General features: G+C 46.1%; 6 protein-coding genes across 9 annotated transcripts in view; 1 reads left to right on the top strand and 5 right to left on the bottom strand.

Moving 5' to 3' along the window:
* znf438 (zinc finger protein 438) overlaps nucleotides 1-19,052 on the bottom strand; it is a 25,610-nt gene extending 6,558 nt beyond the window's left edge. Inside the window, exons 1-3 of the mRNA XM_067251346.1 lie at nucleotides 18,957-19,052; nucleotides 16,356-16,367; nucleotides 4,168-4,261 (exon numbers count right to left, since the gene is read on the bottom strand). The gene's annotated coding sequence lies outside the window, so the exon portion shown is untranslated. The remainder of the gene's footprint in view (nucleotides 1-4,167; nucleotides 4,262-16,355; nucleotides 16,368-18,956) is intronic.
* An 8,316-nt stretch (nucleotides 19,053-27,368) lies between these two features.
* zeb1b (zinc finger E-box binding homeobox 1b) lies at nucleotides 27,369-74,139 on the top strand. The gene is made up of 8 exons (XM_067251946.1): nucleotides 27,369-27,426; nucleotides 59,317-59,469; nucleotides 63,765-63,923; nucleotides 65,239-65,441; nucleotides 65,634-65,739; nucleotides 66,281-67,995; nucleotides 69,449-69,629; nucleotides 70,964-74,139. Exons 1-8 carry the CDS (start codon nucleotides 27,369-27,371, stop codon nucleotides 72,127-72,129), a joined length of 3,741 nt encoding a protein of 1,246 aa, XP_067108047.1. The 3' UTR covers nucleotides 72,130-74,139.
* Nucleotides 74,140-84,592: 10,453 nt separating this feature from the next.
* Nucleotides 84,593-121,659, bottom strand: arhgap12b (Rho GTPase activating protein 12b). 3 transcript variants are annotated; one of them, XM_067251696.1, is made up of 19 exons: nucleotides 121,622-121,659; nucleotides 117,029-117,833; nucleotides 94,409-94,687; nucleotides 93,727-93,870; nucleotides 93,294-93,374; nucleotides 92,493-92,618; nucleotides 91,168-91,245; nucleotides 90,516-90,577; nucleotides 90,331-90,412; nucleotides 89,955-90,077; nucleotides 89,255-89,359; nucleotides 89,028-89,126; nucleotides 88,661-88,763; nucleotides 88,395-88,514; nucleotides 88,124-88,222; nucleotides 87,727-87,804; nucleotides 87,345-87,479; nucleotides 87,013-87,118; nucleotides 84,593-86,375 (listed from the first exon to the last, which is right to left on the bottom strand). In XM_067251696.1, the coding sequence occupies exons 2-19, from the start codon at nucleotides 117,722-117,724 to the stop codon at nucleotides 86,204-86,206; spliced, it is 2,688 nt and encodes an 895-aa protein (XP_067107797.1). In that variant the 5' UTR covers nucleotides 117,725-117,833; nucleotides 121,622-121,659; the 3' UTR covers nucleotides 84,593-86,203. The 3 variants fall into 3 exon arrangements, with proteins under 3 accessions (XP_067107797.1, XP_067107799.1, XP_067107798.1); XM_067251698.1 differs by lacking the exon at nucleotides 89,955-90,077; XM_067251697.1 differs by lacking the exon at nucleotides 91,168-91,245.
* A 1,225-nt stretch (nucleotides 121,660-122,884) lies between these two features.
* On the bottom strand, nucleotides 122,885-136,640 carry LOC136957425 (kinesin-1 heavy chain-like). The gene is made up of 26 exons (XM_067251348.1): nucleotides 136,228-136,640; nucleotides 132,737-132,824; nucleotides 132,516-132,589; nucleotides 132,273-132,377; nucleotides 132,091-132,139; nucleotides 131,871-131,926; nucleotides 131,525-131,612; nucleotides 131,131-131,255; nucleotides 130,379-130,483; nucleotides 130,070-130,215; nucleotides 129,815-129,963; nucleotides 129,317-129,510; nucleotides 129,017-129,085; nucleotides 128,500-128,706; nucleotides 128,168-128,311; nucleotides 127,747-127,935; nucleotides 127,413-127,530; nucleotides 127,110-127,165; nucleotides 126,868-126,977; nucleotides 126,677-126,778; nucleotides 126,537-126,597; nucleotides 126,374-126,445; nucleotides 125,524-125,628; nucleotides 125,171-125,387; nucleotides 124,811-124,940; nucleotides 122,885-124,663 (listed from the first exon to the last, which is right to left on the bottom strand). Exons 1-26 carry the CDS (start codon nucleotides 136,351-136,353, stop codon nucleotides 124,657-124,659), a joined length of 2,892 nt encoding a protein of 963 aa, XP_067107449.1. The 5' UTR covers nucleotides 136,354-136,640; the 3' UTR covers nucleotides 122,885-124,656.
* A 12,251-nt stretch (nucleotides 136,641-148,891) lies between these two features.
* On the bottom strand, nucleotides 148,892-164,414 carry epc1a (enhancer of polycomb homolog 1 (Drosophila) a). 2 transcript variants are annotated; one of them, XM_067251345.1, is made up of 15 exons: nucleotides 164,181-164,414; nucleotides 162,694-162,804; nucleotides 159,526-159,685; nucleotides 158,733-158,878; nucleotides 158,208-158,414; nucleotides 157,891-158,039; nucleotides 156,933-157,086; nucleotides 156,166-156,324; nucleotides 155,860-155,949; nucleotides 155,469-155,617; nucleotides 154,441-154,826; nucleotides 151,633-151,763; nucleotides 151,365-151,506; nucleotides 150,828-151,152; nucleotides 148,892-150,573 (listed from the first exon to the last, which is right to left on the bottom strand). In XM_067251345.1, the coding sequence occupies exons 3-15, from the start codon at nucleotides 159,623-159,625 to the stop codon at nucleotides 150,501-150,503; spliced, it is 2,211 nt and encodes a 736-aa protein (XP_067107446.1). In that variant the 5' UTR covers nucleotides 159,626-159,685; nucleotides 162,694-162,804; nucleotides 164,181-164,414; the 3' UTR covers nucleotides 148,892-150,500. The 2 variants fall into 2 exon arrangements, with proteins under 2 accessions (XP_067107446.1, XP_067107445.1); XM_067251344.1 differs by lacking the exons at nucleotides 162,694-162,804; nucleotides 164,181-164,414 and adding an exon at nucleotides 161,022-161,382.
* A 6,743-nt stretch (nucleotides 164,415-171,157) lies between these two features.
* LOC136957996 (serine/threonine-protein kinase H2-like) lies at nucleotides 171,158-178,581 on the bottom strand. Its single transcript, XM_067252215.1, has 5 exons — nucleotides 178,313-178,581; nucleotides 177,552-178,045; nucleotides 177,217-177,425; nucleotides 171,534-171,820; nucleotides 171,158-171,425 (listed from the first exon to the last, which is right to left on the bottom strand). Exons 1-5 carry the CDS (start codon nucleotides 178,579-178,581, stop codon nucleotides 171,158-171,160), a joined length of 1,527 nt encoding a protein of 508 aa, XP_067108316.1.
* Between the last annotated feature and the right edge of the window lie 63,318 nt (nucleotides 178,582-241,899).

The following is a 241,899-nucleotide window of genomic DNA, read 5'->3' as shown; positions in this document are numbered from 1 at the left end:
GGGGAGCACAGCTTTTCCTTGGAGTACATACAAATAAAAAAAACGCAAGAACAAACAAATCTTCAAATACAGAAAAAGACAAACAGGTTTGGTAAAGAGAAGGAGGATGAAAAACAAAGAAAGACGACAGATACAGAGAGAGAGGAAGAGGGAAAGCCAGAGAGAAAGAGAGAGCGCTGCCACAGGAAGTGAGAGACGGGCCTGTTATCTTGCCTGAAGGCGAGAGCACCGCTCATCTGGGGCTCAAAGATAGAGGGGGAGATGGAGGGGGGTCTGGAATGGAGTGTGAGTGAGCGACTGTGTGTGTGTGTGTGTGTCCAAGCAGGGCCAGAATAAACCCCAACATAGACGACCCCACCCTCCAGAGTTCGGTACTGATAAAAGCCCAGGATCTCTGCTAGATAAGAAGAAGAGCCACTGGGGTCATGGCCATCAGGCTGCGCATCTAGCAGACACACACACACACTCCTCACACACACACACGCACAACCTTCTAAGAGCTGTGTGTGTGTGTGTGTGTCGAGGTAAGGGAGGGTGCAGTGTAGACAGAGTTGACGGAGCACTGTTGTCTCCATCAGGACAAACCACAGGACGCTGCTGAACAGCTTCACTATCACAACACTCGGCCAAACACTAGGACTCAATGGGACAGGTCAGATTGCTTTCCTTCGTGGATGTGCCCTGTGTTATCTGGGCTCGATTGCTTCTTCCTGTATTTATTCTAAGCACTCATTTTCCTGTCGGAAGATGGGAAGGGATTCGGAAAGGTGTGTGAGTGTGTGTGAAAAAGAGATAGAGGCAGGCGAAGAGGGAGAAAGATAGTGTGCTTGTGAATTCCTGTGTGTGTGTGTGTGTGTGTGCGTGCGTGTGCACTAGGAGCTGTACAGTCTCTCTCAGGAGCGCGGGCGGTCAGGGAGAAAATGAAATCAGTGTTTGCAGAACTCCTTGTTTGATCCCCAGGGCTGTGTATAACCTCCACGGAGCCAGGAGGAGAGACGCCCCCACGAAGGAAGGAGCACGTTTACAAAGACACACACATGCAAATACACACACACACAGCCCGTATGTCATGTGCTGTCACTTGAGCAGATCAATGAGAGAGAAATCCATTCCAATTATCAGCCTTCAGCAAAGGCATGAATGAGGATGATGAATCGATACTGAAATCTCACCGCAGGAGGAGAAAACTGAGCATTTGGAATACAGAAATACCTGTGTTCAAGCTGCTGCTTTGTCAAGCAACACAGAGTTAATAAAGCTGGTAAATGAGGAGGAAAAATGTACAAAGGGTATTTAAAGGAATGTGCTGAAATGTTCTGGTGTGTGCAACGGTGTTAAAACTGGAGGAGTGGGAAAACAATTTCAACTGAGGACCACAACTCTACTCTGTACCACTTCCACAATTCAACTGCGTGTGGGCGTGTGGAGTCATTTCCTCCAGGAAGCAGGAAGCTGTGAAGCCAACCTCTGACCTCTGCCCCCAGGTGCAGATGACAAGGTTGTGTGTCATCTCCCTGGCACTGGCACTGCTTCAATCATCCTCAGAGGGACAGGAGTCAGTCACACACACACACAGTGCAATGGGGGCCCTGTCTGTCACTGGGCCTAGATGATGTGGCTGTCACCTCTAGGTTAGAAGGCAGAGAAATAGCAGAGGTGACGTGGAGTGAGGGTGTGTGTGTGTGTGTGTAGGTGGCCCTGAGGTAGGGTGTGTGTTAGTCATCCTCCAGTCTTCCACACTAAACCACTGTCTGACCTTTCCCTTGCTTTGACATTTGGAGCAGGACAATAGGTCAGACGAGGTGTCAGTTGTCAATGAAAAAAGAGAGGATGAGGTAAGACGTGTGCCTGTGTGTTTACATCTATAGAAACACGGCATACACTTGAATCAGAGTTCAGGAACTATATAGGAGAGGGTGATTACATAAGAATATTACCATTCTTCTGGTAAAATAAGCTTCTCTAACCTTCTCTACGACCCTCCCCACACAACCTCTCTTTCATTCACATTACAAAAGCAGCCTCTCTCTCTCACACGCACACGCACAATTACTGCCTCACTATCCGTGGCTCCAGAGAGTATTTAAATTAAGCCGGTGTGTAGGGGGAGGGGCACCACCACAACCCTGACTCGGTACCCTATGAAAACACCTGCCTTAATGATAGTGCTGCGCTCGGGGAGGCCTCCTGGTCCTCGGAGGGGACGACAGAAGGAATCTGGTGGCTTATTTTAGGCGCTTGGCTTGGCAGATGAAATGCTGGCACGCGGAGATGTGGTGAACTTCTCCATCTTGCCTCTGAATTGTCTGTCCACCTCTCAAAGTATCTGGTCACTTCACAACCTGTATTTCTGTTTCCTTCCTTGTTCCTCCTTTATTTGTGCACCCTCTCCCTTTCTTCCTCTCACCTTATCGATCCAGCCACTGTTACTCTCCATCCCTCCCTCCCTCTCCCATCGGGACTCTCTTCTTCCACCCCTGTCTTTTCCTCTCAGTCTCTTCCCCTCCCACTCTCAGTACCTGAGTAAATAAACATCTCTGTAATGCTAATGAGAGCAGGTTCAGGGACGAGTGCAGACACAAATAAGTAGAGGAACAGGGGGGGGGGCGGTGATAGGGAAAGAAAGAGAAAGGGGAGACCAAACCAAGGGCACTTCTATCAGTCTGGTGGTGAAGGACAGAACGGCTTTGCGAGTCTCCCTCACTTCAGTTTCGCTTTGAAGTGAAGGACAAGCCTCTAGAGTCCAGCATTAGCTAGCTAATGGTGACTAGCTCCTAGCACTGTAGCTTAGCTAACGATTAGCACTAAGAAAAACACCTGCCGTGTGCAGGAAGGTTTAATGAGTGAAACCTGGTTGCTAGATCAAAGAAGTGTATACCTAAGTTCTCCTCCTATGTAGGGAGCCGGAGAATCTGAGAGTGAGTCATTGCAAGGTGGTGTTAGCAAGCTATGGGGGCTAGCTTTGTGGGGGATAATCAGGTGAGAATGTGAAAGGTACTAGCTTAGGGAGTTTGGGGCAAATACACACACTTTCACAAGGGCACTCCCTTCCAACACACACACACACACACACACACAAATCTAGTTCAATCCTCCTTCCCTCCCCCATACACACATACACACACATGCACATTCCAGGAGTAAAGAAAGAAAGGTGAGAGAGTGGCTGTCTCCTGTGCGGAGTTGGAAAGGTTACTGCGCTAATTGAGCAGCTGCTCTGGTGTCTTTTGATGGACTAGAGGAACATTGTCTGGCTGGGATCAAAGAGACCCTGCTGGTAATTACTGTAGTTACCTCCACTGATGCTGTTCCATTAACCAAGCTTTACTCACCGTACCCCCACACACTTTGATAGGGTATCCCACCCCTTCTCTGCACACACACACACACACAGAGCGAGAGAGCAAGAGAGAAAGAGAGAGAGAGAAGGAGAGAGAGGGGGGGGGAGACAGCACTACACACACACACACACCAGGAGAACTGGCAAAACATTGAAACACACAGAATGAGGTGCACACACACCACACGCACGCAAACACACATGCCCCTGCAGGAGGGGACGGAGCTAGGGATGCAAAGGTTGGTGTCTGTGGTAACGACTATACAGGATTAAGGACTGAGGGGGAAGATTAGACTAGCTCACACACACTTAGCATCGGTGCTAATGTGGCTTTCAGGTGGGCTCAACGACAGAGAGGCAGCTTACTAGTAATGGTTGATGACAGTTACTCTCGGGGTGGGGCTTGCAAATGTGCTGTACCCTGTACATATGATGGGTAGGAAAAGGGTTGAGTAAGAGTGAGAAATGATAAGAAACGAAGATGGCTGGCTGGGTGAGCTATATTTATAATGAGGTCAACGTGAGCGCTGGGATTTGACTCCCCCGTGGGAGAGAGGGAGAGGAGGGGGCCGTAGAGGAGAGGGAGGAGGAGGATCAGGACGAGAGGAAGTATGAGGATGAGAAGATACACACTTTGTTTGTCGCCCTTCTGCTCTGTAAACAGGAAGTGAAAATTAGATATGGAAGAGGAGGAGAGAAGCACCACAGAACAGACCCAGCCCAGAGTCCCATCTCTCATCCCTGGAGAGCGGATATGCAAGCCCAGGATTGGTATTGCAAACACTCTCATTAGTGCCCCCCTCATTCAGGCAACGCTGTCTTATTACCTATTGGATGATTCCCTCCCTGGCTCCTCCTTCAGTCGTGTCTCCTCCCCTCTGGGGCGGTGATGGGGGTGTGGTCCTGTCCCTCCACAGTCCCCTGGAACACACGAGAAGAACACGTCATTACAGTGTGAAACATCCTATGCAATATTTGTGTTACTGTGTATGTGTGTGTGTACGAGTATGTGAGCTGAACAGCTGAACATGGTTGCAGGCACAGCGACAAATGATTCAACATGATTACCACACACCGTCTCATCCTCTGTGTTGTGTGCATCTCTCACACACACACACACACACACAGAAACATAGCCAACAAACGGCATAAAAAGACACAAACACACACTAAGCGCCTGTCACTTGGTCTCACATTAGCCAGAGCACCGCCTCGTTTAGCTAACAGTCTGGTCTTTTGGGGGGGGGGGGGGGGGGGGGGGGGTGCGGGGGTGGCCTGTCAGCTTTCACTATATTCAATAAATAAAGAGAGAGCTCTCGGGTGTGAATTATTCATCGAACACGCCTTATCCTCTTCCAACAAGCTTGTTAGAGCACCTCCAGAGCGAAGAGAGAGGGGGGGGGGTTAGGGTTAGGGGGGGGGGGGGGTGAGACACGCAGAGAGAGAGAGTAGAAGGGAAGCGGTGTTGTGGTTCAGCTGCGACTCTGTTAAGCCCCGGCGCACCTGGGGTCTCTCCCAGTGCTAGGCCAGGTGGGGGACATACCCAGACACCTCCATGGCAGGAGAGCACAGCACACACACACACACACACACACACACACACACACACACACACAGACAGCAGAACAGGGTTTTATTTGTGTGCATATTCATACAATTAGCAGAATACTGCGGTAGTCAGAAAACAAGAGGGGTGGAGCGGGTGGAGGTGAGGAGGGGGAGGGCGTGTACGTGCCATGCTGGAAGGCAGCGCTGGGCCCCCTGCCGGCCTTGACTCCTGTTAGACAGGCAGCGTGATGACTTCTCTGGACAGCAGAGGACCCTGGCTGTGTGTTTTGCGATGCCAAGCATGATGGAATGCTTACCCAGCAACACAAACTAGAGGCCTGCGTAGAGGCAAATACGCAACAACAACAACAACAAGGGAAGGCTAATTCATGAAGAAACGTCACATGACTAAAGATTCCTCCAACAGAGAGATCTCTCACCGCCTCCCTGCCCACTGTGTCAGCTCTCTCAGTGAAGGCCCCCAGGCGACTGCTCTTTATGTTCTCCCTGTGACAGTGCTCATTAAACACCCAGGACTGGGACTGGAGATAACAGGCTTTGGTCTACGCAGAGACTAATGGGGCTGTTACAGGTGGATTGGGCCTTAGTGTGTGTGTGTGGGTGTACACACACACTGTACAGCAGAACAGACTATATGCAACACTTTTTTTTTGTGAGTGACCAAAGCAGGACTTTGAATTATGAAAGCTACTCCTCGAGGCTGATCTCATTCACACACACACCTGATCCACGGGCTCTCTATGCTAAGTCTAAGTCCCTCTCAGCAGCAACCCAAACCCTCACAAGCTTGCACAATCAAAGGGAACAGCAGAATGTTGCACGGCTAAAAAGGTTAAGTTGGCCCTAAAATGTACAGGCTACATTAATCTGACTTTTTGCTCTCCTGCTATCAGGTTGGTTCATCTCCCCACAGCCTTGGCATTTACATTGGCTGGGCTGTTGCCATCGCCAGGGCTGGGAAGGTAACCACCTAGCAATGTAAATGATTACGCTTGTGATTAAAGCTTTCCACTTCAAACAGTGCTGTGCTGTTTATACAGGCGCTGATATAGCAGGGGGATAAAGAGCAGGCTAGCCTGCCAGGCCCTGTGTGTTTTCCTGCCTGAATGGCTGAATGTCATTAAACCGCAAGGCGCTAGCCTGGATGTATTCATAATGACGCATAAATGCCATTCGACATACTGCACAGCGCTTATGCTATCTGGGACATGTTTTTTGCTCGCTAGCCCGTAAACTCTGGACTCTTTTTGTCCGGAAGGTAGTAACGGCATATTCTACATCAATTTGGAATTGGACAGTGCTTGTTGTTCCTTGTTTCCTGTAAGATAAAGAAAGGGGAGGATGATTTTTGTTGTAGTTTTATAAAGGGAGTAAGTAGTGCTAAGGCCATTTTCCCCATGGATGTAAGACAGAAAAAAAGCCATCCGAGACAAAAAAAAAGGCAAATTCCATGAAAAATAGACTTTGACTTTGCCTTACTTTCTTCCTTACAAAAACCAGAATGGTGGCCATATTGTCAAGCACCTTGTACTTGATTGAAGGCCCAAGCCTAGGCCGAGAAGAACAAAATGCAAGGTGTTTGTTTGTAATGACGCGCAGCTGTGCACGGATCCAGAATTAACCCGGGCCGCATGAAAAGCTGTCGTCTCTATTTCAGGGTAAAGAACGAAAATTACACCCCTTTACATTCTCTGCTCTAGTATTAAACCTCAATTAGTGCTCTGCAGTCATGTCATCATTATGGGCCTGTAGTCAAGGGTGCTCCTTTTCCAAAACACACTCTCACGTCCAAAACCTTAAGGTTAAGTTACTTTATTAACCTTGCAAACAGGGTCACAGTGTGACCTTATGAGAGCTTGCTTGCTACTTTGTGGCTGAGGTACTCAGGAAGAAAGTTCCTTTCTGGGCTGTGGCAGCTGCAAATAAAAATTGACATCTGGACATTGACTTTTCTATCTCTGTTTATGTAAAACAACCAAGGCAAAAAATAATTTGACCTAGTTTGGCTAAATTTACATCAGGAATTTTAATCCAGAGTATTCCCCTGAGGTCACCAAGGTACGTCACAAAAAAAAAAAAAAAGACAAAAAAAGAAGTTGCCTCAACCTCCTGTGACCCCTGACGAAGACGGGTAGGAGACCCCGCTTGGCTCCAGTCCAAACATCGACCCCCTCCACCCTCCCAGGATTACACTACCAAACATGCCCTGCTGCGGGACTCAACCACAGTAACCCAACACAGAGAGGCAGCCCTAAGTCTGCTGTTGTACAGCGGTCTGGAACTGTGTCTGGTTTCAGGCTGCTCTGCTCCCTCAGCACTGCAGAGTCACTGGTTCTGTCTGACCAAACCGTCGCTCTGCGTGGCTCGGAGGAGGGCTGGTCGGAGTCTCTGTGAATAATGCATCGGAGTGGCGTGTCGACCAGCAAGCTGCATTTGGAGCAGTCATGGCTATGTTAACCTGAACAGATACACTATCACCATCAAAGAAACAGGAATATCTCCCAAGCACTAGAAAATGTACCCCCAATGGGGTTTGTCAAAAGAACTTTTCTCTGTCTCTCTCTCACACACACTTTCTCAAGAAGTGGCACAAAAAACAAATTGGATGAGACCAAGATGAAACTATGAGAGCTGGGCTCTGAAGAACTTAAAGGGGCTGCGTAGGGTGTGTGGGGGGGGAAGGGGGGTGGTTACATCAAAAGGTAGCGTGTTCCTGGCGAGGGCCTCAATCAGTCGAGAGGGCCAAGGAGAGGAGGAGGAGGAGAGACGAGTGCTTCCCTTTAAATTGATCCCACAGAGACCCTCAAGGTTCCCCGGGACTAACAGTAACAACCTAACCCTGTGGAGCAGAGGATGAGAGGGGGAGAGAGAAGGAGAGGCAGACACAGATAAACTGGCAGGCACAAGGTGGCTTCCTCCTCTGTGGCTTCATCCAAGCGTCGACGGATGCCAAAAGACAAGAGATTAACTTTCAAACTCAAATGTTACTAGACTAACAATGTACTTGACCGGGAGTATATCTTCATCCTCTCCCATTCTGGCAGTGTGGGCCTTGGCTCATTAGGGGCTGGCCAGAGATCAGACTGTGGACTGGTCCTGGTTGGTTATCCCCCGTGCTCAAGCCTCCAAGGAACAACACTATCACCCAAACACAGAGACCATACACGCTGCCAGACTCTCCTCAGCCTGCCCACTGGCTAATATACAAAGAGCGTGTGTGCGTGCACAAGTAAAGGGATTAATTTGTGTCTGTGTTCCTCAGAAACCTATCCTTTCTCATTTCAAATGCAAAAAAAAATATAGCCGTTTCTTTTCCATATGACTTGAGATTGTATAAACATCCTGTCAACACATACCTATCAAAAGTAGAGAGGCTGGTAGGTTTTAGGCTGGAAGCCTACATGCTGTACAGTAAATTCAATTTCAGGGGTCGGGGATACACTGGTCCCCCCCCGTCTGCAGATATGAAAGTATGACCCACAATGATAGAAGATAGAATCTCCTTCCAGGGAGACAAAGAGAAGTGGGAGAAGTGAGAATAATTTTAAATCAGTTTTACAGTAAGTAGAGCTTTTCATTTGCATACTGGATTTTGTGAGTAAGAATTTGGCTTTAGCGTTAATCTAACTGAGTGATCATCACAAAACTACAACCTCGGGTTGAAACCCAAGGCTCTGGTTGGTGAGCCTGAGATCTAGAAACTCTGTGGGTTAAGTGAGCAGAAGCTGGGTTTTGGGGATAGTGGATAGTGGCATTCAACCAGAGCACCAGACCCCTCACTGGCTCCAGTCACAGTGCTTCACGATGAGCTTTGATGAATGACCACGTGAAGGCCATGAATAACTCTCAGCCTTATAAAATAATCCCATGGCTTCTAATATTGTTAAAAAACCCTGCAGCTGACACTCCCACTTACCCTTCACTGCTGCTCCCAGTGCCCTTCCCCTTGCTCCCAACAACAATTTCTTGAAATCCCCTGACTGTTTCACGCCTACATTTTGATGTTTCATTTAGCTTCCTCTCCAGACGACGCCATTTATTTAATTGGGGGAATAGAAATTGTCGGAAGAGGGGAATTTGAGCTTACGTGCCACAGGTAACCTGTTTTTTGCACAGACTGTGCGGGGAATCGATCGCTGCAAGAGCAGATGCATCACGCCTGGTCATTTTCAAAGCGAGGAAGGGAATAGGAGTGTCTATTTATAATGCCGGGGAAAGAGGAGAGGGGGATTAGCTCGTCATTAGGATGAGGAGCGGAGAGAAGAATCAATTTCGGGGGGTTTAAAAAGCTGACAAACCCGCATTCGCTCTCTGCTGATGTCGCTAGGGGTAGACAACCCTTGGCGCACTACCCACTGTACTCTTAATATGTTTAGATGTTACTCATGACTACGTTTCCTTTTTCAGTTCCTTTTTTTGGTTCTGTTTTATTCCACTGAACCTTGTTTTACAAACCCTATCAGAAACCCCCTCTTCCCTTCAGGTTTCCCCAGGTGTGTGATGGGGAAAGCGTAGGGGTTAGGGTAGGAAAGACCCCGGAGTGCCGCAGGTCTCACAAAGAACCTCTGAGTCAGGTCAGGAAGTTCTCCATCCTGGAGCATAGGAGGCCTGCCACCCCCTGCCCCTACCTCTGCTCACCACAAACCCCTCGGCCCCTGACCCTGGCCTAGATGTGGCCTCAGCTTATACAGGGCCAGTTGCGGGACAGGAACCACACAGGAAACACAGAAACCCAATACCAGGAGGGGCACCAGAAATAAGGGGGGTGGAGAAGCTGGAGAAAAAAACATTTTGCAACCAGCGCCCATCACCACAAACTACTCTATGGTGATGACCCAATCCTAGACTCCATCAGTGCTGGTTGAGTTTAGATATTTTCTTTCGTTTTTTTCTGTAAGACTATTATTATTATTGTATTTCTTTGTGTAATGTAAGCTTGGTTTTTAGACACACAAACTACTGTAACTTGGAATCAGTGGGTAAACAAATATAAGCAGAAGACCTATGAAACCAAATCTCGAAACAGAAGCAAGAAGAAAATCATAGGTGGAACACAAGTCTAATTTGTCCATTTCCCGGATATCAGGGCTTAGATAGGCCAGCAGATCCTGTGCAGATCTGAACATCAGGTTAGCAATTCTCTGGCCTCCCCAGTCATTTGTGAGCTCCAGAGCCTGCAAATGATTAGGCCTGCGAGGGCAATTAGACTAAGCATCGCTGGGGCTAAATATAGACCCGGCCTGGTTTGGCAGGTCTATGCCTGGGTCAGGTCCATATTCCGCAGAAGGGATAGAACCCCTGTTTGTTCAATCAAGGCTTGGTTTATTTGATAACTGTGTGAATGTTCTTTTTGGGTCGGACATGACAACGCTACAAAAACTTGTCAGTCTATCAGGTGTTCCCCAGAGAGGTGGAATAGCAGGCGTGGGAAAAAATGCAGAGAGGAGAAGGAGAAAACAAACAAACGTGGGAATGAGGTCTGAGGAAATGTTGGGGGTGCATAAAATGTAGTTTCTCAGACTGCAGGGGAATGCTAAAACAGCATCGTGAATTTTTGTATCTTACTTTTTTATTTAGCCAGATAAGTCATTTGAACCAATTCTCATTTACAATGGCAATCTGGAAGATCATGTGAAGAGAGAAGAAGATAGTTTATGTTGCCAGTACTGTAGAGCATATTGTCAAGTGAGAACTTTAAGTGAGAACGAGCCCAGCTTATTGAGGTTCAAGGTAGGGTTCAAATCCTGACCTGTGGCTTGTTAAACCCAAACATCTACCATTAGACCAAGAAGACGTTTTGTTGTCATAGGGCACCTTTGGGGATGCAAACCTTCACTTATCGATAAACCTAACACTCATAACTGCACCCTCAAACCCTCCCAGTCCAACAGAACACAGGAACACATGCTCTTTTCCCATGCCGAGGTTCTGAGGAATGTAGAACCAAATAATACTTTCCTAACATCCCACCCCCCATCTTCCACAGCCCAACGAAAAAGAAGAACGGGGGGTGAAAAAAACGATGATTTTTTTAATCCTTAAAAAACAGGAACGCTTCGCCCACCCGCTCACCTGGGACAGCTCTTGGCCGGTGGAGGCGATGCTGAAAGGTTATGGGAGCCTGGGAATGTTTAACATCAAGCAAGCAATCAGAACAGAGCATGAGCAGTGGGAATTGAGGCAGGAAACACGAAGAGTAACCCTTTCCTGCCCGCGAGGCGCAAAAGAGGAAACTATCGGGATCTGACGTATTGCTACAGTGAAGGTGAAGGGCAGCCTGTCAGCATTCAGACGTAACCATAGAAGAACAGAAAACAGTGGGACTGTAACAGAAAGGGGAATGGGTCTGATCTTCAGTACTTGTGGACAGACAGTCAACTATTATATAACTATGAATTAAAGAATAGCTTGTGTTCTTAACTCACTGTATGTAGCAACAAATCTGTGGTTCTTATGGAATTTTTATTTTAGGGCATTTCTGCTTTATTGGGAGAGAGACAGGAAATGTAAGGGAGAGAGAGGGGTGGACATGCAGGAAATGGCCCAGGCTGGAATCGTACCCGAGAACGTGCATCACTCGCTGTTACTGCTCCTAGTGGACTCGTCCTATCATGTGACATGGAGGTAGTCTGTATGACAGACAGTGCTGGTCGAAGCAATTGAGAAGAATCTCAGGAACTGAAGAGAGCATGACTAAAAGATTCAGTATAGATTACTTCAACAGACAGGGATATGAAAACGAATGAACTGGAGGACAAATTACTATTCTGAAGAGGTCAAACTGCTGGGAAAGATGTATTGATGGCCCAAGAGAAGGAGACCAGAAATCCATGTTTGAAGGAGACCAGAAATGCATGTTAGAAGTGCTCCATATAAGGGTTATAAGTGCTAGAGAGACAAAATGAAGTCAACACTGCACTAACATCGGCACACAATAACATTCACATACAGGACATCTATTGCCCGCCATCACATAAAGTAACCACATCAAGGAATCAATTTAGGCAGTGTATGCTGGTATTAAAGCCGTTAACCTACTCAATGGACGTTGTACAAAAGTTTGTCAATTCATCATCTCGGAAAGACACATGAGATAACAATATGGTCTGGCTCTAAAAGGTCTTGGTAAGGTCAAAGTGTGTCCTTGGAGTGACATAAATGTATTATAATGAATTCGGTTCACTTTAAAATCCATAGCGAACGTATAACCTACAGTCCTTGGGAGAATTCATGAGAGGGATTTGACTCAGCGTAAAATTGGCTTGCTCTTCTCAGCTAATGTCCCGTGTGACACACTGAAAAAAACAGCAAGAAAGGATTGTAACAGTTTAATTTAGCTTTTCTCCCAAAAGGAGGGGAAATCCTTTTGAAGCTTGATTTGAATATACTGTAGACAATTTGGGTTCTCTCTTTCTGTGTGCACAGATACACATCTTAATTACATTCTTAATTAACTGTGATTCTCATGGAGAACATTGCATACCGATTAACATGACTCAAGGCTATGGGAAACCAACATCTTAGCCCTCTTACGTGACAAGGATTCATAACCCATCTTTGCGGACATTTGTGGGGAAAATCTCACCTTCAGCAAACTTGGTACATAATTCCAATAGGATACACAGCCAGATCATCCATTTCCCTCAATCTACCTCAGACACGCACAGGGACACGCTGTCATGAATTTATGGTTATCGTTTTACAATAAAGGAGAGAGGCCTTTGGATTCCAAAACGTACTGTCTGTTCTTGTGTCTGATATGGTTCTTCTAGGCTCACTGCTTCACAAGATGTACTATACCATGTACATCCCCTGGTTAGATCAATGGAGCATTTAGCTAATCAAGTAGGAAGGCAGCCACAGGAAGAATAATAAGGACATGTATAAGTAGCCTGGGATCAATAGGCATCGGGGAAATCCTTTTAAGCCATCCTTCTGTGGAGGACAAATATAAAGACCATCTTTCGTGCCATAAACCGTGAAGTTGGTCAAGTGTGGCTAGTGACTGATGCAGCATCCAGACATGACGAGTGAGGCTAGTGACTGATGCAGCATCCAGACAGGACGAGTGAGGCTAGTGACTGATGCAGCATCCAGACAGGATGAGTGAGGCTAGTGACTGATGCAGCATCCAGACAGGACGAGTGAGGCTAGTGACTGATGCAGCATCCAGACATGACGAGTGAGGCTAGTGACTGATGCAGCATCCAGACAGGACGAGTGAGGCTAGTGACTGATGCAGCATCCAGACAGGACGAGTGAGGCTAGTGACTGATGCAGCATCCAGACAGGACGAGTGAGGCTAGTGACTGATGCAGCATCCAGACAGGACGAGTGAGGCTAGTGACTGATGCAGCATCCAGACAGGACGAGTGAGGCTAGTGACTGATGCAGCATCCAGACAGGACGAGTGTGGCGAGGCTGGGCGTCGTGCTCGGTCTAGTGCTGAGCTCCGAGCGGAGCCAGAATGCAACTCTTTGGTTGTCGTCAGCCTCTGAGAATCCTTAAAGTCCCAGAGAGGCAGTGTCGAAACACCATCACGTGTGTTGTCTTTATGGCTCTGGGAAATAGATCCCTGCTTAGTGAGGTCTGAGAGACAGAGAGAGCGAGAGGGAAATACAGAGACAGAGAACGAAAGAGAAAGAGAGAGAGAAATACAGAGACAGGGAACAAGAGAGAGAGAGAGAGAGAGAGAGAGAGAGAGAGAGAGAGAGAGAGAGAGAGACAGAGAGAGAGAGAGAGACAGAGAGAGAGAGAGAGACAGAGAGAGAGAGAGAGAGAGAGAGAGAGAGAGAGAGAGAGAGAGAGAGAGAGAGAGAGAGAGAGAGAGAGAGAGAGAGAGAGAGAGAGAGAGAGAGAGAGAGAGAGAGAGAGAGAGAGAGAGAGAGAGAGAGAGAGAGAGAGAAGGAAGGAGGGAGACAGAAAGGTGAGGTCCAGCTGAGACAGCTGCATACTATTACCCTGCATCCCCCCCCCAGTCCCCACCCCGCCCCCACAGGAAATGAGCAATCAGTTAGTTCTGACAGGTACATGCTGAACTTCGCTATCTTTCCTCTAAAACCTACCAAATAATGTATTACAGCAGTTTAGCGTTAACCCTGAGGCTTGTTTCACCTCTCTGCCAAGGTTGGTCTCATACCTTTTGTGTGCGTGAGTGTGCTTGAGCGGTTTAGTTGCCTCTGAGACAGGAAAAACATAACATTGAACCCGTCCCACCCCAAAAAATGAAATAAAACTACAACATCTGAAGCGCTTTTTCAGGTTGTGAAAAGCTATAATTTAGAGGTCTCTTGTGGCCTGTAGAAGGTTTAGCATGTCCAACTAGAACTGGGGTGTAGCTGAAGACCTTCCTTAATGCATTGCCAGGTCTGTGTGTGTGTGTGTGTGTGTGTGTGTGTGTGTGTGTGTGTGTGTGTGTGTGTGTGTGTGTGTGTGTGTGTGTGTGTGTGTGTGTGTGTGTGTGTGTGTGTGTGTGTGTGTGTGTGTGTGTGTGTCTGTGCGTGTGTGTAAGGATTAAGGCAAATCCAAAATGGCAGATTATAGATCTGAGGGCTATATTGTCGCTCCAAACAAGAAGACAGTGTGGTGATCACCCATAATCTTCAACGAATCCAAACCACTGACAGTCATCAATTAACCACTGCCACAACCAAATGCAGGCATAGAGGCATCTCCCTAGATTCAAAGGAACACTAGCCAAGTCCCTCAAGCAATCTGCTAACAGTATCCACCTGTCTGTTTGACAATAGTGAAAATCTAGATGTTTCATTAACAAAAGCACACAGAGCACGCAAAAAGAGACAGAACTCATCTATCCCGACAAAGGAACCACTGCTGGTGATTGTTCCAAATATTCCGTATTCCAAACTGAGCCACATCAAACATCCCCAAAGATGCTGTGGCAATGTGGCGCAGGGAAGCTGGAACAAGTTAGACTGGGGTGAAGCATATTGGTGTAAACAAGCGCTCAGATGGCATGTTTTGTCTGTGACAGACAGACCTGCAGTCCTTCAGGCACCGGAACACAATCCCTCCCGCTAGACAATTAGCCTGTTTCAAATCACAGATGTCTCATTACCGTACAACAACTATGCGATTACTTTTCTGTCTCATCTGTCTGGTGGCTGAACGCACGCTAGCATATTTTGTAGTCTATACAATCGGGCACAAGCACAAAACACGCACACACACGAGAGAAGCCAGCTCCCAGCCACTTCCACTGAGATTTACAGTTGCATCCAGCCTCCATTCATCAAGTGCTAACGATCAGCCAACTGGCGAAAATCTTGCCGCGTCATGCTTTGACCCATCCACACACAGCAGAGTTGCCCGCGTCTGGCGTCCATCCCTCACACGGCGACGAGGCCCTCGTCTACAGGCCACATCACTCACTTTTATGGAGGTAGGGCGGTGGAGGGTTTAACAAGACGTTTTACTTGTGAGGGGGACCAGGATTACATAACCATAAAACGATGGGGTCCACAAATCTCTGTCAGAGTTGCGATGCGTGCACGGCTTGATGTGGTCCGCAGTGAACACAGCAGAGCAGCATCTGAGTTGACTGCTGGTGCAGTATTCTTGGTTCCCTGCCTCTCTCTCTACTGCTGAATAGTTTACATAATAGGAAAGAGAACTTGAATCTTTTTCCAATGTGTTCCGGAGAATCATATATTTGACCACACCACAAATCCTCAAAACAATTCCGTCCCCCGGTGCCCCTCGCCCGGCTCTGTGATAGACCGTAATGAGGGAGAGCTGGAGGCTGGAGTGAGGGCTAGCCAACGCTCAGCCGAGTGTGTCATTTTCCTGGGAGGCAGCCTGTGGAGGCAGCCTGTGGTTGGAGCGCACTGGAGCACCTCCACTGACCAGGGGCGTCTGTGGTTTCTGCTCCCCTCCTCCCCAAGAAGGACTGTGGCAGGCGGGGAGGAGGCAGGCAGGGGATGGGAGGTGGGAAGGGCAAGATTGGCAAGGCAGGGGGAGGCAGGGAGGTAGTCGCAGGGATGGACGGTGGGCAGGGAAAGGTTGGTGAGGCGAGGGGGGACGCAGGGTGGGGAGGGAAGGGGAGACACTGTAGGGGAGGCGTGCATGGTAGGTAGGTAAGGGGGAGGGAGGCAAGCCGGCTCCCCGCGCCTGACACGGAGCACCCGCGCTGGGGGAACGTCTGAGTAATGGCAGGGTAATCGGATCCAGAGGAGGAAGGGAGAGGGAGCGAGCCTGACGCCTAAATCAAATCTGGATAGTGAGGGGGTATAGAGAGAGGGAGACGAAGACACAGAAAGAGAGAGAGGGAGGTTTGGGAGGAGGCCCAGCCAAAAGAGGATGAAAGTAAGGCTTCCATGTGGTTCCTCCACACACACACACACACACACACACGTGCCGCACCCACTCCTGGTGTAAGAGGACCTGAGTAGTACACACAAGACGTAGACCAAGGCTTCAAACTCACCGCAGCATGGACCTGTGTCAAAACAAAACACAAAAAAACACAAATTAAAAATGAGATATTCCCCCCCTCCAACTTTCCTTAAGTTATTAAATGTTTTAACAGACATGGACTTGAATGAAATAAAACTCATTTGGGTAGAGCAAAGGAGCTGCGTCAATACTGTTATTTTTCCCCTCAAGGCTGTATTTGACTTTCCATCTTCATTTCTCTTTTCTAGTCAAACTTTCTTATCTCAAGTATCCTTCTCTCTATCCCCCTCATGGGATTCTAGGTCACGAAGCACATGAGACCTGTCCGAGACCTTCCTGGACTGGACAGTATAAGCACCCAGCTTGTAACTACACAACCAGCCTGGTCAAATATGGAAAGTTGTGGGGTTCAACGCAAGATTATGATACTGGTCATGTCACTATTTCCATGTTATGTTTTATCCTGTGAGGAACCAGCATCAACCAAATGTTTGTGTGGATGTCCGTATTCTTTCACCGCATAATATTACCACATGCACCATTACAGTTCACCAAAACAAAGTTTGCAAGGAAGTGAGTCCTAATTTCCTTGTTGTTGGTTTTTCTGCATTAAGTGTGACCATTTCAGTGATGGACGCTACCTGCAGCCATGCATGCATGCATGGCCACAGGACAGCTTAGCCTATGTCACCACAGAGCCAGGACACCAGAGAGACTGTCTCCAGGAGGAGGCCATTACTGAACCACATCCATTCCCACCCACAATGTGGAGCTCCATGCATTATTGAGACTTAAATGGACTTTCCTTGTAGGGCCTCGTCTTCTGCTCTCTGCTCTGACAAGGTGTCGCTCCATAGTACACAATGGAACGACCAGGATGTTAAGTTGCTATGATCGTGGGGTAAATAGCCTGCATTGTTCAACCATTATCTTTTTTGATCCAGTCTTTAAGGTAAAGTTATTGGCCTAATGAGTGTATACCATGCCAATAAACAGGGACAATCCAAATCAACAAGAGTTTTAGGCTGAAAAAGAGCCAAAGTGTATTATAAACTTAGTCTCGGGTGGAAAGTTTTATTCTGTGGAATCGTGACATTGTAGGATTATGTTGTTCTGGGAGTGCATTACAATCATCACTGGAAAAACAACGGGTTTGAAAGCAAGACAAAAGTCCCTGACCCCAATATAGAAAATACATTAGGCCTACATCTGATATGGTAAAACAGTTTACTTTGGAAAACACATCTATCTTGCAGAGAAGCTTAAAGAATCCATATGCCAGGAAAGACCAGAGGTCTACACAACCCTCCTGTCCTGCCTGTTTCCGGAGCAAAATGAACCTACATCAACACTATATCATGGGAGTTGTAGCCTAACATAGTATTTGGTAGCCAGTTTCAGACTCTTAACAGAAACAAACAGCCAAGAGAGTAATTCAGCAATACTTCTCTCCTCTCCGTTGGAAGCAAGCGCGCGATAGTGTCTTCGCCTAGTTATCATTGACCAAAAATGTGAAATAAGCAACTTGATTGTCCTGTGGTCCTCCCTCACTCCTCCTCTGACCACATGTGAAACCACACTGGAGGAGCTCACATGCCAACCCAAACCCTACAGATCTCTCACACCATGTGTTTGTGTGAGATTTAGTTGCATCAGGGTCCCACACACATTGTATTGTACAAGCTCACACTGTGCGTGTTTATGCGTGTGTTAAACCACGTGTGCTAAAGTCCACTAAAATGTCAACTAAGGTAGTCAAAATTATATTACCCTGTTTGTGATATTCTTTGCAAGGCCAGTTAATAAGGTGAAGCCTAACTTCACCACAGCAAATCTCAAAATCCACTCCACATTCTAAGTGTTATTGTTGACAATTCCTGCCATGCACCTGACTGACATTTGCTGCTTTTGCCTCTGTTGTGTACAGTTGAACTGGAGAAGGTAGCCGTCTTTTAACTTCTGAAGCATGCCTCACACTTAATTATTACGAGAGAAAATAGCACTGATGCTATATTATAGTTTAATTCTTCAATCTTCTTCGTACTTTCCTGCAAATCTATTAAAACTCTTGAGTACAAATAATAAGGGTTTGCGGCACATGACCGGTTACCGAAGGTAAACACATTTCACTGCAATGTTAAAAAAGTAAATGATGAGAATGATAGACCATGTTGCCAAACAAAAGTCTAATATATGAAACTACGACTATCAATAGGCCTGTAGCTTGCTAAAACCAAAAACATTGTGAGTAGTTTCCAATATGAACACCAAGACATTACATTTAAAATGCTATAATGATTGTAAGCAGTTGCTTGAGTGTTGCATACTTGTGTGGTGAAAGTGGCAATGGACAAGACGTCCACTGGCGTGAACAGCGTCCAACATCCCCGTAAACGTACTGCACAAACTAAACATAGGCCTACTGTTTTAAAACACTGAAAGAAAACAACTACGAATTGTATGACTGTAGGATATTATATGCATGTAATTATAAAAGGCCTAAGCCTACTATGTCTGTAATGATTCCTATTGGCTGAAATTACTATCGTGATAACATTGCTAAGGCACCCCATTGGGTTCCGTTTTCTAACTCTGGAATCTTGCTAATGCAATGTATTTTCTACTACCTCACCTGTATCCCCAGTTGTGTGTAGATGTCGTCTTTAATGTGCATATAGCCACATATTTGCTATTATACTACAACGGTCGATCTTCACAACAGTTTCTCTTCAACCATTTTGAGCTGTACCTTCACTTGAGACTGTAGGGGAGTCAGAGCACGAGCTCACCGGTAATGCTTTCCTTTTTTGTTATTTGTAGAACTGCATCACATTAAATGATATTTATAATGGACGCTATATTTTTTGTTTTTTTTATGTATATGAGACTTCATGATGCATGTTTTCGTTAAATCGTGTATTTCTTGATTCGCCCTGTTAGAGTAAAATGGTATGGCTCGTGAAATTCTGGTTTATCTAGGCGACAGTAGCCAATCAGCTGCAGCTAAACGTAACCCTCCAATTCTGTCACCAGTAGACAAGAAGTTCTAATGTGGCTGAAGCTTGCAGGATGAACAGAACAGGAATGTTTTCCTTTGACATGAGACTGACACGTTAAATAAATTCTGGACCAAAATAAAAAAAATACCTTAAAACCTTTCGAGTTGTGCATGCATGTAAGCAGAAGAGCACAATGAAATATATATTATTGTATACATAATTATACGGGCCAGTAGTTGGGTAGTATAATTTCACCCATGATGAAGTTACTCATTCTGCATGATTATGGCGCTTCATCAAGCATATATTATTATTAATGGTAATAATCATGCATACTGTAGCACTGTAAATTCTCTTATAAATACACATAGCTACACACCTTTCTTGTGGTGTCACAAACTCTCTGACTTCCTGGGTGCACTCAAGCGTTGTGTTGCTAGTTTTGCAATGGGAGTCACCAGAGGCTACACATGTCCTGTTCAGTCAGCAACAGTGTCAGTCCCCCAGTCAGTCTGGCAGGGAGATGCTGTGGTAGCAGGGCTGGCAGGGACAGACCGAGGAGGACGTCTCACAGGATCACCCACACTTAGCCCACGAGTACCCTTACACTTTTTTGATCAACATCTTAAAAGGCACCACAATTTCTTTGGGTCCTTCACAGATACATCTGGTATATGTTTCAGATTACGCTTTGCTTATCTCTTTAAGCAAGACGCAAACTAGAGAAGGATGTCGATTTTGTTGATTGAGGGATAGCTAGTCATAGTCAAAAAAGGAGTTGTGAAACCTTCTATTTTAAACTGTACACCTTTTCAACACAATATAAAATCATCTTTGTTTCATGGTTTGATAGTATTGAGCATTGTTCTGTGGCATTGCAGTTGTGTTTAACATACTCAAATGGCTGACTGAAAATGTCATTGTCTTAAAGCAATATTTCCCTTGGCCGTGGGATGTGCAACATATCACTATGTGTCAAGAGGTTTGTGCAATATATTGCCATTGTACTGTTAAAATGTTGATCTTCTGTGGAAATGCAGGACAGAATCCAGAGCAACATTTCCTACAGGAACATTAAAGTATATATTATATTATCGTATACTCCAGATTGACAACCACAGATGACACACTTGGCTGGCACACCAGGGTGGTGCAGGTTCATGGGAGTTACAGTTCAGTTTCCCAGGGCAGGGAAGAATAGGTTGGCACTACTCCCCCTCGCCACTAACTTCTTCTTATAAAGGAGTGACCATATGTTAAATTAAAATACATTAACTCTTTATTTAAAGTGAATGCTGGATAAAATGTTCTTCTTTCACATCTATAGTTTTGTTATATTTGACCGAACTGTTATGGGGTTAGTGGGAGCTAAAAATCTTTCCTTTCCATGAAGGGAAATGAGGTGATGACTTTACAAGTCTCTCTCCACAAAGAAAATAATTTACCGGGCTCATTATGTCAGAGACTGAGGGCTGTTTTGATGTTTAGAGATGAAATGCACTGAGATGAAATATTCATTTTTAGCTGGGTTAATTATGTATGTGTCCACTGTCAACCGTAAACTCCACTTCCTGTGAGGGATGTTTCAGCGTACCTTTATGCCAATGGCGCAGAATACATTTTCTCCTTATTATCAGGTAATATGGCAGACACTCGTATGCAACCTTATGGAAATATTAAATGAAGACAGTGCACACTTCACTGGAGACATTGTATAAGCATGAGTGTGTTTCATGTTCATGAATCACTAATGTGAAAGTCAGTTTGTTGTTTTTGACTCAACTTTCGGGCATCGCCTTAGAAAGGCTTTGTCTTAATTTTTTGGAGGCCAACTAAGGACAGTCTTTACTTTCTGGATTTTTCGGATTAAAGTGGGATGCAAGCGGAGAGATAATGGTTTAGATACCTGTTGTCATAGAAATGTTGGTCATAATCCATTAGGTGTGTATGTTTGTGTCTATGTAAAATAATAAATAGAAAGCGAGTCAGAGAAATACAAAGGGGGAATAAAAGAGAAAGAGAAGAAGAGAGAGAGAGAGCATTTAGGACCTGGAGGGATAAACAAATGAGATTATTTATTCTTGGGATTATTGGAAGGTTGGGCTCAGTGTGTGTGTGTTTGTTCACATGTGTGTAGGCGTGTGCACGTGTGTGTGTTTGTGTTAGCATGTATGTTTCTCATCCAAACCATGAAGTCGGGGCACCGTCTCAGCTACAGAGCTGTAAAACAGGAAAATGAAACACTTGAATATCTCCGTTGCAATTTGGTTCCTGGTGTCGGGTCTGGGTTCCAGTGTGTGTTGCTACAACTGTTGATGTGTGTCTTGCTTATATGGATCACATACACAGTTGGTGGTCTGTTTGATTGTACATTGAGAATAACAGTTGATTTGTGAATGCATAGACACGCACACACGTTTCCTGCCCCCCCCACACACACACACACTTTTTACACACACAAACACACACCTCCCCTCACCTCCCTCCCCTCCAGCCTGACACCCCCTCTGGTTCTTGAAAAAGTGCAAGCGGTGGGGCTCCGAGCCGGAGGTTGGTGGAGGCCGAGCCTGCAGGCAGGCAGGAGAGGCCGGTCTGCCTGAGAATGGAAATCCTGCCCCTTAATGAAAGCTGCTTGACCGCAGCGCACGGAGCAGCCCGGAAGATGTGGATCAACTGAGGCTTATGAAAGACAAGGATGTTGAGCATAGGGGGAGACCCACCAGGTTCAGCAGCATATAGAGCAAAGAGGGGAAAACCCGGTGATCAGTTTGCCCTACCCTGCTTATACCAATGGGCAGATTGCCTGGGTAAGAACCTGTGAGGATCAACTGATTAGGTAACTTGATATCCATGTCTGCTATCTGATTCAAGGACCACAACGTGGACCACAAAGTTAGAACTGAAGCACCCCAATCTCTCTGACATGAACAGACACATGACCCGAGTATATTGTGCCTGTGGAAATGTCCATGAAAACATGATAGTGATAGAGAGCTAAAGTTATGGAGATATGGTTTGGTACATCAATAGCAAGGAAAGGAGGGAAATATTGTTCAGGAAAAAGACCTCCGTCCACCTAAGTAATAATTTCCCTTCTCTAACCATACTGCATCTCACTTCACAGGTATTATTTCACCGGACAGCCATTTAGAATGTGAGAAAGATGTCTCCAAAAACAACATCATGATATACTGAGCTTGACGTCTGCACGAAATTGTGGTCTGCTGTTCCAGCAACTGCAAGAAATGAGCAGTAAAATGCAACAGGCGCTCCAATAAACACAGCATAAATTCCCAGGGCTTTTCCAAGGGAAGGTTGTCTATTTTGACCATCAGAACCTTGGGGAAAGACTATGAAAGGTTATGTAGGGGGTTGAGTGTCGATGGGTTGTGTGTGTATGTGTGTGTGTGTGTGTGTGTGTGTGTGTAACATACACATCACTCACAGACACACACACACAGCCAAAATAAGTATGTATTTTGGACTGCTGGTTAGACAGGCAGTGTTGCATTCAGTTTAAGGTCAGCAGACGACATTCTCTCTGCAACAGATTACAGTTGAGATTTGTGGCCTTGAATGAGGGTGTTTGTTTGTTTTACTGTAATAGGGTACTACGCTCATCAAACCCCTGACCTCCAGTTCCCCATTAAACCCTGATCTAATCTCGCCCAGGTTTCACTCCAGGAAGAAGAGAACATGAATAGGGCAGTCCTCCACTGAAACATGACAGAGATTTGCTGTTTGGTGGAACATCATCACCTATGGTAGACATAAAACAATGTAAAAAATAAAACGATGGTCTTTCGATTTGTGTTAAGCACTGGACCACTCCCCTGAATCACATGTTTGGGCTCTGGCCACCTCTAAATCAGTGTGTATGACACTTCATGGTTAAGAAAAGTTTTAGAATATTGAGGAAGTGTGTTCAGAATGTTCTGGCGGCGAAAAGGAAAACTGACCAAGATTGACATCTAGTCCTCACAACATTGTACATTGTTACATTTCGTGGGCCTCTCTGTGTTATAAAGTTGTTTAATATTTGCAGGATTGTTCTTTCCCATGCTATGCCTTGACCTCAAAAGAAAGATTTTTTGTTGTAGTTGGAATGTGCAGCAGAAATACTTCATAAATTATTAATTAAATTGTTATAATAAAAACACTTCAAGGTAGCTGAAATATATGTTTTTCACTGTAGAGTAGATAATTACAACATCATCCTAAGCTTCATTAGAAAATATGGTTTTAGTATGCATGAATGTGTCCATAAAAGCATGATTATAATTTGATTTGCACATAATGGGTCTTTATTTTCTTTAGTGTCAATTACATGCTGGGTGGTTCTGGAAGTCCTCTCCAGTTTGATAGTGAAAGGTAGAGCTGAGTGCCTCGGTGGTTGAAGTGGTAATGGTGCTGTGGAGGGTTTGGCTGTGGCAAAAGACATGAGCCTCACATTTAGCAGATCTCCAGGGAGAGATTAGTCAGTTTACTCTTTGGTCTCTCCCTGTCTCTCTCTAGCTCTCTGTCTCACTATTGATGCCACATGCTCTCTTCCGCTTTTTCTCTCTCTCTCTCTCTCTCTCTCTCTCTCTCTCTCTCTCGTATTTGTGTTGGACAAGGCGTGACTCTCTGTTTCTTACTGGCGGTTTATGTTCCTGTTTTACACCTCTATATTCTTCAGAATCTCAGCCTCCTTTCTTTCACACCTGTAAATTGTACCTTCTCCTTGCTGTGTCTGTTTCTCTTTGATTCTCTTCTCTCTCTCTAACCCCCTCCCTCCATGCCTCCTTTCCTCTCACCATCTCTTCCTCCTCCCCTACACAGCTGATGCTCTTAGCTGACAGGCCAGATGGCATGGCATTGGCTGGGGCCTCCTCTTTTTCTCTCTGAAAGGCAACCCCACACTCTGGGCCAGACTTCCTGTTGGAGCTGAGGCTAGGGCTGGGGCTGGGGTTGGGGCTGGGGCTGGGGCTGGGGTCGGAGCTGGAGAGCTCACCACTGCTGCAGCCCCCGCTAGCTGGCATTAATCTCCTAAACGATCCCAGTCCCTAAGAGGATCAATACTCATTTTCAGGGAGCAGCATGATCCCTTAATGTAGTGGAGGGATCTCATCCCCCCAACCCCACTCCTCACCTCCTGCCTCAACTCCCCTCCCAAGTCTAGTGGCTTCTGCATGGACTCCAGGCTCCCTTAGTTAAGACCATGTCCTCCTATTTTATTGCTGATGTCATCAGTTTAGTAAATGGCATAGCTTCAACGCCTGTATACCACTTTATGATGATTTGTGGCGGGTTTCCATGAAAGTCTATCGCCATCTTTTTACTGCAAGCATCAATTTTAATGCTCAATAGTTCTTTTTTCAAATAAATGAAATCCATGCTTAGTAATTGATTCATCTGGACCCTGCCTCATTTCTTTGACTAGGGTCATCCAGAAGTGTGTGTGTGTACATAACTGGAGGACCAAAGTATAGATTTGTCCATGTGTAATATACTGAGACTGCGGCCAGTGGAAATAAATGGTAGTGTTTCACTGTAGTAGCTTTGAAACACATCAGAGAGGTCCCTGAACCATTTCATTATTGGTTGGGGATATTATTGTTATTCTTTGTTTTCCACCGACGTTTGAAAAATGACTTCATGCTAACGGTAGCATCCAAGGAAAATGGGAAAGTTTTGGAGGACTTTCCGTTGGAGAGCGACCATCTCATTTTCCAAGGGCCCTCCAACACACGTGAGTTTGAGTCTACGACTGCACGGTTTGCTAAACGCCTCATCATTGATCTTAGCTGATGCAGGTCTTTTCTGAGGGAATTATTCATGGGGGGGGGGGGGGGGGGGGGGCTGTTACTCCCCGTCATAGTGTGGCCCTCAGCAGTGGACCGCTCTCCCCTGCTCAATCGTTCAGTCTGTCTGTCACTGTTAACTGTCTTCTTTGTCGTAGTTCGATGAACGAAGGACAGTGTCACACAGTATGGAGCTCGTCCCCTTTCTCAATTGTGTCGGACACATTTCCTGGTTTGGTTATTGATAGATGATGATGTCATTTATCATCATCTGTAAATGACTGGGGTACTCTTCGCCTTTAAACTACAAATGGAACTGAATGGCCCTATTGCTTGTCCTCGGTTTAATTTCCCAGACTACATGCTAATGAGTAATGTAACTTATTTTCTCTAAGTTGCTCTTGTCGCCAACAGGTACAGTAAGACAGTGGAAATACTGTACAGCTGAATGAGCATAAAGTTTTAAAAGTGCCCCCAGCCTTGTAAACCAAATTGTGTTGCTGGGTAAAATCGTTCATATAAGTGACGCAACAACAAAGTGACACAATAGACACGATAACTACTCTTTTCATACCACTAGTCTGTATGGAAGAAACCTTATAGTCCTAACCTACAAGAATAGCTCCAACAGCCTCACAGCAACTGTTGCTTCTCCTGTGACCTATAATTGTCTGTCATGGGACCCCAAGGATCTTTTTTTTTTTGTGCGTCGAATATAAACCTCATCTTTTTCTTGCTTCCTTTCATATTTCCAACATAATTTACACTGGGTCATGTGATCCTCTTTCCAATTTATCCTGGGGATGAGCTGTGATAAGCAAGAGTGTGAGGATGGGTCAGGCAGGATTGGATCCAGTCAAACCTGCTGATTGTTTTGGCATGGCCCAGGCCCTTTTACTGCCATGGTGAACTGAACACTGAGGCCTTTCTTTAGGTGGGGGATTGAATCAGCACAGATGGTCTCATGACCCTCTCTCTCCCTCTCTCTGTCTCTCTCTCTTTCACACACACACACACTCTCTCTCTCTCTGTGTCTTGACCTAGAATTCTTCCATCCCACATTGACTCCCTCTCTCTCTCAGTCTACATAGAGTAGGGCTGGGCGATATGGCCGATTTTTTCACACCACACAAGATTAATGATTTTATTTTCTTATAAAAAAGCTGTGTTTTATTTTAACAATACAAAAGCAAAAAATATGAATGTAGGATATATATAGGCTTTTATAAAGTCCTAGTGCGATATATTCCATGTTTGTATGACTACGAAGATTTAAACAAAAACTTCTAGCTAGCTAGTGTTATTTTAGCCATCCAACCACCCTTTATTTTGTTTATTGTAAGACGCAATTAGCTATCAGCTTCCAACTTTGTCTACAGTAGGCTACACCGCACACAGCGTTGACCTGGTACACCAGCACAGCTTTGCAGAGACAGAAATCAAGGCGCCGCGCCCCTTCGCTGAGTTAGCATCGCTCATATTAGCGGTTCCATACTGTAACTGCCCAAATTAAGTGAAAATCTATTTTCATTTTTTAACATCATCCTAAACCATAAATTCGAATTAATTTATCCAATGGATTTATTGCAATACATTTCCAGGTTATGTTAATTGAGATGTTAATTGAAAATCGTTGTTTTGGTAATCAAGAATAATTGACCGATGAAATAAAGATTGATTGTATTTTTTAATGTATTTATTGACATTCAAATCTCTATGTATTTAACATGAATTATTTAATCCCAGGTGATCTTTTGATATTATAATACAATTGGTAGTGCTTTGCCTACATTCTTATTACGTTTTCCTTCCATAGAAAATAGTGTGTATAGGCTATGACATAACAGGTGCAAACAAGTATAAACTCCGCCTACCACAAGATACAAACTGCGTCTATAATGAGCCGGTTATGTAACAGAATACTGAAAGATGAAGTCTCAATAAGGATACCTCTTAAGAGTAAAACGCCAAAAACATGCATGGACCTAATATAAATAGCCTATGCAACTGGGTGGTCTACACTTTGTAAACACGTTGGTGATAGTGTGCTGGTAATGTCCGGGTAACTGATGGCTGGACGTTCTGAAGGTGGTGGATGGATGGTCCAAGAGTTTGGGTTTTGGAAGGTACAGAAGGTAATGTCGTAAAACTGAGTGCCGTAAACCAGGTGCAGGGAGGGGAGGTGAAGCGGAGGGAGGTGGGGGGAGTGGGGGCGAGAGAGGAGGTGACTCTCTAGCAGCATTTAGACACAGCGAAAGGATCATGGCGGATGGCCCCAGGTGTAAGCGCAGAAAGCAGGCGAATCCGAGGAGGAATAACGGTAAGAAACATGACTTCAACTGGCTTTCTTTTTGTGCGATAAGGTGGACTATAAAGTGTTCTATCAAAAAAGATTTTATGCGAGAAGTTTGGGGTGCTCCAAGCCTTGTATTTAGTCACTCAAAGTGTTGGAAAGTAGCACGTAAGCGCAGTATTACAGCCCTATGTGGTGTACCGTTATACCTGGCTCGCGACTCTCCCTCCGCCTAGCGGTTCACTGGACCGTTATACGCGCACCTAACCATGTTCAGAGTAGACCCGCTTTTGTTTTCCAAATCTTTTCATTCTCAATTCTGTTTTATGGTACTTTGTTTATTATTTTATGTTTCGATTTCATAACTATTTTCCTTCTCTTTGTGGCTGTCAAACAGCGTGTCTGGGGGGAAATACCTGGTTATTGCGGAGCCTCGCAGTCCTCCTTTTTTTCAAATTGTGAATCAATGTATGTTTTTAAATGAACCAATATATTCACAGCTCGGACATAGTTTATCAAGTTTGCGAAATCTAGCAGGTTATTTCCCTCTTTTCCTTGCTCGGTCTGTAGCAGGTACAGCGCGAGCGAACACTGTTGCTACACTTGCGAGTGTCCAACCATGCAGTAATGTTTTAGCCAATATTGTTTTGGCGAAAAGGCATCGTGATATTAGGTTATGGACTACTTTGTAGGAAAGTATAGCTTTCATCTATGCCATTGCTATTAAAACACGACGATTTGCTCCTATTATTGTTTGATATCCAACAAGGTTTAGATAGAGCTTTTTCTTCTTCTTTGTCATAACTTCTCGGATGCAAATATGCTTAGTGAATTTGGAACAAAAACATCAAGCTTAATGTAGACTATCATTGTACACTTTGACTTTATGTCTTAAGGGAGCTTCTCAAGCATGCACGCCATGGCAATGTCCAGAGAATGGGATAGCTCACGCGCTGTTGTGTGAGGAGCCCAGCCTATATAAGGAGAGCGCATAGGAATACTCAGACGCGCACTGGGAATTCTGATTTTGACAATGGTTTGGTTGGTTGGGGAAGAAACTTGGTCAGAGTCAAAGACCCCAAACTGCTCATGAGGACTCTTTTTTCCTATTTGTCTTCCGATGTACATTTTAGTTTTTTATATGGGTGGACCGATTTTTTGTTATAGGTAGCCATGCAGTCTGATGCTCGCAATAGCTTTTTGAACTGGTTACGTTATGGATGTTTTTTGTTACTAAGAGATTAGACAACATATTACATCGTTATGAGTAGGCTATATGATACAATACCTGCTTCACATTTATGTTATTTGTAATCTAATTAGTTTGGTTTAAAATATTTCTGTCTTCTCACGTTTGCTTTTCTCTCGCTTAGTGTGGTAACCTTTGGGTGCTTATTCACGCACGGTAAAGTGTTAAGGTATTTGTATTTTTTTAATAAGAGCACTTTCTTCTGTAGATGACATGCGTTGCCTATGTAGCGAGTCAGCGCAATTGTGAGCCACCCAGCGTAGCCCAAAAGAACTGTGGACGTCGCTTACATGAGGCGGAAAAACGGTGCTTTCAAAACTGAACATGTCTATGAAAACAAACGTGTAAATGTAATTTCGGTTGACTGGATACGTTGAGTAAGAGAAGGCACAGCCTCGTGGGAATTATTGCTGTTCAAAAGCCTCGGGAAACGAATCCTGTGCGCCGCAGCAATGGCAACGTGTGCAGGTATAAAAAAAGGGGCAAAGCAAACGGTGTTTCAGGTTCACTGTGTTGTCATATCTATTTGCTTTGACGGGGGAGTCTCGTTTGTTTCTCGCGTGCATTGCCCACATGTATAACTTTCTGTGACAAAGGTCTATTTTGTTGATGACAGTTCTGTGCAGAAGGATGGTTTAGTGGAAGGTGACCGACCTTAGATAAAGGACCTATCCAAAAGCGCACCTTTGCTGCTCGTCGTGGGCCAATTGAAATTGAGATAGATAACCACTGGTTTAGAACCCTAATCCAGGATATGCTGTGACGTTTGTAAAGCACCATTTGCGCAAGGGGCAGTAACATTCCCATAAATAATTCAATCTGGATTGTTTTACCGACACGTTTTGTTATGTTCTACAAGCTATGGTTACTTGTCCAAATAAATGAAAAATAATTTAATCTGTATAGTCATTTTTTGCAGATAAAACCTCAATGTGAGCAACAGACCATTAAACAGGCATGACAGGTGGATTTTCACAAAACACAGAGGACACTGGACTAGTTAACAGTCTTTATCAGACCCAACATGTAGGCCTGTAGCCATCCCCTATAGTGCACCTACCAACATGGATTTGGATATTTGCATGTGAGAAAACTTTTGCTGGCGTGACTGTTTGGTGACAGAACAGAGTGGACCAGGCTGTCACTGAAACCAAAAGGTGCCAGGTCTGCCCTGACTTATTGCTCTACCTTCCTGCCTGCCTCTCTCTCTCTGCCAGACTCTCACCCTCCCCACTCACCTCCCTGCCTCCCTGTCTCCCAGTCTTAACTACCTGTCTTTCTGCCTGACTGCCTGCCTTTCTTCCAGCCTGTGTCCTCTGCTGTTTCTCTCTGCTGTGTCTTACTCTGCTGTCTCCCTCTCAGCCTGTCTCCCTCCCTCCCCGCGTTCTCCCTCCCGGCCTGTCTGCCAGTGACATGTCTGAGATCAAGGTGAGCTCCCCCATCTCAGCTGTAAACATAGAGGTGTTAACAGCCTGCAGGACGACAGGTGTGATACCACAGCTTGCACCTTGTCACTCCCCAGTCCGCTCCTCATCAGGAACGGTGTCATTCCACGCAGCGGTAACTTAACACGACAATCTGGGAATAGTGGAATGCGGACCGTATTAACATTCTCAGCAGAAAATAAACAGAGCCACTCCTGAAGGTAGCTGGGTGTATGTGTGTGTGTATGCGTGTATGTGTCAAAGAGGAGGGCTGTTAATTACAGCAGTGTTAAAGTGTTATAGAGTTTCAATAGTGAGTGTGAGTGTAGGTAAGATTACTATTTATTTGAATGTATTAAAGTACCTCTCCCTCTTGCCCTGGATCTATCTCTTCCTTTCTGCCTCTCTCTCTCGCTCTCTCTCTCTCTCTCTCACTCTCTCTCTGTCGCTCTCTCTCTCTCTCGCTCTCTCTCTCTTTCTCTCTCCCTCTCTCTCTCTCTCTCTCTCTCTCTCTCTCTCTCTCTCTCTCTGTCTCTCTCGCTCTCGTTCTCTCTTCGCTCTCTCATACTTCAATGAATCATCCGCCCCCCAAAAAAGAAGAAGAAAGAGGTAGTGGGCCATTCTTTTGGCTTCTGTATTTTGTTTTTGGCGTTGCGAAGGATGTTTATATGACGAGTAGATCTATAATTAGCATTGCAGAATCATTTGACCCCATCTAAATAAATTGAATGTAACCACATGCTGTAAAGTTTGTGCGAGAACAATAAAGAACCAGTGTGGTTAAGCTATAAGCTATAGCCAAAAAGCTCTTGGGGAAAACCCAGTGATTTCTGGTCAAAGAGGCGGGGATGGGTCTGTTGCCCCCACACATGGTGCTTTAGTGTTTTAAAAGCCATCTGTTAACATTTGAAAGATCTACCCCCACGGGGTGTGTATCGGAGAAGGACGTTTTCATTTAGCCCACTCGCTCCAGAGTGACTTCCTTGTAGCTTCGTTTGAAAGTGCCAAGAATCCTCCCTCCCTCCCTCCTCCGCCTAACCCCTTCCCTTCTTCCCCCTCCTCCGCCTCCCGTTCCCTGGCAGTCCCTTTATTCCCCCGTTAAGACACAGTAGCCAGGGGTGCCGTTGATTGGCCCCTGACCTAGGCACCCATGCATGCCTCAAGTATGACTTCACTTTCCCCCCTGTGCCTTTGTCAGGCTTCCAGCATGTCCAATTGTGTTTGTGTTTAAGTCCCCTCAATGAAAGGATAGAAAAAGATGGTGGGGGGTGGGGCGCCCCCTTCTCCCACCTCCCCTCCCCAACTCACAGACATTTTAGGGAGGAGGGAGAGCGGCTGTGAGAAGTAGCAGAGGTGACACTGGGGTGTCGCTAGGGGGTGGAGGGTGAGGTTGCTGGTAAGATGACCGTGCTGTCAAACAAGCACGACAGATCCCTTTCAATCCGAGGGATTTGTTTAGGCGTAGATGTAGCATGCCTGTGTCACACAGAGACTTGTTGATTCGGTCACTCTCTGTACAGTTAAGGTCCTCAAACACACCACCCAAATGAAAAGCCCAGTTATTAGGGTAAAGAGAGGCAATGTTAAAAAGTGGAAGTGCAGTCACAAACACCGATTGACTTTCATTCTTGTTTACATCTGTCTAGATAGATGCTTTTTCAGGGTCTTCAAAGCAGAGTTGGGATGCATGTCTGACAGTTAAACCTACATGTCAACATGCCATCATCTCTCTCAGTCCATTTGTGTGTTTGTTGCTCAAACTTTTAGAGCATCGACCCACTCCCACCTCTGTGACGATAAGTCCGGCTTAATGATTAGCAAGCTTCTATGGGGGCCTAACATTACCCTATAAAAAGGTGCACTCCTCCCCAAAAAGAAGGTTTTAAACCCCAAGTTAGTTTGGCTGAGCAGCACACACACCCCCCCCCCCCCCGCCCCTCCCTTAACTGTGCTGAGATGTGCTTTATTGGGGTTTGCGTGGATGAATGCTTAAATGAGCTATTGTGTATCAGGGGGCTTGGTGATAAAGCCCATGGAGAAAGAGCCTAGTTACCTTTGCAGTTTGCCCGCTCTACCTCACACTACACTTTCAGGGGCAGAAGAAAAGACCCATTCAGTGGGGAAGGCATGGGGAGGGGAGAACCTCTTTTCACACCGGCCTTGTGGGAAACTTCTACTCCACACTGTGCGTGCTATTTGCATATGAGCCATTCTCTTCATCCCAAAGACCCGGGGAAGGAGGAATCCAGGGAACGCTCGAAGAATTCATCCCTGCTCACTCTCACGCACCCCTATGGCCCTCGCTCGGACGGGTTTGGGCATGTGTGGGTTTTATTTAAGGTTTTTGGAAAATGTGTTTACTTTGTCTTGTGTCACACTTACATTTGGCGTTTGTTGTTGTGTGGTTTGGGAATCCACGGTATGAGAGGGAGATAGATCATGTTTTCAAGGCCCATGTTGGGAGAGAGAGAGAGAGAGAGAGAGAGAGAGAGGAGGGAGGATAAGGAGGGAGGGAGAATTTAAAGCCATGATGAGGCCCTTATTTCACAGTTGCCGGAGTCCCCCAGCCTCCCTGTTGTGGGTGTGTGGGGGGGAGGGGGGGGGGGGCTGCGTGACAGGCCCTTGCCTCCCTCGCCTCCTGTGAGACTGAGGGACGAGCGAGCAGCCATGTGTCAGCGGCAAGCTGCGTTGAAAAGAAGGACAGAAATGTCCCCAAGCTGTTCTGCCGGGGTGGAAGGGTGTTAGGGGTAGGACGAGCAGGGGGTCGGGGGAAGAAAAGGAGCGTGGGGGCAGGGGGTCATGGGGTTGTATGTAGTGATGTGACAGCCCAGTGAACTGAACAAAAAAAACGACGGTTGCTCAGGAAAAGCAGGAATGGACGGCCACGGAACTGCTTAGCTCGAAGGCTCTCTCTCTCTCTATCTCTCTCTCTATCTCTCTCTTTCTCTCTCTCGGCCCTACACGTCAACTGCCCTGCTTGAGCGGTGTAGGACGCTCCGAGGAATACCTTAGATTGACAGCTATCTGTTGTGTGATTCACAAACACACGCACGCCCACATAAACACACATACACTGAGCTGATCACAAGAGGCATTGTGTTCAGCCATGGAGGACGGATCACTTTAGCTGATCATGTAAGCCAACCAGGCAGAAATACCTCCTCCTCTTCGCTCCTCCCAACTCCCACAGCACTCCTTCACTCACACAGGTGTGTTTGGTGGATGACCTCAGCCAACTGGCCCCTGAGATAAGTCTAGTGTCCTTGTGAGGAGCACCATATTAACCCTCCCCCCGCCCCGCCCCGGCCCATCTCTGTCTTTCCCCTTCTCTCTCCTTCACTGTCTCTCTCTTCCCCTCCCCCCCCCCCCCCCCCCCCCCCCACCTGTTCAAAAAGCCACAGGTGGGAAATGAAATCCTTGGAGTATGTGTGTGTGTGCGTTCCTGAGAGAGACGGAGACTCTAAATTGCCATCCCCAAGGGGGGACTGTGTGTGACCACAAACACACACACACTCGGCCCAGCTTTCTGGCCGTTGATGTGCGTGCTTTTAATCAAGCGCTCGGTGGATTTATGCCCGGGTCGTCTCAGAGGGAAGAGGGCATTATGACACAGTTTGTTGTCCCCCTCCCTACCTCCCTCCCTTCCTCCCCTCTCCCTCCCTATCCTCGCCCCCCTGTTGCCTTCTCTCTTTCTCTCCCTCCCCCTCAATCCTCAGTGGAGCGGTTAATGAAAAAGGGACCAGGCTTGACAATAGGCTAACTGGAAGGCTGTGGAAATCTCCAGGCTTTTTTTCTTCACCTTTAACCTGTCCATTCACCTGTATCATAAACATTCACTATCTCAGCCTTTCACCCTAATCATAACTGTTCTAACTGTTCCTAACCTGGGGATGCACCTAGCACAGCTATGATTGTTGTTGAATTCCACTTTAGTGCCAACTAATACACTATACTTACAGTTCCACTTCACATATCCAGAGTGTTGACATGGATTCATTTAACTGACATGTTTATCCTTTTTTTTTTTTACACGTTTAAGTGACGTACAAATGGAGGACATACAGTGCGGGCGATAATCAGAGAATAAAAGTGCACAGTTCTGTAGACGGTCTGTGTTACAATGACACAGTTCAACACAGTGCAGTAATAACATCATCTTCACTTTTATATTGCATATTTGCCCCGCTCTAGCTCTAACCCAACATTGTTGATCAGAGTATAAGCTCATCGTCATCTATCTAGGGAATTTCCTGACCTTACTGTTAAACCGCCGTGCTCTTACAGTAAGTGCGGTGGTATTGTTTCAAGGCTGGGCGTTCAGCTAAATAACACAGTGATCTTTGGTGTTGCTCTTTGGACGGGCTGCCTGGAACTCTGCCAGGCTGGGATGATGAAGGTATTGATTTTGCTCTCCGAAGCACACTCACTGATAATGGCGGTACAAAGCGACATGACAGTATTCAAAACCAGGCTAATGACTGACACAACACGTTGACAGAGCGAGGCAGGGTGGGATAGAGAGAGGGAGGGGAGCGAAGAAAGAGACTCAACAAAGTCAGTATAATAGTACGACACCCTGAGACAGACAAATGGAGATGAGATTGAAAGGAGAGAGAAGGGGAAGGGATATGAGAGTGTTTTCGAGAAAGAGAAAGAGCTGGAAGGTGAGGGAGAGGAAGAAGAAACTAAACCTTCCCTGAACGTGATGTCCTCAGGACACAGAGAGTGACTAATAATAACAGTTGAGAGGGGGCTGCCTTCCTGGGAAGCTACCTAGCCTGCTGCTCCAACAGTAAAAAGCCCTTAGTCACCTTGTTTATGAGGCAGCGAGAGGCTAGCTAGCTACGCTAACTGTCACAATGGCTAAACATCCATTGAGGATTAATGAGAGGAGAGTGTGCCCAGTCTGTAAACAGGGAAAAGGAGGGAGGGAAATGGGGGGGTTCGACCTCATCGTCCCAAACTACCCCAAGGCACGGCGTCACTGAGCACGCCAGCTTGTCTGGTTGGCCTGAGGACTGTCCTCCGAACTGCGACGACTGCCGAATCACGGGGGACGGAGTAGTAGTAAGGTGGATGGAATGTCACACAGAAAGAAAAACAGGACCAAAATACATGTTGTGTCCTTTTACGTGAGGCCATCGTGATTTTAAGAAGTCATGATGTTTTGAACACCTCAGCACGCTAAGAGTGATACGATTTGGCTTTGGCTCAGACAGGAATGTATTGTGTTAGTATACTTATTAATGTGCGTTATCAGATTATGCCGTGCCACACAAAAATGTCTTTGTCTTTCACCACTCTTGTTCCGTCGTCACTTTTCTCCCCTTGGGAGCATTCTCTGTCTGAAAAACACACGTCTTTGAGGACGCTCACTACAAGCTGGAGAAGCATTTGGTCATGTTCCTCTTATTGCTGTGGTGGCCATTTTGGTTTTTATTCTTCTTGGTGCAGTTTGCCTTTTCCCTGACGGCTGGCTGGCATGTTAGAGACTCTACCTCGTACCTGGCTATCTAGTTCTAGATCAAAGTACACTTTCTTGAAGCTCCACCCCTCAGTACACCCCTGTCAACTCGGGGCAGGGTTGTAGCCAGTGACCTTTGACCTGTCTGTCCCCACCTGTCCTGGCACAGCTATCTTTTTGCGGTGTTTGCGGTCGTCTCACTCTCACACAGTGTGTGTGTGTAATAGAGAGGAAGAGACAGACAGCGTTGGCGTACGTGTGTTTTACTGATGCAGAGGAGGTGGACAGACTACTCTACATCTGCTCTCCTACTCATCCTGACATCATTCTTCTCTCTTATTGCCCAGGCAACATGCCTTTAGTTAAGAGTCAACGAACCGTGGCTCTTAATTGATCATGTTTGGAGTCATACAACACTAGTAATTAAGGCTCATTGGGCGTTTGTTTGTTTTCACCTGCTGTTGGTTTGTGGTGTTCTCGATGCCGAGGACCGGTTGTCATTAGTCAACATCATCAGTTAGCCGCGCGCCGCTGCGCCAACAACACAGCTAGCGTTAGCTACATCACTCCCACTGCTCCTCTCTACCTCCAACCCCCCTGTTTATCTTTGTATCTTCAGTATCTCTCACCCACCGTCTCTCTCTCTCTCTCCTCTCTCTCTCTCTTTGTCCTCTCCTCTCTCTCCTCTCTCTCGTTCTCTGGCAGCTGTCTGGGCTCTCCCTCACCAACACAAGCAGGTGCTGCAGCTACGTAGGAACTGATCCCCACCACACATAAATAACACCTGACAAACGTCGGAGGGAGGGAGAAGGAGAGACGGAGAATGAGGGAGGAAAGAGGACAGACAGCCTGAGAGAGGGAGAGAAAAAAGAGGGGGATGGAAGACAGCCAGAAAGAGGGGGGAGAGAGATTTAACATTTCCTCTGGCAGGAGAGCTAAGTATGGTGTGGCTCATGGTTAACTGGTGCCTCCTGGAGAAGGACATACAGAGAGAGAGAGAGAGAGAGAGAGAGAGAGAGAGAGAGAGAGAGAGAGAGAGAGAGAGAGAGAGAGAGAGAGAGCGAGAGAGAGGAAGAGAGGAAGAGAGTTATAAAAAGAGAGGTAAAGAAAGTGAGAGACAAAGAGAGAAATGGGACGCTTTTTTACGGAGAAAAAAAGTGTTTAACATTTAAAAGGGAACAAAGTGATTGCGCATTTTAACTGTAACTGTGCTCTAAAAGCAGAGTGGTCTGGAACACATTTTTACTTTAACTTTGAAAACTCCCTGGCAATTATGAACCTTCGCTAGGCTTCAAAGACAATATTCCATAAGAGTATGGGGGAGGACAATTCACGGACAGCACCAACCGGACTACCTCATGTAAGTGCTCCTTGGCTGTTTGACCTATCGATCAGTCTCTCAGCACGGTGAAGGTTAGGTTGACGTGTCTCTGCTGTCCCTCCAATGTGTGAACAAAACCAGGAAGTGTGTGTGAGATTAGAAACCAGGATGCAACCTGAAAGAACCTTTATCTGTGTGAAAACACCCGTCTTCCTGCCCTGTTTTGCTCTTTTTGCTGCTGCCCAGCCAGCCAGAAAGCAGCCCGTAAGATACAATGGCACCTGTGGCCACTAGGGTTGGGGTGCAGTTTACTTCAGTCCCATCGGAAAAAAAGATGACCAAGACTGCAGCCCCCTTGGGGAGTATTCTCTGTCAACAGATCCTTTGCCTCAGATCAAGAATACAGATTGTTTTACATATTTCTTTAAATACTTCACGCGACCAGAGTTCTTGTACGCTATCAGAGTTCGCCAACTCTGACCTAGACAAAGTAAAAATAGCAAGCCAATTAATGACCCAAATTTACTGAAACAAAACTCTAATATTATCTTCCTCCTGTTGAGGCCTAGCAGACTCTGGTCTGCTAAGACCAGGCTCCCAACTGAACGTCACAATAAAAAGTTCTTAAATTGTTTACGTTACCAGCATCGCAGAGGGACAGCAGGCGCACCAAGCATAAAGCAGTCCGTGAATGGGGTTTTGGAAAAGGATCCCCTTACCTTTTAGTTTTGTGCACCACGGGTTCTGCTTTATACTGGTGCCGCCGTGGGTCTCTCCTGGATCTGGTTCTGTAATCCTGCTGCTCGACAACGCCAATTGATGAAGAAAGTGTTTTGTCCGTCTCTTCATAAACGGAGTGACTAAGTTCAGTTAAGTTCTGGATTTTAATACGTATTTATCAATCTGCAGATTGGGAGAGAAAACCAGTCTTCTGACCATAAATGACAACACAACACCAAGCTTAGGTCTCAACCAGGTCTCTCTCTCCGCTCCGAAATCCGGAGGACCATCTTTTATAGGGCACCAGAATGTAAACATAGATTGTGACAGTCAGGCAGTAATGACGTTTCACCAGTCTCAGAGAAAGAGATTCACTGCTCCCAACACATGACAACTCTCAGACTAGAGAGTTCATAGTTGGAGCTCTCCTTGTAGTCATGACAAGGAACGTTTAGCCAGTACTTTCTCTTGACCCCGAACATCTATTAACCCTGACACATAGACACAATATACTCTTATTAATAGCAAGCTTACATGAGAACGTACTAACTAGTATCCAATGACTAGTTCTATTGATTAGTGAATAATGTAAGCACACCGGAAATCCCAATTTCTTCCACAGGGAGTAGCAGTGGGTGGATGAAGGTTGGCCTAGAACACAGACAGAAGGTAAAGCAACATTTCTTTCAAGGCCGAAAATACAAAAAACCCTGTGGTTGTGAAAATTGAGGGTTTGGGCTCTAGGCTAGTGAGAATGAAAGGTCATATTTCCTAGCGAGCACCTTTCTCTTCAACCAGGGTTGGTGAATAGAGCTGGAACATGGCCCTGCAGGGTCAGTCTGTCCTCTGGGACTCTCTGAATCCAGAGAAACAGCCAACGGTGTCTGAAACGTGGCTACCGGACAGGAAGTTCACAGTCTGAACTTAATGTGCCACAAAGATGGAAGAGGAGTATTTCTTTTCTTCCTGACCTTCTCTGGCATCTTTCTTTCAGCAAAGCCCCCTTGAAGGCACAAAATCTCCCCTCCAAGGTAGCTAACAGCATCCTCGGGTCTAGCTTGTAGCTTCAACTGGATATCTTGTTTTGATCTGTGCGCTTCTTGTTTTTGTTACCTAATGTTGTGTTAGCCCTCTCTTTATTGAACAACAAAGAAACTCTTTGTTGCTTTTGAGCTTGTGCCACTGTCATCAAACACCGCGGCCACGCGTACCTGCCGTGAATTTAAATGACCCCGGGATCCTTAGTATGCCATCTACGCCAACTTCCCCCTCTTTCAAGGCTGACTTCCAAAAAGGGGGATAAATAAGGGGCATTGAGCCAGTGACAAGCCCCCGCCCCCCACGGTCTGTGGCTCCCCTTGTGTCTGTGCCAGGCCGCAGCACGTCTTGCCTGGATGGCACCTTGCCCCTCATTCAGCTGCCCCACATGATCAAGCAATGTCTCATTTTGGGACTGATGTGGCGGACACTCCTCGGGGCTGATGTGGGCCTAACATGGCAAGTAACTAGGTTCTCTGGAATTTCCCTCTGTCAATAGGTCATGGAATCTAGACTGGCTCTCTTTGGAGGTAGTTTATTAATTAGGAATTTGTGATGGATGTCCAGGCACGGCACAGGGTAGACAGAGAAAAGGAGACAGACAAATGCTAGATGAAGAGAGTCACCGAAGGGGCAGAGATAGACTGAGAGAGTGAAAGAGAGAGTGGAGAGAAAGAGAGCGGAGAGAAAGAGGCTGCTTGCAGCTGGGAGGTGGGGCCAGGCCAAGCTGACTTCCTGTTGTTATTATCAGTGCTCTTTCATCAGAGAGGTCAGAGCAGGGAGATGGGGGAAGGAGGGGGGGAGGAGGGGTGTGCGGATGCACCCATGAGATTTCCCCGTGAGAGTCACATGGTCTGTCTCCTGGGTGTCTCCTGGGTGTGTATGTGTGTTTGTGTGTTTGTTCGTGCGTTAGTGTATGGTGTGTGTATTTATGTAGCTGAGTGTGTGTGCGTGTGTATTCATTCTTTGTGTTGTGTGTGCATACGTGTCTGTTTTTGGCCAAGAGTGGTTCAGTGCATGAGTGTGTACTGACTTGCCTTTTTCCTAAGATGCGGATCAGATCGCCAACCTGTGTTTCTTCAGTTCTAAATTCCGACCTGTGCATGAAGTCTTTTCGTACTGCTCCCCCCTCTCTCTCCAGGGGGCTGTTACTGCCAGATGTCTCTCCTTAATATAAGACATGAGTTTGTGTGTCTGAGTGGATGGATCCGATATATTACCCACTGATGCGCTGCAGCTCCTCTGTGTCGGCCTCCCATGCTGCAGGATCACAGAGAGATCTGAGACGGCTCCTTTTCCAAATGGGGAGAAGCTCTTCAATTGCAAAAAGGGCCCGCTAAGCACCCAGGCTTCTGTCTGTCCATATAGCCCTCAATACCGCCTCGTCTGCTGGCCCCTGCCTTCCCTCGGACGGCTAATTTAAAGCGGTGTCCCCACCTAATCGAATAGCTCGCCTGATAAATCTATGGCATTGGGAGGGACGCTGGGCCATCAGCTTGGCGTCTAGACGGGCGAGACGAGACGTGCTCGTCTGAAGGCCACCTCTCCTCTTCCTCGCTCGTCCTCTTCCTCCTCTGCTTTACTGAAGGTAATGAATTAGTCTCAGGATGATGTCAGGGCTAATTCAGGGTTGGAGTACTTAATCGAATGCGTATACTTTTGGGAGTCAACTGGTGGTCAAAAAGGCTTGATGCACTAACAAATCGGGTGGAGTTCCCAGTTGAACCTAGCAGAAAGACAGCTCTGATGCATACTCTACATTCTATAAGCGTGGTCGGGGTGCACTTCGGTCCATGGCTTGCTAATCCACGGGGATCTGCATACAGTATTAAACGGTACTTCGCATATCGACAGGAAGATTAACCTACCATAGATTATACATCATGATATAATCCAGCCCAGCCTAGCCCCTTGCCAGACCAGCCCTGCGTAACCCAGCCCAGAACAGCCCCTGACCCAAGCCTCATATTAATATACAAATACAGAGGATTACTGTCTTCTTACCTCCATGCCTGTGGAAAGGGGATTAGGTTGGGGCGAGACAGATTGGATTTAATGTGTGTGTGTGTGTTCAACTAAATGATTGCAGTTCGCAAAGCCCTTATGTAGGGGTAATGAGCTCTCTGTGTATCTGTGGTTGACCCCCCCTCCCTCCCAGTAGACACACACACACACACAGTCACACACACACACACACACAGACACACAGTCACACAATCACACAATCAATTCCACACACACACATGCAGGGTGACACACAGACATTCACACGGGGCACTCATATGGTGTTATGTTGCTTGTGAAAAGCAATGTAGCTGCTCAGTTGAACAACGTCTAGCCCGCATGACAGCCCCACAGGCTTGTTCCACAGCCAGGCCCAGGCAGACGGCCTGAGTCAGTCCAAAGTAGGGCCAGTAAACAGCCAGTCACCATCCCTACTTCCTGTTGAGAGGGGAGGAGAATAAGAAAAACAGAGGAGAAAAACTCCAGAGATTTATTTTTAAGTCTGCTCCTCAGCAGCATGAGAGCCTCACCCCCGCCCCCCCCCCCCACACACACACACAAACACCCACGCACAAACACACACACACACACACGTACACACTAATGTCCTGTTATAGGGAAGAATGAGAGCAGTGGTTAAGAGGAAGCAGAAAGGTTGATTACTCAGGATGGATGGGTTAATGTAAGCTATCTCTGTGTGTGTGTGTGTGTGTGTGTGTGTGTGTGTGCGTGTGTTTGTGTGTGTGCCAGACAGACGTTACTAGAATGAGAATACTAATACCCTGATGTCCTACAGATCTCAGTGAGCGGACTGTGTCCTTTGCTGCTATCGTTATGGGGACATTCGGATGTGTGTTGTGTGTGTGTCTGATGTGGGTGTCCCACCTTTGGCCTCCTCCGTCCCCCGTCTGTTTGTCCCCAAGGGCGCCCTGGTAAAGGAGAGCTGTTTTAATCATCTTCGTGGCACTTGTCCTCGTTATCACCCTCGATTAATGAGCTCTCCATTAATGAAAAAAACCCGGGGGTGCTAACCCTGTCCTCCCTCCTCCCATCTACACGTTTACCGCCCACCCGGAGGGGGAGGGGAGGGGGAGAGAAAGAGAGAGAGAGAGAGAGAGGGAGACAGAGAGAGGGAGGGGTTGAACGATGTTAAAGGCTCCCCAGGTGCAATGACATCACTCTCCGAGGGAGATATGATATCTATCAGCTCTGTGTTATTTATGGATGACGGAGGTTTGTGTGTGTGTGTGTCTGTATGTGTGTAGCCCTGATCAGCTCTCAGAGGGGGGTTTTCTCGGGCGTCAGCCTGCACCTTTGTTTTTAGAACGGCCCATTATTTGTTGAGTCCTCTGCTCTCGCGCCGTGCCCTGGCGGTGACGAGCCACCCGTCCCTGGTGAGATACGGAGGAGATGACAGATAAGTCGCAGATGAGAGGAGGGGAGAGCGAGGGGAGGGAAGGAGGGAGGGAGTGCGGCAGGTGCGGCGGACGGCGGGCGCAATCACAAGGCCTCGGGAAACGGCGCAGGAAATCAAGGTTGTCGTGGCAACCTGGCGGTATTGATTAAGTGGTCATCAGTGGGCTCTTGCCAACCTCCCGGTGGAGGAGAGAGGAGGGGAGAAAGAGAGGAAGAGGGAGAAGAGCAGAGGAGGGGAGACGAGGGGAGAGGAAAGGATATGAGGATGAATGCACCAATCCAATCTCTCTCGAGTGGTTAGAAAACATTTACCTCTCTCGCTCCCTCTCTCTCTCTTTTCCTGCTTTATTGAAACAGATCACAGTCCAATAACATGTTCTGATTTCCTTGCGGCTGAAGGACAGCAGTCATACTGAATCAGGCTGTCATGCAAATCATGGAACATCTAACAATAGAAGAGGCTCTGGTTTTTGGACACTTCTTTCAGAGGATGCAACCACTCAAGCCTCTCTTCCTCTTCATCGCCCCCTCACTCACTCTCTCTCTCTCTCTCTCTCTCTCTCTCTCTCTCTCTCTCTCTCTCTCTCTCTCTCTCTCTCTCTCCCTCTCTCTCTTTCTCTCTCCCTCTCCTACTCTCTCTCTCTCCCTCCCTCCCTCTCTTTCTCTGTCTCTCTCTCCCTCTGTCTCTCTCTCCCTCTCTCTCCCTCCTTCTCTCTCGTCCATCCTTTTGTATATATGGGCATGTGTGTCAGGACCTTTCCCCCCAGTTGTTCCTACATCTTCAGCTCACATTGTGCTGTGTGATTGAAGACCCTGTGGCACACATGCAGAGTTTGCTTTTCCATTTTGGAGTAAAAGAGAGCGACCCAAGCGTCCGTCCTAGCCCCGGCCCTGGCCCGCTGATGTCACCCACACACACGTTTCCAGGGAAGGCTCCATTCACAGGTTATATACTCCATCCAAAATATCAGGGGGTGCAGAATGTACGGCAAGGTTTCGTGGATGAGATGTACAGGACGGATGTCTTACACACACACACACACACACCACACATTTTCACCCACCCCACCCTCAAAGAGAGAGAGAGAGCAGTCTCTCTGGTGATCTAGCCCAGTCCCAAATCTCTAGCAGATGTGTCTCCTCTCTCCCACACACCCCTGCCTGCGCTGGGTCACGCCTGCCCCCAGAGCCCCAGCCCAGAGAGCCCTGAGAGCACCGGCCTGCAATGGGCCTGGAGGAGCAGGAGGGAGAGGAGGAGGAGGGAGAGGAGGAGGAGCAGGAGGGAGAGGAGGAGGAGGGAGAGGAGGAGGAGCAGGAGGGAGAGGAGGAGGAGGGAGAGGGCGAGGAGCAGGAGGGAGGAGGGAGAGGACGAGGAAGAGGAGGGATAAGAGGAGGGAGGAAGAGGAGCAGGAGGGAGAAGAGGAGGAGGAGCAGGAGGGAGAAGAGGAGCAGGAGGGAGGAGGGAGAGGAGGAGGAACAGGAGGGAAAAGAGGAGGGAGGAAGAGGAGCAGGAGGGAGAAGAGGAGGGAGGAGAAAGTAGAAGTAGGAAGAGAAGCAGGAGGAGGAGGAGGGAGGAGCAGGAGGAAGATGGCGAGCAGAAGGAGGTGGAGGAGGATTGAGGAAGAGCAGGAGGATGAGGAATAAGTTCAATGTTGCAATGGTGAAGTATGGCTGGAGTATGTTGGATTGCATCGTATATCTGATAGTTGTGACGTAACAGCCAGACAGAAAGAGAAGGTATCCAGTACCTCTTTCAATCAGACTGCCCCTTCTCTTACCGGGCCCGGTCTGAACCTCCTCCCCCGTTAACCTGGCTGACGTCTGAATGAGAGACAACTAGGCAGCTGGATCCCCCCACGTCTGCTCCAGTTAGCCTCCCTTCTCCCCTCCCACCCCCTCCTCTCCCCTGCCCCGGCCTGCCCTCCTCTCCCCCTTCCCCACACCTCTCCTTCCCTCCCCTGCGCAGAGCTGGATCTGGTCTCACGAGTTTGAGGTTTCTGCTTTAGGTGCCTGTTTTTTTTCTCCATAAAAAGCGTTGCTCATCTATTTGTCTGGCCGTCTGTCAGCGTTTTGATGAGCGACTGTTTTCAAAGTGTGTGTATGTGTGCTCGTACAATATGCTTCTGGGCTCAAACAGAGAGAAAGAGAGAGGGAGGCTGAGGGTTAGCTTGTTGCTCAGTTGGGTGGTTCCCCAGGGAGAGGCAGTCTGGCTAGGAATGTAAACACATGAGCTAAATAAACTGCTGTGTGTGTGTGTGTGGGGGGGTGCAGACAGAGAGATGAGCGATGTGTGTGTGTGTGTGTGAGAGAGGGGGGGGGGGCAGAGAGAGAGAGAGTTGGGAAGGTGGGGGATGAGAGGAGGAGAGAATGACAGGACAGTGGAAGCGAGAGAGATGGAGAGAGAGTAAGCGATGACGGGTGTGGGAAAGAGAGAGGCGGCGGCTGTGGAGACAGAGGGACAGTGGGTGAGACCGAGAGAGACGGGCGGGGAGAGAAAGACAGACAGAAAACCACAGAGTACATAGACTCTCTCGTGGGCAATACAGGAGCATGCCAAAATAACATGAGGAAGTATGTTGTGTTGGTTTTGTTTGGGACTTCTCCCAGGACTGTGGGGTACATGAAGCTTAAGAGACTCATAAATTGAGCAGTTAAAGTTGTCAGACAGATAAGAAAGTCCCCGTCTCACACACACACACACATACATACATACATACTCACGGCCACTAAACACCTTATCTCCAGCTACCTCTCATGCTAAAATAAGATCTTCTCAGCAACGCCCTGTCATTGGACTACCAATATAGACTGCTGGTTCTCAAATGCTGGCCACGTTCAGTGCACAGTACAGTCACAGCCACAGTTGGCCAGCGTTTATCTGTGTTTATCTGTGCCAAAACATGGCAGGATGGAGAGCCTGCGAAACAAGAACACCAAGCTTGGGACCAGAGGAGACACACTAGTTTTCCACTGTCCGAGTGCCAACAAGTTCAGCCTGCCATTGGTGGAGACTGGAGGAAGTTGTTTTTCGGGCACATGTGACTCCACCCCCTCTACCTCCACTGATGGGTCTGACAGGGGTTTCTGATGTGGTCCTTCCTGCTTTCTAATTGGCTCGCAGGTGTGGAGGGATCTGTTGATTGGTTCCCTCACTGCCCGATGTGAGGCATACAGATGTCAGTTGCTGTTACTTGTAGCCATTCAGACACCAGTTCTTTCTCTCTGCCTACACTGGAATTCAGTGGTTCTCTGGCCACAATACCTAGCTGACTAAACCAAGCAATGTTCTGAGTCCAATCCCTCCCTCCTTCCCTCGCAGTGGCCAGACACCTCGGGAAGGGAACAGAGGTGGGCTCGCCCTGTTTTTCTTTCCCTCTTTCTTTTCTCTACTTCTCTCTTTTTTTCTCCGCCTTTTCCAAAGCCCTGTTTTCCTTCCCCAAGGTAGATCAAAGAGGAGACTTGCGGAGGCGTATGAAAGTAGACTCTGTGTCAACACGTCGCTAGGCACCCAGAAGGGGAGTGCTGGAAACAGGTAGCGGTCTTGAGGCAGGTTTGAACTGCAGGAGGTTGTGGGAGGCTGTGGGGACCGTCGAAAGCCCTTGGTCTCATGCTACCTATCCTGATAAGGAGGTTGTCCTCTACCTGTCTGTTCGTTTATCTCTTCTTCCGTAACCCATCAGCCCCTCTGTCCATCCATCCTGCGCTGCCCAACACGTCCCTCCATCCATCTCCAACCCCCTCCATCCATCCATCTCCAACCCCCTCCATCCATCCATCTCTAACCCCCTCCATCCATCCATCTCTAACCCCCTCCATCCATCCATCTCTAACCCCCTCCATCCATCCATCTCTAACCCCCTCCCTCCATCCATCTCTAACCCCCTCCCTCCATCCATCTCTAACCCCCTCCATCCATCCATCTCTAACCCCCTCCATCCATCCATCTCTAACCCCCTCCATCCATCCATCTCTAACCCCCTCCATCCATCTCTAACCCCCTCCATCCATCTCTAACCCCCTCCATCCATCCATCTCTAACCCCCTCCATCCATCTCTAACCCCCTCCATCCATCCACCCCTGGTCTGTGCTACACAGAGGTGATAACTACCTTGTGTCCAGGCGGTTCTACTTTATTCATTCCCATTAAAAAAGCATGAGGACTGGCTGTGCCTGTGGCTGTCCTCTCCATCAGGAAGGAGGATGCCCTCAGTGCTGGACTTTATGGATGCTGGGGAACGGCAGTGGGCTGGATGAAAGACGCATTGTTCCTGCCTGGCCGGGTGGGGCTTGGGCTGGGCAGGACCATGTGGTCTGGGTCCTACTGGACGCCTGACCGTAGGCGGCTCAGTTAAGGATGGGGCGGGAGTGGAGGGGTGAGAGGGGGTGGGTGGTGGGGTCACGAGGTCACACACGCATACTGTGACAGGGCTTGTCTCCTAGTGTCCATGAGGCTGGATGGAGTGGAACATGTATGTAAAGCAGCTTCTGTAAGCCCTCCCCGCCCCCCGCCCCCTCTCCAAAGAGAGACCCCCAGGCTAACAGGGGGAAGCACTCACACACTGAATAACACGAGTCTTCCCCAACTTCACATGGCAGACTCCCCCAGGGACTGAAGAACCAGAGAGAGAGGGGAGGGAGGAGGGGGGGAGGAGGGAGGGGGGAGGGGAGGGGGGAGGAGGGAGGGGGGGGGGAGACAACAGAGAGAACAGAGGGGAGAGATTTGTTCTATTTTTTTTAAATGAAGATGAAAATGAATAAAAGTGCCGAGCTAGCGTTTCTACGGCGACGGTGCCAGATTCATGGGCAAATTGAATCAGCAAGTCCTGCGGGCTGACTCCAGGGCCCGTGCTGTCAGACGGGCGTCCTCGCACAGTCTTTTAACTCTCTTTATCTGTCTCTCCCTCCCTCTCCTCCCCGCTCCTCGGTCTGCCCCGGCTCGACAGGATGCTGCTTCCTAGAGCTGAGGGAACGTGGTCATTGAGATCCTGTGGATGTGTGTGTGTGTGTGTGCAGGCATGTGTTTGTGTGTGCAGGTGTGTGTGCAGGTGTGTGTTTGTGTGCCCTGGTAGTGGGTTTCAGGAGCACACCTGAGCTGTAATCCGGCAAGTTAATTTTAGAAAGACCATTAAAGTCAGCATGACAGAGAGAGAGAGAGAGAGAGAGAGAGAGAGAGAGAGAGAGAGAGAGAGAGAGAGAGAGAGAGAGAGAGAGAGAGAGAGAGAGAGAGAGAGAGAGCGTGAGAGAAAGAGAGGGAGAGAGAGGTCAACATTTTCCCTTAATCCTGCCCTCCTGGCAGAGCGTGTAGTGGGCAGGAGTTATTCGGGGGGCTTATGTTGGCCCTGCGCCCTGTTCAAAGTCAGCAGGGATCTTCTCTTCTCCCATTAGAGACAGTCACACTGCATCAGCTCCGACAGGGAGAGAGCACCGTGTCATACTTATTACACACACACACGCGCGCATGCACACACACACACACCTCTGACATGCAGGCATGGTCGTGGGCACGCACACACCTTACACTCAGACCTGCTCACGCACACACACACACACACACACACACACAACCAGCTTGCTCTAACCAGGGCCTATATCCTTTGTTTGGGCTGAACCCTCTCTCGCTGATGAGAACCTCCTCCTCTATATATCAGCTGTGCAGCCGTCGTCAGCAGCGCTCTCCGCCCCGCTGCTGGCAGCGCCAGCGCGGGCTAAGTGCATTACAGCAAAGTAGCAGGTGTGTGTCCACCACAATAGCTCCCCACACAAAAGTGGGAGGCGGATGATTTGATGGTAATCTCTAATCTGCCCGGGCGCCTATCAGGCGGGCGTGAGTGGATGATTTTAAGAGGATGACATTGTGTCGCACGCTTAACCTTTGCTTTGTGTGGAGAATTGTTTCTGTTGCCGCGGCGGCGGCGGCGCTGCGGCGGTGAGCAGCTAGCCGCGTTAGGGTCGCTTGTATGTGCGCGTGTGTCGTGGGTGTGTTTGTTTTTGTGTCAAAGGCAGGCCTGCATAATCCTCTGCTTGGCTGTAGTTGTTTGGTTAAGGTGATATGGCTTTAGGGACGGGCTGAAGAGGCTTTGATACAGATGCCAAGGCTCCGGTGAGACATTGTTAAACACTTAAGAGGAACGAAGTGCATCTGATACATAATGTATGGGTTTGAATAGTTGATTTTCTTCACTGGTAACACTCACGCACGCGGGCACTCACACACACATGCGCACGCACACACAGTCAACACAGGGCAAACGCTTGCAAAATACTTGAAGTACAGAAACACAAGAAGGGAATCGCCCTCTCCTGTATCTAGTGAGACAAGACACCTGGGTCATACAGTGACAGACCCTAACTATGGACCTGTGCAGTGTCACTGGCCCCTCACTCCAACCACATGCTGACGAGGAGAAAAAACACAGTCCCTGTCGTCTTGTGTGTCTTACCCAACCACGTCAAAGCTGTCATTCAGCCACTGTTACATGGAGCATTTCAGCTTGTTAGCCGATCTTGGGACTCATGTAAACATGAGCAAACACCCTGTCGTAAATGACGTTAAGTTGTGTTATCAACTTTACCCAGACACGCACCTTACTGGTTGTCCTCAGACTGGCAGGCTCTCTGTGCCGTGAGCTATTCAGAAATTCCTTTCTCAATGTAACAGAAAATGAAACAACAGTAGTCGAGACAATGGTATCAGGAAGGTTTGGTCAGCCTTGTAATAACTTAGTCACTGGGCAGAGTCTGGCTCCTGTGTGTGAATCACACAGAAAGAGAAGTACCTAATTTTGTACAATTAAAGAGGCCTGGTTGAAAATAGTTCTGAAACTATTCCCCCCCCCCCCCAACCCTCTGGGAAGTTATATCAACCAGCACGGCTGACCACATGGGTCTCCAGGTAGGGGAACTTTAACTCAACCAGCACGGCTGACCCCATTGGTCTCCAGGTGGGGGAACGTTAGTCCCTCGACCCCCTAACTCCCCCACCACCGGCTGCTCTGACCTCTTCACACTCACAGAGGCTTTAGAGAGGACCCCACCGTAGAGAGCACGGCTTACAGGGAAGCCATATTGACCATTACCAGGCACAGTCAGAGGGTTATGTTGGCCAGGTTAAGGTCAGGTGTGAGGAGTCAGTGTTGTGGCTTCTTGTTTGTTTGTGTGAACATACCAGTGTGCAGACCAGCGTCCAGACCCCCCCCCCCCCCATCCTCCGCCCCACCACCACTTCCTTCCATTGTTTGAAGGGCTATCTCTGAAACTCTTCAGCTGCCCTGCAGCTTATCAGTGTCTCTGTCTGGCTCTTTCTCTTTCGTTGGTCATCTTCTTTTTGTTTCTTCGCCCTTTCATTTCCCTTCCTTCTCTCGAGATACCTTTCTCACTCGTCGTGTTGACCATTTGTTTCTCTCTCCCTTCATTCCTTTCTCTCCCTCTCCCTCTCACCCCTCCCTCCGCTGTCACTTTATTTCCCTCTCACACTCTCATTCATTTGGTCCGTCCCATCCTTTCTTTCGCCCCCCCTCCTCTCTCCCTCTCTCTCTGTGCTTTATCTCTCTGTCTGTGTCCTTGCCTGGAGCACCTGGGAGGAAGCAGTTGCAGGCTGAGAATCCTCTCCAGTTGGGCTACTGAGACTGGGCGTCTCTTAGGGTGTTGTGTTCTCTCTCTCCTATCTCCAGAGAGACCTAACGCCTGTTGGTCTCTCCTGTCCTATCTCTGGAGATAAACCCTTCACCATGGCCAGTTCCTTGCGCCGTCATCCCTAAGAATGTTGCTTGTCCCCCCCCCCCCCCCCCCCCCCCCCCCCCAGAACGAACACAGACAGTTAGGAATTGCCTTGTTTCCTACGCGTCTGTTGGAAAAGGCTCCGTCCCTGTGTGTGTTTCGGCTGCTGTGTGTATCCATGTAGAGGTTAACTACCGGACGGCACTCATCAATATGGAGCGCAGTGAGGGCTCGCGCATGACTGAGCAGCCCACATGAATACTGTTAGCAGGGCGTGTGTGGACGGCTGCCCCTCCCCCTCTTCCCCGTCCCCTGTGTGTGTGTGTGTGTGTGTGTGTGTGTGTGTGTGTTTACTGTCAGGATGATCAGGGCAAAAGCAACCATCAATCACACACCCCGGGCCTTTTAAAACGCACACACACATCAGCCGAGCACTTCTGCTGGGTTTATTAAAAGCCGGTGTGTGATCTCTGATCTGTCTGGTGACACACATGCACACAGTCAAACAACAAACATGCACACACCCACCCACCCACCCACAGTGACAGTCAGACTTAGGCTGGTATGACTCGCAGGACCACATCTCCCTTCGTATTTCCTGTTTCCGCTCCTGCCCTGCGGAGCACCGAGGCCACACCACAGGAAGGGCACTGTTCACACCGCCCGCTGGAATCCCCCCGAACGCCGACGGAAGGTCACCCCGGGGACAGAGAGTTATACCGCCCTGTTGTGGCGCAAACAAACGCGCTGTAGCCACGCAGGAAATACCCCACAGCCATTAGGAGGGAGGATCAGGATTTGGGGCGGAAACGCAGATCTGATTGGTCGCTGCCGGAAACCTTTAAGGTTGATAATGTCGCTTGGCTCTGGGTTACTTCTTCACAGGGCATAAGGTTGCGGCGTACGAAGGGGCACGGTGTGTGAAGACAACGTTTTTTCCTAACGAACATAACTGAATACCGGTGTGTCCGTTAGCACTAATTAGCTCAAGTGAATAACGATGCTGACGATGCCTGTGCACGGTGGCCTCGTTCCATCTCTGCCAGACTCCGGCCGGGGAATGAGAGATCTGTGCCTGCCGACGGCCCCGGCGAGAACGTCAATGTCGCCTTCGATTTCTCTCCACGGAAGGCTAATGGTCTCCCTGACGGTCAATGACACGGCGCACGGTGCACGCGCCCCCTCATCCTGAACCTGGGAGTGGGATGAACAAAGGAGGCTGGTCAATAGATCAACTCAGCCCTTTTCCCTCCTCAGCAGAGGGGTGAGAAAGCACTTAAACGAGACTCTATCTGACCAATCTCTCCTGTGTGTGCCTGTATGGAGAAGTCCTTGGTTTTAAGCGTGTTAGTGATCCCCATAGACACCACATTGTCACAGGAGCGTGTGTGTGTGCGTCCAGTGAAACGCACTCCGAGGCTGAGTGATCACGCTGGTTGTCATGGGACAGCTCTGGTGACACACACAGACACACAGACACACACACATCCACACACTGTGGATGTGCGCCCTGCTGAGGGGTTGCAATGAGGCCTGTCCTCCTGGTTAGCAGGGTAACGACGTGTGTGACGGCTCCAGCCGGGGCCAGGCTCCTGCTGGCACTCAGTCCTGCTCCTCTTCCCAGGGAGAGGGCACCTAGCCTGGGGGAGATGGTGGAGGAAGGCTGGAGAGTGGGGTAGTGACGGTAGGGGGCATGGTCATGGTGACAAAAAGGTTCTTTGTCAGTGAAGGTTTATGGCCTTAACCCTTTCGACTCCTGGTCCCTGCTACATAACAAGCGGCCAGTGTGACTACACAGCTTCCTGTTGTCCTGAAGCCTGGGGCATTGTGGGGGCTAGTGTACAGGATGTTTAGCCCGGGGGTCAGAAACACAGTTGTAAAGACGGGATCAACTCAGCTGTCATCTGACTGGAAAATGTTTCATAGTAAAAAAGGAAAAGGCTGTGCAGTTTGTTTGTTGAATTTCGTGTTGGTAGAGTTTGTCTGGGTGTTAGCAAAAGTTGTCCGCATAAATACAGAACACAGGGTTGGAGGTGTGCTGACATGCTAATTCCTCTGGGAAACTTGCAAGCGGTGTAAAATGAGATTACGCCAACAAACAAAAAGTCACTTCTTGTGTCATTTCACAAGTGTCTTGTGTGTGTGTATGAGCTTGCGTCTGTGTGTGTTTATGAGCTTGTGTGTGTGTATGAGCTTGTGTGTGTGTGTGTGTGTGTGTGTGTGTGTGTGTGTGTGTGTGTGTGTGCAGCCTGACGTACGCTAGCTCGGGGCTGTCCACTGTGAGACATCTGTCAGGCCCTGTGACTAGGATAGAGCCACCGAAGCAACACCTGACCTTTACAGAGGGACATACAGCCATTACTGTCACACATCACCCTCACACACTGTGTGTGCTCCCGCTCTCTCTCTCTCTCTCTCTCTCTCTCTCCCGCTCTCTCTCTCTGTCTCTCTCTCTCTCTCCCGCTCTCTCTCTCTGTCTCTCGCTTTCTCTCTCCCGCTCTCTCTCTATCTCTCTCTCACTCTCTCTCGTTAAATTGACCTCTCTCTTTCTTTCTTTCATTATATTTACCTCTTTCTTTCTCTCTCTCGTTCTGTTTAGGCTACCTCTCTTTTTATCTTCCTCTCCATCCCTTTCCTCCATTTCTCTTCCTTTTTTTTTGGGGGGGGGGACAGTTCCTCTCTCGGTCTACCTTTCCTCTCTCTCTCCCTCCCTTCCTCTCGCCCTCTCTGTGTTTAGCCGTCCAGGAGAGGCACAGATCCTGACTGTTGGTGGCACTTGGTGCCCGAGGCGGCTCCAGCACAGATGAACATTGTGTATGACAGGCCAGCTTTGTCTTTTTAAGCCATTAGCAGTTACTCAGTGAATCCCCCCTCCCCTCCTCTCCCTCCATCACGCCCCCTGTTGCCTCTACCCCTCGGCCTCATTCGTGTTTTTTCCCCCACCCACCATACATTCTGTTTCATCATACGGGTTTGAGAAATGATTATTGTGGATTGTAGCAGAAATGTGTGTATATGTGTCCCCTTACAAAACAGCTTAAGCAATTTGTACTGGCTGTGATGACATGTGACTGTCTTGCTGACTGGAATTTTCGTCTTGTTTCTGACCGTCTTGCTTCATTTCTGCTTCTTCTGGGTTAATAAATTCTGTTTGCTTTTAAGCAATTGATTTGTCAGGCAGTGGTGGAACTTATGAGACCATGCTGATGATAATGGAGTGTGTGTAAACATGTGCATGCGTGTGTATGTATCAGTGACAAAGAGAACCACACCTAACTTTACAGCCTGTAACTTTTAACTTGCAGTCTCATTTAAAAGGTTGCCCTATGACCATTCTAAACAGTTTGCATTTTGGTCTTGAAATGTTTTTATTCATTTTTTTTTAAATCTGTAACGCTTTCTTACTGCTTCCTGGTAAACCTTAAGAAGGATAATACAGGCTGGAATGTCCAGTCACCTGCTACTAGAATGCCACAGCAGACTGCTAGGTTCCTAATCAAGGCTGAATGTACAAGGTATATTGTTTTAGTTCATACTGGAACTAAGTCAGTTTCAGCAGTAGGGCACTCACAATAGAAATGAGTGAAATTAGCTCTTTTGGTCTGTTTTTTCAATTAATGTTTTCATTAACGATGCTACGCTAACTGTCGAGCCAGCAGTTGTGGGTTGAGCTGATTCATAGTGATGTTGTTTATGTGCAGACGCCACGCTTCACGACTGGAAAAAACCCCAGGAAGCTGCTCTATTAATAGGGTTAGCTGGCCCCAAGTGTCAGGCTGAGACAAAAACGGTAAAAATCAAAGGAAAAGAGGTCATAACTGCTGAGTTGTCAGTGAGCTTGCCATGTCAGTGGAACTCAGTGTTGTCTGACAGGAGCTGACGGGGGTGACAGGGCCTCAGGTTGACGTTCTCTGTCACACCTGTGAGATTTCGTTAGTTCCTGCTAGTCTGTTTCTTCAGAGGTATTGCACCTAAATCAGTCCCCTCACCAGGAGGGAAACAAGTGTTGACCCAGGTGCCTGGTGAAGCCTTTCCTGTGTTCTCAAAATATTTGTATTGCTGTGTTTGTGTTCTGACTGCATTCATCTGTTTTTTCTTAACTGACTTATTTGTACATGTTAGGCCCATCCCATGCTTCTAACCAAATCTTTAGTAGTGTGAATTGTCAGCGTGGAGAAGCAGTGTGGAGAGTTGTAGAAAAGGAGAAGTGGAGAAAGGTGGAGGAGGATTGCTGGAGCGTGTCTGCAGGTCCTGGGCTTCCCAGAGGCTCCAACAGATGTTTCCTCCTCCTCCTCTGTCTCAACCCTCACAGGCAGCCAGACACCTTGGCTTTATATAGGAGCTAGGCTAATGCTAGCTCACCAACTAATCAACAGCTCCACCCTGACCTAGCTCAGCAGCACACCAGCTGTGTGTTGGAAATGACTAGGCTGGTCTTTAGGTGTGTGGGTGTGTGTGTGTGTTTGTGTGTGTGTGTGTGTGCGTGTATGTGTGTGTTTGTGTGTGGTGTATGGGGGGTTGGGTGCGTAGCCTCGAGGTCCTGGTCATGTGTTGTACTTCCTGTAGGTTGCCTGTGCAATGAGGAACATGCAGAGGTCATGTGATTGCTGATAATGATGGAGAGCCTTTTGACATACCGAGCATGCCTTTTAACAGCTTAATGCACAGCGCAACCACACACACACACACACATGTTCATTGAGGTGCGCAAAATACACACGCACTCGCACTCGAACGAGACCATTTCTCCTGGAACACACACACACACATTCTCAGGCACCATGGCCTCTTACCGTGGATGGGTCTGTCCCACCTCTGTAAACAGGCGTTGGGAGTGTAAACTCTCTGGCAGGGGCATTACTGAGGAACGCGGGGGCTCGCCGTGCTAACATCACACCCCTGGCCTCGCCGGCCCACCTGGCCATATTTAGAAGAGCTCCGTGGACTGAGAAGTCAGGCGCTAGCTAGCTACCACTCTGACTGAGGACCCTGCTGAGTGTGAGCCTCAGTCTTCGCTGTCCTCATTAGCAAGTGCCAGTATGATTCATCTGAGACAGGAGTGTAGCTTCCCTGGTGAAGAAGTGGAAGGAATGTGTCTGTGGTGCCTTTCTCCAGGCATAATAGAAAATGATGCAGATTATTAAAAAATGTCGATAGTCTATTTTGGTTAGGCCTGTCACAAAGCCATTTGATTCGTTTTTTCGACCGTCCGACGCTTTTTTCTTTTATCTCTTTAATGTTCTGTCTTCTTCTTCCTGGAGTTTTAATATAGACTTCATGCTCATCTATTCATCTCCATAGAGATGGGCTGAACAATGGCTTCCATTAGCATCAATGTCTTAATGTGGAGCTAACTCCAAGCAGATAGGACACGACCTGCAGAGTCTCATTAGCTTCTAGGCTGTGTCCCATTCAGAACCATTAGGAAGACAAGGGCCTTTTGTCTTCTTGTCTACCCAGGACTGATGAATATGAAGAGGCCTCAACTCTGCAGGCTGGAGATCTTTGATTCAAATCAACCATTTGATCGTAATTCCTGCTTCTGTCATGCTTCCAACAAATCACACACCGTTTTGCTTTTTACCTCCAACAAGGACATACACTCATATGATTCCATGAAGTTGACTCATATGACTCACTTGGTGTTTTGTGTTGTGGTGTTGTCATGGAGAAAAACCTTCTGGACATGAGTGTGCCTATCTACTGAAGGCTCTGAGTGGACTGCCTTGATATGGCTAAGATACCTGTGGTGTGGGTGAGTTAGCACCAGGCTAACTCTCTAGCAATCTCCTGGGAGCCTAGTGCCCTCTACAGCTGATAATAAGAAGCTAAGAACTGGGAGTCTTGCATGGAGAGAGGCTTTTTTTTGCTTATGTACTAACTATTCACAGAATGACGAGTCATACTGTGGGCTACATTCTCAAGAACGAGAAACAATGGATTTTTGTTTTTGTTTTGACTACAAAAGTTGAGAGTAGCTGGCTAACTTATTTTGTCATGCTATTTCAACGACAGTGTGGACCTTCCTGGGGTATTGTTTTTTATTCCCAAGAATTACCTCAGGAGCAGTGCAAGGCGCCTCACCTTTAGAGGGCATACATTAAGTTTTGAAAAGCAGCAACTTTGTTTGAGCTTCTTGGTTTGCATTTGGTTCCTTTGAGTGAAGCAAAGTACAGGGCCGCCAGCAGACTTGGTGACGGCAGGGGTTTGTTCTCTTTAGAGGATGCCTGTGGTATTTTCACCACGGCCTGGTGTGAGATAAGTGGTGTACCTCAGTCACTGAGTGTACTGGGGTTAAATATAGCCAGCTGGTGTGCTTTTGTGTGTGTGTGTGTGTGTGTGTGTGTGTGTGTGTTATGTCAGAGAAAATGCAATAGAAACCAAGCTTCAGTCACTGCTGCACTGAGTGCTACGCAGACAGGATTTAGGCTAACTTTGCTAATCACACACTCAACACAACAATACAGGCCCCCTAGCACAGCTGAGGGGGAGATGAATGCGAGGGGATAAGCTATGAGAGCACACCCTCAGATCTGTCTCTTTAAGGCTGTAAGTCAGGGAAAGTGTTTTGGTTGGACATTCCAGGCATATTTCTAACACCATGGTATGGGCTCCTTGTACATTTGGTGTTGCTAAGTGTTGCTTTAGAGCAAAAACCTTCTGTATTGGCTGCAGGTCATAGGTTTAGCTTTTTCTCACTTCTTCCTGTGGGTAACAAGATTCTGTTTAAGCGTTGTGGGCTTAATATGTTTCTATTTCATGACAAAAGTGGCTCTGCATTTCCCAAATGGATATAAAGACAGCAAAGAATACAATGTTTGTGGACACTGGACAGTGACATACAGCAGTCCTGAAATGAATAATAGGCTGGCTGCTGCCCAAAGGATCTTCTTGTTCAGGTTCTAGAAGGTCTATATGGTTCTTAATGTACAGTATCTATAAGTCCTATGTGGGTCTTGCACATGATCTATCAGGTCAATATGGTTCTAACTGTACCTATATGGTCCGTCTTGCTAGTGTTAATGGACTGCAGAGTCTAGGGACAGTCTCTTGGGGATCAAACCTGTTCCTGTTTCAGAAGCATTCATCGATGCCCCCTGGTTGGTGTCACAACAGGGTGTCTGTGTACCCAGCACCTGCGGCCATCTTGTCCGGCTGGAACATGTCTACAGATACTTACTTCATAGAAGAAGGCAGAGCAAGGGTTGATCCATGAAAACAAACTTAATTCGATTTAACAAGGCTCATCTGGCATTTTACTGGCAGACACACAAGCCATTCCAGTAGCTTCTCTTTTTAGAGGGTCACTTCACACCAACATGTCAGGTCATCCCACTCAGGGCACCAAGTACTTTGGGAGGCGCAGCATTTGCACTGATACCAGAGTGTTGGATATACTTTTTTCCAGGTGATATGTTTAGGTGTTTGCCATTTACAATTGTCGATAGACAGAATGGAATCTTCCAGTAGAATTGTCTTCATTGATTCGGTGAATCCCCATAGGCTAATTGTTAAGGAAGTGGGAGCCTGGCAGGGATGCATGGTGGAGGATCCAGTGGAAGCCAGTGTTTTTCCAGGTGCTCGTAGCACCGAGGGCTGGACTCTAACCTTGGTTCCTGGAGATAACTCAGAGTGGTCCTCCAGGTGTCAGCTAGCACGCCTGCGCTACAGACGACAGCTGTCCAAACGATGTGCAGGCCAGTCAGAGGAAACCTCTGTCCCACTCTTCCTTTTGTCTTCTCGAGGTGTTACCTCTCCTCTCCAACACACTCCTCTCAGGCCGACCATTTGGCGCAGGGAATGCTCGTGTCGTTAAAGGCGCTCAGCGGCGCCGGTCCAGCCGGTCCTTCCTATCGCGCTCTCTACCCACGAAGGAGCGAACGCAAGTGGTTTCCTCACCAGCGGCTACTTCCTTATCGACCGACCTGCCACTGTTGTCCATCACAGGGCGGACATCCCGGGTAGACGGAGCGCTTCTGGCGTTGTTTTGTGTTTTTTTGCGCTGACACAAGCAGCACGCCTCAGCGCCTCGTGGCCTCTTAAAGAGGGGCCTCCCGCCCCAGGATGGAGTGTCACTGTCTGGCGCTGTGGAGGACGAGGCTTCACCCGGAGGCTTCGTACATCATCTTTATATCACCTGGAGGAGGGGGCGGGGGGGAGGGAGAACGAGAGAGAAAAAGACAAATAAAGGAAGGGAGGGAGGGAGGGAGGGAGGGAGGGAGGGAGGGAGGGAGGGAGGGAGGGAGGGAGGGAGGGAGGGAGGGAGGGAGGGAGGGAGGGAGGGAGGGAGGGAGGGAGGGAGGATAAAAGACAGTGAGAATGAATCCCCTATTAAAACTGCAGGTGTGCAGTGTCCAGCGCAGTGCCATAGTTAAATGTGTGTGGATGTTGGAGCGGGGGGTGTAGATATCCACAAGGGATGTTGTGCTCTCAGACAGAACAACCCCACTACCTTACAGGGCTCCAGAACAATTCTCATTGATTGAAACAGAAGACCATGATTCCCCCTGGCAGGAACATTATCATCCACTTCAGAGGGAGGGAGAGAGAGAGAGAGAGAGAGAGAGAGAGAGAGAGAGAGAGAGAGAGAGAGAGTGGAAGAAAAAGGTTGAGAGAGAAAAAAGCACCAAATCAGGGTAATGTGTATGTGGGCATTAAAAGCCAGCAATGGTGAAGCACTGCATCTACTGCTTGGGTGTGTGTGTGTGTGTGTGTGTGTGTGTATGTGTGTGTGTGTGTGCGTGTGTGTGTGTGTGTGTGTGCAAATGTTTGTATGTGATAGACCACAGAGAGAACTGTGTTCGTAGCTCCACCCTTTGCTGACTGAGCTGTGCTCCGAGAAGAATGGATTTGGCCCCCGAAAAGACCTGGAGCAGAGTGGAACAAAGACATGGAAAGAGGAAAGGAGGGAGAGAGGGAGGGAGGGAGGGAGGGAGAAAAGGGAGGGAGGGAGGTGTTACCACAGGTGGAATAGAGAGATTGAGGAACAGGCTGAGGAAAAAGAGAGGGTGAAAAATAGTGCAATGCACACACAAATGCATGCATGAAGGCGCACACATCCGCCCACATTGCCGACAACCCAACCACCTACACACAGAGGAGCGATGGGTCCTACACACACACTAACACACACACACACAAGCACAGTCAAGACAATTTACTCCTTTAATAATTGGGCCTGCAGTCTGTGTGTCTCCTACCCTGGAACACGGCAGGGTCACACACACACAAGGCCTCCTACCAAGCTCCCTCTACACTTTAATAACCAGTGTGTGTGTGTGTGTGTGTCTGGATTTCTCTGTGTAGCCTATACCTTATAATTACACTTGTCAGTCTGCTTCAGACTACACTCCATCCCCTGTCTTCCTGTTTTCCATTGTGCTGTGTAAACTGGACTGTTTTATGGGAGTAGCTTGGCCCTTTTTTCAATTAGTTTGAGAGGCTAAAATGGTGGACATGTGCACAGAGATTGTTGCTACCTTTCTCTTGTCATCGTCAACCGACACGTTTTTCTCACACTAACTGTCGTAACTAATAACCCTGCCCTTTGATCTGTCCGTGCAGTTGCAAACTACGGCAATGTGGTGGAGGGTGCGTCGGATTCGGATGACGAGGACAAGCTGCACATCGTGGAGGAGGAGGGCAGTCTGCCGGACGGGGCGGACTGTGACAGCAACCTCCACGAGGAAGAACGCAACGGGGACCGCTGGGACGAAGGTGAGGAGCATTCAAACACACGTCTGACACACACACACACACACGCACAGTGTATGCGAGCAAACACAGGCATACACGTACACACAGAAGATACACACACCTTCAAAGCAAGTCAACAGTCGCCAAGGTCCTCACAGGCCTCGGCCGGTGTGTGACTGTGGACCTTCTGTGGTTCTGGGTGAAGTGGGAAGGCCGACATTCAGACAGGACAATGGCCAACCGCACGAGACCTTCACTGCTGAGAGGAAATAGACCAGTAAACAAAGGAGCCCGCGCCGTGTGCTTTCTGGTACAATAGGTCATCGTCCGCTCCGAGACGAGGCTCACCTTGTACCACGCCATCACCCTCCCCCTGCCCATCGCAGGAAGGGACGTCGATGTCACCCCCCCCCCCCCTCTTCCTAGTTCAACAATGTGAGGGTTTTGGAGGATGTTAGCACCAAGGTCGCTATGCTGCTGGTGAGGTCATACGGAGGCAGGACAGCTGGGCCCGGCGCCGAGTGCGTTTCACCTGCTTGGCATGTTAGCATATAGCGTGTTAGCACATGCTGAGCATGTGATGTAACAAAACCCTTTGACGGTATGGAACGTGTCAGTCAAAGGGTCTGTTTGTTTTGGCGGGCGGCTTCTCTCTCTCCATGGTTCTGTTACCTCAGTGTGTTTGCTGGCAGGAGATGAAACCAGTCAAAATCAATTTCTCACATGCTTCGGGGTGGACTGTCATAGACACTCAAGACACGCTGGCCTTTCCTGATCCCAGCCCCGATTCTGCTGTCGCACACAAGACCCGTAGGAGCCAGCCACTCTCCCTTTGCACCAACACTGCTTCATCAAAGGAAGTCTGAGAGGAATAATGTAATTGGTTCTGGCCGGACACAGTGGACATTAAACACTGTCAGAGCCGGTGTTGGGCTCCATGGGCCTGGAGCTGGGCTAGTCTCCAGCGCTAGGGGACTGACCTGGCAACCCTCCCCATCACGCTCTCGCTCGTCGACCAGAACAGTTGTTCGAGTAGACCGACCAAAAAAATAAACATCCGCTAATCCTAATCCTCTTCTCTCTTCCCTCCTTTTCTCACCGTTTTTTCTCCATTACTCTTCCCTGTGGTTTCCTCCCTCTCTCAGACGAAGCCGATGCCAGTTCACTTGTTCCACAGAGGTACAGTCAGAGTCCTCCCCTTCCTCCCTCCATTCCGCCCCTCCTTCCTTCAACCCCCCCCCCCCCCCCTTGTTTTTGAATCATTACTTTTTGGATGACGTGGAAGCACAGCCCCCCCCCCCCCTCCCCCATCTTAGTTATCACTCCTGGTACAGCCCACCTTCTCTCCTACCACTACATGCCAACTCATGACGCAGGGAAACTATGGAGAGAGGACAGGGTTCATCTTCAGTGAATTACATACTCAGGTAACAGTTTGATAAGATTCCGTTGATTTATATCAAAAGGATGTCGTCCCTCTGTCCAAAGGATCTAAAGATGGGCCAGTGAAGCCCATCACAGACCCTGTCCAGATGACTTGAGGAGCACAGACCTTCCTGCAGCCTTAACTCATGGAAGAGGCTTGGTGCGTTCCTGTAAGACACCGTGGAACCTTCCAGAATGAGAAAAAGGAAAGACACTGCAGAAAAACACAGTCGGCCTCTTGGCTCCGCATTCACACTGTAAGCTGTGTCTGTGTGTGTGTGTGTGTGTGTGTGTGGGGGGGGGGGGGGGTAATACTCGCCAGGGGTGGGAAATAAATCACCCAAGCTTACACAACACCGCCTGAGCAGAGAGACTGGGATATGGCCAGTTAAGAGAGCCTTGCTTCCTGTTGTTGTAAGATTACCTTACTGCTGACGGTTTATGAGGTAATCTGTATCTCTGACGGTTAGTCCCCCCTCTCCCCCCCCGATAAGGAAGAGCACCTATGGACAGGATGCACCTCCACAGGAAGTTCACATGTGGCCGGGGACAGGAAACGTCGACGTGGCAGCTTCACGGTGTATCACAGGGAGGCGTGGGCGGTCAGGTGATTTGATCCAAACCTAAGGCACAATTTGGCCCAAAAAAAACAATAAGAGAGGGCTCATGAAGATGAAGTTCCACGATTAAGCCCGACACTGTATTTTTACAATGCAAAGCAACTGTCAGCTTTTTTTGTAAGGCTTCGGGCTTTTGTTCAGTTGCAGAACCGTGCTGAGGTCAGCATATAAACGGGGATGTCGTCCTACGCGTGAGCTGCTAGCTTGACTAGCGGAGCAAAGCCCCTGGCAGGTCAGGGCCTTGTTTACACTCCTTTTAACAAGAACCTGAGAGAAGCGGACAGCAAGGGACAACTGTGACCACCACAGACCTGTCACACCTTGGTCCGACACCCGGCAGGACCTTACCTCACACATACACTCTACATTCAGGAGCTGCCCCAGGGGAGGGGCATGTGTGTGTGTGTGTGTGTGTGCGTGTGTGTGTGTGTGTTTGAGTTCACAGTGCAGCCTGCTGCACGTGCACTACCTGCTGAAACCTAACCGATCAGTACGGATTCGAGCGCCTTTTAACTTGATATCTATCGAGATAACGATGACCTTATTTAGCTTCACACCATGTCTCGGCCAAACACTGATGATGTGTAAGACAAAAGGGTGAACCCAGATTAGAGGCAATAAGTGCCTCGTTTCCCAGTGAAGAGTAGGCCTTTCAGTGGGGGAGAGTGGCAAACCTGTGAGATCATGGGAAGGAGAGATGAATGTGAGGGGTCAGGATACACCCATCTGGTCCTCGTCCTCTCTCTCAGAGACTAGAGGGAGGAATAGAATCCTGCAATCACACCAGCACCTGGTGTAGGCCTGTCTGTCTCTGCCTCTCTCTCTCTCCCTCTCTCCCTCTTGTGTGCTCTCGCTCTCTCTCTCTCTCTCTCTCTCTCTCTCTCTCTCTCTCTCTCTCTCTCTCTCTTCCTCTCTCCCCCTCGCTCTCCCAAACCTCAAGTTTGCGGTGAGTTGGGTGGGGGAAATAGTTGTGCTGAAAGTGTTTAGTAATAACTATAGCAACCATGACTGCCTTGTGACCGTGTCGTTGGCATCGTAGTTAGTGTGTGAGTGTGCGGGCGCCAGTGTGTGGGTGCGTGTGTATGCAGCTGGTTTTGTGTAAGTGTGTGCGCGTGCATCATGCATGTGCACTCGCTATGTCTCATAGCTATGTTATTAAGCAGGGGCAGGGGTGTGTTAGGGAGTGTTGGTATTTACTGGGCCTGAGTGAGTCATGGAGCAGAACACATACTCCTGTCTCCCAGGAGCACATAGCTGGACTGAGCTGTCAGCTGAATAACACACACACACACACACATACACCAAGTCAGAAAACATGCTCACAGAATAATTGTATTTTTACGCTAGCTGCTCTTAACTGCCCTCCACGGGGACAAGCATGATGGGATGGAATCCTCTCCGACGAGTCGCTCACACACTCACTCACATACACGCTTTCACGAACCAAAGAAAGAAGCTCTTCCATAATCCCAACACCCCGGCGTAGTAGCCTAACGTTGGATCGTTAACGCGCTGCATGCCCGTTCCAGGATCCACTCCGCGTTGTACAGAGAGGAGGGCGGAAGCTCTGTACATCCTAAAATCCTCAGGTTACACACTTTGCCTTAAGCCTTGCCTTGTAATTAGCTCTCACTAGTGTACCTTGCCCACGCCCTGCTAATATGAGAGGGAAAGCAAGATATGAGAGAGAGGGAGAACACATGATGAGACTGCCTGTAGCTGTCTTTGACTGGTGTATGAAGCAGTTTGAAGGTTGCCCTCCTTCAGAGAAGCTTCTTCAACTGTTTTCCAGAATAATAGTGTCTTTTTTTTTTACCCGACACTAAGTGCTCCACGTTGAGCCGTTTCAATTATCAGATAAATTGATTTGCTGAAGTATCTTATCTAACTATTTGAAACATGGTGAGTCATTTTACATGCTGTGGGCCCAACCCTCGATATGTTTTCCTTCTGCCTTGGAAGGATAATTAGTTTTTGTAAGCTTTTGTTCAAATGCCTACATTCACAATGTTTTTTTAATTATGAACCAGGCTACCTGAGATGAGGAGAGTATGAGGACAGAGTCATCATCTCCACAGAACCACTCTTAGAGACAGTGCTACCATGTCCGTCTGTGGAGAGCTGTTCAAATACTCCAATACTGGGTGCCGGGTTTGTACCTGGAGGGGTTATCAAAATTGATGATATCGCCGCTCTGTGTAACTGTTTCTTTTTGTGTGTGTTGTGTTGTGTGCGCGTGTTATGTGTGTGTGTGTGTGCTGTGTGTGTCAGTGAGGGAGGGGTGCGGCTCAGACGGCGAGGATGCGGGCAGCACAGACGCCCTGGTGGAAGAGATGCTGCAGCAGGGCGACACAGCCGTCATTTACCCAGAAGCCCCGGAGGAGGAGCCGCGGCAGGGCACGCCCGAGGCCAGCAGCCACGACGAGAACGGTAGCTACCTCCGTCTCGCGCCTTCAGAGACTCCAGGCTCCCAGACCGAACACAACAAGCAGACCTGTGTTACAACAGAGAGCATAATCATTTCAGTGGCTTATCTGTACTTGATTGGTCTTGTCTGACTCATCACTCCCATAAATAACACCATGAAGGGTAGAGTATTTGACATAATGTTTCAGTTGTCTTTCTCTCAAGGTTTGTAGTCCTGCAGTTGTAATTCCCAGTGAGCACAGAACCTGCTCAGCCAACTGTGGTAATGACCTGTACCTTTAGGGGCTCTAACCCCCACCGCCACCACCCCCCTGAGCTTAAAAGGTGTCGACTCTCCGCCATTAAGCGCACCACTCTGGGGTCATTAACACACGGCAATTTGTTAAGGGACTCACATTGGAGCTCTTTTTATAGCTTAAGGGCTTTTTGGCTTTTACCTGTCACCAGAGGAAACGAGGGAGGTGGGGGAGTGGGGGAGTGGGTTGGGGGGGACGGGGGGGGGGGACGACACACAGCAACACCTGAGCACATTTCTCACGTCTGTGCAGCGCTGACTCACATGTACCTGGCCGATAATGAGCTTGAGTTCACGTTCACCAGCCCCGCTCACCTGCCCTGGAGGACCTTTAATACATCACCTGTTAACAGACAAATGTGTTACCTGTGTGGGAGCCGGTGAAGCAGAACCAGCGCTGAGGCCGACTGAGCACCACATGGGCCTTGGCCATGCCTCGTCCACGGCTGCTTAAAGGGCTGGGGTTTGGGCAACGGAAGCCTGTTGCTCATTCAAAGCGCGGGCGTTCTCCGAAACCTGCGTTCAAACGACAAAGATGCACCGGATTAACGGATTTTAGGATTGTGAAGTCAATGATGCGTCGCAGTTAGCAGCGTGGATGTACAACTCACAGAAACCATCCCCGTTCATCCAGCCCTGTCCGTTTTAATAAGTAACCAGGCCTCAGGTCTGTTGTTGCAAACCTGGTCTGTCCATTGATCCACCTCTACCTGTCTGCTTTCTGGGGAGGATGTCTCATAGGCTAGTGAAATAGCAGACCGGTGTGACTCTACATCAAACAGGCCTTGCTGTTGATTCAGAGATTACTGTGATTACTCTTTAGAGAGTAAACACACACTGTCAATCTCTCTGTCTGTCTGTCTCTCTCTCTCTCTCTCACCCTCTCTCACGCTCTCACCCTCTCTTGTGGTCTCTATCTACATCTCTCTGTCCCGGTCCCGCCCCCATCCCCCAACCCAACCTATACCTCTACACGCACTCATCCTACCTCTCTCTCTCCCCCTCTCTCCTCTGTCCTCTCAGGCACTCCAGACTCGTTCTCCCAGCTCCTCACCTGCCCCTACTGTGCACGGGGCTACAAGCGCTACTCCTCTCTGAAGGAGCACATCAAGTACCGCCACGAGAAGAGCGAGGACAACTTCAGCTGCTCCCAGTGCAGCTACACCTTCACCTACCGCACGCAGCTGGAGAGGCACATGACGGCCCACAAGGCTGGACGAGAGCAGGTACGGCTCACACACACACTCACACACACACACACACACTGCTGAGGGGGGGGGGGGTTACTGATCACAAAGAATGTTGAACTATATCTACTGTTCTTTTTGACACCGTTTTGTGAATTTTACCAGGAGACTGGGTACATGTTGTTTTTCCTGTGTTTTTCCTGAACCCCCTTTTTTTCCATTGTTTGACAGAGACACGTGACACAGTCAGGGGGCAACCGCAAATTCAAGTGCACTGAATGTGGAAAGGCTTTTAAATACAAGCACCACCTGAAGGAGCACCTACGTATCCACAGCGGTGAGTGTCCCCCACGGTCTCCATGACAGCACGCGTGTGCGTGTGGTCGTGTTTCGATGTTTAACCTTGTGTGTGTGTGTGTGTGTGTTTCCGGGCACTTGAATGCACAAGTGAATATGTATGTGACTTTGCGTGTTTGTCTTGGTGTGTGTTTGAAATGTGTGTCCATTTGTCTCTAATGTGGAAAAATGGGTTAGGTTGTTCTCGTTGAGGTGATTCATAGCCCTTATTGAGTGTCTAACAGCCACAGTGCCAACCCAGATGTTTCTCTCTCTTTCCATCAAACAAATATTTACACTTGGCTGTTCAATGTATTTATGCATCCTTGATTGTGTTTCAGCACATGATGCTGTTTGCTAATGTGCCATAATTGTGTTTCTTTTGGCGTCAAAGGAGAGCAATTACAGGTTTCCCAATAGGGCCATGACATCAGAGTTTACATGTCTGTGAAGAACATCAGAGCCAGTTTTTTTCTTGTGAGTTCTACGGCCCTGTTCTCTGAGCCAGGTCTGATTTCTGAATGTTTCTACGCCCTTCGCAGGAGAGAAACCCTACGAGTGCTCCAACTGCAAAAAACGTTTCTCCCACTCCGGCTCCTACAGCTCGCACATCAGCAGCAAGAAGTGCGTCAGCCTCATCACAGTCAACGGACGACCCAGATCGGGAGCCAAGACCCAGGCCCAGTCCCCGGCCATGCCCTCCTCACCGGCCGCCCTCCGGACACAGACCCGGGACAAGCCGGAGCACGGCAAGCCCCTGCAGGAGCAGCTGCCCCTCAACCAGATCAAGAGCGAGCCACTGGATTACGAGTACAAGCCTGCCATGGTGGTTTCCCCAACGGTGGTCAACGGGGTCTTCAACGGGGGGGGAGTGGCTGCTCCTCTCCAGGGTGCGGTCCAGGCAGTGGTCCTGCCCACCGTGGGCCTGGTGTCGCCCATCAGCATCAACCTGGCCGACCTCCAGAACGTTCTGAAGGTGGCAGTGGACAGCAACATGATCCGGCAAGTTCTGGAGAACAACGCCAAGGGCCAGCCGGGCGCGGGGCCGCTGCACTCCCAGCAGCAGCTCATCTCTGCCATCAGCCTGCCCATCATGGGGCAGGACGGCAACGCCAAGATTATCATCAACTACAGCCTGGACCCTGCCCAAGCCCAGGCCCAGCTCACAGCCCAGAACCTGAAGAAGGAGCCCCTGGCCCCGGCCTCAGCCCAAATCCACCTCCAGGCTCACCCTGAGGCCTGCAAGGGTCAGAAACTCCCTGAGGATCTGACTGTGAGGCTGTCGAGAGAAGCAAAGGAGGAAACCAAGATGGAGGAGAAGACCACTAGCACCTGTCTGTTGTGTGACGACTGTCCAGGCGGACTGGACACACTTCACGCCCTCAAGCACTGCAAGAAGGAGGGCCTCAGGATCAAGGGCAGAGGCCTGGACCAATCAGAGTCCGCCATCGCCGCCCTGCTCGCCGATGGTGACCTCTGTCCAGACCAGCCCAAGAACCTGCTCTCCCTCCTCAAGGCGTACTTTGCCTTAAACGCTGCGCCCACTAAGGAGGAACTGACCAAGATCTCCAACTCCGTCAGCCTCCCCACCCACGTGGTCAAGAAGTGGTTCGACAAGATGCAGGAGGGGCAGATCTCGCTGGGGGCTCCCACCCCGCCCTCTGAGGCGGAGGATGAGGGGGACGGCTTTATTCCGGAGGGTACCACCGCCCTCTTGAGCGCTGAGACCCCTGTTCGGGCACAGGTCAGCCCGGCCGAGGCCACCCAGGCAGAGGTCGATGGCGCCAGTGTCAGCCCTACCTCCCCCTCGCCACTGAACCTGACCGCCGGGGGTCCGGTCCCGGCTGAGCCCCCCCAGGGTGCCGAGGGACCCCTGGACCTGTCGCTACCAAAGCCCACCAGAGAGGAGGCGCAGAGGGCTGCGGCCAGGGCCAAGCTCCACCCCTCCTCCTCCCGCCGGTCGGCCCAGCAGGACGAGCCTCTCAACTTGACCTGCATAAAAAAGGAGCCTGGCACCAGCCCCGTCCCCTTCTACGCCAGCCTGCCAAGTGCCAACCCCATCAACATTATGACCACTCAGCTGCCCACGCTCGTGACCATCACTGACCCGAGCCGGGTGCCCTGCTTGCGGACGCTCACCACCACCACCAAACAGGCCATCCTCATCCCCCAGCTGACATACACCTATACCACTACGGCCAGCAATCCGGCAGCCAATCAGATGCAGGACAAGACTGTGCTTCTCAACGGCATCAAGGTTGGTCTCATGGTTTATCAAAAGCTGTGAGGGTGTTATACGATAGGTAAAAAACATACAGGGTTTTCAGAGAGTAAGAAAAACAAACCATACACTATTTTCTGCCCCCCCCCCCTTCAAATGTTTGTACCTACCTCTTGCGGTAACATTTCAGATTTCTTTTTTCTGAAGTGTTGTTGTAGTTTCGGTTGTGTTCTTACTCATAACACCTCTCGGTGTTCTGCTTGATACTCAGTGACTGCTTGGCTGGTGCTGGTGATGTGTGGGAGTGCTGTTTGAAGTGCTTAGCTCTTATCTGGAATGCTACAAATGTTTGATCTTGTTGGACTGGATCAAGAAGGACAGTTGCATTTTGTGTTGTGGTTGCGTGCATTTGGTTTAGTTCCACTGGAAACTCAAGCTCAAGATATGTTAAAGATACTGAGGAGATGATAGGGGGTTGTGTGTGTTATTTGATATTGTCACATCTTCTGTAGGCCTAAGAGAGGCCGACACTTGGGGGTTGAGAGACCCAAGAACCTTCATTTTCATAGCAACAATTATTCAAACGTAGGAAGCAAGCAACCACCACTGTGTGACCATTAGTCACACAGTACGGACAATATCGATATCTAGCACAAACAGACGAGATAGTCTGTCATTCTGGAGACGCTTGCCGATATTCGCCATGTTGGATCTCAGCCTCATCTCTGGTAGTCATCCTTCTAGCCCTGAACACACAGCCCCGCACTTCTCTCTTCAGGATTCTCATCGATCCATAGGAACCAGTTTAAACGCCGGAACTCTGTCTGTGCATTGATTTACTGTTGTTGTATTATGCTCTTGTGTTAAGTGGATTGGCATGGACCTGCCTTACATATAGCATAGCAGGCGTATGAGTTCTTTATGGATGTTTCCCACATCCTCTCTCGTTGTGATTAGACAACAGCGAGCCCACTCCCATCCACTCATAAGCACACAGCAGGAGCGTTCCGTTGAGTGCCTGCGTTCGCCATTGAGTCATGATTGTTGCAAGGTATTTTCCGTGGCCAAAGCACTCTGAGGTGGAGTGATGTCATTGTGGCAGGCGTATTAACTCGGCCAATAAAATGAGTTATTGGTAATTTTCCTCTTGCAAGGAGAGAGCCACGGGAAGGATATGACACGACTTAGCCAAAGGCATCTTTTCCTGACACTCCTGGATGTATGGCACGCATAATGATCAATATCCAACCTCCCCTAATGGGTTGCATGAGTGTTTGGGGTTTTCCTCTGCATACATTGTCAACTGCTTATTATGAATGAGGTAGCCTACTGTGGAAGGTTACACATGGAACGTACAAATGTAGCCATGAGATGAAATGTCCGGAAGCGGAATTAGCCAGTCTCCATGTCATACATCAGTGGTCAGAGCCGTGTCAGTGTGGCGTTCAGGACATGTCTGACGGGGGCCGCGTGTGCTCTTGTTCTCCAGGAGGAGAGGCAGGACACCAGCTCGGACGGCGTGTCCACGCTGGAGGAGCAGAACGACTCAGACTCCGCCCCTCCCAGGAAGAAGATGAGGAAGACGGAGAGCGGCATGTACGCCTGCGACCTGTGTGACAAGATCTTCCAGAAGAGCAGCTCCCTGCTGAGACACAAATACGAACACACAGGTAGGGTTCCATACACACACAGACACACACACACACACACACTAATCAACCAGACTTCAATTAATTCTGTGAGACCTCTGGGAAATTGACTCCAAGCGAGAGTTGAAAGGGGGAATTTTCTGTTATTACACATCTTTTGCGCCATTCGCTATTACTGTTCCCTTGTTTAAACTAGCAGAAAGGGCGGACGCCACCATTTCAACAAGCCGATTACCCAACACACAGAGAGGGCCTGAGACTTGCTTTCTGCCAAACTCCCACCGCTAGCTCCATTACCTTCCAGCATGAAATGCTGGATGTTGCAACAGCAGAAACTCTGGTAGTAATTTGACATGCCTGCGTTGGGAACACGGCGATGCAGTGGCCAAACCCAGGTCAACATTCTCTCTCTCTCTACTCTGAGGCGTTTCTTTTATTACTTCGATACCTGGCGGCGAATCATGGTTCTGGATCCAAATTACCTCACCCAGCCAGAAACCTGCAATTCCTCCTTTGAGGAACATGGCCTTGTAGCTTCGTTGAGCGAGAATTTGCTCTTGACTTGTTGTATTGTTTTGCAATATTTCCCCTGGAAACTGTACATGATGATAGATATTATTAAGGTTTTCAGCCAACAGCCTGGGGAAGGCCTGAAAGACTCCCTTTATTCACAGACACGCTCCCTGTTCTGGGTAGTTTCACTAAGCAGTCTTAAAATGTCTTATCCTTCCCTTGCAGAAGACCCACACAGTTCAGTTCTAATTCAGTCAACAGAGTAATTCAGTCATCTGTGTAGTACACAGAACTGTCTTTTTTCCATCATTTTTCATAATCCAACATAGTTTTTACATTAATTGGCAAGAAAAGGTATAGAAATCTAGGGTCTAAGTATTGAATTTCAGTTTCAGAGGACTCACTGACTTCATTGCCCGCACATTTGTGTCAGTGTGCTGTCTTTTAATGACACTGTTGATATTGAAATATTTTCAAGACGCATGCATACACACACACGCACAAACTTTCGGATAAAGGGAGACTGACAGTTCCTCAGACTTCAGACAACTTTTTTTCACCGTAGACTTCTCTCCTTTCTGCATGCTGCAAGCAATAAATCTTTCTGGACTCCATCGACTCGATTTTCCTGACAGACACCCTCTTAGATCACATAGACTTTATGCAGCCAATACCCAATGCTGCTTCTTAGGCCCCGGCCAGGGCCTGTAGAGTATAGGATTGTTCCATCCCCAGACCCAATCCCATGTCTCTTTGCAGGTGGTTTTTCAAAAATCACATTGGTTTGATCAACACATGGTCTTGAAAGTATGAATCAACCGATCAATTTTCTTCTGTTGTAGGGAAAAGGCCCCATGAGTGTGGCATCTGCAGAAAGGCCTTCAAGCACAAGCACCACTTGATAGAACACATGCGCCTCCACTCAGGAGAGAAGCCCTACCAGTGCGACAAGTGCGGCAAGCGCTTCTCTCACTCCGGCTCCTACTCCCAGCACATGAACCACCGCTACTCCTACTGCAAGAAGGAGGCGCAGGGCGGCGGAGGTGGGCAGGACAGCCCGGAGGAGGAGGGCGACACCGCCGCCGACATGGTCCTGAGCGTCAGGGAGGTGCAGTCAGACAGCCGGGCCACCTCGCCTCCCTCCCACCTGGACTCAGACGAGCGAGGCAGCAGCGCCAGGGAGGACGAGGAGAGTGAGGAGGAGGAGGAGGACATGGAGACGACGGCAGGGGGGCTGGACGAGGGCGTCCTAGACATGGATGAGATACAGGTAGTGAAGATAGGGGAGGAAGGAGGGGAGGAGGAGGAGGAGGAAGGAGAAGAGGGGGGTCAGAATGGAGAGGACATGGAACAGGAGGGGGTGGAACAGGTGGTGGTGGGGGGAGATGGGGAGGAGGAGGAGGTGGAGAGGGTAGTATTCGGGGAAGATGGCCAGGAAGAGGAGGGGATAAGGGTAGAAGTGAAGGAAGAGAAGGAAGAGAGGGATGAAGAGGTAGATACAAGGCAGGGGGAGGGGCAGGAGAACACTAAAAAAGATGAGGAAGGTGGCGGAGAGAAATACAATGAGATAGAGAAGGAACTGGTTGAGGAGGAGAAAGAGGAGGATTGTGGGGTAGAGAAGGAACTGGTTGAGGAGGAGAAAGAGGAGGACTGTGGGGTGGTGAAGGAACTGGTTGAGGAGGAGAAAGAGGAGGACTGTGGGGTGGTGAAGGAACTGGTTGAGGAGGAGAAAGAGGAAGATTGTGGGGTAGAGAAGGAACTGGTTGAGGAGGAGAATGAGGAGGACTGTGGGGTAGAGAAGGAACTGGTTGAGGAGGAGAAAGAGGAGGCAATGGACACAGAGGAAGGAGTGACGTCAGCACAGGTGGAATCAGAGAAGAGTGTGGTGGAGGACTATGATGTCATCAAAGAGGATGAAGGTGCAACAAATGGAAACAATGAAAAAAACACGGTTTTTGAAGACAAGAACCAGACTCCAGGAGAGAAGGAAGAAGGAGACACAAAATAAACAAGAAACAAGAAAACGGACCTATGTTTCTTTTTGTCCCCCAAAAATGGATGGATCTTGGTCTAAAGGAAAGGGTGGAAATCAAAATGCAAGCATTTGGTTGCTTGGACAAGACATTTCAGTTCACTACTGTGTATAAAATCCTGGTGCCTGAAAAATACTTGTGACTTTTACCACAGGAAAGACATTCTCAGTGTTAAGAAATGCATTTGTTTAAAAAAGAAAAAAAAGAAAAAAAGAAAAACACAAATTTTAATGATGATGAAATGCATTATACAGACGGAAGCTAGAGCCGACACATTTTAGAAAATGTTTTATTACTAAAACACCTTGGGTCATTTCTTTTTATCAGTGTTACTAATTTTATCACTCATATTTTAACCTTTTAAAAGCTGTACAGTTGGGAAAGATTTCTATACCTTTTTATTGCCAATGAACAAAAAAACAGTATTTTATTAAGTTAGAGAATGGAAGAAAAAAAAGAAAATTCTGTGCACTACAAGTGGCTTGGTTTACCTATGGATATAACCGTTTCTGTTGTCTACCCTTCAGTATTATCGCACTAGCCCTGCCGCGCCTGCCACCTTAGCGATGCTAGCATAACCTTTGTTTTTTGAACGTATTGTGAGCCTTACGAACTATGGGGAATGGATGAGTTCAGCCATGTTTTAAAGATAACCTTCAGCTGAGGTAGAGCTGAGGTAGAGGGAAAGAGACATTCTGAGGTACATAGTTTGCAGAGATACATTGTTCTAAATGTTTTGTTCGTTCATATTTGTTGGTATTCAAATCTGCGTTACAGTGTTAACGTTCAGATCAAGCAGAAGTGGAGTAGGCCTACTAAGGAAATAATTTTAGCACCCTATTCCCACTCCCTGCCTTATGCAAAAAAAGTAATAAAAACATGCATATCAAAAGTGCCATTTGAATATTGCTGTTTAACCTTAGTAGTTGTTATCAGGTGTTACCAGAACCCCGATTTGATAACAGCTCAAGGTGTCAACTCTTTAAGCCGACCACTGTTGACTTTGGCTCACCAATGATCCTGATGGTGTTAGCATAGTGCATACTCATGTGATATAGTTTAGAATTATCTTTAGCCTCTTTTCTAATCAGAGCAATCAATGACTGAAATGACTACATGTTGTAGATGGATGATAGCGGAAATGTAGTGTTTCCTGCCTTGAGATATTGAAACTCTTTCCCTGATGAGTGCACTTGTTTGACACTAATGAAATGCTACTCTCTCTTCAGGTAAAACATTTATTAAAAAAAAATAGACAAATATGATCCCAGGATTTCAATTTAGGCGTTATTTTTACCTGTCAGTATTATTTTGTTGTTTTCTTTATGTTTTTGTTCTAATGTGTGTACTGTATGTTTTCAGAAAAATGGCAGTATTATCTTTTCCCCACAATGATATTTAGTTCTAGAAAACTTTTATATTTATGTGTCTTATTTTTTTATATTTCTTTATGGTTATTTATTACACAGTGTAGTGTACAATACTGTAGTTTGTATTAATACAATAATATATTTTAGTATGAAAAATCATTTCAATTGCAAATGACAAAGCTGGAAGATGAGTCTGGCATCCTGAAGTATGTTTTTATTTCAAAGAAATGAAATGATGTTTTCTCCTGAACAAAACCACACCCTACAAGCCTGAAAATTGTACCCTGTGACCTCAATGCATCTATTTTAATGTAAGTCGTTTTTTTCTTTGCCCTCTAAAATGAAGCTACTGAACTTTTCTGAAAACTAACTGTATGTCTAATAGCATGAGTGTGCTGTTGTATTGAAGGATGACAATACCTTAACTATAAAAATGTCCTTTTGCCAAGCCAAAATAATATTGACGTTTTTGTTTTTATTTTGTGCCAATTTGTTACTTTGTATCTTGACGTTCAAGGCCACAATCTATTTTCTATGTCCCTGTTTTAATCCCATGTTATTTTTTTTAATAGTGATATCGTTTTTTTATGACTCCCCATCTCACAAATAAAATTCATCAACAACATTTGTATGTTTCTGTTTGCATGTGGGTTTATTTCTCTCTCTTCACCGGAATCGTCTGGTACAAATGATTTTCATATCTGAAATACCGGCAAAACAAAAACACAATAGCAACTTATTCGATTCCTAAGTGAGGTATCTAAAGGTTTATAGTCTGCTGAATTCTGTCCAGATTGTCCACAAAGGCGTCAGAACATTTACATTTAGTCATTTAGCAGACGCTCTTATCCAGAGCGACTTAAAGTAAGTACAATGACATTCCCCCGAGGCCAGTAGGGTGAAGTGCCTTGCCCAAGGACACAACGTCATTTGGCACTGCCGGGAATCGAACTGGCAACCTTCAGATCACTAGCCCGAATCCCTAACCGCTCAGCCACCTGCCTCCCCAGAACAATGACAAACCAACTTTGCCTTGACCGTCTCAAGCTGAGAGACTGAGAGGGGTCTGTGGAATCATGAAAAAGCCAAGCTAAAGTTTAAACAAAGAGGTAAAATGTGTCTTTAACGTAAGGTTCAAACAACTTGGTTCCCCCAGAACCACTGTGGGCCCACGACACAGAGCCACACCTCTCCTGGAGGCATCATTAGAACCACTCTAACAGCCCCAAGGTCAGATACATGGATCCAGATCTGGTTTCTGCGGGGTGGACCCGCCCCCATCCCTCCACATTAATAATTAACGGAAGGGACAAAAAATCCATAGTCCAGTGTGGGGTTGAAAATGATACAAAAGTGACTGTGCACGTCTATTACTCCTCATCCTCCTCGGAAGTGTTCGGGTGTGTGTGCGGGTGTTCGTGTGTGTGTGGGTGTGCGTGTGTGGCTGTGCGTGTGGGTGTGTGTGTGTGCGTGTGTACAGTTTGAGAGGTGCACTGGAGCTTCTCTCTACAAACCGGCCTGAGAATCTTCAGCTCAACCGTTGTCTTCAGAATGCCTGGAAGTCCCCCTTGGATAATGGTACATCTTTGGAGAGAGGTTACCAGGAAAGAGGGGAGCAAACCATTGGGATCAGGGGGACTGGGGAGCCATCCCCATTGGATGGTCGACTCAGAGAGAGAGAGGCGCGGCAGTGTCTATGGTGAAACGAGAACAGGTGTGGGCGTGTGTGTGTGGGAGGGGATTCGACATCACACAGCCTTGCTTTGTCTCGTCTGTGAGAGTGAGTGGGCACATCCTGATCAATGTGGAAAAGAGTGTGTGTGTGGTGGGGGGGGGGGCACTGTGTGCAGTAAATGAACACTCTACGTGCGGGTATGTGGGTCCATGCAATAATGTTTAAGTGTGGGAGAGGGATAGAGGGAGGGAGAGAGAGAGAGAGTAATCTGTCATGCTTTTGTGTTGTTGATTTCAACAATCCCCTGGAGTGAGTTCTTGGAGAGTAAAGACAGGGGGGGGGTCGATCTCCTAATAGCCCACAATACCAACACGTTACAATGTCAAACGGCTTCACGTAATTGTAGCCATTAGGAATACCTGCTTCAAATGGTACACTGGTACAAGGTTTAAAGCGTATTATTAAATAACCGTAACCGTAGAGAGCTTTTCGGTTCCAAAACCTGGAGACTTGTAGCCAAGATATCGCCGTATGTGTTCTGCTGGGCTCAGCAGTTTGAGGGAAAATTGAAAAGCTATAACTGCTAAGAGGATACAGAGTGCTCTTGCCAATAACGGTGCGAAGCTTGATGAAGTATGGTGGCAGGCTGACGCCGGCCCAACTCAGGGAGAACCTCCCTGGGGAAATTTGGAGAAAAGCGCACAGGACTAGGAAGGGAGGAAAAAAATAAGCTCAGGAAATAGCACTCACTTAAATATCATGCTCATTTACTCAACTACTAAATACTGGAGAGTTTACAGCAGTGGCACTTGCCCCCTGTGTGTGTGTGTGTGTGTGTGTGTGTGTGTGTGTGTGTGTGTGTGTGTGTGTGTGTGTGTGTGTGTGTGTGTGTGTGTGTGTGTGTGTGTGTGTGTATGTGTGTGTTGTAACCTGACGATATCACATAGACTATACTGTGACCCTGTCTATGTTAGCAAATCATCATCATGTAGATACCCCTCCTCCTACAGGTCAAAGTGGTGTTCCTGGTGTGTGTTTGAGTGTGTTGGTGTTTGAGTGCCTGCGAGCTTATTTTCGTGTCTGAGCTATGAAGGTGATTGGTCTGTCATTGTGCTATATATAGCTGACAATTGAAGGGTCCCTCTTGAGAGTGAACCGTAAAAGGTTGTGCAGTAGCATAGATCAGCTGCTGCTTCCATACAGTATCCATACCTTTTACTTTCCTCTCCATCTTTACCTACCACTTTCTCTCACTTGTTCAGTCCCTTTGTCATTTTCCGTTGTGGAAGGCTACAATTCGGCTCGCTCCCACCACATCCACTCTTCCAGTCCCAGGCAGGATCTGGAGAGTTCCACCTACAGGAAACAATAACAAGAACCTGCACACACACATACATTTTAAAAACACAAACGCACATTCTCTCCCTCACTCCCTCCCTCTCTCCCTTCTTCTCCCTCCCTCTCTCGCAATCCCTCTCTCATTCCCCCCCCCTCCCCAGTCCTGACCCAGCGTTGCCTCCCCAGCCCACCCAGCTCTCCTCCAGTCTGGTCCTCTAGATGGCTGGCCTCCCCAGGTGTGGTCAGAACCCCCCAGATCTAGGACAACACAGCAAGCCACTCCAACATGCCTGGAATAACAGGGCTCTCCGCACAATTCAATTAAACGCTCTGCTCTTTTAAATTGTCTGCCCACCCACACACCCGCCCACTCACACACGAGCGGACGCACACTCATCAACCCACGAAGAGGACCATGTACTGTATACACACCCACACACAGTCAGGTGCACATGCGCGCGCGCACGCACGCAAACACACACAGAAACATCCAGTCCCTTGCCTCTCCTCTGGTTGGCAGCCTTCCTCTCTTTTCTCCTCTGTCAGACCCGTTGTCTCTCGTCCCTGCTCTCTAATCCTATTGTCCTATCTTCCTCAGAGGAGCACACATCTAGGTGTCGTCGGCTTCTTTCCTCGCTCATTAGCTGCTCCAGGTCAGCAGCTTAGCTCTATAAAAGGGCATGACTGACAGCTCTTCCCACTTCCTGTGGTCCCTCACCTTCTCCTCCAGAAAAGGTTCATATGGAAACAAAATCTGGACCTTACTTTGCACCTCTGGACTCCCCCACCCCTCTCAGTATGAAGGAAGACCGTGATTTGGTTATCAAATGCATGTTGTAGCTGGGGCTGTAATCACTGTATTCAAAGTATGCACTGCAAACTGTATGTTAGGCTACTTACCTAGACTTACTATACCTAGGTGTTGCATGACAGTGTTGTGTATAATCTGTTTGTTGGTTCCAGGTTGAGTGTGATTATGGAGTGCTACTCTGTCATCTATGAAACATGCTTCATGCCAAGACATGGTGCATTCTGTAACACCCAATGGCCCAACCCACATGGAAAATTCTCCACATTCCCCACATTCATCTCAACATGGACATAAGTCGGACCAATCTATTGCCCACAGGGAGAACTCTGCTGTTTATCACCTTTATCTCCTCTCTCTCTTTTTCTTTCTTCCCTCCCCCCTGCTCCTACCTGCCTGTGGTGACCCCTGAGTCCTCCCCCATTGGACAAGCCTTTGACAAATGACCCTCGACCTTTGTCTACTCCACTGGGAGATGGAGGAGGAGCTTTTCTGTCTTGAGGCCTCCGCACACACACACACACCTCCACACACACACATCCACACACAACCCATTGCAGCAACTGTGGTTTTCCATCCCATCCCTCCATCACCACACCAAGCTGTCAGATATGAATGCTCCGAGTTCATCTAATCTACTGACTCGCATGCTTGGAGAGCACCTGTTGTTTTGAAGCGAGGAATTATCGTCAGTTTCAGTTCAGTTTCACCACTACTCCCCTGTCCTTCCCCCATCCCCTCTGCCTCTCTCTCTCACTCTTGAGTGTCTTGCTGACAGAGCACAGAACCACGAGCCTTAGTTATCTCTTGTTATGTCTCCGAGGAAGGCCACTCTCCTGTGTTTAGGGTCAGGAGCCGTGATGATGTCATTTATGTGTGTGCGAGCATGAATTTGTGTCTGTGTGTGTATTCGTCTGTGCGCATGCATGTGTGGTATATGTGTGTATGTGGTAAGGGGGATGGGGTCTGACATTAGAGGATCATAAATCCTGGTAGGATCCATCCTTTTGTCTCCTCCCCAGTCGTCTCATTAACCCCTCAGAGGCCCTCCGTCCTGCTGCAGTCTCACCACGAGCACACACGACCTTCCACCCCAAGGCGCCACACGCAGGGTTAAGGGATTTGTTTGTTTCCATTTGGCTGGTCACCCCTCTGGGCTCTCTCATGCCATATGTCACCCTTATGGCCATTTTACCAGAAAAGGTGGTGCGTAGTGGGGGTTGTACCGTAGCATAGCTGGCAACCCAAGAGGCTTGTTGACAATGCAGAGCCGATCGGTGGAACCAAGGTGATTTAATGTGGTCCCATCTGATTCCCAGTGGTAGCTTGTGTGTGGAGATGCAGATGTGTCTGGGCTGTGTTTGTAAGCATGTCTGTGTCTATGTCTTTGTCACGAGGTATGATTCCGTGACAAAGGGACGTTGTCTGTATGTGATGTCATACAGTACACAGAGAGCACGTGTGTGTGTGTTATGTGTAATCCAACTCCTCGCTCTCCTGGGTGCTCAGAGTGGTCTGGTGCCCCCCCGCCCCCAACCCCCCAACCCTTCTGTAAATGGAGCAGATTGCTCCCACCCCCACCACACACACACACACACACACCAGATGGCTCCAGATTGACAAATCAATTAGGCTGCATCTCAGGATACAAAAACCTGTCCACCTTTATCCTCTCTCAACCCTGGGGTACTGGGAACCCCCCCCCCCCCACGGCTTCTCCAACTTCTAGCACTATACCTGGGCAGAACGGTTGAGCTGAAAACAAGGGAGAGGAATGAAAGCGTGTGATGGCTGGCGCCACATGAATCACCTGGCATAAATATGTATGGATGACTTACACACAAATGGAGGGGAGGGAGAGGAAACGTGTGGAGGTGTTGAGACTGCTTCATGGGCACAGAAGGGAGAGTTGGCGGGGTGGGGGGGGGGGATCTAGGCCTCGCTGGAGAGTCCTGGCACACAACTCTCTCCATCTCCGTGGAGAAGGGGGAGGCGGATGGATGGATGGATGGAGGAGGTTTGGGGAAAGCTAATCCTTTAGGAGAACAAACCGTTCTGCCTGAAGCAGGTAGGCTAACTGCGGCCTTGCGCATCTGGGTCGGGAAGGAGGATAAAAGGTATTCTTCGCTACCCCCTAGTGGCGGCACAGGGACGGTGGAAGGAGGCTTCGACCATTAGCATTTGTGTCGTTAGCAAGTTTCAAATGAACACTGCAGGTAACAGGAAAACCTCAGCGTCTGCTACAGGCCTACTGTGGCTCTGTGTCGCAAGGCAAATGTTATCATGGCTCTTTTTTTATTAGGTGCAGTCATTAAGGTTTGTGGCCCATTGGATTGGAAGCGAGCACGACAGTGGGGTGTGGGTCGAGCTGAAGGTAGATGGTGGACGTAAAACCAGGAAAACAGCCATTGCATTGTTGACAGTGATTGCGGCAGACACATCCAAGCATATCATCACTGTTCCTCACCCTCTAAACCAGTCAGTAAAAATGAGCGAGGGGCCGCAAAGAAATGTGTGGGTGCCCCGCCTCCTCTTTACCTCTAACTCTCATCCTTCCGTACCTGACTCATTCTCACTGGAGGGAGGAGGAGGTGGTGACGGAGGGAACGCGTACCCCCTGGGGGATGGGGATTAGCAGCGACAGCGCAACAAAGACAAATTATTCTGCGGTCCTCTGCTATTGGACGGATTCAAACGTAATGTATAGGTTTTAACTGTGCCAAAGAGGATCAGGGTAATATATGATCGACCCACTTTGCGGGCGCACTCCCTGGCCGTGATGTAAAAGCGATTTATGCTTTAAAAAAAAAAAAAGTGCAGGCTAATTAAGTACAAGGCTGGCACAGAGGAGACCGTAACGCAATGATCTTATGAGGGAGCTGGCAAGCATGCCTACGGAGGGCCTCTCTGTGACAAGCCAACCTGTAGCCATGGGGGGTAACAGTGGGTGGAAAGGGGGTGCAACGGAACGAGAGAAATAAATAGGGTAGAAGAAGGGATGGGAGAGAGAGAGTGAAAAATATGCTTGCTAGGGGAATTCAAAGTAGCTTTGCTGATCGATATCCTCTTGATTCTGCATCAGGCTGAATCAAGCAGGGTGACAGGTCACAAATCAAGTAGAATGAGAGATTAGGGTCATCCAAGTACTCAACTCTTGATGTGTTTTGGTTTGCTTGGGGTTTATTTAAGGTTGCAGAGTGGCCTAGGATCGGAGACCAGGCCCTCACTAATTATACAGTCCCAATTCTCCTCTCCGAGGCAGCCATCTTGGAAATGTTCAATATGTTGTAATTAGTGCTTTAGAACAGGAGCTGTGTCAAGGGAATTGAAGCTCTATAAGCATGTGGGCCCTTTAGCAAACGCTAATGAGACATTGTAAAACACTGAGGCATTTTGCTCCAAAATGTATCACAGAATCTTATTTTCTCTCACCGCTTGTTCATCTTAGCGAACAGCTAAACTTCATAAGTTGTTTCCTTGTCTAAGTCAGAGAGATTAATTGTCATGTGCACAGTACAACACACGGTTATCCAGGAGAGAAAAATGATTTTGACAAGGCAAGGAACAGCTACATAGTGGCATAAAAAAGTGGAGTGGAGAGAGGGGTGCAGGTTATCACCACAAACACAATGTGTCACCCCTGTAGCTTCCCTGGTTATTCCATAGTCCTTAATTACAATGAATAAACAGAGCTCTTTTCAGTGTGATCATCACTTCGGCTAAAAGCCTAATACAGCTATACTGTAATGAAACACATATCATGTGGTCCCTAGGGGGGAGTGGAGAAAGAAGAGAGAGAGAAGTTTTAGCAGTTAGCAAGCTCAGCCTGTTTTGCTAATGAGCTGCTGAATAGCCCTTGTCACAGGCTGATGCAAGCTAACCACTGCATCACCTCAGGCTTGCTACCGTCTACTAGCATTCAGAGACACAGATACCAGCAGGTATCATTAAAGGAGTGTTGTATCATGTCAGGTTGGGATCAGGAGGATGTAGCCATTAGCCTTACAGAAGCATTTTATTTCTTCTTCTTCTTTCAACTTTTATCAGCTGAGTGCCTTGAAGTGGTAATAGTGTTTTGTTTACGCATGCTGTAGCACTCTTTCGCTTTCTCTATTCCATCTCTCTGGTCTATGCTTTTTTATTGTCACCATACCCCTGTTTATGTGTTTTATCCTCGTATCTGTAATTTCCCCAGACCCTCATAGAGGTTGAAGCAAGCCATGTGAGAGAGGTAACCAAGGACAGAGTTCATGTGATTTAGTTCATGGCTCATCTTAATTCTTACATCTCAAAGCTCTAAGGTTGAGACCTTGTAACATTTGAGATATCAAGGCACAATGTAACCACTAGGATTGAGATGTCAATAGACAGGTTTAACATCATGGAGGCAGATCAGAGAAGAGGACAAGTAAATGAGGCCTGATTGGACTATTGAGTTAAGGACCACACAGACTGTGTGGTTCTACTTTACGAGCCTGGCCCCAGCTCCAGCCTCACCCCCTAGGTAAATAAATAGATATCCAGAGCAGTTCCATTATCTGTCACAGAGCGCTGATACAGTCTTGCCTTGTATTTATTGCCTACTTAATGGACTTGATTGTATTACTTGAAGGCAGGATAGAGAAAAAAGCGCAATGCCAACAGCGTACTTTCGGCATTCTGCAATTACCTTATGTAAATTCCGCGCTGGAATGTTGGTGCCCAGGCTATTTAAAATGCATTGGATTTCCATGGAAAGGGATCCACTCCTGCCTCTCGCAACCTCATTAATAACTGCGACAAGACGGTGACATTTGGAATACTTACACGCTTATAGCATCTGCGCGCACGCCAACACTCCCCGGCCCCGTTGCGCACTGCGACAGCGCATTTACAAAAAGGATGTCTTAAATTAAGTACCTAAGCAAATGAGTTATATCCTGGCTTTTAGGTGAAAGACATTATACTAGTAAAGTGCTTCTCAATCTTTGATCACGCAGGGAGAGAAAACCGGCTTGCAAATTTCTGGAATTGCTATTATTACACCAAGTTTTGCCCGTTGCCTTTGACTGCTGGCTCATTTAGTTTTTTTATAGGCTAGTTGAACGAACTGTTGTGTTAAAATGACACTGTGTTGTTTAAAGCTATGTAAGAAATAACTAGGAAGTATGGAGAATCCATCAATGTAGTCACTCATGTATGCCAAAATGTAACAAGCCTTAACTGACATGAGAATTCTGTATGATTGACGGCTAGGCTATTTTACACTGGTATAAGGATTCGACTGATTCTGACAGACCCAATTAGCGTCTCGTACCAAACGAGCTCACAAATTACTATTCTGAGAGTGCAATGCTATTGTACTTCATGCACAGGCTTCCACATCTGTAAAAAAAAAATCGCAACCACCTCCGTTACAGTGAATCTGCAGGTCCTGTAAAGAGCCCCTGTTGTGTAATATCATTAGAGCCCAAACAGAAGGTCTAACCCTATATTCTACCGTTTCCCCATCACTAGTCTCTTGGATAGCATAGCTAGCCCCGCGGCTCCTGGAGATGAATACGTGGAAGGCAACGGCATCAGTCCTCGTAACTGTCAAGCGTGCAGCTCCAGGGACGAAATACAGCTTCAGCCTCTGTTTGCAGTAATATATCGGTCTGTAAAAGTAGTTAATGTGTCAAATGAAATATTCTGTGCACCATTCATATGCAAATAGCTTCATGGTCCTCTCTAACAACTTTGGGGGGAGGGATCATAATAAATCAAGATGGCTCTCAATGACTATGCAATTTAATTCAAATTTTATTTTACTACCTAGTTTCAAGAGGTGAAATGCAAGTAAACTTATGGCTTGCCGCATTTGACAAGATGCAATGTTTGCAAGTGCAACCTGTATTTTTTTTTAGTTTTAACTGTTGGTCTGTTTAAATAAAATGTATCAAATTACTTTAATGTCCTCGCTCGCAATTTCTCCGCCAAAAACAAACCACTACACTGCCGTGGAGTTATACATCTGCAACCCAGAATAGCTCTACCTAACCACTCTCCCTTGACAACCCACCTGTGACCAGAACGGAAAAATAAGTTGGAGAAAGAAACTATGAGGTGGTATAAATCTTTAATGGTTCATAATGGCTTGTTCAAATTACCTGCCCACACCTCAGCCTCCATGGAATAAGGGTTAGAGAGAGGCCGGGGATTGAAGGGGAGGGGGGTAGCCTAAGAGTGAGCACTGGCATATGGTGCACTTCCAGCACTCAGGTCTTCCACGGGCCTCCGAGCCCTGCTCTGTCATGAATTATAGAAATGAGATAATTGTTTTCTCATTTGGAAATTCTGGGGGCCTCTGTTAAGCTTTTATTTTTTTCCTATTCCCTGTCTTTTCCTTTTAATGGTCTGAGGTTTCCAACGGGCACATGATTCAATAGAACCCACAACCCCCGACACCCTGTCAGATGTGAGGTGGTCCACCTTCGTCAAAACAGAACAGGGGCCAAGCCAAAAGTCAGAGCCCATAATGGCACATGAACACGTGGGCAAAAGAGGACCCACTAAACACTACTTCAAAAGTAGTGTTGGTTCTGATCACAGGAGGTAAGGCACACACACGCACACACACACAGAGCCCAGGGCCACGACAAACAGGGAAGCGCTCTGGCTCTTCTGTGGAGCAGACAGCCAGACAGACGCCACACAGATTCAGGGGACAGACAGTTTCACGCAGTGCTGTTCACATTCCTATTCCTCACTCACTCACAGAAGAGGAAGTTACAACAGAAGGCACCAGAGTCTGCCAACTCTTACACACACACACACGCACGCACGCACACCTCTTACAGACTGACTCAGAGCATGAGCGGTAGTAGAAGCAGCTTTGCTCAGCACTCTTTACAGTGCTGAGAAACTTGTGACTTGTGCCTCTTAATCAAAGCTGCCAGCAGTGCAATTACCTAATTAGTCCTCAATTATCCAACATCCTTGAAGAGGGTAACCAGACATAGTCTAATGAGCTATGACACTCAAACGTTCACAAAAGGAACAACTTACCTGGTTTCTATGGTGCATTAGAATACAATTTTTTTTTCAATAGACCGATACATTAGTTGTCAACATCAAACTTGAGACATTGGAAAATGTGTTTGTCAAGATAAATTATGGAATGAAGATGACAATTTGTTAAGATCAGGGTCTGATTCAGGTGTAGAAATTTAGACTATGTTAAAATCCCACCAAAAATAAGAATCTGAATCAACAATTTAGTTTTTTTTTTTATTAGACATAGCAATGTCACGAACAGCAGTTAGTCTGAAAATGACATTCAAAGTGTGCAGATGACCATGCGCCAAAACCCAGATACACTTTCAAAAATCACTTCTTTTTAAACAATCAATATGTATAGTTATGATTAATCAGCTTTAGAAAACACATGTCCCAACCACGCATCAAACCATACATACTTCAAATACTATAAGGACTTTGAATAATTATTTTATTTCATTGTAGGTTCTGTACATAATGCTTAATTTTTTTTATTTTTATAAATCCATTAGTTTTGCATGTCACAGTCCAGTTCATTTAATTACATACAATAAACTTTTGAAATGTTTCACTATTTGCGGACTGTTTCTCCTGTCCCAGTACTGTTTATATAACCTTAAGGGAAGGATGGTTGTTGGGATATTGAAAGTGAGGGCGAGGCAATCATTATTGATCTGAAATAGTAGTCTTAAGACTCAATTTCACAGACTTCTCAAATTCCTGTTTTCCAGTAACTCCAGAGGGGGGATGGGTAGGAGGGGGGGGGGTGGAGTCGTCCACGGACAAATGACAGGTTTTCTCAGAGGTCGACCAAGGACATACATACAAGACTATACAACACACACGCAGACACCCAGTCAGAGGACACCCAAAGTCTACCGCTAGTCTCTCTCTAGCAGGTCAGATGCAGTCCAAACACAGGTTCCTACTCCTCCATAAAGTCAGACCCAGACCTGGTCACAGGACGGATGTCTGCTTAACACTGGGAGGGGAGTGGGAGTGGGAGGAGGGGGTGGGGTCCAGGCCTGAGGAGGGAGGGTTCCATGACTTCCAGTTTCTCCTGTGGGCTGCCTCTCCTTATCAAAGAGGAGACACCCCCCATACTTACTAACACTGATACTTTATCCATTGCACTGGGGCTTATACAAGACATTACAGAGGTAAACAATCCACAACACACACAGATGTATCCAGTTAGTTTTCAGCTTATTCCATCGTCAAATCAAATCGGCCTAAAAAGGACAGTTGGTCTGCTATTGACCTGCCATCAAATGGGTATGCTGTGCGCATAAGCTGGAAGATACAAAGACATCTGAGAAAGCAGCAGTGTCACTCCACCAGTTCTTTCACAAAGACTCAAAGTCCCATGAGCCTCTTCCTTCCAAATCCAAAACTGTCTGGTAGCTCGCAGTGAGCTTGAATACTGGCCAGAGGAATCCAGTGTATGTTGGACACACTTTACCCTGAAAACGCAAATCCACAGGAACGCTAGGAGGTTGGCGCCTTCCAGCCCATTCTGCTCTGACAAAGCATCCCTGTGCATCATCCAACCCACTGATCTAGCGTTCAAGAGTAAAAGCCCCGCGACATGCAGGAATGGCAACCGGAAAATAAGTGAATGAAATCTGTACATTTTCTCAGATCACAATTTCTTTTTTTAAGTGCAAAGTCTTTTCAATGGTAGCTTCCTTTATTTAATGGTATTAATGAATGATCACAACATTTTCTGTTGCTATTTTATGCTCGCAGTTGCGTGGTCCACAGCAATGTTCAGTCCCCCCCACCCCCCCCCCCCCCAAAAAAAAAGAGTAGTGGAAAGCATCCTCTTGGGTTGGTGTTCTCTACCTGAAGATCCCCTCGTACTCCAGCAGAATGAGCTCCACTATCTGGTTCTGGTACACCATGTGGACCGCCATGTTGCCCGTCTCCGTCTCTGGCCGCAGGAGGGTGGGTCCAAACACGATGGCCACGCTCTGGGTGGTCATGCGGTTGGACTCGCCGTGTTCGATCACCCTGGGGGGGGGGGGGGGGGAAGAGGGCAGGGGCGGCTTCGTTTACAGGAACTATGTTTCTTTCTTCTTTTGTTTACCACTGAAGGTGCATAAGCGTCGCGTAGAAAGATCTATAACATTACCTTTAAACTCAAATCAACATCCTTGCATATAAGACAATAACATATTCATGGGCCAAAAAAGGTGATAAAATCCACTACTCCAATATATACACTGACCGACACCCGAACACTGAATGTCACGCTATAAATTTCAGATTGAAACTCCCGGAGGTTGCTGTTAAATTACAGCAAACACAAGGCCATATAAATGCAAATGGCAGCTTGTGCAAATGTCATCTTGAACATATGATATTGCTACTGGTTCCGCCAGACTAAGAATACATCCTGAACCTGCCTATAGTTTTTCTGTAGCCTGGGGGATAATCAATCAGACAGCATAGGTAAACAAACAGAGTTATGTACAGAGGAATGTGAAGGTCCACAAGAAGTTAATGACTGGTATAAACCATAAACAACAATACATTCCAACGTAACCAAGGTGATAAAATACATAGCCGTTGATAAGTAAAGGAAGGCTACTAGTTGGTTATAAAGAGATAAGGAAAAAAAGCTGATGGCAAAGTGTGCCTTTCTTACCTTTTTAGGTGCTTGAAGAGAACTTGCATTGTATCGTGGTTCGGTTTTGGCAACTGCTTGATTAGGTCTTTTATGGAATTGACTCTGAGCTTGTGGTCGGAGCATTCTGTAATACACGGGTCAGCCATGTTAATATTGTTGGTTCTAGAGGAGACAGACAGTATCCTGATTGACACTGAAGAATTGAAATGAGTGGGCGCCATCTTGTGGTTGTATAAAAAAGTAATTAAACATTCACATGAATGTAAGGATTATTTGAATCAAAGTGAATTTACTAATGATTTTGATGATTATATTACAAATGATTCATACTAGTGTAGAGTGGTACTTACTGATGGCTTCAACAAAGTCACTGAAGGAGCTGTAGGTGAAGAGGGGTTCAGGAAGCTCTCTGAAGAACATCTTCAGAGCACCTGTGGTCACGTGGATGTCCTCCCACTTACTGTCCTCCAGGTTCACCTTCTCATCTAGGACACACACGGACGCACACACATTCGGACGCACACAGACACACGTGAACGAGTAATTCCTGTGCACACAGCAAGGGATCGTCACGTGTATGAATACTAACCCCGTTTACGCTATTTAACGTAGGGTTTAACGCTAAAGCCATGCTGGAGCAAGGAAGTGTGTACGTTTGTGTGCGCGCGTGTGTGTGCTAAGCTTGTTTATGTGTGGTGACAGGATTCTAGCAGTGTGGGAGCAGAGTCCTACCATGATTGACAGCGAATCGCAGCTTCTGAATCACCGCCAGGTTCCCACTCACTCTGTATAGGCCATCGATATTCAGCCCTGCAGGAGAGGAGGAAGAGGAGAGAGATATCAAGAGGACGAGAGAGAGATATCACGAAGAGGAGAGAGAGAGATACCGAGAAGAGGAGAGAGAGATATCAAGAGGAGGAGAGAGAGATATCGCGAAGAGGAGAGAGAGAAATCGAGAGGAGTAGAAAGAGGAGAGCAAAAGGAATGAGGGAGAAACAACAAACAGGCGTGACGGAAATTCATCTACTGGGCTTCAGACACCAACGGAGTAGGAGAGAGAGAGATATGATAGAGAGAAAGAAAGAGAAATCGAGAATGAAGGAAAGAGAGAGAGCGGGTCATCCAGTACCTGTGTCCTCCACGTGGTCGATGCACATCTTGACAAAGTTGGGCACGGACGTGTTCTCCCTCTGACACAGGCTGGACAGGCTGCAGCCAAACACCTGGTCTGAGAGGCACAATGACACGCACACACACACACATCAGCTAATGCTAAAACTGACTGGTTCCAAACTAGGATTTTTATAAACACTGGAAAGACACTGTGTGACTGTCAGAAAGGAGTGTAGCGTTGTGTGAGGTATAGCGTAGTGTACAGTATATTGATGATGGCTCAGTACCTTTGATGTAACCCTTGTCTCTGACGGCCTGGTAGGTGGGTCTACGTGTGAGGAACTTCTTCAGCTTGACCCTGGTCTTCTTCTGGTCTGAGGCGTCCATACTCACTGAAGTCTTCATGGCTGAGTGACCACACACACACACACACACACACACACACCATGGGTCAAATGGACACAATACACACATGATGCATACACACTTGAATGACCTTGTAGTCTTTTTAAGGATACTAATACAAACACACACGAAGATCAGTAAAACACACCTCTGTTCTTCTTGGAGTCTCGATGGTCCTTTTCCTTGTCCTGTTTCTCTGCTCCAGGGGACTCTGGCATGTCCTCCTCTATGGCCTCGTCTGACTCCCATGCCTGTCCAGCCCCACACACACACGCAAACTCACACAACTGATCTTTCTGCTCTTTGGCGCCCTCTAAGGTTGTATGAAGGTACTGAAAACATTTCTACTGATCCATATTTAGGAGATTCATCTCCCAGACCAGACTAGTATGTTTTTCTTACTGAGGTAATAGGTCGGCTGAGTTCGGAAAACAGAGCAGAGGAGAGAGCAGAGGAGAGGAGAGAGCAGAGGAGAGCAGAGGAGAGGAGAGAGCAGAGGAGAGAGGTCCACTCACGTGTGTGCTGATGGTGTCATTCAGGGCTCGGTACCAGTCATTAATGACGCTGTCGATCTCTGACTGGATCAGAAGCTCAGTCCCCTGACGCGTCTTCAGCTACCGCACCAAACAGGTCAAAGGTCAGTACCATTCAAACCTTCACTTGCATAATGTCAATGGCTACTTTTTCCATAGGTTTCCACTAGCATCGCTCAAAAGCTAAACGGCTCCGTGACAGCAGTTACCTCGATGACGTGCTTCTTGCTGGACTTGTCCTTAGACGCCCAGTCCACTGAACCTCCTCTGAGGTCCACGGTGAACTCGGGTTTCGACTGGTTCCCCCCAAACTTCTAAAATCAAATTGAAAGATCGAAATGTTTCTTAGCATGGGCTTACAACAGAAATATGGGGGTTGGCCTCGAGTAATTTCAGAATTAAGCCATCATAAAAGGTACTGGTTACTGTGTTAAGATTGTTGTTATGAAGTGCTCAGTTGAACACGGGTGACGTGACACACACACCTCTGTGTCATCAGTGATGGACATTTTAGTTTGAAGGAGGCTAAATGTTATCCCATTCTTGCATGTTTAGAACTGTACTGTCCAACAAAACGAATAGTAGTGAATTGTAGATTAATAGTTGTAAGCATAACATTCGCTGTACTTTATCTTCTTTGGCATCCTTGTACTCACATGTTGATGCAAGTCAATAAGAAGTTATGTTACAGTTATGTTTCATTCTCGGGACACTCATTAGTGGCGCACCAAAGCTGATAAGACAACCTTGACGATGCACCAACCAAGACACAGAACCCACTAGCGATAGACCAATCAGGTGAGGGCATCAGCAGAGAGCAGGCAAGGGGATTGGGTTGAGGTAGGGGAAAACGTGAGTTTGAAGGACAGGCGGGGGGAGCCAACCACATGCAGAGAGAGGAGGACATACAGAGGCGGCCTGGACACGCCCAGATTGGACATAGGAGACGGCTGGGCGGGGCTTGACCGAGCGCTTCCAGTTGCTTAGCAGCGTGAGGAGCAGCTCAGGGATGGAACCACTACGATAGTAGGACTTTGGGAGAACATGAGAGGAGAGGTCAAGGATAAGGAGGAGGAGACAGGAGAATGGGGAAGGAAAGGGGATAGAGGAAAGAGGGAGGAGATGGAAGGGAGTAGGGGGAGGAGGCCAAGGGAGGAAGATAAGATGACAAATGAGAAATAAAGACTCACAGACAAATGACAGAACTAAGGGAAGAATTAGAAGAGAGTTCCAGAATGGCGAGGTTCTAAACATGATCCACACCAGGAGCGGATGGGGTACCTACCCAGCTAGTTCCACCCCCTTGGCCTTTGGCGAATAGCAGTGAGTAGCCTTGCAGGACCGTCCATGAAGAGGTCCAGTTCTTCCTGTCAATCAGAACCAGACAAAAACATAGAGATGAGCCCTCTGGTCTTTCCCACAATGGGAAAATCGTCAAAATGAACAGCGGTGTGGCTGGCTGAAACCTACCTGACTTTCTTTCCATGTTCTGTGATTTTGGTGACGTTGAGGACCCCACACTTCTCTGAAGGCTGAGGGAGGACGCACATTCACAAGCACACACACAGGCTTGTGAGCATTTCACAGCAGGAGACAGGAAGCATACAGCCAAGAGCCTGCCAACTGAAGACAAGGAGATTACACTGCTACATAATAAGGCTCCCGCTATGATCACACACACTTACACGCACACAATGTGTGTGTGTGTATGTGAAGAAATAGGCCAATGAAAAAGGTATTTCCTATGTGAACGCCATAGTAGGGTACCACCAGTAGATGGCACTAACTACTAATAACGACAGTGAGAGTACATTCCTCCATAGAGACTAATCCATCCCATCACCTGCCATCTCACATTGGTAATGTAGGACACCAACAGAAGCAGCAACATGGACCATAGAACATGATAACAAGCACCTTTCAAGACCAACTAGTGGAGGGACCAGTCAAGAAGGTCAGAGGGTGCAGCAGGTAACAAAACGGACACTTTCAAGACGGACAACATTTAAAACAAGTGAACACGAGCTAAAAGGTTGTGTGAAGTGTACACAGGTTATTTGGGGCCATGCATGTTTGGGGTACGGCAGCCCGTAGGTGGAGCAGTGCATGCTGGGATACTAACAGTGAAGGGGTGCTTGGGAGATGAGGGGCAGGAGTCGGAGGAGTCGGGAGAGCTCTGCTTGAGGGCTGTGGCACACTCCTAGCAACGAGAAGCAACAACGTCAACATGTTGACTAGCAACTAGAGAAAACATAGAGAGAGTTAGGGTTAGTGAGGAGGTCGGTGAGCGGATTGAGATCCTGTGGAAACAAAGATTTTGTAGGATTTGTTTAGTTCGGGATAGGTTAATATGACGCTTGGTGGAGACTTTTTAGATTGTGTTATCGACTAACGGAGATCATGCTGGGAAGTTATTGGCAAGAAGCCATGCATTGAACTGGGGAAATACTTGTTAAGTTAAAAAAGTATATGCCGCAAGTGAGGGATCCACAAGTATATATTTCCACACAAGACACAGATCACAGAAAAAGTACATTCTCATCTGATTATTAAGATACTGCTCAATCTAACGCAATCATTTCTATCAATTGACAACACAAAAATCAGCTGGATACAAATCACTGCTGTACTCGATTGGTGGTGGCAAGACAAAAAGAGATGGACGGTACCAACTTTATCTCGGTAATGGGAGAAGAATCGAAATCTCCTCCCCTGGCTGTCAGAACCAAAGGGCCTGAGTTTGAAAGAAAACTGGAACAGAACCACAAGAACTTGAACCTGGATTGGATTCAACTTGGGGTCCAACTGACTTAACACTTCATTGTGTAATATTCTTCTGATCCCAAACTAATATATTTGAATAGAGGTAAACCAAACTCAATGGCAACAATCAGATCAGTACTGTTTCAAAGGACAGTATGTATTCGAAAAATAATGTGAACATGTGGTAGCACAAACAACAGCAGTCTTGTACAAACAGAATAGCCATATTCACTTTGTTGACAATTTCAGAAGCTAGACCTGAAGCCTAAAGTGTAAGCATAACACCAAACACTGAGGTACAGGTAATTCATTTAGACAAGCATAATCTGGGGCTCACCCTCCCAGCCAAAAGGCTTTTCTAGATTCTCAGAGATTAAACCCCCATTGAACAGACCCAGTACACGGCAGGGGTCCTGGAACCAAACACGACTCGCAAAACAACAGCGTTACACTTCTTTACACAGAAAAAAAGATCAAACAATTAGCTATAAACACCTGTTTTATCATCCACATTTGTCTACATTCTAGAATTCTCAACTTGGGATATGTACACATCGGCTCTTGTCGACCTCATACAAAGAGCTTACAGCTAAAATCATCACCAACTTGGTCGTTCAATTCCAACTTTTTCTGTGGCGACAGGCATAACCCACGTAGTACGTTGAGATGGTAGCGGGGTCTTACCTTGTCGTTGAGGTCTAGCACGTAGGTGCTGTGTCGCCACTTGGTGAGAACAATGGGGTCGGGCTGCTTCCGCTCTAGACTGCGACTCTTGGGGGGGTCGTCGGCATGAGGGGGGGAAACGTTGTACTGGGGGGATTGAGGGAGGAGAGAAAGTCCAAATAAAAACAAAAGAGTTAGCATGTCAAGTTAGCCTAGGACACCTAAGCAGACAAGATAACACCACAGACAAACTACTTGGTAGTCATGATACCCATACTGCCATTATCCTACCTCTCCTCTCCCTAGCCACAGCACCATTGGACTGCTGGAACCCTCGCGTAGGAACACAGTTCCACACACTGGTTCCACTCAGGAACACACTCTCGGGCTATTTCCTGTTATCAAACCCTAGATTTATGCTTGGAGCCATGTTCCCATCCGACCTGCGGCTGGACTCGGGACGGAGTGACTGTGCTACTCTGCACCAAACCAGATTAGGATTCGGTCAGCCACTAATAGACCTGGCATGGAGGTGAGGGCACCACCTCAGCCAGACAATGAACAGCGAGATGTCCAGATGCATTACCTGGACGGGGCTAAATCTCAACGGGGTGGGGAGGGTGGAAGGAGAGCCAGAGTAGAGAGGGAGGGATGATCAATGCGAAAGTGGGGAATACTAATACTGTGGGGAATACTAATACTTTCCTGGGAGGTGATTACAGTTTGGATGTTGTTTGGAAAGACACAACCAAATTTGTCTTGAGCTCTGAGGCCTGGTTGTCAGATGACGCCCCCCCCCGCCCCGGGCTTGAGCTGACCTACCTTGGGCAGCTCCCACTCGGACCTGGATCCGTCTGCACTGTAGTAGTACGGCCTCCCCTGCTCGTCCACGTGCTTTATCCACTGAAACCACAAAACATCCCCGTCAGCCGCCATCACTCCCTCCCAGTCTCACCGCTGCGTCACGGGAGCAATCACCCAGTCATTACAGTCCATGGGATTCAACGCTGAACAGGAGAAAGGTTAACTCGTCTGAACTTTCCAGGATGAGGAGCTATGGACGGCTGAAAGCTGACAACAGACATTTCATCGCAGGGCCTAAACAGAACTAGTGGAGAATTTTAAAGACGCTTTCCACCTCTTTGCAATATTATTTCCCCCCCCACACGTATTCAGAGGGTTTGGACATGATGACTCTACAGAAGGCTGGCTGGGTGTGATGTGAAGTCGATGAAGAGCTGAACGCCGCCGGTACCTTCTCCTGGGTGTGCTCCGACACATAGAGCGTGTGTCCGTGTTCGTCCAGTTCCTCGGACCAGCCTCTAGGGGGCGAGCCGTACTGGCTGTCTGACTGACTGGAGTGTGTGCTGCTGAGGCAGTTCTCCTCGGAGGACAGAGGCTGGGGGAGGACAGAGAGAGGAAGGGAAGAAGAAGAAGAGAGAGCTTCATTTAACCTCAAAGAAGTGAGAACACGGTCCAAAATGGGTTTAATCGCCATGAACGTTTGCACAGACAAGGAATTTACTTTGGCAGGAAGGTGCATGCATTAAACATATAGGGATCATAAAAAAAAAAAAAAAGATCGGTGATCGGTACTCGTATTAGCCGATACTGCTTCTAGTGATCGGTAATCGGTCCCAAAAATCCTGATCGGAGCACCCCTAGTTTATTTGCAGTTCTAAGCCTCCTCTTTCTCAAAGTCCTGTGGTAGTACTCTAAAGAGCCACAAGAGGTCAGTGTTGTACCACGATAGCATGCTACACCAAACCAAAAGACACGACAAGTTTTCTTTTCGCCTCATGGTCTAGGTGGATCTGATTCACTCTTGCCAAATACTACAGAACTACTTTGGAACCTCAGTACACGTTGAACAGCAGAGAGAAAACCCCTCCTCTCCTCCGATGTGGCATGGTGGGCGTGATGACCCGAGTGAGTACCTCAGTCTCTCCTGTGCTGCCGTGGGGATCTCCCCGCCCGCTGCTGCTGGTGCTGCTGCTGGTGTCCCTGGTCCGGGGGGGCTTCCAGGTCCGCTCGCCCGAGGCACGGTTGAAGTAGAAGTGGCGCCCACTCAGGTCCTTGTGGGTCTCCCAGTCGCCCAGGATGTGGAGTGGGGAGTTGGAGGGCAGCGGGGGCAGGTTGGCCTGGGAGATCTTCAGCTCCTGGAGGTTGGTGTAGACCGGGGACTCGGAGCGGCCCTGGCCCGTGGGGGAAGTGGTCTGGGGGGGAGAAGAGAGAAGGGAGAGGGTTAAACCTGGGGGCCTATGGGTGCGTGTGTGTGTGTGTGTGTGTGAGGCGAGAGGACAGCTACAGAATGCAGTACTGTCTGCATGTCAGGATGCAGACGTCTGACAGAGTGATCCAGGAAATTAGAGGCTGCATGTGGGCACCACACCACATCCCATTCTGCTCCAGCCACTGCTCCAAATCATTGGCTTTTCTAATACAGTTTCAGTAATAATACGCATTCAGCTGAAACACACACACACACACACAGAACTATGGAAGCTGGAGGGAGAAAGCCGTCTATAAAAGTAGTGATTTATTTACAGGACTCTAAATCCTTACTGCAAAAGAAGTTTTGCCGAAATGTTAAATAGATCAAGCTACACAATGGCAGATCTTATTCCAAGTCCTGAAAATGATTCAAAGCCTACAGAATATAAGATAAGAGAGCAAGTGAATGAGAATAAAAAGAGAGGAAGATAGAGAAGAACAGGAAGAGAGAGTGCTACATTGCAATAGTGAGGGGAAGTAAGAAATGGAAAGAAACCAAAAAGTCAAGAAAAGATGTACAGAGCATTCAGCAAGGTCATCAAACGATCCAGAGCTGAGGAAAGCCAGGTTTAGGAGATGAATAATGATAATTAATTAATTATTAAGGTGTCCTCATCCTAACCAAACCAACAAGGAAGCAGTTATTACAAAAGCTGACACCTTGGTAGCAAAAGTAGACAGTACTTCCTCTCCAGTTTCACCGGCCTTTCACAATTTGTTTGGTATACAGCAGCAAGTGCATGGCACATTTGTAATTGGGGGTATTGTAAATCCTGCAATGCTGAAATGAACCAAGCTATGCCAAGTTATGTTTTATGCTGATATCTGCAAGTTAAATTTGTATTATGCTTCAGAAAGCCATAGCTGGCATTGTTGAAACATGCACAAGGCACAACGGTCTAGGTTGCACAACAATGGCCAGAGAGTTTTGTTTCCATGACGACCGCGGAGCAATGAAAGCTGGGTAGAATAATATTTAGTTTTGGAGTAACATGAGAGAGACAGGGGAGGAAGTAGAGGACAGACAGATTGTCTCTGGCCTTTGGATCAAATATGCTTCTTAAAACTACCCCAGTTAAACTACTAAACAGCTAATAGTCTCTCCAACTTGAAACCCACCCCCTCTCACAGATCCATAATGCAATTCATGTCACAATTCAACATCCCATATCACAAATGTGTACATATAAAAGGTTAGGTAGTTGGCTGGATCTTTAAGAACACTTCCCACTGAGGTACAACTAGGGAAATGTATCTCTCCATGAGCATGGCCTTCATGTCGGTCTGACCACAGAGGAGTGAAGAGGGAAACATTTATGGAATTTGAGGTAAAAAACATCAACACCAAAACAGGGTGGACAGACACGACCATGGAAACAGATGGAGCTTCCTGCTGCACTTTGAAAAATAGGAATCTTTTTTTTTTTTTTTTACTAGACAATAATTATTCAATATCCTGAAGGGCTGTTGCAAGGCAGACCACTGAGTAGTGTTGAGCCAGAGTCTTGCTGTTATTAGTAAGTCAGTATCCGCTCTTCCACACACACACACACACACACACACACACGCACACACGCACACACGCACACACGCACACACGCACACACGCACACACACACACACACACACACACAGACACACAGACACACACAGAGAGCTTAGATGAACTTGGGGTTCAAATTCATCAGTTAAAACCTGAACTGAACAGGACAAAAGCTTAATTTAATTTTAAATAATAGTCAATCAGAAAAGAGGTGCCGAATGTAGATTCAGCCAGAGCTACATCGGTTGGAGAGACATGGAAAATGCATTCAATATATCACACAGTAGGTCGCACACACACACACACACACACCTTCACACACACAAACAAGCGTTGTCCTCCCTCTCTTTCTGACACTTCTATGAGCGGAGCTACAAACTGCAGAACAGACTGGCTGGAGTGAGGGCAGGCAGAAAGCAGGTGGCCTGCTTCTGACAATAGGCTGGACAGAGAGAGTTAGGATAGAAGTCAAGTTTAGTTCTCAGGAAATTCACTAAAACAAAACTCTTCATCTAGGAACCTTTTGCGCAATCATTTACTTTCAATATGGAAAGCAACCAAATTCGACATTTTAAGGGATAATACACCAACCACTGGGGGATATGGTGCATGGAAAGCAGTCCAGTACAAAAGGTCTACCAGCTAAGCATCGTCCAGTTCCCAGTGTGCCTGACGAGCCTCAGAGAAGAATATCACCTTGCGTCGAGTGGGACTGCAGACAAACACCTCGTCATCCTCCTCGTCTGTTCTGCTGCGGGATCTGAAGCTTCTGAACATGCTCATGGTCAGCAGCTGCCGTGAAGACGCATGCCCCTCAGTCAGTCAGTCAGTCAGTCTGTCTGTCTACTGTTAGTTGCCTCTCTCTTTCTTTTGCTCTGTCAGACTGGCCAGAGGCAGGAAGAAACTTGACACACACAGTTCACACACAGTTCTGACACAACAGGAAGTGTCCGTAAGTATCAGTCCCTCCCCCAGGGCTTCCTCTATCGCAGACTGATTTTTGTGGGTGTGTGTGCGATGTGTGTGGTGTGCGTGGACACGTGTGTGCGTGTTCAAAGTTAAACAGGATCTGTGTGCTCATGGCAGGGGTCAACTGGGAACGCTGAGAGGTGCTGACAGTTTGACTGGCTGGATGAGGGAGGGTCCGCCTGTTGGACCAGCACTACACAGACGTACACAAACTATATTTATCCCACTTTGCGTATAGATACAGTTTGGGTTAGAGTGGGGGAAAAACAGCGAGTGGGGAAAAAACGGCGAGCAAGTGCAAAAGCTGTGTGAGAGAGACCAGGCAGCAGAAAGCAGAGCAAGGTTGTTAGGCGCCTGTCCGCCTGCTCGGTGATAAATGAGCCTCGCAGCGCTGGTTAGCTCACGATCGGTCACAGCCGCATTAGAATGCATTATGCAGAGTGTTGCGCTGTACTTCCACACACCTAGATCAGGATAATTTATTCAGTTTAGAGGGTAGTTTAATGAAGTATTGTACTTAAAGCTAGAGCATCCTAGACTGGTTGGCTATCCAATGAATTCCTCTATAGATTTAAGCTGAGATTGCTTGCAGCGCGTAGCCATTTGTTTTGGCAACTACATTTCCCATCACCCCCACCTTCACTATGTGGAAACCCATCCTTATTCCTCTGGCTGATTGCTTGACTGTCTCTGCTGGTAATGAAACCATAACTCCCAGTGAGGGGGACTGCAGGTCAGACTGAGGGCACAGTGGCAGCATGTGTTGTAGTTCATCCTCGTGTCCGTTAGGTGTCTCTCTCATTCAGGGTGGGTGGGGCTTCTTGTGGTCTGGGGAGACCAGGAGGAAGGCAGCGTGGGGGGGAGGGGTTCTCGGCGCACACGACACACATGGCAACTCATGGCTGCATTCCGTTATCACTGCCGCACGCTTGACGCACACACACACACACACACACACTCTCAGTGCTGCTCCCAGGCTCTCTCTCTCCCCCCCCCTCCTGGCCATAACGCTTCAGTCACCCCTCAATGAAGACACTGACATATGTAGACACACCAAACCCAAGGGCAAGCAGGCAGGCAGGCAGAGAGAGAAACACCATCTCTTTCAAACACACACACAAGCACATGCACGCCATTGAACAAAGGCTGAGTTCATTTCTATGTCCAGACAGAGAACAAGCCACTCTAAAGATAGCTTGCGAGTGACACAATCCATCGGGTGCTAAGAGCTAGCGTGTGGCGCCCTGCCTGGCCCCGTCGGACATTCAGTTCCACCCCCCCACCGGGCCAGCGTGGCGTCTCTCCCCGTAACCGGGTTACGTAACAGGACGGACTAATTGAATTACACTAAAGCAGGTTAAACCCTCAGGAGGTGGAGGAGAGAGGGAAGGAAGGAGGGAGGAAGAGAGAGAGGGGGGGGGGGGGGTGGGGGTGGTGACGACACTGCGCTTCTCTCAGCCCATCAAGCGGTCAACAGAGGCTGCTCGATGACAGATGATGGTAACCGCGGCGACCACGCGCCTCGCGTTTTCTTCCCCTCTCCATCCCTCTCTCCAGAGCAGGCTCGTTCCCTCCTGTCACCCTAGTTTCTTGTTTAATCTATCTCTCACTCCATGTCCCCTCCCCTCAGATCTACCTCTCTCTCTCCTTTTCACCTCCCCTCCCTCCCCTTGCGTCACCCTCTCCCTCCATCTCCTTCTCTCTCTCGCTCTCTCTCTCCCTCCCTCCCTTTATATTCCTCTCACTATGGGGCTCAGCCAACGCCCCTCTGCCCCCTTTCTCCACCAAGGTCCAGAGAATATGGTGGTGATGGCTCAGGCCATATGAGCAGATTAACCTACATTTCCCCCTCACTGCCCGCCCCCCACTCCCCGTTATTACATCTGTGGTTTTTCATATACACCTCCATCCACAACCCCCCCACCCCCACGCCAATCTCTCCCCATAGCAACCAGCTCCCTCTCTGCGCCAGCTTGGAGCGGCACATTGCATGTGCACAGTGCATGCTGTGCATGCTTCCCAGTCGTGTGGTAGTCTCACAACACACACACACACACAGGATGTGAGAGCGTGACACATAGAAATTCAATACAAAGTCCAGAACCCTGCTTCCGACTGCCATTCCTTTAGAGAGGCTGAGCCACGCGCCGAGGCGGTTGGCGTCGTCTCTCCACAGGGGCGACGGGCGAGCGCAGCCACTTTCTCCTGCTCTCTCCATTTCACGGGCCAGCGGAGCTCGCTGAATCACCGACGCAGACGGAGTGACGGCCAATTAACCTTTGGGCCCGGAGCGGAGAGAGCCGCGGAACACGCTAACAGACAACCGCCTCTCTCCAAGCCAACACCCACGCCGCTAACAACACCAGACAGTTTACAGGGAACAAACTAGCCGACGACTCAAGCCTTGGATGTGGTGTGTGTGTGTGTGTTTGGCTAAAGATGCATGGCAGTGATTCTGGGAACCGAGACACGGCCTAAACAGAGCTGCGAACTGCAGCTGTGACCCTGCGAGCGTGGCTGAGCATGAGAGATAGCGCTCTGGTTCGCTCCCATTCAAACCACCGATGTCCTTCTCCTCAGCCGGGCGTCACAGCAGCGACGTGGGGCTGAGGTGGAAGCAGGGAGGGCTGGAGGAGTGGCTGGACTGCATGAATGGATAATTGATGCGGAAAAAGAAGATTGGAAGGAGGGAGGGAGGGAGGAATGGAGAGAAAGGGATTGAGGGATGGTGGACAGCAGGGAAGGAGGAAGGGGGATGGGGGGAGCTGGCTGGGAAGGATGGAGGGGTGGTGGGGGATGGGGGGGGGGTTAGGAATGCCTAGAGTGATTTCCTACATTCTGTCTTGGCTGATTTCTGGCCTTGTGCAGTATGAACACTGAAGCCTTCCAAAATCACAGTCTGGGAACACTCTGTGGTGTGTGTGTGTGTGTGTTAGACTTACTAGCAGAGCATGATGATCTCCACTCATATCTAGGACAAGATGTCCATGCCAGTTTAGGGTCATCAAATGGATCAGAGTGGACTGGTTTTGGATTAGTTCTAGAGTCTAGATTTGGGGGAGAATAAACTGGCAGAGGAGATAATTATATGAGAATGACAAATTCTTTCAGTATGTGTTTAAGAGCAAGCATGCCACCAGGTGTGTGGGAGTTCCTGTCAGCTGGAGAGTTCGGAGAGCCAGACACCACCTGTGTTCCTAACGGAGGGTTGGGGGTTGCCAGGTCTGGGAGGGCTGCTGGCTCAGGAAAGGCCCTCGGAGGCATGGGAACCTGCTGCTCCTGCTCGCATTGCTGGGTCTAATTCTGCGGATGTGGTACTGTGCACTGTGCCGTGTTTATGCGTGTGTGCTGGGGCAGACACACAGACGCGCGCACAGTGGCGGTGTGATGGATGCTTGCATTCCAGAGAGAGGCAGACGGTACTGGATCCATATGAATGTCTTCTGGCCCGGACAGCCACCTGACAAACCTGACAGGATTAATTAGTTCTGTTCTGTTCTGCAGGGGTGACATTGTTGAGGTTTGGAGAGCTGGCAGCACGCAGACAGATACCAATCTTTTAAATGGAGGGGCTCACACCTATACCTTTGTTTTAGCTCATCCAGCCAAGTCTCCACAGGAAGACTGCTCAGAACCCTGCCACCGAACAGTGGATGACTCAGCAAACCACACACCATTGTGTAAAGTGTTTGCCTTGCTGGGTTTCTTGGGACACTCAGTCATAGTGTAGTATTCTCCTGGACAACTACCACCAGAATAGTAGATAATATTGGACATAAAACTTCTTCTACTTTTTCCTTTTCCAGAATATTGCCCTCTCTCTCTCTCCTCCCTCCCCCCTTCTCTTTCTCTCCTCCCTTTCTCCCCCCCCCTTCTCTCTCTCCTCCCTTTCCCCCCCTTCTCTCTCTCCTCCCTTTCCCCCCCTTCTCTCTCTCTCTCCTCCCTCCCCCCCCCTTCTCTCTATCTCCTCCCTTTCTCCCCCTCTTCTCTCTCTCACTGTGTTGGAGAGCCATAGCGTTGCGCTGGAATTAGCTCCAGCATTCCTCCGTGGCAGACAGCTGACAGCTAAGCCCATGGCTAATGGATAATCCCGCCATAATGCCCTCACTCTGATTGGTTGCAGCTAATTACACTCCTTCCCTCCTCTGGGCTCTGTATGGGTACAGTAAAGGGGTGGGGCAAGGTTTAGGGCTGGGCCAGGGGGGGTTGTTGACAAGGAAAACAGGTCCCTCTTTGGTCAGTCAGGGGTCAGAGGTCAATAGCCCAGTGGGTAAAGCCCTGATGATCTGCATCGCTGGCTGCCAATGCTAGGAGTTGGCCAGGACCAAGCCAGCGCTGGCTGTGTTAGTGCTCATTATCCAAGACACTGATACAATTAAGAGTCTGTGACAACAGGACCTCTCAGGACAGCAATTCAGTTCAGTGAAAAACACATCAGTTAGTACAGCAGTCAAGCCTAAAAGGCATATCCAATGTGTACGTACGTGTGTGTGTGTGTGTGTGGTGCCCATAGACCTAAGGTGATAACATCTTGCCTAACAATAAGAATGGTGAGACCAGAGGACCACAAAACCATGTTTCCATCTCTGAAGTCAAAAACAAACGGAGCCAACAGTAAACAGGATCATTGAGCGGGGATTCCCATCTGGATTATCGGGACATGCTGCTGCTCTGCTGGCTGCAGGTGTTTTTTTCTCTGATTGCCAACTGTGCCTGTTGACACCATCAAAACATATTTACCAAGCTTTATCTTGATAGAGACCCTGCAGTTCAATCCAGGAATCGAATACACTTGTTCCCACCAAGACATGAAAGGTTTACGTCACAAACATAAGCCAAGACAGCAGTTTGCATACATTGAGGAGATTTCGAACAATCCCGTCTGGAGTGGAGCGATCCAGACACGTCCACACACACACACACACACACACACACACACACCCTCCCTCAAACATCTGGAGACACACACACTCTTGAATTATTCATGTCTATCTGAGACGCCTCAGACAGACTCAGAAGTCTGTACACTCAATGTGCTTCTTTCAGATAAACTGAAGGTTGTCATGATCATGTGACCAGATAAAAAAAAAAAAAAAAAGCTGGGGTCCTTTCTGTTGTCCGTGACCAGCAGTCCAGATACAAAGCCAAGCTAGAGTTCACTATCCTGACGGTGTGTGTTAGCATAGATGAACACCCATGCCAGGACTAGCTGTTGGGATCAGAAGCTTTGCTGCTCTGCAGTTTCTGCTTGAAACCTACTCCATCCTTCCTACACTGCATCTCATCTGGAGTAGCCACTCCCAATATCCCATGTTAGGACCACGACAATTTGCCCAAGACTAGGTAAACAAGATCCCATTGATATATCTAGAGTCTTTCCATGAGAGCAGACATGTTGGTTGGGATGAGTGTGTGCGTGAGTGAGCATCCTCCGGCATGCTCTTTATATCTACCAAGAACTGAAAACACCAACTAAACAAGTGCAGTTGAGAGTGGGTTTCAACCTCTCAAACTCCTGTTGTCACAACTCTGCTTCCACCAGCTCCGTTCCCGGTGCAGGGTACAGGGTGAGAGCTGACGGGCGGTCTGCTGGCAGAGGTGACACACACACACACACACATTCTCTGGGGAGCTGGCCCGTGAGACAAGGGCCCTTGGTACTGCTGAGACACAATGGGCTTTCAGACCTGCAGGGATCAGCTCAGAGAGCACAGCTGACTTGGACATGAGGAGGAGGAGGAGGAGAAGGGTTTTTGTCAGGAGAGAGGTGTCAGGAGAAAGGGTCGCCTGGTCATTCTCTTCCTGAAGGAGAAGACAATGGACTGGGACAGGGGTGGGGGGGGGGATACACACAAGGGTGTACTCACTAGCTTTCACTGACAGCTGGGGTGTATGTGGGGGGGGGGGGGGGGGAGACCTCATGTTCCCTGTTTGCAGATTAAGAGAGAAAAGTATTGAGACCGATATCTAGAGACTACAGTAGAAGAATTATGAATATTCCCTGAAACAGCAATAAGGGAGTACGTCGCATGCGTGGATACACACACACCCACACACACACACCCTTAAGGCATTGTCACATCGCACAATATCAACTCTGTTTACTGACGGAACCTCTGCTTGGCAACGATGCAGGGGAACGGGGTCGAGCCAGGGCCCCCTTACCCCCCCTGCTCTGAATCATCCACACAGTCCCTCTGACCATGACAGGGGGCTGGAGACCCCCTCCAGCCTCCTCAGACAGGCATGATTCACACCTACGCCCCGAGGACAATCGCGGGCTTCCAGACAGACGGAAACACCGGCAACATCTCCCACTGGAAAAAAGAGCTGAACCCAAACCGAGGGCCACAGAAGCGTGTTAGCTACAGGGCTAACACCTCCACAGAAGTATGGATGTTACGCTCACACACAAAGCTGACTACAAATGTATACCAATGAGCCCAATTACTCTGAGACTTATTAAATAAGGAAGCGTGTGTGTGTGTGTGTGTGTGTGAACCAGGCCAAAACACAGCCCCCGACGCACCTGCGCCGCCTCGAAATCTCTCTCTCTGCCGGCTGAGCTTCCGAGGATCACCTAAACCCATAGACCCCCCTCCTCCCCTCCAAACAGCCTGAAAAGCAACTCACGATGTAGTGTGGCGTCCGCAGGTACGAGAACATGGTCCTAAACCGCGGACCCAGGTCGGGTCCAAGCGCTCCTGTAGGTGGGCTGGTCACAGTGCGCTCCTTCTTCCCCCCCCGTTCCTCCCTTCCCTCCTTCAGTCCCTGTCGGCTGCTTGCGTCCGATCTGCGGTCACCCGAGCCTGATGGAGGACTCGCTGGCTGATTACAAGATCTTAAGACGGCTATTTCCAGCCACGGTGCTGGCTTTAAAGGAGCACTCATTAGCTGAATGACCTCAGTCGCTGCGTGAAGGGAGGTGTTGTGTAAGAGGCAGATGAAAGACAAGGCAGAGACGGAGAGAGTGAGGGCTCATTCAGCGTCAGAGCGGGTGGTCATACTGAGGGCCACAGGTCAGAGGTCGTAACCTCGGGGGTGTTTATGGTCCCTGGTTCACACGCTCTGGTGTCACTGGCAGACGTTCAGGCACCTGCAACGGGAAACGGCCCTCCAAGATTCTCTCCAGATCCTCCGTTTCTCCAAACCCAGATAAACAACCACACTAGTCTCAACAGAGCAAGCAGGGACCATTCAAAGCATTCAAAAGGTTTTACGCCTCAAATGTTTGTTGTTTTCCAGGGCTTTATACATATTGTAATACCCCAAACATATATCCTAGAAGCGCAATCGTCAAATGAAACAGAATCCAGAGGTTTGTGTGTGAAGGCAGATTACTGAGATTATCACCAGGAATTTGTGTAATTCTCATGCCAGCTGTGGCCATCGTGAAAACAAAGGGCTGGTGAACGAACCCAACACATTCCGACGACAACACGTCATCTGTCCATAACAGGCCACAAAAACACAGCAATGATAGTCAGAGATAGATTACAAATAAATGATTAGTAACCAGTAATCTGTCTCTCTGAAGACCAGCATCGGACCCTCAAAGACCTGTGCATGCCATTCCAACATCAAACACTGACGACAAGACAAAGAAATCTCCCTACCAGACAGGGAGGGGCACAATTAAATCTCATGTTTGGTGAAGAGAAGGGGGGAGGGGGGGCATGGGCCGGGTGTTAGTCACACACAGGTCCGCCTTCACTCTTCCTGGCCCTTAGGGGCGTCTTGGACGTGCCACTCCACCACGCCCCAGAGTGGGGTTAACCCATCCCAAGCCCTGACCGGGTCACGACGGGCGAGCTAAGCCAGCGCCAGCACATTTATTACCGAGTCACATGTCTGTGTGGGGGTTCAACCACGTTCATCAACATGTCCAAGGTCCCTTTGTGTTCTGTACAGAGGAGACAAAGAGCAAACTGTATACAGCAAACTGTACCAGTGATTACAGTGTGTATGTGTATCAGAGAGAGAGTGAGCCGTGTGTGTGTGGCATGTGTCTGGAAGAATCCCTTTCTCTAGTGTGTGAACGAGCCGAGGTCATTACCTGTGAAGAGCTTCAGGCATGCACGTGAGCGGGCCACAGGCTCATAGAGAATCACCCTGGCCAATCAGGTTCATTGAAACTCAAACACTCTGGGAAACACCACTCTCTCTCTCCATCACATCCCCTCATTTAGGCTAGAAAAGTAGGAAATGCGTGACAGGGTGTTTGTGTGTGAGCAGGTATGCATATGCACAAGGGGTGTATTGTGTACGCAAGAGTAGGCGAGTGTATGGACGTCTATGCGTGTAAATGTGCGTGTATGCGGAGCTGCAGATTGAATGAGCCTCTCCACTGTTCAATATGACCCAGATAAGCCCTGGGAGGGGGAAGTGGCACATTTCCACACACCTCCCTCAGCCAGCACTTCAACAGGATCCCATAACCCTGTACCCGCTGCTGCTGGATCCCAGTGTGTGTATGTGCATAACCATGTGTGTGTGTGTCTGTGTGTGTCTGTGTGTGTGTGTATATACACAAGTGTCTGCGCATGTGTGACCACTGACTGAATTATTCAGGGCTCTGGCTTACACCAGCATCCTGCTATTTGAGTCTGGAGTAAAGTCGGACAGTCAGAGTGTGTGTGTGTGTTTGTGTACTACACCACTTCAAACATGCAACACAGACCTAAAAGGAAGCGTCAAAATCCACCGAGATGAGCAGCCAGCAACCATCAGCCTGTGTGTAGACTACTGCAGATAAGTGTGTGCACACACACACACACACAGGAAGTAATACTTCTGTCTGCTGTATGTCTGGGGTAAGGGTGAAAGTCGGGGGGGCTGTTTTGTCATTTCCTGCCCCCCCCCCCTCGCAGCAGGCAAAGACGCTTCACAAACAACAACAACACGAGCGAGAGAGATCGTTTCACGTCTGACGAGGACAACTCGGGGGCAGGTGGTGTCGTCGTGATCTGAACACTCATCCATATTCAAACAGCACAACATCATCCTCGTCTGGTCGGACGTCTCGATGGGAACTCGCCATGGCGTCCGTGTCGCACGACTCCGGCCCTGACGGCTTCTCAAGTGTGAAAGTCGGAGCTTTTCACAAGTCCCACGTATTCCGCGGCATTTCGATTAGACATCGCAAACGTGGGCCGATCCAGAAGGAGGAGATGGGGGGGGGGGGTGGGTGCTGAGGAAGTGAAAGTGAAGCAAATGGGAATGAAAACGGGATGGTGAGAGGGAGGGAGGGATGGTGAGAGGAGAGCAGACAGTCACCAAAGGGCCACATCTGTGCGGGCTCAGGGACCCAGCAGAGACTCCCTATGTAGCCCTCACTAGGCAGACCACATGGCATCATCACGGCATGTGTGTGTGTGTGTGTGTGTGTCCAGAACACAGCAGGGTATATAGAATATATTTTCCCCCCTCGGATAATACATGTACAGAAATTGTTTTCAACAGACACGACAAAATAGCACTACCTTCATCCTGAATCCACAGGACGCTCTCTTGGACGACTAATGAAAATGGTCTGACTTGTCTAGACTCAAATTATAAAAAAGTTTTTTTATCAAACCAAATGCTCCCACTAATATGATGAAAGAATGGCCTGTCATTTTGTACGCGTGTTTTGCTCTTTAACCCCCCCCCCCCACACACACCATGAGTCAGGATGTTGCTACGCATGTGTGTGTGGGGGGGGGGGGGGGGGGGGGGGGAGGGGAGGGGAGTGAGAGGTACAGTACAGTGACAAAGGTACATTGTGCTGACTGGCGCATTGTGTCCCATTCGAGTAGGTCAAAGGTCACCCATCCTACGACCTCACATCCACTGAGCCAGCCAGCCCTCCCTGTGCTCATCCCTCCATCCCTCCCATCCCTCTGTTCAGCACCGGGCCACACTGTGAGGGCCATTGTTCTGTCCTGTCCGGGACAGAGCAGAGAGGGCGGTCTTATCAACCATGCTGCCCTCCTGTCACTGGGTTGAGCTTTACAGAGGACAACAACTCTACACACACACACACACTTACTAAGTCCCTGTTGTGTTTTGTTGCAGGTTAAATCCCCTTTCAACTCTCCTCCACACCCCCCATGTCTCCATAAGTCGCCTGGTCACAGTGACATTCTGGACGTCATCCACCATTATCCATCATCATCATCATCATCCATCTGAGGGGGAAAGACGCGTGTGTCCAGCTGAGAGTCAAGCCAAGCCGCAAGCTACTCTCACAACAATGGCACAAGTAGCACACGGACATGGACGTGCCGTACACATAACGTGCTCAAATACCACGCAGTCCTTCTAGCACACTCACGCACACACACAGAGAGACTGAGAGCTTGTGTGCAGAGCAAGCAGGATCTGTGACCAAGCAAACACAGACACACACATTCCTCTCACACCCCCTCCCCAGGCCTGGGAGCGACCTGGGGGAGGGCCATCCTCCTCGGATAATCGACCAGCACAGAGGATGTTCTGTCGGCCGGGCCACTTCATTCCCAGCGGGCCGTGTCCTGCATGCCACGTCAGCTAGAATGACGCGTTAAGTCCCAACGCACCCGGGTCGGAGCAGGCCGACACACGCAAAGAGGGCCCCAGGGGGACAAATCCCCCACAATCCTCCACTGGGGGGGGGGGGGCCTGTGGTCACCTGTCTGAGAGTCCCTCGGGAACTGTAGCCGGTGTGGCCAAGAGACAAAGGATCAAAAGCTTGGACAAAGACAAAACAGTTACCGACTCCCCCACAAACAACCCCACTGTTTCCTGTCCCCGCCACCTCATTTGCATATGCCGTCATGGTTTTAACACCCCCTCGGTAGAAATCAATGGCCGCCATTGACAGTGGGTTTGATTGGTTGGCCGGGTATTGGCAAACGGGACGAGGAAGGGACCCGGCCAATACCGGCTGGCTGCCACCGCATCCCACCCGTTTGGATGAAAGAGAGATTCTCTGCCTTTCAATTAGCGTCAAGGGGGTTGAGAGGGGGAGTGAAGGAGGGAGGGAGTGAAGGAGAGAGGGAGTGAAGGAGGGATGCGGGGAAACCTAATTCAATGACGACGTGTCAGGAAGAATGGTGCCCAGCTGACTTCCTGACAGCCCTGCTGGGTCCTAAGCAAACATTTAGAGACAGGCAAGGAGTCTGGTAGCCATGGTGGCTTCAATATGGTGAAGGTGGATGAACCTAAACAGAATGGAGATGCATGCTGGGAATTTCAACACACTGTTGAAATGCAAAAAAATCAAACCAAGGAAGGTGGGGGTGGCATTTATATACACCACCCATTCATCTGCTCCAGCCATTGTTTCAGATATGTAAGAAGATTGGAGGCAGTGTGTGTGTATGTGTGTGCGTGAGTGTGTTTGTAGGGGTTGGGGTGTGTCCAGGCCTGGTAGAGCTGTAAGCTCCCTGTCCTACAGTGACTGGACTCTTGCCTTACCAGTAATGCTTCCCAGACAGTACACTTTAGATGATTACAGCACTCCCTGCTTCACCAGCGCTAATCCATACACACACAGAGTTAAAAAAGCACATCCCCATTTACAGTGAATGCATTTGATTAACAGTAAGTGAAGCAGAGAATAGCTGTCACCAAACAAAATCTCCCCAGTGAGGAAATGACAGAGGCTGCTGTCTAGACTTCAGGTCATGACACAAACAACCATGAACTGGAAGTTCAGCAGAGCAAAGCAAGGTCACGTCTTATATCTGGATTATGCTTCCACAGAAACAGTATAGTATCTAGTCCGACAGATGAAAGACTGGTGAGTGTGTGTGTGTGTGTGTGTGTGTGCGTGCGTGGGTGTAAATAGGTCTTCCTAATGTAATATTTTATTTATTAAATGACTTTGGTGCTGAGGATAAATGTTGGTGTGGCTGAGGAGCTTGAGGAACTAGTTCAGACATGGGTGATAATGAAAGTGGCAGCCCTCAGGAGGAAGTGATCCCACACACGCACAGCATTTCACCACAGACCACACAGAGAGAGAGACAGAGAGACAGAGAGAGAGACAGAGAGAGAGACAGAGAGAGAGACAGAGAGACAGAGAGAGAGACAGAGAGATGTGTTATGACACTTAGACGACCCCTCAGGGACTCCGGTTTGTTTACGGTTTCACTAAACCTACTCTAAAAGGAAGCATTTCATGAAGTAATTTTTCATGTGCAAACAAGCGTATTCTTAATATGGATTCACTTAAATAATTTCTTACTTTGACCCATCTTCACACATTTGACAGCATCGTAAATGTTCTCCCCATCTCGCATGCATGAGAACATGCTGGTCCATGATGTGATGTGACTGGAGTCCTTGAATCTTTCAGACTTTCAGAGTCATCAACAACTGCCAATCGTCTCTGTGAAGAGGTAACCAAACGGCCAATGGCGTGTCAGAAACCACAGGGGTTTGAACGGAACGTGGAGCCATCCATCACCATAGAGATATCCATTTCCTAATGGACACTTGCCGGAAACGGGGGGGGACTCTCAATCCAATACAAGGACATGGGTGACACAGGAACTCTCGGTGTCTCTCTAACTCCCCCCTCCCCATTCTCCCCCACCTCTCTCTCTCTCTCCCCCCCCTCTCTTTCTCTCCCTCTCTCTCTAACAAACCTCTCTTTCCTCTCTCTCCCCCACCCTCCTCTCCTTTTTGTTGACAAACCTTTTAAGGGCCAACCTCGCATGGTGTCTATTGCCAGGGCTTTCCTAAGGGGTAGTGAGTTGTGTGTGTCTATGTAGGCCCACATGTGTGGGAGGAATCCATTTGGGCTTGGTCGCTCTCCAACCGTGAAAGCTTCACAGGGGACAATTATTCAGGTAACAGCGCCTGGTAATCGGATCTGAACGGTTGCGATGTGCAATGCTGTTAAACTCAATTAATTGTTTCCAGCCGAGCTGGTAGAAGCTTGGTGAACGTTCTACAGCGACCCTCCCGGTGATCCCTCTTTGTTCCATGCGAGCAACATCTCTCTTCAGCTAAAAGAGACCGTGGATGAAAGTGTAAAGCACAAAGAGGTGGGTTTCTCTAGAAAGTCAATTCACCGAAACAGAACCACCACAACAGCACCCCACCTCTCTCAGTGAAACATCGGTAACCTAGGGCTGGGCTGTCCCAACAGCTCCAAACTGTTTGCAGTTCTGGATGGTTTGACTGATCTAACAGTTATCTCCTCATCTCCAGCGATGGACCTGTCTTCCCCTCTCTAAACGATCATTTCGGGGTTAAACACCATACCCCAGCAACTGTTCCAATACTAATGTAGGCTAATACACACCTTTTGGCTTTGAAATTGTGTGCCACTATAGCATGCGCCCACTCAAAAGACAAATGAAATGAACTTGTGTGTTGACGTGTCAAAACCACGAGGTTGCCATCTCTGGGGTTCTGAGGAGAACGGCAGCTCGTCTCCTTGACAGCGAGCCGTCGTCTGTAATTAGCGAGAGCGCTGGCGTGGCGCACAATGGAGGCAGTGCCTCGTCTGATCCTTGCCGCCCACGCCGCCTTGCCCACGCACCGCGCCAACCTCCCGTCCCCCCGTCCCCCCCGACACACTAAGCATCATGCTTCTGAGAAGTAGGCGAAAACACACACTTCCAGACCCACAGTCCACTGCTCAAACTAGTAGACAAAAACCTGTCTTGGTTGTCCTTCATGTTGAGGAGTCTCCCTCGAAGAAGCCAGTCAGAACGGTGACAGGCTGGGAACACGGAACATCTTGCTCCTTTACCCACCTGTAGCAGCAGACTCACAGACAACCTCACAAAGGCATTTCTTTTTCACCTTTACTGAAAGAAGCAATGCGTTATCTCACCAACCTTGACTTATATTCTACTCCATGGCGGATGAGAGCAAGAGAAAGACATTGAGAGAGAAACAGAGAGAGAAGAACCGCAGAACTGGTTTCCCTCAGGTGTTCCAAAGTGATGTGTGAAATCTGAGTATCACATAGACTGCTTTACATCTGCATAATGGGATGGTTTGTGGACTATGATTGCTTTTTAATTCCTGTGTGTTTTATACACACATTAAAGCCCTCACATAGCTCCTGTTCGGGGCACACACAATCACAATTGTGGCTGTCCATCTCGAGTTCCTGGGTACAAACCCCACAATGGCCAAACAAAGGAATAGCAACACGTTGTCCGTCGCTGCAGAAGCGTTTTGAGTTTGACAGCGAGTGACGGATAGCTGATATTCAGGATTAGTGAGTGTCAGTCGGTTCATTCAGGTGTGCGAGAGACTGAGGGAGGGTGCGGAGAGGACGGAGGAGGGAGAGAGGGGGAGGGAGCCGTGGCAGCGGGGACAGAGATGCGGAGGAGGGAGGAAAAGGAGGAGAGGGACCTGGACACACTCTGCGGCAAAGGCTGCCGCCGGTGCTTACCTTCTCCTCTGGGTACATGCTGTCCCGGTCCACACTGACCTACACTGGCTACCACACAGAGCCCTCTGCCAGACTACGACTACAGAGAGAGAGAGAGAGAGAGAGAGAGAGAGAGAGAGAGAGAGAGAGCGAGAGAGAGAGCGAGAGAGAGAGCGAGCGAGAGAGCGAGCGAGCGAGCGAAAGAAAGAGCGAGCGAGCGAAAGAAAGAGCGAGCGAGAGAGAGCGATGCATCCCGGTCAACCGAGGGAAACAGCTGAGGCAGTGCAGCATCACACGCTGAGCGGCAGCCTAACCCTCCTGGGGCCCCATCAGGAGACATATACCATCCTCCCTTCTCTCTCTCCTCCTCTCCCACCTTTCCCTACCTCATGGCAGGATTAGTGAGAAATCCCAGGCATTAGAAGATGGACTCGATTTGTCCAACTGAGTGTGTCAGCCCTGGGTGAGGTGGGGATGGGGGGGCTGGCCCCCCGTGAGGGCGCTTGTTGACTTAATCCTGTTCCCTCTCCTCAGAACACCGGATCAGGGATGTAGCGTCCAGACACACACACACACGTATACAAAATGGTACCATGAGCACACACACACACCAATAGAAGTATAAGCACATGCATGAATGCACATGCAAACAGACTTGCACACAACACACACACACACTCACACGGTACCCAACTTGAGGTTTTTGTCTGGCGGTCTGGTCTTTCTTTACTGTATAGATTACCTCTAACAGCATTGTACCCTGGACGCGGAAGATAGCCCCACCAGGAGAGGGATGGCCACATAGAGAGACAGCAAGAAAGACATAGGAAGGGAAGAGAGAGGGAGACCAAGAGAAAGATATGGGGAGCGAAAGAGAGAGAGACTGGAACAGAGAGACAAAAGAGGAGAGGGAGTGAGTGAGAGAGGAACGGTCAGAGCGAGAGAGAAAGCGAGCAACAGATAGAGAGTTTGAAGTTCTATTAGCCCAGGTTAAATATTAGATTAGGAGGAGCTCCAATGCGCCAGCTCGGAGGGATAAGAAGGCCTTCATTCAGTTAGACGCAGAGCGGACACATGCTCCAGCCACGTCTGTACTGTACCAGTATATGTGTGTGTGTGTGTGTGTGTAGACACAGTGGCAGGAATGACAAGTATGCGCTGGATAACAAGTAGAGGCCTCCTTTTCAGCTGGTCTAGAGAGTAGGAACACTGAAGCACAGCTGTGCATTACGGACCAACGCACAAAGATGGGCCTGGACATACTGTGTGCTACTGTACAGCTTCTGCTAGCTTACCCAGGAATGACTGTGCTATGATGTCATAATCATGTTTGTAGTATGGTACACTAGTATAGTTCATGTAGTCCTCATTGAAACTGGGCCCCATCTACTTTGTATTTGAGTATAGCAAAACATTTGGTTTTAGGTCTGACAATCTACATTGACCATCACACTTCAAGGTCTCGAAACAGCACCTTTTTACGGCGAGAAAATGCCGCAACTATCCTAAGGTGGTCAATGTTGTCACTGCGAGTCCACAGCCTGTGAGTTACATTTACATTTAGTCATTTAGCAGACGCTCTTATCCAGAGCGACTTACAGTAAGTACAGGGACATTCCCCCGAGGCAAGCAGGGTGAAAGCGTCAGTTGGCATGACCGGGAATCGAACTGGCAACCTTCGGATTACTAGCCCGACTCCCTCACCGCTCAGCCACCTGACTCCCTGAGTTCCCCAGAGACCATGCATACATAGCAGGCTATTTCAGTGAGCTGTAAAGCCCCTTGCTACACATTGACAACCTTTGCTCCTCTTGCTGGAGTGGGTAAACACACCCACTGGCAGAAGAGTGGAGACACATTTATGTAAACCACTCTCCCAAAGATTGCCATTTTCCAGCATTGTGTTTATCAGCTCCTGAGCGGGATGCTAACGGGGCTCTGCCTCACTGTGTGGAGCCGCTGGATCCTTCATGGGCCCGGCGGCTCTCTCCTCCACAGGCATTTATTGGAAAGAGTTTCCCCCCCCCCCCCACATTGGAGTTGGTCTATCCTTCCTGCTTCTACGTATAACGTCGAGCTGGCATTCCCGCACGCACAGCAGAGACCGTCTCCATGTCTGGATCTGCTTCAGACTCTTCCTGTAGATCCATACAATACTATGACCGACACTGAATCGGTTTCGCCCACGAGCACAGTTTATGTGATGAAAGGCAGACGTAGGGATAGACCTTGACCTCGAGTCAGCCCAGCTGTCTTCTCCTAGACAACATCTCAGTGCAGTGATGGGGGGGGTGTATATTTATATATTACACACACACACACACATTGACTAAGTTATGTCAGAGAGGCTATATGGGTTTGTGTGTTCATGGAAGCAGTGCTGCTACAGGCCCCCATAGTTCAAGGGACATGTGATATACTGGGAGGAGGGTTTTCTAGGCCTTTACTAACGTGCACAGCGGCCTGCTCCGAGACTCCACGTCGGTGACATTCGTGTCACCCCCGCTGTGTGTTAGGAGTAAAGATGTTAAGAGTCTGTGTGTGCTGCTATTTAAGGCTGGATTGTGTCTCATTTGAATCCAGCAGCAGGCGAGAGCTCTGCTGGCACCAGAGGGCAAAGCCACAGACAGCACGGTAAGAAGCCTGGGTCACCTCGATCTCCCACACAATGACTCACAACAACAAGCTTCTCCACAGATCCACACAGCAGATACACAGTCTGTGCCTGTCTCCTTAACTCACACTCACACTCACACTCACACTCACACTCACACTCACACTCACACTCACACTCACACTCACACTCACACTCACACTCACACTCACACTCACACTCACACTCACACTCACACTCACACTCACACTCACACTCACACTCACACTCACACTCACACTCACACTCACACTCACACTCACACTCACACTCACACTCACACTCACTCTCTCACTCACTCTCTCTCTCTCTCTCTCTCTCTCTCTCTCTCTCTCTCTCTCTCTCTCTCTCTCTCTCTCTCTCTCTCTCTCTCTCTCTCTCTCTCTCTCTCTCTCTCTCTCTCTCTCTCTCTCTCTCTCTCTCTCTCTCTCTCTCTCTCTCTCTCTCTCTCTCTCTCTCTCTCTCTCATATATACACACGTAGCTCACAAGGAGCATTCACACCCTACAGCAGAAGAGCATATCTCAACATGACCCATTTCAAAAGTAAAATAAAAACAGCCGTTTTACATCTCTTCAGCTCGGCCACGACACGTATAGGGGAACAAACCCCCTGTACATATGGGCTGCTCCAGCCAGGGTTCCTGAGATGTGAGGAAGAAAAGAGGTTTATGTTGGCAATCCGTTAAGAGCATAGGAGAGGCTGTGCATTTAGTAGGAGAGTGTGTGTGTAAATCTACAATCCCATGTAGATTTACATGGGATTGTGGGTTGTTGTGCGGTTGGTGGGGGGGACACTGGACCTGGCCAACCCTTAGAGTGAGGGCAGGGATGACGGCTCCTTCTGGTGTCCACAGATAAGAGCGTGACATTGGGGGAGCAGGTTTGAGAATGGAAATGCGACAATGCATTTCTCCCCTTTGCTCTCATCAACCCTAATCAATTAGGGGGAGAGCAGCTGGCAGGAGAACACAAGCTTGTCACTGACAAATCCTCCTTGCACCTCCTTCCCCTGATTCCGCCCCCTGTGGAGAGAGCTGCCTTCAGCTTTGGGGAGGGGCATGCAGCAACAGTTCCTCACTGCCGATTCTCAAAAGTGCTTAAGAATCAAGTCCCCATGAACATATCCCCCTTGGATACTACCCACACAAACACACACACACACAGACACACACACACACAGACACAGACACAAGCGCACCCACACAAGTAAGGTGTTGGCTACACGGCCAATCAGAAGTAGTAGACTGGTTTGCAGTCTGCATCCATGCCTCCTTTTCCTTCCAGCCACCCCTGCAGCCAGTCACACAAAACAGCCAGTCAGACAAATGTAAATGCTATTGGTGAATGAAGAAAAAAGGAAAGTGTAGGCCTAATGTTCTGGCCTGTAATCGGACAAGCGTGAAATGAAATTAAATCTGTGGAGCCTGTTGACTGTGACTTAGCCGCAGTTGCACATTTCAAACGAAGGGCTGATTCTCTGGTGCTCAACATTTTACAATTGCAATCACCAAACAGGAAGTATCAACATTTTCAGTACAGACAGAATGGTTCTGCATGCTGCCCATTCGGTTCCGTTTTCCCTCCCCTTTCCAACACATGGCACATCACAGCTCTCTCACACACATGCCCGCACACACACACACACATCCCCATGGCAGGACAACTGGGGGTGCTACAGACTGATCCTCAGCAGATATGACCTACTTTCCATTCACAACATCTCACACACACACACACACACACACACACTCTCTCCCAGTCTCTTTGTTCTGCTCCATAGAGGAGGCAGCGGCAGCCACGGAACAACACAAAAACACAAGCTGCACTAGAGGGCCTTCAAACTAAATGGTCTAGCCAGGACCCCCCCTGACCCCTCCATCCCTCCTGTAGAAGGGTAGGCTCCAAATGGATCTGCTCTTATTGCCTCATCTATAAAAGACCCCCCCCCCCCCAGTTTCTCCCCATCTTAATTTATTTCCCCCCTGATACTTATCACCACCCCACACCCATCCGTGGGGGATTGGTGATTGGTCATGGTGGGGTGTGATTGGTCATGGTGGGGTGTGATTGCTGATAGTGGCAGATGATTTTGATTTTCGGGGACTCCATGATTCATATCAGGATCATTATTGTTCAACCAGAGATATATGGGGGGGGGGGGCTAATGTTACAGGAAGGATCAGTGAGTGAGACTGCAGTTCTGGAGTGAGATGGGGAGGGACCTCTTGAAGCTTCTCAATAAAAGAAACCTACGTTTCACATTCACGCCTCAAAACAGCTTTTAGAACTATAATAACCCCCAAATCAAAACAAACACACGCACACACACACACTTGCCCAGGCGTCACATGCACACACTCCCCAAACACGCACCTGTCCAAACACACGAGTGAAATGGAAGAACTGCGCTTTAGCCTGGGGACTGTAACAAACACCTGCGAAACTGTTGCAGCTCTCGTCTAGTCTGGTAAATGAGGCGGGAAAGTCGGCGGGGCGCTGGTGTGGAAGGAGAAGCTCTCTCCACGGGGTCTCATGAGCGGATGCAGCGTGGCAGGAGATGGAGGGAGGGGGAGAAAGCGCTGCTGTTCATTATCTAAGCTGACAGAAGCTGGCGGAGGAGAGGACAGCTATCCAGGACAAGGAGGAGACGGGAGAAAGAGGGATGGTAAATGAGAAAGAGAGACACCCATTTCGACGCAGGAGAGCGCAAGCGAGAACAGGACAAGCTGACAAAGAGAAAGAGGAGGAAAATACCTGCATGTGTTCAGTGGAGCTGCTGCTCAGATCGTCTCCAGATTCAGAGTCGTTCCGGGCCTTCTCCGACCCCTCCCCTGGCGAGTCCCCCGAGGGCGGGCTCTGGTCCGAGTCCGGGCTCTTGTTGTGGTTCCTGGGCGCCCGGGGAGGCGGCGAATCGGCCCGTTGCCGCGGCAGGGTGGAGTTACCATGGAGATGGTTATTGTTGTTGTGGAGGAGGACCAGCTCGGCCACGCCCTTGCAGTGCCGTGGGCTCCCCGGGTTCTGGTTGCTGTCTTTGGCCAGGGAGGGCGGGGTCGTGTGGCCGGAGGACGGCGAGGGCGTGGAGGACGGCGAGGGCCGCCCGAAACTGGACATCTCCAGGGGCCTGTTGAGGTTCTCGTCCGAGGCCCTGCGTATATCCAGAACGGTGGGCTTCACCCGCACCGTGCCCCCCGGGAGGAGGGGCTTCTGAGGAGGCATGAGAGCCCGGCGCACCTCCCTGACGTACTGGGCGGGCACGTAGAAGGCCTTGGTCCCCTCCTCCTTCCTCACCTGCCACCAATCCTCGTTGGTCTTCCTCACCAGCAGGTAGCACTCCCCCTGCCTGATGCTCACCATCTTGTCTTTAGCTTTGTATTCATAGTCGTACTCCACCTCCACGTACACCTGGCCGGGAGCCAAGCCGAGCTCCGCGCGCCCCTCCCTCTCTGCCATGACTGGGCTGGGCTCAAAAGGACTTCACGACCTCCGCTCAGCGATGGAGGGCTGGGAGGAGGCTCATGTCTCGCTGGGGTAGGGCAGGGGTGGGGGGGTCCGTTGAAACCTAAAGGAAGAGAGAAATGGTGGGGGAGTGGGATGGGGACCACAGTTAGATATGATAGACTGTTATATATATATATATATATATATATATATATATATTATAACAATTTGTTCACTCCCACCCTCAAAACCACCTCACCTTTGAATCCATAATTACACACACACACACACACACAACTCCCTATTACTTACATGACACATCCTATGAACATGAGTTACTGCCAGACATTCCTGTATGAGTTCAGAACAAACCGAAGCTATTTGGCCCCCCGTCCGTCTTCCAAACCAACTGGATCAACAGACCGATCGCCGCGGTAACTGATCTGAGCGGACAGGAAATCCAACAGCGTAACCCGACCGACCCTCTCATTGGTGCACACCGTGACGCCAAAGCAACCCCGCACAGATCCGACTGTGATCAGGTGACACGACACACACACACACACACCAGAAACCATGTCCTATATATACATTGCCTGCACTGCCTCATCCCTACATACAAAGCATTAGCCTACTCAAACGCAATGCTGCTCCTACAGCAGGTACAGAACATGACTGATGTTCCTAACCTTCACAAAGGGGGATCGTAGGGCTACATACAGTATATCCCTCAGGGTTCCCATAGGATGTTTCACAGAAAGACAGTCACTAACACAATATGGTAAACAGCCGGGGAGGGGGGGGGGGGGGGTCTGTCCATGTGATCTCATTTGTCATTGACCTTTCTGGTTCGGTGAATCCCCTCGACATTTCACCTAAAATACCCCTCGCTGTGCTCAGGGTTAGCCGCATGTACAGCAGAACCCCCCCATGGCCCGACACCATATCAAATTCTCTTTCTTCTTCTCCAAATAGCCACCGCCACAGTCTGAGTGCTGGATATGGGGACTGATGGGGGAGGAGGAAGAGCAGGTGTGTGCCGTGAGAGCACACTGGGTCCCAAAGAGGGACCCTCTTCTTCAGAAACACACGCACACCTACACAGATCAACCCAGACATCCATAGACACTTACAAAACAGCCCCAGGCCCAAAATAGATCTATTGGTGAATAGTGTGTGTGCATGCGTGTGTGTGAAAGAGATGCGTAACCCCTCATGCCCTAGGCTTAGGCGGTCTGCATTAGGTAACACCTACTACCTAATGGGAATGTGTGTATGTGACAGACTTCTGGGCCTGTCCATACAAAGGCCTGAACACTGAGACTCTCTGTGGCTTACATGACTTAAGTAGGTGTGAGTGATTTGATGGTGTGTCTGAATGTGAATGAACTAGTCTGTTTGTGTGCGCGTGCGTGCGTGCGTGTGGGGAGGGGTCATATGTGAGAGTCAGGGTCTATGTGCCATGCACAGATGACCAGGACCCCCCCCCAAAAAAAGAACACACACACACCCTGTTTCCACTCCTATGCAGCACATTGAGGTATTCAGATACCAGATAACCCTGACACCAATGGAGCCAGTCGACACACATTGTCAGGACTCGCTCACACACCAACATTCAACACCAGAGCTGTGAAAGTGGCGGTTTCCCTAGCACCATTGTGTCCCGGGAAGTGCATTACCTCACAGCCATGGTGTGGCATTGTCTCTGACGTGCGAGTGTGAGACAGTGAGGCCGCTGACGCTGATGCGGGGCTGCGTTGTGCAGATAGGGGCTATCTGTTGGGTCTAGAGTGCTTCTTCACACCAATGCTAGGACCAGGGCACACTTATCCTGTTTCAGAGAGGATAAGCATATTCTGCTTCCCAATAAGGAATAGATACCACCACACATCCTGTGATTATTATGATGGCATTGCCCTGGGCAGCATCGACTTTGCTATCATGCCCTAGATTTGAAGGAAAACTACTGCCTAAACATTATTTCAAGGCAAAGTAAAAAAACTAAAAGTAACTAGCTAGGAATAAGCTGTATTGCAACAGCTTTATATATAAATGTACTTCATTGAGACACCATGCTACCTTATTAAAATTATACAATTCCATCAGTCCAGGTAAGACCAGACAGGAGAAGGAGCTCACTCGTTTGGCACTTGTGGTCTCACCAACTCTTGAATCCCTCTCACACTGTCACAAATGTTTTCCCCTTTAAATTATACCTGCTGCAGAGAAACAATATTGCTAAAAGCCTCCTGAGCAACAAAAGAGTTTCTTTGAAGGAGCTCTCTCTCTCTCTCTTTACCCCTCTTCTCATCGTCGCATCATTTATTTGTGTGATAAAGGTTGGCAATGGATCAGGAGAATTCCAACTCAAATTAAGTTGGTTCGGGGTTTTGAATAGCGAGCCAGGAATTGTCTGATGCCTTCTGGAATTGAGTCAACATGTTGGTTGATAATGTGGTATTTTAATACATTGCCTCGTATTGTACCTGATTGCTAAACAGATTCTTGTAGGTTCCTATTTCCCTGTAACCACTATGAGGCCACCAAAAACAATAAATAATAATAACACCACTTCCACCTTTACTCATGACCAAAACAGTCTGCAGGTCTCTCTACCTTTACTCCTTTGACCTGTGTTACGCATTTAGATTTGAATGATCCATATCATGTGTCGATTAAGCTCCATTGGGAAAAGTGAACTTATATCTTTGATATTGAATATTAGCTTCCCAGGAATGCGGTAATAGCCTGGGAAAACTAGACCACAGTCAGATTACCATTTATCAGTCTCATCACACACAAGGCCTGACCTTTGAATAAGGTTATCATCATTAGCTAGGCTAAAGTGCACGACCCACGCTTTTGTCTCCAAGCATCTGCTCGGCCGCCCAAGCAACAAAATACCGTGAAAGGGTGCATGTATGTCACAAAGATCGCAGTGTATGCCTAAAACTGAATGTAAACGCATAATTGAAATGTGCATCTTAGAAAGCCAATTTTCAGAATCCCAGAAAAGATTTGAAAGTCTGAATCTGGTTTCGAAGATAGGCTACTCTTTTCTGCGCTTTTTATATGCATGCCTTTGTCCATATACTTAATTCAAAACATGCCACAATAGATGTGCGCTTACCAACAGCTGCTGTTCAGATGTTATCTATTCTGGTTCTGATTAGCCTATTGATTACGTTTTCACGGAGAAAGTATTTTCCCCGCATCAACTTTGGAAGGATTGAACACCACACTGACAGACACATTTTGTAAGCGGCCAAAGAATGCCTGAGGTTGGGGTTACCCTACAGGGGAAACCGAATGTGGGGGCAGGGGTCCTTAGACCAGACTCAATAGACTGCTGAAATACAAAAGACTTTAATCCATATTCATTCACAACAAAAGAGTCTGATTCGAAATTACTAAGCATTCCCAGGCTTCAAGAAGCATTCGTGAGTCTGAATCATCACTGATTTCAAAGAAATTGAAAATCGATTGAAGGCTACTGGAAACTCCGGACACATATTTATTGTTTAAATAAGAGTCCAAAATCATCGCATATGCTATCGACAATTAGGCCTATTGACCCAATCCCGTTATTTGGTGGCAGGTTGGCTATGTATAATAACAGCGCGAAACGTTGATAACCATTTACCAAAAACAACCTTGCAAAGGCTACTTGCGACACTAAATACAGCCACAAACCAAACCATATCGTTGAAAGACAACCTTTCTTGAAGGAAAAGTAATGTAAACCTTGGATGATCGCCTAAGCAAACAACATTGTTCGCGGTGAACACACTACAAAGTGAGCTATTTAGCAACAGCAGCAAAGTAGAAACTCAGTAGGAACAATATCCTAGATTAAGGGGAAAAAAATCCGCAACAAACAATCCATACAGATACAAACTACAATACCTGCAGTTGAAGTCTTTCTTCTCGTGAAACCCACCAACCAAAATAACTGTTTAGTAGGAACTTTTTTCTCCTGCTATTTCAGGATGCACACTCTTGAGGAGTAGGCGACCGTACAGACTGTAGTCTGCGGATTCGCAGTCCCCCGCCTCTTTCACAACCTACCCAACGCTGTGCTAGGAGAACGCACTCCCACCCCGCCCGTCGGCCTGCCTTGATGGACTGTACACTGCAACACTCACGGTATGCCCTCTCGCGGCTCACCAAACCTCTCAGTTGGACCGATGATAGTATATGCAGGATATGCATCTGTAATTAAATATATGGGTTCAATAGACAGCATAGCTAACAAGCATTTAAATGAGAATATTCTCCCAATGAAGATAACATTTACACAGGTTTCCACAAATGAGACATCGAGTTAATCATGAATGAGTGAGTGTAGATTCATAATTCGGTTGTCACGTCATTTGGTAGCCACACTGAGACTGGACTGGTTATTGGGTATGGCTTTGTTCTGTTCTGGCATGACATGCAGTAGGTGAAAACGTATTACTTTGCATGTTAAGCCAAAGCGTACAATTGATGCGTTCCAATCTAAATCATAATTCCATTATGGAAAGAAAGCTTTCAGAGCGACCTCTGCTGGCGTGATAAGGTTAGCACACGAAATCAACTGTGTTGAAGGCTACCAGAATTAACCATTTCTGGACTGGTCTTTCTGTATGCAAATTAACTTCTCACTCACAGAAGTTATTCACCCAGCAACATGTTAGTCTTCTTCCATCTTTATACAGTCCTGCAATTGCTAAGACAAATATACTGAAGGTTCGGGAAGAAAATAACTGCACCAGTCAGCTCTCATTGAGACTTTATTGGCTTTATCTCGAGGGTAAAAACTTGAGGAACCAAGGCTACAGAAATCTGGAGGATTTACACTGCAATGCATCAATCTCCCAAAGGTTACGCACACGCACACACAAACATACACATGTACAGTGCTGTCCCGAGCAGAGTGAACCGTATTAACTCTGCTACAATCACTTCATTAAGTTATCCACCTAAAGCCAAACCCAGAGGACATCCAGTTGTTTCCTTTAAACAGTTGTCAGAGAGAGAGGTTTGTTTTAGGTAGGGTTCACTTTCAGTTCTACAAGTACATTTCAAAGTGCTTCAGGGTAAATTTGAACTTCATTGAACAAAAAATCATTAAAATAAAACAAAAACAGTTTCTCCCGATTTAGTGTATTTGACCAGTTTTAAATCACAACATTATTTCAACCAAGTAGTTAATCTTTACAATCAGTCAGGAGTTTGTACAAGATCCTGGAGCTACCAATATGACAAAAGCTTCTCTTCCTGAGTGGTTCTGGATAGTTTATTTTCCACTCCATCCACACTAACAGTGAACAACAAAGGTGGTGGTGGGGGGGGTGGGATAAAACAATTTTGGTGGAGGTGTATAAAATGAAATACAGAAGGTAAAACTACAAGTCCCATCTGTCAGCCTGCCTGTAATAAATAAACAGTATCTACCAGCCATAGCACAGAGGTGTTGCTAAAGCAAACAGGCAACCACTGAGGAAAAACCAGACCTTTATGAGAGCCCTCCCGCCTCTACCAAGACCAGCTAGTTCTATCCCAATCTACCATCACATGATTAATCGGTTTGGAGCGACAGAGGAATTGGTGACTCTTGAATGAATCGGACACACAGATTAATTCATCAAATATATAGCTAACAGCAAGAAAGCAAAAAAACTAAACTACTCCAAGTACAGTACAAGTTCAAAACAACACCAAGACGATCCCCCTCAACGCAGGCACATGGAAGACATGAATGTGCACACATCAGATCATCTAATAATCAAACATGATATAAAAAGAGGGGAACATGGGGAGGGTTGGAGAGGGAGGGGTTGAAAGTATATGAGATGATCCCCCTCTCTTTTATAGGACACTAACCGCCGCTAACGGAACTTCTGCCACTCCCCTCCACAGGCCAGAGGATGGGGCAAACAACGTCAATGTCTGGGAGATTTGGAACACACTAGGATCCCCTTAAGGGATTGCTTGCACAGAAATGATCACTACCGCTTTGGCTGATGGTTCCCACTTCACAATAAAGTCTGATACATCCTCCATCGATCCAGATATATAAATAATGTGTCGTCTGTGGTAACTTGGACGTGGAGCCAGCGGGAGTGCGGCGTACGCGCTGGCATGTGCAGAGACGCCTGGCGGAGTGGCGAGGTAGCTCAGTCACGTTCCTCGTCATGCGCTGACATTGGATTGGATATTCTGAGCTCCTCCGCTGTGATGCGGGGAAGCGTCTGGCTGCCTTCCTGCCATCCGCCTCTCTTCACAGTCCAATCGTTCTGTCTTCTACAGTAGTGCATTGAACTAGCCAATGATAAAATATGTGCTATACAGGATTTGAACCCCCAAAAATAAGATGTAAAAAGAGCTATAAAAAAAACAAAACAAAAAAACACACATTCAGTGCTCACACTGCGAGAACAGTAGTTTCTTTTTTATAAGCCTTTAACTTTTAAACAAGTTTGTTGACTCAGCCAGGAAGGGTACTTTCAGTACATTAATTATTATTACCATAACCTGCAGACAATCTTCCTCTATATCCTTTCCTCTTTCTTTGAGTGTTTTTTCTTCTTTTCTTCAGTTAACCCACAAGGTTACATTCATCTTGGCACAGTAGACTCAAATCAGAGGACGTGAACAAATTCGGTGCAATCAAAATGGAGCCATGGGTGTTAATAGACGTTAATTCTTTGTCGGGATTGCTCGTCATGTTTTATAATGATTATTTCATGATCAATTTTGTGCTGGGCAGACTAAACGAGCTCAAGGGGAGAAACTGCCCCACCCAGGACTTGTACGTGTAAACCCCACGTGCGGGTGTGTGTAGGTAGTGTTTAGCTTGTGTGTCGGAGGAGTCGTCCCGTGAGACAGGACACTGTTCTGGAATGGGAGCGTCTCTGGGGGATCTTTGCGTCTCTCTCTGTTCTGGTGTTTTTTCTTCAGCAGCTGAGGGCAGAGAGGGAGAGAGAAAGAGAAAGAGAGAGAGACAGACAGAGAGAGAGAAAGCAGGTTGTGTTAGAGGTGTGGACAGGCCCGGTGCTGTGTAGACCGGGTTAACAGGTGGATTAGGGCACCGCCTCCTCCCGCACTCACTTCTCCTGCTGCTTGTTGGCTCCGCCTCCTCTGATGCCCACTGCCGGGCTGTTCTGGATGAATCCGGCCCGGTGGACGTTGGGGTGGGTGGGGGAGGCCACGGGGGGCTGTCCTGGCCGGATGGGTTTGGCTGGGAAGAGGGAGGACAGGGACAACACACAGCGGGGGTTAGACCCAGTCTGGGGACCCAGGTCAGATCAGTCACAGGGACATTAGTCACAGTGTGCTTTGCTTTGGAGTGCCATACATCCACACGGGAAACACACACCCAATGAGAGCAGTCCTCAAAGTGAGTGTGTGCCGGATGTGCATTCATTTACCCTTACATACGTGTGTGTGTGTGTGTGGGCCCAGCCTCACCGATCTGAGCGGAGTGGCCCCTCCTGGCCATGTTCTTGGCCCTCACGGCCTCCTTGATGCGGTCCACCTCCGTCTGGTAGCGCTTGCGGTCGCGGGCGGCGTTCTCCTTGGCCTCCTTCAGGGCCGTCTCCAGGGCCTTGACCCGCTCCGCCGTGGCCCGCAGGCGCTTCTCTAGCTTGGGCAGCTCGCAGCGCAGGTCGGCGTTGTCGCGGACCAGCTGGGTGAGGGGGGGTGGAGAGTGTTACTGCTGGATCGCTTCAGCTTGGACACCACCGGGAAGCAGTATGCAGTTCACAGATCACCTGGTTGAAACTAAGCTTACAGTGTGTGTGTGTGTGTGTGTGTGCATGTACCTGCTTGTGGACCTTGGTGAGCTGTTCCAGGTTGTTCTCCAGGAAGGAGATCTTCTGTTTCTGGGCGGCACTGCCCCCTGTGTCATCAGAGTCCATCTCAGCACTCTGGACGGACACACAAGACTGGAGTTCAACACTGGGCGACCACAACATCGACATACTGCATTCAACCCAGGTTGAACAAGAAAGCCAGTTATATAGCAAGGCAGAGGCTGTAGGGAGGAACTGATTGAGTCTTCTTTATCTATTGTGACACACTCAAATCAATAGAACTTTGAACCCCCTCTCCCCCCCTCTCATTTTTGCAGTCATTGTAGATTCCAAAACAGTTCATTTTCCACCTCTGGCGATGGCTCAGTCAAAAATAAGCATGTTGTGAAGGGACACGGAACATCGCCGTGAATCCAATGTTGTCATTCCCAGCAGCTGAGAAATCCCATGCTGCCACCTGGCCGCTACGCTAAACTGGCAGGGTGGATCGCATTCTCTCAGATTCCAGAGAAGGATGTTTTCCGACTCGGTTGGGTTTTCCTGTAGGGAGGGGGGGGGGCGGGGGGGGCTCGGTACCTTACCGGGGAATGTGAGCGAGCCCCAACAGCATATTTACATGCGCTGCCTTTGAAGAAGAGCTGACCTAGTTAACGTCACAGACACATCTCCTCCTCAGACTTAGAACAAGTGATGGACATCTAACAGGGTGTGTGTGTGTAGTCTACCCTGCGTCGATAAAGAATGATTGATTCCGTTCCAGTCTTACCACCTTGAGGGAGGATATTTTACAAAGGCCAATAATAAATGATGCATGCCTGTGTTTGTGTGAGTGTGTAGACCTGTCTGAGTGTGTGTGTACCTTCTTGACCCTGGTGGCCAGATCCTGGACAAACAGCTTGCGGAGGTTGTGGAGGGTCTGCAGCTCCTTGGCCTGTATGGAGACAGGGAGTTTAGAGAAACACACAGACACACATACACACACACACACGTGCATAGACACACACACACACACAGCAACTCACCACTGTCTCCTCCAGTCCTTTCAAGTCCTGTCTGGCCTGCTCCCTTCTATCCTGCATCACCCTGGAAACAACCCAAACACACACAAGTAAGCACACAAACAAACACTTCTATATTGTTGTGTGTGTGTGTGTGTACATACGTGAGCTCGTGCAGCTTGCGGCTCTTCTCCTGGTCGGTGGTCTTCAGCTTCTCGTGCTCCACCCTCAGTCTCTGCTGCTCCAGCATGATCTTCTGGTTCAGACTGGACACACAGCAAACACCAGTAAACCTTCTGGACTCGGGTTGTGTGTGTGTGTGTGTCTACAGGCGTGTGTGTGTGTGTGTTCTTACTCCTGGAGGTCGGTGATGAGCTTCTCCTTGGTGTCCAGTTCATCCCTCAGGTTGCTGATCTGCTTCAGGTGACTCTCTCTGTGGGACTGGATCTGCTTCTCCACGGCATCCTGACACACACACACACACACACACACACACACACATGTTTACCACCACAGGAATCATGCTTTAACCAGCCAAAGGTTGTAAAATCATTGCATTAATTCTTTGGTATAGTCTTTTTGGATGCGTGCTCGTACTTTGACTTCATTGGCTGACTGGACCTCGTTCTCCTTCTCCAAGGTGTGGACTTTCTCTGTGAAGGAGGGAGTTTGTGTCAGTCCCTATATGACCACTTGGTGGCGCCAGCGGCGCGATAAATCAGTTCTCTCTAATCCCCTTCACTGAGATTCACGCATTCAATTCCTGTTGACTTTACTCATCATCAAATCACATCATCAAATCCTCTCATGGTGGAATGTGAGGCATGCATTTGAGTTGAATGGGTTTGGGGTTGGATGAGGTGAGTGATGTCAGTCCCTGGAGTGCGGCGGTGTGTTCACCCTGGGCGCTGATCTTGACCAGCTCCTCGTTGAGGGAATCCACGTTCTCCTCCAGCTGCCTCTTCTTCTGCTCCACGTTCTGCAGGTACTCCGTCAGAGACTTGATCTTCGCCTCGTGCTGCAGGCGAGGGGGGGGGGGGGGGGGGGGGGGGGGGGGTAGAGACAGGTCAGCACTTGTGGATAGAACATGATTCAGACATCCCCAAATGCAGAACCGGAGTCGAAATGTAATCTGCGCATCGTGCTAAACAAACTGTTCCCAGCGCTGTGACTGAGGGCGCGCTCCCCCCCCCCCCGCCTATGAGCTTCCAGCCAGCGGTGAGCCGGCCGTTACCTGGGAGATGCGCAGCTGGCAGGCGGCCAGCTCCTTGTCGTTCTCCTCCATCTTCTGGGTGCTGTCGGCCTGCGCGCTCTCCAGCTGCCTGCTGCGCTTCACCAGGGTCTTCACCTCCGACTTCATCTTGCTGATGTAGAGGCGCGCCACCGTGAACTCCTCGTCTATCAGCCCGCTGCTCTCGTGTTGCTGCGCGGGGTGTGTGTGTGTGTGTGTGTGGGGAGAAGTGAGCGGGAAAAATATGCAAGTAAAACATGTCAGGTTTACTGTTCGGCAGACGTGTTGCACAACCATTTGGTTCTTTAAGCTATTGTAGTAATCATCAATGATCAGTGTATAAGAGACGGGTCCCTCCAGGAAGCATGCTTCCAGTAGCATCCCCGTCTCACGCCAGGACTTCCTGGCGGCCCAAGAGACCGACCTTGATGTCGTTGCTGCCAACGGCGATGCCGATCTCCGCCAGGTCCTTGAGCAGCGAGGACATCATCTCCGTCACCCTCTTCTTCTGGTGGTTGGTCATCTCCTTCAGCTTCTGCAGCTCCGAGTCGATGGAGGCCAGGATGCTCTGGAGGAGAGAGGCGCAGGGGAAGGACGACGTGAGGAGAAAGTTGTAGCATCTGTCTAGCTAAGTTTTTCTTGTTTTTGTTTTAGTGGAGTGTGAATGTTGAGGTGGGGGTCCCTGTAGCAGAGGGGAGAGGGAAGCAGGGGGAAGAGGGCGGGGGGTGATTGAAGCTTTTTGAATCGGTCTCTCACCGACTTCTGGTTGAGCTCCTCGCTGAGAGCCTCGAACTCCTTGGTCTTGTCCTCCACCTCCTGGCTCTTCTGGTCGTAGTTGACGGCCAGCTCCTCCAGGGCCTGCAGCACCTCCTTCACCTCGTCCTTGGACGCCTCGTTCTCCGCCTGCAGGCGGTTCAGCTCCCCCTGCAGGTTGTTGTGGTCGCGCCGCGACGAGGCCAGCAGCTACGGAGGGGGGGGGGGGATCATGTCGTTCATGATCACGAGTCACGCCAAGACACACCAGCTAAGGTAGCATCGCCTCGGCCTTTCTAACTCGATAGACGCGGCCCAAAACTCAGGACCTATGTGGATCTCAGGTGTATGCTGCTGTGTGGGCTGAGAGCCAGACTCCAGACCCCTCATGAAGAGCTGCTGTGCCCCCCTGTGGAGGAACAGGCTCACTAATAACAGACTGATGGGGTTGATGGGGGACAGAGGCTAGGACTGGTGGGGGTGGGGGGGGGCGTGTGTGTGTGGGAGGAAGAGGGCTAACCTCCTCCTGGTCCAGCATCTGCTGCTTCAGTTTCTCGGCCAGCTGGCTCTGCTGGTTGATCTCATCATCCTGAACACAAGGAGGGGTGGAAGAGAGGGAGGGGGGGGGAGAGAGAGAGAGACAGAGAGAGAGAGAGAGAGAGAGAGAGAGAGGGAGAGGGAGAGGACACACCGGTGGATGACACGTCTTGGGATAATTAACAGCTGCTCGGAACATGTCGTCGTCCTTCAGGTGAAGAAATTTAAACCCCGACAACTACTCCAGACTGCCACCCCCCCCCCCCCCTCCTCCTCCTCCCACCTTGTCATCCAGCTGCTTGTACAGCTTGGCCAGCTCCGCCTCGCACTTCTCCTTCTCGGCGTCGGTGAGCCGCACCCCCGGGATCCCCGCGGGCGAGGGCGCCATCTTCTCGTTGTTCACCACGTTGTCCAGAGCCTGGACCTCGGCGTGGGCCTTCTCCTTGTCGAACTGCTCCTCCACCGGCACACTCTCGCCTGCAGGGGGGGGCGACACGCATGAACAGGCGACAACATAGCCGCGCAGACCCTGTGCGTGTCTAATAAGAAGCGGCCGTGAGCAGACAAAAGATTCTTTCTTTGGTATCCAGGCAACAAGTTGGTCTGATTTCCTGTTTGAGCCCAAGAGAGGACGACCATGACTCGGCGATAAAGTCACTCTAGTTCTGCTGAGAATAGGGGACCAAATACAGGCGGAGAGGGGCGTTTGTTTCGAGGTGGCCAGCCTCCCCATCCCATCCAGGCTTGGGGGAGAGGGGGGGGGGGGGGGGTTAGCGCTCACCGTTCCTCCAGCGGTTGAGCTCGCTCTCCAGCCAGGTGACGGTGCTGCGCAGGCTCTTGTTCTTCTCCTTCTCCCTCTCGTACTTCTTCTTCCACTGCTCGGCCGTCAGCTCCACGTTCAGACACACCGTGTTCTTGATGGTCTTCGCTCTGAGGGGAACACACACACACACAGACACACACGGTATATGTGAGCGGAAGGGCAGGCTGTGCGTGTGAGAGTGTGTCATGTGTGTTCCAGGCCCCGCGGGCACACCTCTGTCCGAACATGAGGGTGGACTTGGACTCTGACTCGTTGTAGGAGGAGGGGGAGCAGCAGATGACGATGGTGGTCCGACAGTTGCCCCCCAGGGAGTCCTGCAGGATACGGGTCATCTTGCTGTCTCTGTAGGGGATATAGGACTGGGGGGGGGGGGGGGGGGGGGTTAGAACAGCCTCCAGAGTGCAGTTACTGGTAGCTATGGAGCAGTTCTCGCAACCGTGGATTTATATCTTGTGAGCAAAGCTTTCCTAAAACCTGCTAGCAATACTGCGTTTTGGATTCTGTACACCAATGCAATCTCACCGTGCCTTCTGCCAGCGCTGAGATCACATTGCCCAGCGATGACAGCGACTTGTTGATGTTTTTCGCTTCGTCCAGAACGGCACCCTCTGCTCCGGTTTTACTGACCTGCGCTCATGCACCGGACACACAGAGTAAGAAACAAACACAAATGTCGAACGCACGAACACAGCGTCTCACATACACACAGTCACACACAAGGTCACATGCACACAGCATCACACACACACACACACACACAGTCACACATTATTTTAGGCAAGCAGCACAGACCCAACAAACAGGTCCTTGTGACAACTCTAGAACTTAGATCGTATCATCTGAGAGAAGATGGACATTTACAACCTGCAGATAAAGACCCTCGACACACAGGGAACACGTTCTGAACACCACCAGATAGAGGAGTCAATAAGAACCGTGCATGATAAGTTGTGACAGTAACCAGATTATGACAAGAGGGTGACAAGAGAATGTTAATGTCTTTGGTGGGAGCTTAATGCCATCCTTGGCTTATCGTCAACTTATTTGATGAGGAGATTATGAAGACGTGTGCATGTGTGAGGGGAGGCAGCGGGCGCTTCCAGCTCCTGTACCTGCATGTCCGTGCGGTGAGCTAGCTAAGGATGCTAACACATCCCCTTGTTGAGGGGTTGTGGTCTCTAAGGGGAAAGGGTGTGTGAACACGGAGTGTCTGTGTGATGAAATGGCGTTAGGAGGCAGAAAATTAGAAGACAAAAAAAAAAACTGTCTCCTACTTTTTCGCTCCCGGCCAGATCGACGAGGTAGAGTTTGCCGCTGAGCTTCTGCTCAGTCTGAGTGTTCTCCTGCTTCACGTTGATGAGGAAGATGCTGTGACTGCGGGAGCTGTGCTCGTTCATGTCTGCGACACACACACACACACACGCGCGCGCACACGATAGGAGTTGAGGGCCTCTATCCAGTCACTTTACTCATGCAACATTTCTTCAGTGTTTACCGAGTGGCTGGATGGAACTTAGTACGAGTAGGGATAAGCTAGGCCTCCACCTCCGGAGAGTCAGGAGATGTGGTGAGGTGGAACCCATGAGAGACAGCAGGGGCTGGGGGGCTGAGGTTGGAATATGGGATGTTTGTGGAGGTTTGTGGGAGACGGGGGAGGGGGGTGCTCACTTGTGACGGCCACGTGCCTGTTGGACTTGCCCTCATCGATGGTGTCCATGACCTCCTCAGGGCTGCATACGAATCGCTCGGTACACCCCTGGAGACAAGGGCCACACAAGGAACCACTGTTTTCAACGGGCACAGCAATATTGGCTTCCACAATGGGATGATTATTATTGGGATATGGGAGGAGGGGGACTGTGTTGTTGGGTAACGTTGACGATCAATGAGAACACTAAAATGAAGACCTTTACTTCTACCCCGTCATGCACTCATGTTCTGCGTGTCATATCTAGGCCCAGACTTTCCAGTAAACCAGGCTGTACTCGGGGTTCCTATAAAAGGAGGTTCTCACCTTGACGTACGGCACCCTGTTTTTGTCCTCGTGCACAGACAGGTTGGTCTTTGATACTGTGGATGAGGGGAGTCAGATGAAGACACTGTGTTTCACGGTTATTCCGTGTTTCATGGGGTTGGATTGTCTTGACTGTTAACATTGAATGCCTCAACAGTATGTAGGACTAGTACAAGAAAAGAGCTATGGACAAATGCTTAGTGACAGAGCGCTTACATACCATCCAGCAAGTCCCTGATCTTGTCCAAGTAAATCTCAAAATAGGAGACCTGTAAAGGAGAGATTTGGTTACCGAACAACTAAGAGTAGCAGACTTCCTACATTAATTATTTTCAACTTCCCTGAACACGTGGGCTTCCTAACAATCTTCAGGTCTATGCTATCAATGCTAACTTGCCGTACCTTGATATGAAACTCCAGGTTCTCGTCCATGGAGTAGATATAGTTGAAGATGTCCTGGACGATCCTGGGGATGATGCCCATACCATCTTGATCATGGAGGTTCCCCTGTACAGACCCCAGACATATCATTAACCATCTGTAGGTTCACTTTGTAGTAGGAGTCCAGTAACACTACTGGTTACTGGAAGAACCAACCACATTAGAACCAACAGCGGCTAACTCGTAGCTAGCCCTAGCGCTGACCTCCATTGTGTGCGTTTTCCCAGAGGAGGTCTGCCCATAGGCAAATATGGTACCGTTGTAGCCATCCAGGACATCTGTAGAGGAAGAGGATATGGAAATTATTTGAGTGCTAGTGTGAGGGCAGGCCAAACCTGTGAGTTCTGGAATTTGTCTACTGTCACCTTGACACCAGCGTTTGCTGCTAAAGTTACCAAACTTGTGCGTGGGTAACCCAGGCATACCTTTGACGATCTTCTGAGCGCACGCCTCGTACACTTGCTCCTGCGACGTGTTGGACTGCAACACACGGTCAAACATGTACGGTTTGCCCTGGAGACGAAAACAATTAGGTCAGAAATGATTTCGAAAAGACAAGACAATAAGTAGGTCCAACTCAGAGGCATGTCATACTGTGCCTCCAACATTTAAATCTATATCTACACAACCCCCACTACAAACAACGTACGTGTCGAACAACTCAAACCGCAATGGAAGTGTACAGGTACACCATTAATAGTCTGACCATTAGCCGTCTAGTTGCTGGCTCTTGAGAACCACTGACAGACCACTTTCACAAGTTACAACACTCATTCCAAATCAGGTTAGTCAGTGAGGAGATGGAGATCTACAGTCTAACCTTTCTAAGAGCTCTGACAAGACCAGACTAATACCCAGAGACAGCTAGCCTATAAACATCCCCATCTGTGTCTGTTTAATATGCAAAGGGTCTTACTGGCTGCAACAACAGACGCTGATGTGCGTCTGTATAGTCTAGTCTAAATTAGACAAAGAAGGGACAAAAACAAGGAGCTAAACAGAAGGATTCTTCATGATAGGCTTAGAGATGTGTCGTACAGACAGCAAGAAGACAGACTGGAAGAGAGGGAGATTTGTGTTTGCTGATTCTGAAGCTGTGTTCAGGCCTGGGAAGCCACGGAACACAGCAGCGGGCCGGGACACGGGTGGTCTGGTGGGATTTAGGGACAGCATTTGAAGGCCCCATCAAAGCCTTGTCTTGGCAGTACATAGGCCTACTGCATACGCTGATTCAGCAAGACTTACCACAACCGAAGCTGCAGCACAGATGCAGGTGGCTCAGTCTAAGCTGAAGGCACAGGAGGAAGAGGTGCAAAGAATTTCTCTGAGATGATGCAGTGACCGTGCCGACGAGAAAAAAGCTGTTCCCCTGCCTGCAGCCAGCCTGCTAGTTGGTGGACTGTTACCCAGACACAGCCTGCTAGGTGGTGGACTGTTACCCAGACACAGCCTGCTAGTTGGTGGACTGTTACCCAGGCACAGCCTGCTAGGTGGTGGACTGTTACCCAGACACAGCCTGCTAGGTGGTGGACTGTTACCCAGGCACAGCCTGCTAGGTGGTGGACTGTTACCCAGGCACAGCCTGCTAGGTGGTGGACTGTTACCCAGACACAGCCTGCTAGGTGGTGGACTGTTACCCAGACACAGCCTGCTAGGTGGTGGACTGTTACCCAGACACAGCCTGCTAGGTGGTGGACTGTTACCCAGACACAGCCTGCTAGGTGGTGGACTGTTACCCAGACACAGCCTGCTAGGTGGTGGACTGTCACCCAGACACAGCCTGCTAGGTGGTGGACTGTTACCCAGACACAGCCTGCTAGTTGGTGGACTGTTACCCAGGCACAGCCTGCTAGGTGGTGGACTGTTACCCAGACACAGCCTGCTAGTTGGTGGACTGTTACCCAGGCACAGCCTGCTAGGTGGTGGACTGTTACCCAGACACAGCCTGCTAGGTGGTGGACTGTCACCCAGACACAGCCTGCTAGGTGGTGGACTGTTACCCAGACACAGCCTGCTAGGTGGTGGACTGTTACCCAGGCACAGCCTGCTAGGTGGTGGACTGTTACCCAGGCACAGCCTGCTAGGTGGTGGACTGTTACCCAGGCATAGCCTGCTAGGTGGTGGACATGGAGGAGAAGATGAACTCTGGTTGTGAATGACATCTGCAGGGACCTCCCTGGTGCGCTTACATGCATGTGCACCCACACAGAGCCCCTGGCAAGCTCCTGGCAAGATCCAGCCTATCAGCAGGTCTGTGCCTGATATGCAAGGCAGCATTTGGGTAGTCTGTTGCCAGAAGTAAAAAAAGTGGGATTACCAGAGGCTGGACATCACATGGACTGAAGGTTAGAGTGGTCAACATTATTTAAATAAATTCAACAACTGACAGTGAACAATCATGGGGGGGAAGTCAACATCAGCTAAAGAAAGCCTGACTTGAACTGTCAGTGATTCCCATTGTTCTGGGTAAAGGAATTTATCCAGCACCAGGGTTATCTATTTAAAGACAAATGGGGTCAAAGAAATGTTCCACTCCTATTACAGTATTATCCCGTAATACCCCATAGTTCCTCACCTCATAATAGCACCACACCCCTCAACCATCCAGTTGTTCTCACTGACTGTGTCTGTGCAGATGATACCTAAAAGTATCATCTGTCAGAGGTTGGACAAAACCAGTTTCTTTCCACATTCATGCCTCAATGTAAAGGATGAAGAATATCCTGGATTCATAGAATATTTACTGCAGAGCCCTCAAGTTGTGACAAGTTTTGCAATCCCCTATAGGTAAAGGCTTAGTTAAGTACATAGTCTCACACAACTTTCATTTAATTGAAAGCCATTGAGATGCATGCCACACCCTTCAGAACATAGTCTAGCACAAACCAAATGTTGTCTTTAGGTGTCTGACTGGAGTTTGACTTTCAAAGAACCCATTTATATAACACTCCGAGGGTTGAGCTTTGGTTGAGGTAACGTTTTTCTTAGGAACGTGGGAAGTTTGACCCAGCTAACAATTTTACGATTATGAGTCATGTGTAATTGTAAGGGCGTGTGACCTAGCCAAAGAAATGGAGATAGATTTCTATTTTAAATGCATTACTATTCTTCTACCTCGCTTTATGTTTTCTCAAGATACTCAGCTTGCATAAAACACAGAGAAGTAGGCCTACTTTGTTGTAGAAGTTAAGGCAATGAAGCTGTCAATTAATGTCTGTGATGATTGCGTCTTCAACGTGACCGTGCCCATATGTCATGTGTCAACTGAGAGTAGTTAGCCAGTTAGCTAACTAGCCTAAGGTTACCAAGACCAGCCAAAACAACTTCGTGAACTCTTATTTGATGAGACTGTCTAGTCTTATTTCAATGTGATACATTCTCTAGCTAGCTAGCTAGTAGTTGTTGGAGACGTCGGGCCCGTGCGATGATGACAAGCTAGCTAGCTAGTCAACTAGCTAACATAAACTGGGACCATGTAGCCTTCGCTTTCTAAATTTTTCTAGCAAAGTCAAAGTATTGCTTGCTTGCCAGTTAGCCATCTAATTAACAGGCTAAAGTTACCATGTCTGAAAAGAATGATCCCTCGAACGTCATTAAATCGATTAATGTTTCAGCTGGTAGTTGTCAAATTGTCCTTGTAGTAATCTAGCTTACAGTAGCTGCTGTAGGTGCTGTTGTGTAGGCTAAACTAGCAAGCTAACTTTCTATTTCTATCGTATTAATTTGTTTTATCCAAACAATTTGTTGTCACTTGATCATTCAGGGTGGGGTACGGACTGTCAATATCCATACAGTAAACTTAAGAAAAATATGGGTGCATTTTTTATGAAATATCCATAGGGTCACCTACTACTGTACAAGCTAAGCTACAACTAAGCGAAGCAACTGCTAGCTAGCAGGGTGGCAAAAGACTTACCCCAAGTTGTACACTGTCCTCCCCCTGAAACTTGGGGATATATTTGTCCCCTCTCGTCACCTCCGAACTGTTCAATGGCCTAAAACGGCACATCACTTTGATGGTGCATTCGGCCGGGTCCGCCATCTTCGCCTACGTCCACAGATGAACTTACAAGACCGATCCGGCTGCAACACAACAGCACTGCTTGCTATCAATATCTGGCTACAACAAGACAAGTCCTGAGGCAAACCGAGGCCGCACCCCTGAAAGCTTCAATGATGGGCTCGGTCTTTCCTGTTCTCTGACTTGGTCAACTCCAGAGAAAAAATATCAATTATAAGTAAATAATTTCCACACAAATGTGGAAGACATAATGATGCAGCGCCAGCCGACAGTCCGGTCTCGATCCCGTCCTGTCGTGCTCCACTGGATCCACTCACCCAGGCCAGGGTGATCTCAATGTCCCGATGACGTCAGCTCGGGGTCCCACAAGAACAACAAACTGAGTGATCAGGTAAGTTTATTATATTAACCAACTTACATTTGTGTTTCTCAATGTTGTTTAAGGATTTGTTGTTTGGTTTCTATTATTATCATTAAAATTGAAGAAAATAATGAGTATTATATTCTAAATTTTTGTTGTTGCTACTTGCCAAATTTCGAAATTCATGGAAGAAACTATAGTCATCAAAAGCCGTAATTTGTTTTTTAAAGTGATCTGCAACACTATGCTACCTCTTTAAGTTATTTTGTTAAACTTTGATACACATTGTATTTGTATATTCTTTTGGCACTTCTCACTTATATTTGTATGTGTTACTTTTATTAAGTTTGTGCAAATTTGATATCTTTCTATACCTTTCCTTGGCAATAAAACAAACAAACAAACTGTGTGGTCAGTCAAAACCTGTTGGTAGTTCTTAATGTCCTCCACCTTACCCCCACTGCCGTACACCCTCCGACAACAACCTCATGGTGGTAGTCCTGTCATTATCAGGCTGTATGCACAGCAGGCTTATCACAGGACCCCACTGTGCATCCCTGTTCTGCCTGCTCTGTCTCACGGTAGCAAACAGGGAAATCGCAACAGGGAAGGAGAAGTTTGCACGACAGCAAAAGCACTACGCGGCCTGGCCTAACTGTAATTACCTCAGAAATCAGTCAATCAACCATAACCTCAGCAGGGATTGAATGGTGTACGCGGGAGGTAGTTCTACTTTAAATTTACAGGATAAATCTGCATTTTGCCAGTAACAATGAACCCAGCAGGAAACATTAACAAGCTGTTTTATGCAAATGTCAAAGGTATAATTTGTGTCACGGTATAAACGGACTCTATCCTATCCTCCTGTTAAATGACCAAAAAAAATATATCCTTTTCTGAAAGTAAACAGATCTCTGCCGAGTCACGCTGCTGAGTTAGTGCACACCCTTGGCTTGCACAGTTCACAGCACACAGTTGCACAGGTGTTTGTTTAGATAACAAATGAGAGCCTAAGAGAAGATCAATGATGGCAGCATGCAGTGTTCAGACAGACATTCCTCTCATCTAATACATGTGAGCTGTGCCAGCCTGCCAGGCGTGTGCTGTGCTAACAGAGGGCTGGGCTGGGTTCCAGATGAAACAGGTGTGCCCCAGACAAATATACCTCTACTGTCAGCTGTGTCTGGATGAAAGGGACACACACGGGGGGTTTTTGGTCTTTGGGGATAAGGCCGGTGGGCAGACTTACTTCCTTTTTTCCTTAAATGTTCTAGCCCGTTTTCCCTGTATTTCCTTACAGTACTTTATTGTACTGTACATTTGGTGGGATACAGACTCTGATCCTAATTCTTATTATATTCTTATTTAATTAGGATTGATTGACAGAACTGTAGACCCACAGATAATCATTTCTGCTCCCCTCTGCTTGTCAAACACTGCCCCCTGTGATGTGGACGCCTCCTCCCCACTACAACAACAATGAGGACCGACAAGATGAATTGCTTCATGTTTGGCACTTAAACCAAGCATGGATAATGAGATCAAGAGCCGACAAGTTGAATTGGTTGGCAAAATGAATCTCTTAAATATAATTCTTTTCATATAAATGTGTTCTAATCCCTTGTGTTGTCTGCTATTTTTTGAAAAGGTAGAAAAATACATCTTGATATTGAATGGTTTCAGATAGTTTTTGAGCAACACTGTCCTCTCTGCCTTATAACACTCCAGCATCTCTCTTTCCAGCCTAACAACAGCCCCTGTCCTTTCTGCCTCACAATATTTCAGTATTGTCATAATTACAGGGAACCCTGCAATGGCTAATTAGCACAGGCGTCCCAGCAGCCTTATTTATACCAAGCAGCCTGATAATAAGTACAACAGAAACCTCACATACAAACACTCTCCACTTTCATTCATACAGATTCCAAAATATGGCGTAATTGGGGGTGAATAAGGGGGTGGGGGATGCAGACTAATAAACAAAGAATCCCCAAAATATTTCCTTTGTAGATGATTTGTATCATAGCTAATACCATTTGAAACATATCTGTTTTCTGTTTGCAGTGAAATCTACTGAACGTGTTGTGTTGTGTCTCGACAGGATGTAAAAGAAATGCTTGACACACTCTCTTCCATGAGTGTTCTCCAAGAATTGTTGTGCTGATGAGTAATTCATGGCTTTCCTAGTTTTGAGTACTCTCTCTAAACCCAAAACAATGGAAGTCATCTGTTATTTTCATTCCTTTTTCTACACTTTCAATGATGATTTGAAACATCGGATATAATTCCAGAATTCCTTTTCTCTCATTTCTATATTCATAGAGTGGGAGTATTCTGAACATTTAACCTGGCTAGAATCCAGCAAAACTGGGCAGCTGTCCAACGGGTTTGTTTGATTCAACCCATGCATGTCATGCATCCCACGCACACTCTGGCATACAATCAGAAAAAATCACCTAAAAGAGTTTGGCTTGAATGGGTTTCAGCTTTGCTGCTTTCCTTTCAAGACAAGCCATGGTCCTGACTGTTCTGATGTGGCCATAGCATGTTGATCAGGGAACAGGTGGGACTGCAGGCAGCCATAGGGTTGATGTAGCCTTCACCAACACAAAGACAGATGCCTCATGTGTCCCCCTATTCATCTCATGCAGATGGGCTGTCTGTTAAGGCTGTCACCATAGTAACAACACATACACACATCATGTAGACTAGAGATGAATGAATGGATGGATGGATGGATACTGTACATCCATACATCTGAATGAATGAACAGATGAACAGACAAAACACAAATAGACTTAGATTATAAATACACAAACATAAATACATACTGCTCCTGATGCACATAATCATAGGCTGAATGAGCAGTACACCTGAAACATAGGTATATCATTGTCTGCACATTGTTAAAGACAATCAATGAATGATGGTCATTCACATAGTATGAATTGGAGGTATCTTATGGACAATGCAACAACATCCTTTCAGAATGGTCTTAAAAAAGACAATTTCATACAGCTTTCAGTCCACAGAATTGTCACTAAAAACCATCCACCACACAGAGCACATATGTGTTCAGTGGCAATTGGATTTATCTGAAGTTTCTATGGTAACGGTGGGCTGTGCTTGCTTTGCAAATGCTCCTGTTGATTCCAGTGTGTTGTCGGTTGATTGTTTGACCTCTAAAAGGCTAACCTGGCAGTGTAGCATGACAATTGATTACAGAGTCCATAACTTTTTCTGGACCAAAGATTATGTTCCTTCACATGGCACACTTCTTCCTGATAAAGCACATGTTTATAAAAAAAAATCTAAACAGAGACATGATAATAAGAGTTGGCACCATTGTTATTACATTGAGATGTCCTTGAGATCTGCAGAATCCTGAAAACCTTGAAGCACAGATAGAGACTGAAGATGTTGACTACTTAGATACTATGCCTGTAAATAATAAAGCAAAAGCTTCATTTTTTTACACATTTATTTATTTATATACACATTCGTTTTTTAACTTGTGGGACACGATGTGAGCTGTAGCAGGAAGCTCCAGCAGTAACTACCTTTACCACTAGATGGCAGATGGTCCTTCCATTTCAGTAATGCTTTCTTAGAAAACCCCTTGGTGTTTTTTAAAAGTTTTTATTAATGTTTGATATCATTACAATCTATTTCATAAAATACATTTGATAAAATTAAACCATCAAACAAAGGGTTAAAATATAATTAAATTTTATTGTTTTGTTGTTTTTAGTAGTTTTGTCTTTATACTTTAAGTGCACCATTCTGTAATCTTACCAGTTCCTGTCAAAAATAAAAAATACGAATTTTTATTTTACACTCACCCCATTTTCTGTCACTCAATTAATCAAGTAACAATTCACACATGCACACACAGTTCATTCTTTATACTTATTTATTATCCTCTAAGTTAATGAGTCACCATACCTGTCTGATACTTCATCATAAGGATTCTAAAGAGGTAACCTGTCAACAGGTAAACCCTTTGGATTGGATGTTCCGTCGCTTTCCTCTGGGTGTACATTTGATTTGATACTGTGTTGCTGGAGCCTTTCCTCTGGGGGTACGTTTGATTTGATACTGTGTTTCTGAAGCCTTCCTGCTGGGGGCCAGGCACGATCTTGCCTCTGAACAAGCCTTAATCAGACTCATTCAGCCACAGACACGTCGAACTGCAGCATCCAGGGTAGTGTTGGGGCTGGAGAGGCAACGAGCGCTTACCTCACAGCTGGTCCTTAGTTAGCCTGCACTGAGGAGAGGTACTGGGAGAGAGCTCACATGTGATCTACAACATGTATACTGAGCATAAACCTGCCAGCCATACACTAACATTGAAACACTGAGATACAAGGGCTGTGTGGATATACTCAGGGCTTTTAAGTTATCCTGGGTTATGCAAAACAGATTTGAGAGCAAGTGCATGTGTTTTGAATGTGAAGGATCTCTAAGGAAATACAATGTTGTGGTAAATGACCAAGACACGTTTAATTATTCATTAATGCAAAAGTTTGCAAAGGAGCTGTCTAATGGACCAATAACTGTGCAAACATTTGGTCAGCCAATGTAATAGCCGTAATCATGGCTGTCAGCAAGTTGCTAACCAGATTGTTCGTTAGTACAACACATTGGATGATTAGGATGACCAGGTAATCTGCTGATAAATCACCACAGGTCATGTCAAATCTTCCTGCCGCACCAGCCATTGGATGCTTGGGCCTGGTGTTGGTGTCTGCGACGATTAGCCCTTAGTCCTGGGCTAGTTTAGCACCGTTAGCAGAAGGTAGGTCCAGATTACTGTTAAGTAGTTTGTTGAAGACATTGTTCAAGGATTATGTATATTTTAGCTACAAAGAAACCATTGAACAAACAGTGCTCTAAGTTTGTTGCTTTTACATGTACACTCATTCCCTGTCATTTGAAAACCCTTCAGTAGTAACGTGGGTCATGGGTCCAAGAACTCTAAATTCTGGTTTAATAATTCTCCCCAAAAAGGGCACGAAAAAGTATCAAGCCATGAGTAGAACTTCAAAATCATGAAACCACCATCCATCCTATCCTGTCTTATGTGCCTTGGGGCATTTGTTGTTTTTTAGAGTTGGTTTCAAGCTCCATGACTCAGATTTAGAACTCACAGGAACTAGGTGGATTACTGGTGGAAGCCGACAAAAACTAGGTGTGGTTGGCAGCTCTCTTCAAGAGCTGGTAAACACAATTGTTGCTATCAGCAAAAGCTGTCCAGGTAGAGCACTGGGCTAAAGGCTTCTACATGGAGGGCAAAGGACACCAAGAACCAGGACGGTGCTGAGAACCATCATGCGTTCTGGACCTCACAGAACGCATGACGTGCTGAATGGGAAATGGGCTGGATTGGATTTGGAGAGCTGACAAATTGAAGGGGGGGATTAGGTGTGTGTGAGCCACACCAGCTGGCTGCGTGTTCCCCCTCATTAACAGAGGAGGGGTGTGTGTGTCTCTGTGTGTGAGCGTGTGTGTTTGCACAACTGCGTGTGGGGGATGGCTCTCACAGGAATACAGGCAATCCTCTTCACACGTCATTACCTATGACACTGTGATCATTAGATACATACACATCATTTTTACATGATCATTAGCATGCACAACTCATGCGCACACACACTGAGGTGCACACATACATACATAACCCCCCCCCCCCCACACACACACACACACGCACACACACGCACACACACACACACACACACACACACACACACACACACACACACACACAAGCACCATCGCACAACATTTACACAAACATGCAAACAAATTAAACAAATAAAGACCAAAAAAGATCTACTGATCACTGGTGAATGACTGAGTACAAAATTGCAACAGGAAGGGTTTTGTCACAGCTGTATATGGGACACTTACTGGCTTCTAAGCCAAGCATGTGTAGCCATCAAGTCCACAAAACAATTGTGTCAGGTTCCAAAAATAGAGGTTTCAGTGTAAATCCTGAGGCAGTCTGGCAAACAAAACACGCCATTGGGATGAACAATCTTTTGTATTTCCTCAATCTATTTATTGCTTTGCTGAATGCTCTGCAGCATCACATTTGAAAAACACAGTTATAAATGTTACCTCCTGCCCCAACCCCAAATCTAATGGTCCATGTAGAATTTATAAAGCATTTATGTATTTAGTTAAAATCATATTGACTGACATAATAATTGGTACAGAAAATGACCACCTTAGTGGCTTTTCAATCAATACACCGTATGACCAAAGATTTCCCATCCTATCAGGATCTAGTCCCCTGGTGCAGTAAACACATGCAGACAGATGTAGCACATGCACACATACACACACGCACACATGCACTGAACACAAACGAGTGTGTATATGAAAACATCATCAACAGGACATTTTTCTGTCAAGGGCACAACGGCAGGTGAGGAAGAAGTTTTCAACTGTAGTTTTAGTTCATTGTACTTTAAATGTGAAATAAGGAACGAATACTTACACAGACTTCTGTGAAAGATTAAATGAAAGGCAAACTAAGCATTTCACACAATATGAATTTCTCCCACACATGCAAATTAAATGAGAGTTAGAGGCTAGTCAGCAGATCCACTGATCCAATCCTTGTAATTATCTTCAACCTCCTGGAAAACCATCTCATTGATTGACCATTGCCTGACAGGATGTGTCCTTGTGGAAAATTGCTTTGCAAAATTCAGTTTTATTCTTATACTGTTCTCTCATTGATTTCCCGAAGAAAAATAAATGAGTCAATAAGGTATCTCGAGATATGCCTCACAGATGGGCTTCTAACAGGAAAGGAGGAAAGGGAAGTAGACTTCCCTTTGTCAGCTGGAGAGTCAGGACCTGAACAGGCTATGGGTGGCAGGTGCCATTTTATGAACGTAACCTCAAAACCACATCAGGAGCAGATACCTGGCAGGCACGCTGGTTTATCCTGGCCTTTCTCAGTACACTGAAAGACCTTCTTTGTGAGTAGTTCTTCGGAGCTTTAAACATGGTTCGAGGGATAAATTACTATCCCCCTCCTTTACATTTTCAAAGTAGTGCCCTAAGAGAGGGGTCTGTTTGGTGGGGAGTGGAGAGGAGGGAGGAAGGGAGGAGGCAGGTGCCAGGGAACAGTGGGCCTGTTGTGGTGGCAAGCTCTCTCTGTCTCCCTGCACTCATTCTGCTGCACTTATCCTCTCATCCTACAATCTCTCATCCCACAGTCTCTCATCCCACAGTCTCTCATCCCGCAGTCTCTCACTCCCACCATCTCTGGGAACAGGTGTGTGAGTGTGAATCTCTGCCTCCGCCATTCCAAATCTCCATCACTCGCTCTCTCTTTTGTACTGCATCTATTGCCTCTTGTGCATGGCCACAGGAACGACCTTTAATCTGGTTCTGAACTGGCTGGATTAGCCAGAGCCTCGGGTCATGAGGATATCCTGTATCCTGTAGGTCTGAGCACACTGTACTTTCGTTGTATCTTGTCAGACGGGAAAAGAGCATGTCAACCAACGTGAGATGCAACTTTGGGGTTTCAAAACATGTCGGCCATAACATCATACTGCCCAAACGTTTCCTGTGTGATCTAATCTCATGTAAAAGCATGGCAAACACTGATGCTTATTTAAGTACAGAATAAGCCACTACAGAGAAACTGAGAGGACCAAACAACTTTGAGCGGAAGGTGTTCTAACCTCATCACACACACTTGCGTCCCATTAATTTTCCATCTATTTCCTGTCACCAGACCAAAAGCTCAACCGTCTCAGTGTACCATCAACGTCATGGCAACATTGTCAAGGGTAATGAGTTCTGATAGGGCCAATAAAACTCCATTAAACAGTAATCAAAGTTCCATTTAGGTCAGCACTGATTAAATGATCCATTAGGACAATGTAATTCACTGGTGCTGCACTGCTGAGGTCAACACACGACAGAGGGGTATGATCACCTGTCTGTGAACATGTTTCAGATCATACTGAGCAGTATTCAAATGTGCTTCAAGCCTTACTTGTCTCAGGCTGCTGCTGATGTCAGGCTGCGATGGATGGATGGATGGATGGAGGAATAGATGGATAAACTAATGAATTGGATTGCTGGATGGATGGACATATGACAGATGGATAGACAGACACACATACAGATGGACCCTGGACTCGGATGGTTGTGTTGATTCTCAAATGTCCAACGTGATCCAGCTTTCATTTCCACCTTTGTTGACATTGTCTCTGGGAGGACCTTGCTGCCTAGCAACAAAAGCCTGCCGCCGTCTTCAATCTCTCGCATCGAGGTGGTGGAACCTCCCCTTCCTGTCCCTGGAGGGGATGATTGAAAGGTCACAGCTCTCCTCAGCTTGGTCTATCAATGAAAGAAAACACTTCCAGGAAGACCTGTCTGCCTTTCTGTCTGTGAGACAAAGGTTCAGCCTCTTTGGAAGGCCGACGGCCAATGAGAGCCAGGTCCAGCCTCACTCCCGTCGGTCGGTGGTGTGATTTCTGTCCGATAGTAGTTAATGATTTCAAAAGCTTTGGTTTGATGTTTCCACACACCTTGTCACATGAGCACCAGTCTTCTTTGTTGTACGTAGTTCCCTGTGTGACTGCCCTGATTATAGGCTGAGGGAACATAGGGAGGGATGTTGCCACAGCAAGCTGAGAGAACTCGAGAGTGAAGAGGGGAGGTAGACGTTCTCAAACACTGATAGCTGCGGCTATGAGTCATATGCACTAGCAGTACCGGTACTAGCTGTGTGTCTTTGATTCACACCTCTGTCAGCTGTCCAGCTATCCTTCTGACTGGGTGAACAACCTTGTTCTATTTATCTGATGGATCTCTGGTTGATTTCATTATTTCAGAATAAATGTCACAAGACAAGTTCTACTTTTTATTTGAATCCGAAAAGTCAACTTTCTTTTATAGTAAAATGCAGGATGCAGTTACAACAGCATGAATAGTTATGTTAGTTAATACTCGACAATTTAATGTCATCATCCAAATAAAATTTGTAAATGGATTAGGTTGAATTTGTGATACTGAGAAAACAAACTATTGTGCCCCCAGTGAAATAGATTCAGGATAGTGAGAGGAAAGAGATTTCTCTGCATGCTCATGGATGGAGTTGAAGTATTTCTCATTTCAGTCAACCACCGAATTCACACAGTGGAAAATCCCCGACAATGTTCTTCTTAAGGTAAATCAGTAAAATCTAAAGACCTACTGATGACTACAGAGGCCAGTTTGACAGTATAACGGCGGAAAATCAATGCCAAAAAGAGCTTGGTCTATGCTGCAAAGAAATTGGCCTCTCAACATTGCTGAAAAGCTTGGCTATGCATGTCAATCATTTCTCTCCACAACATATGAATCATGAGATTCAGTCTTGCTTTACCCCTATCCTTTTATGAACCACATCACAAAAGATGCGTAATAATTACAGAGAACCAAGGCACCGAAATTAACTTAAATGAAAGTTTTCTGCTTTGGGGTGTTGAATCAACTAATTGTGATTCCTCTCCAAACACACATGCACAACTGGACATTATTGCCTTGATGAAAGTTTCCAGTCTGAATGCTGATTGATTTTCAGGGCTCCTTACACCATTGATAATGTAGGCCGAAACTTGTTCAGTTCAGGGAAATACAGCCATGTGTGGTTGGTTGCCAAAATTGTGGACTCGAATGTTTGTGGTTGCAGGTTGAATATGTTTAGATTAATTGGGTAGGCCTATTGGAAAGAACAATTCGATTTTTGGGGTCAGAATTAGTGACCAGTGGTCAAGGAGACAAGTAAAATGAAAGAGGAACGTTGACTAGAATGCAGGCTGTACAGAAACCATATTTTTATATCGTTTTATTCAGTTACTGACCCACATCTTGGCACCTGTGTGAAGACATGCATTATACATGTATAACATAACCGTTCTGGTGCAAGAGTGCCTTCTCTGACCTTTCAAGCAATCCTCTAATTAACAGCTGTAGCAGAATTCACTGCCACAGAATAAACTCACGGAAGACAAAACCAGAAACTGGATGTGAAGAAAAGGTTGCTGTGGCAACAAAGCTTACAAATATGCAGAAAAAAAGACATTGGTTATTCTTGTCAACCATCGTGTGCAAGACTGAACCTGCTTTGTAATCTTCTTGACAAACAGACAGCAATTATACGATTGATGGTTTAATCGTCCAGAGAAGAAGACAACAATTGAAAGCTGTTTCTATTGCCGCTCAGGAAACTGCAGGACTTTGTCCTCTGCTGTGCTTGCCTCCTACCTGAATGTCCCCTCACTCGAGCCGTGACTCCCTTCCTTTAGCAGTTCTATCCAGTGTGTCAGGTTGACCTGATACTGGGAAAAGTCGCAGAAGACAGTGCAGTGACACATTCATGCTCACACAGACACACATATACACAGACAGATCAGATGCGGACGAATGCAAGCACACACACACACACACACTCGCTTGCTGGCTTATTAGAGATAAATCCTCCAGTCAGCCCTGTGAGAGCTACTGTTGATGGAGACCCAGTGTTCCTGTTAAAAAGCAGCGCCTGTCAGAGCGTTTCAGCACTGTTTTCTCCAAGTTTCCTCTTCACTGAGGAGTGAGCACTTATGGTACCATACAAACTGAATGGCCTCTATTGAGCAAGGCAATTTTCTCTCAAGGGGCTGCACACAACAGTTCCTGCTGCTCCATCTTGCCTTGTGCTAAGGAGCAGACATCCAGAGAGAATGAACAAGCCCTGAGAGAATGAACAAGCCCTGAAAGAATGAACAAGCCCTGAGAGAATGGGCCAGCGAGGTGTGGAGAAGGGCCTCATGCTATCATCAATGTGTCTGCAGGAGATGGGGCAGCAAGCCTCAATCATTCTCTTTTTCAGAACAAATTGAACACAGAATACAATATTCCAAACCTGGCAAGGCAAAGGCCAACAAAATAAACTCATTCTTTATCAAACCCAGACTTGTCCGACTTCATTTCTGCAGTACAAGAAAGATATACAGCCTCTCTCTTTCCCCCTCACTTTCTCCCTCTTTCTGGTTCACATCTTGTGTTTTAAGCTTTACAACACAATAATAAAGAATAGAGAGCAAGAGCTTGAAGACATTGACATTCCTTCATTACCGATACATAATGCAGCAAAGAAATAATGTCTAACAGGTATTTAATATATCCAGAGGTTACCAACAATAGCCTGGGAATGTAGGCCCTATGTGTTTGATGGGGTTAGTGTCAATGGGGGTTATGTGTGTGTTAGTGAATTGTGTTTTGGCAAGTCTCTATGTGAGTGTGATGTTGAATCAATGTCATATTCTTCCTCAGACTGAGCTCTGGTGGTGAACTGCATCAAACTAACCCCGGCCCTGACTGCCGCACCTGTTTTCGAGGGAGAAGGATAGCGAGGGGTTAACCGACTTGGCGACCAGTCCTCCCAACTGCTGAGGACATTTGATCCAGCGGTGAACAGCTGCAGTTTGTATTCCATGCGGTTATTTCTGTCACCCTGTCCAGTTTCCCCCATACCCAAATGCTGCGCCAACGCCCGGAAATTCGAAATGAATTATTAGCATGGAGCGCGCGCCCGTAAAACTATAGTTGGCACACAGGTTGAGTTCCCAGAAGCGAAGTGTGAAAAGGGGGCTATTTTGCCTGGCTGAATTTTCAAAACCGAGCGTTGTCATGGTGAGAAGAATTGTCACTGTGGGTCACTGTGTGTCTGATTGAGTGAGAGCATTCATGTCAGAGGCATGCAGTGTATAATTGATTCCACACCACAGGTCTCTCCCTAAGCCAAGGTAGTTCTCCCAGTACAACCTCCACCCACACACACAATGGCTAATCAACTCAAGGTTTCTCTGCTTTCATCACGCCATTCTACAGCAAATGACAAATTTGCTGCTTGCAACCATTAGGAGAATTTTCACTAACACTTGGAAACGAGAGAAAGGCTTTAAACCTCAATATGCATGTGACTGTAGTATTATCAAATAAACTTTCATTAATGTCTCACCATGGATCTATTCAATCAAGTCTTAAATATATCTCTTGACTAAACCCATTGTCAACATTGACCAGGATGTTTAGTTTATTCATGTTCCATCACTCGTAGCTAAGTAGACATAAAATCATTCAAATATTCTTTGTACAGTGTACACACCCACACACAAAAACAGCAAGTCTATAAAGTTCACATATAATGCCCTGGGCTTTATTGTCATATTTTTCCGTTAAAGTTCTGTCACATTTCTTTTTTTTTTTTTTGTCTTTTCAGCCTCCAGGTGGGACAAGAAAACCTCAAGGATATATCCTGCCATCGGACTGGACACTCAGATCCTGGACACAGACGAGGAGTACTACTAAGTAGCACTGTCTTTGTGCCTAACTCTTCACAGAAGAGAGCACATATAGAATTCCCGAGGGAAGGCACCCGATACTTGTGGTTTTTTGGCCTTGCAGCCGTCTGGAGATTTTTCTTTTTTTCCAAAACAAAAAGGTGGGGAAAGAGAGGGAAGAAGCAGCTTTCCTCCATAACCTGTTAGCTTTTCTTTTTTTTTTTCCTTGTCAGAAAATGGAATGATGATGATACACGTACAGCCATAACTGCTGCTCACCTCCCTTATCACCTATGCACAAACAAGTAACAAAATAATGAAGTCTTTCAAAAGGAGAAGCTTACAATCAAGTTGACCACAAAACAGGTGTAATTACAAAAATAACTAAATTCTGCAGTATAAAAGAAAAAAAGATTGGTAGGGCTTAAAATAAATCTGAGGACTCCCATTGCATGAAAAAGACAGACCAAAAGTATCAATACAAAAGCAGCATCAATAATTATCAAAACCATAAAACAAACAAAACCAATAGTGCTTTGAGTCAGAAGCAGCAGAGGCTTCTGGGAAGAAGAGACTTCACTGCCATTTTGTTACTTGTGTCAGGACAATGTAAATGGAAGATCCCACGAAGAGAGAGAGAGAGAGAGAGAGAAAGCCCCCCCCATTCAGTAAACCAAAGCCAGCCTTCTTCTCCTCCGGCTCTCCTCACCACAGAGTCTGTATGTATGCATGTCACCACTTTGAATTCCACAAGGGAAGTGCAGTGCTCCCTCAGGGGGGAGTCACCATAATACAACATACCCAGGAGTCCGTAGCTACCAAACATTTACTACAGCACAGAAACCAATGAAGATACAGTGTACAAAAAAAGAAAACAAAAGAAAAAGAAATTACAAAAAAGAAAAAAAAAAGAAAAACAGAAACTGTAAACACAGCACAATAAATAGATAAAACAGCAGGCTCTGCACCATGCACATGATGAAGCTAGTCTTTTATACAACTCTCGCATCTCTCACACAACATGGTTCGTAGTTTCCGTTTTTTTCTCTCGTTTTTATTCCCAAGTGCAAAACATCACAAATGGACAGTTCTGTATTCAAGTAACATATGTACAAGAAGGGGTAGGGGGAAGTGTATTACAAATATGTAGTTACTGTACAGATACTAATTTGCCATATTCATAATTTACAGATGTCAATTTTACTCTTATTAACAATAACGAGAAATGAAAAAAAAGTTTTAAAAAGCATGGAGATGAGAATTGCGTCCGATCCCCCCGCGGTTGCCATGGAGACCAGTCAGTATGCGTGTGTGTGTGTGAGAGAAAGTCCTGCTGTCTCTTTTGCATTCCCACTGCTACGATGCACAGCACCTAGAGGGCCGGGGGGGGGGGGGGGGGGGGGGGCCTGGCGGAGGACAGAGAGATGGGAGTCGGAGAGGGGGGTGGGGGGTGACATCGGCCACTACGTCACCTCCATGGCCATTGTGTTGTCCGCCAGGCTGGTCAGTGCTGGTTTGTCTTGGTCGTGATTATCCCTGAGGACGGAAAGAACACGGAGATGTAGAAACACGACTGGTGCATGTACAGAGGCAGCGACGCTCCCACCATGGCTATGGGTGAACGGCGGGAAGACATTCGAGAAAATCAGGGTCACCTCGGATGTTAAACATCAGGAAAGCACCAGGCTACATTTACATAACACCTTACCATTATGTGGCCCCCAAAAAAGCTGTCCACTACACGGCGCTAGCTGTGTGTGTGTGTGTGTGAGAGCATCCTTCTCCCTCACCTGGAGCCCATGTCCATGGTGCCAGTCCCGGTGACCTTGGGCATCTGACAGTTGGAGGCCGTGGCCAGCTTTAAGGCAGACGCCGTCACGCCGCCCAGGGTCCTGGGTATGTGGCGCCCGGCCGGGACGCTCAGGCGGAGGTTGTTGCCGAGCAGGACCTGAGTGGCGTTGGGGACGCCGTGGGCGTTGGGGGCGGGAGCCAGAGTGGCGCTGGCGGGGGAGGGAGGGGTGGTGTTGGCGGAGGGCTGGAGGAAGATCGGGGGGGACTGGGTGGCGAGGTGCGGAGCAGAGGTGGTGCTGGAGATGTGTAAGCCCTTGTAGACGCCTGGCAGGACACACGCAACAACAGAGCTTAGTCCACCGTCTGAACCAGGTCCAGTTCACCAACATATCCCAGCAATACCCTTTGATGCTCATCAATGCAGAGCTTTAAAAATGTGCGTTGTGAACGTATGATTTAGCACTCAAAGGATGACGTAGACTTGGCTCCCACATGGGTAGATGGGGAAAAGTTCTGGTCCATTTCAGTGAACTCACCTGAACTGGGGAGGACCCCGTTGACTCCACTTCCCAGCCCCCCCTCCTCCTTAGACTTCAAGGCCAGCAGCTGGTCTGACGTGAGAAGGGCCGAGGCGGCGAACTGGGCGCTGGCCTGATCTAGCGTCTTAATCACCAGGATCTGGACAGAACACACGCACACACCTGGTGAGCAACTCGGGGAGAGGCGTCTAGGCGGTGGAGCGAAGACTGGGGGCACTGAGCCATGTTGGGGGGGGGGAATCCTCAGGTTGTGGGGGGCACTGACCTGTGTGTTGGGTGTGGCGTTGATGGTCTCTGCTGCCTGCTTCTGCTGCTGCTGTTGGATTTGCTCCAGCTGCTGTTTCTGCATGAGGGCCAACTGCTCCTGGTGCTGCTGGTACTGCTCTGCTGTGAACACTAGACACACACAAACACACACACAATCAGCTTTCTAGGAAAAATAAGTTATCCCAAAGCACTTGGAGCTAACTCGTACCCATTTGAAGAAGTGAAAAGACAATTCGAAGTTCTTCGGCGAGTGCTCCTAAATCTTTGCTAGTGCTCATAACTTTTTTTTAAGTTGGGAGCACCAGTGCTACCAAGTAAAGAATTTAATTTCAAGCCCTGCTTCTTCACTCAGAAAAGCATACATGTTCAATGTAGTAAATCAAAGCAAATCAATAGCCAAGTCGTTACTGAGAGATTTTAGTCAGTGAAATCAATTTGAGGGGGACCAGTTTCAGGCTCAAAAGCACAAGCCCATTTTTAGGTTTCCGTGTCATACATCCTTGGTTTCTCACAGGCTGCGTTGTGTTCAAACACATGCCTCCAGACCCCGTCAGAAGAACCAGGCATAAGGCTGCACTTGGAAGTGAGCACTGCTAATCATTGTTATAGGTACAACACTCCCATCAAGGATTTGAGATCCACGGGGATAGTGTGCACAAGACAAGAAAGCTTCAACCAGTTCTTTACAACATCTCCTCCAATGACCCTATGTAACTGCACGTCCATGCTCCTGATGACTAACAGCCTGGCCAAAATAGACCCTCCTAATATGATCACGGTACTCGGAGTGGAGGCCAGAGGACATCCAATCACAAGGTCTGCACAGTCTGGCACTCACACCTGAACTACAATTTAACACCCATCAACAGCATCAACTGACTGGTTATGGAACATCCTGTAAATGGAGTGGTTCGGTGGTGAGGGCCCAGTGGAAACAGAGTGCAGGCTCTCTCCCAAAGAGTGCAGCCTGACTGACGCAGGGCAGCCTGACGCAGGGCTGATGATCTGCTAGTTCTGTGAACGGGGCTGGAGACGTCAGGAGGCCTGGAGGGACTCTTGACGGATCTCATCCAAGAATGAACCGGGTGAGATCAGGTGACGCAGGCAGGCTGACCCTCATCATGGACTTGTGCTAGCAGGCTAACAGGACACAGCTGCTCCTCGCCCAACAGGAAATCTCTCCACACTAAGAATACTGGATGCTCATTCAATCACTGCAGATGTCAGAGGAAGGAATTGGGGAAACGAAAGAGGAAATATTTGTTGAATGCAACACTGATGGGCGGTGTTGGTCGGGGGGGCCAAGCTTTAGGCCAGACATGGACCAGGTGAGAGCCAGGAGGGTGGTTTAGGTTTTTCATTGAATACAAAGTCTGAACAGTGATTACGGCTTGAATGAATAAGGAAGCAGCAATGCAGCGGAATAACAACTAGAGAAACTACGTGTCCAGAAGGGCAGACTGAAGATTAAATATGCTCATTTAAAAAGTTGGAAAGATATCTAGGCTACTTGAAACTGTCCTTGTGTAACAATAATAGTTTCAAAATGCTTCTTTCAGGAATGTGAAAGACAACCTTAAAAGGAGTGACAGTATTATTACTGTCAGTATTATTACTGTCAGTCTCCAGAAATCTTAGCCCAGGGTGGGAGGATGTTTTTGATCGTTTTCCACTGCATGCATGTCTACCGTTTGTGGATGTGTCGGATCCCTACAAAAAATGTACGTCTGTGATACAATAATACGCTGAAAGATGCCTATGCATACGAGTACATCTAGGCAGGGAAACAGGCTTTGATTTACACTGATCCTTTTTTGTTGTATGGCAACCACATATCTGAGACACCTAGCAGAGGAAACGTGCTCCTAAGCATGTCAGCAGGACAACAAAGCTTGGAGGGAAGAAAATATGAAGAGGACAATAAGGAAGTTACAAAACCCGCTACTAAAATGATATAACTGATTTCCAAGCATGACATGTTTCTGTGATATTGAAAGTAGCGCAGCATAATGGTTCACGCCAGGCCTCTCTGCAAGGAGTACCAAAGTCAACAAAGAAAACAGCAGAAGTGTCAAGAGGAGATGTCCGTGACTTCGGGTGGTCTGCATTCAGCTTGCTGGGACTCTCTGCCCCCTTACTGCTATATTCATACAAACACATTGGCTAATTGACAGTTGCTCCAGAAGCAACTCATGTATTCCAACAAGGCACAGCAGCAGCAGTGTTTGTGTAAGAGACAGAAGAGAGCTAGCATTGAAGCCTCATTAAGATTGGCATTTACACTTTGGCACAGAACGCCACCTTTTCAAGACATCTCTCTCTCAGCAAACACACCGAAATCCAATGAAACAAAAAGGCAGCCCTTGTCATTTCATGCATGGGAACATATTCCAATTATACTCCTCTACATACACACACACACACACGTTCTTCGGAACCTGCTTCCTCTCAACACTGAAGCATTCCCAGCTGTGCCAGAAACATGGCCTTCTGAGAGAAAGTCTCGTGGGGTCAAACCCCCCCCCAAACAGGCTCTTTCAGGCAGGCGCTCAGCTGCTTTTGCTAGGCACCTTCATGACCTAGCTGGCCCTTCTAAGCCCCAGGCTCTGCCTGAGTATCTGTTGCTTAGCACTATGCACACTTTGTGGCATCCATGCATCATTCCTCCCACCCACCCCCCCCCCCCCCCCCTCTGCCAGGGGTCCAAGCTAAATTGGAGGTGCCGACACCAAACAAACATAGGATGGCCACCGTATCGCCTCGGAAAAGACAACCCCGAAACCAACTGTGTCAGACAGGCGCTCACCGTGTACAGGGGCGGGAGGGGGGCCCGTGCGGTGCTGGGGGGCACCTCCTGAGCCCAGCGTCCCAGACTGCCCCAACGGCGTGCCCTTAAATCCTCTTCGTGACGTGTCACCTCCACCCGAGCGGGGATGGGATAGCGTCCGTGGTCTAAAGTGCCTCCAGCGGCATGACTTAATGTTCAAAAGAATCTCGTTGAGGTCCGCGTGTACTGACGATGGCAAAGAGGAGGTGGAGGTCGGGAGGGATGCACTCGAGGTATTGTTTGCTGAGGTACTGGCGGTGGAGTCGCGGAGCGGCGAGGCCGGGGTGAGCGGTTCCGTTTCGGGGTCCGAGTCCAGACTCTGGAAAACGCTGTCCAGGTCCGAATGGGCTCTGTCCAGCAAGATCCTGCGATGGAACCAGAGGCCCTCGTTACAGAACAGACATGATAACCACACCAATACATCAGGTGTCACTATACAGGCTAGTCTAAAGGTTCTTCAGTCTCCCTGTCTAGCCCTGAGGTCTTCTGCTCTGATAACAGGCATAATTAAACGTCAGCTAGCGAGCAGGTAACAGCACTGTGAACCCTGAGCTGCCTCCGGCCCTTATCTGTTCCTAACCCCTATACAACAATAAATGTGTTTATTACACCCCGACGTGGGTGCGCCTAGCGATTCACACGCTGAGAACGAATGTAACGTCTGATGAAGCCACCAGTGGGGGCTCATCAAAAGGCGTAGGATCTCCGTGTGACTCTTCTAAACTAGACTGGGCCCACGGGGAGGGGGGGTGGAGGCTTTTCCCACCATGGTGCGGGGCTGAACCCTGCCGTGTTCCTGGCTGGTTGCTTCAATCACTTCTTTGCAGCTCAAGTTAAATCAAACTTTATTTATACACGGAAAGTGGTATGGGGTGGTGTGAGGGAAGGGTTCATCTCAGTGGTAGAGTGGTTGAATAAAAGCATCACGCTAAGTGAATATATTGTTATTCCATTATGGCTGCGGTATCGGGGGTGGGGGGGTGGGGTGGGGGAGGGCTGCAGCTCACCTGCCCCCTCGGCCGACGCGTCGCCGTGCCAACCCCACGCAGCGGCGGGGAACGCTGAGGGAGGTGAGGCAGTAGCGGTAGCGCGGGTCGCCCAGCCCGCCCTCCTCGGGGCTCGCCCAGGGCCAGCTGGCGCTCCGGTTCGGTCGAGACTGAGGAGAGGAAAGAGAGGGAGAGAGAGACAGGGAAGAAATGAGAGAAGAGACAAGAGGGGGAGAAAGCATGATGGAGAGAGAGAGAGAGGGGGAGAGAGACTGTCAGTGCATTGATCGGGCCACTAGAGCGTGGAAGAGGGATGTCTTTGGCAGCCAAACTGCAGACTGGCCGCTCGGCCACCGGGGGCTAAAAATAGACCAGCGTGTGTGTGTTTGTGTGTCAAGGGGAGGGCACTCACAGCGTAGTACTGACAGCCGGCCTTCCTGCGGAAGGCGTAGCAGCCATCTGGGTCATTCTCCTCTTCGGCCTCAGAGGAACCTGAATGGACCTGAACTCCACATGGAGGGAGGAAAGGTAAACAAACAGCTAGTGTCAGATCTGGGGCACACACGCTGCAAGTCACCAACCCCGTACCACAGTCAGATCCCATCACGACCACATGACTATGTACAGTCCATAGGAAGTGCCAAAAACATTTAGGTGTTGGATCAATTCCATGGATGTAAGCTAAAAGGGTCTCATGCAGCGGTTTCCGGGGCTGTACCTGGGAGAAGGCTTCGTCGTCCGAGCTGGGGAAGTCGTACTGGTTCAGGTCCTTGGGGTTGAACACAGAGGGGCCTGAGTGGGGGGGCGCCGACACGGCCGGGATCTTGGGCTTCTTCTCATATTTCCTTTTCGTCCGGACCACCTCCGTCTTCTCCGGCTGGGAAACACACACACACACACCCGGGTCAGAGATGCCGTCACACAGTCCCCCCTCCCTCCCCCACCAATCAGGCCTGCAGAGCCAGATCTAATGGAAGCGTCTGATTGGAAACACTGAAGGTGCACGCGCGCGGGTAGAAGCAGCACAGAGTGGAGGGTCATTGATATGCAGATAGGAGCGCGTGCCAGATGCTGAACGTCCCGGGCAGATGGCGTGTGCGTATCCCTCCTAAACTCCCTAAAGACCCTGCCCACTCCGTGCCTGAACACACTCCAGCACGGCGGGGGGTTAGTCAACTTCTATTCAAACCCTTTCCTCCTTGGGGAGATAAGCAAGGGGCGTGGTGGTAGTGGGGAGGGGGGGGGGGGAGAGTTTCCATCAATACATGGTTAAATGGGTAGATAAGGGAACAATAGAGTCAATCAGCTGGCAGAATGGAGAACAAAAAGAAGAGAAGCGAGGGGGACCCCAGGGAGAGGAAGTGAAGAGGTAGAGCTGCCGCAGGGGCAGTTCATCCAGACATCATGAAGGACGTGAGGTGAGGGTGCTGTGGGGGGAGGAGAGGAGAGGCCCAGGGCCATTGGACCGCTGGCATCCTCGCTCACCTTGGTTTTGTAGTCCTTCAGGTCCATGTGGTCCTGGTGGCGGTACTGGTTGCTGCTGGACAGGGGGATGGGGATGGCGTAGACGGGCTTGACCAGGGCGCGCTGGGCCAGCGCCTCGGCCATCACCTCACTGCCAAAGTCGGGCATCACGTTCCTGGTACAGAGGCAGAGGAAGCATAATGAAAGATCAAGTAGAATCGGCTCTTTCCCAGCCAACCACATGGTGCTACACCGCAAGAACGGAACCCCCTCCCCCGCGGCGGGTGGGGAAAAGCTCCCAGAGACGAGCGGAGGCGGGGCTCTGATAACAGGGAGAATTGAAATGTTACCGCAAATCAAAAAAGTGCTTCAAGGGGGAAGGATTCCACTTTACATCTGTTGGTGACAGGATCCCTTTCAGATGAAATTCATCCCATTCAGAAGCCGTGTTTAGATACTGTGAGAACCGCAACGGTGTGTGGGTGGAAACCACTGGAACTCTAAATATATGCTCAACACTAAAGATTGTATATAAACCAGAGACTTTATATGGACTGAAAGTCACCTTGATGATTTTACTTCCCAGCCCCCAAATAAAGTGACCACGCAGTACACAGCAATGTACCCAAGTCACCGAAGCGGCCAAGCTTGCCTCCAATAAATAACAACCCCCAACACAGGTACGCATAACATCGCTAGCAACGCACCCCAGGCAGGCAAGCTAAGCCAAAATAGCCTTGAGTAGGAGCCGTCAGTCTACAATAACAACCCATGTCTCGGGGCTGCAAAACACGACCTTTCGGGGGCAAAAAAACTGGGACTCCACCGCACACAAACTCTGAGCGTACGAAATTGTGTTTAAAAATACCACAGCAAATCCCTGAAGGAAACGACCACGACGGACCTCCCAAGTCTCGGGAGGAATGACCACGTGACAAAACCCCACGCAGCTGTTCCCTCCTGCTTTGCGGCCCCTCACCTCTTCTCCACGATCTCCAGGGTGAGGTGCAGCAGCTCCCTCTTGCTCTTCTCCCTCCTCTTGATCATCTCCAGGATGGTGACGGCTCGGCTCAGGTCCCTCCTCAGCTTCAGCATCTTCTCGTAGGACGCCTCGTCGTTCTTGCGGTTCTGGAAGGAGAATCATTGGACGGTTTTGAAACAGGGGGGGGCTTGACCTCCTGAAAATGCCCTCGCTTTCTTTTCTCACACAGAGACAGGCATTTCTTCTACAGAATACCCGTCGAACCCCCCCACCCTCTTCCCAGACACCCAGTTCCCCCACCAGCGGGGACTCACCTTCCTGGTCTGCATCTTCTCCGTGCGGCGGCGGAAGGCCACGTAGGGGTCGCTGGTGCTGGATCCGTCCCTCCTCTCCTGCTTCACGGTGGGGTGCAGCGTGCCGCTCTTGCAGCCTTTCCTCTTGCGGCTCCAGTAGTCGTACACCTCCTGGATGAGCTCGTCGTCCTCCTTCAGCAGGAGCTTGGCCTCCTGCAGGCTCAGCGCCTGGGAGGGGGATCGCAAGGCCGCACTGTTATCTCTCAACGCCAAACCGGCACACCTCAGCTGTGCTACGCCGATAACGATCAAAAGCCCTACAGTCTGCCAGCGCTGTTTTGTTGAACCTTTTTTGTTTTTTTTTGCTCAACAGGAATGAGAAACCATATTATGGATTGTCATTTGTAGCACCGAAAATTCGGATTCATCATTTACAAGCATGCCGAAAGGCCATTGGCTGTTAGCGAGTCAGAGTGTGTGTGTGTGTAGCGATTGGCCCAGCGGAGCGAGGGCAGCCCTCCTGCGGAGCGAGGCGGGTCCACGCACCTGCTGGCCGCTGCCCTTCTCAAGACGGTCGATCATCTCCTCAAACTGCAGGGCGGTGATCTCCATCTTCTTCTTCAGCTTATTCACAAACGCCTCGTCCTCAGAGTCCAGGTCGTAGTCGGGCTGCTCCGTGTCCAGGCTGAAAGCTGACACGCGGGGGGAAGAGGAGGGACCCGGTGAGAACCTCCATGCAGTAACATTTAAGAAATCCCATTTCCAGCGAGTACCGTGCAGCCACCCCCAGACAAGCCTGTCCTGGTTTTTCCACATGCACCCTCTCCATCCTCCTGCATCTTTAAAAGGACGAGGCGGAGCATCTAGGGATACACACACACACACTACAGGGATGCACACTGTGTGGGCTTGCGAGGAAATGGGTCTGAGAGATGGTCCCCTGGGTCTATGGGGGTGCACAAATCCAGACAGTGGCCCACTCTAACCCATCAGTTTTTGGGCTGTGCTCCCCCACCCTTGCACCTAACCCCCCCCCCACCCCACCCCCCCCAGTGCTGGAGTCTGCTCAAATGCTTTCAGACAGCAGGACACCTCTGGGATCACACAGCTGCTATTAGAGACACCCCAGGGGCTGCTACAATCACTTACACATGCTTCACTCACACACACACACAAACAAAACACAGACACACTGCATACGACAGTCACTTCATACCGCAAAAAGATTACATTTAAACCACAGACCAGCCCTTTTCAGTTCACGAAGAGAAGACAGCACGACCCACATCCGACATGTAACGTAATGGCCAGTTGCCCACTGCTGATGGGTACTACTCACGCTGTATGTGAATGAGCTGCTTTGGCATCTTGAAGTCCCCGGGGTAGAGGGATTCATAGTAGGCGATGTTGCTCTCCGCCTCGGGGACAGGGATCACCATGTTGTCCCTCTTCTCCCCGTACACCTGCTGCGCCGAGATGGCCCGCTGGAGATGGTGCTCCTGGAAAGGGGGAAGGGAGAGAACACACACACACACGTGAGGACGTGGTGTCTTCTCTGGCCGGAGACTTGTCCTAGCTGTCAATCTCTCGGAGAGCAATGTGACGTGGTTTGAACACATCTTTCCCAACGCTTGTTATAAACACAGGCTAGTGCAGGTGGTAGGCTCCTGTGTGCTTCAGACAACAATCTTCAATGCATCCATCTCACGCAGAACATTTAAAGGCCACTGCTGTTGAGCAGGGCCCATCCATGATTGGTCATTCGGCAAAAGGAGCCATCCAGCCAACAAACACCTTCCACATACAGGTACGCAAGCACAAAATAGGGCATTGAAGTGTAGTCGGGTCCCACTGGAGAAAATATGGGTCAGGCAGCTAGCCAGCCAGCCACAGCACTTAGCTCCTTTAGTAGTAAAACAGACATTTCATCTCCCCTCCATCACTACAGGCTGTTATGTAACAGTTGCAGAAATACAGGGAGAGACAGAAGAGGGGGGAGACAGTCTGTGTGAGCGATGCTGACTAGCTGCTGGGTTCAGTCATCTGTTCCCTCCCTCCTTCTACCCACTGTTTACATTAGCACACGGCCTCCCTGGGGCGGCTGAGGTGAGTCAGGAACCACCAGGACCCGATGCTGCACATAGTCATGAAGGGTCTTTTTTAGATTTTACACCCATCCTATCTCTCAGTTCACACCGAAACTCGAATCGAATTTACAAGTTGTGACACATGGCATTAATGACAACGTCTACAATACTTTAGGCCAATCCTTGGACATGTGCAATAGGCTACATGAAACCCGACACATATGGCCTACTGTATGTAGCTATATAGCAAAATATAGTTTCTCAAGTACGTTAAGATTCTGTATTTAACACTGTGGATATTATTTGGTGTCATGGATTGCAATTCACATCCCTCTTTCTAGTCACTCGTAGAAACATGTCTGCTCTGTGTCTCCCCCTTGCAAATGTTAACTGCAAGTACACCACTTGGAAGGCCCATCCCCAACTGTCTTTACCAAAGAGAAAGTCAACAAAATGGAGGATGAGAAACGAATCACGTGACTCCTTTGTGCTTTCCGACACAATTATATGCAATATATGAACATATAACACAACGTATGAATCAAATATTGAACCAATACAAACATCGTATCACAATAACAGTTGAACGCTGATAATACGTGCAAAATTCGTCGTGTTCTATCGTGTGCACGGAAAACAGACATGGCGTCCATTTTGCGCAAGCTTGCGCAGACAAGATATAGGGGCGCCCCTCATAATGTGAAAATGTTCAAAAATCGAAAACTCGTCTTGCAGCGATAAAACATACCGATTCCTCCTCCTTTTCCATCCCAGTTGGCATTTGCGGTACTGCCCGGTTGATAGAGGCATATTCGTGCAGATCGGGCAAGTCCTCGCAGCGGAAGACGGGTAGAGGCTTGGTAGCGTCCAGCGCCCGTGCCCGAAACGACAATTTACTCATTTTTATAATATAAGATTCAGCATAAATCTATCCGATCTCCTAAGATTAACAACAGTTCTGTTTAGAGTTATCATGGATGAATCTGTAACGTTCTCTAGGAGTCAACCGTTCGATTGGCTAGCCGGATAGTCTATGGCGATGCGCATAGAGCCGGGCAGGCCCGGGTCTTGGTCGCTCTCTGTCGGTCTCTTTTTTTCTTATGCTCCGCTCTCCCTCCCTGGTTCAATACGCCATGGCCAACATGGCGGACATTACAAACTCTTGCAACTCTCCGATCGTTCCTAGCGGCCCAACCCCCGATCACAAAACAACCATTCCCACACGGTTTCATGCGCGTGCGCGTTCGTCAGTTTTGGAGAAAGGAGGGGGCGGGTACTCGGGGGCACCGAGGTTGGGTAAAAAAATAAATAAATCTGATGAAGGTGTATGCCGTACCCCGTTTTCTGGGATAACAGTGCGTGGACAAAAAAAAATCATGTAATTAAAACAGAAAGGGAAACGTGTTACATTTATGTAACGCTTTCACTTGTTACGTAATGACTTCAAATAAATATAAATTGAACAATACGCAAGAAAACAACGTGACTAAATAGGTTTGTCCTTTCTATAAATAAAATGATTCATTTGCAAATGAATCATGCAAAATACATGCCAATTTATGACATTGTCAGAAATCCTGTAACTTTTCTGTTGATGTTTTCATCATGACACTGCATCACTGATTTATATTTTAAAGCTTCTGGTTCCTAATAATAATAAATACAAAAAAATACATGTTTCCTTTGAGAAAAAAACTTAAATAAAAATCAACTAAATAGATTCTCAAGTAAACCCTATATATTGTGCTGTAAAAAAATAATTTTCAGTTGGAGGGACTAGCATTGATTTATCCATTTAGTGCATACAATATGATGATGCAACAGTTACTCTTTATAATGATATCAATGTGTGTTTGATAAGTTTACAAAACAATTTGTAACAGAAGATTAACTAGATTTCTGAAAATAATCCAATCTGGAAGATAAAGCGGCAGCTCAAAGTAGGGGCCCAAGGTTTTGTGCTGATGTTCAGTGGGACCTATTTATTGGTAAATGTCCCCCCCTTGTGTTGACTGTTGAAGGGTTTTGTGAATCAATATTCAGGTCTGAATTCAGCATGCATTTTACAGTTTCTGTAAGTTAGTGACCTAAGTGTTATTTTCTGTGATATTTAGCAAGTGCTTCAAAATTTGAACCAAACTGTCTCATTTTCATTAGTTTGGGATTGAATACTATTATTTTCCTACATCCCATTCAAAAAGTAATCTTTGTTTATTCAGTATTGTTATAACAATATATTTTAAAAATCATCCAATTGATCAGCCATTGACTGATTTGCCCTTTTCTACAACCTTCATTTTAAGGTATACACACGTATATCATTTAAAATTAATTGTAGCACTTCAAAGCTTAGCAATGTCTTCATACCGTTGACTGGTTAGAAAGCCAAGGGAGATTCTAAATGAGAAACAGCAGCTAACCTGTATTTACAGCGGTATGGAGTCCAGCGACAAGAAGAGTGAAGAATGACATTGTACTTCATGGTCTTCATCCACTGGGTAAAGAGAACATAATCCATTGCCTTTGGAGCCCTGGAAAAATAAAGATCATCAAATGAGTAAGGTGGGATAGCAAATCCAGGCTGGATTTAAGTAGAAAGCTTTAGTACTCTCTTATTCACAGCTGGATAAAGTAAGACGAAGCCTAGTCAATGACAATTAACTTAGGACAGTAGCCTAACAAACATAGAAACAATTTGATTAAGCATGATAGCCACACCAGGGCAATGAGGGATGATCACAATTAATTCCACAATGAATATGTTAAGGAGTGCGTCTTGACATCTAAACAAGGCACCAGAACAATATCCACAGAAGTGCATCTTTAGCGCCACCTAGCAGCCAGTTATTCTTCAGTTTGCTGAGAGACAAGTCAAGACTTGACTATCTAAACAAGGCAAATAGGACAGTGACCATTTAGTGCTGGAGTTCAACCTACCCTGAAGTTCAAAACGATATAATTTATTGGAGATGGTAACGCTCCATCATCGACACGGGACGCAAAAGTTAGTAACATGGACAAGAGTTACATGGACATTTAAAGAAAATCGGACAGTATAGACAACCACCCAATGTCGCCACTCTTCACTCACCCTAACTAATACTACACTCGAAACCCACTTTTGCTATGCTAGTATAGGTTTTAAAACTTGGTCACTGCTCAGAAAAATAACGTTGGCTAAAATCACGAAAAATCTTCGAACCATTAAGCACAACACTGTAATCGGATGATTGGCCTACATCGTGTGAAAATACAACTTTAAGTAGACAGTTACAATTCACAAGTTATAGCCTAACCCGGAAAGCAAATACTCGATGTTGTCTACTAGTAATGATTAATACTCTTAGTAAGAAAAGCTAGTGAACGAGTGCAATCTGGTGCTAGTTAATTACCATTTTAATAGATTGGGTAGAACTAATTCCTAGAAGAAAATGTGTCATCCACATGAGTTTGGAGAACAAAAAGTGAAAACTTGGCATTCGCAAAGGATCATCGCGATTAATATCGGATAGACATGTGGAATCAAATAATGACAATTCACGCTGCACAAAACTAATATTGATATGAGAATAATTTAACCATCTGACTAGCAATGTGTTCCAATTCGAACACAGAAGTCCACTCAGAAAATAGACTGACCCAGCGCCATTAGCCATACTGTAGCCTAGCTGTTAAACGTCGTCTTTAGCTAGCTGGCTACTGTAGCCTAGAGAGAGCCCGTCCAGATCAGACTTCAGATAGTTAGCCGCTAGCTAACCATAGCTATCCAGATAACTCGCCAACTAGTGATACATTATTTCAACAAACTAAATTCAAACATAAATAACAGGATTACGACGATATTTCATTCAGCGCAGTGTGGCTAAACAGTGCAAAAGATGACACTACTGATATATAGATAATTTACCCATTAAGCCGTCACCAGGGAGGGGGATGATGACAGTTCTGGTCGTCATGCTAGCTTGCTAGCTAGCTATCTTGTAGTGCTAGCTAACTATTGAGATCAGTTAGCAACTTGCATCGACCAGCTAAAACCAGGCAATGATTTCCAATCTTTTCAAATGAATAGTGTTATAATCCAGCAGTGACCGTATGAAAAGATAACGTTAGCTAACCAGCCCTCAAAAATAGATCGTTTTCACGACTGGAATTTTTTTTTGCTCGAGAAGCTTCACAGTTGTGTCGGTGACCAAGCTAGAAGGGTTAAAAACTTTGCAGACGGTCTGTGATTGGATAGAAAATGCCACCAATCACCTGTGGAGAAAACTCAAGAACGATGAGTTCAGTGGAAACCAGCCCTACTGTGTATGTATCACATTGTACATCCTTTCGACCTGTGAGATATCTTCAAATACTGAAAGCTCAATTGGTCGTATATTAATTATAGAGAAACGATATTAATAAATAATTATATGTACTTAGCTACCAACTGTCTGTATATCATAAATAATTGTAAGGGTATTACAATGATTGGCAGTTTATCTAACAAGTGGGAACTTGTATTCAAGAACGGTTTTCATGAGTCATGACAGGATTGGTCCATAATGATTTAGTGCTATAGCAACAAATTCTATCCATCTCATTCTCAATACTGTTGCAGTGTTATGAAACATTCTCTTTCCAGAGGGAATTATTGCAAGCTGGGCTCTGTCTCCCATCTGTGTCCCTCTCCTTCTCCCACCAAACAAACGTTCATGCAAGGCTGTTTTATTCCCTGTCTACTGTTTATTCCCTGTCTACTATTCCTGCATTTAGTTGTCATGAAGGGAAACTTGGGACTCATCTCACTGTGATAGAACAATGAGGGGACATTCCTCATATCCTTTGGTTATGGTGAGAAAGAGGCATAGAGAGAATGAATGAGAGAGATTGGGATGAACCAAGTCTTCATCTAGAGGGCAGTGCAGACCAACGTAGTGGCAAATTCTCAAGCATCTTTGTAATGCAACATTTTCTCTGCTTTCTCATGGTCTGACGTCACAGCTAATTTACATTTACATTACATTTAGTCATTTAGCAGACGCTCTTATCCAGAGCGACTTACAGTAAGTACAGGGACATCTCCCCGAGGCAAGTAGGGTGAAGTGCCTTGCCCAAGGACACAACGTTGGCATGACCAACTGACGACCAATGAATCGAACTGGCAACCTTCGGATTACTAGCCAGATTCCCTCACCACTCAGCCACCTGACTCCCCATTTACCTTACAGAGGACATCCACCTATGGACACAGGTCTGCTATTTTAATTGTACGCATTTTAATTAATAAATTATCATCTTATTAATATATTGTTGTGTGTGTGTGTTAAACGCTCCATTGATTTAATGGGTTTAACTGAGTTTCATCATCTCATAATCACAAAGCTTTATATTTTGGGTTGATGTTAGTCATGGTGACAGTCTGGTAAATTGGATTGTCACTGTGCAAAGCAACAGAAGCCAGCATCAGATCAAATCAAAGAGATGTGTAGCAATAAGTGAGTTTGGTGAGTTTGGTCTGACGTTGAGAGAGGGTTTGGGGAGGAGTACGGAAAGCCTCTGGCTAACCCTTATCCAGTGGATATTCTTCAGCTCTGGAAGCCATTAAACTCTCTTCAGTCATGGCTGGTGGTAAGCAGTTTCCATAGCAGCAGAGAGCCCAACATCAACGCCAGGATCCGAGCCAGAGCCTCGTCAAATGTAGGAAGTACACCCAGCAGCCCTCTAAGTCCCTCTTCTTATGACTCTGGAACCCAAAGCCATGGCGCTCCCAGTCCCCCACCAGAGTGAGGTTCCGGTGGAAAAACATTCCCTAGAATACAAATTCAGGGTAATCTGAAAAGCATTCATCTGTACATCTGAAATGGGATAGAAGTACCTTTTTATTTCCTGTTCATAACTCTTTTCCAAATCTAAGATCGTAAGGAGGTGTCATTAAAAGAACTCATACGGGTTGATTAATAAGCGTGTTCTTGATTGTTATGACCACAGGGAACATGAACGGACGTATGTACTTATGGTATGTACTTATGGTATGTACTTATGTGTAAAATTGGCATTTAATGTTCTGTACAAACTAATGCCCTCAGTTTCTGCTATTTTAAACCAGAAAAGGAACAAAAGAGCATCACCATCTTTGTCTTGCTTCACGTCTGCAGGGTTCAGCTGTGGAGGCAGGTTTGGCAGAACTTACAGGAAGGATCCTGGAAATGTTCATCCTGGCAGACTCATATACCACAGCTACAAATGACCAGGCTAGGCTGCTGGTGGATGGACACATGCTAGGCTGAGCTGGCACTCAAACACTCTGCCAAGCTCTGCCTCCCAGAAACTGCATAAATTAACTTGTTTCGGATTCTGTCATCATATCATCAGTGTTCATAGTGATAGTTATCAAAGTGTTGTGGACATTTAGCCTGCCAGTGGATTCTAATGGTTTCCACAATGATGTTTGAGACAGAAAGTTACCATTAACCAAACCAACCAAAGATGTATTTATGTCAAAAAAAGAGAGAAAAAGAGCGTCACAAAATAGTTTCCTGTGTGGCTACGCATGCACTTACACTTTAGAACCCACGCACAAACTCCCTCTTACCTCTTCACTGATGAGGATACTGGAGCCCTCAAAGCTTTGATGCCTGGCTCTGCTTGCTGTTCTCCAACCTTGGAGATGGAGGTAGTATCAAGGGCCTGATGAATATGTGGCAATGGATCTATAAGGATGAGAAGACCTTCTTTATATATACAATGTAAACTTCCACTTTTATCTAAAGAATGTTGTGGGAGTTATTGGACAGTCTTCCAATATCTCTTTTCAAGAAGAATCTCGGCAGACCGTGGCAGGAATAAAAATCATATTGTTGCCAATTGATTTTGATAACAAACAGAGGAAATATGTATTATCCAAAGTGTCTGTAAGAGTATTTAGATGTAAATGGACGTTGTGGTATATGATCATGTTCTTTTTGGGTTAAGCTTTGGATGAGGAGATAATGAGACAAAAGAGAAACGTAGAGAGATGTAAAGATGAGACCCCCTATCCTCATCCAGATGTCTGAGGTCTTTGCATGGTGAATGGTCTGAATGTTCTCCATTCGATCAGATGGTTTACAGGGTAGTCCTGAGAGAAGTGGAACATCCGATTTATATTTGCTGAAATGCAGTGTAGAGTGCAAATTGTAAATTGACTTATGAACCTTTCTCTCATACTCTTCCTTTCACTCTCCATCCCTCTCTCTCTCTCTCTCTCTCTCTCTCTCTCTCTATCCCTCACAAGCACACATACACACACACACACATTCAATTTCATCTTCAGAAGGAGTATAAATAAATCCCATTTACAGAGAGTGAGAGGCTTCCACATTTTCCCACATCCATTTCCCCCTGGGTGGCCATTCAAACATATTCATAATGTACCCATAACAACTTCCACCAACTGCTAGAGTGTTGTGTGGGTCAGATGGTTTGACACTTTCAAAAGCCACAGAGGTCTAGAAGAAGAAGTTTAAATATCAAACACAGACAAACACATACAGGAAGACAGTCATACAGCACAGCAGACACACAAGGTCTCAAAGGCAGTTTCTGTCTCAGTCTTTTTCTCACTCCCACAATTTACACACAAGGACCTTTTTGCACACACACACACGCACCTACACATGCACATGCACACGCACACGCACGCACACACACACACACACACACACACACACACACACACACACACACACACACACACACACACACACACACACACACACACACACACACACACACACACACACACACACACACATTCTTAGCACCCACAGACACAGACAGATTAAGAGATGAAAGGCTCTGTCAGGATTATTCTGCAACCTCTCCAGCTGTTTTACATCAGTGTGGGACTGTGTCTGTTCTCTGTAGTAGGCAGAATTTCACAGTTGATGTTGGCCTTTAAATCAGTGTTTTTGACCTCTGTCTCACCAGCCTGTACAAGGGGATAGCTATCTGCTCCTCATTAGCCCAGCAAATAGCCCTGCACTGTTAGTCTATGTAACTGTGTGGGAAGTAGCCTAAAACTATTTTGCAGGTTTGATTATAACTCACTCACACACACACATAAACATAAGTTACAGCCTTTCCATTTAGGGTCTATTTATTAAGGGGTCATAGTACCAATTTAAACAAAGTAAAACATCACTGACGATTCTATCCCCAAGAGCCCAAATGAAAAAACAAATCCCACTGAAGTTCATATAACTGTTGGCACCTTCTGGTCTGGTGCTGAAATAACCCTGTTCTCTTTTTCTCATATATTGTTCATCATGGAAGGTACATTCCTCCAGGCGTACCCAACCAAACCAACACATGCTGTAGCGCCCTCACATCCAATCTGACACACACACACACACGCACACACACACACACACACACACACACACACACATTGGGTGGAGTCCAGGTGAGATCCACTGGCCCAAATGGAACCCTGCAAAGAAGGGGAATGACACTCGTGAAACTCACAACCCACATGGAAGTATAATAAGTCACAGAGTAAATTGTCTACACATGTAAATATAATGTTAAATATGTCTGCAACAATTACCATACCTTAACATAGGACATAGCTTAAACAGTACATTTTACTGTGATGGGATTTCACATTAAGCCAAGATAGAGGTGTCCAACAACAGGCTAACCCCACGGATCCTCACCCCCTGACCATGTCATCTGTGGCCAAAATAGTCTTACAAAATTATTAATTACAACAAAGCTAGCTTTCAGCTGGTACAACATAAAAGTAGACTCCATACCTGGATAAGGGGTTTGCTGTCTAGATTTGCCCACAATAAAAATGCAATCATCACAAAAAGACACTGCACAAAAGAGACTCTTGCCTGAGGTCATAGATACACTCCCATCTGCTGCTAAAGGACTGAACACTTAAAGTAATATGATTGTGTACTTTCCATTCAGGACACACTTTAAAGACAAAGTAAACAAAGAGTAAGCATTCACAGCGACAAAACTATCGCCCGTATCTAATGTCCAATCTCAATGGGACATTATAAAAGGAGCACGTATAATGTGACTTTTATTGCATCTTAAAATGAGAGTAGAATTGACTTAACTCGAGTTTCCATACTACCAGACAGGCAGCATAATAACAACACAACAGAAAGTATCTATTCTCATCTAGTAAGGACATTCAACATAATTTACTATACTAATAACAACTACAATATTGATTTCCTTTTCGAATTAACAGGTGGACGATGTTCTTAAGTAATAGTGATGTCTGTGGTGCCTGGGGAGAGCTGGGCAGGTGGTGGTGGTGTGGTCGGGGTCGCAGGCATATTCCAACCCAGCTTTGGGCTCCTCTCTCGGGAGGAGGGACCTCACCATTGCTCCCCTCTCTATTTCCAAGAACAGTACATAGGCTGGAGATCACCCTCCTCTCTACTGATCCAGTTCCAACAACAGGGTACAGCTCAGAGCCTAATGTTTCAGGGTGCTGGGCACTCAGTGATCTCTGCAAGTGGAGTCAAAGACAAGAGGACCACATGCTGGCAGACAGATGTCAAAAAGAGAGCCGTCTCGTTTCAATTCACATATACTTCCAACGGAGCTGGGATGTGGTGCACCAAAACAAACAGTGTGTCTCTGTCTCTCTTCTTCCTAACACATTGAGGAGGTGCCCTGAGGAAATCTTAATCTTCAGGTAGCCTTTACTCTGTGACTGGAATTCACATTCCAGATTAGTTTGTGCCTTGTGTCAGTACACATTTCCCAGATTTAGGTCAAACTTGATAAAAAATAAGTTCCTACTTCAGTAATGCCTTGTGGGATTCTAAACGAAATAAGTAATAATGGAACACGATTCAGAGAAAAGGGCAGATTTATTTATGATGGGGTTCATCCCATTGGAAAGCAGAATTTTTTTACAGAGCAATGAGATCTGGAAATTAATCGGTAAAAATAATCCTTATTAATCATGTAGCTCCAAAGATAGGAGTGACAGAGGCATTAAGTGGGATATTTACAGAGAGAAAATTAATAGACTGAGACCTGTTTTCACATTCTCTATTAGTTAAACATTATTTGTCTAGACAATGGAACTTCATTCAGTACAATCCATTGGCTGTTCAACATTTACTTAAAACAACGATTTTTTGCTTGGGTTCTTTTACAAAAAAAGACAATGAAGTATTAAATACGGTATAACGGCATGTTATGCTCTATTGTTCACTTATTTCCAGATGATTTCCAAATACAATTTTGGTCATGAAATGTCAACCCCATGTTGTAAGTTATGATATATACAGTGTAGATTTACATTGGGCGTCCTCCTCCACCTTGTTTCTGTCACACTGCACTCCAAAAGTGGGACACTGATCTTGACCCAAATATCCTCTTCTGTCCAAACCTTAATGTTACCTTTCCTGTCTGTAAGACGGAGAGGGGAGAGAGCCAGACAGACAGTCGTCTTCAAATGAGGACATTAATCATCAAGATGGATAACAATGTGGAGAGAAATACCATGAATATATTTTGTAATAATGCCAGATGAAATGAAGCTTTACTAGCAATTATACCTCACATCCTATTTGCATTTTAATGTATTTTCAAAGTTTGATTGCTATTTTTTATTTTTTCGGGGCCACAAATTTGACAGAAAGTTTACTTGAAAAATATAAACATCAGCTCAACTTCAGAGGGGTTTTATGAGGTATTTGTTCAATGGATGGAACTTTTAGTTATGGGAAATAATGGCAAGTTGGATTTAATTATCTAATGTTACCCACAATTAAGTAGTTAATTCCATTCTGTAAAGCAAACCTTGAACATCTCTGTGTTTTGATCTGATGCTGTCCTGGAGGACTTGCCTGGACCCTTCAGTTGGTCTGTATGTGATCTGGGCTAGGAGGCCTGGAGAAGGTCTGAGTGGGAGTTTACCGTCCACACTGTAGATGCTGCTAAGATCGTCCTCTCCCCAACACCCCTACCAGACAGGGCTGCCATGGCCTTCCTGTGACCCACAGACGGTACTGGAGCCTGGTACAGAATGTGAGCCTGGGGAGCCTCTGAGGCCTGCCATGGCAGCCTGGCTTGAGCTGGAGCAGATGTTCTCTTCCCTACATTAACCTGCCTGAGACTCAGATTCACTGACTGGAAGCAGGTGGTGGGTCTGGGGTTGGTGTTGCATGGAGGAAGCTCCGGGATGAACTTCTTTAGGATGGAGGGGAGCTCCAGGCCAGGGCTGAGCGGCTGGGTGGTGTGCTTATGTTCTGTCTACTGTCTCCGTCCCTGGTCTCCTTCCAGCTGAGGCATTTCTCTCTCTGCCGGCATGCGGTGAAGCCCACCAGAGCCTGCCAAGCTGGGGCTGCATGAGGAGGCGCAGGACGCTCGTCGCCGGAGGTTCTGGGAGATGGAGCGGTGCAGGTTCTTCAATGAGGAACCAGCTGCCATGGTGACAACCCAGCGATGACTGAGGGCCTGAGCAGCGGTCATGCGGGAGCTGGGGTCAGAGGCCAGCAGACGCTCGATAAAGTCCTTTGCCAGGTTGGACACAGAGGGCCAGGGCTGTGTGTGACAGGGAGACAGGAGAGGGTGACTGACCTTGCTGTAAATATAATGTTATGTAACACTCTACTGATTCAATTTCATTCACTCATACAGAAGGACTAAATTATTGTATTTGTATTAAGTGGTAACAATCTATATTCTACACAGAGAAATACCTTCAAAACCTACGGAAGTAAGACAAATTCCACCTGCCCTCTGTGACTCAATGTTCAATGCACCGTTAAATGTCAGTGGGCATCAGATATAGCCTTGGCATTGTAATGTAGAGCCAGACAATGACAAGACTGGCGTTTGGTGGACACAAGGGAGAGAGACCCAGGACTATTCTTAGCTTGAATTAGATTCACAATAGAACCCCACACTGCCTTACATCTTAATGGTCTCTTCACTGTTGACTCAAATATCAAACTATATCCTGTGCCACCAACCAAATGCCACTCAGGAGTGTTTCACAACAACAGTGCATCGGCACAGAAGGCCATTTGAATCCATTCATAAAACATGATCCTTCTGTTTCTGTCAGGTAGATAATATTGTATAATCCCTTGGCAAGGCAGACACTTATTCTGTGACCTTTATATTAACCGAGGGGAATCACTGAATCCTTTCTTCTGCAGATATTTATGTAATGATTCCATTAATTATGTTGCTACCAGACTGAAAAGCATCCTCGAGATTAAGTCCAATACCTGACATAAGGTAGGCAGGTAAGCTCTTCCTGGGTAACAGATTAATGACACTTCTGTTCGAAATGCGTAAGAAACAAGCCTTAGAGTACCTATCGCACTAACAGCGTGGACATTAGCCTGTGTGTCTCCCCCACATAGTTTTTATCTTTCAAACTTTAAAGTTTTGCATACAGCTAATTTGATGTGTTTTTTTTGGTGAGTTCATGTTATTGTGCATATTCAAGCAATGATTAGTATCAATCAGTGCTGAGGAAAAAACGATCATGTTAATCAACTTCATTTCTCTTGAAATCTCTCAAATGCAAAAATATTCCCATAATCAAGTCTGTGTTTTTGTTTTGACATTTCTCTGTGACACATCACTGATTAGAAAGAAGCCAGGGGGAAAAAGTGTTTCTCATCCTTGATTCAACCTTATGCACATGCAAGTAAAGAAGTTTTGCCTTCCATTTTAATCCAGAAATGCATTTCTTCTACAGTTTTTTTGTCTCTAACACAGTAATGGCAATTAATCAAGCATGAAATTGACAATTGCAAGATTGGTGCCAACGTGAGGAATTCAAAGAAGCAGGTCTCGCTTATATGCACACAGCTGTGGAGAGAGTCTACAAAGCATGGTAGAGTAGGGCGAAGTTGCTAGCAACTGCTGCGGAGCAATAAACATGCAACTCACAGACTTCTCTCATTGTGTTATTATTTCACACCTGAGAGCCAGTCACACTCAGTTTGTCTACGCCAGGAGAAAAAGTATTTGATTGAGTTCTGGGGAACATACCTGCCAGTCCTGACTCTCCTATTTAATGTTTGATTTGCAGTTATTTAACGCATGGTTTATGTATGTTTCTTGTTGTGTATATAGTAAATCTATATATATATATCTTGTGGGGCAGATTTCTTCCTTTCTACCTCTGTCAATATACTGTATCTATGAAGAGGAGTCATGTGTCTTAGGAACTGAGACACCTAGTGAAGTTTTATTTTTCTCTTTTATTTCCAACATTTTTCACATCAAAAAACACTGAGGCTTTATTAGGTTTGGAAGGAGAGAGAGTGGGAGTCATACATCACTGCCGAGGACAGTCGGTTTGGGGCTGTGAGAGAAAGTGAAAGTGAGAGAGAGAGAGAGAGAGAGAGAGAGAGAGAGAGAGAGAGAGAGAGAGAGAGAGAGAGAGAGAGAGAGAGAGAGAAAGAAGTACAATATCAGATGGAAAGACTGTTAAGTTTAGTCAGGGAATTCCCAGGGCCTCACTGGGTTGTTCCATAACCCTAACCCTAACCCAACATCTTGTTAGAGCAGGAATACAAGGCATCAGTTAGACTGTGACGCTCTGTTTGTATCTGGCTACTGCCTTACCTGAGAACGCATAATTACAACAAATGAAGGAGGCGCTGGAGGCGGGTTGACTATAATGTGATTGCATGTGGATAATACACGCTTGAATAATGTAGGACTGCATGCAAGCCTCTCGGACACTTCAAATTTATTCTCAGTCTTACAGTCTTGTTTCACCCTGAGGGATTTTCATTTTGGTATAATATCTCACTTAGATCAAGGACAGGAGAGAAGTAGAGATCTATTTTTCTAACTTGTACATAAAGCTTTATCAAAATGTATAGATTTTCTGCCTTACAAAGAAATATCCTTTGCTCTGATGTAAAAGGGGTCAGGTCTGGTGAAATAATTCACAACACGCTCACTAGGGGGCAGGCTGAGCTTCTTCCGGTTGACTAGCTCATATTGCTAAATTAAAATAGCAGATATATGGGGTTATTACTGTGTTTCTGTTTTGCTCAAAAGTCAGAAAAATCGATGAGCCATCAAATTATAAAAGAAAGGCTGCAGACACTGGAAAACAGGAAAACCTTTTTTTATGTTTAAGGATGCGCAACACACAGACCCGCACACCTACCCCATAACCTGAGTGCACATCAGATGAGATGCTCTGATTAGGAGTGAGAAACACCCTCACCCTGCACATGGTGCACAGGTTGAGCCATAAGCCGTAACGAGCCCCGAGGCTACCTCAACATCTTTCCCTCTATCCATCTCCCCCTCCCTCCTTCCCCCCCCTCAGTAAACGTATGAGCGTGAGGCTCGACCACAGGGCCCCAGGGTGGGAGATGTCACACCTGTGGTGCACTGGGGCGGTAGTGGCTAGGCAGACCATGTGGGGAGAGATGGGGGGATGGAGGTTGAGACCAGGTGCTCCAGGGTGTTTACACAGCTGAACAGGTCTCACCTCCATCTCGCCGTTTGGCCCCTGGATGACATGGGATCTATTATTCTGCTGTCTGCGCCTCCACACCTGCCTCGCTCCTGCCTCGCTCCTCAACTCGCCTCCGTTTGCTCGGTTCTAAGACAACATCTATGTTTGGAGGGCAGAGCGGCTGAATGAGGGGGTGGGGGGGCTGCAGCACCCCCTGCCTTTTCTGTTTTGTTAAACTGCAATGGCAATTTAGAAATAAATATTATGAAAGTATTTTCTATACTGGGATATTTCATAGTTTGAGTGAGTAGTAGCCTAACCGAGCCAGACCAAACCCAACAGGCATTCTGTTCTTTATCTCAGAACCCGACCCAAGCCGACGCAGTTTATGTAAGCTGAAGCACTGAACTGAACATTTATTTGTATTTTTTTATCTATATTTTCACTCAAAAGAAGTTGAAGGACCACGTCAAGTGGGACCCCGGGGACGTGACCAAACCCGAACATGCTTTCTAAATTCTGTGCGACAGGTGCCGTCGGGTTGGGGTCAGGTAGCTTCTCTCTATGCCACCAACCTTGGGACCCCCAACTTGCTTTCCAGTTCGAGGGTCGAGGTATTGTGGTCCTGCAGTAAAGGATTGATCTGCAGATTTCTTTTTAAATAAAGACATCATTAATTCACATTGTAATCGACAATGTCTTCTGGAGTTGAGAGTGTGTGTGGGGGTGGGGGTAGACGTGTGCACGGCGTGGTGAACAGAGGTCAGCCACACTTATCAACGTGATTGATGTGTAATCCATCAAAGACAGACCACTGTGTTGACATTTCAGCCTTACACGATGACTCAATATTATCCTACACAGTCATGGGAAGACACAAACTAATTTGTGCTTCAGCTTACCGTAACACAAATTCACCATAAGGGATTTTATATTTACATCAGTATACCACTTAATAACATGATAGAAACAATTAAACAAATTAAATTAATAAAAATTGTCCAAAGGGATGTACAGTAAAGTGAATGCATCATTTTTGGGGGGACAGCTGTGAAACCCCAACAGAACTAAAAATGTTTTGTAGTTTATAGGGACAGTTTGCGAGCCACAAGAAAGGCAAGGAGAGGGAGAGGGGATGACTTTCAATAAACTGGCTATGCTGGAATTGAACCCAGGCCACTACGGTAAGATCTTAGCCTTTGTGGTATGTGCTCTACCCGGTGAGCCACCAGGGAACCCCAGAACTCATTCTTAATGTCAGCAAAGTTCACTTGCACAACAACTAAGCTAACGGAATTAATTAAATAATTGACACATTTCTACTATGCTGAGAGACTTTTCCAGCCAACAAAGGATTTCCAAAGGGGCACATACAGAGCTTCTCAAACTGTGAGAATGAGGCTGAATGAAATTCTTCGAACTTATTCAGCAGATCCAGAATTAAAAAAAATATACAAAAAGAATACAAAATTCGTAGCATTTCAGCTTTAAACTGAGCGATGCAGAATCCCTGCAGCTGCCTCCCAGACATTCCCTCAGCCTGAGGTGGTCTTGGCCTTAATAGGAGACACATTAAACCCGTTACGGAATAAGAGAAAATAAGCCTGATGTGTAAAATTCTGGCATGATTGTATTGTTCTCTTGGTGGTCAGTGCAGCGGTAAACAGGAGGATAACAGACCATAGCCGGCGTAAGAGAGGCTCTCTAGCACCAGACGGAAATGTCAGCCGACATCCCCCAGAGTTGGGGTCATACAGACTTTAAAGCCACTGAATAATCCAGTCTTGGGTGTAATCAGCGTGAAGGAACAGAGCCTCAAACTCACCACCACAGCGGAGGCTAGACAGCACAGGCTGTTCAAAATATCCAGTTCATTTACAGTGAGAGCAGAGGCGGGATGAGCGGAGGTAAACAACACAGAAAAAGCGTTGTTTCCCTCTAAGCCTTCTCAAAACGCCAACTCAAACATAAAACGGAGACACCCAAACAAGCATATGCATCCCCTTCAGTTGTTTAACCACACTCCAATCGCTGGAAGGGATCAATAAATGGGAAACTCAGTCCTATCAAAGAATAGTCAGTTCAATTATTTACAGTGTTTTACTCGGCATGCAGAGATCATGAGAATTTGCATTTGATAGCGTGCATACAGAGTGTGAGAGTGTGTGTGTGTGCTGCCTGAGGGAACACATTGTAATAGTATCTGACTGTGTTTTATGTAGCAAAGCTGAAAATGGTTTCACGGATCACAGCCTACGAAACACACATACACACACACTTAGCAAAACAGTTGCAACACTAACAACATGGAAAGCAGGCCTGGATATTATAGGCATAGGTGCAATACTAAGTACTGAGCATTTGATTCATGTCTATGTTTACTTGGGGCTGATCCATTGGTGTTTCTCTGTCGAGGGCAGAGTAAATCAAGTGCACCTCAAGTAGGCTTACTTGCTGTCTTTGTATTTTTTTTTACCTAAATGGGCAAGACACTCACCTCTCCCTGAAAGCTGTATCTGCCTGTCACGATGGCCCTGTAGAATCTTGGCCGACTTTCATCCCAAAAGGGCACTGAACCACTTAGCAGGATGTAGGAGATGACCCCCATGGCCCACATGTCCACCGCATACGTATAGGGTCTCCTCAGCACCACCTCGGGGGCCATGTACTCTGGGGTCCCGCAGGTTGTCTTCAAGGCCCAGTCAGCTATTACACCACCACTGGTTCCTCTCGCTTCTGTTCCTCTGCTTCCTCCAACCCTCTCCTCATCTCCTTCTACACCGCTCTTCATTTCTCCTCCTTTTATAATTTTGTCTCCTGCTCTATCCCCACCTTTTTCTGCAGTCCCTCCTCCAACCCCTCCAGCGTCCCTGCCTCCCCCGATGGTGGCAAGGCCAAAGTCTGTCACCAGCAGCCTGGCCTCGGCCCCGGGGTGGTAGTACAGCAGGTTGTCTGGCTTCAGGTTTCGGTGGGTAATGCCCAGGGCGTGAAGGTAGGCCACCCCAGCCAGCGCCATCTGCAGGGCGCGGGTGGCGTGCCGTTCGGTGAAGTGCCCTCTGGCCACCACCCGGTCTAGCAGCTGCCCGCCAGTGGCCAGCTCCAGCACCATGTAAACCCGCTGGGCGGTCTGAAACACCTCCACTAGCTGCACAACATTGGCATGGCGCACCCTGCGCAGCACTGCCAGCTCTGAGGCACAAACCTGGCGCCCTTCCGGAGCCTCCACCTCCATCATCTTGATGGCAAAGGGATGCCGTGTGCTTCTGTGCTCCACACGCACTACATGGCTAAAGCTGCCACGACCTATCAGGGCCTTGATGTCATACCTGATACAAGAAGCAATCACAATGCTGAATATGGGCAAGGAGTACAGCCTGTAGTTATGAAGTAGGTTCGCAGTTCTTCTACTGTGCAATTACGGTTTCAAATGGCCAACACTTATTTAAATTGGCCTGAACAATGTGGATGCATGAGCTACACACAGTTACATAGTTTTGTTTAGTGTCAAAATTACTCAACAGGAAAGCATAACTTTGAAAAGTCTGCACGAATTATTTAAAGGAAAGGATGGTGTAAATGACTAGTTATGTTACCTCGCTGTCACTCGAGTGTCAAATTTTGCCCTATACTTTTCAACTTTTCTCTGCCTCTGCTGCCCATCATTGATTGTCAGCTGCTGAACGCTTCCTGTTGATTGTATAGATCCATCGTGGTCTCCCCATGAGAGATTTCGTTTACCGATACATTTACGTGTCTCGTCTATCTCGCTTCCCTTGTTACTGCAGATCACAAATGACTTTACAAAGCTAACGTAGCCGTTTTTCGAAGTATCCGTGAGAACCTTGCTACTCCCGCAGCCCATTTCCAAAACTCGAACAAATAAATCCGCGGAGACAAAGGCAGTGAGCTTCACTCTGTGTGAAACTTTTAAGACCTAATCGAAGTCCCCATGTGTCATTTAAGGCTAGTATAGAAATAACCGACAGGCGTGAAGCTTTCTTGGGATTGGAAAAACAATGAAGACAGGTGAGAGTAACGTGTGAAGGGATAGTCTGCAGTTGTGTGTGTGGTTCGCGTCCTCCATGCAGGTGTGCGGATAACAAAGGAACGTGTATTTGCACACACTAGGTGCCAAAAGTCCCATGCCAACAGAAACTGACATCTTTGGATTGACAAACACCCCAAGACAGTGCACATTAACACGGGTTTAGCGATGAACAGCTTTAGGCCGACTGTAATTCAGAGCTGCCAACTCTCACGGTTTCGCCGTGTGACACACGCATTTCAACCATTTCTCACGTTCTCACGCCACACCTTGTATATCTCACGCTGAAAATGCAACGCCTGACTGACTGTAAATAGGGATTGCGAATCTTACAATAAACAAAACTATAGGTGTGGCGTGTATCATAACGGGCTACTGACACTGAACAATTATTTCCACATTTGGATACCAGGGTGTGGTTGCTCCCTTGCTCAACCAATATCACGTTTTTACCAGTAGTTGTTACATTGTCACTAATGGAATTAGCCTAAATCTAACCTAGCCCCAGGAGAGCAAGAGCCATTTTCATTCCAAGAGTGTGAATGTTCTCATTACTTCAAGATCCCATCTCAACCATGTCAATCCCCAGTGACATTTCAAATTGCAGGTTGTAGGCTTTGTAAAAGTGCTTTGAATTTTCACTCAATGTCATTCACCAATGTAAGCCTTCTTTTTCTCCATCTCAATTTAATGTTTATGCTGTGTCATCAAAGAGGGAGTGGATTCAAACTCCAGTCTAGCTTCTTTGACAGTGTGATATGTGAAGCTTTTATTCAGTGTAAATGTAACTTTCACTCTCTCTCTCTCTCTCTCTCTCTCTCTCTCTCTCTCTCTCTCTCTCTCTCTCTCTCTCTCTCTCTCTCTCTCTCTCTCTCTCTCTCTCTCTCTCTCTCTCTCTCTCTCTCTCTCTCTCTCTCTCTCTCTCTCTCTCTCTCTCTCACACACACACGCTGATGCATAGCAGTGACTGCAGACTAGTACACATAGACACACACACGCAGACATGAACACATACACACAACAGAAGTTCAACACTACATCAGCAGTGAGGTGGTAAATCGTCCTTCAGAAGTGTTCCTCCGGGGAGTCAGCAGTTCGCTGCTATCGAGCCGCTATCTGATTACCGAAAGGCTGTCCGGGGTTATAAATGAACCACAACATGTGTGTGGTATTGGTAATGCTGGGGCCTTGGGAGGTGGGAAAGCCATTACAGGTTGCAGTGAATCAGATTAGGCTGGAGATGTGGTCAAGAGGACGTCGGCTGTTTGCCAGTCGAGTTCATTATACTGTTTTGCTGGTTGAAGGACATTATCTGGATGGGGATGGGATGGAGAGTGGATGTATCACCTAGACGTGATGATTTTCGCAAATTGTTTAAACTGGTTGAGGTTAGAGGCAGTGTCCAAGTTATTTTGAGATTCTGGTAAAGTTTTCGTTTCATGTGATTGCCTTGGAGGTGTCCAAAGTACTCCAAGATTATCCAAGAAAAATGAAAAAACGAATTGGCCTAAATCTGTATAAACAGCACATTTTCTAAGACAACAAAAAAATATATCAAGAAGTGTTGAATACTGTAAAAGTCAAGGCTTGGTACTAAAATGTGTAAAAAAATATATTTTATATCAGCAGTGTTTATCCGTGATGAGATACAGAGCACAATTTCAGATGATTCTGCTGCATTTGTGGCATGCACACACTCACACACCCTAAACATATAGCTTTCTGTGCACACCAGATAAGAGTTGTTTTTTGTAATGACCACAAATGCGTATGGCCTGATAAACTCTCACGCAGATCAATCTCACCAACTGGTGTTTTACTATCCACGGTGAGTTAAGCTTGTCATAAATAGCTAGTCGGTATGCGGTATTACACTATATTGCCAAAAGTATTCGCTCGTCTGCCTTCACACGCATGTGAACGTGAGTGACATCCCATTCTTAAACCATAGGATTTAATATGAGGTTGGCCCACCCTTTGCAGCTATAACAGCTTCAACTGTTCTAGGAAGGCTTTCCACAAGGTTTAGGGGTGTGTTTATGGGAATTTTTGACCATTCTTCCAGAAGTGCATTTGTGAGTTCAGACAGATGTTGGACGAGAAGGCCTGGCTTGCAGTCTCCGCTCTAATTCATCCCAAAGGTGTTCTATTGGGTTGAGGTCAGGACTCTGTGCAGGCCATTCAAGTTCTACCACACCAAACTCGCTCATCCATGTCTTTATGGCCCTTGCTTTGTGCACCTGAATTCAATGATTTGGATAGCTGAGTGAATACTTTTGGCAATATAGTGCATCTCACAGATTAATGAAAGACAAACTTTATTAATCAACGGAACAGCAACACAGCATGTCATTATTGTTTTCGAACAAACAAACAAAACGGGTGGGGAGCCAGAGACGATGCATGTTTACTTATCACGAGCTGTTGAGAAGAGAAGGAAAGAGATCAATGCCGAGGTTGACACTTGCTTTTTCACACCCGCGAATCTTGACCCAACCCCTCTTTTACAATCCAGGGGAATAGCTGCAGTTTTAAGGCAGCTGTGCGGCAATAAAGGAGGGTGCTGAGCACAATGGGAGGGAAACAAAACTAATTAGAGTGACAAGTGAGGCAGGCGGCAGGTTTGTCAGCGGAGGTGGACGCCGCCTGCCTCTTGAAGGCAGGATCCTCGGGGACTGCTGACGGATACTCCAATTTTCTTTTTGTGCAGAGAAGATTCGTCGGCCAAGGAACAGACTGAAGACAAATTGTCTGTGACGTCTTGATTGAACAAATCATGAACATTGTGCAAAGCTGGCAAAATTGGATTCAGGTGACGGATTCGGTCACACTCTGTGCCCAGGGTGTGACATTTAGTTGTATAGACACGTATGCGTAATTAATGAACATCATTCTTAATTGCTGTTCATCAGTCAGGGTCATAAAACATAAAAACATGGTCTGAGAGGGAGGCTTGCATGTGCTACATGGGTCTTAGTTTGAAGTTCAACTGCAAAGTAGCACGGAGCATTACTTGGGAAACACCATTTTTCTGTTTCTGGTAAACACGCAAGACACTGGAAGGGTGTTAAGACAAGTGTGAATAGTCTCACTCTCCTACAATATACTTATCATCTGGAACTTTAGGTGGTATGCCCTTCAAACTAGAATAAAGGTTTCTCCCCGAAGTCATATTGTAAGGTGAATTATTGGATATATTGTCTGTATATGTGAAACGTGAGATTTCTGCACTTTTGTAAACCTGACCTTTAAATGCGTTCTTGGAAATAAAGGTTAAAATACCTCTACAGATCTCACCCATACAATATATGGTTAGCTTATATATGGAAACCTTTATATTGGATCTTTGTTCAGTGTTAAAACGAGACATGTAAAAAAAGGTAGCAATAACTGTAACGGTGCATTTATTAAATATAAATAATAGGTAAGGTGGTAGATCTAGGACCAACATTATTTTTTCCATTGCTCCACACTAAGGAGTTCATTTCAACTTGATTTGAACTAGCAACCTTGTCTAGACAAGTTCGTCAATCAGACAATGGTCCTTGATACTCCATCCTCATTTTGCAGCAGAAATAGTCTACTCAGAATATTCAATTAAAGTAAGTGATAGAACCCTCGCTTATCATACTGATGGGAAATGTAATATCTTTATAACATCCATCACTCAAAGGGGAAATATATTTAAATTGTGGATTTTTTCCCAAAGATTGGTACATTTTCTCAGCTTGAAAGGGGGAAATTTAATTTGAAAATGGCACGTTGACTGACTTCCACTATCAGGCCCCCTGCCCTGACTTCAATGTTTGAGGAGCCATAGTTTTGTCACTGGCATAGGATAGGAAGATACATTCTGATATTGACATTGATAGTTATACAAATTGGCATGTCTCAACACTTACGGAGTCATTCATGAGACTCCATACAGAATATTAGAGGGAGTCAGGTGGCTGAGCGGTTAGGGAACCGGGCTAGTAATGTGAAGGTTGCCAGTTCGATTCCCGTTCGATTCCCGTTCGATTCCCAGTTCGATTCCCGTCTGTGCCAAATGACGTTGTGTCTTTGGGCAAGGCACTTCACCCAACTTGCCTCGGGGGAATGTCCCTGTACTTACTGTAAGTCGCTCTGGATAAGAGCGTCTGCTAAATGACTAAATGTAAATATTAGGATTTGGCAACGTCAGGATGTTTTGTTTATCAACAAAATACAGTTGTTCTGTAGCACATCCTCACCAGTGAAAGGGTGCAAGTATGGAGTCATGCTCCCAGAAGCAGGTTTGACCCTTCCCCCACCTCACACACGTTCATACATGTTTCCTCCCTCATCATGACTACTCCTTTGAGAGCTAACCGCCGTGCATGCAGCAGAGCCAATGCATATCTATCCACTGCAGACTTTAATACCAGAGAGCAGCTCCCCTATGAAAAATATACGTCTCCCAAGAAATATACACATCAGTCACTCCACTCCCATCCACCTGCCTGATCACCAAGCGAGATCCTTGCCTCCCAGGTGTTAATCCCTAGCGTCAAGGATAATCAGTTCAGGTTGAATACCCCAACAGGATGACCGTGTGAGGATTTAGGATTTCCTAAGGGAGTCCTGGTCCTATACAGGCCTCAGTTGGACTAGGCAGCTTTCCAGGAAAAAGTATTGAATTCATCACTTACTGTTGTAGTAGTAAGTGTTGGTGATCAGGAACTGATACTTCTGTAAATGCCGAGTGATGACCTGTTTCAGAAGACTGCCCTTCCCAACATGACAGACACCTCAGCCTGAGTTAGTGATGTGGGTGATTCACCAATGATTTATAATTGATTTGATTGATGATATGGTCCACAAGCCTGTGATTTGAAGCTTCTTGGATTAATTGTGCCATTAGTGTCTTTGTCCTTCCCCTGTCTTTGACGTTGACAGTCACAATACACGACAAGTGAGTGACAGACAGATAAATGGAGCAACTAGCCTGAAAATCTCTCTGCTTTGTCTGGGAATGTACACTCATGCATACACACTGCACAAACACACCTACACACACGCACACACACACACACACATAGAAATACACACACAGAAATGCACACATAAACATTCCATCGCTCAAGCCTAACTGAGGCCATAACCTATCCAAAGCCAGGGCACAATTCATTTGATCTGCGATGCCATGTATCAGAGAACAGACGGTAACCTTTCATAGAGACAGGACCACAGGGGGAATCATGACATAGATGGAAGATCATCTTAAACCGTGACCTGAGGTTAAGGAGAAATAGAAACACATGAGTAACTCATCCTTGCAAAAGGGAAATTCTGTGGAGAGTTTATCTTCAATGGGCAGCATCAATTTGACCTGTACTGTGGTGGGAAGCGTAGAATGGCTCATGGGACATAAAGTTAGCAGCCACTGGGACTGAGACAACGGTTTCCAGAGGTTTCTCATAAGTCAGTGCATTGTCATAGTCTACAAAAGAAACTGCAGTCTGAACAGGGGTGTGGGTGTGGGTGTATTCATGAATTTATGGTATTGAAGTGACTCTCACCAGCCACAGGGGATTAAGAAAACATGACTTCACATTCGTTATGGAAATTGACCTCCCTTTGTCTGGTGCTTCTCAGTTCTGTAAGCAGTAGCACAACATATCAAACACTGAGCAATGACAGAAACCCCATCCATTAGCACAGTAACCATAACCAACAACCCAACATTCTCCACAAAGTCTCCATGAACCCTATTTTTATTTTTTTATTTAAACTTTATTTACCCAGGCAAGATCATTAAGAACAAATTGTTATTTACAATGATGGCCTGATGGCCTACACTTGTGAACACAACTGAATTAGAAATAACCTTCGCAAAATCTCCCTCCTAGTCAACTGCACAGCATGCTGGGATCCCAAGCAGCGATGTAGACCAGAGGGCACTTTCAGCACCACTCCCAGCATAGGCTACAATGATCACAGTAGAAGTTAGAAATGAGAGAACCCATGACTTCATAGAGATAGTGATCTGTTCACCAACTGAGCCAAGCAGCACTATAAGCAAGCTGCAGACATTTTTTATTTTCTCTCTCAAGTTTCTGCAGAACTGACAGTATGATGAAAACACATTTTGAAATGACGTTGCCCTACCACAAGAGGGCAGTCCAGGGAGTGCATTCGTACCTTCTAAGAGCAGAGGTCCAGAGCTGCCTGCACAACATGTACAATCCTGTCTTGACCACATGATGACGTGGACACTTTATTTGCTTGGCACAGTGGGAGTCACACAGAGTAGATCCACCAGTCACATGGTTTAGTTGTGTTGAGTATAATGCTACTATTGCTTTTGGTTTTAAATCACATTCCCTAAAAACTAGCTTCGGTGAAAAGAACACTTAGAAAACACTTAATGTGAGAAGTCTTCCATGCAGCTGTGTACTGATTATCCACCACTCGGACCCCACACAGCAATACAAGTCTCTCTGTGGAAAAACTGGCAGCTCTATACCTACTGTATAGTAGAGTTCTACACAGAGGTAAAACGTGCCAAATTTCCCCTTCAATTTGATGTATTCACAACTAAAGCTTAGTTAGGATTGTGGTTCTTTATTACCAGGATGATGAAGCTACCTGATCTAGGGTCATTTCATATTGACACTATAGCTAGAATTCATATTTGATTAATTTCATAAGAATCAATCTTACAGTTTTCCAATTACGGCTCCAATGTTTCCTTCATGAATAGCCGAGCAGAGACATGCCTGATTAAGAGTGAGCTGTGTGACAAACCACCACGAGTTTGTATCCAGACCATGAAATTCAGGAATGCAAACTAGCTACTCATAAGAGCAAAAGGAAAAATTAAAAATCTGGTACATGGGTGGGAGTTAAAAAGATCTGAGACCGCGATAAAATTTTTTTTGATTGATTACATGTGATGTAGAGCAATTAACAGAAATTAACAATTTGCATTTTAATAACATTATTATCATCAGTTAAATGAATTCATTAGTCTAGATTAGTTTGGTATCAGTATGACAAGTGCAGCTCAACAGAGCGTGCTGACGCTAATAGAAGAAGGAAGAGAGCTATGACAGATAGAGCGAGAGATAGAGTGACTGGAGGCTGTGGCTTAGGGGCCACAACAAAGCGGGGTACATACAGCATAGGAGACTGGAAACTGAAATGGAAAATGTCACAACTTCGCATCCCAGCCATTTTCTCTTCCACTCAATGCAATTTGACAGCTACCTCGGAGCTGAATGAACCAGGCGTGGAGATGTCAAAAGCCAACACTGGTAAAAAAATAAAGTAAACAATGGCAAAGTATCTTAAAAGTGCTGGTGGAAAAAGACTGTTTCAACACTTCTTCTTACACAGGATCCAATACTATGTTATTGCTATGCCCTCCTCTTCTGTCAGAAACACATACATTACTTATACAAGCACTAACACAAACATTTATGAAAACTTCCAGCGAGTGTGCATATTTAATTATGGTGCTATCCCCCAGTGCCTGAGCTTAGGTAATTAATTATGTCAGGAGCAGACACACACTAATTCTCTATACTGATGATTATCATCAATTAATTAACCCTTTACATGGAGAGATAACAAGGAAGTCTCTTAAATGAAAAAAGCTTGCATTTATTCACACACAGCTTGAAACACCTTTTGCACTCTTGGGAACCTCACAGTCTATCTGATCAGAGCGGACTTCAACTCAAGAGTATATTTTGTCTCTTTGACGGCCAATGTTGTTTGGGTTCGATCAGACTACACACCATCAATCTTTATAACCTCCTTTGTAACCACCTCTAGCTGGGTGGCTGGCCATGCAAATCCACCCTCCCACCACTTGGATCTCAAATGAGGTAGCAAAAGTAGTTGACTGCTGTGACTCCACATCTTTTGTGTACATGTTTGTCTTTTCAACCCATTCATCTTCTTAATTCAGAAATCCATGTGACACTTCATTTTGAGGACTGATTTCCTGCTTTGATTCAGGTAACAGCGATAATGCGATTCCTGCCGGTGAAATATAACCGCGTATTTCCATGGTCTACATGAGTTTCTGGCAGATCTTTTCATCACCATATAGAGTTTATAGCCTTGAAAGGAGAATGTGAGGATGAGCGGGTCTATTGTCATTGCACATTGCTGCTCACGCGTCTATATGGATGTTTGAAATGTAATTTATTATGCAGTAAAGAGTTTATGAATGAGTTAGCGTGTGTGTGCATGTAAATGTGGAATTCCCATGTCTGTATGTGTTTGGATATTTGCCAGGAAGCGTGTACAATGTGTTAAGGTGTGTGGGTGTCTCTGTGTGCTCACGTGTTCCTAGGTGTGTGGATGGAAGGAGACCTGATGTATATCAGTAGTGACTGTCCACGCAGACATAAAGGTTGGTCTTCACATGAGGCACAGGGCTGGGAATACCTTTCCTGCGAGATCAATAAACAGCTTAACCAAGTCTTTCACGAGCCACTCCAGAGGGATCCTCAGCTCCACACGGCTGTAGACCCACCGACAAACGTTTGCTTCCAGTCCCCCCTTTTCTCTGGGTTTGATAGAACCCTTCTGACATACCATGGTGGAATCGAGGTTCATTTACGTGGTCATTTATATCATTATGGGCATTCACTTGCTACAACGAGTGAGTCATTGCATCAGAGTATTTGGTAAGACAGAATAAATAGATTTCCCAGTGTGGGGAAATTGAATGGATACGTTCGGTGAAATGTTTGCGACAGCAGGAAATACAAAGATAAGTCAAGCTGTCCTCTAAAACAGAGGTCTGGGTCTCTCTTAAAAGACATTGGGGGCCTTTTAGGTCCTCACAACACTAAGATGGAAAGCAATACTGCATTTGATCAACTATATCCTATACTACTATGCTATACAACTTTAACTATATACTTTCAAAAAGTCATGAGAATTTTTTTTAATTATGTGACATGATTGTACTTACTTACTGATTTTAATTATTTCAACTTGAACCAATTAGCAATTGGGGAACAACTTTGGTTTTATGAAATACATGATAATAATATGATAACAATATGATTGGTTGGATCAAATGTGACCTCTTGCAATGCCAATATCTATTTCTAATTAGATACCAACGGTTGTGAAGCAAGCTGAAAGACATGCCCAGCTTTTGCTAAAAAACAATGTATTTAAAAACAACTCCCAGGCTTCTCTAAGCCAACCAGTATTGGGATGAGCCAGTCAAAGGTCTGTAGTAATCGACAACCACGCTGTGAGCATATTTTGAACACAGCACAGCGCAAGGCGACAGCTAGCTGCTGTCATGCTAAACAGTAGAATCCTCAATTATGCTACTTGCTTCTAATGAGATCTCTACCCACTCAGCTGTCAGGCGTTGACAGTTGTCCAATAGTAAGGTTATGTCACACACCGACGCTCAGCCTCCACACCAAGAACATTTAAAGTGCCTTCCCCATCTTGGGACTCTCATGTATGCCATTGTACCTGTCAAAGCACTTCAGCTGGGTATTTATCTCCCAGGTATTCAATTTAAAATAAATAAATGAGTGGGCTTTTTCTAATCGATGATTATAACCCAATGGAATTTAATTACTAGCCTATGCGGATGGAGCTCTTTTTAATAATGTTCTTGTGTGGAGTGGCTTTTAGGGAATTCCCAGCGAGATCTGAGAAGTACATTGTCGTTACGAGAAGTGTTTTGCACATTGCTTCATTTGGTGACGAAAGAAAATCTGAGCACACGGCAACTAGCCTAATAAGCACAGCCGTCAACATGGCTGAAAGTCGTAGGCCTAAAATCCGACAGACCTAATATAGAAGAAACAACAAGCTATTTTTACATAGTGTGTGGGAAGCATTCTTCATTAGTATTCCTGACAATGCAGTGCGGCTTGTTTCGAAATTATTTTGGAGACGAGACCTGTCTGACCACTGACGACAGTTCCACGGTCGCCTATTTATGGAAGCACATTTGTGCGAGTGGAGTAGATAACGAGCACTCATTCTGGTCACCTCTCCTCATCGGCTTAGCCAGGAGATTCATGGCATTGAGTTTGGATCTAAGCGGTCCGGTTGATGGGTGGTGTGGTGTGCATGGCGCAGTGGAATGGTGGGGGTTCCGGGGTGACATTGAGAGAATGCTCAACAAAAGCCTGGGTTTTCATATGCAGGAGAGCAAAGCTTAGGTTGCGAGCCAAAAGTGCAATTTATAATCTATTTGACGACTAACCCCAGCCGACGCCGGAAAAAAGAGCATCACTCACAGTCGGCCGCGCTTTGCATATTGCGAGTCAAAAGCGTTTAATGGTGAGATGTAACTTTCCTGTTCTCCCATTGATCATGTGGCAGGCTGCAACTCCCATGAGCAGTACATATTAAGCCCAGTGACAAGCGGAAAACATTACAAATGAGCTTTAGCAAATTTGCGAGGCAGTGCCACCTCTTTGATGTATAGATAAGTGGATGCTGGCTCCTATCTCCCGCTCACTCCTCTTCTTTCTTTTTCCTCCTCTCCCAACATCCATCTCCGACATCTTCTGCTCTCTCTGTTTCTTGCTTGCAGTCTCTTTCTCTAGCTCTCTTTCTCTGGCTGTCTTTTCATCTCTTCCTCTCCTGCACTCTCTCACTCCATCTCCTGCTCTCACAGTGTGTCTCTCTCTCTCTTTCTCCCACCACGTCTCTGTCATTTACTCCTTTGGATTAAACTAAATTGATGTTTCGGAAAAACCCTGTGATGAACACTTCTCAGTTCTGATGAGGCTTCAGGGCAAGCCAGTCATAAATCAAGGCCCTGAGAGTATGTCTGTGGGGTGGATTGTGGGCTGGGGAGGATTGTACCATGATAAATATTGAGAGGTAAAATGAGCGATAGTTTTGTCACGACGAGGAGTCGCTCGTTCTCATCTTCGCTATGAAATGTTGCTTCCTGATTGGGGCTTGGCAGGGCCGCGTTTGGCGCCGCCGTAATTCAGCAGCCCAGCAGAGGATGTTTTTGAAGCCATATGCATTGGCGGCACAAGGGCGAGTGATAAATTGTTATTCTAGACGCTGATCTCATTCTTTTTTACATTTCCCCGCCAGACTTGGGAGAAGTGTAAATGAGGAACATGCAAACAAAGCTAATGATTTCCCTCCCACTTTACCACCCTTCCCCTCCTTCAGGCCTGTCTGAAAAGCATCTCACATACATCTTTCACTAAGTGCAGCTCAATGTCTCCTGTCCCCCTCACAGATTGCGAGGCGAGTAAAGTTAAAATGTCTACTTTTCCCTGACAGAAATGAAAGACGGTGCCTATTCCTCAGTTGGACTCCAGCTGTCTCCAACCCCAGTGCGTTCTGGGAGGTTGTTTGGGTAATGATTTGAATACTGAGGAGAGGCGTTTGCCTCAGACTACGTGTAGAGACATTGACTTCCAGATATAGCTGGGATTCCATTTCTCATCAATTAGAGATGTGCTTTTTCTGTAGGCATTATTTTACAACACTGTCAATTCAAGAACATACTGTTAAAATATGTTTTATATTGGGATCATTTGGACTATGATAGACTATGAGATTGTACTATAGCACGTCCCTGGAATCAGCATGTGTTAGAGAAGTTAGTTTGCTAAATCTAATCGTACCTGTCCTGCTATCCCGGCCTTTGTTGCAAGTCCTCCCATAACAACTAGCCTATTGTGCTTATTGTCTATTCTTTTTTCTAGGTCTAAAGCTAATTAAATAGTTTGAGTACCATGTACCCCTAACAGTAATATACTCGACCGGTTCCCTGCCGTGGGTGATTCACAGCAGTAATATGACACCATTATTCCCTCCGCTCATGCTCATTGGATGTGCGGGACAGGTGGAGAGTGATTGGATTCATTTCAAGGTAGATATACTAGATCTCCAGAGTAAAGTGTTTCCAGGCATTCAAGGTCTGCTATCTCTTTACTATGTACGGGATTTTGACACTACTCAAAATTCTTCCCTCCCTAAATTCACATTCTCACTGAGATAAAGCAACATAAACAACATCTGAAACTAACCTTGCCAAGCGGCACCCGAGAGGCAACTCCCTAACCATGGACAGTGTCAATGGTGGTCACCAGACACTAGCATAGTAATATTAGTCAGGAGAGTGTTTATGGAGGGCTAATTCAAAACATTTCTCCAGATGGAAACGTTAATGCGTTGTATTGTTTACAGTCTAACTCACATTAATCTTGATTTCTCTAAGTCTCATGACAAATATTTTACAACTAAGCCAAAGTATCTCCTTCATACTTGGGCTATGTACATTTAGTATGAGGCAGGTTTGTCTATGTGTGACTATACATCCATGCAATTCTACCCTTTTATAAACAACAAATGTACTTTTCTTTCAAGAAAAAGGTAGGAAGACCAATTTAGCAAGAATGTTCCATGTCAATCAGGAGCACATCAGGGTGGAACGTTGATATGCAAACTAATCTTCACAAGTGGACGGGAAGTTCTGACCTGTCTTGAATGCACCATGGGTATATTCTGTCCGTTGTGCCAGTATTGACGTGCGTTTGTAGTGGTCAGCTTTTGGCTGATCAGGTTGCTTTCTCAAGAATGTCGAGAGGGGAGGCTGAGTTCAAATGCAGATTGTCTTTATTGTCACAAGAACAACGGTTACATTCGGTTAGATCTCTTCGCCAGAGAAAATCTAACTAATACATGAATTCACAGTCATTATATACAGTCGATAGGCAGTCCCATAATTTGTACCTTGACCCTGTCTGTGAGGATGTATTGATCTTAATCAGTGTATGTCAGTTTGCCTCGGTCCCAAAAGACCCTTACTTACATTTACATTTAGTCATTTAGCAGACGCTCTTATCCAGAGCGAACGTACAAAGTCTATCTGTTGTTTAGTTAATCTTTCGCTATCTGGTGCTTGCGCCTGTCCGAACAGGTCAGCCTGACATGTTCGGAGCAAGTCCCCGAAAGAGCCATTACTCAAATATGTAATGTTCGTACTGTGATCTCTGATGACGATCACTTTGATTACCTGATTGCGTCATCACTGATGCAGTCTTAGTGTTATGCTTTTAGTGGCCACCTAATTTAAGGTCAACTAGTTCGACCTTATGTCTTACTGTCTAAATCTGCCACATAGGTTTAAATGGGTGTTTAATGCAGTTTTCGGCCCACGACACGTTCTTTAAATAGACGAGTCAGTGGCCTCACTGTACAATCACAAGACCCCTCCCTCATGTGTTTGGGAGGGGTGGAGTCTGCTTAAGCCCCCCGGTGGAGAGGGCTGCTTACTCCCTGTGACGGCTTGTGATTGGCCCCTTCAGGGCCGGTGCTCAAGCACCCCAGATGTGCAGTTCAGCTCCTGTCACCGCTGCTGTTTGCTCAGCCTCTATGCAGTGGCCCACATACACTTATGTACAGATTTATGTGCACTCTCACTTACATGTACACTTGACACAAAGGACACAAATTATGTAAAAGATATATTCTGCTACCCTGGTCTCTATTCCATTGAAATTAACCATTAGTTCAGAGTGTGTGTGTGCCTTCTTCCTGTAGAAACACATTGCCGTCTGTTTTTTCTCTGCAATTCTGTCATAATATGGGAAGAAAGTAAGTGTGTACATAACTAAACAAGAGCCAATATACTAAGTGTATTTAATCGAATGGAAAGCAATTACATTTTTGGTGAATTAACTGTAATGACTGTTGTGACAAACGAGAACTTCACAGCTATATGTCTAATGAAGATAAAACAACCTGTTTTGTTGAGGCTAAGTATATATTCACCCTTCAAATGGGTGCTGCAGGGCACAGACAGTGGAGAGAGGAACGTTTTGTCTCATTGATTGTACTGGTGTCTTTTTCTCACACGCTGTACAGTATTTTTCATGCTTTTGAGCAAATCACAGAGAAACATTGAGGACTGACCTGACAAAAGATGCTATTACCCCACTGTAATTGGAAGTGCCTAGCAAGAGGGGCTAACATCATCCCGACTACATTTACAATATTTACAACTCAATAAACATTTCATATATTCTCCCATGTCCTTCAGTCCTGTGCATTACTGATAACATTGGCGGTTAAACACAACATTAAATATAAATTGGCTCAAAGCAGAGCATATGGAAGCCACGATTGAAGAATTCCTTTGAGATTGCCTCTCTCCTTACTTCACTACATTACAGCATATCATTTTGTGGAGGTATGGCTGGAATTAGCTTTGGAATCAGGAGAGAGGGACATAACATTTTCAGAAGTCTCTGGTAGTCCGAGCATGTAACAAGAGTCTGAAGTGCACATGCACGGCATCCTAATCCAAACTAATGGTTTTGGTAGGAGATAACCCTCAAATATCACCCTCAAAGCATCTTGGAAAATCCTGCCGCATTGCCATTTGGAAGGTTGTAGTAGTGACAGCGTGACATTTCAACACTTTCATTCTCCAACACCGGATAAAGAAGAGGCCACTTGCCTTTGCCAAGCATAGCCAAGTAGTGACCTTGCGAGTTGTTGCAAATGAATGGCTGGATACATTTAGTCTACCGCACTAGATAGATCTTCAGTTGCACCTTGGCTTTCACATATGATACTTTGTTACATTGCACTAATCTGAAACCTATATCGAGACTACAAACCAACTGTTCATTTCAGTCAAATCTTCAATAGACAGAACAGCAAGCAAAACATATTGGTAAGCATTGGTATTTATTGGGAACCTACTGTAATGTAGGTTCCCAATAAAAGGGAACTAAACTACAGCACTAACACTGGAAACGACTCTCGATGTAAGGTAGCTAATGATGTGGTTTTAAGCGAGGGGATGACATCACACTCCATGCCACAGCGGATGAGCCTGGATGAGGATGTATGGGAGGGTGTAAATATAAAGGGGCGTGTGGCATTGAGGTTCGAAACGGCATTAGCATCTGCTGGGCCATACGATGGCAGATAAACCTTTAACCATGCCGATGCATCTTCATTAAAGACACCACTTACTACTCCCCTGCATCCTGCCAGCACCATGGTCGGGCCAGATGCTGCATTTCCAGATTTTGTATAACAGATCACCACGGTTCAACAAAAACAACAAGAGGAAAAAAAGAAAAAACTCCTGAATGCCAAGCGACCAAAGGAGTTAGGTAGCAACTTTTTTTGTTGTTGTTAAGAGCGGGGTTTGGGGTGGGCAGGGGGACATCACAGGCGAGAGGATGTAGAAATCCATCTTGATTAGAGAAGCGCGTGTTAACATGGTAATTTAGGTGAGCCATTAATGACATGCTGCGTCTCAGCCGTTACCCTTGTCGTCTAAGTACTGGGCGGTGGCAGTGAAAAATAGGTCTGGGAGGAATGAGGTTGTGTGAGAGGGAGATTGTGAAACTATTTGATTAGAATATGGTTAGGATACCCACTATAGAGATTAAATAAAACCAGACTAAATTGATGGCACCCTGAGAAAGGGGGGTGAATTAGATGTACCGGTATCTCCATCGTTAGATACTTTCCTTTAGCTGCAGCTATTTCCGTGTGACAACAAACACACACTCTCTCTCTGTGATCCATCTGTATCCTGTGATTGACATTTTACATATCTGCTCGGGAGACTAATTCAGGCTGGCAGCCATATCAAGCGAGGAGGGAAGGTCACTGGTATTTGCTGCTCTGTTGCAGGGCCATCAGCAACCTCCTCAACCTTGAAGCAAGAAGAAATCCTCCAAAAAACAACAACAAGGCTAGAGGCCCATTCAGGTGCACCACACTCTTTTCAAATGTTCAAATACCTACATTGAAATGCATACTGCAAGTCTTCAAAAAAAAAAAAAAGAGATTTGCTTTGTGTTGTTGGTGTTCTTTGTTGTCGGTTTGCTTTAATTATGGTTTGGGCGCTTTGTGCAAACACAAGTAAAATACCTTAGTAGAATTGGATGTTTTTCTGCTTTACCTGCCTTGCCAAGGCAGGTTGGAGTCTTATCAAGTCGGGGGAATCTTCTCTGCATTTCTCACCAGGCAGAGAGGTGAACCCAGAGTCAATGTCTTTGCAAGCCTCTGTTCAACATATTAATAATGCATGGCAGGAGACTTTACAAATCAATAATCCATACTGCGCAAATATGGAGACCCCTAGTTTGAAAGATTGAGCAGGTTTACGACCGGAGCTGACAAGGTCACTAGACGGCTCGCACTTACACAAACACACCCTCGCAGACATACCTCTCAAATCCATCACATTACATTCGATAAAAGCCATCGCAATTTAGCCGCTCTCTCAAATGAGCGTCAGAGGGATTGGGGCAAGTGCAGTTCAAGTTCAAAGCCTAACGCCTCATCTTTCATGGTTTGACACTGAGGGACAGAAAGTGCCGTTGCTACAATCATTTGGTCTGTTCAAATGAACCGCTAGGACTGATTGATATCACCCTAGTGTCGTGTCGTACAAATCACTTGATAATTTACACTTGTGATATTCTGTCAGTTTAGGATGGAGGGAGATGTGGAATCTAAAATACAATGAAGGGGGTCATGAGAAGCCTTGGTTGGGATTGCTCATGCCTGTGACGTATGTATTCTTGCAGAAAATGTCTCAAAAGTCATACAAGAGCTCAGACAATTATAACGTGCTAATTGTGCCGTGACAAATTTGAAGACAAATACCGTCAGACAGTCAAATCCCAAGTGAGAAAAACTCATTTTAGAGTGTTGGAATTCAGACCATGTCAATAGGGAGTAATCCACAACAGAGCAACACATCTTTCAATTATCAGTTGATCAACAATATATACACACAAAGGTGACCACTGACATCTTTCGTCTGTTCACACACTGCGGTCTGGATTGTGAACTGGTCTGACAGTGTGGCAGACAGTGTGGCTGACAGTGCAGCATCATGGCACCAACAGGGCTGGGGAAGGAGGGAGCAGCTACTGAAGAGACTGCTCAGTCATGCTAGTCAGTCAATCACCTGACAGATGTTCCTCCCAGGATACCACAGATGACTTCATCTATCACATTAACCAAATCCTGCCCTCCCTTCTTGTGTAGTGGAAGCGACCAAGGAAAGAATAAAACCGCTACTGTGTAAAAAAAAACCTAGATAGTACTCAGAAAGTCTGCCTTAGTAACTGGGATTAGTTGGGAAGTAGTACTAAATGCAACACCTGTTTTTTCTACCTTTGCATAGAGTTTTACATTGTATAGTTTTGTTAAAGAATGTATAGTTTATAAGGACTACAGTATCTATAGTTTGTAAGGATGTACAGTACAATATCAAACAACATAGGATATACAATATGACTTTATTTTGTTGTTCTATTATGAATCTCTCTCTGGCATGTTTTATATATGTAGTATCTACATGCATGAAGCAAAGCTGTGCCTGTGAGGTGGGTCACCAAACATTGCCTTTCATGCTTGATTTCAGCCCTCGGGCAGCATCGTAGTGAATCTGTCATGACAACTGCACACCCCATCAGATGTGTCTTTTTCTTATTCTCTTCACATCTCATCCAGATAAGTATGCGTGCACATGTGCAGGTTGTTGTGGGAGCTTATGAGGCTCGTGCCCACGGGCATTAGTGGATATCACAAAGCAGGTCTAATGCTGGCCAAAAGGAGTACGTGGTAAACTGACCCACTTAACATTTCAAAGCAGGGTATATCCTAATTCCTGTGCTCCCAGCATGTGTGTGTTCTGTGTTAGCGAGAGAGGGATTGAGAGAGAAAGACAGAGAGAGAGAGAAAGCCAACAAGGACAACAACAATTCTGTGACTGTGTGTGTGTATGTTTGTGTGCATGCTTGTTAAGAGTGGATGTTCCATTGAGAGAGTGTGTTTGTGGATGTCATGTGACAGTACATGTGAGTGTCTGTGTGTCTGCCTGTACACGCCTCGAGAAAACAGATAGATGTAGTCCTCTGGGAAATGGATAGAGGCTTTGGAGTGCTGCAAACCATCATAGCTATCAAATCAGCCAATCAGGTCCCTGATTGAGATCTGTGGTTTTGCTCTGAGGAGCATGCTCCAGTCCAGGCTCAATGAAATATGGAATGAATATAGAGGAGAAAAGAGGAAAACAACTTCCTGGACAAGGAAAGAACATAGATGAATGTCAAATGTAGTCACAGGAGAGAGCAAGTTATATCTCTCTCTCTCATTCACACTCGAGTGGCCATGGACCTATTGATTTTATACAAAAGTCAGCTGGAAAAAACAAGCACAACTTCTCTTTCCCCAGACAAGTCTCTGGCATTATCATTGTTTTGGAGCTCCAGCTGTATTCATCCTGTTGTTGTCTTCATACAAGTGTGACAGTTTTAGCGCCAGCTTGCAAAAATATCTTGTGAACACACATTGCCGAACTCAGCAGTTTCCCCAGCTTGAAAAACTTGTTCCTGACACATTACAGCATCCATGTTATTTTCTCAGTTGGTGGGTATTGTGAATGTGTCGTGAATCCAATAATACATGACCCATCTTGAACTGTGTTAGAAAGAATCATTCTTTAGAGTAATTAGTAGACAGCTGCTACAGGTGTAACCTTTTCTTTCAAAGAGCAAAGCATGTTAACACTTTGACAGCTTTGAAAAATGTCATTCATGTCATATAAGAGTTTGATTTCTAAAATATGATGCAAAGGTGACAATGTAGTTGTTTTCCTTCAGTGGAGCATGAACCAAAAACACGAGTCAAATTAAATTATGCTAACTGTAATTCTGACTGGTAGTTTCCAAGCAAAAAGGTCAACACATTAAACAGTGCTAGACTGGGCAATGTTTGGAAAGCCCACTCTGTGGATCAATGAATTTCAAAATGGAATCGTTAAGCTGCCTTCAGCGTTACAAATTTGCCAATCACAATACTATCCTTGTGGTGTATGGTGTATGCATGGACTACCATATCCACATATTTCCACTGCTGAACGCAATACATTTTGTAAAAGAAATTGGATATCATAGTCAACAGACATTTCCTTCAGAAACAAAAAATGCTAACACTTCATGACATTTTTCTGGAACAGTGTTATAACAGTGTTATATCTCAGTTCTGTAAAAAAAAATACAAAAGACTTTGTCCTGGTTCCTCCTGTGGCTGCCTCCTCTTTAGTATGGATACGCCTGCCCTTTTTCAGTGGCCCATGTCACACAAGACAGCGAGACAAACTCAGAAGTCAGGAAGGGATACATAAAGGTCACTGTCTGACAGGGGGAAGACATATTGCACCCCTAGGACGGCTTCTGAAGAGTGAGTGAGCTACAGATTTTACTGCCGGTGGATCCTGCAAAGCGAGGCTTAGCATTTACGTCAAAGTTAATGCCTTAAAAGCATTTCTGCTAGTACGCCTGTTCTACTGTTACCATCACGGAATGTTGTCTTCGTGTGAATCCCAGAATCATCTGCCTTTGACAAGTATAGGGTACTGACACCATGATTTCCTATCCCTGTGATTAGTGAGGCGACACCCTCGGATCTCTGGAGAAGGTGTGCTGCTTTGTTGATGCGGCAGAGCATCTCTCATCGATTCTCACATCCTCTTCCTCCTGATGCGTCTGTCTGCTGTGTGTCCTGGGGCCTGAGGGGGGAGCACACGAGACACACACTGTCAGATACATTCACATAGCCATGAGAGAGAGACCCAGGAAAAGAAACAGATAAAAGGTGAGAGAGAACCAGACAAAAAGAGCGAGAGAGAGGGAGAGCGAGAGAGCATGTAACTACTATAAAGGAGAGGTAGAGACGTGCATACAGTATTCTGCGTTGACATTTAGAAAATCAAACTGTATGCAAAGCATGTTCAGCTTACTTGATTTTACATACAGGCCAAATGGATGTCAGGGGATTCTGGTTGACATTGCTTAAGAAGGTCCTCATCATGGGTATGGAAGAGCAGTGTGTGTGTTCATTCACCTTTACTCAAAAGGGAGCCAAATGTGAGATGTAAGCGTTGGGTTGGTGGCATTTCCATTTCAATATCAATGCATGCTCTGTTTGATACTTTAAAACGGTGACAAGAGATGGCATGTCCTAAAACTCTGTCTAACCATGTGTGTAACTACTAGATTAAACATGTTGCTTTCTTCCCTCAAGCTTCCTCCTTCATGGACACGCTGTAAATAATCAAAAGAGATTATCGAGTCATCTCTCCCAGTCCCTCAAAGAGACATCCAGATATCATCCAGAGCCTCTTGCCGGAGTATTTGACCAGCATACAAAAGTGAACGCCAAAAAAACCCACAACACATGAATCTCCATAGCCAGTGTGTCCTGACCACGTCCCTCTGGCGACGCGGCCCGTGAGAGTCCGCCGGAGCTTTTGTTTGTGTTCTCTCAACGAGGCTGGTCTTCCCACAAGTCACAACCGCTTTCCCTCACGCTGTCTGAGCTGGCGCCCGCTGAGAGAGTGATTTCCTGAATAGCCTTGCAGTCACAGACGCTGAGGGGGAGAGCACTCAGCCCCACGGTCTCATACGTGACACTCTCACCTTGCTCTCCCGTGTCCATCTCATAGCTGCACCGGCAGGGAGCTCCCCATTCCAAACACATGATAAGTGTAAAAGCTATCATTTTTGGTGTGTGTATTTGTGTTTGTGTACGTGTGGTAAGAATTTCTCTAGAGTAGTAGATGCCTTACATTCACTGTATTTTTTTTTAATACATTTGATAGTTTTTGTTTATGATGGTGACAATCAATTTTAACACGTTTATTTATCGTGCGGGGGGACCATTATGAAATAAAGTCTTCCAGAATGTGGAATTGATTTTATGCGTTGTTCTGCAACTGATGCTGCTTCTGTGTGTGCCTGCAAGCCAAGACCAGTCTTCCTCGCTCACTTTCGGTTTTGACCCCAGGTGCTAATGTTTAATGTGATGTTCTTCAAAATACATGGTTGATAATGACGTGTGTGGAAAAATATGCTGACAGTGGAGGTGTCAGTGTGACATATCTGTGGTTTCCCCCACCGGCGCATGCATAGTCAGGTAGCTTAGGAACCTCTGTCTCCTCACACCTTTCCTGATGTACGAAGCACTGAACCAACTTTCATGCATTGCCACTCAGGTAAACTGAATTCACTGGCATGTTCCTGGAACACAATTCCAGGAACATGACACCTTTACTGCAGGAACACCTTTACTGCCCTGAAATCAGCCAACTGAATATTCTTTTCAGTTTGTTGCAGGATTCTTGGTAAAGACACATGCTCATACGTCGAGCATGAACAGCACAGGAAGGGGTCATTTCTGAACCTGGGCTCATGGCACCGCTTGGGCCACGGGGCCAAGGCCACATGGGTCACTTGTTTTGCGCAGTGTAACGCTCATGCCTCAATGCCTCATCTGCCTGCCTAATATAGCAAACCTCTGCCGCATGACTCACTGTCTGTGGGAGCGATTCATTTTTGTGAATTGTGTGGTGTACAAGCTTGAATTTGCAATAGCTGCTACCACACATGCGCATGCAATTTTTCTAGACCAACCAACTGACCAACCAATTCTGTGAAATTCTCAGCAAGTCCCGAACCCCCAGACATTCAACAGAGAGGCAAATTGTTAGCAAGGTTTTCCCCAGAAGACTCGATTGTATGATACAAACCATCCTGCTTCATTATAATAGCTACGACCTTTTTCATTTGTGGAGTTTAGGTAGATTGGAAGTTCAGTTCTCATATGAGCCGAGGCAATAAAGGAAATAAGGAAGACTGGTGGCTGATGATGAGTAAGAGGGTCTTTCTAGAGGGGATGTCACTTTCCATGTTGGTTGGAGACAGGCTTGTGGGTCAATTACTGTGAGGTGTGCTGATGAATATTCCTGGGGGCACTTGTGCCTCGGTGAGCCAGCGAGACGACGACGCAGACGTTGACCCACCTGCCCCCAGTCTGTCTTGTTAGTCCACTACTTTCACCCTGGTCCCGCTCAGCCCAGCTGCGCCGCGCCCAAACAAGAACACCATCCGCCACCTCCACCCTCTGACTCCTCCCAACCTACTGTGATAGAGTTGTCAGTCTGGACCACGCCAAGCCAGATGGGGTGTGAATGCAGATGAGCCTCTGACAAATTGCTTTTTGCATGGGAAGTTGACTCCAAGCTAAAAGCCCAGGCTCTGTTCTGGAGCTAGATAGGGGAATGATTTATAAAGAGGCAAAGACGCGACTTTGTCAAGTCTCTGGCGTTGACAGGCGCTCCATCAGTGGCTGAATTCAACTTCTTGGTCAGCTAGAGGGCAGCGGAATAGCGGAGAGAGATTGGCACACGCTCTAAACCCTTTGACTGATGTTTCTCTCTCAGAATGGTCTTTGATGGGCATGAAGTTGACACCAGGTTATGGAGCTTTAGTGACTTATACAGCAACTTATATACACATTCACTTCAATCAAGACACGTATCCTGTCTCTGTCTAAGCGAAGTAACAAAACTGTGACAAAACCAGTGAGAACCCAATCGGCAATAGAACATGGACCAAAATCATGGAACAAATGAAACAGAATCTAAGTGGTTGACAAAAATTATCTCGCCCTCCTGTGTTGAGTGATTGATTAGTTCCCATTGTGCTTTTGGTGCCTTCATTGGAATACATGAAGGAAGAGATTAGATGGGATGATGTTCAAAGTGAAACATACTTTGGTGATCGCTCGTTTGTCAGTAGTGTCAAAATCCTGCTGTGAGTTTGTAGCGTGCCAGAAACAGGAGCATGGTGCATTGAAGCTGGCACGAACACAGCAGAGAACTATCACAATCCCTGTTAATGGAAACATGTGCATCGTAAAGAACAATGAGAGAACAATCATTATCATTAATGGTGTATGGAAAAGGCAGATTCCTAGGAGGTCTCATCCTATCCTCCCACCCCTCCCAGTTGGGCCAGGCAGGGTGCATCCATCTCTGCAGATAGATCTCTGGAAAACTAGTCAGGAATGGACTGTTTAATGATGTTTGCACAATGCTTTTATGACATAGAGAATACAGTGTAACCACTTTAGCTTTAAATTGGCACTCAACCCTTTTTTCATGCACTCATCATTTGGAGAACTTGAGTGTCTTGTAGGCTGTGAGATACAGGGGCGAAAAGCTTCCACTCTTATTCATCGGTCTGATGTGGATTCCATTTCCTGGGAATTATGGGTAATGATGAACTCTGCTTCAATGTTTGCAAGTGACTAGGGGGCAGAAGACTAGATTTTCATTTCCTCAAAGTGCGGTGAATTTGAAATGATGTGACCTTTTTAATATGCCCTACCTTTCCACGGCTGCCCTACGGTTCGATGGCTCGATGAAAGAAATGACTGACAGGTGGGCACAATGTGTTTTGCTGTGTAAAGGGAGGCTTCATGCAAATTCATAATTCAATAAATACAGATTTAAGACCTCAAATATCCTTCCCTATTCAATTATACAGTAGGCCTCAAAGGTAAATGGAGGAAATAGTCCTTATGATCTTTTTACCCCAAAATATAACTATACATACTTTTTTTATGGATCGCAATCTCTACAAGGGTTGATACATTAAGTTGCAGAGATCTCCAAAAATGTCTCTATTAAGTACATTTATCTTCTAAACAACATGATAACAAATTACAGATGACTACTACACATCTATATCTGCATCGTAGCTATTTTATCCAACATACCAAATGTCCATATTATTATTAGGCAACTGCTGGGCCTACTGAATAAGTCAAAGATTTCATGGACAGGTCACGATCCCCTACCCAGCTGTGTTTCAAATCAGAAACCTGGTATCACATTGCGGTGGCCAGCTAGTAATCAGCCCAAACTGTTCCTACAACTGAACTGACCACATACTGACACCTAGCCTGTGATCTGCGCCTCACTCACGAGGGTGTGTGGCCTCACAGGTCTCTGGAAGGAAGTGACAGTCAAAGGGAGAGGCTCAGTCGGGTCATGGTTAATTACACTCAGAGCTGCCCGGACGTAGTGGCAGAGGATCCATTTGCAAATCCTGTGAGAGCCATATTTGTTGGGTTTAATCGAAATACTATCCATGAAGATGTTTATTTTAGATTGTGTCTATTTTTATGCTGCGTGTACATGAATCTTCCCAAGGATGATACTGGATTTGATTGGGTAGCAATGATTTCCATTTTCTACTTATCCTAACACACCATATTTGTCTGTCATACAAATTAATATTCAACCATTATACAACACTGCAATAACACCAGATGTGTGTTCATATAAAACTCAATTGGACTAGAGATGTTGTTCAACAATGCTTTGGCATAGCTTTGGACTCTTCACGTCCTTCCAAATGGGTTGAATAAATGGTTGTGTCTGTTGAATTTTGATCCGGGCTACATTTCTGGGAAGAATAAAACAAATAAGGAATAGGTGCTAAGCTTAATGTAGCTCCTTGGTTGCAGTACGTGTAACCATGGATGGAGTCGGACGAACTACATATGAAATTCATGATATGTTTAATCAGAAAACACATGCCGGCGATAAGCACTGCCAATCATTTGCCATCCACAGATGGTGGATATGGACATGACAAAAATCCCTGACAGTTCTTATCTATTACAAGTTCTTCTGCTATCATATTACCACTTCACACTACCACTGTAATAGGATACATTATTTCATATTATATGTTTTTATTTTTATGAAGAAACTGTCCAATTTATGGACATTTCTCATAAGTGTATGACAAGTGTAGTATCTGTAGTGCCTGTACCTATGCTTCTATTCATATTATTACATTAATGTTGTTTGAAATGTGTGGCTCTCATACATAGTCATAAATATTATGATTTTCCCTCTGTTATTCCTGCATGTCTGCTGTCAAAGTTCAAAGACTTTGGAATTCTTCCCTCAGTCTCTTTGAAGAAATTTGAATTTTCCCTAACCTGTTTAAATGCAATCAGACAGAAAATGGCTGCGTTTGCACAACAAAGGGGTGACTGTTATGCGGCAAGTTAATATATATACAATTATTGAAACTGAAATGGCAAGTTCCATGTTGCTTTTCATCATTATTCATGATTTTGTGTAACATTTAACAAATCTCACAAAGTCAGTGGTGCAGCCATTTTTGAAAACCACTTAAAAGGCTGTCACTGGCAGCTCAGGCATGATAGTAATTTGCCAGAACTAGAACTGCAACAACAATATCTTCACTGGCTTGGGTTCTCATATCTATCCATAAAACAGTTCATAATGTGTTATGAACGCTCACTCGCACGCACACACACACGCACACACACACACACCCACACACACTGATCCCCACCTCTGCTTAAGCCTGCTGTTGTTCGGGGTGGGGGGGGGGGTTGGTCCCTAAGGCAGATGGGGGGCACAGCTGGTGTTACCCCATGCCACGGGAGATGGTGCCAGTGGAGCTGGATGCAGTGGTCTAATGTATGCCGGCACACACACATTGACAGCAGGAAGGGATAGGGTGGATTTTTTGGTGGCAGTCCCTGGTGTCTCACTTGGGCCCTGCATGGGTGAAGTATGTGTATGTGTGTGTGGGAGGGGGGATGTCGCTCGGATAAGAGCTATTAATGAGAGGGGTGCCAGTATGTGCCAGGTTTGGCTGATTGAATGCCTCTGCTAAGTGGCCAGGTGAATCACGTCTTCTGTCGGTGGACACAGCCAGGACCAGCTGGTACCCTGCGGTGCTGGGCAGTCCCCAGACTCCTCTCCTGGCCTTTCAGACCCAGGAGCCTCTGTCACTGCTGAAAAGTCCAGCAGTCCAACCTCAGCTTTGATCTAGTTATGGCCTCACCACCCACCCAGGGAGGCAGCAGCTGAATAGACACTAATCACATAATCGACTATGTGAACAGATAGCGGGGTTGATAGTGATTCAGTGTGACATCATGTAAATTCAGAGAAACAACCCATTAAACTGTAGAGGACAGGATGCATTAGCGATTAAACCAAACATCGGCAGGTAGGATGTCACTGAGGCATAGAGACTGAACGTTAAAACTTGTAAAGAAAGTGCACTGTTAAAAATTGTTGACCAGCGGTTTAAAAAACTGAGAATGTTTGCTGTGGAATGAGCGCTGAGGTAAAAATGTTGTTCAACACATTTTTTTCCTTTAGAAGGGCAAACTGCCACCCGTTTGTGAATGTCGTTCCATTATCATTGCATTTTCTCCCTAGCTCTCTCTGAAGTAACACTCTGAAAGCCATTTTAATCTGCACCCTTGATTTTGGCAAGGCATGTTTTGGGGTCAGAAATAGCTGTGGAAAAAAGGATACAAATCCCTTTGATGCCCCTCAAAGTTGCACATTTGAATTCAGCCCCAAACAAAAAAATGGCAAGTTCTGATCTTTTATTTTTCCTATTTCACCCGTCTCCTCTTTTAAGCTGCAGAAACTTCAAATAAGGCCATGTTATCTGACATCAAACCCTGATCAATGGGAGTCCAGGGAGCCTGAGTGGACTAGAATGAACAGTTTTCCGACGCTATCTCCGAGCGCATCCCCTATACAGTTTGGCCCTGGGCATCATCCTCATACACGGTCACAACAGCTCAACCCTGCCCTGCATCTGACTGATTACCCACTAACACCCCGCGGGACGTTTATTTGTCTGAAATCAGACTTGCAGTTCGTGGGTTAGATTGTAGACATGGTTAGCTCTCTTTTCAAATTCTAAATGGATTTATTTCTCGTAGAAAGGCTTCCGTGGTCTATGGCTGTCACAGAGATGCACTGCATCTGTGTGATCATGGGGGAGAGCGAGGAGGAGGAGACCCTTGCGGCTACTGATGTCTTTGGTGGAGTAGTGGCTTTGACAGAACAGTGCAGCATTGTGGTCTACCACTCACCCTATCTCGCAGGGTTGTGCAAGTCAAAGGAGGCAGAAAACATGTCATACAACAGAATGAACTGAGAACCAGTTGTCGTGACAACAAGGTAGACCTAACAGACAGTTAATAAGTATGAACATAATGTTATTTTTCTAGCCTACTGCACTGTGTTGGTCAATAAGGAGTCTGAAGCACAGTGGACAGAATTGAGCAGACAAAACAGACTCATCATCATTGTCTCCTGCCATCTGTCATAAGGATTGTTTGAATACACTTTTACGTTTGTTTTATTTTATAACTTTACAATTATGTTAATTCAAACCCACATTTGGTTAGATGTGTTAAATTTACCAACTGTCTTGGGAGGGCAAAGACTTCTTTTTTTTAATCAGAGGCATAGTCTCCTTGAAACCTAATAAATTCAAATTACAATTTGTCAAAGCTAATTGCTATTTTACCCTCAACAGTCCATAGGTTAGAAGAATCATTATCTTTAAGATATGATGCTTAGCTAATTTTATGTGGTGGGTTGAGCGTGAGACCTCAAATAAGCTTACCACAGCAAAATGACATAGAGCTCAATTGGAAATGCAGTAAAAAAAAAAAAACGTGAGAAAATGTATTTATAGAGAAGGCTATTGATGTAGGTCTAGGCTGTGGTTTACCTCATACGGTACCAATTTTTTTGTCTGTCCAGTGGGATCTCTGTCATTCTTGAGTGGCACCAGCATGGCTGGCGGGGGCCATGTACCTGTGGAGATGCATGAAGACCTAGCACACTTCCTCATGTCAAGCCTGTCATCGCACCTGCAGACCCCAGGCAGTGAGCTTAAATCCACTGTTGGGCCTCATCAATCATTCGGTCAGTTGTAATCAAACTTGTGAATTATGAAAAATGGTGCTTGTCACAAAATGGTGATGTCTCCCAGATAGGAAGCTGCTGGGAGTCTGGTACTGTTGGGGGTTGTCTAGGGGGACTAGAGAACTTCTTCACTGGGAAAGATGCACTGTGAAGCCCTTGAACAAAACAATCTTTATTCTATATGTACAGTATGTTGTATTAGCTTAACCATCTTTATGAATCAAATAGAATTGAGACAATCGCTCACACAAGAATGGAGATCATGAATTTGAATCTTGTTCCATAGCCTGAAGTACCCAAACCAAAGCCCAAGAATTCAGTGAGACACAGCTGTCCCTTGGCATTATCAAGGTCACCAGTCAGTGTGGAGCCATCCAGAAAGCAAACCAACCAGCCGGCCAGCCAGCCAGCCAGCTTGTCAAGCCTTATCACCTTGCCCTTTTCCCATTCCCACCTTATCAAATATAATTATCTTTATTCTTAGAGCGCTTTACACACAGCTTTTTTATTCCACCACTATAACCTGTTATCACATGTTGACTGGAGCAGGGGGATTTATGTCATTTATCAGCCTGCAAACAGGAAGCCCAATATGGTTTATTTCCCCATCCCTTTACAGGCTCATGATCTGCGGCTCTGTTATCCAGCACCCCTCGACCGCACTACAGATACCGTGGGTCGTGCTCTATGACCGGGCCTGAAACCCCCAGATACTGGGAGGGTCTCCGGAGGTGATTTCATATCTGCCATTCCATTAATATCTCTTGAGTGCCCTTTTAATTGCCTTCAATGGACTTTCCACTGATTGTAAAGCAAACCCAGGGACATTATGAACATGTCTTTATTTCTCCCCATGGAGCAGCTTGTACATAGGTCTGCAGTAAGTCTTGGCTGAGGTACAGTTACAGTAAAGTTACACATCCCCATGGTATGACTGTGGTGTGGTTCCTAAAGTGATTGTGACGTACCCTTGAAGTTACCTTTTGAAAATGTCTCACCATGGTCCAGACCCACCTGTCAGAATAGAGTTCCTGTGAATCCAGAACTTTCAGCGTGACTCTCTGAGTTGCAATATTTTATCTTGAGACCTTTTCCAAACACCAGACATGACACGGTACCTTGGACTATTCCTTTCCTTCTGTAGCTGACAGAAACCTGCTTGGAGAGTGTTCCATCCCCATTGTTGAACTGGAGCTGCAGTTTATAGCTTCATAATGCAGTCATCACTCACGCTGTCAGTGACCATCACGTTTCTCACGTCACGTTAGCTATGGGTTTGACACTGATTTATTCCACTGGCGTTTCAGCCACAGACAGAGAGAAAGAGAAAAAAAAGATTCTAGACCATCCAGTCAGCATTTGCTGTGCCAATATGTGTTTTGAAGTCAGGGGTTTGTGGCTGCATGTAGATATCAGCCTCAGGAAGATATCAGAGAGAATACATGGGAGAATCACCCGCCAGACTTTCTTGGAGCCCATGCCTTTGACCTTTGAGAAAGAGAAAGTTGACAAAAAACAAACGTCTCTCCTTGACACAAGGACACTATATAATTTAGCAGCAACTAGCAGAAAACAAGGCTTTCCACTTGAATAGTGTTTTCAGGCAAGAGGAACAAACCGTTTCAAACCACACCCACCGACATCGAATGTAATGAATGGAAGCCTGAAGAGAAATCAATGTGAAAGAAGTTTACAAGCTAACTATAATTGGGCTTGTATCCTATTATATCCATGGCCCACAGTAGTCTTTGGAAGTTTCTGAAATAGAAGCAGGTAATAGCAATCTTAGAGAAAGAGTCTTGTTGTCTCTATATACCTGATTCATTGATTTCATTTTGCTCAGCAGTGTAACTGTTTGTAAAGAGCAGACCAAGAGGAGATATGAACAGAGACAGATCTGCTTTTGTTGATGGAGAATTCTGACTGCATAACTCACTTTTACAAGATCATGATGAGTGAAGACCTTGGGTACACACGCATCGCCAGGCAAGGACTCAGCACCCAGTCCGTGGCACTTCCGACATAGTCACTCCAGGTCAGCACCACGGACAGCGCCACTGGGCTCTGCAGCAGAGTCACCTGCCACCCAGCATCAGCAGCAGCATCCAGCACCATGGACAGCAACTCTGATGCTCACCACCAAGCACATTCAGCTGGGGCCCGTTCACCAATCAGCTGCCCCAGCCACTTGGCGAGTAAGGCATGAGTAGGAAGTGCCTCACCCAAGCTTGCTCTCTTCCCTCCTGACAATGTAATAGAGAGTCATGTGGCTGAGCGGTTAGGGAATCGGGCTAGTAATCAGAAGTTTGCCGGTTCGATTCTTGGCAGTGCAAAATGACGTTGTGTCCTTGGGCAAGGCACTTCACCCTACTTGCCTCGGGGAGAATGTCCCTGTCCTTACTGTATGTCGTTCTGGATAAAAGTGTCTGCTAGATGACTTAATGTGGTAATAGTCAGCAACAATGCCAAAGCCCACAATACATAAATGTACACCCCCGCCCCCGATGATTTTGATAGATGTGTTGATTTTGATTGATTTAGTATTTGAGCTGGATTTATCACTACTGAACAACTGATTTTTATGGAAAATCAAATAATCTTTTATTTCAAACACAAATTTATATTTTAACGGGTATGTGGCTGGCCAATAGGCAGTTTTTGCCCTCTAGGGCTTTAAGATGCCCATCTGCCAAATTAAAGCACACAAGAGCATGCGCTGTAGGTTAATCAAAGGCAGCCAACTGGCACATGCTAATTGTAACAATTACTTGAGCTTTTGCTATTCATTATTGAACCACTGGAGAATTTAGTATGATTTGCTCCCTCTTTCTCTCTCCCTCTCTGTCTTTGACAGTCTTTTATCCCTCACTCATTTATTAATGGTTCATCTATTGCAAGTGTCTGCAACATTCACGTCAGGTGTCGTCAGAGAAGCTTTCTACGCCCTGTTTCCTAGAGAGGCGACCCGTCCAATGCTCATTAGCATTACCATCACTTCCTGGTTTTCTGATTAAACATTTAACACCACTTTCTGTTTAGTCTGGCATCACTATAATGAACATGAATGTATAATTAATATCTCAGCTTCAACCCAGCGCAGAAGTTGACTGGAGTGAATCCCTTTGCAATTTGTTACCACATTCACATTTGATGGTTTATTTAATCAGCCATACAATGTCAATGCAAACCTTTTATGCGCAGAACATCCACCCAGTCTGAACCAAGTACAGAAATTTTCCTAGAATATTCTGCTTGTGTTTGCTAACTGGCTGCAGGTTTCTCGCCAACAATCACCCTATTCCACAGTGACTGTCCTCTTACAGCCATCATTATTAGTAGCCAAGGCATGATACAGTGGGAGGACACAGTTCCACGCTGAGACACCATTTGCACAATTCATGGCCTCTGCTTTGCATGTACCTGTTGGCCGTTATGTTTACCTACGTGTTTCAATCTCTCTTACACAAGCTCCAACTGTGGCAGCCATTGCTGATGCTAGCATAGAGTTAGCGGTACTTACCGATTCTCCTCCTAAACCCACAGCGGAATGCTGAAACATGCACGACTAAACAAAGCCGGGTAACATGGTTTTCACAGAATCTCATCCAGGGTTGTCTTTCAGACAAGATGCGTTGTGAACCACCAACACAGAGTTTAAATGTCGCTTGGCAGAACTAGTGGGTAGCAGTGAAGTATGAAATAAAACATCAAGTCCTTGGAGAGGAAGGCATTGATGTGATAGTACAGATTATCACATCTTTGTCTGGGCTGAAATGCAATTTGTTTTCTTTCTGAAAAGGGGGGAGGGAGGAAGAAAAAAGGAGTGCTGGGTGACTTATTAGAATGCAAATGTGAGCTGGGGTTGAGTCTGAAATAAAATAAATAAGAAAAAAGCACATGGCTGTCAGTAGCCATCATAGTCTAGAGTCACAGCAGTGAGTCACTCAGGAAAACATGACATTTAGGGGATAATCGTTCTGTCTATTTGCAGTCCTTCAGCTTTCACCAGTTGAATACTGTACCCTCCTCTCACAATCCAACTGCTATGTCAGCTTCAAAATGGTCCTGTCTGCAGTCAGACAGATATTTCTGGGAACATTATATTGTTTCTCAATACAGACTGTGATTAAAAGCCATTGGTGATGCTAGTTTTAAAGGGGTAGGGGGAGGGATATGAGGTGAGGGGGGGTCGTCATTTTCTTTGAATGGCTATTTTAGTTATAGCAATACATAATCTTTGCTCATACGAGGCTAATCTAGAAACACTCAGTGTGTCAGGAAGCTGGAGAGGGGAGTGGCGAGGCGAGTCCTCTCTCTTTTCCATGGGATGTCTCTTTCAGGGAGCACTGTGGTAAATGTAGTCACATCCCTGTGTCAAATACATTTCCATGATGATTTTTAGCCAGGCTTGGGAGTGTGACACAGACTTATTTTCTCTCTGGGGTGTTGGTCGCGGGGAGGGGGGGGGGAGGTTGGTAGTAAAGGGCCAACCCATACCCCCCCCCCACAATCTGTGAATATTCCATCTCAGACAGTTTGAGCTGCATATTTGAACTCCATCTGTGGCACCCGGGGTCTGTAGATGGAGAAGAGAGAGAGTGGGTCGTCTCTCTGATACGCAGGTTTGTGACCAAGCGACCGCGTCGACACACAGAAATTCCTGACTTCAATTGAGAACTCGACTGGCCTGTCAGCCTCAGAAATAGTTTATCATTGTCCAACGTACTGAGCTGGACAGATACAAAGACGCATCACAATGTAACATGTTTTCAAAGGAAGAAAATAAGGCGGAGCTCATCAGTCTGAGAGCTCATTACAACACATGGGTGGGGTTAGGGCTTGGGTGGGGTGACCTTTTCCTCCTGCCTCATTACCCCTGCATCCTGCAGTTTTTCCCTGGAGATGATGGGCCATAGAGAGGGGGAGAAAGAGAGAGATAAAGAAAAGAGAGTGATATGGAGAGAGATGAGAGAGATAATAAACATTTGTTGGCCATGCAGTAGTGACACGCCTACACGCGTGCATGGAAGATGAAAGAGGGGGCAGAAAGAGATAGAGGGGGACACCGACAGACTGAGAGGGGGCAGAGAGAGATAGAGGGGGACACCGACAGACTGAGAGGGGGCAGAGAGAGATAGAGGGGGACACCGACAGACTGAGAGGGGGCAGAGAGAGATAGAGGGGGACACCGACAGACTGAGAGGGGGCAGAGAGAGATAGAGGGGGACAGTGCAAGCAACGCAAATTAACCATTGAACCAACATATCCCATAATTCTAAAGTGTAAACACAGACATGTAAATATTGGCAACCTCAAATGTGACAGCTCAATGTTTTGAAATGTAATAAGGTGGAAGACTAGGCTGTTTGCATCAGTTTATGTGTGTAAAATCACATGTCTGTATAAAGTCATTATTGTGGAATGAGTGTGGGCCTCAGCGACATAATCATCATTAAGCGGGCGCTAAATTAGCTTTCAGAAAAATGTCACGTCAAAGTTGTTGGACTCAGCATCTGCAGGCGTGCCAACCCCCCCTCTTCCATTCGTAGGCTGGTTTCCTGTCCCTTCCCCTCCCCAACCTGTTCTCACGCTGTCGGTTCCCATATCTCAGACGGAGGTGTCGGATGAGTCGTCCCTCCCCTCGCGAAGCAGCTGCAGCATCTTCCACGCCTCCTGCAGGGGGCTTGTCACCTGGAGACACCCTGCTGTACCTCTCTCTCCCCATCCCCTTCGATCTCTTTCACCCTTGCTCTCCCTCACCATCTCCCTCTCTTTCTATCCCTCCCACTAGCCGTTTTTATCTCTCGCCCTCCATTTTTTCCCCTCTCTCCTTCTTCCTTGTGTTTCCTCCCTCCCTCGTGCGTACTGTCAACCACAGGACCAAACAAAATGGCATGGGACCTGTTTTGCACATGTCACCTGTCCAACCTCTTGCACCAGCCTCAGCGGGTGCAAGAGGTTCTCCTTAGCAGACAATGACTCGGCTTTCGTTCTCACACACTCTCTCTCTGTCTCTCTCTGTCTCTCTCTTTCTCTCTCTCTCTCTCTCTCTCTCTCTCTCTCTCTCTCTCTCTCTCTCTCTCTCTCTCTCTCTCTCTCTCTCTCTCTCTCTCTCTCTCTCTCTCTCTCTCTCTCTCTCTCTCTCTCTCTCTCTCTCTGCTCCCACCCTCCTTGTGTCCAGACAATCATCTGTCCTCAGTTTCAGGTCAATGAGTACCCATCTCCACACACCCTGGTGTGAAGCTTTTTCGTCACCCTCTCTTCAAGATGGTGGATGTGGTCTAATGAGGAGCTTCTCCTGCTACACGTGTCGGTGTGAGTGATTGTCAGTTCAGCAGGATTGGAAATGCTGGATGGAGCTTTGTAGACACAGATCACCACTTCTCACAGTCCACTGTTAATCTTGGTTGACGACGTTCATCAGAGTGGACAGTTCTCTATCCGTTCTTTCTTCTCGGCCCTGTCTCGCCTCCCTATCACCCTGTCCTCTGCCCATCCCTTTGATTCTTTTCTGTCTTCTCACTCTCTCACTCCAAGAAACACTTCTTGATCACCGCTGAGGGTGAGTGGACTGGCAGCTTGTGTGAGAATGGAGCGAGCGTCAAAAAAACGCTGGAAGGCTGGCGAAGCTCTGGAACTGTGGAAGTCAGCTCGGTTCTCCCTAATAGGGAGAAGACCAGGGGAACTGAGAGAGGGAGAGAAAGTGCAGGAGAGCGAGGGAGGGCAGAAGAGAGAGAGACTAAGAGAGAGATCAAGAGAGAGACCGAGAGAGAGAGAGAGAGAGAGAGAGAGAGAGAGAGAGAGAGAGAGAGAGAGAGAGAGAGAGAGAGAGAGAGAGAGACTTACTTACACTGATGGGAGATAGCTAGCTTACAGTCTTAATAGGCTCACACGTGCCAGGCAAATGAGCAGGACTGGTCTGTCCTCGGTCCAGCCCCTCCCACACCAGCAGCACCAACCCAGCTACTAAAAATGATCACATTCATTATATTCTTTCGCCCCAGGGTCAACGGCCAACCACGGAATCCGACGGTTTGCAGGCACCTTGCGATGCTAGAGACATATCTCTCTTTTTCTTCTTTCTTTCGTTGGTTATCCCTTTTCTTCACTTTGTATTCCCTTTGCAGGGTGCTGTGCCATCTGTCTGTGTCTGTCGAGGTGAAAATGGAGGGAGGAGGAGGGTGGACCAGTATCAAAGCGCCAAGTCCTGTCGTTGATCAAATTGTGCATGTAGCTCTTCCCCGGCGTGGCTGTCTTCCCTGTTGCTGCGGCTACAGTACAGGGCATCTTGATGGAAGGAGCATACCATATGGGTTGGATGGGCTGTGGGCAAGGGGGGGGGGGAGAAAAAAAAGAAAAAAAGAGAGAGACAGAGAGCATGCTCGGCCGGTGGCATTAGGTGCAGATATTTCCCCAGAGCGGCCTCCTCATATCCATTACCCCAAGTGCCTGCCGGTTCTGCCACAGATGGAAATCACGGCTTCTCTTCATCATTACCCTGACATTCAATATTAGAAACACATTCAAGTCTGATTGAATGTTTGATGTGTTATTCTGTAACTCTTTTTACAGTGGTTGAAATAAAGCCACAGGCTAACAGTTTATACAGAATGTGTTGAATTTGTGTATGGGCAGCTGCAGTTCTCTCTTTAGATGAAGTCAGGTGGTGTACTATAGGAGGAGTACATAATACTATACTGTGTACTATAGGAGAAGTACACATTATGTTGAGAAGGTAGTTTTGTGGTAGCTAAGGGGTACATCTGTTAAATATGAATTAATTCACAGATTCATGCTCACAGTCGGTTTACTTCTTCTACATGAAGGTTCAGGATATTTCATTCTGACATTAAAGCTGTTAGGGTGTTGTTGACATTATGATGTCAATGATTCTATGATATTGTTGTCTGGTTGAGGTGGTGCTCTCATTTCCAGCAGTGGAGATAAGAAGACCCCAAAACAACTTTATTTGGTTGTTTTATGCATGAAATGTGATATTACTTTAAGAGTAATGATCATGTACATAACTGTTGCCAATGCAACAACGAATGCAAGGGCAGCAAAGGAGCAGTGGAGGTGGATTTATCTACAAAATAAACAAGGTTGTCTTGGTTGTCTTGATGGAATGAAAGTATTAGATAATACCTTTGGACACCATGTGTTGGTAATAAGATCTATTGTCTTCCTGGAATGTGAAACTGAAAATGAGAAAGGGAGAAGAGCAAAAAGAGAGATGAATAGAGCGGGGGAGAAGGGAAAGAGGAGGTCAAGGAGGCAGAAGCATGTGTGTATATCCATAGTGAATGGCCAATTGTGCCCCCCGACCCCCCGTCCCCCCGTCCTTCCCCCCGTGCTTCAACAAATAGATAGCATCTAATTATAGACTCTGCATATAGGTTGTGACCCCACCACGGAACAGTAATTACAGTCAATGCACATGCTGGAATACAACACACGTGGACAGGGAGGGGACTGGCCAGAATGTCATCCCAGAAAGAACAAATACGTCACCCCCAAAGAATGTCCCATAGCAGAGACCCATCATGAATTAAGAACCGCAGGAAATGGCTTTGAGTTTCAAAATAGGGCCATGTTAAGTTCAACCCTGGGGTCTGAAGGCTCCCTTTGGGAGTGTATGGGACAGGAGGGAAGCTATTTGAATCAGTTTAACTACATTTGCTGTGTTCGAAAATGAATCATATTCATGATCTTGGTTTATGGTTATTGACTCACTGAATGCAGAACACGGAGTCACGGCTCAAGGACGACTGTGTGGGGGTGGGTGGGGGGTGTAGGAGGGGGTTGTGGGTGGGGGGGTGAGTAAATGGATACCACGGTTACATGTTGGTGGTGTTTGGAAATCAACCTTTTCCAAAGCCTAATAGGCCTGACAGAACTCCAGAATATTATTCTTTGACAGATGGGTTGACATCGCATGGGCAATGTCAATTATGAGGGGCCTAGATGTTTTTCTATTCAGGCCCACCCCTATTATAATGACACAGAAAGAGGCAAGTTGTTGCCTCATGGTCAGGCTCTGACGAGGCATAATGACTTGATGACTCATAGTGTTGCTATGGTGCCACAACTAAATTTATCAGACACCAGGACTACATGAGCAAAACAAACCCTGATGAAAATATAAAGAAGAGTCTTGTAGAGTTCGGTTGCATTGCACAGATCGTTTTCAGGTTCCCCCTGTTCTTATTTTTCATCTCCACTTGGTGCACAGCGTCATTCCAGGTCCTATCATTTGATATTAATGGAAGGTTGAAAGGCTGTCTGAAGTTTGGCTGGTTTTCGATCCCTGGCTCCCCATTCTCTTGTCTCCAAAGCCAAAAACAAAAAAGTTACATTTATAAGTCACCTTTGCATGAGCAAAAGGGATTGTATTGTTATGCTGGCCGATGACTGCATGCACACGGTAACACAGAGAAAGTACTTTTCCTTTTTGTTTATTGAGGGGGAGTACTCGTGCATAGAAAGGACAACAGCAGACATTGATTAATACAAGACGTCAAATTCAAGATGGCAGAGGAAGAAAAAAACAACCCTCAATTTAATTAGCTCAGCTGAAGAAAGAGTTAGACTGAGTCAATATTTATCATGCCCTGAAAGCAAGGCTCATGCTGGTGTCTCCCGCAAGCTTGGCAGCTAATTGCCGAAAGGCCAATGGGCAGCTCAGAAATTAAAAATGGTTGACTGTTTCTACGATTTAAATGATGGGGGGAAACAGTCAGCTGTTTGTAGTGTTTTCTTGAGTATTATATTGTAATGACAGAGAGATGGGGAGACAGAGAGAGAAAAAACACCCAAACCTTTTTGCAATTGTCTGGTGTTCATTTAATGCATTAAGAACAGGTTTGAGAGTTGACATGCTTTATGCAAGTGACCTGTCAGTACAGTTGCAATTGGCTCAATGGCTGTGTGGCTCTTATTGTTCATGTGATCAAATGAAACTGCTTTAGTATCACTGATCGAAGACTCTTCAGCCTTAAGTTCCTCCTGTTCTTTGACCCCAGGCAGATAAGATATGGCAGCTGCAGCTGCAATGAGAGGGGGAACCAGCTCTGTAAGAGAAAGGGAAGTCAACCACAGTTTTGAGCACGCTGTCACCCAGCAGGCTCCCTGGGAAGTCAATAATCCAGAAAGATAGGGAGCATTATCTTTTTCCTTTTCTCTTCTTTGATCATATATTCCCTTCTCACTGCGTGAGGCCTTGCTCATCAGGCATTGGAGGAATCCATCTCAGAGGAAACCATTTTAATTAACACTCAATTTAGAGGCATTTTAAGTATATCTCCCTCTTTCACACAAGCCCCCCCCCCCCCCCCCCCCCACACACACACACACACACCGCCACACCCCCATCTTACTCACACATCCTTCCCCCCCCTCCCTTGCTCGCATTTGCTCTCAGAAATTAAATGGTTTTGGGCGCAACTTGCTTGCAGTGGGCTAATTGTCTCTGCCGCTGCCTTGTGAAGGTCAATGCCAAGTAAAGGGTCATTTGAATAATTTGATTATGGCGTGGTTTTTAACCTGCAAAGCTCTTAATCCTGCGGAGAACGGGGAATGGTAATGAGTCACCTGGCTTGTTGTGGCCGGGGTGATAAGAGAGGCCCTCCGTGGCCTCCGCCACTGGAGCTGCTGAGAGCCTGGCAGAGCAATAGGCTGCTCCTTTTCACAAGCTTTCAACCCAAGAAAAGCTTAATCTCTACAACAGCCACACCAACACAAATGCACTAAAGCACACACACATGCAACACACAGAAAGGCTTAAACACAAACGTGCACACAACACAGTGCACTGCTCCCCAGGGGTGAGCTCTTCAGGGGACTGTTTTCACTGAATGGTTGTCTTCCAGCTGTTTCACATGTGTAAAGTGATAACTCATAAGCAATTAATGAGACAATGTGACCCTTGTAGATAGAATGGGGTTTCTCTCTCTCTCTCTGTCTGTCTGTCTCTGTCTCTGTCTCTGTCTCTGTCTCTGTCTCTCTCTCTCTCTCTCTCTCTCTCTCTCTCTCTCTCTCTCTCTCTCTCTCTCTCTGTCTCTCTCTCTCTCTCTCTCCAGTTATCTGCATCAGGAGGCTGCTGCGAAGAGGAAATTGAGCTTCTTTGACACGCAGGGCATTGTTTCTACTCCTTAACTGTGTGAGGTAGTACCCATGCAGTACCCCGCACAGAAATTGTGCTTTTCAGGACTAAATTGGTTTTTGTTGAAGGAAGTGAGTGTACTTTAGGTGGTAGCTAGGCTTAGAATGATAATGGATATTGAATGATTCCCTGAGACTATGTTAGTCAATCTGTTTGCCAACCGACCTTTCATTTTCAATCCAGTACACTTTCTTATATGGTTGACCTTCCAACGTTTGAGTCTAGGTCTCAAGTACTATAGGATTACCAATTAATTTAATTGTTCCACTGGCTCCAACACAACACAAATAATTAAGTTTGATTCTTCAAAAATAATTAGGGGCTGGTGTGTAGGAGCCATTGAGTCTTGAGTTAATTTGTACGTTTCTTTGCTGTTATTAGTGTGTGAATGTGAATGTCCACAGGTGAATCCCTACTCCCCTCGGGGTTAAATGAGAGGCTGAAGGTGGAGTCCATGGGGAGTGCCTTGTTTTATGTTTCATTAACATTACCTGTAACCCAACAAATGGAAAACAACAAATGGATGTTTTGATCACTTTCAACCTGGAACCACTTCTACTCGCCATCTTTCAACTGCTCGCGTCAAGACATAGATTCAACCACCGGTAGGAACAAACCAGGCCACTATAATGCCTCTGATCCATAACATGTAACAACACTTACTGTCATTTACACATAATTAATAAAATCAACAATAAAAAAATTATACGTGCAATATAGTAAACAATGTTGTAAGCGCAGTCCTTTTACGGGACAAAGCTACAGGTTGTAAAATCTTAAACATGCAAAAAAGGTCCGTTTCTGCAGGTACCACAAGAGGAAGGGTCAGGGTTATGTGCCTGGTCTTCACAGAAACAGGCAGCCATTGTAGCCATAGACATGTATATATGTCTATGATTGTAGCAACCTCGGCAGGGAAGTGATGTGTGAGCAGTGTCATCACACACAATCTAAAGAATCCTTTTTCTTATTCCGTCTGGCAATGTGTCAAGCATTCAAAACACTTTCCCTCGAAATAGAACATTTTAAGGTGACGAAAAATGTTTTTGCAGCAGGTACGAGAATAGCAAATTGGGTGCTGCAGAGTGCGGGAACTCATCATGATGTTTCACACACGTACACACAAGTCAATATTTTTTCCAAAATCTGTAAACTAGTCTATAAGAAACATATTTCTACTACAGAAAGTCAAACATGGTACAATATGAGAAGTCTGATATTGTTCATTTGAGGTTTTTGACATACAGAAAGCCTTTGGTATTCTTGGTTGATGTAGACAGTGTCTCTTCAGGTGGCAAAAATTGTCCCATTGGAAAAACTTGACAAAAAGCTGAGTCGCTTGAGATTTGCACCACAGGGACACCAACAGAAGTGGAGGAAACAAAGAGGAAGTAAAATCACTCTGGGGGATAAACAGTTTGTTATTTTGGATGAGATTATTCACAGACCTCGAAGTCTGGTCCCAATGGCAAATTATCCAGCTGTCAAGAATGTGCAGACTGGAAGAAAAAACGTTTTTTCCCCAATTACAATCCTCCTTTCATGTACATCCTCAGTTGTAAATGTGTAACGTTAGAATTCTATATGCAATGTACATCTTGCAAATATGCTCAAATTTCATTTTAACTTAAAGATGACACTGCATCTGATTAACAGAATAGATGATGCCAATCTGCCCAGTTCATCTGGAATGAAGAGTCAGTCCTTGAATGTAAAAAATTGCTTTGTGGTCAGAGTTGACTGTAATTTTCCTACTTAATGTGAATCTATCTATATATTTTATATTTCACTAAGTAAAACATAATGTTTATGTCACATTTTTCCATATAGTTTCTGTCATTTTGTGATCGTTTTTTTCTTCTTTTTCTGAAAATTCATCACTTCTATGGTCTCATTGCCAACATTAGACAAATGGCACTATTTCTGTAATGGCAGTCAAGATAGGAGAATCCAAAGGCTTTTAAAAGGCACTCTATCAATGAGTCACTGATCTGAGGGCGATCATAATATGATTCTCCTCTATCAATTTGCACTGTGAGATGACAATGAGATCATGTTAATTAATTCCTCTATGTGGAACTATAACAGTTTAATCTTTTCTGTCATTTTGGTTTGCTGTCTGCTATCAGGCTGAGGACAAATCTTTCTGACATAACACAGAAAACTTGTGATTTTCCTTTCCAACCAGTTGTCAAATCCTAGTCTCCCTCTCATCACTAGGTATTATACTTTAACACAGGTTAAATTGACATGCATAGTGCAAACGTGATTTTCAGTAATTGGCTAAATACTGCCAACCCTAACCCCTACTAACTTTGATTTGATTTATAATCACTGGCTTTTGATGGAAAGTTCTGGGTCGTTCTGGGAGATGGAATATCAAGTCACTATGATTTATTATTTAGCACAATAGTCTGATTAGGTCATGTTTAATTATTTCACAATTGCATTAACAAAGTATCTACTTTGTTAGACCACGCAAGTTGCTAGTGTGTATTTATGCATACAATTGAGCACCTATTCAAACATTCAGAAAGGTTGAATCTGGATAGAAAGTTGTATAAGTTACAACATTCCAAATGTATTCTAAACAGGCAACCATGAAACATTTGAAAACTGCTTAAAACTGTCACAGCTGTGCTTGAACCTAACGTATAAGAAAAGTCACATTCAAATCCAAACCCTTTCAGGTACTCTTCCGCAGTGCCTGACGCAGAATAAAAACTGCTGCCAAACTCTTAAAAATATCTCACAGGTACATTTGATAGAAAAAGTACAAAGAGAAGAGTCGTTTTAAAAATGCAGATGGTGGCTGCTGCAGCATTGAGCCGTCAGCCTGTGGAAACCCAAGAACAAAAGCATGGGCATCCATCAGACTGGTACTGAATGGAGAGCCCTCTGGGGAAGCAGGGCAAACAGGCCTCTCCCCAACTCTCTTTCACTCCCTATTTCCACTGCCAAGCAGCTAGCCACATAATAAGGATAAGCCCCTGCTAGCAATTCAACTCCTGCAGCAGAGTAAACAATTATGACTCTTTTCATGCTAGGGCCAGAGCTCCAAAGCCACTTTAATATTCAGCTCCAGATTCCTTCCCAGCACCCACAAGGTGGAACTTTACACTGACCCAGTTGGAAAAGATTTTCCAGACGTTTAGCTCCTTATTATTGGGCTATTTATTGATACCAAGAAGTCATGAGGTAAAACTTTGACCAAATGACACGAAGAGCTATGAATGACAACAACACCTGGAAAGGAAAAACACCAAAACAGCGTAAGGAGCAGAGAGGGTTTCTTGAGCAGCTGTTTTGAATTTTGTTTGTTTAACCGATGAATAAATAATGAATGTGAATGATCATGGTAGTTACATTACAAAATACAACACAGAAGCGGCGCCTCTGAAGTTCAGCTCTACGCATAAAAAATGAGAGCGACGAATAAGCTTAAAATATGGGAAAGACACCTTAAATAGGTCAGGTTTTCTCTTTGTGGGAGAATAGGTGCAGGATGGTGAATGAGAAAGAGAGAGACAGAGAGACAGAGACTGAAACTGAGAACAGTCTTGCAATATCACCACCATGTGAACCAAATTGTTGCCGGCATGGTAGCCTCTATTTCTCTCTTTCTCCTCCACTTTTTTCTCTTTCACTTCTGCTTCAGAACTCCACATCTTTGTTAAAAAGGCAATTGAAGATGAAAGATCTACACGTCCATTCGTTTCAAGAGTATCTTCATAGGAAGGCTCTCCCTCCAGGTCTTAGATGAGTTCCTCTAGGTCCCCCATTAGCTTCGCTGAGTCATGCCTAGTTTCCTGACTGCAACTATAGAAGCAGAAAAGGCCTGAGAAGTAATTACTTTCCCTCATTTGATATTGAACACTGCATGGTATGGCAGTGCAAGACACCTCTTAAATCATTGTCCTTTGAATTGAAAATCATCAACCAACGCGACGTGGCTGTTAGCCGTCTGGCAGATGAGGTTATTAGCTAGCTACAGTGAATCTGGGTAGAACATAATAAGTTGAAAATTATTGTATGTTGCATCACACACTGGCAGGGTTGGATCAGCCCACTTAGAAGTCTCGCCATGGTTAATTTGTGTCTTTTTTCAAATCTGATTTAGGAAATTTGAAGGGCCAATTATTATCTAAAACACAAGATGACGTGAGGGTTCAAATGGTACAAATGTCTAATGAAAACATGGTTATCAAGCCTTGATTAAAAAGTTAGACTTTCCAAGAACATTTTGACAGACATATCGTTTTTTCAAGTATTCAAGTTTCTGACACGGTAGATGACAATTAGCATGTAAATCTTTCACCAAAATTACGTGTTTGCTGTGTCTAGGCAAAGATAGGAAAGCCACAGGGAAATATTCTCTCAAAGCAAAACAATTCTAGGTGAATGTGTACCTACAGCCTCAATTCCTGTGCAACAAATCCACCCAGACTGGAAAGTACTTATATGATGAATTGGAAGCTACTGTTTGGTATGTACTAGTCTGTTTTGAAATGAGAAACAACAAGAAACCCATTTCAGGAAGCATAAAAAATTGTTACAAATGCCCATTCCAAAGTCCATCAGATTGAGATGGTGGCTTTTAGAATTCAGCTCTTTACTTTATGAGGTCAATTTCTGGAAGCATTGACAGAAGCCTTTAGACTTCTGCCTCCTTGTCAGCTGTGTGTGTCAGATGTTGTATACATTTGCCTACATCACTTTTAGTCCTGGATGTCAGGAACAACACCCATGAATCTGGCAGCTAGCTTCTGTATCTGTCAGATATGACATTGAACTCACTCAAGAGACCAAGCTTTAAATGAAGATTATACGGATGTCACATGAATAATCACTGACTGAATGTTGTGTATGTGCATTACTTTCTACCTTTCATATGTTTTTATTCACGTGTTACGTGAGCATGATAGATCACAATTGGTTCAATTTACAAAGGGGATGAAACACCAGCTGCGGTCAGATGTCCTTCACACTAAATTAGCCTTTCAAGACTCTTGAGTCAGCAGGGCTGTGACAAACTAAAAGACAGCATATAGATCCAGAAACATATGCATCTCCTCTCTCTTGTGCCATGATTTTACTTACACACATGCTGTTCTGGGGGTAATTATAGCAGGGATAATATATCCTGTCCTTTGCCCTTTTGCTTTAGAGGGAGATAATATCATGGTTGACGCTCCGACTTTATTGGATCATGAATTTTGAGCTCTAATTGTGCATGCCGTATTATAATGAACTAGTTATTACATTGGGCGCATTGCAAAGCTCTCCAAAGAACTCTTAGAAAGAGAGACAAAATGGAAGAAAACGCAGGAGGAGCCATTCAGTGAGGGATCCCCTCCTACAGAGATGGTTGATGAGGCACAGACCACAGGCTGGAGACAATTTTCCAATAAGATAACATAACAAACAAACAATGACATCGCACACACAGTTTTGCAGTAGCGCTTGTCAATTTGGGGCAGTAGTCAAACACAGGGGCTGAGCTGAAAGGCAGACAGATGGTTTGAGGTTAACAGACAGACCTGTGGAAGAGTTTCCTTGTCTCAACTATCCTCTCTCTTTTTCTGTTCTGGAGTAACAAAGTTAGTTGAAACTTAACTCTTCCGATCAACTTTCCACATCGATTGTGGAGGCTTGTCTTCTATTGATCCTTTTTCATGTTATACCTTGAAAATTGCAGTTTTACAACTTGTACTATTCCAAATAGACTGCAGCCAAACAATTGAAACATATTGTAAAAAAAAAACCTTGTTAAAACATTCTCTCATTAGATCAGCAGGCTTCACTCCAACCGGCATCGATGTCCATCACTGCTCTGGTAGGTTGAAGTAAAAGTGATAGAGTGGTCCACTCTGTCAATGTAAAGTAACTAGTGAGAATCCAGAAGGTAGGTGTGTGTGTATGTGTATGCGTCTGTGAGAGTGAGCGAGTGAGTGAGTTAGTGAGAGTAGGTCAAAATCCATCCTGATATAGCTTGGTTTGATTCTATCAGATTGTTGATTAATTGTACGTTTTTGGTTATCACTTGAGATAATTAACAAATCATGACAATTAAAAGTAATGGTTAACTTATTCCTTTTTGGCTAATTGTTACTAATTTGAAATGTGTTTACATCATACTACAAACAGATGGATAAGGACTTTTTAGGACATTTTTATTGTAGATTTAGATTATTTATTATAGCTCTATTATTTGTTTACTAAATGTTATTTGTAGGTTTTTGTTCTAGGTTTAGAATTTGTATTATTATAGGTGTAGATAGGCTGCAAAGACACTATCAAAGGAGTATGCGCAAATCATTTGAATGTACATATACTTATATTGTAAATAGCAATAAACCTGAAATTTGAACTAACTGTACTGAAGACACACAGTTCAATTGCAAATGCATTTTCATTTACAGACAGGCATTGAAATAAACAGCAACAGAGAAAATCTATATATGCAATAGGAAAAACTATGATCCGGCCACATTGCAAGATCTGTTGTGTTGTTGTTGTGTCAATGGAGGAATGAATGTGATATTTATGGTACTGTCTGACTTTTGGAGGTGGTATGCCCCAGAGCAGTAGAGCCCTTCAGACAGAATACATACACACATCATGTCTGGCTAGATCTATTTCTTGTATGGTCTCAATTGGCTATACTTCACACATCAAACTTCTTATTGCACATAAAACAGCATTCTTGTGTGTGAGAGTATGTGTGTGTGTTTGTGTGTGGGTGTATGCGGGTGTGTGTGTGCGTGTCTGTGAGTGAGAAAATGTTTAGCGTGTCCAGCACAACAGCGGAGTGAAGAAAGCCTCCCTCAACGGTAAAATTCCATCAAATCTAATGTTTTGTTGCACTGGCTTGACCCTGTTTGCTTCAGTTCATTGTATCTTTTTATCCCCCTCTTTTAGCTTGTCAAAGTTACTGTGGCCTGACTGATTCACAGTGACGGATAAATTAATCTTGACAGCATCTACATCACCTTCTCCCAGTCAGTCAAACCCATTATGTCCCTAAAGGAAATTCAGCTCACTTTAAAGTCAGTGTCATTCTGATCAAAGCCTCACGAACATGCACACAAACCATTTAACCAAAGGTAAGACAACAGCCCTAATTAATCCAACAATTATTGTTAAATGCAGACACTAAAATCAGTGATGTATATGGTAATAATCCTTTTCAGACAGTTATTATTCTAACAACTTTGGTGGGGTTTTGCTCAGTAGCTGTGTAACGTCTCATGGTTTGTAAAATAGCTACATTCGTTTGGATTTCAGCTATACAAGCACCTACCCAGCTTTGACTTAAGTCAAACACACTCCATTTGTGTTAGTGGGAGATGCTGTACTCCTGTCAACGTAGGACGATCACCATTCCCACATTCCGTGGACTGGTTTCAAGAATGCTCATGTAGTCACATGTTTCTGGAGCCCTTATTTAGTCACGGGATATTTCTCCTCATGGATCAACATGTGATCACTAGAGCCAGTAATCAATGTGTGTGCAAGTCTGTGTGCCTGTGTGTGGCATAACTTTATTGTCTCCCTCCCTCATTAAAAGGATTCCCCAGCGATGTGCTGGCAATAACCGCACATAAGCAGGGATAATGCCTCCCACCCACCATCCCTTTCTACAGTAGAATGACAAGTCCCGATCGATGAACTCCAAAGCTGGGGTGACTACCACAGGGTCGTGTGTCACATGAGTCGCCCGAGATAACATGGCAGGACGTGATTGTGGCTGGCTGAATCTATTTTTTTTAATTCAAAGTATTTTTATTTATTTATTTAGCTGGAGAGCAATAACCGTGGCCTCTGGCAGAATGGATTGTGAAGATAGACAATCCAGATGAATCTTAGAGGTCGAGGTTGCTGTTTTGACATCAATAGGTCTCTTACCTCTTGTGTGTGTCTGTACTACATCATATGTTTTTTTGTAGCATGTTTGGCTATAGTGTATGGCTCAAAATGCCATATATATGCTCTAATAAAATGTTTTAATTATTGCATTAACTTTGAAAAACAACCTGATAACACAGTATTTATACAATACACTGACGCAGGGTAAGGAAAAAGAACCGCTTAATAGGCCAATTACATACACAACCTTTAACCATCATCCCTACTGTCTGTTTTATAAATGCATATGTAAGTAATTTTTTACCATCCTCTTTGGACAGTGAGTTCCATTTCTATTTACTACTACTGTTTTAATTCCACCATTGTTGTTTGAGAGGTCTGTTTGAGCGTTAGCAGTTCTACAGTAGCACAGTTATCTATTTTATTATACATTACTTCTCTGGAAAGAATTAAGAGACCACTGTCCACCTTTTTCTTCCCTTTCCAAATAATTAGATAAGGAAAGTTATGAGTAAAATAAGGGTTCCACTTGCAGTGGCCTTTTAGATTGAACCCTTCTGTTCTTCACTCAGTAGTTTTCCTTCTCAACGTCTTTGGAAAGGAATGAAAAAGGTGCTGTGGTCACTACATTTTTTCCTGAGTTGTATGTTTCAAAATGCAATATCTGAAACAAACTGGAAAATAGTTCCATTGTTTGTGCTTGCTAGTAAACAAAAAATGTAGCTTACATTTGTTTACTACCTGCCTAGCAGAAAGGTGGCCAACCCGGCCTTCTCACACTTTTCACACAGCTCTTTTGGCAACTTCAGCTGTCTGCATCATGCTAATCCCTGCTGCTGGCTCGCACTCCCTACATTTTCCCTTATTCCTATATTTATATTCCTTCCTCTGCTACTAGCTTTGCCGGCTATCGCTTCGGAGTAAAATCAGGGTGGGCTTGGAGCGCTCATGCAGTTTTTTTCCCCCAATGTCTTATTGGCCTGCAGGTCACACACCCACAGTAATAGATATATAACTATAATTCCAGGAATCTCTGTCTGAACATTTTATTGTTCACATCGGAATGAAAGGAGGGCAACGTGGGTGGGGGTTAAGAGTTAAAGATAGGTTTCCTGTTCGAGGTCATAGAGAGGGAAAAGTGTGGGTCAGCTTTATATCCATCATTACCACAGCATAATCTAGTGATTTTAGCAGCTAACGGTGATTCACCTGTTATTTACTGTCTAACTGAACTAGAAACCAGTCACAGCCTGAAATTTACACCATGGGCATTGCACTTGTAGGCTACTTTGAAATGGCAAGTAGTGGTACTGCCACATAAGCCTACTCAGATTGTTTTATTGCGTTGTCTTTTCCAGACATTTCAGTGGAATATTGCAACTTCTTTAATATTACAATGGCTGAATTGTAATGTTATTAAGGGAATGCAGAACATTTTATTTTGTCATCATGCATTGGACTAGATTTGCTGAAATATAAATAGTTGAGTAGAAATCCATTTCTGAAGTGTGTCATGCACAAAGAGCATTTATCACTACTGAGTTAAACTAAGACACTCTTTGTACCATCAATGCTGTACATTTGATTTCAATCGTCTTAAAAAGTGATAGCTATTAAAACTAGCGTGGCAACTCATTACGAATAGCTTTAAAGGCTTGTTGTTCAACATTCGAAAGCTTAGCTTGAGGCAATACCTAATGTGCCCAGTCTACGTAACTACTGAATTAGCCAAGTGCGTTTTAAGGCAAATATGCTTGCTGCTGTAAAAATGCATTGAATTTCCCTGCTGTGTTTATTCTAGTCAGACATATGAGACTTGCAGAAGTCCACAGAGGTTTTCCCAGCTGTGGTTTTGGGACTGGCAAGCGAAAGGAGACTGAATGATATGCTCTGTTAATACATCCCAGAGAGCGTCTATAACAGACAGATATCCTGTCTGTGCACCGGGGGTTACGACCCTGGGGGTTACGACCCTGGGGGTTACGACCCTGGGGGTTACGACCCTGGGGGTTACGACCCTGCAGGATACAGGTTATCCTGGGTGTGAATGCCACATATCTGCGAGCATGACCACCTGACTGTGAAATAGAAAAACCAATGGTTGCGACACGGAATACACTGAGGTACTCCTCACTTTGTCCACCACTGGTGACAACACGAATCAATGTATTCCAAAGGTTTTATGGAATTGTGAACTGTGCTGAATGTTACATAAACAGAGACCATGGTCAGTCAGAACAAATATTCCAGCTGCTGCACTATAATCACAACCTTTAAATAGCTTTTCAATGCCAGACACCCTGCCATTCTGAGTCCTTTTTAAAAAGCAATTTAATCAGGGTATTTCATCTTGAGCAAAAGATTTTCCCTTCTAATTGGATTGTAATTGGATGATACCAGCGTGCAGTGTATTATTGCACCTTAAAAGATTAGAAATATAGATTCCCTAATTCCCAACAGTGTCAGTCCCAATCCCTCTTATTTGATCCCAAAATGAAAGAGAAGGGGAATTTACATTTAGTCATTTAGCAGCATCCAGGAATTTGTTTAAATGGGATAACCTTCCTAGAGGAACAAAAAATAGTCCAAATCCCATTAATCTACGATAACAGCCATTATCATAACTTACATCTATATTCAACATCAATAGTTTGGATTTCGTTTGATATTCCATTCTGGGGACCAGATTTATGATGTATTTGTGAAAAGATACACTTTTATGTTTTTGACCAACCTATAAAACTGACAGAATACCAGGAAGCTTTTGACTCTCCAAATTGTACTGTCAGATTACCTACCTCCAGCTCTGTCAACAGCAGTATCTGTTGCTTTAGAGCCTTTAAACGTTTCTCATATTCAGTTTTCCCTACTGCATGATCGATGCTATGTCCTTATTATAATGTAGTTTAAACAAACCCTGTAATTTTACACAAGGGTTGCCTAATTGTTCACAGGTGCAAAGCATGCAGTGGTTATCAGACAACTGAACCCCAAAAAATTGGGGAATTAATTAACTACAATGGCTTGATGGTTGTTGTAATGTGAGGCTGCTACTGTATTAAAAGCCAACTTTTAACCATAATGAAAAAATGTAAGACTTTAATATTCTGGACAGTAATGTTCACTACATTACCTGGCTTTAGTGGACACATATTACATTGTTAGCCCAATACGGAAACAACCTAGTGAAGCGTACAGCTTAATCTCATTTTACTATTAATTACCCAGCACTTCAGAAGTTTGGCACTTGACTCCCAAACGGTGGGATATTTGGAGAAACCTGCACCAAAAATACCTCAGCATTATGTACTATTCTCTAGAGGGAAGGACTAGACAGAATGATTGCTCATACTCTTTACATGCACAGACACATACAGTACACACACAGCATTAGCATATCTGGCTCACTGTGGAGACCGTGAGCGCAGGTGAAACACACTGAGGATGTATCACATTTGTTCATCACACAAAGGGAAGCAGGCATGCTCTCCACTCGGCTCAACACATAGTGACAAAAACAGCAGGTCGCATGCCTTGTGTTTCCTCTTGCTTTAATTGCATTCGCTGATGGATTCCAAACCATAATTTATGTTTGCGACGACAGCTTGTTAGCTGAGTCTTTGTCTTGCCTCCTTTATTTAGGCTGTGTTATATGAATTCTTTTGTTCATTATGTCTGCACTGAGCAGTGGTTAGGCACAGCAAGTCTTAATGCTGGTACATTTCAGTAAAATGGTTTGACTGGTGGATTATGGTGTGGCTCATGTGAACTGTCATATTCAAGCAATTTCTATGTCTCATGTAGGTTCACAGGTTAGTGTAACCACCATGTTGTCGACAATCACTCTAGACTATAGTCATATAGTCACATGAGACCGATGGAACGAGTGTGTTTAAAGGAGTGGATTTAAACAAAAACAGTCATTAACATTGGAAGGTAGGTGAGAAGGCCCGTGGATGAGCACCTTTTATGAGTCTCAGTGTGTGACAGAACGTAGCATATGTAGGCTGCTGTAATACCTCACCTTCCCCTCTCTGTTTGCATCTTAGGTAACATCCCCCACCCCCCGCCAAGGAAAGAACGCTCAATTTAAATATTAACTTAAAGTTGGGAAAATCACCTTAATTCACAACAAAGAAGCCTTGGCAGGGGATTCAATTGAGACATAATTATACTTCTCTTATGAGACAACCAGTTACTTCAGCCTGGCAAAGTTCAACCGACTATTTTAAAGAATATGTTCTCAATCTTCTTGTACTATGGCACCCTCTCCAAACACACATTGAAATCTAAACCAAACAACTCCTGAAACAGAAAACCACTTACTAAGACTTTGTCTGCAAATCCAAGTGTACATAGGAAGTGATGAGGCTATTTACAATGTGCAACAGTCACACTCAGATTATTCCCCAACTACTGGAGACGGCAACAGCTAATTAGCGGTGACATGTCTAAATACACAAGCAGTCGGATCGCTCGCTGATGATAACGGTGACAGCAAAGCTAAATTCTCTTTGCCTACTTTTCATTTGAGTTCTTTGGGGATTACTTTTCTTTGATTCAGTCTCTCAGGTCTCGGGGAAGGGGGGGGGGGAGGTCAGTACTTTAGTATTGGTGATCTGTATCATCATGTGTTTCTCATGTGCACCTATAATCTTCTTACAGTTCATATATACAGCATACACTATACCTGTCAGGAATCAAAGGCTAGGGCTAAGGTGTGAGCGTCAATACCAGTCAAACATTTTAGAACACTTTTTTCTTTTGAAATTTTTCTTTCTATCTTAAGGATTAATTTGTGCAGTTTGACCACCCGATCAACTAGGCGTATACCAGAGGTTAATGCATGGTACTTCAGATTACTGTGGTCGCCATTTTAGTGATGTTTAGAAACAGAGACGCTAACTGTAACCTTTGTTTTGTCCCTCTTCTCTCTTGCTTTCTCTCTCCTGCTCACTCTGCACATGCTCTCTTCGACCTCATTGATCAAGCTGCACTTCCACCCTGGTGTTGTAAAAACGATAAAGTATGCAAAGTTTATCAATTAAAGCTCAGGTAGGTATCTAGTCGGGGGCGGCTTGGGGCCTTCCATGCACCGACATTAACAATGTAATTATGTTTTAGATGGATAATGGCTTATTTACAAAACCCAGTCGTTGGTGAGGTCACGTTCACTCCAGATAAGGTAATTTGCTTTGATAGACCCTCAGAAACCGCTTGTGCATGCAAATAACAGCATTCATTAATATGTGACTGCTCTCTCTCCGTGGCAGAGAGGGGCTATTACCGCCAAAGTCTGGCTGCCTTTACGACCCACTGAAAAGGAGATGGAGCGAACCTCTCTCTCTCAATGCTACACACATAATCATTCCAATCCTCCGTTGTGAGAATGGTACTTGTTAGCTTTCAAATCCCACCTAGTTCGTAATTGACATTTGTTTTAGGTCTGTGGTGTTTCGATGGCCAGATATTACAAGTTGTGATTATCTGCTGCGATTACGTTGTGTAAGGAGTGTGTACATACACACAGAAGAGGGTGTTCCAGTGTGTGTACTGTACGACAATACACATTGCACAGCACACACGGTCACAAACAGCGAAAGTGACATTAGCAAAGAAGTTTCTGGTCTCAGTGACTCATTAATCATTAGGGTACAGACAAGAAGGATGGCTGATAAGTCTGAGAAGAGTGTACACACAGAATCCACCACATTATGACACTTAGCCAGGTGGCACTGCAAACTGGTGAACAATGAACTCAGAGGTTAAACAATATTCTATGAATTGAATTAACCTGAAAATCAATGATGAGGTCGTGACATGCTGTGTCACGGACTAGGAGGCTAGAGTTTTGTGTGCATCTCCTTACCTTGTTTGGGTGTGAGTGTGCAACTTTCCCAAAGGCAAGGTCAGGAGCTGTGCAACATATTGTCATTCAGTAGATTCAGATGGGATGTTTAGGCATCTCAGAAATGCACTAAACAACAGGAAAACCAATTGGTCCAGAGACTGTCTTTGAATTCTGATTGTTTGTGTTGCACCAGAACACCTACTAAAATATCGACACACCTTTCAAGGACTGATTGCAATCATTTCTTATTATTTTAATCCTTAAAACTTTTCTTGATAGCACAGATGCATGTCTGTTAAATATAGCATTTCTATTCAAAACGTTATGGCATTAAATGTCATTTTCCATACCATAGATCTCAGCAAAACAGTCACTCGTTACAGTCAGTATGTTCAATCTATTTCTGTTAAATGCATGTAAATGCATTGCACATCCCATTTGCTTAAATATTTAACAGTTAAAGTTATAGTTAAGGTTAAATGTTAATTAGGAAGTGGTCATAGTTAGCTTTGGTTAGGGTCCCTGTTTAAAAGTGAGTTGGCTCTGTCCTAGCTACAGCCCTGCATGCCAAGCAGTGCTTCACATGACAGGGTTGGTGTGGGGTACTCAAAGCAAGAAAAATGATAATACATTATGATCTGGCGTTTCAAGTGATGTTGCATCAGTATTGTTGCTGACAAGCAGCATATGTCTGATGTTGTTACTGCCCTTCTATGCTCCTCCCTGCTGGAAGCAGAGCCAGAATGTAAGACAGCATTCTCCAAGGACGGTGCAGGTGTTGGACCAGACAGCTCCAGCACTGCGGGAGGCAGGGAGGGAGAGACAAAGAGAGTGAGAAAACAGGAGAGAAACATCGAGTGAGTTGAGGTAGGGAGAGAGCTAGGGAGACAGAGATGTGGGTAAAAGAGGGAAAGAGAGAGGAAAAGGACAAGGGAGGCAACTCGACAGAGTGGGGAGGGGAGGGGGGTGCGAGAGAGATACCGTGTGTGAGAGTGTCAGCATGCAGTTCGATATGTGAGGGAGAAATTGTGCGTGAGAAAGAGTCAGAAGATGCTTAGGCGAGTAGGAAACACACAATCACAAAGAGGCCAAGAGGAAGACTAATATAGTGTAGAGGATGAGAACCAGGAAAATGGGAGCCTGGGTGGGTGGGTGGGCAGAGAGACACAGGTAGGTGTGGCCAAGACAAAACAGAGCTGAGCCCTGTCTAACACTATAAAACACACAACGAAAACAGGGGTGAACAAAAACGAACGATGGAGAGGACCCGTGAACAAATTGGAGCAAATTGGAGCAAAAGAGAGATAGAAAATAGGAAATCAAGACAAGTGGGAGGGTAGAGGAGGGGGGAAGAGGGTAGCAGGAAGTGTAGAGAGAGGGAAATACCTTATCACTGAGAGCCATTGTGCAGGAGTGACCATGTACAAAGGTCCCAGATGGCCATGATCACAAACAGCTTGAGTATAGCTGTCAAGCCCCTCTGTGGATTGGTCAGGGGGGCCCACCACTGATATAATAAGCCAGACTATTGTGTTTGGAGAGGTACTATTGGGAACCAGGGCAGGAGAGGTCTAATGAAGCATCCTGTTCACACAATCACACATAAATACAGGCCAGCCGCATGGCCACCCCACAGAAATTGAATAGCCACCGGAGATAATGGAGTGTAAGTGACCTTTGCCCTTATGATATAAATAATGCTAATGCAAAGTCAACACAGATGTATGACGGGACAAACTTATGGCTGTTTGTGTGTTTTTTCACACCTTTCTTTAATATATACATATATACAGTATATATACACTTGATAGGTGATACTATGGATTACAAGGGTCTCATTTAATATGCAGTACTGTATATATACTGTTTTATGTTGGGTTCCACTAACATTGTGTTGTATTTGTGTCCTGTAGGAAACAGGCTAGGTTTACATAACATTGCATAAACCTCTTTACACTTTGGCACCGTATGTTGCATCGTACATCATGATGTAAGTTCAGTTAGACACCAACCCCAGACACCCACAGGTCTCTAAACCGATGCCTGCTCAGTGGAGAAGTTCTCTTTTCTCGCTGTCCACATAATAATCTACTGTTCCCAATCTCTTTCTCCAAACTCGTGAATAAAACAAAATGAAGTGCCAACAGCAAAGAGAATTGTTGGTTTTCTATTTGCGTTCAGCCCATGTGAAAAAAGCTCTACAAGAACCTTGAATGATGTGTGCGTATAGCATGTGCTTTTTTGTATGTACTCTACTTCATTCAAGATCTTCATAAAAGTGACCACTTTCCTGCACAAACTGTGCAAGTCTAAAGTATGTGAAATTGGATATAACATGTAGGGTAGGTAAAATGCTCAGGACCTCCTCACTTATGACCTCACTATGAGGTATATGTGTATGATTGTATGTATAAATATATATATATATATATATATACATCCATATACTAGTTAATGTATCATACATACAAGTTAAATAAATGCAGGAAAAAAACATGTAATAAAAATGTTTTGAACAGAATACTCAATTTTATAATTACTAAACATTTTTAATATTTTACTTGTTGTTATGTAATTGTTTTTGTGTGGACAGATGAATGTAAGTATTTATTTTCAACAACAATGAAAAATGTGGATCTCTGAGCATGTTGTTGTCACCTAACAGGCGCCATTTTCACGTCAGTGTCCAAACAAACACTATATAATTTAAGATGCATTCAGTGCCCTGATGATTGGAGAGTACTGAGGAGATTGGAGTACTGCCTTTTCTAGCTTGTGAAGCCAATCAGTGGTGATTGCACTATAAACAATGAATGGAAAATGAAGGTACAGATTTTTTGGAGTGTGGATTGATCAGTTACCAGGAAAAAAAATGAGAAGATAAGCCTTGAATACACTCGCTGTCTCTGTGACAATCATGTTTTCTGGACATGGATCCTTTCTAGACCTCTACACATTTGTGTTTCAATATTTTGGTACTGTATCTTGTCTCCTTGTCTGAATCTACTGATACTGTAACAGTAGTAAAAACAGCAGCAAAGTATCCAGACTGTCCTGACTAGAAACTTCTGCAGTGGTCTGTGGCTTCAACAAGCTTGCTTTATATCCAAACAAGCAGTACTCTTGGCACACAACAAAGTGATTTCAAGAGTAAAAGGGTGGAATTGTTCCCTTTAGTCCATGCTATTATAGTAATCAAACATTCTGTAGTTGGATTGTCAGGCATCATACCATAGCTACTCAGTTTGCCTCATGAACTATATAAGAATAAAATAATGTGTTCATTCATATAAGGCTGGTTGGTAGAAACAGGGCTGTAAATAGATGGCTCTCCCATTCCGTACATTTCATCCCTGCAGTTGCATCTCTCAAAGTGTGACTGTAGGGCTTTTGATATTAAAGCACCAAGGAGTCCCTAGTTTTTAATAATCCACTGACAAGGGCCCTCGGTGTTTTTGAGTACATCACTACCACTCACATTTTTGGCGGATCCCTTGTGTGAAAATTTGGCTCAAGTGATATTTGTCTCTTAAGTTGTCATCAAATCCATTTCCTGCCATGGTAATAATTCGGTGAATATTGTAATGGGATGACTGTAGTGGGGGGAGGGGGAAGAGCAGTTTGAATTGAATATGATGGGGTATAGGGTTCATGTGGCAGCGATAAATCTTGGACTTAAAGACTTATAAATGCCCCCTACAGCCATTTTACTAATGTCTTCAAAGCGCTGTGGTACTTTATATCAGTTTCTCATGCATTCTCAAACTCAATCCACACTAAAGCCATGAGCCTACAGTTAGTTCTTGCAGATTCATTTTACAGGGCAAAAACCTTTTATATTTATATATTTTTCTGTAACGGAGCCCATCTCAATCTATCAAGATCTGCAAGAGTAGCTTTTCACATCTACTATAAAAAATGATATTCCAGTGAAAGTTTTGGGAAGTAAAGCTTGATTTTAAATCATTCCTAAAACACGTTTTAATTTCCCCTTGAAAGTCCGATAACGGATCGAGACCAAATTGAGATGAGGTTGTCTTTAATATGCCTCACTTTGGTAAAGGAGCTCTAGTCAGCAGAAAAGGAAAAAAGTTCGCCTCACACTCACTCAAGCCGAGAAGGGGACTAGATGAGCAAATGGAAGCTGACATCCCACAGTGATGCCGATGGTTTTCGTTAATAACACACATAAATATAACTCCCCTCTGCATCTGAGTCAGCAGATCAGTCACCATGTGTTCATAAAAAGTAAAGCCAATGTTAGACCATTCTTTTCATGTTGTGGCACTGTGTAATTTAGTGGAATCTCTCAGAGTACAATGTTTTACAAAAGTACTGTACAGTCCAAAGTACAAAAAGGAGCAGAAATTAGGAATAATGTATGGTCATACTCCCTGTGTGAATAGGTTATGTATATACAGTTTAATCTTAGACCCAAAAGACACTCTTGTTTTATCTCTAAGCAACATATACATTTTACTCTCAGTCGACCAGAATTTTTTATAGAGCTTGGTTCCAGATTGTTTCTGTATTCAAAACTTTATCTATTTTATTTTTTGAATGTATTCCACAGCTAGCTGGAGAGTTGCTGTTGCTCTGATTGAAATAACTATATCCTTCTGCCACGTGTGGAACCTAGTTTTTTTTAATGAGGTAATCAACATGGGGAAGATCATTATCAACCAGGCAATCAGCAAAATGTTGAAATTCAGAAAAAGATTCCAGTGAGGCAAAAATATTTGAAAAGAGGACAATAATAACATCTAGACGAGCTGTACTTTTAAAATATAGTTTTTTTGCATAACCAGTGCAGGAATATATCAATATTAGCATATTCATATATCAATATTAGCATATTCTTTTCAAAGATGTTGACTGAAAGATCTTGATGATGTGTTTGTCTTGAAAATGTAGGCTGTATTTTCCATTAATCGTGATAATTATTCATTTGTTTCCTTTCATATGTCTCTGCTGATCATTTATCTTGAGATACTTGACAGTGGGAGCAAAAAATATATTTTTGCTTCTGTTGGATGTGCTGCAATGTAGTCATCCCTCCATTCACAGTTTCAAATTGACATTTTTATACAACCATTGTCTTAACTGTGTTAAGACTTGGTTCTGGGTTTTGATCTCAAATGGAGACAAGGTTGGGTTGACATAGAAGTGTTCAAAGCATTCTTAACAGAATTTACAACAGTAGCATTTGTCAGAAAAATACTGTCTCAAAGGTAAAAGAGGGTGAAAGTTATAATAAAGTGATCTCCAATTACATGTTTATTATAAATATTATATATATAATATCATGTTATTAAGAGATTTTCTTAAAGAAATTATCCTCTGAGATTCAAATACCCAGCTGGGACTAGATCGTACTACCAGGCGATAGAGTAAGAAATGTGCTTCTGTGGGGAAGTGGGGCAAGATTTTCCAGCGCAGTATAGTTTTAATATGTTGCTCACATACACAAAGTAGAGTTAACCATTCCCCTGAGAACGTGTATTGAACGAGAAGTCGGTTTGAGAACCCTGCAGAAGCATAGTGTTAGTAAAAAATGTCAGTTAAATCGCCTTCCCTCCTTGGAGAAATATTTTGCGGCTTAAGAGGTTTCATCCATCTCAATTTGCGTATATGCAACATTGCTGTTTACTGAGGGTTTCATAAAAACACATTCCATCAATGATCAAATAGATAACCATGTGTAAACACTGGTGAAGAAGCCTTTTCAATATTTTTGGATATAATCATGCTGTACTATAACATGTATTCTATATTTAAACCAAAACACTCATTTATACAACTATGGGAGTCATGACTGTATGTTGGAGAATACAAATGATTTTCTACATTATCAGATTTTACTATCCTAGTATAAATATGTGGGGCTGGCCCTAATTTTTGCGCAGTAACTGCTGGTAGCACATTCTGATGGGTTGCAAAAGCAGTCACCTTCACATCGCTGCTCAATTTCAGACAATTGGCCTCTGAAGCTCTGTATGTGAGACTTTGATGTTATAGGACTTTGACATGCTGATAAGGAATGCAGAGTGGTGGGGCTCAGGGTAGAGATAGCCACACTTCTCTCCTAACCACATAGACGCCACAGGAACTGTGGACAGCACTGGCAGGGAACATCCCTCAAGGCCTCTACTGTCTTTTCATCTCCCTGTCGGAGAGATGTAATAAATCCCAGAGTGCCACACAAATCTACATAAGAACAGCAAACATTGATGATCACTCTTTGCATTTGCCTTTAGCATTTGTTTGTTTCTCTTGGCAGTGTGTCCTCTGCTGGTCAGCAGAGAAGAAATATGTTTTAAAATGCATCCTATTCAACAATTAGGACATGCACTACACCACACTACTGCCCTAAAAAGTTCAGAGCACTAATAACCTACCACGTAGCACCACATTAACCTACAAAGAAATACTAATCAAATCAAACTGTATTTGTATAGTCCTTTTTACACGCAAGCATGTCACAGAGGGCAAATGTATGCTATGTTGAATGTTAGAAACATGATATCTAATAGCCAGCTTTCGTGTCTCTAGGTCAGAAGTCTTGTTCTGGGTATTTTGTGTATCCCAGCTGAGTAACTGTAATGATAGCCTACATACTTAGCAAATTTGGATTCTATCACAGGCTCATGCGTGTCATGGAGGCAAATCAATCAAAAGTGCTTTATATTCTGTCCCCCTGTCTGATGGTGTTTCAGTAAAAAAAAACAGTTCCCAATGTCTCACCAGTGTCTCCCTAAAGAGCTCATTATCTTCTTAATTTCCAATTATTTCGAAGACAAATTAGCGCACCTGTCATGGCCAACAGGGTTGTCAGTAAGGAACAGAGGAGAGAATGCATCATCATTCTCTCAACGGGTAGAAACGGACAGGTGATCAAACGTTTTCTCTCAAATACCAAACGGGATGGACATTTTCTAAAAACCTAGAAACTTTGAAGGGTTGATGATGCATTTCAGAAAGGAGACAAGGGAATTTGTTTGGATGTTTCTGTGGTCTCTTCAGTATGGCAGTAGCTAACTTGTGCTGTTTCTTTGCTAGAGGTGCATTTACAGTGAAGGGTTTAGCCATAGGAAAGAAAGTGCACAAGAAGGAATGAAAATTATAAGAACAATACAAAAAGGAGATATGAGAAAAAGGGAGATAAGATTTGTTACTAAATGGAGTCCTGCAACATCAATGAATCATGTCACTTGGACTTGTCCTTCGGCTATAAACCCAGCAGAAAGTGAACACAACCAGAGGGACATCGGAAATACAATACTTCCCTTCTTGTGGTGATATGTTTTGATTCAATATGAAATAAACGTTTATTTTCAAGATTACAATGATTCCATATTATTGAGTTATTGTCTTGAAAATTAAATAACCTTTTTTAGTTCATTTTACACTGAATTATTTAAACATGCATAATTTGGGCATGAAAACAAATATGAAGTTGGGATTACCAATAGGCTCATATAAATTATACATTTTCCTCATGTCCATCTTATTTGGTTATTTATTTTCACTTGGTTATGAGAGCAACATACTGTATATTCATGAAATTCAGAATGACTGTTTCAAATTAAAGCAGGCATACTTGTACCATTACTCACAAGTTGGAGTGATTCAAGATGTTATGACAACATCATATCATTTTTACTACCATCTCTCCTGTAATGTTCATCCCTTGTGATGATGAGAGAAGGGGATTTTCTACAGCATTCTGGCAAGAAATGAATAGTCTTGTTATTTATGTAACTCACTTGATCAGGGGTGTATTCACTGGAACATTATATTAACATTCCCTCATTGGCTTTTTCATTTTGAACCTCATGATGTCTAGCATGAATAACTGAATTTCTAGACTGTGGATCTCATATTGATGGCCGTTTTCCTGAAAATGGTGGGGTGGCTGAAATTAGTCACCCGTTGCTGAAGTGTACAACCGACGAGAGCAAGTTTACTGGGCTCTTTCAGGTCATCAATCTTTCTGACACATGCATTCTGAACCTTAATTTGAAATTTTCCCAGTCGTATATTATCATTGTCCTCCATTTTGTGGGCGATTGACAATGTAGTATTAGGAGAGCATGTTCTAAATGGTACCACATGATATGTTGCTGCCTTTGTGCCTGATGGTCAGAATTATTTGCTACATGTAATGCAGTGGCTCAAGAAAACACAAGTACAACCCTTCATGAAGTAGAAGGTCAGAGTTAACGTTAATGTTTTTATGGTAACTTGGCAACAAAAAAATTAATAAATCTTACATCTTTTTCATGTTTAGTGTAGGGATGTAGTTTACTGTGTAACCCATCCATTTAACCAACCTCCATTCTTTCTTTTGAAAGCACTATTTACAATTTTGGCTCGATTTGTACACTACAACCAAATCTTAACTGCTTTAGCAGCTTGAAAGATTAAATCAACCAACTGCAGTTTAAGTTAATGCCTTCATTATTCATTAGGAAACCCAAACTATACTGCAACACACACATCCGTTGTTTCAAACACAGCTGAACAGCAACAACAATGGCACAACATCACAACTGAAACCTGTCCAGGGGCTGAAATGAGTGACATCCCCACATCTCTTTATTTATCAAATGCCCCTACTGGAACCAGTTTTGGTACTGGAGGTATTAGGTTGCAAATCCTAGGATAACGTTGGTTTTACCATAAGAGAAAGAGAGAGACCTGGCAACACTTTCCATTAAGAACATTAGGGTTACATTAACTGCCATGCAACTACATAGCAATATACCTATGGTAACAACAAGGTCCATAGGAATTGAATGTTAGCTGCATATGTTATCTTTAGATAAGGTTGTTTTAATATATAGGATCTAGAAAATGTACAACAAATTGTACGACGACAAAATCTAAATTATTGTTGTATCCAGTGCTGTGGCATATAGGGCCTTGCCTTGCAAGCAGCACTGATCTCCTCAGAAAACCTTACCACATATTTCTTCAAGAATGCATCCTTGCAGTGCTTGAAAAATATTGTGCCGCCTTATCTCAACAACATATGGAATCTGTTCTGACAGATTAGGCTTCAATACTTCTTTATTCAGTGAGCAACATATCAATTCAGATGTAGACCTCTTCACTCTGGTTTCCTTTACCATGGTTATTTCTGCTAGCTCAACCCCCTTTCCCAACCCCACAACACACTGTATTAATTAATGACATGGAACTCATATTTTAGGAGGTTGTTTGTGTACGCTCAATTAACGAACATGTAACTAATTGCTCGTAGATTAATTTGGCAGGTCATGTATGAAATATTTGTTAACCTTCCTTCCAATAATAATTTTTTCAAAAGAATGAGTGAGACTTCATTATGAAGGCCATCTACTGTACTGTGTACAGTGCAGTGGAATGAGAAAAAGATTGTTGGTTGATGATATTTTAGAACAGGCACTGGAGGCTGTGGAGCTCAATGCCTGACCAACACAAACTTGGAGGTCAAAATGATTACCTCCTATTTAAATGAGATTCTTAATTAAACTTGATGAAATGTGTTAATTGTAGCTATATCAAAGAGAGCTGGCAAATGATTTTGTATTTCAGGCAGATTTGGACGCACACACACACACACACACACACACACACACACACACACACACACACACACACACACACACACACACACACACACACACACACACACACACACACACACACATTACACACTAATGCATGTGCACACACACCACTTACATTTGCTCATAGAAGAAAGTGTGCAGGAAAGCTACTCCCTCTATTATATCAATGGCTGCTTCACTAGCTTCTTTCCAAATTCTTCTCCCATCACCCATAACTTAGGACTGTACCCGTTTCAATGTCTTGACACGAATGTGAAAAGTCATGGGGGCCTTACCTCCCCCCTGGTCTTTCATCCGAAGGGGTAAGAGGGAGAGAGAAAGAAAGACAACGAGACAGAGAGTAAGAGACAGAGAAAGAGAGAGAGTGAGGAGAAAAGTGCAAGAGAGAGTGAGGTAGAGGGACAGAGATAGAGAGCAGCTAGCATAGGGTCTTTGAAATATTCATCAACCTCTCATCCCTTTATCCAGGCCCCCACCAGCGCAAGACCCAAGGGCCCGGGGGAGCCTGACAGGCCATAGGAGAGAAAGGGGAGCCAGGCCGGGCGTCAGGCCTGCACTGTATAGCTAAAAACATACCATCTAAAACTGATGCAATTCCACCTCAATCTGATGTTTGCTTATAAGTCCAGTTTTTTGTTACTGCAGTTTTGTTATGTAGAGTTACCTCAGGTTGTACAGGGTGAAATGGTCCTTTTCTCATTTGTTACAATGATATACCAGGAACAAAATAATGATGTGCTATTTTTTACATTTCGCCTGACATCCTTCAAGTACTTGAGTTGTTCCATGCCCTGGAACCGACTGTGTGCTTCAAATGATCAGAAAATTCATATTATGTTCTCCCCTGAAATAAAATGTAATGTGTGTATCCTCTCCAAGAAACTGAAGTAGACGTTGCATCACATACATTCCACTCATGTGGAATTCAGGACTTTATTGAGCAATAAAAAATATACACCAGGGAAAATATTATTTTCCTTTATCCGTTATTCTTGTATGTTCCCCACACAAAATCTGATCATTTAAT

Source organism: Osmerus mordax, chromosome 15 (genome assembly GCF_038355195.1).
Source record: "Osmerus mordax isolate fOsmMor3 chromosome 15, fOsmMor3.pri, whole genome shotgun sequence".
Classification (NCBI taxonomy): domain Eukaryota; kingdom Metazoa; phylum Chordata; class Actinopteri; order Osmeriformes; family Osmeridae; genus Osmerus; species Osmerus mordax.
The sequence above is the reverse complement of the archived record's forward strand: the minus strand, read 5'-3'. Positions and strand labels throughout refer to the sequence as shown.

What these genes read in the sequence shown, in the direction of transcription:
- zeb1b (XM_067251946.1), top strand. Translation starts at nt 27,369, where the DNA reads ATGGCGGATGGCCCCAGGTGTAAGCGCAGAAAGCAGGCGAATCCGAGG. An exon ending in CAGCAGCCACGACGAGAACG is followed by an intron (nt 63,924 to 65,238) that starts GTAGCTACCTCC and finishes CTGTCCTCTCAG; the next exon opens with GCACTCCAGACTCGTTCTCC. An exon ending in ACACAAATACGAACACACAG is followed by an intron (nt 69,630 to 70,963) that starts GTAGGGTTCCAT and finishes CTTCTGTTGTAG; the next exon opens with GGAAAAGGCCCCATGAGTGT.
- arhgap12b (XM_067251696.1), bottom strand. Translation starts at nt 117,724, where the DNA reads ATGGCAGAGAGGGAGGGGCGCGCGGAGCTCGGCTTGGCTCCCGGCCAG. An exon ending in TGCTAGACCTCAACGACAAG is followed by an intron (nt 91,246 to 92,492) that starts GTAAGACCCCGC and finishes TCTCGTTGCTAG; the next exon opens with GAGTGTGCCACAGCCCTCAA. An exon ending in TGACTTTGTTGAAGCCATCA is followed by an intron (nt 87,119 to 87,344) that starts GTAAGTACCACT and finishes CGTGTATTACAG; the next exon opens with AATGCTCCGACCACAAGCTC.
- LOC136957425 (XM_067251348.1), bottom strand. Translation starts at nt 136,353, where the DNA reads ATGGCGGACCCGGCCGAATGCACCATCAAAGTGATGTGCCGTTTTAGG. An exon ending in CGCTCAGAAGATCGTCAAAG is followed by an intron (nt 132,590 to 132,736) that starts GTATGCCTGGGT and finishes CTTCCTCTACAG; the next exon opens with ATGTCCTGGATGGCTACAAC. An exon ending in ACAGGGTGCCGTACGTCAAG is followed by an intron (nt 131,613 to 131,870) that starts GTGAGAACCTCC and finishes CCTTGTCTCCAG; the next exon opens with GGGTGTACCGAGCGATTCGT.
- epc1a (XM_067251344.1), bottom strand. Translation starts at nt 161,174, where the DNA reads ATGAGTAAATTGTCGTTTCGGGCACGGGCGCTGGACGCTACCAAGCCT. An exon ending in ACGACGAAGCCTTCTCCCAG is followed by an intron (nt 155,950 to 156,165) that starts GTACAGCCCCGG and finishes TGTGGAGTTCAG; the next exon opens with GTCCATTCAGGTTCCTCTGA. An exon ending in CCGGCTGTCAGTACTACGCT is followed by an intron (nt 155,618 to 155,859) that starts GTGAGTGCCCTC and finishes TCCTCTCCTCAG; the next exon opens with TCTCGACCGAACCGGAGCGC.
- LOC136957996 (XM_067252215.1), bottom strand. Translation starts at nt 178,581, where the DNA reads ATGGGCTGCGGGAGTAGCAAGGTTCTCACGGATACTTCGAAAAACGGC. An exon ending in GACACTCGAGTGACAGCGAG is followed by an intron (nt 178,046 to 178,312) that starts GTAACATAACTA and finishes TTCTTGTATCAG; the next exon opens with GTATGACATCAAGGCCCTGA. An exon ending in AGGAGGGACTGCAGAAAAAG is followed by an intron (nt 177,426 to 177,551) that starts GTGGGGATAGAG and finishes GTGGTGTAATAG; the next exon opens with CTGACTGGGCCTTGAAGACA.